The following is a 288358-nucleotide window of genomic DNA, read 5'->3' on the forward strand; positions in this document are numbered from 1 at the left end:
AGCCCGTAGAGAACGGCAGCATCATCTGATGCTGCAGTTCTCTACCCAAGATCGTCGTGGGACACACTCGTGGACTGCTTCGGATCGTGGGTGAGTATTTTTGTGGTTTGTTATGTTAATATTTATTCCGGAAAGACAATGGCTTCGGGGAACAATGTGACAAGTATTGGTAAGTATGTTACTCTATGTTATATGTACTGTATGTCTATGTATGTATTGTATGAATGTATTGTATGTATGTAGTATATATGTGGTATGTATGTAGCATGCATGTAGTATGTATGTAGTATGTATGTAGTATATATGTAGTATGTATGTAGCATGTAGTATGTATGTAGCATGCATGTAGTATGTATGTAGTATGTATGTAGTATATATGTAGTATGTATGTAGCATGCAGTATGTATGTAGCATGCATGTAGTATATATGTAGTATGTATGTTGCATGTAGTATGAATGTAGCATGTATGTAGTATGTAGTATGAATGTAGCATGTATGTAGTATGCATGTTGTATGTATGTAGCATGTAATTTTTTTTTTTTTTTTTTTTTTTTACATTTAACACATTAGCCGGATGATGGGACTACTACTGTCCCATCATTGGCTAATGTGTCAATCACTGTCATGGTAGCAGGCATCGCCCGATGGGACTTGTAGTCCCATCGGACGATGCCTGCACAGACCCCCGGAGCCTGCACAGCCCCCCGGCAGGCCGGCACAGCCCCCCGGCAGGCCGGCACAGCCCCCCGGAGCCTGCACAGCCCCCCGGCAGGCCGGCACAGCCCCCCGGCAGGCCGGCACAGCCCCCCGGAGCCTGCACAGACCACCGGCAGGCCGGCACAGACCACCGGAGCCTGCACAGACCCCCTGGCAGGCCGGCACAGCCCCCCGAAAGGCCCGTACAGACCCCAGAGAGGCTGTACAAGGGCAGGAAAGGGTTTTTCTTATTCCGATACCGGAAGTCCCATAGACTTGAATGGGACTTCCGGTATCGGAATCGGCGATACCGATACTTTTTTTAAAGATCGGCCGATACCATCCGATACGATACTTTGAAGTATCGGACGGTATCGCTCAACTCTAGTCAACACATACCTGACTTATCTCCTGAATGCCTGCAGGCAAACTTTCCCAGACTTCCAAATCTTCAGCATGTTATAAAACACCATGTTGACCAAATATCCCAGAGAAAAATGCATCTTCTTTTCTTCAGCGATGTCAATCCTGAATCCATTTTTGACCCATGTATCACTGGTCCCAGAGAATTGAAGCCTTAATCCCATCATTCCACAGCTTTCAGGATCTCCCTCCCAATTCTTTCTGGCTGTCACCCAAAAGCAAAGACCCGCTTGAGCTATTGAAGTGGTAATGCCGGAAGGCCTAGAGACAGCACTCAAGGTGTTCCAGAGTCTTTTGTACCTCATCAGTACAAAGTGTGAGATCTGGTTTGGCTGTGTGGGAGGCATCTGACCGGGGTCAAAGGGGTAAAATTTCTCCTCTGGAGAGTGACATGTCAAGCCTGACATGGCAAGTTGAGGAAACTTTTAAGCCACAATGCTCCTCAGGGAGAAATTTTCTCTTCAAAGAGAAAGAGGTCTAGAATTCTAATGACATCTATAGGAAGTAGCAATCCTAAAAGTCAATATCAACTCTCTAACAAGCCTTGTTATATGACTTAGGATAAAAGTCAAAACCAAAATCTCAATTTGCAGACACTGTGTTTCTAAGGCTGGTTTCACACTTGCGTTTTTTTTCGCGGGATTTTAGCGCTAAAAAACGCATGCGTTTTTTTTTCCTATACTTTGCATGGGATGCGCTTATGTGCGCATACACACGCGTTTGTATGCGTTTTTGCGCGCATGCGTTTTTTTGCGGTATGCGCTCGGGCGCACAAAATGCATCCTGTTGCATTTTCTGGGCGTCCGACTTGCCTCAAAAAAACGCATGCGCGCGCAATGCGTTTTTTTACAGCAAGACACCCATTATAAGTCTATGGGTGCGCATTGGCATGCTTATGTATGCGTTTTTTTGCACATGCGTTTTTTTGTTAACCATGGAATTTAGGGGTTTGGGTTAGAGTTAGGGTTAGTTAAGGGGGTTTAGGGTTAGGGTTAGGGTTAGGGTCAGGGTTAGGGTCAGGGTTAGGGTTAGTTAGGGTTTAGGGTTTGGGTTAGGGTTAAGTATGGTTTGGTTAAGGGTTAGGGTCAGGGTTAGGGTTAGGGTCAGGGTTAGGGTTAGGGTCAGGGTTAGGGTCAGGGTTAGGGTCAGGGTTAGGGTTAGTTAGGGTTTAGAGTTTGGGTTAGGGTTAAGTATGGTTTGGTTAAGGGTTAGGGTCAGGGTCAGGGTTAGGGTTAGGGTCAGGGTTAGGGTTAGGGTCAGGGTTAGGGTTAGGGTTAGTTAGGGTTTGGGTTAGGGTTAAGTATGGTTTGGTTAAGGGTTAGGGTCAGGGTTAGGGTTAGGGTTAGGGTCAGGGTTAGGGTTAGGGTTAGTAAAGTCATGGTTTGGGTTAGTGTGAGGGGCCACCTAATGTATGGAAAAAAAGCAAACGCGGTAAAAACGCACTAACAACGCATACAAATGCATAAAAACGCTGCGTTTTTTTCATGCATGCTCATAAAAATGCTTGAAAAAAACGCAGCAGTTGTATGCTTTTGTATGCGTTTTTTCAATGCGTTTTTTTGCGGGAAAAACGCGCTGCAAAAAAAAGCAAGTGTGAAATTAGCCTAAGTACCACCTCTTGTCAGCGCATAGTGTGAGATTTGGTTTGACTGGGTAAGATGGACCTGACCAGGATCCAAGGCGTAAGGTTTTTCCTTGTGGATAGTGACATGTCAAGCCTGACATGCCAAGGTGAGGAGACTTTTAAGCTACAATGCTCCTCTGAGAAATATGAAAATGGTCTCTTCAGAGAGGAAGAGGACTAGAACTCTAGTGCCATCTACAGGAAGTAGCAATTCTAAAAGTCAATATTGACTCTCTAACGAGCCTTGCCACATAACTTGGGATAAAAGCCAAAACCAAAATCTCAGTTTGCACATACTGTGTTTCAAGGTACTGCCACTCGTCAGTGCAAAGTGTGAGATCTGGTTTGGCTGGGTGAGAGGTGTCTGACTGGGATTCAAGGGGTATAGTTTCCCCATGCGGAGAGTGACATGTCAGGACTGAGGGGCAGCCATCGCGGAGTGGAGTTTTTGTAGGGTGCCAACCTCCACCAATAGGTAGGCTAAAGGGGGCTTTACACATAGCGATATCGCTAAAGTGTCACTGATTTTGTGACGCAGCAGCGATATCGGTAGCGATCTCACTACATGTGACACTTACCTCTGACCCGGCTCCCCGCTGGATATCGCTGATCGCGCAAGATCGGCCTGGTCCATTTCTCATCGTTGGCTTCCTGCTGCGCCGACTCCATGGACGTGGGCAGAAGTCGGTCATCATCGCCGCGTCTGACAGGTAACTGACGACCGCCAAGCATCCCTGCGTCGCTAGTGAGATCTGCCTGTTTGGCAGCTCACTAGCGACCATTTAGCTATGCACCAGCAATCCTGACCGGGTCATATTGTGGTTGGGATCGCTGGTGCATCGCTAAATGTAACGGGGCCTTTATGCATTTAGCTAGGATGACTGTAGAAATTCTTCAGCATCCCCCTAACACCTGCCCTCGCCCCCCCCTCCAAGGCTTGGTATATCTGCTGCGTCACATACGTGTCCCATAATTCCCTGCTTTGCCCCAAAAAAACACTTTTTCCTGTGGCGCTATTCTTATTTTCTCCAGGTGTATTTTTTCTGAGTGTACGATTAGCAGCTTCTCTATAATTATCCATTATACAGTACAGACCAAAAGTTTGGACACAAGTTCTCATTCAAAGAGTTTTCTTTATTTTCATGACTATGAAAATTGTAGATTCACTCTGAGGGCATCAGAACTATGAATTAACACATGTGGAGTTATATAATTAACAAAAAAGTGTGAAACAACTGAAAATATGTCTTATTATATTCTAAGTTCTTCAAAGTAGTCACCTTTTGCTTTGATTACTCCTTTGCACACTCTTGGCATTCTCTTGATGACCTTCAAGAGGTAGTCACTGGAAATGGTCTTCCAACAGTCTTGAAGAAGTTCTCAGAGATGCTTAGCACTTGTTGGCCCTTTTGCCTTCACTCTGCGGTCCAGCTCACCCCAAACCATCTCGATTGGTTTCAGGTCTGGTGATTGTGGAGACCAGGTCATCTGGCGTAGCACCTCATCACTCTCCTTCTTGGTCAAATAGCCCTTACACAGCCTGGGTCATTTGGGGTCATTGTCCTGTTGAAAAATAAATGATTGTCCAACTAAACGCAAACCCGATGGAATAGCATGCCGCTGCAATATGCTGTGGTAGCCATGCTGGTTCAGTATGCCTTCAATTTTGAATAAATCCCCAACAGTGTCACCAGCAAAGCACCCCCACACCATCACACCTCCTCCTCCATGCTTCACGGTGGGAACCAGGCATGTAGAGTCCATTCGTTCACCTCTTCTGCGTCGCAGAAAGACACGGTGGTTGGAACCAAAGATTTCAAATTTGGACTCATCAGACCAAAGCACAGATTTCCACTGGTCTAATGTCCATTCCTTGTGTTCTTTAGCCCAAACAAGTCTCTTCTGCTTGTTGCCTGTCCTTAGCAGTGGTTTCCTAGCAGCTATTTTAACATGAAGGCCTGCTGCACAAAGTCTCCTCTTAACAGTTGTTGTAGAGATGTGTCTGCTGCTAGAACTCTGTGTGGCATTGACCTGGTCTCTAATCTGAGCTGCTGTTAACCTGCGATTTCTGAGGCCGGTGACTCGGATGAACTTATCCTCCGCAGCAGAGGTGACTCTTGGTCTTCCTTTCCTGGAGCGGTCCTCATGTGAGCCAGTTTCTTTGTGGCACTTAATGGTTTTTGCCACTGCACTTGAGGACACTTTCAAAGTTTTCCCAATTTTTCCGACTGACTGACCTTCATTTCTTAAAGTAAAGATGGCCACTCGTTTTTCTTTACTTAGCTGCTTTTTTCTTGCCATAAAACAAATTCTAACAGTCTATTCAGTAGGACTATCAGCTGTGTATCCACCAGACTTCTGCACAACACAACTGATGATCCCAACCCCATTTATAAGGCAAGAAATCCCACTTATTAAACCTGACAGGGCACTCCTGTGAAGTGAAAACCATTTCCGGTGACTACCTCTTGAAGCTCATCAAGAGAATGCCAAGAGTGTGCAAAGCAGTAATCAAAGCAAAAGATGGCTACTTTGAAGAACCTAGAATATAAGACATATTTTCAGTTGTTTCAAACTTTTTGTTAATTATATAATTCCACATGTGTTAATTCATAGTTTTGATGCCTTCAGAGTGAATCTACAATTTTCATAGTTATGAAAATAAAGAAAACTCTTTGAATGAGAAGTTGTCCAAACTTTTTGTCTGTACTGTATATAATGTTGACCCTGAAGGTTGCTTCCCCTGCACATCACTCTTGAATCTGACTCGACTCTCTAATAACTATGATTAAAATTGTAGTGTTTAATCCCCTTCTACTATATTCAGTGCGCCTTTAAGGGCAATGGTACCAAATACTAATGAAATGTATGCAAATTTTTGACTTTGCAGTAAGTAATAAAAATGCCTTAAAACATTCTCTCTCTCATTATTTTGGCATTTGGCAAATATTAATAACTAGATGAAGAGCCTGGCGCTGCCCGGGCATACTAACTATGGTTAGCAGGGCAGTTTCTAGAGAATTTTGCCAACAGGGCAAACATCGAAAAAGCGCCCCCCCCCAACATTAACATGCTGAATACTTTAGAAAAACTTAGATAAACGTGTCTTACCTTTGCATCAATCCAATCCTCGAAGGCATCACCCCCCCGATATTACACACAAAGACAGCAGGCTAAGCACCACATTATCCTCAAAAAAATAAATTAAATACATCACTGCAGCAATAATATCCCTTAATTAGCCCCTATGGTAATAATATCCCCCATCCTGACCCCTGTGTGTCTCATTCCTGACTTTAGCCATATTTTCTCTCATCCTGCCCTCATAAGTATCCATTCTGCCCTCATATGATCTCCCTATCCTGCCCCGTATACATCGTATCCATCCTGCCCCATGATCCTGCACCATGTGTCTCCCATCCTGCCCCCTGTGTCTCCCATTCTGCCCCGTCCGGTGTCTCACTTTCACATTCTGCCCCCCCGTGTCTTACTGTCACATTCTGCCCCCTCCTGTGTCTCACTGTCATATTCTGCCCCCTCCTCTGTCTTACTGTCACATTCTGCCCAATTCTGTGTCTCACTGTCACATTCTGCCCCTCCTGTGTCTCACTCTCACATTCTGCCCCCCGTGCCTCACATTCTTCCCCCTCCTGCGTTTCAGTCACATTCTGCCCCTTCCTGTGTCTTACTGTCACATTCTGCCCCCGTGCCTCACATTCTGCCCCCTCCTGCGTCTCACTGTCACATTCTGCCCCCCTCCTGTGTCTTACTGTCACATTCTGCCCCCTCCTGTGTCTTACTGTCACATTCTGCCCCATGTCCATTCTGCCCCTCCTGTGTCATTACTGTCACATTCTGCCCCCTCCTGTGTCTCACTGTCGCATTCTGCCCCCTCCTGTGTCTTACTGTCACATTCTGCCCCGTGCCTCACATTCTGCCCCTCCTGAGTCTCACTGTCACATTCTTCCCCCTCCTGTGTCTTACTGTCACATTCTGCCCCATGTCCATTCTGCCCCCATGTCTCACATTTTGCCCCCTCCTGTGTCATTACTGTCACATTGTGCCCCCTCCTGTGTCTCACTGTCACATTCTGCCCCCTCCTGTGTCTCACTGTCACATTCTGCCCCATGTCTCACATTCTGCCCCCTCCTGTGTCTCACTGTCACATTCTGCCCCCATGTCTCACATTCTGCCCCCTCCTGTGTCTCACTGTCACATTCTGCCCCCATGTCTCACATTCTGCCCCCTCCTGTGTCTCACTGTCACATTCTGTCCCCATGTCTCGCATTCTGGTCCCTGCTGTGTCTTACTGTCACATTCTGGCCCCTCCTGTGTCTCACTGTCACAGTCTGCACCCAACCTGTCTTACTGGCACATTCTGCCCCCATCATATCTGCATTCTGCCCCCATGTCTTGCATTCTGCCCCATCATGTCCAGCATTCTGCCCCATCATGTCTTGCATTCTGCCCCATGTCTTGCATTCTGCCCCATCATTTCTGCATTCTGCCCCATCATGTCTGCATTCTGCCCCCATCATGTCTTGCATTCTGCCCCCATGTCTTGCATTCTGCCCCATCATGTCCAGCATTCTGCCCCCATCATGTCTTGCATTCTGCCCCATCATATCTGCATTCTGCCCCATCATGTCTTGCATTCTGCCCCCATCATATCTGCATTCTGCCCCATGTCTGCATTCTGCCCCCATCATATCTGCATTCTGCCCCCATCATGTCTTGCATTCTACCCCCATCATGTCTTGCATTCTGCCCCCATCATATCTGCATTCTGCCCCATCATGTCTTGCATTCTGCCCCCATCATATCTGCATTCTGCCCCCATCATGTCTTGCATTCTGCCCCATCATGTCTGCATTCTTCCCCCATTTCTCCATATTTGCCCCTGTGTGTCTCCAGTCCTGCCCCTGAGTCTCCATTCTGCCAGGGAAACATATTGCCCCTTTCAATAATAAAATAAAATAAAAACTTTTTTCCTACCTGGCCTCGCTCCTGCATTGAAGTTGGAGCTGCAGCTGTGTGAGGCTGAGCTGAAAGGACCTGTGGTGACGTCATCGTCATGTGATCAGGGGGCGGGCTGATCAATGGTGAAGGACTGTGGTAATGATGATGTCACCACAGGTCCTTCAGCTCTTCTGTAGCTTTGGATGTCGGCCGCTGTGGCGGCTCTGCTGATGTGTGCGCTGCAGGCCCGGCCGCAGCACACACTTGGGGCCCGTCTGGCGCCCCATGACATGCAGCACTTAGGGCCCGATGACTGTAAGCACAGGAGCGGGGCCCCTGATCTGCGGGGCCCCCTTCTGTACTGCTGTTCATCGGGCCCCATACAGCAGTAAGGGCTGTCATGCCCTGATGGCGGCCCTGGCCAGGCGCCCCCTGGCTTGAGTGGCGCCCCGGGCGATCGCACCCCCCGTCCCCCCCTAAAAACGGCCCTGACGGTTAGCTATAACAACTTATGATCATATCTATATATCTAAAGTTGAGTGTAGAGCCCGCCCACTCCGCATAGCCACATTCACTATACTATCCCACATTTTCCCATCAGCCAGAGCCACTGAACTACTGCCCCTAATATCCCAAATCATCCTGTCAGCCAGAGCCACCAGACTACTACCCCTAATATTCCACATCATCCCATCAGAGCCACCGGACTACTACCCCTAATATCCCACATCATCCTGTCAGCCAGGGCCACCAGACAACTACCACTAATATCCCACATCATCCCATCTCAGATGCCGGACTACTCCCCCTAACATCCCACATCATCCCGTCAGCCAGAGCCACCGGACTACTACCACTAATATCCCACATCATCCCATCAGCAAGAGTCACTGGACTACTACCACTAATATCCCACATCATCCCATCAGCCAGAGCCACCGGACTACTCCCCCTAATATCCCACATCATCCCGTCAGCCAAAGCTACTGGACTACTACCACTAATATCCCACATCATTCCATCAGCCAGAGCCACCGGATGACTACCCCTAATATCCCACATCATCCCATTAGCCAGAGCCACCGGAATACTACCCCTAATATCCCACATCATCCCGTCAGCCTGGGGTCAGAACCAGAGTGCTGAGTGGATTTGTCCTGACTTCCATACCAATGATCCCTTTAATAGAAGCCTGGGGTGAGAATCAGAGTGCTGAGGGATTTGCCCTCACTTCCATACCGGGGATCCCTTTAAGAGAGACTGGGATCAGAACCAGAGCGCTGAGTGGGTTTGCCGTGACTTGCATACCATTGATGCCTTTAATAAAACCCTGGGGTCAGAATCAGAGCATTGAGGGATTTGCCCTAACTTCCATACAAGAGATCCCTTTAAGAGAGCCTGGGTTGAGAACCAAAGCGCTGGATGGATTTGCCCTGACTTACATACCGGAGATCCCTTTAAGAAAGGCCTGGGGTCAGTACCAAAGCGCAGAGTGGATTTGAACTAACTTAAATACCAATGATCTCTTTAAGAGACCCTGGGGTCAGAACCACAGAGCTGAGTGGAACAGTCCTAACTTCCATACCAGGGATCCCTTTAAGAGAGGACTGGGGTCAGAACCAAAGCGCTGGATGGATTTGCCCTAACTTTCATACCAATGATCCCTTTAAGAGACCCTGGGGTCAGAACCACAGAGCTGAGTGGATTGGTCCTAACTTTCATACCAGGGATCCCTTTAAGAGAGGCCTGGGGTCAAAACCAAAGCGCTGGATGGATTTGCTCTGACTTCCATACCAATGATCCCTTTAAGAGGGAAGATGTGCCTACGGGATGGAGGATGTGTGATGGGGATATGGGCAGGGAGGGGAGGATTCATTTCTGTCATGTGCTCTCTGCTCCTTTCAGGGGGGCAGACAATGGCAGGGAGCTTATGTTACCGAAGATGCTAGATTTCTCCCACCATGTCAGTGTCTGCTGAGGTGTTGTCAAGTGGGAAAACTTGCTCATAGCAACCAATCACAGCTCAGCTACTTTTAACCAGCTCTGGTGAAATGAGAGATGCTTAGTGATTGGTTGCAAGGAAAACTGTTGCTCATAGCAACCAATCACAGCTCAGCTTCTTTTGAACAGCTCTGGTAAAATGAAAGATGCTTTGTGATTGGTTGGTGATACACACACACACACACACACACACACACACACATTCACTTTTATATATAGAGATTATGGTAATCCTAATTGACAAAAAAGGTTTATTATAATTTCAAGCCAGATATTGAGAAAAACATGTGTATGTCTTTTTACATAGTGTGTAAATTTCTAGTTTCAACTGTACCTCCACTCCGATACTAAGTTTATAGAATCACGGGTAAGCATTTGTTTTGGGGATAATGTATAGCGGCAATGCATGTAAGGACAGTCACATTGTTAGACAGCATTTATCTCATTGCTGGTGGTGATGAGAGATGTTGGTAACTCCTCCCATCTAACGCGACGCTTTCTGTGTGAGTAGAGTGCGGTCTGGAAAGCCTACCGGAAGTTATAGAATCATAGAATCGTAGAGTTGGAAGGAACCTCCTGGGCCATCTGGTCCAACCCCCTGCTCAAAGCAGGATTCGCTAAATCATCCCAGTCAGATGTCTGTCCAGCCTCTGTTTGAAGACTTCCATTGAAGGAGAACTCACCACTTCTCATGGCAGCCTGTTCCACTCATTGATCACTCTAACTGTCAAAAAGTTTTTTCTAATATCTAATCTGTGTCTCCTGCCATTCAGTTTCATCCCATTGCTTCTAGTCTTTCCTTGTGCAAATGAGAATAAAGTTGATCCTTCTACAATGTGACAGCCCTTTAGATATTTGTAGACAGCTATTAAGTCTCCTCTCAGTCTTCTCTTTTGCAAACTAAACATTCCCAAATCCTGCAACCTTTCCTCATAAGACAGGGTTTGCAGACCGGTCACCATTCTGGTCGCTCTTTTCTGAACTTGCTCCAGTTTGTTGATGTCTTTTTTAAAATGTGGTGCCCAAAACTGGACACAATATTCCAGATGAGGTCTGACCAAAGAGGAGTAGAGGTAAATAATGACTTCACGTGATCTAGACTGTATGCTTCTGTTAATACATCCTAGAATTGCATTTGCCTTTTTTGCTGCTGCATCACACTGTTGACTCATATTCAGTCTGTGATCTATTAGTATACCCAAGTCTTTTTCACATGTGCTGTCACTTAGCCCTATTCCTCCCATTCTATATATGCTTTTTTCATTTTTATTGCCCAGATGTAGTACTTTGCATTTCTCCCTGTTAAAAACCATTCTGTTAGTTGCTGCCCACTTCTCCAGTTTATTTAAATCTTTTTGAATCCTCTCTCTCTTCTCTAGTATTAGCTATCCCTCCTAGCTTTGTGTCATCAGCAAATTTAATCAGTTTACCCTCAATTCCTTCATCTAAATCGTTGATAAAGATGTTGAACAATACAGGGCCCAGGACAGAGCCCTGTGGTACCCCACTTGAGACATTCTTCCAACTGGATGTGCAGCCATTTACGACCACTCTTTGGGTCCGATCACTAAGCCAGTTATGAATCCACCTAACAGTTGCCTTGTTCATTCCATACTTAGTCATTTTTTCAATAAGGATTGTATGAGAGACTTTGTCAAATGCTTTGCTGAAGTCAAGATATACTATATCTACAGCATTTCCTTGATCCACCCAATCAGTGATACCGTCATAGAAGGAAATTAAGTTAGTCTGACATGACTTATTAGTTACAAACCTATGCTGACTCTGTTTGATCACTTCATTCTTATCCAGGTATTGACATACATGTTGTTTAATAATTTGTTCAAAGATCTTTCCTGGTATAGAAGTCAGACTCACCGGCCTATAGTTGCCTGGGTCCACCTTCTTCCCCTTTTTGAAGATAGGAACAACATTTGCTCTTCTCCAGTCTTCTGGCACTTCTCCTGTTCTCCAAGAATTTTCAAAGATTATGGAGAGGGGTTCAAAAATTTCTTCTGCTATCTCCTTCAGTACTCTGGGGTGTAATTCATCTGGACCTGGAGACTTGAATTCATTTAGGTTAGCTAAGTGTTTCCTCACTATCTTTCTGTTTATAGATATCCTGGATTCATCTATTCCCTTAATAGGACAGTGAATAACAGTTGATGTTACATTTCCTTTCTGAGAGAAAACAGATGCAAAATAGGAATTTAAAAGTTCAGCCTTCTCAACATCCTGTCTTACCATTTCATCATTTTCATCCTGTAAAAATCCTATAGCCTCTTTGACTTTTCTTTTATTATTGCTTTTGACATCTCTTGCAAGCCTCAATTCATTTTCAGCTTTAGCAAATCTGATTTGTGCCCTGCAGGTTCTGCAGACAGCATTATATTCTTCTTTAGATATGCCTTCCTCTTTCCATTTTATAAACATTTTTTTCTTCCTTTTTAGCATGTGCTTAAGTTCTGTGTTCATCCATCCTGGTTTCCTTAAATGCTTCCTATTCTTCCCTCTTTTCGGAATTGTTAACAACTGTGCTTTGAGAATTTCATTTTTCAAGATTTCCCATCCTTCCTGGACATTTTTGTCTTTAAGGATATCCAGCCATTGGATCCCTCCAATTCTCTTTCTGAATCCCTTAAAATCTGCCTTTCTGAAATCTAACCTTGACGTCTGAGTCTTCACAGGTCTTCCGCCTCTAGTTATCCAAAACTCTAAAATAGCATGGTCGCTACCTCCTAGGGTCCCAGCCACTTTTACCTCCTCAACCATTTCCTCCCTGTTTATAAGGATTAGATCCAAGGTAGCAGTTCCCCTTGTTTTCTCCCCTACCTTTTGGAAGATAAAGTTGTCAGCAAGAGAGGATAAGAATTTCCTTGACCTGTTAGTTTTGCCTGAGAGAGATTCCCAACAAATGTCTGGATAGTTGAAATCTCCCATGACAACTATGTCATATTTTTTGGAGAACTTGGCCATTTGATGCATAAAGAGTTCATCCATATCTTCAGCTTGCACAGGCAGCCTGTAGTAAATGCCTACAATGGTGTCCTTTCCATTGTTCTGTCCTTGTATTCTTACCCAAACAGTTTCCACAGAACTCCCAGTCTCTGAAGCTTCAATCTCTGTGCAGATATACGCGTTTCTAACATACAATGCGACACCCCCTCCCCGGTTATCAAGTCTGTTTCTTGCAAATAAGTTGTATCCTTCTAGTCTTGTATTCCAATCATGTGTATTGTCCCACCAAGTTTCAGTGATTCCAATGACATCATATTTCTTTTCCTGTGTTAGTAGTTCCAATTCTTGTTTATTGCCCATGCTTTGTGCATTAGTATAGAAACATTTTAGTTTGTGATTGGTTTCTCTTTCTCCAATATTTTTATTAATTAGATTCTTTCGTCTTTGTTCTTCCTTTCCACTTCTAATAGCAGAGTTCTCAATAGCATTTGTCAGATGTAAGGAGAGCTTTAAACTAGAACAACATGGGAAGGGAAGCAAAAGACCAGAAAAAGCCATACAAGTGTAGCAAGGCGACTTCCAAATACATGCTTTCCAGTCTTCGTAAGGTGCACCCCATCTCTAGCAAGTAGTCCATCGTATAAGTAGTTCACTCCGTGATCCAGAAATCCAAATCGTTGCTGACGGCACCATCGACGTAGCCAGTTGTTCACCTGCAGAATCTTATTCCACCTCCTTGTTCCATGGCCATCCACTGGGAGGATGGAAGAGAAGACCACCTGCGCTCCCAGTTCTTTCACTTTCTTGCCTAAGACTTCAAAGTCTCTGCAGATGGTTTCCAGGTCGTTTCTTGCGGTGTCATTTGTCACCACATGTAGTAGCAGGAATGGGTAGTCATCTGTAGGTTTGAAGAGTCCTGATATCCTGTCAGACACATCTTTAATTTTTGCACCTGGAAGACAGCACATTTCTCTTGAAGTTATATCCGGTCTGCAGATAGCGGCCTCTGTTCCTCTCAACAGGGAATCCCCCATGACCACCACTCTCCGTTTCTTCTTCACAACATTTCTCTTTCTCCATCCAGGAGGACTCTGAAGGCGTACAAGGTTGCTGTTTGTTGGCAGAGTCTTATCCTGATGTATTTCTTCATCGTTTTCCTGCGTGAGAGCCTGGTACTGGTTTCTGAGCAGTATGGGTGCTGACTGCCTCCTGATCCTCCTGCTTCTCTGGGTCACATGTCTCCATTCCTCTGTTTCTTCAGGTGCACTTCGAATTTCTTCTCTTTCTGTAACATGAAGAGATAATTCTGCTCTGTCCAAGAACTCTTCACCTTCCTTAATGATCTTCAATGTAGCTAACCTCTCTTCGAGATTTTGCAACTTTTCCTCCAACAGGGACACAAGCTTGCATTTGTGGCATGTGAAGTTTGGCTTTTCCACTGGTAAATCTGTGAACATGTAGCAAGAAATGCAGCTCACCAAACGGCTCCTGGCCTCTTCCATCTTGAGATTTCTTAAAGACGATGAAAGATGAGCCAAAATTCGCGCGCCGGTCTTTCCGATTTCCTCTTTTCAGCTGCAACGGCCAAAACCCAGTGATCGTTGAGCTCGCGGAGACTCTTCACTTATCCCAGAAGGCACTGGGAATATGCAAATGATCTCCTCAAGACTCTTCCCCTGGTTTTCCGATTTCCTCTTTTCAGCTGCAACGGCCAAAACCCAGTGATCGTTGAGCTCGCGGAGACTCTTCACTTATCCCAGAAGGCACTGGGAATATGCAAATGATCTCCTCAAGACTCTTCCCCTGGTTTTCCGATTTCCTCTTTTCAGCTGCAACGGCCAAAACCCAGTGATCGTTGAGCTCGCGGAGACTCTTCACTTATCCCAGAAGGCACTGGGAATATGCAAATAATCTCCTCAAGACTCTTCCCCTGGTTTTCCGATTTCCTCTTTTCAGCTGCAACGGCCAAAACCCAGTGATCGTTGAGCTCGCGGAGACTCTTCACTTATCCCAGAAGGCACTGGGAATATGCAAATGATCTCCTCAAGACTCTTCCCCTGGTTTTCCGATTTCCTCTTTTCAGCTGCAACGGCCAAAACCCAGTGATCGTTGAGCTCGCGGAGACTCTTCACTTATCCCAGAAGGCACTGGGAATATGCAAATGATCTCAAGACTCTTCCCCTGGTTACACTTGTGTGTCATGGTGAGCATAGGGGGGCCTGGATGTGGGTTACACTGCACAGAAGTAATGTGCACAAACAGGATATGATGTCATATGCCAAGGACACCGCTGGTACCGTACAGAATTTACGGCCTGCACTATAAGTGGTTTGAGGAACCATATCCTCCAAAAGAGGACTCCTCTGATGATTCTTTGATGAGATGAAACGCTGTGGGAGTCAATACATGAGGGAACCTGGATCAACCCACCCAAAATATTAGGAGAGTGGAAAATATGAATAACCATGTGAATAAGGCTGGTTTCACATTATCGTTATTTAGTGCAGCGCATCGTGTGCGTCCATGCGCATGCGCCCCTATGCTTAATATGGTGGGCGCATGGTCTAGCATTTGCATGTGCTCGTATGCCTTTTCGAGAGCATACTTTTTTTGTAGTGTGCGCCTAGGCGTGCCCGACGCAACCTGTTGCATTTTTGGGTCTGTCCAGTGGCGTCAAAAAAACGCATGCGCACGCTTGTGCACGGAATGCAACAAAATGACGCATTACAGTCTATGGGAACGCAGGCGTGCGCATGTCCATGCACACGCCTGTGTTTAAAATCGCATGCGTTTTAAGAGTTAACATGGTTAGAAACTGGTTAAAATGCATGCGCCTAAAAAACGCAAACGCATGATGCGTTTTTTGCATGCATTTCTATTGCTCACGAAGCGCAGCACTAAAAAACGCTAATGTGAAAGTAGCCTAAGGCATGAGACCGTTCCTCGATGTTTATATCCAAGAAATTCATCTTGTTGTGACCATAAGTGTGAGTTTGATATTGAAATCCTTCCTATTTAAAGCAGGCATCATCTCTCATAAACATTCAATAGTCCCATCCCAGACAAAAGAGTACATTATCAAGGATTATGGATCTTGTCTGTCTACAACAGGAGAACATTGAAAAATCTCTCTCTCAGAGAATCCTAAAAACTAGTTAGCATACAATGGCTTATTAGCATTGTTGTCTGTTATTCATGTTTGCCCAGGAATTGGTGATTTATATTTGGACATATACTGTATGTGCAGGTAAATTTCTGCTGAGCCAGTTGGGGACTCGGTACAATTGTGCATATTCTGAAGTCTGAAGTGGTGAGATGTAGATGTGTTAACACTAGTGGAGAACCTCACTTATGCCAGTTGATCAGATTATGTTCCCTATTTTTTTTATTCTGAGCCGTTCTCCTCGTGTGGGTGGCATGAATAATACACCCTATACGGATGTGTGAAATTACACACAGAGATATATTCTAATTGCACATAGAGCTCTATTCCAATGAATGCGACTGCAGATGGAGGCTTAACTGACACACACTTGGTGGCAGTTAGTAAGTCTTCTAAAGTACTGCTGTTATATACACCTGGCGTGGTAGCTATCCTATACTTGCTGTCGTGTTAAGTATATTTTAAACTTATAGGTTTGCACATGGTGTTAATTTTTACTATTTTAACATGTAGAATTATAAGTTATATTTTATTAAAAACAATTTTTTACTTTTGAATATTGACCTAGGGATTATATTCACTGTTCACCTTATCTCATATACAGTTGTGGCCAAAAGTATTGACACCCCTGCAATTTTGTCAGATGATACTCAATTTCTTCCTGAAATTGATTGCAAGCACAAATTCTTTGGTATTATTATCTTCATTTAATTTGTCTTAAATGAAAAAAAACACAAAAGAGAATGAAGAAAAAAGCAAAACATTGATCATTTCACACAAAACTCCAAAAATGGGCCAGACAAAAGTATTGGCACCCTCAGCCTAATACTTGGTTGCACAACCTTTAGCCAAAATAACTGCGACCAACGGCTTTCGGTAACCATCAATGAGTCTCTTACAATGCTCTGCTGGAATTTTAGACCATTCTTCTTTGGCAAACTGCTCCAGGTCCCTGATATTAGAAGGGTGCCTTTGCCAAACTGCCATTTTTAGATCTCTCCACAGGTGTTCTATGAGATTCAGGTCTGGACTCATTGCTGGCCACCTTAGAAGTCTCCAGTGCTTTCTCTCAAACCATTTTCTAGTGCTTTTTGAAGTGTGTTTTGGGTCATTGTCCTGCTGGAAGACCCATGACCTCTGAGGGAGACCCAGCTTTCTCACACTGGGCCCTACATTATGCTGCAAAATTTGTTGGTAGTCTTCAGACTTCATAATGCCATTCACACGGTCAAGCAGTCCAGTGCCAGAGGTAGCAAAGCAACCCCAAAACATCAGGGAACCTCCGCCATGTTTGACTGTAGGGACCGTGTTTTTTCTTTGAATGTCTCTTTTTTTCTCCTGTAAACTGTATGTTGATGCCTTTGCCCAAAAAGCTCTACTTTTGTCTCATCTGACCAGAGAACATTCTTCCAAAACGTATTAGGCTTTTTCAGGTAAGTTTTGTCAAACTCCAGCCTGGCTTTATGTCTCGGGGTAAGAAGTGGGGTCTTCCTGGGTCTCCTACCATACAGTCCCTTTTCATTCAGACGCCGACGGATAGTACAGGTTGACACTGTTGTACCCTCGGACTGCAGGGCATCTTGAACTTGTTTGGATGTTAGTCGAGGTTCTTTATCCAACATCTGCACAATCTTGCTTTGAAATCTCTTGTCAATTTTTCTTTCCCGTCCACATCTAGGGAGGTTAGCCACAGTACCATGGGCTTTAAACTTCTTGATGACACTGCTCACGGTAGACACAGGAACATTCAGGTCTTTGGAGATGGACTTGTAGCCTTGAGATTGCTCATGCTTCCTCAAATTTGGTTTTTCAAGTCCTCAGACAGTTCTTTGGTCTTCTTTCTTTTCTCCATGCTCAATGTGGTACACACAAGGACACAGGACAGAGGTTGAGTCAACTTTAATCCATGTCAACTGGCTGCAAGTGTGATTTAGTTATTGCCAACACCTGTTAGGTGCCACAGGTAAGTTACAGGTGCTGTTAATTACACAAATTAGAGAAGCATCACATGATTTTTCGAACAGTGCCAATACTTTTGTCCACCCTCTTTTTTATGTTTGGTGTGGAATTATATCCAATTTGGCTTTAGGACAATTCTTTTTGTGTTTTTTCATTTAAGACAAATTAAATGAAGATAATAATACCAAAGAATTTGTGTTTGCAATCATTTTCAGGAAGAAACTGAGTATTATCTGACAAAATTGCAGGTACAACTGTACCTTAATTGTACAATTATGTATAATTATAATTGGGTAGGATGTAAAGTGCATATGTGCATGTACTCCATTGAATTCATGCATGCCCAAGAGTTATAAGGATGACCCCCAATATACTAAAAGTGTAAAGCATCTCAAAGTGTGACAACACTATAGTAGATTAAGTAATTACATCATATAGCTGTATATATTTTCCTAACCAACTGCGCTATTTCCCATAAGGGGGTGAAAATCTGGACATACCTTAAATTAATCACATTGGTCTCAACCGTTTAGCAATTATGGTATAACCAGACGAAAAGTAACAGGGGAAAGAAGAATGGCAACTCAGAGCCATAGCTTATGTAGTCCCAATCAAAATCGCTAGTCAATTTTTCCAAGTTGCAGGAGATCGTTGGAACCGAGAAGAACTAAATTAAATTTATTATGAAAGAACTTGGCACTCAAATGGCAAAGTGGATTAGATCCTTTGTTTTATTTGCATCCAAATTATGTTATGTTAAACGTTTTCGATCAGACAACGGATCTTCATCAGAACTTCTCTAAAAAAGCATATATACAAAAATAGAAACAAATCTATGTTATTGAGTATCATATTTAGAGAAGATAACAAACATTATAATGCATACTTCAAGAAACAAGGTTGAACTATTTATCAAGGAATATAAATCTTGTCAAACAAAATCTTGAAGGTGAATTCCAGGTGTGAAGTGATCCGTGAGGTAGGGTATATGAATAGGTGTTAAGGAATTCACCTCACGAAGTTCATCTGGGTCAACGGACAGTTGATCCGGCATAACCAGCAATACTACCTCTACGTCTTTTTTAGGTCACAATCGAGGCCGCACAAGAGGAAGACGAGGCGGGGCGGCCAGTGTAACCGGGGACAGCAGAACAGAAACCGGGTCGAAGGTGATGACCAGATCACAGGTAATACACCTCTGGTGATAAACATCTCCTCAAAAAATTTGAGTACCAATCAATTGTCTGTTCTTCAAAAGGGATTATCATTTTGCCCTTCTTATAAGTTTGATTTTTTTGAACTCGACATGGATTTACAAAGGTTCTTCAGAAACCTTAGACTTAAGGCACATTTTGCGAAACAACCATATAGACCAACTGAACAGGTTTCCACAAGTCTACTTCAACTTACAAATCTGGGGCTTCATACACACAGTACCTTTATGCCCCCAAAAGGCAATCCACCAATTGAGACCTTTATTTCTCTAGTTGAAAGAGACATAGGAGTCTTTCATAGAGAAGTCAATCAGGGCAAATTCCACCACATACCAATCTATCTAGAGAGGAAAAAATGGTGCTTGACAGCCTTTCTTCTGACAAATCATGGGTCATCAAACCAGCTGATAAGGGTGGGGCTTTGGTTATCATGGACAGATCAGATTATTTAAGCGAGATTCACAGACAATTAAGTGATAGAGAGGTTTATATGCCCGTTTCCCATAATCCTCTTGATTCTATTATCAGTAAAATTAAGCCCATCATACAACACCATATAGGGGCAGGCACAATTGATAAAAAGATAGGTGATTTTCTTTTGAATTCAGATCCCATTACACCAGTCTTTTACATCTTACCGAAAATCCACAAGAGATTGGAGAAACCACCAGGTCGCCCTATCGTGTCTTCAACAGATTCCATCCTTTCCCCACCAGCTATGTTTCTAGAGAAAATACTTACACCACTGGTTAAAACTACAAGATCATATTTGAAAGACACCAATGAGTTCATAACACTCATTAAATCTCTGGGCTCTCTCCCACCTTCTTCTTTTTTGGTCACATGGGATGTTAACAGCTTATATACATCCATTACACATGAAAAGGGTTTAAGAGCCACAGAAAATTTGATGGTAAAGGCAGACATGGACACTAGAATCCGCAACATCTGTTCCGATCTCTTAAAACTAGTGTTAAAAGAAAATTATTTTCTTTTTCAGGACACATTTTATGTACAGAAACAGGGCACCGCAATGGGGTCACACGTAGTGCCCCCCTACGCTATTGCCTATATGGCTTCATTTGAGGAAGATTAAGTCTATACCCACCCTTTGTATATACAACATTCTATGGTATGGCTTAGATTCATAGATGACATTTTTTGTGTGTGGAATGGAATACAATTTGATCATCATATCAATAACATATGGCCCGAACTCAAATTTTCCCTACAATTTGATACAGACAGGATGAATTTCTTAGATACGTTGATCAACAAAGATTCACTAGGGACCCTAAAGATAGATCTTTATATCAAACCAACCGATAGGAACAGTATTTTACATTTTGACAGCTTCCATCCATCCACAGTTAAAAAATCTATCCCCAGATCGCAATACTGCAGGATAGATAGAATAGTCTCAGAGGAAGCCACAAAGGCCCAAAGACTGACTGACATAACAAAGAAATTTACAGAAAGGGGTTACCCAGCAAAACTTTTGACTGAATCAAGATCCACGATAGGCCAATTTGAGAAAACCAATAAAACAGATAAACGTATACCCTTTGTCAACACATACCATCCTTACTTGAGAAAGATACAATCCACTATAAACAGACACTGGGGTCTATTATCTAAAAGTTATCCAGAGATAGAGGAATTTCAGAAACCATTTCTCCCCTGCTATCGGAGACCAAGAAATTTAAAGGATAAGCTTATTAGAGCAGATATTGGCTCTAACACAAGGATACCAAGACAGACGTTTCTCCAGACACAAAAACGTGGCACATTTCCATGTCTGTCCTGTCTTCAGTGTAATAATATACAAAAAGGAGATCAGATTTTTCATCCACAAACGGGAAGGGCTATTCCTATTAAAGGGTATTATACGTGTGAATCAACATACGTTGTATATTTAATTAAATGTCCATGTGGCCTAGCTTATGTGGGGGAGACCACGCAGATGGTGAAAGACAGAATTTCACAACATAAATCTAATATAAGATGTAAGAAATCTCATCTCCCACTTCCATATCATTTTCTCGAGAAGCGACATAATATTTCCCAATTGAAATTTCATGTATTGGACAAGTTGAAATTGACAGAAGAGGGTATGATAGGACAAAGAAGCTCAAAAAAAGAGAGGCGTATTGGATTTTCACTCTACAAACCTTGGAGCCCAAAGGACTCAATAGAGACTATGACACAGAGTTTTCTGTGATATGAACTGTCGTTCACTGATATTGTATACATTTCGAATGCTTTGTGTTTTAAAGAACCTATTTTGACCATTGTTTTTTCTTTTTCATATAGAATCGTTAGAATTGGCTCTTCACTTTCTCACCGGGCACAACTGTTTCACCTGGTATAGTATTTTTTTCTCCACCATCTTTACATATAAACAGATCATTCGTTTTCCACATATGCCAAGGTTCAAAACCAGATTTGATATAGTTTATTCCTACTATACATCCTCCCTTAATTTAAAGAAGCTTAAGAACATTTTACCTACAATTGTTTTAAGAACGTAGGTAATATATATCCAATTAGTTGCACAACAGTGTTAGCTTTCCCTTATCAGATTGTCTTTTCAATATTTTTTATTTCTCTATTCAGCCACAATAGATCTTTAAAATGAGCCTAATATACAATAATGTGGGCGCAAGTTTAATATATCGGGTGGCCATTACACAGTGACTTTCAGTCACACCTCTTGCCTTGTCCTGACTATCACATGAAAGGAGTAAGAGCGCAGGCGCGCTCCTCCATTGATTTAGTATGACCGCTGGATCTGCAATGCGCAGGCGCGATGACGTGGACAGGTTTGTCCTCCCCAGGCTGCACGTGACCGCTAAGCCAGTAAGGTACAGACATGATGACGCGACTGGGGGAGTTTCCCCGCCGGGTCATATAAACCCGGAAATAGATTCTAGTGACCTGGCGTCCTTCACTTCAGCGGGTACACCGCGGTTTCCCTGGCGTCCTCCACTTCAGCGGTCACACCGCAGGATTTTTAAGGCTGGAGGAAGCAGGTAACATAATACATAATTTTCCACATCGCACCATGAGTGGTATACATTAAACAACATGGAGCAATTCTTTTCATTTTTGTCATTGCAGCGCCATACAAAATAAGTGACTTAGATCACTACACCAGCGCATTACCTCTCCTCATATAATATTTAATTCAGGTACTATTAACATTCACTTTAAAGATGTTCCTGCGCTCACTCACTTGCACTACTACCATTGAGCGTTTATTTTCTGCATATTATAATAATTTAAAGATTCTGCTCTATATGTGATTCTTTCTTTGCTCTTTTTTAGGAAAGACATATTTTACACGTCACGTGTATTACTGTCACCTTTCACTTTTTGGTTGGCACCTTGTTACCGGAACTCCATGATATCCTTATTCATGTTTTCACCTATGATGTAGATTTTATAGGTAATTTTGGCGGATATCTCCTTAACACCTATTCATATACCCTACCTCACGGATCACTTCACACCTGGAATTCACCTTCAAGATATTGTTTGACAAGATTTATATTCCTTGATAAATAGTTCAAACTTGTTTCTTGAAGTATGCATTATAATGTTTGTTATCTTCTCTAAATATGATACTCAATAACATAGATTTGTTTCTATTTTTGTATATATGCTTTTTTAGAGAAGTTCTGATGAAGATCCGTTGTCGGATCGAAAACGTTTAACATAACATACAATTTGGATGCAAATAAAACAAAGGATCTAATCCACTTTGCCATTTGAGTGCCAAGTTCTTTCATAATATTACTTGTGCACCTACTACCATTCATTTGAAGAGTGCCTTGTTGTTTCTATTACAAGAACTAAATTAAAGTCCATGAGTCCATGACCAATAAAATCTCCAATGTGTTAGTAATTCATTCCGTTTTTCACTTCTCTTTTTTTCTGGAATCCATTGAAATAGAACCCAGATGACACAATCACACGTGGATCGTGTAGCCTGGAGGTTACTTTACACTTATCTAGATTGTACAGTGAGAGATCTCAACAAACTTGATGTGGCTCTGATGTTGCATGGCAGCGTTCCAATTACTCATGGTAAAAATGTTTCAGGGCAGCAATTTGATTAAAAAGGAATAAATAGGAATAAACAATTAAAAACTAATAATTAAAATAACCCTTAAATAAACTAAAACTAAGCTATAAATAAACTGAAATACCCACACATTTACAGAAATGTAAATCTACTGACTTTCAACCTGGGACAACACTTTGAAAAAATCACCTCCTATAGAGCCCAAATAAACCTGATCAATGGCTTTACTTTTTAGTAGACTTGCATCCAAATTAGGACAGTACTTGAAGTGGTGAGGTTCGGTTTTTAATTGATTATCCTCCAGTGCCTTTAGATTTTTCAATTTCCCATATGTATTCTCTTATATGAACTTTTCGTTCTCTTGTTGTCATACCAATATGAATTTGATCACATGGGCATTACGCAAAGTAGATAACCGAGTTGGATGAACGTGTTAGTAATTGTTAGACAGTAAATCATGTGTTCTATCCGAGCTATGGAATTCTTTACCTTTCACCAAATTGGCACAGGCCTAACATCGTCTGCAGGAATAGAATCCCTGAATAGGTCTTGCAAAAGAAATTTCTTTGATCTTTGTAGGTGAATAATGGCTAAGTACAAGGAGATCCTTCAGATTTTTTTGATCTATTGGCAGTTATGCATGGCCTAGTGGGGAGTGTTTTGCATAGAACAGGATCTGTCTGTAAAAAATTCCAGTAATTATGACTAATGTTGGTTAATTGTTTCCAATGGCTATTAAATGGAGTAATTAAACTCACTTAATCGGCATTTGAATTCATTTTGATTGGAATTGTTGGAATTTTCATATAGTAACTGATCTCTCGTCACACCCTGTGCTGTCTAATAACCATGCCTAATCTGCCTATGGCGGTATCCCTTTTCCCTAAATCTTGAGTATAGATAGGATGCCTGATTTTTAAAAACATCTTCGGTAGAGCATATTCTTTTTGCTTTCAGATATTGGTTCACTGGTATTGACCAAATGGTGGACTGTAAGTGCGATGACTTAGCATGCAATAATGAATTAGTGGCAGTTGGTTTACAAAATATGTCTGTTTTGATTGTACCATCAAGGGTTGCCTTGATGTTTATATTCAAGAAATTCATCTTGTGACTATAAGTTAGTTTGATATTTAAATCCTTCCTATTTGAATTAGGCATCATCTCTCGTAAACATTCAATAGTCCCATCCAAGGCAAAGAGTACATTTTCAAGGTACTTTATCCAATTATGGATTTTGCCTGCCTAAAACAGGGGAACATTGAAAAATCTCTCTCTCCCAGAATCCTAAAAACAGGTTAGCATACGATGGGGCACAAGATGCTCCCATCACTGTTCCTTGTAATTGTAAAAATACCTGGTCTTGAATATAAAACAGTTGTGGGTTAATATGAACTCTAACAAGATCATAATCATCTCAGTAAAGGACGAGTCAAGATTGCTATTCCAAAGGAATGAAGATATGGCATTCAAATCTTGTTTATATTTTATAGAGGTATATAAAGCTTCCACACTGGCCGTTATTAAGAAAAGAATTAAAAAAAAAGCTGTGGGGTCCTTCCAATTTTTGACAACCAGCTGCGGGATGGTCTTCTCAGGCTCGTAAGGGGCGATGGATATTTGCCCCCAGACTAAAATCAGCAGCCCGCTGCTGCCCCAGGAAAGACACATCTATTGGATACACCAATTCTGGCGCTCTGCCCAGCTGCCATTGTGCGGTGGCAAGTGGAGTAATGGTTGTGGGGTTGATGTCAGCTGTTTTATGGCCATTGACATCAAGCCCATGCTTCGCCATTGCTAACCCCACAGTTAGATTGTAAAAGAGACACAGCATGAATAAAGTCCACTGATGTGACCGCTCTCCAAATCATCTGTATCGTCGTGGGGAAGTTTGAATTATTGTCACTTCGGACAGGTGAGGGATATGGTTGTTTATTGATTTTCTTTTTTAAAAGGCGACATGGGCATCTGTGTATTAGGTGTAAGGGAAGTATTTTTGTTTATTATTTTTCTGTTTTTAACAGGTGACAAGTGCTTCAATGGAATAAGAGTAAGGTGATATAACTGTGCTTTTTTATTTGCATTTCAAATAAAGGCATCTGTCTTTCTTTCAAATAATAGTAGAATAATAGGAAACAAAAAAGCGCAATAGGGTCTTATCCCACAGATTATTCCAATCAATGTTAGAGAACTGGTCACCTGATGGTGCAGAGTGAAAGCATGTAGATGTCAGCTGCTGCAGATCCACAGGTCGGCAAACAACCTCATAGACATTATAATATACATGTATATGTGTGGCTGCTGTGACAAAACAAATCCAGATATAGATGTAATACACTCTGGCGGTTTATTCAACGCATTTCAAAGGCTATGGCTTCTTCAGGAAATTACCACAGAGACATAGGTCCTTCCTATATAGACATGGTTGGTTTGTTTTTCTCCTCCTTCTCATGGTTGTTTCATTTGGGCTCTGCTCCACTGCAACATCTGATAGAGTCCTCGTGGTCTGTTCTAATAATTATTTTTTAATGTTTTTATTTGAGAAAATTCATCCCGCCTTTTTTTGGTGTCAGTGATTTTTTTCAGGGCATATGGATATTAGATATTGCACCAAATGTATAATTATGATGATATATTATATAAAAATAAAAAAGACACAAATTGGTAATTTTATAAAAAAATTATTAATACATTTTACATAATTTTAACATGATTTTTTTAAACAAAAATATACTTTAATAAATATACATTAATAATAGCTATATATTTAATGGTGGAAATTGATTTATATACTCATATAATAATTCTCAGGCAATATTCCTGTAACTGGGAGTGTGGCGCAGGTAGATGGGAGGATGAATCGGAATCATCCCACATCCCCAAGTAGGTTCTTGTCCTGTTTTTTTGTATAAATTCTTTATTTTCTTTTTGCTTCTGATATCTGAAAAATGAATGAAATTTTATTATATTGGTTTATTAATTTAAATACCTATATTATCTGTATGTACATACGTTGAAAATAACTTTATTATATGTATTATCGCTCCATGAACTTTGACACTATATGTCACATGTCAGAAGGACTTTTGGTGCCGTTTTTTCAAATTTGAATGTATATAAGCGATGTAACAGCACTGTCTCCACACATCTCTGTGGTAATTTCCTGAAGAAGCCATAGGCTTTGAAACGCGTTGAATAAACCACCAGAGTGTATTACATCTATATCTGGATTTGTTTTGTCACAGCAGTGCGGATATCATCTACACATACTGTATGTATTATAATTTCTTTCAAATAAAGGACTTTATTCATGCTGTCTTTTTTACAATCTAACTATGGGGTTAGTAATGGAGAGGTAAGCCACAGGTTTCAAGCAGTATGAAAAAGAAAAAGGATTTTGCCTCTGCCAAAAAGTGTCAAATAGAGCATTGGATGTATAAAGTTTACCTTCAGTCACTAGTGTTGGCTGATGGAACTACTGCTCCCATCAGCCGTCGCTTGCTGCCGCTAATAACAGCGAGAACAGGAGCGGCTGATAGGAGTATTCATCAGCCGGTGCCCACACTGTAATTAATTTTTTTTTAAAAAAGGGGTTGGCTCCCGATATTTTTGATAACAAGTAAGGCAAAACTCACAGCTGGGGACCGCAACCCTCAGCTGTGAGCTTCAGCAAGGCTGGTTATCAAGAATAGAGGAGTCCCCACTCCGATTTTTTAAATTATTTAAATAATTTAAAAAATGGCATTTGCTCCCCCTATTTTTTACAACCAGTCTAGCTAAAGGAGACAGCTGGGGCTGGTAATTTCAGGCTGGTCAGGAGTCATGGATATTTCCCCCTTGCCTAAAAATAGCAGCCCACGGCTACCCAGAAAAGGCACATCTATTAGATGCACCAATTATGACGTTTTGTCCGGCTCTTCCCACTTGCACTGTAGCGGTGGCAAGTGGGGTTCATATTTTGGGATATATGTCACCTTTGTATTGTCCTGTGACATCAATCGCCGATTGGTAATCCTATAGTTGTATAGTAAATAAACACACAGCCAGAATAAAGTCCTTTATTTGAATAAAACAAAGCACACTTTTACTTTTTTTATTTAAAAATAACAAACACAGTTGTACTCAACTAACGCCCATTCCATTGAATCACTTATCTCCTGTAATAAAACAAAGATAAAAAAACAACAATTTTCTTCACCTGTCCGTCGTTCTGTGTCTTGCCATAATCCATGTCTGGGGAATAAACAGTTTTCAGCCTGGACGGTGCCAAAATGTGACTGTCGAGGCTGAGAACCACTGGGAAATGAGCTGCTGTGAGCGCAGCATCAGTGACTAGCGATGACGTCATCGAGATTACTGCTGGTCACAGAGACTGACTTTCCAGCCAGACCAATGAACTGGGGTGACCTCACTGACATCATCGCAAGCAGAGTGAGAAAAAGTCTCACGGTGCAGAGGTGAGTTTACCATAGTTCAAATTCACCACAGTGAAATTCTCCTGGTGAACAGCGGTGAACTCGCCTCTGCACCGTGAGACTTTTTCTCACTGTACTAGCTGTGATCTCACCGGATGTAGGTCACCAGTTTATCCTGGCTGGGAAAGCAGTCTCAGTGTCCTTTGGTAATCTTGATGATGTCACCGCTGGTCACTGATCCTGTACTCACAGCAGCTCATTCATCTGTGGTTCTCAGCCTGTACCGTCGCATCTTGGCACCGACCAGGTTGAAAACTGTTTATCCCCCATACATGGATTATGGTGGGGGACAGAAAGATGGTCAGGTGAGGGATATTGTTTTTTTTTATTTTATTACAGGAGATTAGGGAAAAAAATTCCAAGTGTGGTAAAAAGTGTAATTCCACAGTTGTTTTTTTACCATGTTCACTAAATGCTAAAATTGACCTGCCATTATGATTCTCCAGGTTCTTTTTTCTTAAAGTGATGAAAAATTTTTTTCAAAATTTGTTAAAAAATGGTGCCATTTTCCGAGACCTGAGGCGTCTCCATTTTTTGTAATCTGGGGCTGTGTGAGGGCTTATTTTTATACTATTTTGATGTAGATACAATCTTTTTATTGCCCATTATTGCATTTTATTGCAATGTAGCAACAACCAAAAAAAGTAATTTCGGGCATTTTTTTCCCTTGTTATGCCGTTTAGCGATTGGGTTAAATTTTTGTTTATATTCATAGACCGGGCGATTCTGAATGTGGCAATACCAAGTATGTGTATATTTGATTTTTCTATTGTTTTACTTTGAATGGGGAGAAAGAGGGGTGATTTTAACTTTTATATTTTAAAAACATTTTTACTATTTGCATGCTTCAATAGTCTCCATGGGAAACTAGAAGCTGTACTACTTCGATTGCCTCTGCTACACACAGGCGATGATTAGATTGCCTATATGTAGCAGAAATGCTTACTTGCTATGTGCGCTGACCACAGGGCAGCGCTCACAGCAATCTGGCAATGACAACCATAGAGGTCTGCTGCAACCCTCAGCTGTGAGCTTCAGCAAGGTTGGTTATCAAGAATGCCAACTCATCAATGACCCATGATCATGTGTCCGGGTCACCGATGGGCTGGATTAATTACGTGCTTCTGGCAAGCGCGAGTTAAATACCGCTGTCAGAGATTGACAGCAACATGTAACTAGTTAACAGCTGTGGGTGGATTGCGATTCCACCTGCCCCTGTTTCAGGCACATATCAGCTGTATAGATCAGCTGTAACGTGCCCGGAAAGATACAGGCTCAGCACCAGATCACGCACCAAACAGAGCGAGTCCCGCATGGACATACTATTACGCCCAATGCCGGAAAGGAGTTAAAGAAAAAACTAGCAGGTCTGTGAAAGCCAGAATTCTTGCTGGTTGGTAGATGATCAAATACTTATTTCATGCAATAAAATGCAATTTAATTATATAAAAATCATATAATGTGATTTTAATTATTTTTTTTAGATTCTGTCTCGCGCAGTAAAAATTACAGACCTTTCCTTTTTTTTGTAGACGAGGAAACTTGTAAAATTGGCAGTGTATCAAATACTTATTTTACCCTCTGTAAGTAAGGAAGATATGCACACTTGATTAGGGCCACAAATGGAAAAAAAAACACAATAATAATATTGAGGGTAATAACTATAGTAAACATATTTACATTTTTGGGCCTTTGGGATAACAGCTGATAATACTGCAGTATAACATAAAAAGTAATAAAAATTAGAGCATTCACTATGCCACCCAAGTTAGCAGTGAAATGGCAGGCATCATTGAGCTTTACAAGAACACAATAATACACACATTAAGTGCGTGTGTCAATTTAACTTGCATTCCTAAAATAGTAATTGAATTTACAATACAATTGTGTTCAACTGCTGGCAAAATACAATATATATGAAATGCTACTTTAGTGCCAGTTAAAAATGTAATTATTTCATGAAAGATGGAATCAAATATCAAAATTAAAGATAGAAAGGTAGATAGCAATGTTTCATTTCCACCCACCAAAGGCGATATTCTAGTGATATCAGTAAATTCAGCAAGATTGTAGAGAGGAAATTAAATGCGGTACAATATAGTATCCCCCCAACACAGCTAACAAAAATTTAATTTAGATGAGGCAAATAAATGAACATCAAACAGGAAAAATTTAGGAAAGGTACCACTATTTTTTTGTAATCATAAATTTATTGTATATCCAGTTAAATGGCATTTCAGTCTAAGAAATCTAAGGGTGTGTGCAGCAGAATCCGCAGCGGTTTTGGTCCTGCGGATCCGCAGCAGAAACTGCTGCGGTGTACACTACCATTATAATCAATGGAAAACAAAAACCGCAGCGCACACGGTCCGGAATTTTCCACACGGATTTACTGCGGTTTCAAAATCGCAGCATGTCACGTCATTGTGCGGAATCCGCAGCGGTTTTACACCTACTCCATTGTCCAGGTGTCAAACCGCAGGGGAAAACCGCAGGCTAATCCGCAGATAAACCTCAGGTCTTTTGACCTGCGGATTTACCTGCAGATTTTGGAAAATCCACGCAGAAAATTCCGCAGCAGAATCCGCAGCGTGTGCAAATACCCTGAGACCATGTATATAGAGTTTTTTAGGCATCCCCAAAAAAACATTTTTCAAGTATAAACCAAATCAGGAAACAATCCCTTTTTGGAGGAGTATTTCATGTGCTTGATGCTACGCTCCCACAATGAGCTTTTGGTGCCTTTTTGATGCTGTGTATTTTTACCGCATAAAAAATGCAGCGTCTTAGGCCACGTGCACACATTAAGTATTTGGTGAGTTTTGGCAGAGCATGAGAGCAGAATTACAGCCGCAGTCAGCACCAGCCGCCGGGAACAGCGCTTACTGTAGCGCTTCTTCTCGGCGCCGTCTGTGAGGTCCTGATGCGGTACACAATCGGCACACGGTTGCCACACGGAGATGCCACGTGGCGTCTGCCGGCAGGAGAGCAGAATAAATGAAAACCCGACGTGGGGTTTCCCTCATTTTCATAACCAACCAGACGAAACTTACAACTGGGGGCTGCATCCCTCAGCTGTCAGCTTCAGCCAGGTTGGCTGTGAAGAATAGAGGGGTCCACACGCTGCTTTTTTAATTAGTTAAATAAATTATTTAAAAAAACAACATGGGGTCCCCCCTATTTTTGACAACCAGCCTGACTAAAGCCAACAGCTGAGGGCTGATATTCTCAGGCTGGTAATTGATCTGCCCCCCCCAGCCTAAAAACATCAGTCCCCAGCTGCCCAGAAAAGGCGCATTCGCCTAATCTGGAGCTTTGCCTGGTTCTTCCCACTTGCCCTGTAGCGGTGGCAAGTGGGGTAATAAGGGGTTAATGACACCTTTCGATTATAAGGTAACATTAAGCTTGGATTAGTAATGGAGAGGTGTCAATAAGACACTGATCCATTACTAATCCTGCAATAAAGATAGGGTTAAATAAACACAATCACACAATAAGAATAAATTATTTTAATGAAAAAATACAGCACACACATTTTTAATATCTTTATTATACTGTTAATTCCTTAGCAAAGCCATCGATCTTCTGAAAAAAAGTTGAAAATAATAAAACAAGTCTCTACATTACCTGTCCGGCACTCAGTCATGTCCCATGGCGTAAATCCATCTCAGGGGTTAATATATTTACAGTCGGAGCGCTGCTAACACAGCCGCTCCCGGCTGTAACTGACTTGGGAATGAATGGAGCAGAGCGTACTTAGTGATGAGCGGTGACATCACCGCTAGTTACTGAGCATGCGCCGGCTGCTCCCATTCATTCCCCACTCAGTTACAGTCGGGAGCGGTTGTACTAGCAGCACTCTCACTATAAATATATTAACCCCCGAGATGGATTTACGCCGTGGGATGTGATTGAGCGCCGGACAGGTAATGTATAGATTTGTTTTATTATTTTCAACTTTTTTTCAGAAGATTGATGGCTTCGCTAAGGAATTACCAGTATTATAAAGATATTAAAAATGTGTGTGTTGTATTTTTTCATTAAAATAATTTATTCTTATTGTGTGATTGTTTTTATTTAACCCTTTCTTTACAAATCCGGGCTTAATGTCACCTTATAATCGAAAGGTGCCATTAACCCCTTATTACCCCACTTGCCACAGCTACAGAGTAAGTGGGAAGAACCGGGCATAGCTCCAGATTAGGCACACCTAATAGATGTGCCTTTTCTGGGCAGATGGGGGCTGCTGTTTTAAGGCTGTGGGAGGCCAAGATCAATGGCCCCTTACCAGCCTGAGAATATCAGCTCTCAGCTGTCGGCTTTAGTCAGGTTGGTTGTCATAAATAGGGGGGACCCCGAGCCGTTTTTTTAAATTATTTATTCTTCACAACCAACCTGGCTGAAGCTGACAGCTGAGGGATGCAGCCCCCAGCTGTAAGTTTCGTCTGGTTGGTTATGAAAATGAGGGAAACCCTACGTCGGGTTTTCATTCATTCTGTTCTCCTGCTAGCAAAGCAGAAGAGAATTACAGCTGTGGTCAGCACCAGCCACCGGGAACAGCGTTTACAGTAGCAGCTTCTTTCCGGCGGCCGTCTTTGAGCACGGAGGACTGTGTGAACAGTTCTCCGTGTGCAACACGTGTTGCGGGCCGTGTGTCCGTGTTAAAATGGACATGTCTCCGTGTTTTGCACATGGACACACGGCCCGTGAAAACCCGCTGACATCTGCATAGACCCATTCATTTGAATGGGTCTAAGCGTCAGTGTCTCCGGTGCGTGAGAAAACTACACGTACCGGAGACACTGACACGTGAAACCGGCTTTAGAGTTTCCATAAGTGGTTTTGATTTCTTTTGGAAGAGTTTTTCTGCAGAATTTTTTTAAAGCCTTTTAAGTTGCTGTGTACTTTGGATCAGATTAATTCAGGAATCACTTTAAAGAAGTGAAATGCACTTTAATCTTTCCACCAGTTATTTTTCAAAACCTCTTCAGGAATAAAAAAAATACTTCAAAAACTTGTCATATGGACAGCAAAGTGTACTTACCATCAAAATGAACAAGAAAAGTATTCCAAGCGTTATTTTAAGCTGTTTTTAAGAAAATTTTTATTGTGGATCAGTTTCAAAACTTCATAGTCTAACAATCTATGTTTGGGGTTATTTTTTTTTACTGAAAATGACAATATTGCCTTTCAGCCACTTGGCCAGAGCAGGCAGATTTTGGCTAAATATCTTGGAATTTAAAACCTTACGCTCACTCATGGACCACTAGCAACAAACGAGCCCTAAAACAATAATCCACTAGCAAATTAGACATCAATATCAGGAGCATTGTTTGCTCTGTCTCTAAACATGACCAGCTTAATATTTATTATTACACAAACTTGCTTTAATACACAGTTGTTTTATTACACTATGGTACATAAATCATTCAATTCTGATTTAAGACGCTAAAGTCATACAGACATACAGAGCAATGCTGACCCCTGCTGTTAAAAAGGAGTTACTGAAGTTTTTTTTAAGTACTGCCATTTCATACATACATGTTCAAATAATTTAGTCCAAAAGGAAAAGTGGATCCTTTTTTGCATTACTAGAATGTGGGGTATTTTTCTGCTACCACTGTAAATGTTCACAGTCTGCAAATTAGAAAACGGCCAGTGCAGTGAGGATCATACAATACATTGCTACAAGAGTCAGTCATTTAATATTAAAGCAAAAAAGGAAGCACACTGTAGCACCATAACATGCAAATATGAAAAATGAATTGCATTACTGCATTAGGAATATGAAAAATTGAGAAAGTTTAGCGCATAAAATGGCCAAGTTATGTGTAACTGGAAGCCACGGTAAGGCATTTCTTGTTTTCCAGGTCCCCGTCTATGCCAATCCTCACTAAGACTGAAGTTTTCATCTGAATGGGAACCTATGAAAAATCCTCTGTTAGGACTGAAGTCTATATCTCTGTGGAGGGGAAGTGGCCCTGCTTTGATTAAAAACGCCTGCGACTAACAGGTGGAGTGCTCAGTCAGAAGATAAATTCATTTTTCATATTTGCATGTTATGGCGCTACAGTGTGCTTCCTTTTTTGCTTGAATGTACATGAGTTGGTGACTCTAGGTTAAGCACCTGTTCATACAATGTTTATGCTTGGATGTGACGGTCAGTTTCTGAAGTTTGTAGTCATTTAATATTAGGCTGTGACCTTCTGGTGACTATGGCCGTGACACATCATATGGTCAAAAATCACAGTATGCTTCTGCTGCATCACAGTGTAATGCAGGTGTATGGTGTAGCACTGCAACTTCTAGGATCCTGTGATTGAGACAAATCATCACTCGAACTCCATCTGGTCCGGCGTTTTGTATATTTCTTGTCCTAGTCATGGCATGCTGAAGGTTGGAGTATAACCCAATATGTGTAATACAGTGTAAAGTAGCAGCTGCACATAGTGTTCATTGGCTGACTGTCCTTTGTTGCAGCCAAAGCCAAAAAGGCCAGCTCCATGTCAGACATTGCAAAAGAGTCACAAAGTAACATAGTAATTAAGGTTAAAGGAAGACTTTAAGTCCATCTAGTTCAACCCATATCCTATCCTAACTTGCCCTAACATGTTGATCCAGAGGAAGGCAAAAAAAAAACCCATGTGGCAAACAGCAAGTTTCACGTTGGGGAAAAGAATTCCTTCCCGACTCCACATACGGCAATCAGACAAGCTCCCTGGATCAACGCAATATTAAGGAAACTAGTGTATATACCCTGTAACATTATACTTTTCAAGAAAGGCATCCAGTCCCTTCTTAAATTTTATTAGGGAATCACTCATTACAGCATCATATGGCAGAGGGTTCCATAGTCTCACTGCTCTTACAGTGAAGAATCCGCGTCTGTGAGTATGCTTAAACATTCTTTCCTCCAGACGTAGAGGATGCCCCCTTGTCCCCGTCACAGGTCTAAGAGTAAAAAGATCATTAGAAAGGTCTTGGTATTGTCCCCGCATATATTTATACATTGTAATAAGATCACCCCTAAGCATTCGATTTTCCAAGCAAAATAACCCCAAGTGTAATTACCTGTCTTGGTATTGCAGGCCCTCCAGTTCCCTAATAACCTTGGTCGCTCTTCTCTGCACCCGCTCCAGTTCAGCTATGTCTTTCTTATACACCGGAGACCTGAACTGTACACAGTATTCTAAGTGTAGTCGCATTAGTGACTTATATAGAGGTAAAATTATGTTCTCTGCATGAGCATCTATGCCTCTTCGAATGCATCCCATTATTTTATTTGCCTTTGCAGCAGCTGCCTGACACTGGCCACTAAATGTGAGTTTGTCATCCACCCATACACCCAGGTCTTTTTCAGTGACAGTTTTGCCCAGTGTTTTACAATTAAGCACATAATTATACATCTTGTTCGTTCTACCCAAGTGCATGACCTTACATTTATTCCCATTAAAGCTCATTTGCCATTTATCAGCCCAAGCTTCTAGTTTACATAAATCCTCCAGTAATATAAAATTGTCCTCCTCTGTATTGCTTACCCTTCAGTTTAGTGTCATCTGAAAATATTGAAATTCTACTCTCTATGCTCCCTACAAGGTCATTAATAAATATGTTAAAAAGAAGCGGGCCCAAAACTGACCCCTGTGGTACCCCACTGCTAACCGTGACCCAGTCCGAGTGTGCTCCATTAATAACCACCCTTTGTTTCCTATCCCTGAGCCAGCTCTTAACCCACCTACACATATTTTCCCCTATCCCCATTGTTCTCATTTTATGTATCAACCTTTTGTGTGGCACCGTAACAAAAGCTTTTAAAAAGTCCATGTACACCACGTCCACTGCATTCCCTTGGCCCAGTCCGGAACTTATCTCTTCATAAAAGCTTATCAGATTAGTCTGACAGGAATGGTCCCTTGTAAACCCATGTTGATATTGGGTCATGAGGTTATTCTTCTCCAGATACTCCAGTATAGTATCTTTTAGAAAACCCTCCAGGATTTTACCCACAGTTGAGATTAAACTTACTGGCCTATAATTTCCAAGTTCAGTGCTGTGCTTGCATAGTGTCGAGCGGGGAGCCACACTTAGAATCATAGAATCGTAGAGTTGGAAGGGACCTCCTGGGCCATGTGGTCCAACCCCCTGCTCAAAGCAGGATTCGCTAAATCATCCCAGTCAGATGTCTGTCCAGCCTCTGTTTGAAGACTTCCATTGAAGGAGAACTCACCACTTCTCGTGGCAGCCTGTTCCACTCATTGATTACTCTGTCAAAAAGTTTTTTCTAATATCTAATCTGTGTCTCCTCCCATTCAGTTTCATCCCATTGCTTCTAGTCTTTCCTTGTGCAAATGAGAATAAAGTTGATCCTTCTACAATGTGACAGCCCTTTAGATATTTGTAGACAGCTATTAAGTCTCCTCTCAGTCTTCTCTTTTGCAAACTAAACATTCCCAAATCCTGCAACCTTTCCTCATAAGACAGGGTTTGCAGACCGGTCACCATTCTGGTCGCTCTTTTCTGAACTTGCTCCAGTTTGTTGATGTCTTTTTTAAAATGTGGTGCCCAAAACTGAACACAATATTCCAGATGAGGTCTGACCAAAGAGGAGTAGAGGGAAATAATGACTTCACGTGATCTAGACTGTATGCTTCTGTTAATACATCCTAGAATTGCATTTGCCTTTTTTGCTGCTGCATCACACTGTTGACTCATATTCAGTCTGTGATCTATTAGTATACCCAAGTCTTTTTCACATGTGCTGTCACTTAGCCCTATTCCTCCCATTCTATATATGCTTTTTTCATTTTTATTGCCCAGATGTAGTACTTTGCATTTCTCCCTGTTAAAAACCATTCTGTTAGTTGCTGCCTACTTCTCCAGTTTATTTAAATCTTTTTGAATCCTCTCTCTCTTCTCTAGTATTAGCTATCCTTCCTAGCTTTGTGTCATCAGCAAATTTAATCAGTTTACCCTCAATTCCTTCATCTAAATCGTTGATAAAGATGTTGAACAATACAGGGCCCAGGACAGAGCCCTGTGGTACCCCACTTGAGACATTCTTCCAACTGGATGAGCAGCCATTTACGACCACTCTTTGGGTCCGATCACTAAGCCAGTTATGAATCCACCTAACAGTTGCCTTGTCCATTCCATACTTAGTCATTTTTTCAATAAGGATTGTATGAGAGACTTTGTCAAATGCTTTGCTGAAGTCAAGATATACTATATCTACAGCATTTCCTTGATCCACCCAATCAGTGATTCTGTCACAGAAGGAAATTAAGTTAGTCTGACATGACTTATTAGTTACAAACCCATGCTGACTCTGTTTAATCACTTCATTCTTATCCAGGTATTGACATACATGTTGTTTAATAATTTGTTCAAAGATCTTTCCTGGTATAGAAGTCAGACTCACCGGCCTATAGTTGCCTGGGTCCACCTTCTTTCCCTTTTTGAAGATAGGAACAACATTTGCTCTTCTCCAGTCTTCTGGCACTTCTCCTGTTCTCCAAGAATTTTCAAAGATTATGGAGAGGGGTTCAAAAATTTCTTCTGCTATCTCCTTCAGTACTCTGGGGTGTAATTCATCTGGACCTGGAGACTTGAATTCATTTAGGTTAGCTAAGTGTTTCCTCACTATCTTTCTGTTTATAGATATCCTGGATTCTTCTATTCCCTTAATAGGACAGTGAATAACAGTTGATGTTACATTTCCTTTCTGAGAGAAAACAGATGCAAAATAGGAATTTAAGTTCAGCCTTCTCAACATCCTGTCTTACCATTTCATCATTTTCATCCTGTAAAAATCCTATAGCATCTTTGACTTTTCTTTTACTTTTGACATATCCCCATTTGCGCAGTGTCAATTGGGGAGCCAGCTGCCTGCTCGACACTGCGCAAGCGTGGCTCCAAGCGCCACACTGCACAAGTGCGGGATTCCAATGACGTCGGTGCAATAGGGAAATCAATCAAATTGAGTGGGTGCGACGCCCGTGACTGAACAGGAAATGAATCACACCCCTATAACTAGATAAACAGATACCATATAACTATATAGCGTCTTTTTAATGAAAAAACATGTTAGTGATGCACATTGTATCACTAACAGTGCACTGAGGACAGTTTAGATGTTTGAAATGACATGACAGGTTCCCTTTAAAACTAGAAGTCCCAGAGAGGGGTCATTTAACATTTCTACCTTTGGAACCCAGAGACGGGTTGAATGACCTTAAGGATTTTATCTAACTTCCTATAATCACCGTCTTTTGTTCTGTAATTAAGAGGTTGTTGTTTTCCATTGAATTTAGCCTTTTAGTTTCTAGTTAGTTCTATTCAGTTTATTGTATTTGATAAAATATAGACTATACATATTGTATTTAGTTTAGTTTTATTTGAGCAAAAAAGCACTGAAACAATGAATCATTTTTTATATATTTTAAATAGAGAATTAGAAATTTTAGAGCAAGTTACAGCTGTGAGTAATGACCAGAAGCATTTGTGTCTAAGTCAAGAGTACTGAAATGTCAGTGTGAAAATATACAAAATAACAACTGTTATTTGTCTCCATGATTTTTATTTTTTATATAAAAAAATACAAGGAATAAAACTATTCCACACATATTTACAATAGGCTGCAGTGGGGGCTGCATGTGTGTGAGTGGCATGTCCTTCTTGTGTGACTAGCATTTCAGCACTCACCGAGCAGTGTCTGCACTGTCGGAACATACCTGGCACTGCCTGGGTATGTCCCTGGTACATTTGCCACTCGTGTATTTGTAGCAGTCAACACGTCTCTCAGTTGCACAATTGTTCGTGCATCGATGGTTGACTTGACACTTCGCCCTTTTGCCAGGGCAGGGTGTGGAAGGTTGTTGCCGAAGGAGTTTCTCCTTGTGTGCCTTCTTTTCACTCACATGAGAGCCACCTAACTCTTTTGCAAGCTCAACCAGGAAGCCTTCTCTGCATTTTTTTTCTTGTGAACAAAATAGGTGACACAGTCACCTAATTTATCCCCCACAGCACAAAAGGCTGCATGCAAATTTGTTAAGGTGTTAGCAACCTTATGCATATCCCCCGCACAACAATGCAGCTGGGGGGTGGGCAGACACACTCAGGAGCAGCTTACATTCTTTTGCTCTTTTACAAGACCTTTGTTGAGGTGGATCAACACAATTAATTTGTTTTGCTTTTTGTCTGTCATTTTTAACCCATTTCTTTCACATCTTTTTTTAAAAGAAAAACATAACAATTCTTTTAGAAAAACTTGAAAAATTGAAACAGATTGTATGTTTTGCAAACTATATGTACATTTGGCAAAATGACCTGGATAATGCAGCACAACATCACGGATCAGCAGCAAAAGGTCACATCTCTCCCCAAACACTTCATGTGTGCTTCAAAACAAAATTTGTGGTTTATACAAATTGTCAGTTCCCTCAAAATGCAAAGTCTCTTGACCTGTTTTTCACAGTGTTTTGAGGATAAATTCAGCTCTACTCCCCCCTGTAGATTCCTCAGACAATGGCCACATTTACAAATCAAAGGATGCTAACTGGAGCCATCAGAGTCGTCAGTTCGGACTAAGGGTCATTTGACCCTCTTTCGGGACTTCAGAGGGGAGCTCGAAATTTCTGGGACTTCCAGTGTTAACACCTAAACATGTAATTTCTATTCTGCATTCTATTCCAGTACATGTCACATGGACGGCAGAAGCATGCCACACTTTATGTCATCTATGTGCACGTGTTTGTGGAGAATTGACTTCTCTGTGCTGCAGGAAAAAAAATGAACATGTCTACATGTGGGTCACACAGACCATGAGTGTGCACGTGTGCCTAAAAGCCATCTTGCTGCAAAATGGCAATGTGCTACATTATAATCCAGTTGGTTATGCAGTCTACATGAAAGAAACCTATGACAACATGAAACAGCTGTTTAGGTGCCTGAACTATGATTAACATTTGCGGCCCCTCTCTGGTGACTTAAAGGAGATTGCCCTCTTAGGCTACTTTCACACTAGCATTTTCTGGCGGACGTCACAATGCGTCGTTTTGTGAAAAAAACGCATCCTGCAAAATCTCCCGCAGGATGCGTTTTTTTCCCATAGACTTGTATTGAATTTGGCGGCCCGTCATCTGGAAAAATCGTTGATTGTAACGTTTTTTGTCTGCGTCGGGAAAACGTGTTGCGACGCATCCTGCGGCATGCGTCGTTGGCTAGAATGAAAGCCTATGGGCGCAGGATCCGTCGTGACACGTCGTATGACGGAATGCAGCGCTGCAAAACGTTTTTTTTTATTTACACTGAGCATGCTCAGAATCAGGATGTTGTAGCCAATTCACCAGACACCCCCAAATCTATATAAACCTGGCCTGGGCCTTCATCCCCAAATGTGCCAGCAAGAAGTCAGAAGACTGCATCCAGCCAGCATCCAGCCAGCGTCCAGGCAGCCAGCGTCCAGCTGCTATAAAACATAGCCAGAGGCCTGACTGTGCTGCCAGAAGCCAGCATCACGCTACAGCCTTCCAGCCAGTGTGAGTACTGCCATTTTTGCGTATGTCTGTGTACATGTCTGTGTGTGCGTGTGCATGTGTTTGTGTCTGTATGACGTACTGAAAACAGCCAGAGCTAAACCTGAATACAGCCAGAGGCCTGCCAGCGTGCTGCACCAGCCAGCGTCCAGCTCCAACCTGAGGCCTGCCACTGTGAAGCCAGCCAGCGTCCATCTCCAGCCTGGGCCCTGCCAGCAACCAGACAGTGGGACTCCTGCCATTTTTGCGTGTGTCTGTGGGTGCATGCGTGTGTGTGCATGTCTGTGTGCGTCTTTGTGTTTTGGTCTGCCTGTGTGCTTTTGTGCATCTGTGTGTGTTTGCATAGCATGTGTGCTTTTGTGTGTGTGCGTTATGCCTGCGCCTGTGTGCTTTTGTGCGTGTGCATTCGTTGTGCATGCACCTGTGCGCTTTCGTGCGTGCGTCTGGGTGATTGCGGGTGCATGCGTCTGTGCAACTGGGTGAGTGCACGTGCATTTTTTTTTTTTTTTAAATGTGATGTATTTACAAAGTAGTGTGGTCTGTGCAACATGTGGTTTCAGTGTGTGAGCATGTGTCTTGCGTGTGTTTGGTTTTTTCTTTAAATTTTTGTTTTATTGTTGAAACCATTTCCAGTTGATGTACTTGTATTTAAAATAAAGAGCATTTTTGCTCCTAATTGTGATGGTTAAAAAAAAAGAAAATTAAAAAAGAATTAATACAAATTTTCTTAAAAATGTCCGTAGTATCATTTCACAAACCTAAATTTTAACCTGGTGTATGTACAAATGGCCACACATGCAATACTGAGTTGGATGAGGGTTTATTTTTTAAGAAAAAAGTTAATAGAACATTTTTAAAGGGTTTATTTTCTTTTTTTAGTAATTTTTAAAGGGATATTTTAAAATCTCATATGTGGTCAATACATTTTCACATGGTGTTTAGGCCTTTCACTTTTAAAGGTTTTTTTTATTTTTTATTTGGGTGGGTGGAAAAGGTTTCACAGCTTGCACATACTATTCAAGTAGGTAATCCTGCTCACACTGGTGTGACTTAGATCTATTTGTTTTTGGGTTTGTTTTTCAAAAGTGTTGTTGTTGGCATGCATGAACATTGCTCACATAATTGGAACAGGGTGGTTATTAAATATTTCAGATTACCTAGTTTGTGGGGTGGGTCTAACTATAAATTCTTTTTACTTACAGAGCCACCAGGGACCACCACGACTGCACACACAGCACACCACTTTCCAGATGTAAGTTTTGAAGACCCCAAATCTGCCAATTCAATGTGTATAGCAGATTACAATTATCTTTTTACTTACAGAGCCACCAGGGACCACTTTGCAAGAATGTCCTCTTCTGATAGCCCTCCTCCAGAGCGACAGCGTGTAGCGGTAAGTTAAAATTTTTTTAGTTTTTGGTGTCATAGTTAAAATTTCTGTTAATCACTATATGCATTAATTATGTTTTTTCAGGAAGCTGAAGTAGCCGAGGACCTCTCAGAAGGGGACGAGATGGGTGTAGAAATACAAGGAGCGGGCGCACAGAGTGTAAGTTGTGGCGAAACAGTTGCTTCACACATCGCAGTGCACCCAACACAAAACAGATCATCATACATCACTGTACACATACAACATATGCCTACATCAAAGATAATTCTTTTTCTTTTGTTTTAGTCTGCTGCACATTCTGGCCAACGCCATGAAGGTCCTCCCAGCCGCTCCCAGAGTCGGCGCCATCATCGCTGCAGCGGTCAGCCAGCAGTGAGTTGTTGTTTTTTTTTTCTTTTTTCTCTTGGTAGTTTTGGGTTTCAGTGTACTAATTATGTTTTGTTTTTTTTTCTTTTCAGTCTTCACAGCGTGCTCCCGACTCAGATGTCGAGGACGGCAGCCTTGATGTGGACCGCCTCATCGAGGAGGTCCGCGAGCGGGAGCTGCTGTGGAATATGGCTGACCGCAGGCATTCTGATACACATGTGACCCGTCGGCTCTGGGAGGAAGTATGCCAAAATCTTTTGCCGAGGTGGGAGTACCTTCAGCCAAGGCAGCAGACTCAAGAATGTAAGTATTCACTTTTCAGTACTGTTTAGAGCTGAATGGAATGTATTGTAATTAACCCTTTTTTTAATTTCATTCTTGTCTTCACAGGTGACAGGGTTAGGAAGCGGTGGCGGTCACTCAGGGATCGCTTCAAGAGGGAGTTTAACCAGGAGATGATTGCCCCGAGTGGCTCAGCAGGCCAGAGAAGGAATCGGTATAAATATAGCCGTGCCCTGTCCTTCCTCAGGGAAACAATGCTGAGTAGAATGTAAGTATTCAACAGCCCATTGAATAAATCACCATGTTTACCTGTCTAACTTTTTTGGTTTCAGTCAGGGCTTTTTCCTATCAATATATTAATTTTTGTTTTTCCTATTTCACAGCACCGTCTGTAGCCATCGGGCGCCTGCATCTACCTTGGACCCCTCTGGAGTGATCTCTCAAGAGTCCGCCACCGAGGGCCACGTCGGTAGACCCCACCCCTCTGACCCCTCGTCTGACCCTTCCGGTACGTCTGCTTCATCCACTTCTGCCAGAACTGGAGCATCATTGCAGCCTTCTTTACTTGAAGCTGCTGGTCAAGACTTAGCATTCCCTTTACCACACCCCTCTGATCCTGCCACCTCGAGACCACCATTAGGTTCATTGCGGCAGCGACAGAGGGGTCCGGAAAGGAGCTATGCTCCTGAGTTCTTGCATCTGAATGCATCCTTCCAAAGCTCTTTCAAAATTTTGGGAGAGCAAGTGACTGCTGGGTTCAACATGTTGCAAACACGCATCAGTGAACACAGCAGTCGCTTGGATAGGCTGCATTCAGATGCAAGTCAATCTCCAAACAACCTTTTTTTTTCAATCCATGCTCAGGAGCATGGAAAAGCTAACTCTTGACCAGCAGATGTGGGTAATGCAAGCCAGCCATGCTGCTCTAGTGCAGGTCATGTCCGAAGCCCCTCCAACACCCACACATCCCCACACAGCCACTACAACTTTCCCAGCCCAGGCACAATTCCCACCCCAGGCACAATTCCCACCCCAGGCCCAATACCAAACACAGTCCCAATACCCTACCCAATCCCAATTCCCATCCCGGCCCCAAATCCCAGTGTCTTCCCCAATGTTTTCTTCCTTGTCCAGCTTTCATTCCCCATTTAGTATTCCACCTACCCCAACACCACCCCCCCTGCTCAGCCTCCTGTTTTTTCCCCTCCTTCCACTACACCCCAACCCAGTAGGCTTTCCCCACCTATTGACGTGGTCCAACCTGCCAGCCCCTCCGCTAGTATCTCCACCCCACACTTTACTGACCCATGAAAGTTGTTTTCATTGTTAAAAAAGATTGTTATATTAAAAATATTTTTCAAAAAATTTAAAAACATTAAAAAAAAAGTTGTAACACTAAAAGTTTTATTCGAAACAATGACAAGATTTTGAATAAAAATTTCAAAAAAAATTTAAATAAAATTTATTTTGGTTTAAACTCTACTATTTGTTTCAGTGCCTTCATTTAGGTAAGCTGGTATGGTAACAAACAAATTACACACCACACGTTAAAAGGTATAACAAATTTGGTTTATTAGCAAAAGTATCAAACTTTTGGAAAAAAATTAATAAAACTTGGTGTCAATAAAAACACTTTGTACAGAAACATAAATCACCGAGACATGAAATAAAGATCTCACACTATGTTGTCTTGCCAAGGAACCCTGCCTACAGGTGACACAAAATACTCTGCAAAGTGGTCCCTCATTCTGGAAACAGAACCTGCGGAGCGAACAGAGCTGCTTTGGTAATCCCACAAGGTTGTTTCTGAGCCGTCATCATCCACGGAAACAGGCTCCTTGGAAAGTACATAGTTATGCAGCACCACACAGGCCTTGACAACCTCATCCACTGTTTGTGTGTGCAGTCTTATGGCAGTTAGCAGAACTCGCCACTTTGCGGTTAAAATTCCAAAAGCACACTCCACCACTCGTCTGGCTCGAGTTAAGCGGTAATTGAAGACTCTCTTGGTTCTGGGCAAGTCTCTGCTTGCATACGGTTTTAGTAAGTGTGGTGACAACTGGAATGCATCATCACCAACACAGACATATGGCATAGATGGTCCAGTTGTTCCCGGGAGTGGTCTGGCTGGTGGAAAATCATACGTATCTCCATACAAACAACGGCCCATCGGAGAAGTTTTGAAGACTTGCGAGTCATTGGACCGGCCATAGGCTCCAATATCCACAGCCAGGAATTTACAGTTGGCATCTGCTATGGCCATGAGTACTATAGAAAAGTACTTCTTGTAGTTAAAGTACTCTGAGCCAGATCCTGCCGGTTTAGCAATACGGATGTGTTTGCCATCTACGGCACCCAAGCAATTTGGGAAATGGCACAGTTTCTCAAAAAGTTCTGCACTTGTCAGCCAGATGTCCTTTGTCAGTTGTGGAATGTACTCCTTATGCAAGGTATCCCATATAGCCAGACAGGTCTCTTTCACAATTACGGAAATTGTAGATATTCCAAGGCGGAACTGGTAATGTAGTGAAGTTAGGGATTCTCCTGTAGCCAGGAAGCTGTGAAAAACAAAGAAAAATATTAGTAAAAATTGCAAAGACCAACATAACATTTTTAAGCAATTTACACAAATATTACATTTTTTTTTTTTTTAAAGTTTCAATAAATGGCACTGCGGAAACTTTTGTTCTGTTGGGATCCACATTAAAAACAGCATTTTTACATCTGTGCATTCCTATTATGGAGCATGTGTAAAACACTGGAATGGCCACAAACAATAAAAATAGTAACATGCTGCAGAAAATGCAACGCAATTGTTCACTGCTGATGTGGTTTTCTATAGGTTAAAACATGTTTACATGACATTAAATATGAGCAATAAAAAAAAAAAAATAAGGCTTACCGCAATGTCACAATCAGCCGCTCCGGTGTGATGGAAAACCTCATGCGTGTGTCCTGCCTTCGGATGACATCCCCAACTTGTTCCAGCAACAAATCAAAGTGCTCCTGCCTCATCCGAACATAATTAAAAAATTTGCCCGGGTTCTGCCGCAACTCCATGTAGAGAGTTGAATGGATGCCCCGGGTCATCCGCAGTTCATTTATAGGATGCATCCATAGTCATCGCCGGCGACGTCGCTGCAGAAGAATCCTCCGTCTTGCTGCTACCTCCTCCCGAACAATAATATCCAGCCGATTGGTCTCAAAAATCACATCAGTAACCACGTTCGCAATCCTCACAAGCACTCCTTCCATCTCTGCCACTTTCTCTAAACCCTGTCAAAGATGGGGTGTAAAAACAGTCAATATATAGTTTTCCCTATTTTCCAGTAGCCAGCCAATCACATTTGGGAGACTCCCATTTTTAGGCATGGAAAACAGATCCGTCATAAAAACGGATGAAATGGATGGTAAAAACGGACACAACGGATGCAACGCATACAGTATTTCGACGGAACCATCTGGCGGATTTGCGACGGATCCGTCGAAATACTGTATGCGTTGCATCCGTTTTTCACTATTTTTGACGCATCCGTCGATACGTCGCGCCGACGCATTGTGACGTCCGCCAGAAAACGCTAGTGTGAAAGTAGCCTTACGTGGTCTCCAGGTGGAAGCACAAAGTACTGCTGCTTTCTGTATGAGTGGGAACGTCATGCAAGAAAATATCCCTATAGTAAGAGACTGACTTCTTTCTCCATATTGTGGCTGTGGAGAAAAGATATCAAGGAAAATGGAACCCATCAATGGTTGCAGATTACTGTTGCCTTCAGGATCCGGACATTGATCCAGAGATCCTTCCTGATGTCTGCACCCTCATCACCAAATCCAAAGAGAAGGTTGGACTGGGCTAACAGCGATTTGATCGTTTCTCTAGTTGGTCAAGATTTGTGTGTGCCATCACATCTGGAACCTGAACTTAGAACTTTAACTATTGGATTACAAGGACGTTGAAGACAGTTGTGGCCTAGTGCAGATTCTTCAATTCGAATAAGGACTATCCAATGGATTATTTCAGGGGCTTTGTGATAGACATTCGTCTAACTCGTTCTTACATTGTTATTGTTGTATTGCCTGATTTTTTTCGTCTTTCAGATTGAAGTATCCTTTAGCAAATTTCAGGAATACCACCTCCACTTCAAGATTAGTATAGTGAAATCCAAGGATTTCAGAAAGAGAGCGTGCTGTCCAGCTATCTTCTTCAGCACTTATAGTGCTACAATATAGTGTAAAGTCTTATTAATTCTGTAATGTTATGCTCCTGTATAGTGCATGTTGTCTTTTGCTGCCATCTAATGGTGATTGTTATAATATACACTCCCATGTATTGTAGTGTTATATTGTTTTCATGTATTGTAGCTGTAAATTCCCACCATGCCTCTCTCTCTAACTTCTATTTTGTTTTGTCATTCTTTTTGGTCAGTGATATCTTGGCAGAAATGTGCATGAGAGCTGCAGAAGATTTTCCTGTTACCTCTATCCTACACGCTCTATCTTCTACTCCTCATCTGAGTCCCTTCATCCTCTCCAACATCTCTACCTCATCATTTACCAACGTATACCCAATAAACTATCTATAAACAGCTCGTCCACTGCATCTTTCTTCCTGGAGCATCCACATGCAGCTGGTCAAGCAATAGAGGAGAGGATAGTGAGTAACCTATCTGCCATTGCTTGTACTGACATCCATGGTCACACCCTTCAGACATATCTCACCTATGCACGATGGCAGAATAATGATTTCTGGGATTAGGACTGATGTGACATTCCCTCATAAAGGCCTCTTCATGGTGTTGCCTTGGTGGTCTTCAAACCAAAGACATAAATGATAGCTGAAGATAGACTTCCATTGCTATCTTGCTCTACACCATGATAGCCTTTGAGAGTGGTGGCATAGTCAGTGGAACATGAGTGGACAACTGCCTTGTAGCTCATTGTCATGCAAATGCCTTGATTGTTTATGTATACTGTTTGACGCCTTCCGCATGGTATGTGATGTCCACTTGCAGTACAGAATGGATCAATTTTTGAATGGGTTTTGCTATTTAATCGAAGACCAGCACAATATAGGGCAGGTAAGCCTGATTCCAAGGATGTGTCGCTTATTAGACTGTGTGTTGTAATTTCAATGCAACTCATATTTTATCAGCAGGAAATTATCACTGCCTAAATAGGTCAACGTGTAGGCCAGTCAGATTAATCTGTGTAACCTCATCAATGACTATCAGCTTGCTGACAATGTACACAGGGTCGGCGGCGGAGTTATACAGTTTAGCATTATGTCCACTGCTACATCTACTATAGATAAACCACAGATTCAATCAAAACTACACCAGTCAGTCCAATAAGTGACATATCGTTGGAATCCAGCTCTATACCCTGTATTATGCTGCTCTCAGATTACATAGCAAAACCTTATTCAGATTCCCTTTAAAATGCTACCATGACCAGCAACTCCAGAAGTTTTTTCCGTTGAAAATATCTGGGACGTTATTCATCAGTAATTGTAAAGGGAGTTTCCAGCAGTGAATCTTCCTGATTTTCATGTCCAAGTGCATTCAGGGTGACATAATATTTCACATAATGGTTAATAACCTCAGTGAGAGGATGTCAGGGCATGCAAGTGTAAGCATTACTGCTTGTAGCGGTCATATTCAACACTGAAAAAAAATCAAAATATTTTGAGACATTGTTTCCATTTTTTTTTCCAGAATTTTAACTATTAAAATGTCTCAATCCTGTGATTTCCATAAAGTCATAGAATGTTAGAGTTAGCAGGAACTTGTTGGGTCATCTTGTAACCCATCCCCCACTCAATTCAAGATTCACTAAACCATCTCAGACAAATGTCTGTCCAACCTCTGTTTAAAGACTTCCAATGAAGAACTCACCACCTCTCGTGGAAGCCTGTTCCACTCATTTTTTGACAGTGAGGGTGATCAGTTTTTTCTAATATCTAAGGCCTGTTTCACATTTCCGTCTTTTTTGTCCGTCAAAATCCACCAGAGGTGACAAAAATGGATCCGCTTCTGTTGTGGGCCAAACGGATGCCACAGGATCCGTTATTAGGTCGGATCCGCTGCAGCCGGGAAGTGGAAGAAATGTAAAGGAACCGCAGTCTGGAAAAGGAGAGAGAGAGAGATCGAGATCCCTGGCAGAGGAAATCGGGTGGGCATGCGCAATAGAAAATAGACAGTCGATCTGAAAAAACGTTTCAGAGTCCATCTCCTCCACCCGGAGCCGCTAAAATACTGACGGATCCGTTAAAAAACGGATGCAACGGACGCCCGCCCGTCAAAATCCGCTGCTAATGTAAGGTTATGGGGGAAAAAAACGCATCCGCCAAAAAAAGGGTGAATACGTTTTTTTTCAAAAAGTGGCGGATTTTGACTGACGTCAAAACATGGAAATGTGAAACAGGCCTAATCTGTATCTTCTCCCTTTCAGTTTCATTCAATTGCTTCTCATGTTTCCATGTGCAAATGAGGATGATACCTCTACACCAAACCTGGGCACCATGCCCTCCCCAACCCATCTGACGCCCACTGTCTCCGCTAGCTGCATCCTCGGGATGTAGGCAGCAGTGAATGCATTGGTTAAAAGGGCCACTTCAACCTCCAGTGTGAAACAACTGACGCGATTACATCATTTTATCGCATCAGCTGTGCACGGCCTAAATTCAGTGCTTCGGAGAGCAGAGGCAGAACAGGGGCAAGGTATGTTTTATTTTTTCATGTGTAATGTTTGGCTGGACATAGGGAGACTATGGGGATCTCATGCTGGACATGGGGAAGCTATGGGGTCTCATGCGGGACCAGAGAAGGCTATGTGGTTCCCATATTGGACATGGAGAGGTAAGTGGGGTCATGTTGGTCATGGGGAGGCTGTGTGGTGTCTTATGCTGGACATGGAAAGTCTAAGTGGGGTTTCACGCTGGGCATTGAGGCTATATTAGGTCTCATGATGGGCATGGACAGGCTATTTGGGGCTCATGCTTGGCATGGAGAGGTTTTGTGTCTCCTGCTGATCATGGAGAGGCTATGTTGGTCTCCTGCTGATCATTGGGAGGCTACATGGGGCTGCATGCTGTTTTTTTTGTTTAAATGTTTTGGGGTTTTGTAAATGTGGTGTCCAGAACTGGACACAATATTCCAGATGTCTTACCAAGGAGAAGTAGAGGATAACTTCATGTGATTTAGACTCTATACTTCTCTTAATACATCACAGAACTGCATTTGCCTTTTTTGCTGCTGCACCATACTGTCGACTCATATGCAGTCTGTGATCTATTAGTATAACCTTTCTCTAACATATTTTTCACCGTGACTAGCATGCAGTATACTGACTTGATATTTAGCCTGTGGCTTTTAAAAGAATAAGCATTGCCTCTTTGTGCAGGGAAAACAACTGCGCTGCTGCTGATGAGCAATTGGCACTTAAATTTTAGAGATTTACCCAGGGAAATCTCCTTACCTGTCCAGGGCTTACTTAAACTAGCAAGCAATGCCATGGTCAGTTAGTCCCTTGCCAAAGGTAGCACCACCGCTGATCTCTTCAACCAACTGAAAGCAGCGATCAGCAAATATAGTATTAGTACAGGGACGGTGCCAGCCAGGATGCATATTAATTGCATGTAGCACTGTTGGTGATAGCTCAGCACTCATCAGATTAACAAGTAAAGCTGTAGACGCTTCGATTGTACGAATACTGCATGCGCTGAGTGCTGCTTACAACTAGTTGTAAAGATAATTAGAGGCAAAATGAAAGGCAAGGGATTGACTATTTCTGCTGCTTGCTAATCTGTTGAGTGCTCAGCCCTAGACTAGTAAAGGGATTGCCTCTACCTTTCTAGTGCTGAGCGCTTAGCAAAGCAGTCACCTACACTAGTAGGCAGTGTAAGTTATCCCTTAGGGTATGTTTCCACGTAGCGGGTTTTCAGGATTTGCTGCAGATTGAACACTGCGTACAGCCACAGCGTCCAGATGTTACAGCATAGTGGAGGGGATTTTATGAAATCCCATCTCCACTATGCGTGCAGGGCCGCAGGTGACACCCGAAATTACGGACATGTGGCGCGTTTTTACAGACCGCAGCACATCTATTTATCTTGCGGAGACACTCGGTCTGCAAGATAAATAACCCAGTCTATGGATAGGATGCGGTGATTCCGCATGTGTTCAATGAACACATGCGGTATCAACCAGCGTACAACAGAGGGCGGCGCTTTGGGCAGAGCGGTGCTTCCACTGCGTCCAAAAAGCTGCAAGTACGCAGCGTGGAAACATACCCTTTAATAGGTGCCACTTATCTCCAACAGTAACTGTCATCAGCATTCAGTACCTACAGGGCTAGTTTATTCACAGTACTGGGCAGGGCGCACACTGACAGCACTGGACTTGTAGGGAATCTTTCAACTAGTCCTATACTAAATGCACATCAGAACATACACTGCAGCAGTCAGACTGCACCTAGGCTGGCACTATGACCGTGTCAATTCTCACTTTCACACTCAATATTTTTAAAATGTTTATTATCCACCCTAGGGATCTAGATTGCGTGATTGCAGCTACAATTCTTAAAAATTCATTGAGCCGGCTGGGAATGCAGCCTGTGACCTGCAGTAACCTTGATGACATCATCGCTAGTCACGGAAGCTGCACAGCAGCTCCTTCTTCCAGTGGTTCTCAGCCTTGACATGCGTATCTTGGCACCATCCAGGTTGAAAATTATTTATTCCCAGCCATAGATTACAGCATGGGACAAAACGAGGAACAGGTGAGGGATATGGTTTTTTTTATTCTTGTTTTAACACAAGAGACTATGGCTTCAATGGAATTGGCGTTAAATTCTTCTATGTTTTAAATAAAAATGGAAAAGTGTATATTTCAAATAAAATACTTTATATTTTCTGTGTTTATTTACAATATAACTGTAGGATTAATGATGGATAGGTGTCTTTTAGACGCTTCTCCATTACTAAGCCGTGAGGTTGTTGTCACATGACAATACAAAGGTGACATCAACTCCACAAATATGAACCAGACTTGCCACAACAGGGAAAGTGGGAAGAGCTGGGCAAAGCGCCATAATTAACACCCCTTCACGACCAATGACGCCACATAGGCGTCATGAAAACTGGTACCAATCTGACCAGTGACGCCTATGTGGCATCATGACTTTAAAGCCCCCCTGCGGGTCAGGTGACCTGGGTCACTGAAAGGTCACCCGACCCGCAGATACAGGGGGCTTTGTACTTCACCATGGGGGGCATGGCTTCGCCTCCACGTGGCTACGATCGCTCTGATTGGCTGTTAAAAGTGAAACAGCCAATCAGAGCGATAGTAATATTTCATCAGTGAAAATTGATGAAATATTACAATCCAGCCATGTCCGACGCTGCTGTAGCATCAGACATGGCTGGTGACACCGATCCGACCCCCCCCATCGGTTAACGGGGACGATCGGCCCCCCGCCACTGAATGACAGCGGCGATGTGCCGCCGCTGTCATCATGTGCCCCCCCGCCTTCCCTCCGCTCCCCCTCCCACCCCCCGGTACTCACTGAGTGCCACTATGGCTCCCGGTGTCCCGCAGTCCCGGACCATGGGCGCCGCCATATTGGAAAATGGCGGGCGCATGCGCAGTGCGCCCGCCAGCTGTAATTTCCTTTCATTCATTTTGATCATTGTGATGAACTCTCAGTGATCAAAATAGAATGAAAAGTAAATAAACTCCCCGTTTATCACCCCCATAGGCAGGAACAACTAATAAAAAAGAAAATATTTTTATTTTTCCATTAGGGTTAGGGTTGGAAAGAGGGTTAGGGTTGGGGTTAGGGTTGGAATTAGGGTTAGGCTTGTGGTTAGGGTTATGGTTGGGATTAGGGTTAGGGGTGTGTTGGGGTTATGGTTAGGGTTGGGATTAGGGTTAGGGATGTGTTGGGGTTATGGTTAGGGTTGGGATTAGGGATGTGTTGGGGTTAGGGCTGTGGTTAGGGTTGAAGTTGGAATTGACGGGTTTCCACTGTTTAGGCACATCAGCGGGTCTCCAAACGCGACATGGTGCAACCATTGAATACAGCAAATTTAGCATTCAAAAAGTCAAACGGTGCTCCCTCCCTTCAAAGCCCAAAGAGTGGTTTACCCCAACATAAGGGGTATCAGCGTACTCAGGAAAAATTGCACAATAAGTTTGGGGGTCTAATTTCTCTTGGTACCCTTTGGAAAATAAAAAATTGGGGGCTAAAAAATTATTTTTGTGGAAATTTTTTTATTTTCACGTCTCTGCGTTATAAACTTCTGTGAAGCACTTGGGGGTTCAAAGTGCTCACCAGGCATCTAGATAAGTTCCTTGGGGGGTCTAGTTTCCAAAATGGGGTCACTTGTGGGGGTTTCTATTGTTTAGGCACATCAGGGGCTCTGCAAACGTAACGGCGACCGCACACCATTCCATCAAAGTCTGCATTTCAAAACGTCACTACTTCCATTCCGAGCCCTTATGTGTGCCCAAACAATGGTTCCCCCCGATATATGGGGTACCAGCGTACTCAGGACAAATTGGACAACTTTTGGGGTCCAATTTATCTTGGTACCCTTGTGAAAAAAAAAATTGCTGGCTAAAAATCATTTTTTTGAGGAAAATTTTTTTTTTATTTTCACGGCTCTGCGTTATAAACTTCTGTGAATCACTTGGGGGTTCAAAGTGCTCACCAGGCATCTAGATAAGTTCCTTGGGGGGTCTAGTTTCCAAAATGGGGTCACTTGTGGGGGGGTTCCACAGCTTAGGTACATCAGGGGCTCTGCAAATGTAACATGATGTCCGCAGACCATTCCATCAAAGTCAGCATTTCATAATGTCACTACTTCCCTTCCGAGCCCCGACGTGTACCCAAACAGTGGTCCCCACCCACATATGGGGTACCAGCGTACTCAGGACAAACTGGACAACTTTTGGGGTCCAATTTATCCTGGAACCCTTGTGAAAATAAAAAATTGCGCACTGAAAAATAATTTTTTGAGGGAGAAAAAATATTTTTTATTTTCTCGGCTCTGCGTTATAAACTTTTGTGAAGCACTTGGGGGTTCAAAGTGCGCACTATGCATCTAGATAAGTTCCTTAGGGGTTCTAGTTTCCAAAATGGGGTCATTTGTGGGGGAGCTCCAATGTTTAGGTACACAGGGGCTCTCCAAACATGACATGGTGTCGGCGCTCCTTCCCTTCTGAGCCCTGCCGTGCACCCAAACAGTGGTTCCCCCCCACATATGGGGTACCAGCGTACTCAGGACAAACTGGACAACTTTTGTGGTCCAATTTCTCCTGTTAGCCTTGTGAAAATTAAAAATAGCGTGCTAAAAAATCATTTTTGAGGAAAAAAAAAATATTTATTTTCACTGCTCTGTTATAAACTTTTGTGAAGCACTTGGGGGTTCAAAGTGCTCACTACACATCTAGATAAGTTCCATAAAGGGGCTAGCTTCCAAAATGGGGTCACTTGTGGGGGAGTTCCAATGTTTAGGTGCACAGGGGCTCTCCAAACGCGGCATGGTGTCCGATAACGATTGGAGCTAATTTTCCATTCAAAAAGTCAAATGGTGCTCCTTCCCTTCTGGACCCTGCCGTACGCCCAAACAGTGGGTTATGACCACATATGAGGTATCTGTGTACTCAGGAGAAATTGCTCAACAAATTTTAGGATCCATTTTATCCTGTTGCCCATGTGAAAATGAAAAAACTGAGGCTAAAGGAAAATTTTTGTGAAAAAAAGTGTACTTTTTTTTTTACAGATCAATTTGTGAAGCACCTGGGGGTTCAAAGTGATCATTATGCATCTAGATAAGTTCCTTGGAGGGTCTAGTTTCCAAAATGGGGTCACTTGTGGGGGAGCTGCAATGTTTAGGCACACAGGGGCTCTCCAAACGCGACATGGCAACCGCTAAATATTCCAGCATATTTTCCATTCAAAAAGTCAAATGGTGCTCCTTCCCTTCTGAGCCCTGCCGTGCGCCCAATCAGTGGTTTATGACCACATATGAGGTATCGGTGTACTCAGGAGAAATTGCCCAACAAATTTTTGTTGGAAAAATTAAAATGTCCATTTTTTCTTTCCACGTTGCTTTAGTTCCTGTGAAACACCTGAAGGGTTAATAATCTTCTTGAATGTAGTTTTGAGTAGCTTGAGGGGTGCAGTTTTTAGAATGGTGTCACTTTTGGGTATTTTCTGCCATATAGACCCATCAAAGAGACTTCAAATGTGAGGTGGGCCCTAAAAAAAAAATGGTTTTGTAAATTTTGTTGTAAAAATGAGAAATCGCTGGTCAACTTTTAACCCGTATAACTTCCTAACAAAAAAATATTTTGTTTCAAAAATTGTGCTGATGTAAAGTAGACATGTGGGAAATGTTATTTAGTAACTATTTTGTGTCACATAACTCTCTGGTTTAACAGAATAAAAATTAAAAATTTGAAAATTGCGAAATTTTTGCCAAATTTCTGATTTTTTTCACAAATAAACGCAAAAATTATCGACCTAAATTTACCACTAACATGAAGCCCAATATGTCACGAAAAAACAATCAGAATCGCTAGGATCCGTTGAAGCGTTCCTGAGTTATTACCTCAAAGGGACACTGGTCAGAATTGCAAAAAATGGCCTGGTCATTAAGGTCAAAATAGGCTTGTCATGAAGGGGTTAAATAATTAAAATTTGCGCTTAATAATGAACCCCTTTAGCTTGTAGTGAACTAAAAAATACACACAAATGAATTGGATTGCTCCAAGTTAGGTATAACTTGGAGCAATCCAATTCATTTGTATTTTTTAGTTCACTACAAGCTAAAGGGGTTCATTATTAATAACTACCTAACTTGGAGCAATCCAATTCATTTGTGTGTATTTTTTTGTTCACTACAAGCTAAAGGGGTTCATTTTTAGGCGCAAATTTTAATTATTTATTTTTTATTGATCACATTGGTGGTGTGAGTTCCTAAATTGCAGCAAGTGTTCCTCTCTTTTTTCTACAGTTACTAGCGCCACCTACAGTCTATACTAAAGCGCCATAATTGATGCATCTAATAGGTGTGACTTCTCTGGGCAGCTGTGGGCTGCAACTTTTAGGCTGGAGAGGCAATATCCCTGGTCCCTTACCAGTCTGAGAATATCATCCCCCAGCTGTCTGCTTTAGCTTGGCTGGTTGTCAAAAAATGGTAGCCATTGCCTTGCTTCTCTCTCTATGCCTAACAAGTATAAACTGGATACTTACTTAAATTTATTGAACAAGAAGCAAATATTTGGCATATTCCATCCACCAATTAATCTTGTGAGCAAACTGTCTGTGTTGGCTTTCAATTTGTCTTATGGATATTGGATTTGTACCAAAAGTATTGGATTCATTTAAATAGCATTGGTCTTCTGCACAATGTTTTGTAGTGACACTTATCTATAAGGGCCTGTGCAGATGTTGCAGATTTGTTACTTTTTTTCTGCTCAGATTTGTCACAAAACCTGAAGGGTTTCCTGATGCCAGGAAAAGGAATAAAAATTCTGACATCTCGTGCTCACGTTGTTTGTGACTTGCAGATATGGAGCAGATTAAAATTTGTAGCATGTCAATTCTTTCAGTGTTTCTGCTGCAGATTTCACCCATTCAAAGGAGTGTGGAAAAATCTACACCAAAATCGTATGTCAAAAACATGCGCATTGTACATAGTGGTTTGTCTTGCTAAGAGATGCAGAAATTTTTGCACCAAATACTTACCATAACTTCTGCACATACACTAACATTTAAAAGGAGGATCAGTCAGACAACTTCCATGCCAAATATATCCAGTATAAAAATATTGCTAAAAGAAACTCAACGGTTACTTACCAACCATTTACTGTTTTGAAAGCTTTGGCCAGGCAAAAGGCTACAAAGAAAGTGCTATACATTTAGATTAGGTACACACCGAGCAATTTTGATGGAAAAAATAGTATTTTCTACATCTCTTTTTTAAAGTACAACTAGCTAAAAGTCTAAGAAGCAAAGAATAAAATGTCGTAAGTCTTTAAAATATGCATTTATTTTTTCAACTTTATTACAAAAATAAAAAAACAACGTATTCCTTTTTCCATCGACATACTGGTGATTTTTTTTTTTGAGTGGGGGGAGGGACTTGTAGGTTTTATTTGGCTAAAAAAAGATTTCTCTTCTGTATTCCAGTTATTGCAAGGCTATGATAAACTTCATTTTTTTGGTAGTTGAAGGGGAATTGTTTTTATTTTGGTAAAGGTGTCTTTAATTCCAGTTATTGTATAGCCGGATTTTTTTTTGTTTTACAGTGGCACTTTCCAGAATAAATAAGGCAGTGTCTTATAGTAAAATGCAGACGCTTGGCTAATGCATCAGGGAGTATTCAATAGCACACTGCACATTTGTAACGCAGTGCATAATCGCCTATGCAACCTTTTATGACTCATATCCAAATAGAACAAGGAAGCATAAGCCATAAAGTAAAATTAAATCACCTTTATTGAAAACATCTTATTAAAAATTATAAATTAGAGTAAAATTGAAGATAAATACAATGAAATACTGCCTAATAAGGATATCAACCTAACTCTGAATAGACTAAATGAGTGCAACAAAAAAAAACGCAGGGATATCCAAAGCAGAAAATGCACACCAAATAGTGCAGACATTGCTGCTAAAAACACTACACCCTCGTTCCCAGATTGGTTTTAAACAAATTAGGATTGTTGAAGATTTTAACTTCTCCATTGTACTCAAGGGATACATTTTCGACAAACTGATAACATGCAGGTTGAAAATTCAAAACACAGGTTACAGGCAGATTTTTTTCTGCAGCAGCTAAAGATTATTCTGCTTTTATACTGATAAACCATCAAATAGCTAGTCGTCAATAATAGATCTGGTGGGGGTCTGACACCCCCACTAGTCAGCTGTTCTGTGTGTGGGCAGTGGCTGAATGTTAGCAGTTACAGAAGTTAACAGCATCGCTCCATTACTCCATTAACTGAGTAGATGATGTTGTCGGATACTGCATATCTGCCCTATTCAAATGAATAGGAGTGGAATCTGCAATACGCAGGAGTGGCCACTATCACAGTTGACAGAGCTGTGCTAGTTAGCTTTGCAAATGACATCCAGCTGCCACCACTACTGAGAACAGCAAATTGTTCAGACCCCCACCAGTTGATACTGATGACCTACCCGTAGGATGAATTTTTATATATATATATTTTAAATATTCAAACAATGTGAAAAACATATAGCCAGCTCACCATAAAGGAGTTCCTCTTGATGCAGTAATCGGTGTTCACCTTATGTTTTGCATGGATCCAGGCAGGGAGTATGCCCCAACAAATAGAAATATGAGGAAATTGGGATCCAGCAAAAGGATGAAAGTTCACCAGATTTGTAAAAACTTCTTCTTTATTAATCCATTAAGTCATAAAAAGTATGAGGAACTCCAATCAATTAGTAGCATTCCAGCAAGGGACTACATGTTTCAGCACTATGTGCCTTCCTCACGGTCCTATTTGAACTGAGCTCCAACACTAGCAATATATCCTCCTTTGTGGAACATATTCAAATGACCCTTAATTAAAAACAGTGGAACAAACCAATTAAAAACATCTGAGTAGATGGTTGAAACTCAGTTAAAAAATGTTGCTAGAAAAATACCTATATTGAACATGCTTTATACATAGACAAATGATATAAACATTTAGTAATGAATCAACAATAATATAGAATAACTGCCACAAAAAGCAACAATATATAAACATACATGAAAAAATGCATCATGTAGTAGGCATGATCTAAACATCAGAAACAATCACAAAAATAACTCTCAGAAGGTATAATATCATAGAGTAGGTTTAAGATAAAGATATAATCTTTTATAAATTCATATATGAACTCTATCCCTTTTCTTTTCCTCTCCCCTTCCTCTTTTCTTCCTTCTCCCTCTTCAAAAAAAAAAAAAAAATAAAAATATTTTTTTATCTCTAATATTCTTACCTAATATTGTGTAATGAGATCCATTCTACTGTTCAGTCCGTCTGGTACTCTAGTCTCTAATAAAAAGATCCACCTACTTTCTCTGGATAGGATTTTACTTTTGAAGTCACCACCCCTATGTGGTTTTGTAACCACCTCTATTCCAATAAAGGAAAAACTTTTTAAATCTCCTTTATGCACATTAGCAAAGTGTTTAGAAACCGCAGAGGCTCCTGCAATCGGCAAATTAACTGAATCCGAAAAATGTTTTCGCATACGCTGTTTCAATGAATTAGTGGTGCAACCCACATATTGAAGTCCGCAAATATTGCAATCAATAAGATATATTACATTTTCTGTATTACAATTAATAAAGGAAAAAATCTCAAAGTTTTTTCCATTTTTTATAGCAGAAAATGTTTTTGTTTTAACAATATATTTGCAACACTTACAGATTTTTGCACCACAACCATAACAGCCTACAATTTTCATCCAATTTTGTTTCAATTTTTTATCTGGATCAGTAAATAAGCTTGCCGTCAACATAGAACCTATAGTAGGAGCTCTCCTCGCAACAAATTTAATTGAGTGTTTTTTTTATATTTCTTTCAATTCACCACTTTGTTCTAAAATGGGCAAATGTTTTTTAATAATGGAGACTATTTCTTGATACTGTGGACTAAATTTAGTGCTAAAAACTATACCCAAATCATTATTTTCTTTGATATTTTTATATTCCAACAATTCCTGTCTATTTAAGTTGTCTACTATGCCTCTCGCTCTTTTTAGAGACCAGTTTGGGTAACCCCTTAGATTTTAATCTTTTTACCAAAAGTTCAGATTCTTTCATATAAGTATCTTTTTCTGTACTATTTCTTTTCGTTCGAATCAGTTCACCAGTGGGTATATTCCTAATTACATGATTAGCGTGACATGAGTTTGTCATCAATATACTGTTCACAGCTTCGAATCTATTTTCAAGGTCAAATCTAAAAAATTAATTGACAACTCATTCATGTGGCATGTGAATTTGAGATTAAAACTATTGTTGTTTATTAAGATGAAAAATATACCTCTCCTCCCATGTCAGTATGGGAGGAGAGGTATATTTTTCATCTTAATAATCCATTTAGATATAACATTTTTTGGTTGGGACGTTTCATTGATGATTTGGTTTTTGTGTGGAGGGGGAAGAAGGATTTAGCATCCTCCTTTTCATATTTAAACAACAATAGTTTTAATCTCAAATTCACATGCCACATGAATGAGTTGTCAATTAATTTTTTAGATTTGACCTTGAAAATAGATTCGAATCGAAAAAAAAAGTGTTGGTGGAACCCTATCGTAAATCTACAGCTTCAATATTTGCTGACTTCAATATGTGGGTTGCACCACTAATTCATTGAAACAGCGTATGCGAAAACATTTGTCGGATTCAGTTAATTTGCCTATTGCAGGAGCCTCTGCGGTTTCTAAACACTTTGCTAATGTGCATAAAGGAGATTTAAAAAGTTTTTCCTTTAGGGGAATAGAGGTGGTTACAAAACCACATAGGGGTGGTGATTATAAAAGTAAAATCCTATCTAGAGAAAGTAGGTGGATCTTTTTATTAGAGACTAGAGTACCAGACGGACTGAACAGTAGAATGGATCTTATTACACAATATTAGGTAAGAATATTAGAGATAAAAAATAATTTTTTTTTTTTTTTTTTTGAAGAGGGAGAAGGAAGAAAAGAGGAAGGGGAGAGGAAAAGGGATAGAGTTCATATATGAATTTATAAAAGATTAGATCTTTATCTTAAACCTACTCTATGATATTATACCTTCTGAGAGTTATTTTTGTGATTGTTTCTGATGTTTAGATCATGCCTACTACATGATGCATTTTTTCATATATGTTTATATATTGTTGCTTTTTGTGGCAGTTATTCTATATTATTGTTGATTCATTATTAAATGTTTATATCATTTGTCTATGTATAAAACATGTTCAATATAGGTATTTTTCTAGCAACATTTTTGAACTGAGTTTTAACCATCTACTCAGATGTTTTTAATTGGTTTGTTCCACTGTTTTTAATTAAGGGTCATTTGAATACGTTCCACAAAGGAGGATATATTGCTAGTGTTGGAGCTCAGTTCAAATAGGACCGTGAGGAAGGCACATAGTGCTGAAACATGTAGTCCCTTGCTGGAATGCTACTAATTGATTGGAGTTCCTCATACTTTTTATGACATAATGGATTAATAAAGAAGAAGTTTTTACAAATCTGGTGAACTTTCATCCTTTTGCTGGATCCTAATTTTCTCATATTTCTATATATTTTAAATAATATAGAATGATGGGGGGGCAAAAAAACAACTTTGTTTCAACACTATGTATTGTGGGCTAAAAATAGCTATGCTTGTGTCTTAAGAAATTTGGGTTAATAAGGGCCCCGTTACATTTAGCGATGCACCAGTGATCCCGACCACGATATGACCCGGTCAGGATCGCTGGTGCATTGCTAAATGGTCGCTAGTGAGCTGCCACACAGGCAGATCTCACCAGCGATGCAGCAGTGGTCGTTACTTACCTGTCAGACGCGGCGATGATGACGTCCTCCGCCCGCGTCCATGCGTCGCTCGTCGGCGCCAGCAGGAAGCCGCGCCGACGAGAAATGGACCAGGCCGATCTCGTGCGATCACCGATAACCAGCGGGGGAGCAGGTCGGAGGTAAGTGTCACATGTAGCGATATCGCTATGTGTAAAGCCCCCTTAACTACCTGCCTGTTAGTTCTCAGACCTGTATCCCTTTATCCCACCCAGGCAACATTCCAGTTTTTGTCATGGGTGCGGCTGTAACCAAGTCCCCAGCCCTGACTAAAACTGGCTCTATATTGTGACTGCCTGTCAGTAAGTCAGGAAGGCGGACAGTTCGGGTCTGTGCACACGCTGCGGATCCACAGCAGTTCTGCAGTGTACAGTACCATGTAAGTCTATGGGATTTACAATCCGCAGTGCACATGCTGCGTTTTTTTCACTGCGGAAAAGCTGCGGTTTTAAATCCGCACAAAGAATTGACAATTCATTCTGCAGATTTCGCTGCGGCTTTACACCTATTCCATTGTCCAGGTGTCAAACCACAGGGCAAAAATGCTGGCCAATCGGCAGGTAAAACCGCAGGTCAATTTACCTGCTGTTTTACCTGCGGATCTGCACGGAAAAATCCGCTGGTGAATCCGCAGCGTGTGCACATAGCCTCAAAACCGCTGCTCTGTATAAACAGCATGGTGCCTGAACCTGCCCCGATGCTGCCCCCATGACAAACCAGAACGCTACAGGGGGAAGGAAATTTCATTTCCTTCCAGCACTGTGTAACTGCAGGTTAATAACCATATAACCCATATCTGCAGATTAATAGCTTTTTTTTTCTGGTGACAGGTTCCCTTTAATATTTAGGAAGACTGTAAACAAATGTTTTTTGCATAAACAACTACCTATCTAAAAAAACAAAGGGAAACAATAAAGATTATTTGTTCTAAGCCATACAGGCTTATTTCCAGCAACTCAATTGCAATAACAATAAATAGCTTAAATCGGGAACATACAGTACTGTGTGAAAGCTCTAGGCAGGTATGGAAATATGCTGCAAAGTAAGAATGCTTTCAAAAATAAAAGTGGTTTATTTTTATCACTTAAGAAAACGCAAGGTGAATAAACAAAAGAGAAATGCAGCTAAGGGGTAATGTTCCTCCTTGTGGATAGTGACAAGTCAGACCTGGTATGTCAGAGTGAGGAGACTTGCATTGCCATGCATGCTTCTCTGGGAAAGTAAATATGCAAATTACCTCATCAGGGAGGAATAGCACTATAACGCTAGTGCCACCTATTGGAAGTAGCAATTCTAAAAGTCAATATCAACCCTTTAACAAGCCTTAACATATGACTCAGCATAAAAGCCAAATCAGAATCTCAATTTGCAGACAGTGTTTTGGGGTATTGCTCTGTAATCAGTGCAAAGTATGAGATCTGGTTTGGCTGACTGACATGCCAGGCCTGGCTTGTCACTCTCCATAAGGAGAAACATCACCCCTTTGATCCCAGTCTTAAGCCTCTCAACTAGCCAAACCAGATCTCATACTTGCAATGATGAGCGGTAATACCCCAAAACATTGTCTGCAAACAGATTCTAATTTGACTTTTATTGTGGGTCATATGGCAAGGCTCGGTAAAGAGTCGATATTGACTTTTAGGATTGCTACTTCTACAGTGTGTTTGTAAAGTTATGGTGCACTTTTGACCAGTCACAGGAATGTAGATCTATTTATAGTTTACATTATGGCGCCCTTTCTCTGGCCCAATCATATCAGACCTGTTCATGAGGATACCAAGAACCAAACACAAACTTGTTGTGAATTCTCTATCTGGGCTCCCTCTGGTGGTTATTGAAGGTAGTGGAGCTGGTCAGATTGACAGAGGTGTTGCGAGTTCTCTTTCTGGGCTCCCTCTGGTGGTTACTGGAGTTAGTGGAGCTGGTCAGATTGACAGAGGTTTGCTACCTGATGATGACGATTGGAGATCTGGCGTTTCTGACTGGAGTATTTAAGACAGCTGACTTCCTTCAATCCCTGCTGGTGATTTTCTTCCTGTGCCTTCTGAGGTCTGATGTCTCCTACTCTGTTCCTGCATGGTTCAGCTAAGTGGTTCATTTGCTAATCTTTTTGCATTTGATCTGGTTTTGTCTATCTCTGCTTGATGCGGGTCAGCTTGCTCCTGCTGGGGCTGTGCTGGATCACCGCCCATATGTTACTGCTTGTATCAGTTTGTTCTGTCCCGTTATATTGGTCTCTTTTTGCTTTGCTTTCAGTATATACCAGAGTGCTGATATAGTGGGGGCGAAGTCGTGTGACTTCAGTGTTTTTTTGTGCATCAGACATGTTGGATTATTCAGGGGTTTTTGCGTGATTGCACAGTGTCTTTCCTTTCCTGTCTAGTCAGTTTGGGCCCCATCATTTGCTCAGTCTATTTTTCTGCCTGCGTTTGTGTTTTCATCTTGTCTCACTGACAATATATGTTTGGGGGCTATCTATTCCTTTGGGGTCTGCTCCGGGGTAGTTTAGATTTCACCTTTCTTGCTGTAGGCTGTTAGCTCTCCGGCTGTGCCGAGGCATCTAGGGCATCGTAGGTACACTCCGTGGCTACTGCTAGTTGTGTGGATAGGATCAGGGGTCTGCAATCCGCTTAGTTACCAACCTCTCTGGTTTTCTGGTGGCTTAGCCTGGTCCTGCTATCCTCCTCGGTGACCCATTCATAACAAACTCATTTAAGGCTGGTTTCACACTTGCGTTCCTTGGAGCTGCGCACAGCCACCGCTAAGCTCCCCCCGCCATACCGCCTCCGGCCAGCTCCGCCTATGGGCGCATGATGCTGCATGCGACCTGAGTACCCTATCTTTAGCAGTGCGCAGGTATGTTTGCTGGCGCATGTGTCCTTTTGAAGGTGAACTGAGCACACTAAAATGAAACGTGTTGTAGCTAACAGCCAAGAAACATGCTGCAGCAGGGATGCAAACATTTCACTCGAACATCCACGATACTCTGTGCATACCCGAGCACCCTCAGTAAGCACTTGCGCTGATCACTACCGTCAACGTGATGTCAGTGCTGCAGAAAACAACAGACAATGGGAGCACTAGTGGAGACACAGCACTGGACCAGGGGTGGGCGTTTTATTTATTTTTTTAAACAAACTGTGCTTGACGACACAACTTACCTAAAACCAAAAAAGTCCTTTAAGTTTTCTAGTTCAGGATCACAATGATAGAATGATAGTAAATATTTTTTTTAAATCATGAGACACAGGCAGAAGTTTATTCTTGACAATTATTGAAGATTCATATAACTTAACCCCTTAATGACCGCCAATACGTCTTTTAACTGACCTGAGATATAAGAGACTAACATCCTCATACAGGTGACAATCCAGCAGCTGTCGGCTGTACACTATAGCTGACAACTTGCTGCATCAGCCACGATCAGTGTTTGCACTGTCCAAATCTGTTTAACCCCTTAAATGCTGCTGTCAATAGTGACTACATCATATAAATGGCTAACAGAGTGTGGGCGCTTCCTCTTTAAGCCCATCGGCACCGTGAGATCATGATTGTGTGATCCTGATGTTTGCCATGGCAATTCACAGCCAAATAGCGGCCTTAAGGGGGTTTTACACTAAGCAATATCGCTAGCAATATCGCTAAAACGTCACTGGTTTTGTGACGTTATAGCGATATTGCTAGCGATATCACTATGTGTGATACTTACCAGCGACCGGCTCCCCCGCTGTCCATCGCTGATCGCGCGAGAATGTCCGGCTCCATTTCTCGTCGGGCGCTTCCTGCTGAGACTTCCTGCTGTGACGACGAGCGACGCTGGCGGGAGGACGCAGGATCGCTGTGTGAATGGTAAGTATCGTGCGCTGCGTCGCTGCTGCATCGCTGTGAGATCTTTCTGTATGAAAGCTCACTAGCGATCATTTAGCGATGCACCAGCGATCCTGACCGGGTCGTATCGCTGGTTGGATCGCTGGTGCATCGCTAAATGTAAAAGGGCCTTTAGAGTCTGACAACTGTTGTAATCTGTTCAGAAGTTAGCGGCATTTAGGTGGTAAAAATGCACATTTCTGTCATGCCACTTTGCATTAATTCCTGAAAAGCACCTGAAGGGTTAATAAACTACCTGACTGCAGTTTTCAATACCTCAGGGGGTGCAGTTTTTAAAATTGTATACATTTTGGAGGTTTCCCAATATATATGACCCACAATTGCACTTCAAACCTGGATAGGTTCCTAAAAAAATGAATGTAAATTTCCTTGAAAAAATGAAAAATTACTGCTACATTTTTAAACCTCCTAAACTGCTAAAAAAAATAAAACAACATTTTACAAATGGTGCTGATGTAAAGCAGGCATATGGGAAATGTTATCTATGAACGTTTTTGTGTGGTATGACCATCTAGATTAAAGGGATAATCATTCAAAGTTTGAAAACTGATAATTTAAGATTTTTCTCAAATTTCTGATATTTTTTATAAACAAAACATATCAACCTAAATTTACCATTATCATAAAGTATAATGTGTGACGAAAAAACAAACTCAAAATCACTGTGATTTGTTTAAGTATTCCAGAGATACTACCACAAAGTGACATTAGTCAGATTTCAACAATTTGGCTCAGTCACTAAGGGGTTAATAACAGCTCAATTTTCCATGTATATTCACCTAAGGTGACAAACGCTATCCTGGGTTGGCGTCGCTGTATGCTGTTCAGGTTAAATTCCACCGAATGTGCAGAGGAGATGGACTTCGCACCAATGCGAGGTTTAGGGGGGGTAACCTTCCCTTTCTTCAATTATGCATAATGTGTCCTAGTGTAGCTTTAATGTTAAATATCATGTGATGTTAAAAATCATGATTACTTAAAATTAAAATATACAAAATATAACTCTTGTAGAATAAAAAAAAATTGTGGAAATACCAATAACTTTTCCCTTCCACAACAATTAACTATCTTAAAATCACAGATTCTATGTCTAGCTTTGCAAAAATGCTGGTCCTCTAGCCAAATTGTTCTTTAATATCAAAGTTATCTATTTTCAGTCTATCTTGCCCATGTCACCGTTATCACTAAATGATGTTCAGGGAGCCTAAATTTTGTTCAGCAAGACATTGGCCCCACATATGCCTTATCCAGGCCCGGATTGGCAATATAACCAACCGGGCATTTTCCCGCTGGGCCGCTGTCATGTGGGCCGCGGGCGGCAGCGCCCGATCATCTGGCCGCTTGCCAGCGGCTGCGGCCACTGTGGCTCCTGCCGCCAGCCCTCTGCGGGCACGGCGGTGATAGTTTCCAAGTTCCTCCCGCACTGCAGGGAGATAAGCCACCACGCCTCCCCCCACGCACCCCATCCTCGCCGTAGCATGAGACCCCCCGTCCCCGCAGCCACTCACAGTGTCGCTTGCCTTCTCTGTTCGCAGGACCTGTGATGAGGTTACAGGAGGGGAGGAGTCAGGGGGTCACATGATCAGGAGCCTTTGTCCAGACCCCTGATCATGTGACCCCTGACTCCGCCCCTCCTGTGACCTCATCACAGGTCCTGTGCGAACAGCCTTGCCTCTTGGTGTCTGCAAGACTCTGCTGTGCTGTTGTCATGGTGCTGGATGAGATAAGTATGTGTGGGCTCAGGAGGGGTTTACAGGGTAGATGTAGCAGGGCTGTATGTGTATGGGGTGTACTGAGCGGAGTCGTGCGTGTATGAGGTGTGCGGAGCGGAGCCGTGCGTGTACGAGGTGTACGGAGCGGAGCCGTGTGTGTACGAGGTGTACGGAACAGAGCCACATGTACGAGGTGTACGGAACAGAGCCGTGTGTGTATGAGGTGTACGGAACGGAGCCGCGTGCACGAGGTGTACGGAGCGGAGCCGCGTGCACGAGGTGTACGGAGCGGAGCCGCGTGCACGAGGTGTACGGAGCAGAGCCGTGTGCGTTTGAGGTGTACGGAACGGAGCCGTGTGCGTTTGAGGTGTACGAAACGGAGCCGCGTGCACGAGGTGTACGGAACGGAGCCGCGTGCACGAGGTGTACGGAACGGAGCCGCGTGCACGAGGTGTACGGAACGGAGCCGCGTGCACGAGGTGTACGGAACGGAGCCGCGTGCACGAGGTGTACGGAACGGAGCCGCGTGCACGAGGTGTACGGAGCGGAGCCGCGTGCACGAGGTGTACGGAGCGGAGCCGCGTGCACGAGGTGTACGGAGCGGAGCCGCGTGCACGAGGTGTACGGAGCGGAGCCGCGTGCACGAGGTGTACGGAGCGGAGCCGCGTGCACGAGGTGTACGGAGCGGAGCCGCGTGCACGAGGTGTACGGAGCGGAGCCGCGTGCACGAGGTGTACGGAGCGGAGCCGCGTGCACGAGGTGTACGGAGCGGAGCCGCGTGCACGAGGTGTACGGAGCGGAGCCGCGTGCACGAGGTGTACGGAGCGGAGCCGCGTGCACGAGGTGTACGGAACAGAGCCGCGTGCACGAGGTGTACGGAACAGAGCCGCGTGCACGAGGTGTACGGAACAGAGCCGCGTGCACGAGGTGTACGGAGCAGAGCCGCGTGCACGAGGTGTACGGAGCAGAGCCGCGTGCACGAGGTGTACGGAGCAGAGCCGCGTGCACGAGGTGTACGGAGCAGAGCCGTGTGTACGAGGTGTACGGAGGGGAGCCGTGTGCGTATGAGGTGTACGGAACAGAGCCACGTGTACGAGGTATACGGAACAGAGCCGCGTGCACGAGGTGTACGGAGCAGAGCCGCGTGCACGAGGTGTACGGAGCAGAGCCGCGTGCACGAGGTGTACGGAACAGAGCCGCGTGCACGAGGTGTACGGAGCAGAGCTGTGTGTACGAGGTGTATGGAGCGGAGCCGCATGCACTAGGTGTACGGAGCAGAGCCGTGTGCGTATGAGGTGTACGGAACAGAGCCGCGTGTACGAGGTGTAGAGCGGAGCCGTGTGTACGAGGTGTACAGAGCAGAGTCGTGTGTGTACGAGGTGTACGGAGCGGAGCCGCGTGTGTACGAAGTGTATGGAGAGGAGCCGTGTGTGTATGAGGTGTATGGAACAGAGCCGCGTGTGTACGAAGTGTATGGAGAGGAGCCGTGTGTGTATGAGGTGTATGGAACAGAGCCGCGTGTACAAGGTGTACGAAGCGGAGCCGCGTGTGTACTTGGTGTACGGAGCGGAGCCGCGTGTTTGGGGTATACGAGCGGAGCCATATGTGTACGGGATGTACGGAGCGGAGCCAAGTGTGTACGAAGCATACAAAGCGGGCTTTTCCCACGGACACAGGAGTACACGGCGGAGCCCCGAGGAGCATTTTAAAACACACACGTGATGTTCCACCTGAAGTGATGTGCTGGAAGCTGACCGGAAATGAGATAATTTCTTGAGGAGATTGTAACAGAACCAGGAATGCTTCAGATCCATCACCGTGTCCTCCTCCGACAGCGCAGACAGCAGGATCGCCTTAGAATCGGGGATGTCGGCCATGTGAGCGGATCATGATATGTCCTGCATCGGGAGGCTCAGGTGGGCACTACAATGGGAGCCGGGCTGCTATAGTATCTTTATAGAATCTTTCTTTATTTCTTTCTCTTTTTCTTTCTTTCTCTGTTCTTTCTCATTCTCTGTTCTGTCTTTCCCTCATTTTCTTTCTCTCTCTCTCTGTTCTTTCTTTCTCTCTGTTCTTTCTTTTTTCTTTCTCTCTGTTCTTTCCCCTCTTTCTTTCTCTTTATTTCTTTCTCTCTTTTCTTTCTCTCTCTCTGTTCTTTCTTTCCCCTCTTTCTTTCTCTCTGTTCTCTTTCTCTTTTTTCTTTCTCTCTGTTTTCTCTCTTCCTTAGTGCCAGTCAGTGTGCCCATGCCAGCCACTGTGCCCTCAGTACAAGTCAGTGTGATCAGCAGTGCTAAATGGGTGCGATTAGGCGTGGACATGGGTGTGACTAGTTGTGGAATGGGTGTGGCCGGGCGTGGCCTAAAATTTGCAGCTGCGCGCGCCGCAGTCTTTATCCCTCTTACCCTTCCTCAAAAGTTGGGAGGTATGATAGGGGCAGCTATGACCAGGGGGTCTGGTTGCCCAATGGATAGCAGTTCTGCCAGGAATTCTGTCACCGTGCGTACAAAAGGGGACAGAGCTTTGGGAGGAGTACTGTACCTAAAAGCAATAAATAGGACTGAGCTGAAATACTGGGCACAGCTGTGACTACATGGTATATAGTCGTGTTAATCTCCTCTCACTGCTTGTAACCTACAACTGTACAAAAATATTATATAGATTACCTTTTGATGCCCGTGTTATTCTTATCAGAAGGTCTGTATTTCGCCTGCATGGACTCATCCACTATCCCATATACTCTTCAGAGTTTAAAGGGGTTGTCCAGCCCTTAGATATTGATGGCGTACCTGAAACCTTTGAGTTGGTCATCAATACCAGATTGATTTGGGTCTGACAGCTGTCACCACCATTTTCAGCTGTTCGCAGGTCCCACGGCAGCCTGGAGTGAAGTAGGCTTACAGCTCCATACACTGCATATTTATTATTTTAATGTACAAGATGCCCACTTGTGTTTTGCCAATTGATACATCAAAAGCCAAATTTGCACAGGACACTATTCAGTCTAAGGCAAGCCCTGGCACTGGGAAAACCATTGATCTTGGCCAAGCTGACAGCTACATTTGAAGTGCAGACACAAACTTACAAAGACCCTCACAATGCTTCACTGATGCCTGCAGACATTGTATCGCTCTCCTCCCTTTGGCAATGAACTGCCTTTTGCTACAGCCAAATGTTTCACTTTTTGACTCCTCAGTCCAAAGCACTTGCTGACATTTTTCCACAACCAATTTCCTATGTTTTCGTGCATAGGGGAGTCACTAGGCCTTGTTTCCATGTCAAAGGTATGGTTTCTCACTGAAATTCTTCAAGACCACTCTGGGACAGACTTCTCTGAATAGGAGTTGGTGTTCTGAAGGCAAAGGGAGGTCATATGGAACATTGATTCAATTTCTCTTCTGTTTATTCACACTGCATTTTGTTAAAAAATAAAAATAGAACTATTAGTAGTTTAAGTATACTCTTGCATCATTTTTCCCACACCTGCCTAAACGTTTTGCAAAGTACTGTATGTACAGTATATTAATGATACATCCTACATTAATGACCAATCACCACAATGATGCACATACAATCCCCCCAAAGTATCTCATTATTTATCAATTTTTAAATAGCAAGCTATTTAAGACCTGAGCCTCATTTTTCAAATCTGACATGTGTCATCTTATGAGGTAATAACTCAGCAAAACTTCAACATATCCCAAAGATTGGTTTTTCATGTTGTACTTAATGTTAGCTGTAAATTTTGGTTGATATGCTTTGCGTTTATGAAAATATCGAAAATGTGGTATTACTTGTAATTTTCAAACTTTGAATTTTTACGCCTTTAAACCAAATAGACATAGCACACAGCTAGTTAATAAATAACGTTCCAACATGTCTACTTTGCATTAGCATACATTTTGTAACTTTTTTTTGTAAGGAAGTTAAAAGGATTAAGAAGCAATTTTCCATTTTTCCAACAAAATTTACAAAACCTATTTTGTGTTTGCAGAGCCCCCGATATGCCTCAACAGTGGAAATCCCCCCAAAAAGTGATCATGTTTTGGAAGCTACACCCCTCAAGGAGTTTATCTGGAGGAGTGGTGATCAACTTGAACCTACAGGTGCTACACAGAATTTTATAAAGTTGAGCCGTGAAATTGGAAAAATACATATTTCCCATAAAAATGTATCTTTAGCCCCAAAATGCAATGCACTAGCACTGCAATGCATGAGACCTGTTCACTGCAATGCATCAGACCTGCCAGGGTCTCACAGGCCACTGTACCTGGCACATCCAGGAGGTAACTGTTTGACCTCCAGGTGCCATAACAACCAACAGCTCCCAGCTATTTCATCACTGGAGTGTCAATGGGGGTGAGATAGTGAGCTCACTCTCTCTCAAACTTCTAACTGCCGTGATCCCTATTGATCGTGAGATCCGAAGGGTTAATCAGATAAGGAGATGCATGCACTGGCCCTAGTTGTTACTGCAGGACCTCGGCTGTCAGCTGAGCCAAACTCCCGCCAACACTTCCCAGAGATCACATGCTGATCAGATTGACTAAGTGATCATAGACTTACTGCTGTCAGCTCAAAGCAGTCACTGTGTTTTCACACATTAACGGCTTAAGGACAAGACGCAGGGGTGGACTTCTTGGCTGCAGTTGCACTGAGGTCCAGAGGTGGAGGGCCCTTGCAGGGCAATTAATGATGAGAGCAATCTGGCCTGAGGCACTGAGGGGCCCATGCCCAGATTGCCCTTATCATAGGCAGCATGCCGGACAGGGATCGTTCCTGTGGCTATGCTGCCTACAGTGGAAAACGGCAGCGGAGACACAGGAACATGTCATGCTTCATGCCTGGCACTTTCTCTGTGACACAGGTGCCCGCATCATTACTCTGCGCGTGCATGTTTCATCTAGAGAGTTCCCAGTAAGAAAGAAGCAATGCTGCAGCGGGTAAACGGACAGAGGTGAGTAAATGTCTGTGCTTATTTATTTATAATACAGTGGGGGGCTACAAACCAGGGACTGGAGGCAATACACTTGGAGAGCAATAAACTGGGTAGGCAATACACTGGAGGGGAGCAATAATCTGGGGAGGCAATACACTGGGGAGGTAATACCCTGGGGGGCAATAAACTATAGAGAGCAAAACACTGGGGAAAGGATGATGAGAGGAGGTTGGTGAAGGGTTAGGATGGGAGTAAGACACTGAATAATTATTATCGGGTGCTGGAAATTATAGTTAATGGGAGACAGAGCTAGGTGATCACTTTATATTTTTATTGTTGCATGGCTGGTTGTATATAAATGGTGGGGTACATATCTGTATTCAGGGGTGCAATGTGGAGGAGACAATTGTATATGTACAATATAGGTGTCCTTGTCATTTTCAGGGCTGTGGTGATCATGTCGTGGCTGTAAGATGTTGACATGAAGGTCTGACCAGAATGAGAAAAAACAGAAAAGGACTCCAATTAGACAAGACGTCAGCGGTCACCGAATTCAAGCATTTATTCTGTATCTGCACTGTGTGACTTGGAGTAATGTTGTTTTGTAAAATCCCCCAGGCAACATTCTCACATTTGTGTGAAATGTCCATGAGCTGCCAGATTTTTTTTATTGGATGGCACGTGGACTTAAGTTTCATAGGCGTTCACATATCTGTGAAGATCACAGATCCAAGAATTAGATCTGCAAGACTCGTAGCATGTCCTATTCTGATCTGTTTTTGAAGATCAGAATAGGACTAAAGGCCCAGTTACACTTATCAATGTCCCAGCAATCCCACCAATGATCCGACATGGATCATTGGTGGGATGATCCATAGACAGACCCACCAGCGATCAGGACCAGCAAGCAAGCTGGTTTCCAAGGTAAACAGCGAGTAACTAAGAGCCGCGCGGCTTAGATACCCGCTGTTTACATTGGAAACCAGCTCCCACTGTCGCTGATCGTTGGTCTCTCGCTGTGACGCGCAGCGATGCGCGCTGGCCAGCGGGAGGCCAACGATCAAAAAACGGCCCAGGACGTTCGAGCGCGATCAGCGATACCCGGCAGGGGGGGCCGGTCGCTGATACATGTCACACACAGCGATATCGCTGTGGCATCACAAAATCAGCGATCTCGCTGTGTGTGATGGGGCCTTTACTTAGGGGGTCTGTGTGCGGTCTGAGAAAAAAAAAAAAAAAAGAGCAGCATACCAATATAGAAAGGAAGCCTTGTTATACATAGCTCCATCCCTTAGTGTATAGTGTACTCACTTAAGTATAGTGCAGTCCTTAAAGGAGTATTCCAATCTCCAAGATCCTCTACCAATATGAAGTAGGTGTAGTAATATTAGCAAATACATCGAATTATAAATGTCTTATAAATGTCCCCGATTAGCCATATTGCTTTCCCCATGTGCAGGCATTGCAGTAGGAAAGGTATCTATGGTTATGGCCACACACATAGTGACAGTTTGTTAGTCAGCTGTTCGTGGTCGTAACCATGGATACCAAAGCTACTGCAATGCCTGCACATGATGGAAGCGACAAAGCTAATTAGGAGAACTATACTACATTTCTTATTGGAGGTATTTGCTAATATTACACCTACTACATATTGAGATAGGATCTTGGAGATGGGAATATCTCCTTTAATTACAGTTAGGTCCATATATATTTGGACAGAGACAACATTTTTCTAATTTTGGTTCTAGAAATTACCACAATGAATTTTAAACAAAACAATTCAAATGCAGTTGAAGTTCAGACTTTCAGCTTTCATTTGAGGGTATCCACATTAAAACTGAAGGGTTTAGGAGTTTCAGTTCCTTAACATGTGCCACCCTGTTTTTAAAGGGACCAAAAGTAATTGGACAATTGACTGCTATTTCATGGACAGGTGTGGGCAATCCCTTCATTATGTCATTCTCAATTAAGCAGATAAAAGGCCTGGAGTTGATTTGAGGTGTGGTGCTTGCATTACATATATTCGGAAGGTGAATATAACCCGATTTTTTATTATTTGTAATATTAGATCTTTTTACTACTGATGCTGCATAGGCAGCCTCAATAGTAAAAAGTTGGTCACTCTACTCAAACACTATGTTTGACGAGTGTGACCAACCTGTCAATCAGTTCTCCAAGCGATGCTACAGATCGCTTGGAAACGCTAGCATTCTGCAAGCTAATTATGATTGCAAATCGCTAGTTTTTCCGCGGGAAAATCGCTGGAATTTAAAGTGCGATTTTCCCACGGAATGGAATTCCAGAATTCCCGCGGTAACGTCCGCGGAGTTCTGCAACTTGTGAACTTAGCCTAAATAAAAAGGGAACTTCCTGTTTGTGGCACATTAGTATATGGGAGGGGAAAAAAAAAAACTTTTCAAGATGGGTGGTATCCATGGCGGCCATTTTGAAGTCAGCCATTTTGGATCCAACTGTTTTTTTTCAATGGGAAGAGGGTCATGTGACACAAACTTATTGAGAATTTCACAAGAAAAACAATGGTGTGCTTGGCTTTAACGTATCTTTATTCTTTCATGAGTTATTTACAAGTTTATTGACACACTGATAGCAACACCGCAGAAGAAATGCTAGCACTGGCTTCCAGTATCTGTTGTTTCAGATGCTGCACATCTCGTATCTTCAAAGCATAGACAATTGCCTTCAGATGACCCCAAAGATAAAAGTCTAAGGGGGTCAGATCGGGAGACCTTGGTGGCCATTCAACTGGCCCACGGCGACAAATCCACTTTCCAGGAAACTGTTCATGTAGGAATCCTCGGACCCGACACCCATAATGTGGTGGTGCACCATCTTGCTGGAAAAACTCAGGGAATGTGCCATCTTCAGTGCATAAACAGGGCAACACATCATCATGCAGCAATTTCAGATATCCAGTGGCATTGAGGTTTCCACTGATGAAGTATGGACCCACTATCTTTGTAGCCCATATACCACACCATACCACCAATTTTTGTGTTCCAAGTCATGGAGGGGGATCTATCCACTGTGGGTTAGTGTCAGACCAATAGCGGTGGTTTTGTTTGTTATCTTCACCATTCACAAAAAAGTTTGCCTCATCACTGAACATAATGTTCTGTGTAAACGGAGGGTCCTGTTCCAGTTTTAGTTTTGCCCATTCTGCAAATTCAGCACGCCGATCTGTGTTATCCTCGTTGAGATGCTGCAGCAGTTGGATTTTGTAAGGGTGCCATTTGTGAGTAGCTAATACCCGCCGAAGGGATGTTCGTCTGATGCCACTCTCCAGTGACATGCGGCGAGTGCTACGCTGTGGGCTCTTGCTGAATGAAGCTAGGACAGCCACTGATGTTTCTCATTAGTGACAGTTTTCTTGCACCCACACTGAACCTGTTTCATGAAATTTGGCAAGCAGTTTTCTAACTGTAGCATGGGCGATGGGTGGTTTCGTAGGGTGTCTTGCATTGAATTCTGCTGCAATGACCCGGGTACTGTGTTCACCAGACACCAACACAATTTCTATCCGCTCCTTATGCGTTAACCTCTGCGACATGTCAATGGCTGTAAACAAAGAGAAACTTGTAAATAACTCATGAAAGAATAGTTACATTAAAACCAAGCAGACCATTGTTTTTTCTTGTGAAATTCTCAATAAGTTTGATGTGTCAAATGACCCTCTTCCCATTGAAAAAAACAAGGCCCCAAGCTTTCAGTGTCCACTCACGACAAGATGTGTTATATACGCTATTGGCCATTAAGGGGTTAATCACTGATCGGCTACAATTACATTCAGAAGTGCTCTGCACTGATCTAAGGATGTAACCCCGCCATTCATATGGAGTGCTCAGAAAAAAAAACTTTTGTATGTAGCCAAAGTCTTTTGAAGTTGCATTTTGGATATGTCACTGCAAGCAAAACCACATGTCCTGCAGTGAGAAATGCAGTGATCTATCTCGACTATTCAAATTAATGGTTGCCAATATATAAATGTAAAGAAAGGCTGACACAAACAGCATAGTGTCCCGTTGCAAGAACAGTATATGGGTCCTTTGTAGTGATGTGTGAGTATAATCGTTGCTCGGGATTTTCCGAGCATGGTCGGGTGTCCGCCGAGTATTTTGGCGTGCTCGGAGATGTAGTTTCTGCCGCCGTAGCAGTATGATTTGTGACTGCTACACAGGCTGAATATATGTGTGGAATGCCTGTTTGTTAGGGAATTGCCACATGTATTCAGGCTATCCAGCAGCCACAAATCATGCAGCTGAGGCGACGAAAACTAAATCTCTGAGCACGCCAAAATACTTGGAGGTCACCTGAGCATGCTCGGAAAAACCCGAACGAGTATACTCACTCATCACTAGTCCTTTGCAGTCAACCAGTTTAGAATATTGCACCCGTTATTGGGGTATGAGAAAAGCTGCTTGCTGCTTTGGAGGTAGAAGTGGCCCCCTTTACCTCTTGGGCTACTGCACAGGTTGCACCAATGGTATATCCGCCTTCTGAACCACTTTTCATTAAGAAATTGGTATGTTCATCCAAGAACCTATAAAAACAAAACAAAAGCTGAACAACAGACAATGTATAATGTATTATGGTTAACAAAAACTACATTTTGTCATTAAATATATGGCACTTTTAATACAGTGTTAAATGAATTTGTTTGGATAAAAAAAACAAACTTAGGATGTCATGAACAAATAGTATCAGTCCTATAGTATGAGTATGCAACCATATATAAATTTATGTATGGGCTTTTACATTTGTGCCCTAAATATTCTTTATTACCTCATTTTTTATGCAACAAGGTTTGCAATTATGTAACAATAAGGTTATGTGACCAAGGTGAGTTTTTGATGGTGCGTATTTATGGTGCGCAAAAAAAACGTAGTGTCTTACAGTTCCAGGAATGTGTACGGGATTTATAGAAACGTCATACCCATTGTGTTTTTGTTTTGTTTATTTTATTTTTCAAAGTAAGCAGTGAAGCATTTTTTTAAATCTGCAGCATGTTAAAACTTAGCGTGTTAGCAAGAAAAATTATTTGCGGATTTTCCCCAAAGAATTGCATTAGATGTGGATAATCCGCAGGTAATAAAAAAATGCACGTAATTAACATATCACTTGTTTTGTCAAAGCCAAATACCAAAAAGTATCAAAAACAAAGCATCTTTACTTAAAACATTACACCACAAAGAAACAAAACCCGTATTGTCAAAAACACAAAAATGCATGTAGAGAAACACTCAAGAACGCAATGAAAAAAATGCAAGTAGCCCAATTCAGCCATGGGCTAATCATCTTAAAAGCTGCAATTTCACTAATTGTTGCAAGACAATTTTATTTCAGCCCATCCTGTAAATGATCATCACAGATCCAGTTCTCTAGGTGACAATAAAAGATCAACATATAAAAAAAAAAAAAAAAGTTTAAATCACTTCCCATTTTCCTTTAAAGTATTAAGTTACGTACCGGTAACGGTATTTTTCGGAAGCCCATGACAGCACCACGAGAGAGGGGATCCGCCCTATAGGAACAGGAAACCTACAGATACAAAAAGGGCGGCACCTCTCCCACGCATCAGTTGGATTACAGAGCTTGAGAGGCTACCATGGTTAGTACACAATCATATAATATATACAACCTATCTACCCTATTTACCAGAATTATTTTACACCATCTCCCACATAAGGTGATTTTAAGAACAATCTTCTAAAGGAGTGCACCCCTATATGTGAACAAGGGAGGGAACTAAGGGTGCTGTCATGGGCTTCCAAAAAATACCGTTACCGGTACGTAACTTAATACTTTATTCGGACTCCCATGACAGCACCACGAGAGAATTACAGAGATGTAAACTAACTTAGGGAGGGACTACGGCCTGCAGCACCCTTAGCCCGAAGGTGAGGTCTGAGGAGGCACCCATGTCTAACCGATAGTGGTTAAAAAAGGTGGAAGGAGATGACCAGGTGGCCGCCTTACATATTTGATCAATAGATACTCCAGATCTTTCTGCCCAGGATGATGCCATGGCCCGAGTGGAATGCGCCCTCAGATTCTGTGGAGCTGGGCCGTCACCTGCTGTGTAGGAAAGAGAGATAGCCTCCCTAATCCACTTTGCTAACATGCGTTTTGATACTCTGTATCCTTTCCTGGGACCTTGGAAGGATAGGAATAGTGCGTTCTCCTTCTTCCAAGGATCCGTGGCTGCTAAATATGTAAGTAAGCATCTCCTAATATCTAATGCCTGAAGTTTTTGCTCTTTAGGGTTGGTTGGATTAGGGAGGAAGGAAGGCAGAACTATCTCCTGTGTCCTGTGAAATTGTGTTGCTACCTTGGGAAGGTATGCTGGATCTGGCCTTAGGATTACTCTATCTTGTAAGAACTCTGTGTAAGGGGGCAATCTGGAAAGTGCCTGTATGTCGCTCACCCTACGTGCGGATGTTATCGCTACCAGAAATGCTGTCTTAAGAGATATAACCTTTAGGGAGGCAGAATCTAAAGGTTCAAACGGACTTTCCGTCATGGCTGTAAGGACTAAGTTTAAGTCCCACGGCACACATCTGTCTTTGTGTATAGGTCTCGATCTGGCCGCTGCTCTGATGAACCTTGCTACCCAATAATTTTTTGCAATATCACCTGCAAACAGGGCCCCTAAGGCTGAAACTTGCACTTTTAACGTACTTGTGGAGAGACCCAATTCGAAACCTTTCTGGAGAAATTCCAGAATATGTTTCGTGGGAATTCCGTCTCTGATGTCAAAGTGAAAGGTGGACAGGAAGCGTTTCCAAGTCCTAGCATAGATGTTAGTGGTAGTTAATTTTCTGCTCTTTAGGAGGGTGTCAATTAAGTTCTTGGAGAACCCTCTATCCTTTAATAGTGACCTTTCAAACACCACGCCGTCAAATGAAGTCCCGCTACTTGTGGGTGGCTGACTGGCCCCTGGTAGAGGAGATCCGGAAGGTTCGGCAGTACCCAGGGATCGCATACCGACATGGTCCTCAACCACGCGAACCAGGTCCTCCTGGGCCAAAAGGGGGCAATCAGTATGACTTTTGCCCGATCCTCTCTGATCTTCCTGACTACCAGAGGAAGAAGATTCAATGGCGGGAAGGCGTATGCCAGAGAAAAGTCCCATCTTATCAGGAGGGCATCCACCGCCAGGGGATCTTCCCTGGGGTTCAGAGAGCAGAACAATCTTTCTTTTCTGTTTTCTCTGGTGGCAAAAGAGGTCTACCTCTGCTGACCCCATCTGCGGACAATCTGGTGGTAAATATCTTTGTTCAAAGCCCATTCTCCTTGTCTTAGAGCCTTGCGGCTTAAAAAGTCTGCTCTTACGTTGTCCTTTCCGCTGATGTGGAGCGCGGTTAAAGATAGAAAATTTCTCTCTGCTATCTGGAGGAGCCGTTCTGTTATCTGCATCAGAGCGCTGGAGCGGGTTCCACCTTGGTGGTTGACATATGCTACCGCTACCTGGTTGTCCGAGTGTATCCTCACATGATGGCCCTGTAGGTACATAATGAGTTTCTTGAATGCTCGTTCTATCGCCAATAGCTCTCTCTGGTTGGATGAGATTTCAGAATCAGAATCCCACTGTCCCTGTAACACTATGTCCCCCATATGGGCTCCCCAACCGAAGGAACTTGCGTCTGTGGTTATAATACGGGTTACCTGTGTTATCCAGGGCACCCCTGATGCTAGGTTCTCGCTATCGAGCCACCATCTTAGTGATGTAACAGCTGAGGGGCTTAGCAACATCCGACCTTGTAAGGAGCCTTCCAGGGCCCTGCTATTAACCAAGACGTCGTTTTGAAGGGGTCTGGTATGGAATTGTGCCCACCTGACTGCTGGGATGCATGAAGTTAGAGATCCTAACAGGGACATGGCCTGTCTGAGGGTCATAGATTGATTATCAATTGCCCGAAGAACCTGCTCCTGTATCTTTTGTAATTTATCTAGTGGCAGCAGGCACTGCTGAGTCTCTGAATTTAGTAATAACCCTAGAAACTTCTGTATTTTTAAGGGCTGGAGTCGGGATTTCTCGTAGTTTAAGATCCATCCGAGGTTTTCTAACCTGGATCTAGCTTTTTCTATCTGGGATCTACAATGACCCACTGATCTTCCCACAATCAAGAAATCGTCTAAATATGGAATGATTAAGACGTCAACCTCCCGTAAATGAGCCATAACTTCGGCCACTATCTTTGTAAATACCCTGGGTGCTGCTGAGAGACCAAAGGGAAGGGCTCTATACTGATAATGACGCACTGTGCCCTCTACTGAAACTGCCACCCTCAGGAACTGCTGGAAGTCTGTATGGATAGGTACATGATAGTACGCATCTTTCAAATCTATGACTGCCATAAAACAACCTTTAAACAATATTTTTATTGTTGTATTAATGGACTCCATTTTAAATGTACGATTAATCAAAAACTCGTTAAGGGAACGAAGGTTTATAATCATTCTGAAAGTCTTATCAGGTTTCTGGATTAGAAACAGGGGAGAGTAAAACCCTCTTCCTCTTTCAGCTTCTGGAACCTCTACCAGGACATTTTTCTGGCATAGGCTCAAGACTTCCGCTTCTAAAGCCGCTTGTTCGAGATGAGAAGATCTTAAGGGGGTTAGTTTAAAGGTGTCCCGCGGGATCTGGGTAAATTCCAATCTAAGCCCGGTGGATATTACCTTGCGCACCCAGTCACTATTCGTAATCTGTGACCATGCCGGGAAGAAGGATGACAGTCTACCCCCCACGGGAATTGCTAGTCATTGATTTGGTCTCTTTTGATCTCTCGACGAGCGTGTGAACATATAGCCCGTACCTCATCTCCTTCTGTCTTCCCATCTGGGGCGATCTCTAACAGGCGAAGAGTTGCGCCTTCTCCCCTGGCCGAATCTCCTTCTACCAAATGGACGACGGTAGGACGCAGACGAAAGGTTTGGAAATTTTTTCTTGTCGTCCCCCGCCTTCTCAAGCAGCTCGTCTAGGACAGCTCCGAACAAATATTCGCCCTCACATGGAATCGCACAGAGCTTTGCTCTGGACTGAATGTCTCCCTGCCAGCACTTTAGCCACAGGGCTCTGCGAGCTGCATTAGAGAGACCTGCTGCTCTGGCGGCCATTCCAACTGCATCCGCTAAGGCATCTGCTAGGAAGGCTGCTCCCTCCTGGATGGTCGGTAGGGCCCCAAGAATTGTCTGTCTTGATGTACCCTGTTTTAGTTGTGACTCCAACTGGTCCAACCAGACCATCATGGACCTGGCCGTGCACGTTGAAGCCACTGCTGGTCTTAAGGACCCGGCCGCCATTTCCCAGGTGTTTTTCAGGAAAGTATCAGCCTTCCTGTCTAGGGGATCTTTAAGGGATCCCATGTCCTCAAAGGGGAGCGAGGATTTTTTCGATGCCTTTGCAATGGCTGCGTCTAATTTGGGGGCTCTGTCCCAAGTATTCACTGCCGGATCATCGAAGGGGTATCTGCGTTTGAGGGCTGGTGGTAGCGACCCTCTTTTGTCCGTTTTTTTCCACTCTCTGTGGATCAGATCCTGTATCTTTTGATTTAACGGGAAGACTCTCCGCTTCCTCTGTTCCAGCCCACAGAACATGACATCCTGCATGGACAATTGGGGCTTCGGCTCCTCTACCTCCATTGTCCCTCTGACTGCTTTGACCAGCTTGTCTACCCGGTCAAGAGGCAGACAAAATCGCCCCGAGTCCTCTTCTCCTGAGGAGGACGAGGGAGATGAAGCCTGGGAGTCTCTGCTTTTCCTCCACTCTACCGAGGAATCGGACTCCGCCGGGACCTCGCCCCTTAGACTTTCCGGCTGGGACAAGGACTTTAGGGTTTCCCTCATTTCTGCCCTGACAATGTCCCTTAAACTCGCCGCTACCGCGGGCGACTCTTCTGCCACCGTCTGCTGAATACAGGGGGGGCACAATTTTTTGAGGCACGCGTCTGGTAATGGGCATGCACAGAGTGCGCATTCCCTATGTTTAGTCTTACTCGTAGCTTTTTTTCCCCTAGAAAAAAAACACAGAAGGGGGGTCCCGTCACTGAGTGAACTTTCACGAAGATCACTTACCAGTGCCACAATCAAGTACCGGAGAACGAGGGGGATTTCTTTCAGTCGATGCTCCTGTCTGCCTGGAGGAGCTCTTACGAGTGGACTGGTCACTTCGTCCCGGCCGCTCATTACTGTCACGGGACACTTTCTTTTTCTGTTTGACCTGCCGAAGGTCATCCAGGGGCGGCAGTGATGTTTGCCGCTGCTGTCGCCCTTGCTTCTGCCGCTGCTGCTGCTCTCGGTCACTCTCCATTACCACTGCTGCTGCAGTACGCTGCTGCTTGTAATAGTGTGGCCAAGGCAAGGTACCCTGCCCGGGTCCTGCCTAAATACCCCTCCTCCGGTCAGCAGTATCCATACCGCGCCCCTCCCCCCCTTAACAGGGCTCCCTACCCCAGATGGCGCCGGACCCGGTCCGAAAGCCGACGCTATCGGTGTTTCCGATGGGCGCCGCCATCTTGGATTCTTCGCGCATGCACAGTGGCTTGCTGACCCGGAAGCGCATCCTCCGCCCGCCCCCTGACGTCACCGCTACCCCGGGAAAGACCGGAAGTCACGCTGGACGCCCGGGAGCCCCGGAAGCAGCGCCACCCGGTCGCAGCCCCCTGCAGCCGCGCTGCCGTCGTACCTGCGCCGCTGGAGCCGGGAACCCCCCGGGGGGGAATATACTCACCGGCGGCGGCCTAATCCCGGAGACGGACATCCTCCGGACACCACTCCCTGCTGCACACGCCACCGCCGTGACACCCATCCTGGGCCACCGTGGCGTCCTCCAGGAGAACCGCACCAGGCCGAGGTAGGAGACCCCCTCGCTACCGGTATCGGCTGGCCGGCCTGGGATCCGGTCCTTCTGTAGGATCCCGTCCCCTCAGGAACCGGAAACCAACTGATGCGTGGGAGAGGTGCCGCCCTTTTTGTATCTGTAGGTTTCCTGTTCCTATAGGGCGGATCCCCTCTCTCGTGGTGCTGTCATGGGAGTCCGAATAAAAATAAATTAAACATATAGAAAATTGGTACTGTCATGTCCAAAACAAGTCTGATCTGATATAAAATTATTAAAACTCCCCCCCCTCAAAATTACAATAAAAGTGATCAAAATGTCATCCTTTATACCAAAATTGTATAAAATGATAATCAAAAGGTCTCACCCAATGGCCAAGTGAGCAATTTTTTTTCTTTAACTACCAAGAAACATATTTATATATTGGTAGGTTAAAAAAAGCAACAACATTGTTTCGCCCATTTTCTGAGGCCCATATACACATACATGCACACAACTTACAAGTTTGATACAGCCATAATCCTACTGACCTGGAGAATCATGTTGTCAGGGCAGTTTTACAAAAACATGGAATTGTCCCCCCTTAGATGGTAAAATGAATGGTGCCATTTAAAACAATTAATCCCACAAAAAATGTGAACTTATGTGGCTATGTTGACAAAAAAAAATTAAAATGATGGCTCTTCGGACAAGGGAAAGAACAAAAGTGCAAATATAAAAAATGATGGGTCCTTAAGGGGTTAAAAAAAGACTTTCAGATACTGAGGTCCCTCACCTAATGGCACTAGAACAAAAAATGATTAGATTAAAAAAACAGTCTCTTCCTAGCATCTGCTGCAGATTGGTGGCGGTCACAGGTCCTAAGACACCCAATTGCCAAAATAAAGCGCACTGCAATAAACTGTTTAGGAGGCTGAAGCTCTGAGCTTCCGCATGAACCACCCACAGAAAGAGGTGTACAGGCTCAAAAGAGAATGCCTGAGCCTGTGTACAGGGCTCAGACATTCCACTAAGCCCCTATTCTCAACTCATGCAGAAAGCTCAGCACTTGCCCTTGCTGAGCAGCAATACATTCTTTTAAATGGGATCTGTCAGTAGGATCAACCCTCCAAAGACATCTATATGGAACTGCAGGTCATAGGAAGCTCAATGATACCTTAATATCTGTGATTCAATGTTTTGCTTTTAAGAAAATGAGCTAATAAGATCTATGAGCCGGACGCAGATCTGTATGAGAATCTGTCTCCAGAACTTATTTTAAATGGAAAGGGATGTTACCAATGTGAGAAATATATTGACTGGCAGTTCTACTCTCAATCCTACAGAGCTCTCTTGAGAACACAATACAGCAGAAGTGAACTTTGTCTCATTACAAAAAAAAATTTGTACTGCAGGTATGATCTCAGCCTCCTTCTCCCAGACAGCCAGATAGAATGTGAGCGTGAGAGTGTGATACCACATCTCTGAAGCATAGTTATAATCATCCACAGCTCTGAAGCAGTATGAGAGGACAACTGTAGATGCAAATCTGTGTTTGTAATGAGACAAAGCTCACTTCTGCTGTACTGTTATGATCTCACTGTAGAGCTGTGTGTGATTATGAGAGCAAACAGTAATTACATGATTCACACTAGTAATGCCTCATTTTATTTAACCCCTTTACCCCCAAAGGTGGTTTGCATGTTAATGACAAGGTCAATTTTTACAATTCTGACCACTATCCCTTTATGAGATAACTCTGGAACGCTTCCATGGATCTCAGTGATTCTGACACTGTTTTCTTGTGACATTGTACTTCATGATAATGGTAAAATTTATTTATATAGGACTTAAATTTATTTGTGAAAAAAACGGGAATTTGGTGAAAATTTTGAAAATTTCACAATTTTCCAAATTTGAATTTTCATGCCCTTAAATCACAGATAGGTCACACAACATACTTAATAAGTAACATTTCCCACATGTCTACTTTACATCAGCACAATTTTGGAATTAATTTCTTTTCTGAGGAAGTTATAAGGGTTAAGTTGACCAGCGTTTTTTCATTTTTACAACACCATTTTTTTTTTTTTTTTAGGGACCACATCACATTTGAAGTCACTTTGAGGGGTCTATATGATAGAAAATACCCAAAAGTGACACCATTCTAAAAACTGCACCCCCTCAAGGTGCTCAAAACCACATTAAAGAAGTTTATTAACACTTCAGGTGCTTCACAGGAATTTTTGGAATGTTTTAAAAAAAAAAAAAAAAAAATGAACATTTAACTTTTTTTCACAAAAAATTTACTTCAGATCCAACTTGTTTTATTTTACCAAAGGGTAACAGGAGAAAGTGGACCGCAAAAGTTGTTGTACAATTTGTCCCGAGTACGCAGATAGCCCACATATGTAGTTAAACCACTGTTTGGGCGCATGGTAGACCTTGGAAGGGAAGGCGCACCGCTTGACTTTTCAATGCAAAATTGGCTGGAATTGAGATCGGACACCACGTCGCGTTTGGAGCCCCTGATGTGTCTAAACAGTGGAAACCCCCCCCATTCTAATTCTAACTCTAACCACAACACACCCCTAACCCTATTCCCAACCCTAACCACAAACCTAACCCTAATCCCAACCCTAACCTTAGCCCCAATCCTAACCCTAAAATGGAAATAAGTACTATTTTTTATTTTATTATTTTTCCCTAACTATGAGGGTGATAAAGGGGGGTTTGATTTACAATCTATAGCATGTTTTTGTAGCGCATTTTTATGTTTGGCAGCGGTCACACACTAAAAGACGCTTTTTATCGCAAAAAACAGTTTTTGCATCACCACATTTTGAGAGCTATAATTTTTCCATATTTTGGCCCACAGAGTCACGTGAGGTCTTGTTTTTTGCGGGACAAGTTGACGTTTTTATTGGTACCATTTTCGGGCACATGATTTTTTGATCGCTTTTTATTCCGATTTTTGGGAGGCGGAATAAAAACCAGCAATTCATTTTTTTTTTTTTTTTTTTTGGGGGGGGGCGTTTATACAGTCCCACGTGTGATAAAATTGATAAAGCAGTATTATTCTTCAGGTCAGTACGATGACAGTTATACCTCATTTATTTTTTTATGTTTTGGCGCTTTTATACAATAAAGACTTTTATATAAAAAAAAAGTATTTTTGCATCGCTTTATTCTGAGAGCTATAACATTTTTATTTTTCCAGTGATAGAGCTATATGGCAGGTTGTTTTTTGCAGGACAAGATGACGATTTCAGTGGTACCACACTTATTCATATCCGTCTTCTTGATCACGTGTTATTCCACTTTTTGACCGGCAGTATGATAAAGCATTTTCTTTTTGCTTTTTTTATTGTTGTTCACTAAAGGGGTTAACTAGTGGGACAGTTTTAGAGGTCGGATCGTTACAGACACGGTGATATTAACCCCTTAATCCCATGTGACGTACTATCCCGTCCATGTGCCCTGGGACTTAATTCTCAGGGACGGGATAGTACGTCACAGCGATCAGCGGCGCCCACGTGGTGAGCGCCGCTGATCGCGGCCGGGTGTCAGCTAATTATCACAGCTGACACCCGGCACAATGTGTCAGGGGCGGTCACGGACAGCCCCCGACACGTTAACCCCTTACACACCGCGATCAAACACGATCGAAGTGTACCGGGGGTTAAAGAGAAAGGGAAGAATAGGCAGGGAGGGGGCTCCCTCCGTGCTTCCCTGAGCCCCCCACCGCAGCGCAATGTGCAGCACTGCTGCGGGAGTCTCTTTCCCTACAGGTCCCCGGATCCAAGATGGCGACGGGGACCTTCGGGGGCCTGTATGGAGCCGACTTCCTCAGTGCCTGCAAAGCGCAGGCATGAGGAAGTCTGCGTCTATGCATGTGACAGATCGCTGATCTGTCACAGTGATCTGTGATGATCAAGAAACTAAAGGAGAGAGAGCGCAATAGGGTCTTACCCAAGTAAAATTTGGTATAAATTCAATTTGTTATACTCACCATATGCAGGAGAGATTCAAGCGTATAGGATCAATAGGTCAGCGTGCTGCACATCCAAGGGTTCACACCGTGGCCACAAATTAACAATTTTTTAAAGGAGAAATTCATGGATTAACGTGCGCTGCTTGACAGATCACTCATTCCGGGTTGCATTAATTGTACTTTAATTTCCCAACGCGTTTCGAAGTTTACACTTCTTCCTCAGGGGATGACATGTACCTAAGTACATGTCATCCCCTGAGGAAGAAGTGTAAACTTCGAAACGCGTTGGGAAATTAAAGTACAATTAATGCAACCCGGAATGAGTGATCTGTCAAGCAGCGCACGTTAATCCATAAATTTCTCCTTTAAAAAAAACAGTGATCTGTGATGTGACAGATCAGTGAACTGTCACAGGACAGTGATGTCCCCCCTAGGACAACCTAATAAAGTTAAAAAAAAAGTGTAAAAATAATTTTTTTTTAAAAAATCGCTAAATTAGAAAAAAAAAAAATTTTCCCCAATAAATTCATTTTTTGGAAATAAAAAAAAAAAACAATAGAAGTACACATATTTGGTATCGCCGCGTCCGTAACGACCTGCCCTATAAAACTGTCCCATTAGTTAACCCCTTTGGCGAACCCCTTAAAAAATAAAAAAAAACGAAGCAAAAAAACGGAGATTAGACCTACCAATAATGTTATTTCCAGGAGTCCATTCTGACAGCACCATGGGGGTTGTTCTTTCATCCTTCCAGGGACAGGAAATGCACGAGAGGTTAAAAGGTCCCCTCCCACACCACACTCCAGTGATTTTTCCAAGTACCACACCAGTATGATGCAATTAAATTTTATTTAGATTTAGTACAAGCATAATGATACCAATACAAATCATAGGGAGGGAACTACCAGTGCTGTCAGGATGGACTCATGGAAATAACATTACCGGTAGGTCTAATCTCCGTTTTCCAGGACGTCCTATCCTGACAGCACCATGGGGAATACCAAAGTAGGAATTCGTTTAGGGTGGGACTACTGCTTGTAGCACTCTGCGACCGAAGGTCGCCTGGCTAGCTGATAGCGTGTCCAACTTATAGTGTCTACAGAAAGTATTTGGTGTAGACCAGGTGGCGGCCCTGCATATCTGTTCTACAGAGGCACCCGCCCTCTCTGCCCATGAAGTCGCTATTGCCCTGGTGGAATGAGCCCCAAGCCCTTCAGGTACCGGCAAGCCCTCGGCCTCGTACGCCGAGGAGATTATTGTTGTTATCCACCTTGCTAGAGTCTGTGTAGCCGCACTTCTACCTTTATTTTTGCCGCCGTACTGGACAAATAGTTTTGTGTCCTGTCGCCAGTCCCGGGTGACTTCCAGGTAACGGGCGACCGTGCGTCTAACGTCCAAAGAATGAAACAATCTTTCTTTATCATTCTTTGGGGCTGGACAAAAAGAGGGCAGGATTATTTCTTGGTTTAGATTCTGCGGTGATACTACCTTAGGGAGAAACTTTGGATCTAGTTTGAGCGTTATGTGGTCCTCGAAGATCTGAATGTAGGGATTCTGGATCGAGAGGGCCTGAATCTCACCTAAACGTTTAGCTGAGGTGATAGCTACCAAAAAAGCAGTTTTTTGTGTGAGCTTAGAAATGTCTATCTCTGAAATTGGCTCATAAGGGGGCCTACACAGCGCTTTGAGTACCAGATTTAGGTCCCATGGGGGGACCGTTTTCCTCAATGTGGGTCTTAGCCTCTGGGTGGCTTTAGTAAATCGCGCTATCCATGGATGGGAGGATAGGGAGAAATTAAAGAAGGTACTTAAGGCCGCTATCTGGACTTTGAGTGTGCTCGGGGTCAGGCCCTTATCGAATCCGGCCTGTAGGAAGTCAAGGATCCGAGGGATATCAGGCCGAGATAGGTCTAGAGGGGCACTACCACTTTCTGTACAGAATCTCTTCCAGATTTTACAATATATCGCTCTTGTCACCGGTTTTCTGGCCTGCAATGTGGAGATCACCTGGTCCGAGAGGCCATTGGACCATTGGACTTCAGGAAGTCCCTCTCAGGATCCATGCTGCCAGCTGCAGGCTTCCTGGGTCTGGGTGTAACAATGGACCCTGGGAGAGTAAGTCTGGTATTGTTGGTAGGTGGAGTGGCCCCCTCTGAGCCATCTTTCTGAGGAGGGGAAACCAACTCCGTCTGGGCCAAAAAGGTACGACCAGCATTACCCGAGCTCCTTCCTCCTGGATCTTCCTGAGGACCCTTGGTATTATGGCGATCGGTGGAAAACCGTATAGGAGTCCCCTTCCCCAATTGTGGTCCAGGGCGTCGATTTCTTCCGGATGGTCCGCCGGGTTGAGGGAGTAGAACCTCTTCAGCTTGGCGTTTTTTCTTGTCGCGAAGAGGTCCAGCTGGGGTGTCCCCCAGCGATGGCAAAGATCCCTGAAGATCTCTTCTTTTAGCTCCCATTCGGTGGTTCGGACTTCTTGCCTGCTTAGATAGTCGGCTATCCTGTTTTGGGAGCCTTCCAGGTGTACTGCTGATAGGGAGCGAGAATTGTTTTCTGCCCAGGTGAGGATGCGAGCTGCTAGTTTCTGAAGTTTCCCGTGCCTTGGGCCCCCTTGGTGACGTAGGAAGGCTACTGTGGTCACGTTGTCCGACATGATCTTTATATGTTTGTTTTGTAGTCTTGAACCGCTTCTCTTCAGAGTCTCCCAGACTGCTCGCAGCTCTCGGTAGTTTGAGGACTGACAGCTGATACTCTTGGGCCACGTTCCTTGTAAGAATCTTCCTTCTAGGTGGGCGCCCCATCCTTCCCTGCTGGCATCTGTAGTGATGGTCACGCATGGAGACAGGATCCAAGGAACCCCCCGGCTGATGTTTCTGTTGCTGATCCACCATTTCAGAGATGATCTCAGCGCCGGAGACGGTCGGAATTTCTTGTCCAGCGAGGACTGCCGTCTGTCCCATTTCGTAAGGATCTCATTTTGTAGGATTCTTGTGTGAGCCTGGCTCCACATGACACAGGGTATGCATGCCGTTAGGGTGCCCAGGACTTCCATCGCGGTCCTTATCGAAACCTGGTGTTGGCCAAACTGCCGCTCTTTGTCCATGATGGGCTTCTTCATCTCCGGCAAGAACGAGACCCTTCTTTTGGAGTCTAGCATTACCCCTAGGAATTTCTTCTGGGTGCTGGGCCGCAGGTCCGATTTTTCTCTGTTTAGGATCCAACCTAGGCTTTCGAGGCTGAAAATTATTGAGCTGAGTTGTTCCTTTAATTCGGACACTGACCGGGATATTACCAAGAAGTCGTCTAAATAAGGCACAATGATTATGTTTCTTTGTCTTAAGTCTGCCACGACTTCGGCCACCAGTTTCGTGAAAACACGAGGTGCTGATGCCAAGCCGAATGGAAGAGCCTGAAACTGGAAGTGGTAGTGTTTGCCTCTTCTCTCTAGGGCGAAACGCAGGAACCGCTGAGATTGAGGATGGATAGGGACGTGATAGTATGCGTTCTTTAAATCTATAGTGCACGTGGACGCGTTCTGGTCTATTAGCGGGATGGCGGTTTTCAGGGACTCCATTCGGAACCTTTTGTAATGGACCCATTGATTCAATGGCTTTAAATTTATAATAGTTCGGCTTTCCCCCGATGGTTTTTTTATTGTGAAGAGTGTAGAATAGTGGCCCTGACCTCTCTCTACCTCTGGGACAGGAATTACTACTTCCGTTTTTAACAGGTCTGTTATGTCTGCCCATATAGGGTCTATCACGGCTTCGGAATGGGGTTTTGTAACCACAAATCGTGCTGGAGGGGATCTTGTGAACTCGAGGGTATAGCCCTGGGCAATTGTATTGAGGACCCATGGGTTCTGGGAGATGCCCTGCCATGCCCCTGCAAAGTGTTTTAGGCGCCCCCCTACCAGCATGGCGTCATTGCCTTCTGCTCCTGGAACTTTGTCCGGAGCGAGACGGGGGAGCTCTATTTATTCCCCCCCTCGAGGACTCCCAGCGAGAAGATTTCCCTTTCCCTCTATACTCCTGCCTCTGGTATGGGCGGGATCTCTGAAAGGGAAATTGCCTTTTTGGTATTTCCTCTGGAAAACCTTTTTTGTCGTCGGAGGCACTCTCTAGAATCTTATCCAAAGCTGGCCCAAATACCTTCCTGCCCGAGAAGGGTATGGAACATAACTTGTTTTTAGATTGGTAGTCCCCCGACCAGGTTTTCATCCATATGGCTCGGCGGGCAGCGTTGGATAGGGAATTATTTCTGGCCGCAAACCGTACCGATTCTGCAGAAGCATCTGCCAAAAAACCGGTCGCGATTTTCAACAGGGGAATACTCTCAAGGATATCACCCCTAGGGGTTTTATCCTTTAACTGTTGTTCCAAGTGGTCGATCCATAGGTGCATGGATCTAGCGACCGATGTAGCGGCTATATTTGCTTTAATCACTGCCGCTGAGGCCTCCCACGCTCTTTTTAGGAGCACGTCGGCCTTTTTGTCCATGGGCTCCTTGAGACTGGAAGAATCTTCAAAAGGAATTGAAGTTTTTCTCGACACCTTGGCCACCGGTGAGTCGATCTTTGGCACCTCGTCCCAAGTGCTGATGTCCTCCTGGTTAAATGGAAGTCGCAGCTTAAAGTCTCGCGGCACGATCAGTCTTTTCTCCGCATCTTCCCATTCTTCCAGGATCATAGCCCGGATATGGTCATTAACTGGGAAGACCTGACGAATCCTGGCTCTAAGTCCCCCGAACATTGTGTCCTGGACGGATTGTTCTTTCGGGTTTTCCTCGATCTGCATTGTACTTCTTACTGCCCTGAGCAGCTCTTCTGTGTTCTCTGATGTGAAGAGGTACCTCTTCCCTGTTCCTAGGGGTTCCGAGGTAATCTCGCCCTCTTCCTCCGAGTCCGTGCCCCGTATCTCTTCTTCCGATGATAGGTCGGACTCCCATCTAGGTCTTTTGGACTGGGACCGGCCGGAAGACTGAGTAGGTAGTATTCCAGAGACCGAGGCTTGAACTTCGTCTCTGACAACTGCACGCATCTCCGTGAGAAAGGCTGCCTGCTCGCCTCTGACGATTCGGAGTGTGCAATCCTCGCATAGGGGCTTCTTCCATGCGCTCGGCAGTTTGCTGGCACAGATGGGGCATTTAGGTTTGCCTGATGCCCTGGCTGTTGCTGGCGCTGGTGTCGCCTTATCCTAAAAAGACAGGAGTCCTCCCTTTAAAAAAAAAAAAAAAAAGCTCCCGTCTCTGGCCATCCTGCCCCTGTGCCCTCTACTCACGGACGCTGGCTCTGGCTGGCCACTGGTCCTAGCGTCCATGCTGGCGGCGTCTGACAGAAACTCAGGCGTCTGTCACCTTCAATCTGCCTGGAGTGATGTCGCTGCGCTGGTCTCCCGCTTCCCCCCGCTCTTATCCTACCTTGTCTTGCGCAGGAACGCTCCTTCTGCCGCCCTCTGACGCGTCCTCCGTGCCCCGACCGGAAGTCGTCATCCCTGGGCGCCCAGAAGTGACGCGCCGCCGTTCTGTACTCTGGGCCTCGCGGGAGACGCGCTGGGGAAGCGGGGATGAGTCCCGGAGCGACGCTCCACGGGACACCCGGCGAAGAACCCCCCTTAGGGGGTTGCCGCTTACATCGACCGACCAGGAGGAGTTGGCAGTTAGGACCCCGCACCTCCTGGCCCCGGTAAGATCCTCTTCTAGCCCTTCTCCTGTATGCCGCGGCTGCGGCGCTCCCGTGCCTGTCCTTACAGGGACAGGAAAAACACTGGAGTGTGGTGTGGGAGGGGACCTTTTAACCTCTCGTGCATTTCCTGTCCCTGGAAGGATGAAAGAACAACCCCCATGGTGCTGTCAGGATAGGACGTCCTGGAAAATTTTCCCCAATAAATTCATTTTTTGGAAATAATAAAAAAAAAAAAAACAATAGAAGTACACATATTTGGTATCGCCGCGTCCGTAACGACCTGCCCTATAAAACTGTCCCATTAGTTAACCCCTTTGGCGAACCCCTTAAAAAATAAAAATAAAAAACGAAGCAAAAAAATAATGATTTATTATCATATCGCGGAACAAAAAGTGCAATAACGCGCGATCAAAAAGACGCATATAAATATCCATGCTACCGCTGATAACGTCATCTTGTCCCGCAAAAAACGAGCCGCCACACAGCGTCATCAGCGAAAAAATAAAGTTATAGCTCGCAGAATAAAGCAATGCAAAAATTATTTTTTATATAAAACAGTTTTCATTGCATAAAACCACCAAAACACAAAAAAAAGACAAATGCGGTATCGCTGTAACCGTACTGACCCAGAGAATAAAACCGCCTTATCAATTTTACCGCACGCGGAACGATGTAAACGCATCCCCCCAAAAGAAATTCATGAAACGCTGGTTTTTGTTCATTCTGCGTCCCAAAAATTGGAATAAAAAGCGATCAAAAGAGGTCACGTGCCCGAACATGGTACCAATAAAAACGACAACTCGTCCCGCAAAAAATAAGACCTCACATGACTCGGTGAGTCAAAATATGGACAAATTCTAGCTCTCAATATGTGGTGATGCAAAAACTATTTTTACAATAAAAAGCGACTTATAGCCTATGACAGCTGCCAAACATAAAAACCGCCATAAATAGTAAATCAAACCCCCCCGTTAATACCCCCTTAGTTAGGGAAAAATAATAAAATTAAAAAAATGTATTTATTTCCATTTTCCCATTAGGGTTAGGGTTAGGGCTAGGGCTGAGATTAGGGTTAGGGGTGTGTTGGGGTTAGGGTTGGAGTTAGAATTGGGGGGTTTCCACTGTTTGGGCACATCAGGTGCTCTCCAAATGCAACATGGCGTCTGATCTCAATTCCAGCCAATTCTGCGTTGAAAAAGTCAAATGGTGCTCCTTCCCTCCAAGCTCTGCCATGCGCCCAAACAGTGTTTTACCCCCACTTGTAGGGTATCAGCCTACTCAGGAGAAATTGCAAAACAACTTTTGGGGTCCAGTTTCTCCTGTTACCCTTAGGAAAATAAAAAATTGGGGGCAAAAGTATCATTTTTGTGGAAAAAAATGATTTTTTTATTTTCACGCCCGGGCGTTATAAACTTCTGTGAATCACTTGGGGGTTCAAAGTGTTCACCACACACCTAGATAAGTCCCGTGGGGGGTCTAGTTTCCAAAATGGGGTCACTTGTGGGGAGTTTCAATAGTTTAGGTACATCAGGGGCTCTCCAAACGCACATGACACCCGCAGACCATTCAATCAAAGTTTGCATTCCAAAACGTCACTACTTCCCTTCCGAGCCCCGACGTGTGCCCATACAGTAGTTTTCTCCCACATGAGGTATCAGCGTACTCAGGGCAAATTATACAACAACTTTTGGGGTCCAATTTCTCCTGGCACCCTTGGGAAAATAAAAAAATTGGTGACTAAAAGAACATGTTTGTGGAAAAAATACGATTTTTTTATTTTCACGCCCAGGCATTATAAACTTCTGTGAAGCACTGGGGGGTTCAAAGTTCTCACCACATATCTAGATAAGTTCCTTGGGGGGGTCTATTTTCCAAAATGGTGTCATTTGTGGGGGGTTTCCACTGTTTAGGCACATCAAGGGCTCTCCAAACGCGACATGGCGTCCGATCTGAATTCCAGCCAATTTTGCATTGCACAATAACTTTTGCAGTCCAATTTCTCCTGTGACCCTTGGTAAAATAAAAAAAATTGAACCTGAAGTATTTTTTTGTGAAAAAAAGTTAAATGTTCATTTTTTTTTTTTTAAATATTCAAAAAATTCCTGTGACGCATCTAAAGGGTTAATAAACTTCTTGAATGTGGTTTTGAGCACCTTAAGGGGTGCAGTTTTTAGAATGGTGTCACTTTTGGGTATTTTCTATCATATAGACCCCGCAAAATGGCTTCAAATGTGATGTGGTCCGTAAAAATATAACGGTGTTGCAAAAATGAGAAATCGCTGGTCAATTTTTAACCCTTATAACTTCCTAACAAAAAAATTTTGGTTCCAAAATTGTGCTGATGTAAAGTAAACATGTTGGAAATGTTACTTATCAAGTTTTTTGTGTGCTGTATCTCTGTGATTTAAGGGCATAAAAATTCAAAGTTGGAAAATTGCGAAATTTTCAAAATTTTCGCCAAATTTCCGTTTTTTTTCACAAATAAATGCAAGTTATTTGAATGAAATTTTACCACTAACATGAAGTACAATATGTCACAAGAAAACAATGTCAGAATCACCGGGATCCATGGAAGCGCTCCAGAGTTATTACCTCATAAAGGGACAGTGGTCAGAATTGTAAAAATTGGCCCGGTCATGAACGTGCAAACCACCCTTGGGGCTTAAGGGGTTAAATGTGAGTACTTTTATTGTTCAGATTTTTTTAATTCAAATATTTATTGATAGAACACTCATTTTTTTTATTATTTTAAATATTTTTCCAATTATTTAAAACTTTTATTTAATCCTTACTTTTACACTTTAAAATCAAAGATATCCAGCGTGGGGAGGGAAGGATAAAAATTAACTTTTATTATATAGTTACTTTAAAAAGATACAGAAAATGCGTTATATATTCATAATAGCAGGCATGGACACCGTGTAGGCAGATCAACGCGTTTCGACGCAAGTCTTTGTCAAGATCTAATTTGGTGTCAGAATTAATGATTTTAAATGGTATGCCTCAATCTGATGTTAGTCACCTGACTCTGATCAATTTGCAAACCTGAACATACACATTTTTATACTAACATAAAAAAACATAAAAACAAGGATATATTAAAACATATGAAAATATTGTTTAAAACCTCTCTATAAATATATATGAAATATACAAGCCAAATTTTGAAATAATTAGATTAGATGTGTACAATGTAATTTATCTAACTGAATGTACTAAGTGTAAATTACAATTACAATATACAGGTTGTACAACCTTTCCATTAAAAATACGTATCAGACGATATCTTTCAGATGCAGTGCATTCGAAAAAGTTTTCAAACCTCAGAGAAGAGGTAATCACAAAAGGAAATTATTTTACAGGGAATCTTATTGGATTTTAACGCTTGATGAACGCATTTCCCTTTGGTGTGAACGCAAGACACAATCTCATTAAACAATATTAAGATTCCATATGTGCTACATCCTTCACTTCAAGGATTCGTCAAAATCTGTATTATATATATCTCATTTATAAAGAAAGGTTTTAAACAATTTTCAGATGTTTTTATATATCCTTGTTTTTATGGTCTTTATAGTTTGTTAGTATGAAAATGTTCATATTCATGTATACAAATTGATCAGAGTCAGGTGTTTAACATCAGATTGAGGCATACCATTTAAAATAATCAGACTTACATTGAAACGCGTTGATCTGCCTACACGGTGTCCAGGCCTGCTATTATGAATATATCTTTTTAAAGTAACTATATAATAAAAGTTAATGTTCAGCCTTCCCACCCTACGCTGGATATCTCGGATTTTTTGGTTGCACTTTCTGGTTGCTCTGCCTGGATCCGTGCGAGGTGATGGGCTAATCATAAGGGATCAATGTGAAGGCTCTGGTAAGCTGATTATGTTTTTTGTATTTTACTTTTACACTTTGTCCCACTAAGGGGCACTCATTTTGTGCAGGCTGATCGCTTCTATAGCATGCAGATCTGCATGTTATAGAAGCTGTCAGCGCTGCAGTTTCTATACACTAACCTGAGAGACTTCCTGGTCATCACTGCGAATGACAGGAAGTCTCTCAGGTCTGGAGATTCGGATGTCGTCATGACGACATTGGGTCTCCATGGCAGCGATCGGGACCCCGCATTATGACACAGGGTCTCCGATCCAAAGGCAGAATGGCTGTCAGCCCCTCTGCTGGCTCCAGAATGCTGCGATCATGTTTGATCGCACTGTTCCAGGGGTTAAAGTGCCGGGAGCAATCCGTGACAACTCCTGGCACTTAGTGCCGTGTGTCAGCAGTGAGAATCAGTCGACATCCGGCCACGATCAGCTGCGCACTCCCCGTGAGAGCAGCGATCGCCCATGACGTACTATCTCCCAGATGCCAGAGAGGGGTTAGTGAGATATATGTAAACTTTTAACATCTGATGACAAAAAAAAAAAATTATATATATATAGATTTTTTTTTCTGGAATCAGACATCAAGGTATCATTTTTTTTTTTTTAACTTTATCACCTGCATGGCCATACAGTTGGCTTAGGAGGCTTGAGCCTACTGACAGATTCTCTTCAAGCAAAGCAGTTGGGGGTCTCAGGATCTGGTGCCCCCAGTTTTTTCCCCATAAGTCCCTAATTTTAAGAAATGGGGAGGGCATGTGATAGAAAACAAAACCTAAAATTGGTACTGCCACAACATGACTACTCCATAAAATTAAGTTATCCCACAAGGGGAAAGAAAAAAAAAAAAAAAAACGGTAAAAAAGTGACATTTAAGTAGTTAGCTCATACTTCTTCCCAAAAAAACAAGCAAACAAAAAAAAACACAAACAAAAGAATTATGCTAATGAAAACTTAAATTTGTACCATAGAAAATAAGCCCTTATACAGGAGTTACTGGGTATAATAAAATACGTGACTTTGAATGTATCACAGAAACGAAAATATTTATTTTATACTTGTATGCTGCATGTTATGTACGGGTGTATGGAGCAGGTTCAGGAGGAGCTAAGGATAAAAGATGATACTTAATTACGGTAAAGTAACACGGGCGCTACCTATCCAAAAAACTCAGATGCAGCTGGTGAAGAGACAGGACTGTGTCGGCTCCTGTTATAAAGTCTGAGCGAACCATATATTTGTGTGATTCACCGCGTTATGCTGAGCAGATGTATACAAAAAAAAAAAAGGGGAGGGGAGTAAATACTTAACAGCAGTTATACATACTTACTTAAAAATGAAGTTGATGTAGAATATTCTGTGTAAGTTGAGATGTCTACGTGGCAAGTAGTTTGCAGGTTATCTGTTGGTAGAGATCTCGTTTTTGATAGCTGCTGATGCTATTGGAACAATGATATATTAAGGTACCAATAAAACATACAAAAGGTCACACCACTCCTTGCATGTCCACCATACTCACAGGTTGTATCTTAACGTTTATATTCTCTTCGGGGTGTTCCCTTTATGGTGGATCAATTGATACAATACTAAATATGAAGAGAATTTCAATTACTAACAGTGACCACAATCTTGATATTCAGTCCCAGTTCCTGGGGTACATATGCACTTACTTGTGCTAGATTTGTTATGCTACCCAGGTGTAAATCCTGATTGACTCTCTATAATGGTCTTTATTGGCTTTATTTAGAGCCGGTGCAGGGACGATATCCACTGTTGAAAAAAATGACAAAGTGCTGAGTAAGGAGGGATCCACTAAACCCACAAATAGTGCTAGCGTTCCAGTAGCCAGTTAGTCCTGGTAGGACTTCTATGCACTTACTTCTGGTAATTGCTCTGTCGCAGTCTGGCTGAGGCAGCAGCTGCTGATAGAGTGATAAGCGATGCAGTGTAAGGAGGAATCCACTAGACACCCTAATTATGCTAGCATTCCAGTAATCAGTTAGTCCTAATAGGACTTCTATGCACTTACTTCTGCCTCCTCCCTGCCTGTGACGTCACAGTAGCTCCGCCCCCCACTCTCGCCACTTCCTCGTCAATACCTCCGGCCGGAGTACACGAGGTGCTGGCGTCTACCCGCTCCCCTACTACACGCTGCATAGCTTATCGCTCCATCAGCAGCCGCTGCCTCAGCCAGAGCCGCTGCCTCCGTCGCTGCCTCAGCCAGATTGCGCCAGAGCAATCACCAGAAGTGCATAGAAGTCCTATTAGGACTAACTGATTATTGGAACGCTAGCATAATTAGGGTGTCTAGTGGATCCCTCCTTACACTGCATCGCTTATCACTCTATCAGCAGCCGCTGCCTCAGCCAGACTGCGACAGAGCAATTACCAGAAGTAAGTGCATAGAAGTCCTACAAGGACTAACTGGCTACTGGAACGCTAGCACTATTTGTGGGTTTAGTGGATCCCTCCTTACCCAGCACTTTGTCATTCTTTTCAACAGTGGATATCGTCCCTGCACCGGCTCTAAATAAAGCCAAAGACCATTATAGAGAGTCAATCAGGATTTACACCTGGGTAGCATAACAAATCTAGCACAAGTAAGTGCATATGTACCCCAGGAACTGGGACTGAATATCAAGGTTGTAGTCACTGTTAGTAATTGAAATTCTCTTCATATTTAGTATTGTATCAATTGATCCACCATAAAGGGAACACCGCGAAGACCTACAGATGACTACCCATTCCGGCTACTACATGTGGGGACAAATGACACCGCAAGAAATGACCTGGAAACCATCTGCAGAGACTTTGAAGACTTAGGCAAGAAAGTGAAAGAACTGGGAGCGCAGGTGGTCTTCTCTTCCATCCTCCCAGTGGATGGCCATGGAACAAGGAGGTGGAATAAGATTCTGCAGGTGAACAACTGGCTACGTCGATGGTGCCGTCAGCAAAGATTTGGATTTCTGGATCACGGAGTGAATTACTTATACGATGGACTACTTGCTAGAGATGGGGTGCACCTTACGAAGACTGGAAAGCATGTATTTGGAAGTCGCCTTGCTACACTTGTAAGGAGCGCTTTAAACTAGAACAACATGGGAAGGGAAGCAAAAGACCAGAAAAAGCCATACACCTGACAAATGCTATTGAGAACTCTGCTATTAGAAGTGGAAAGGAAGAACAAAGACAAAAGAATCTAATTAATACAAATATTGAAGAGAAACCCATCACAAACTAAAATGTTTCTATACTAATGCACAAAGCATGGGCAACAAACAAGGAGAATTGGAACTACTAACACAGGAAAAGAAATATGATGTCATTGGAATCACTGACACTTGGTGGGACAACACACATGATTGGAATACAAGACTAGAAGGATACAACTTATTTGCAAGAAACAGACTTTATAAACGAGGAGGAGGTGTCGCATTGTATGTTAGAAAAGCGTATATCTGCACAGAGATTGAAATTTCAGAGACTGGGAGTTCTGTGGAAACTGTATGGGTAAGAATACAAGGACAGAACAATGGAAAGGACACCACTGTAGGCATTTACTACAGGCCGCCTGTGCAAGCTGAAGATATGGATAAACTCTTTATGCATCAAATGGCCAAGTTCTCCAAAAATATGACATAGTTGTCATGGGAGATTTCTACTATCCAGACATTTTTTGGGAATCTCTCTCAGGCAAAACTAACAGGTCAAGGAAATTCTTATCCTCTCTTGCTGACAACTTTATCTTCCAAAAGGTAGGGGAGAAAACAAGGGGAACTGCTACCTTGGATCTAATCCTTACAAACAGGGAGGAAATGGTTGAGGAGGTAAAAGTGGCTGGGACCCTAGGTGGTAGTGACCATGCTAGTTTAGAATTTTGGATAACTAGAGGAGGAAGACCTGTGAAGACTCAGACGTCAAGGTTAGATTTCAGAAAGGCAGATTTTAAGGGATTCAGAAAGAGAATTGGAGGGATCCAATGGCTGGATATCCTTAAAGACAAAAATGTCCAGGAAGGATGGGAAATCTTGAAAAATGAAATTCTCAAAGCACAGTTGTTAACAATTCTGAAAAGAGGGAAGAATATGAAGCATTTAAGGAAACCAGGAAGGATGAACACAGAACTTAAGCACATGCTAAAAAGGAAGAAAAAAATGTTTATTAAATGGAAAGAGGGAGGCATATCTAAAGAAGAATATAATGCTGTCTGCAGAACCTGCAGGGCACAAATCAGATTTGCTAAAGCTGAAAATGAATTGAGGCTTGCAAGAGATGTCAAAAGCAATAATAAAGGATTTTGGGGATATGTCAAAAGTAAAAGAAAAGTCAAAGATGCTATAGGATTTTTACAGGATGAAAATGATGAAATGGTAAGACAGGATGCTGAGAAGGCTGAACTTTTAAATTCCTATTTTGCATCTGTTCTCTCTCAGAAAGGAAATGTAACATCAACTGTTCTTCCCTGTCCTATTAAGGGAATAGAAGAATCCAGGATATCAACAGAAATATAGTGAGGAAACACTTAGCTAACCTAAATGAATTCAAGTCTCCAGGTCCAGATGAATTACACCCCAGAGTACTGAAGGAGATAGCTGAAGAAATTTTTGAACCCCTCTCCATAATCTTTGAAAATTCTTGGAGAACAGGAGAAGTGCCAGAAGACTGGAGAAGAGCAAATTTTGTTCCTATCTTCAAAAAGGGGAAGAAGGTGGACCCAGGCAACTATAGGCCGGTGAGTCTGACTTCTATACCAGGAAAGATCTTTGAACAAATTATTAAACAACATGTATATCAGTACCTGGATAAGAATGAAGTGATTAAACAGAGTCAGCATGGGTTTGTAACTAATAAGTCATGTCAGACTAACTTAATTTCCTTCTATGACGGAATCACTGATTGGGTGGATCAAGGAAATGCTGTAGATATAGTATATCTTGACTTCAGCAAAGCATTTGACAAAGTCTCTCATACAATCCTTATTGAAAAAATGACTAAGTATGGAATGGACAAGGCAACTGTTAGGTGGATTCATAACTGGCTTAGTGATCGGACCCAAAGAGTGGTCGTAAATGGCTGCACATCCAGCTGGAAGAATGTCTCAAGTGGGGTACCACAGGGCTCTGTCCTGGGCCCTGTATTGTTCAACATCTTTATCAACGATTTAGATGAAGGAATTGAGGGTAAACTGATTACATTTTCTGATGACACAAAGCTAGGAGGGATAGCTAAAACTAGAGAAGAGAGTGAGAGGATTCAAAAAGATATAAACTGGAGAAGTGGGCAGCAACTAACAGAATGGTTTTTAACAGGGAGAAATGCAAAGTACTACATCTGGGCAATAAAAATGAAAAAAGCATATACAGAATGGGAGGAATAGGGCTAAGTGACAGCACATGTGAAAAAGACTTGGGTATACAAATAGATCACAGACTGAATATGAGTCAACAGTGTGATGCAGCAGCAAAAAAGGCAAATGCAATTCTAGGATGTATTAACAGACGCATACAGTCTAGATCACGTGAAGTCATTATTTCCCTCTACTCCTCTTTGGTCAGACCTCATCTGGAATATTGTGTCCAGTTTTGGGCACCACATTTTAAAAAAGACATCAACAAACTGGAGCAAGTTCAGAAAAGAGCAACCAGAATGGTGACCGGTCTGCAAACCCTGTCTTATGAGGAAAGGTTGCAGGATTTGGGAATGTTTAGTTTGCAAAAGAGAAGACTGAGAGGAGACTTAAAAGCTGTCTACAAATATCTAAAGGGCTGTCACATTGTAGAAGGATCAACTTTATTCTCATTTGCACAAGGAAAGACTAGAAGCAATGGGATGAAACTGAACGGGAGGAGACACAGATTAGATATTAGAAAAAACTTTTTGACAGTTAGAGTGATCAATGAGTGGAACAGGCTGCCACGAGAAGTGGTGAGTTCTACTTCAATGGAAGTCTTCAAACAGAGGCTGGACAGACATCTGACTGGGATGATTTAGCGAATCCTGCTTTGAGCAGGGGGTTGGACCAGATGGCCCAGGAGGTCCCTTCCAACTCTACGATTCTATGATTCTATAATTCTATGAATATAAACGTTAAGATACAACCTGTGAGTATGGTGGACATGCAAGGAGTGGTGTGACCTTTTGTATGTTTTATTGGTACCTTAATATATCATTGTTCCAATAGCATCAGCAGCTATCAAAAACGAGATCTCTACCAACAGATAACCTGCAAACTACTTACCACGTAGACATCTCAACTTACACAGAATATTCTACATCAACTTCATTTTTAAGTACGTATAACTGCTGTTAAGTATTTAATTTACTCCCCCCCCACCCTTTTTTTTTTTGTATACATCTGCTCAGCATAGCGCGGTGAATCACACAAATATACGGTTCGCTAAAATATGATACTTGTTAGCTGGACACATGCTTGTTTGAGAACTACCGTCATGGCCGAAAGTATTGGTACCTTTGCAATAATTTTCTGGAAAAAAATGCTTCATTTTCTGGAACAATTTCAATTACACGTTTTGTTATACATGTTTATTTTCAATTTCTGTATGGGAACAAACAAAAAAAAAAAACACGAAAAAAAGGCTTTTATTAAGAGAAAAGAAAATTGCGTTCCAGCTCCCATAAAATCTTCAATTTTATGGGAGCTGGAACGCAATTTTCTTTTCTCTTCATGTTATATATGTTTGATCTGGCGGAGTTCCGTGCATCCGTGGCATACCGGTGAACTGGTTCATTTTTGTCTTTTCCAAAATTGTGGCTGAACAACTTTGTTTCAAGCATGTGATGCTCATACAAACTCACCTGTGGCAAGTAACAGGTGTGAACAATATGAAAATCACACCTGAAACCAGATAAAAGGGGAGAACTTGACTCAATCTTTGCATTGTGGGTCTTAAGCATGGAGAACAGAAAGAGAACTGTATGAGGATTTAAAGGGAATCTGTCACCCATTTTTAGTTATATCATGTAAAGATATCATTCAATTGTGTGTCACATAAGGATTCTATTAGGACTTTTGATTCCCCCTGACCCCGCACCTTTGATACATAAATATCTTTTTTATCTCGATTGAGATGTATGTAAATCGCTGCGGTCCAGTCCAATGGGCGGGACTTATTCGCCTTCTCCCCCCTCCCTGTCTTGCTCTACACATGTCTTCATTCTTCTTCCTGCCGTTCACATAGTGTTTCCGCGCTTGCGCATTGAAAAGGCCTCTGGCGCTTGCGCAGTATGCTTTGCCCAACTGTGGGCAAGGCATATAAATCGGTACTGCGCATGCGCCGTTATTTTTCAGCGTGGTCTATGCCCCGGAAGTCTTCAAATGCAGGACACACTTCCTGGTCGCCGGATGCATTGTAAAGCCCTGCGCAGTGCTGAGGAAGCCATACTGCGCAAGCGCCGGAGGCCTTTTCAATGCGCAAGCGTGGAGAACTACGGCATCTGTGATATTCACAGATGAAGCCACGCTCAGCAAGCCGAGGAGGGGGGAGAAGGCAAATAAGCCCGCCCATCGGACTGGACCGCTGCGATTTACATACATCTCAACCAAGATAAAAATGGTATTTATGCATCAAAGGTGCGGGGTCAGGGGGAATCAAAAGTCCAAATAGAATCCTTATGTGACACACAATTGAATGATCTCTTTACATGATATCACTAAAAATGGGTGACAGAGTCCCTTCAAGAAACAAAATTGTTGCAAAATAATCTCAAGGTTACAAGTTCATCTCCAGAGAGCTTACTGTTCCTTTGTCCACAGTGTGCAACATAATCAAGACGTTGACAACCCATGGCACTGTAGCTAAACTACCTGAAAGTGGATGGCAGAGGAAAATTGATGAACGGTTGTAATGCAAGATAATCTGGATGGTGGATAAGAAGCTCCAATCAAGTTCCAAAGAAATTCAAGCTGTAGGCGCGAACTATCCGTCAACATTGGAAGGAGACCCAAGAGGACTCTATTGCTGACAGACAAAGCTAAACTGCAGTTTGCCAAAATGCAGCTGAGTAAGCTAAAATCCTTCGGTCAAAGCTTCTTGTGGACATATGGACCCAAAATAGGGCTTTTTGGTAAAGCACATCATTCTACTATTTACCAAAAACGGAAAGAGGCCTACAAAAAAAAAAAAAGGACACAGTCAATTATGGTGGAGGTTCAAAAATGTTTAGGGGTTGTTTCGCTACCTTTGGCACTGGTTGCCTTGACTGTGCGCAAGGCTTCATGAAATCTTAAGATTACCAAAGGATTTTGGGTCTCAAGTAAGTGCCCAGTGTCAGAAAGGTGGGTTTGCGCTCTAGTTCATTGGATTTCCAGCAGGAAAATGACTCCAAACATATTTGAAGGGTGCTTCTTGAAGTATGAGAGACCTGGAGCAGTTTGCAAAAGGGTGATCAAAAATTACAGTTGAGAGGTGTAAGAAGCTTGTTGATGGTTATAGGAAGCAATTGATTGCAGGTATTTATTGCAAAGGGTGTGCAACCAAATATTAAGTGTAAGATGACAACAGTTTTGTCCGGACCATTTTTGGAGTTTTGTGTGAAATTATGTCAAATTTGCCTTTTTCCTCTTTTTTTGCATTGTTCCAATACACACAAAAGGAAATAAACATGTGTATAACAAAACATGTGCAACTCCAATAATTTTCTGGGCGAAATACTTCATTTTCTGTAACAATTTCAATTGTGCCAACACTTTCGGTCATGACTACAGTTGTGGCCAAAAGTATTGACACCCCTGCAATTTTGTCAGATAATGCTCAGTTTCTTCCTGAAAATGATTGCAAACACAAATAATTCTTTGGTATTATTATCTTCATTTAATTTGTCTTAAATGAAAAAACACAAAAGAGAATGAAGCAAAAAGCAAAACATTGATCATTTCACACAAAACTCCAAAAATGGGCCAGACAAAAGTATTGGCACCCTCAGCCTAATACTTGGTTGCACAACCTTTAGCCAAAATAACTGTGACCAACCACTTCCGGTAACCATCAATGAGTTTCTTACAATGCTCTGCTGGAATTTTAGACCATTCTTCTTTGGCAAACTGCTCCAGGTCCCTGATATTAGAAGGGTGCCTTCTCCAAAATGCCATTTTTAGATCTCTCCACAGGTGTTCTATGGGATTCAGGTCTGGACTTATTGCTGGCCACCTTAGAAGTCTCCAGTGCTTTCTCTCAAACCATTTTCTAGTGCTTTTTGAAGTGTGTTTTGGGTCATTGTCCTGCTGGAAGACCCATGACCTCTGAGGGAGACCCAGCTTTCTTACACTGGGGCCCTACATTATGCTGCAAAATTTGTTGGTAGTCTTCAGACTTCATAATGCCATGCACACGGTCAAGCAGTCCAGTGCCAGAGGCAGCAAAGCAACCCCAAAACATCAGGGAACCTCCGCCATGTTTGACTGTAGGGACCGTGTTTTTTTTTTTCTTTGAATGCCTCTTTTTTTCTCCTGTAAACTATGTTGATGCCTTTGCCCAAAAAGCTCTACTTTTGTGTCATCTGACCAGAGAACATTCTTCCAAAACGTTTTAGGCTTTTTCAGGTAAGTTTTGGCAAACTCCAGCCTGGCTTTTTTATGTCTCGGGGTAAGAAGTGGGGTCTTCCTGGGTCTCCTACCATACAGTCCCTTTTCATTCAGATGCCGACGGATAGTACGGGTTGACACTGTTGTACCCTCGGACTGCAGGGCAGCTTGAACTTCTTTGGATGTTAGTCGAGGTTCTTTATCCAACATCCGCACAATCTTGCGTTGAAATCTCTCGTCAATTTTTCTTTTCCGTCCACATCTAGGGAGGTTAGCCACAGTGCCATGGGCTTTAAACTTCTTGATGACACTGCGCACGGTAGACACAGGAACATTCAGGTCTTTGGAGATGGACTTGTAGCCTTGAGATTGCTCATGCTTCCTTACAATTTGGTTTCTCAAGTTCTCAGACAGTTCTTTGGTCTTCTTTCTTTTCTCCATGCTCAATGTGGTACACACAAGGACACAGGACAGAGGTTGAGTCAACTTTAATCCATGTCAACAGGCTGCAAGTGTGATTTAGTTATTGCCAACACCTGTTAGGTGCCACAGGTAAGTTACAGGTGCTGTTAATTACACAAATTAGAGAAGCATCACATGATTTTTCCAACAGTGCCAATACTTTTGTCCACCCTCTTTTTTATGTTTGGTGTGGAATTATATCCAATTTGGCTTTAGGACCATTCTTTGTGTTTTTTCATTTTCAGACAAATTAAAGGAAGATAATAATACCAAAGAATTTGTGTTTGCAATCAATTTCAGGAAGAAACTGAGTATTATTTGACAAAATTGCAGGGGTGTCAATACTTTTGGCCACAACTGTATATATCTTGCAGTACACACACACACACGCTGCTCATTGTTTTCAATGCCAGAGAGCTATGGCAGCAGATTACCTTCAGAAGAACAAATGGGTCAAGCACCTTGAATTTAGACAGCTGACAATCATCTCCCATGCCTTCATCTGTTAGTTGTACATTTAAATAACAGCTCTCACTACTAACTTGTATCTAAGTCGCAGTGATTAAAAACAAAAACATGGCTTGCCATCTTTAAGGGATTACAGAGAATGTACACTAAAACTTAATTTTGTAGAAAAGTCCCATAGTATCTCATTCTCCAAAGTCTTGCTTACCTGACATTGACAGCTAGAGTTGGTAAGTATTCTTCTTGGCACATCCAGGCCTGCTTTGCCCATTCCCCGGCAGAGATTTACTTTTGAAGCTGACATGGACAGGTAAAAGTTCTGAAAAATCTTACCTTTCTATTTCAGTAGAAGATTAGTGAAGGCCAAACTGACCTTATTGTGGATTTTTTTTTCTTTTTAATAAAAAACTTACGCAGATTGACGAGGTTGTTCCTCAGTAGTTGATTAGAAGGTGAGAATTGTAAAGCTCTATCCATACATCTGCAGACATTACTGAATCCAACTTCTTCAGTTTTTAGGTAATGTAGAAGTGGGGTAAGAATCTAAAAGGTTTACTTTTCTGTAATGTATTACCATTAAGCAAAGGAGAACAACTTATTTTCATAAATTTGGGATATTATGCCAACAGTGTATTCAGGTCATAAAGAACCACCTACAGACTGGAGAGGAGATGTTAGATCAGTGGTGGTATTAACTTTCAGACACTTTCCAAAACACCAGATCCTTTGTCCAGTGTATTTTGTTTCCACCAGACAGGGGCATCAAGATGTGAATGGAGCACAAGGGCAACATGCACTCTGCTACTCCATTCAACTCCTGCACATTGTCACCTTCAGCTGGCAGAAATGAGAGACACGGTGGTAATCATTGGTGACCCAGTGGTCAGACCTTCATTAACCTAATAGTTATCTACCTAGCATTTACTGTAACTGAAATACCCCTCAAACAATAGTGCACTTTCTTCATGCATCTACTGCACTCCGATCTTTTCAGTACCTTCATGTTTAAGAGATTAGCACTGGGCAGGATCTTATTGTTCAATGTGCACAAAAAAAAAAACAAAAAAAAAAAAAACACAAATACAATAACTTAGAAGTGAGAAAGGTGTTTTCAAATGAATATAAGTGGCATGGCACAAGTTAAACTGCAAAGAACAAGACCAGTATTGTCCCTGAAACAACTAGTGTGGTGATTAAAAAGTGCATCAGGTTATAGTTAGTGACAAACATAAAACAAAACCTTATTCCCAGGCAGTGTCATAAATTTGATTTATGGCGTAGATCTAGAAAATTTGTGTTTTCAGGGAACCTAAGTTGCGCAAAAGCAGGAAATATATTTGCTTAATATAAGAAAACACAAATATGAACAAAAAGGTCTTACCAAGTAATCCAATGCTAATCTTCAATGACAATGTAGCTTAGTATACCCCATTCATAGCATGTCTGGACAGAGCAGATTCTCCTGATAGTTAGGTAAAAGAAGGAGTTAATACATATAATAAGGTTTATCTAAATCCTTAGTAATTTCGATATTAGATAAAAATGTGGACACTGTGAAAGGGTGGTAATGGTAGAAAATGGTGGCTTTTTTTGCAGTGCATTACTTAAGAAAAAAAAATTCTAACGTTTACATGCAGAGTGTAGCTAAGAAATATTAACCGCTTGCACCAACTGCAGTATATTTATGGCATCTGATGAATGTATAGCATTCAGCCATCTCCACACAAGGCAAAAGCTTATTGTAATGTACAGCCAGGTGGAGGTTTCAATGACGGTCACCACTCTTAGAGTACGGTGCCATCTTGGTACTTCCATTAAGCCTAAATTGCATAGTCGAGACTGTAATGATTTAAAGTAATATCACATTATCTTTTACAGCGATTAGTTGCTTTTGACCACCATGCTTCCCAAAAAATGGAATAAAAAGTAGAGCTGGTGAAATCCTTTTGCAGGACTTGGTTTATTGGCCACTTTAGTAATCAGACGGCTGGAAGGGAACACTGATAATTGCCTCTTACCTGACATGTCAACATGTGCACCACTCCGCAACAATAACATGAAGCCAGACCAGTTTATCGAAAAAGAAGAACAGTGGATGATGGGAGGTAGGCGGGAAAAATAAGGGTACCACCCAATAAATGGGATTTACCTAAAGCATACCAACAGATACAAACTTTGTAAGTGAAAAAGTACACCAATACAAAAGGTATCATGATCATGTACAAATTATTTTTTCAAAAACATAAGACAGACATGTATACAAACAATGAAAAAGCCATGGAGCTGTTGGTACAACACAATAGACGGACTCACTAGAGCGCTAATGCCAAAACTAATATGCCTATAAGGCGAATATGCAATTCAATGGCACACAATTCAGTTATATATGAAAATAAAGTCTATACAATGAAAAAAGGAGGTCTGGCAATATCCAGTGCCCATTAGCTCTATAGGCATATGAGGTTAGGCATTTGTACTTTTGTGAGTATGCCCGTTTTGTACCAGTAGACCTATGGCAATTGTTTTTATATATTTGGCTTTGTCGTCTTCCATTTAAAATAAATAATTTGTAGGTGATCCCTTTGTAGGAGAAAAAGTAGTATGCCAATGCAAAGTTTCCTGAGAGGTAGGTGCACACCGCAGAGTTCCCATCCAGCAGCCACAGATTACTGACATCGCCAGTGGACCGCATCCTGTTAATCGATTTGCACTAGCTCTAATAAAAAGTGATCAAAAAGTCATATGTACGCCAACATGGTACCAATAAGACGATGGCTCACCCCACAAAAAATAAGCCCTCACAAAGTTCTAACATCAGACTAAATATATGTTGTAAGTCTCCGCAGATGTGACAGGATTTTTTTTTGCAGTTGTTTAGTAATACAGCAAAACAGTATAAATTTGGCATCTCCTACTGGCTAGCAAAATGAAATAATCATGTCATTTATACAGCACAGTCAGCGTCACAAACTAAATACAAAAATAGCAGCTATGGAACGTTTTCTATCCCATTCTACAACCAACATTTTAAATGGTTTAAATAAATGATACCAATATCAAAAATTTAACTCATCTTGCAAAGAAAACACATTCTCATATGGCAACTTTAATACCAGCTTATAAAGGGTTGGTAACAAGTGGAAGACATAGCCCCACAGGGAATAGAACCGCAGCTCTACACTTTTTAGTATTAAGTTTATTTATTCCTTCCAACCAAAATTTGTCAGAGGTCTCAAAAATCACTCTGCAAAATGCAGTGCACATTACAAAAGGTTGTACCGAGAAAAACATGGCGTTAAGGCTGCTGAAAGCCCTGAGATTTAGATGCATGTGATTAAGGCAATATTTAGACTTCACACATAGCCCCATGAGGAAAATGTAGTACTAAATGGTAGCAACTGAACTCAGTGATTAACTATAAGCTACATTATCACACGTGCCAACAAGAATCCTTACACTGACCTATAGGAACGCAACCCACAGAAATCATTATCCATAATCCCAAGGTAAATGTATGGAGGGATAGAAAAAAGTACAATGACAATCCACCAAGTATAAAATAATTGTTTATTTAAACACCTTAACCATTAACCCCTTAATGAATGTCAATACATCTTTTAACTGACCTGAGATATAAGAGAATAGCATCTCAATACAGGTGACAATCCAGCAGCTGTCGGCTGTACACTATAGCTGACAACTTGCTGCATCAGCCACGATCAGTGTTGGCACCATCCATATCTGTTTAACCGCTTTAGATGCTGCTGTTAATAGTGACTATATCATATAAAATGTTTTAAAAGAGTGTGGCTTCTCTCTCTTTATCCCCATCAGCACCGAGTTCATGATTGTGTGGTCCTCATGTTTGCCATGGCAATTCACGAGCAAATAGCGGCCTGTACAAAAGTCAGCGACATTTTGGTGCCACTTTGTCTTAATTCCTGAAAAGCACCTGAAGGGTTAATAAACTACCTGACAGCAGTTTTCAGAATGTCAGGGGGTGCTGTTTTTAAAATGGTATCACTTTTGGGGTTTTCCAATATATAGGACCTCTAAAGTCGTTTCAAACCTGGATAGGTTCCTAAAAAAAATAATTTTGTAAATTTCTTTGAAAAAGTGAAAAACTACTGCTACATATTTAAACCTCCTAAAATGCTAAACAAAATGAAATAACATTTTAGAAATGGTGCTGATGTAAAGCAGACATGTGGGAAATATTATTCATTCATGTTTTGCTATGGTATGACTATCTGGATTAAAGGGATAATCACTCAAAGTTTCAAAATTGCTAATTTTTTTTTATATTTTAGTCAATTCTGATATATTTTATAAATAAAACATATCAACCTAAATTTATCATTTTCATAAAGTATAATGTGTCATGAAAAAACAGTCTCAAAATCACTGGAATTTGTCGAAGCGTCCCAGAGTTATTACCACATAGTGACAATGGTCAGATTTTTAAAATTTGGCTGTCACTAAGGGGTTAACCAATAATAAAAAAAGGCAAGGTTACCCTCAAGGAACACATTAGATCAGGCAAGGGGAAAGGAGTTTCTGGAAAGCATCGCAGTCTTACCTATAGTAATATAGTACTAAGTGTATGTACATGGGAAGTGAAGCCTACTGGTGCATAGGGCAGGCAACGATTAGAATTGTATAGCAATTAGTAGCTTACAATTTATTTTACCATGTCCAAGTGAAAGCATTAAAAATTCTAACCAGATCACACGTAGGGAATTCCATTGGCTAAAGAAAAATACACATATCAATATATGCATGGCAGCCTCACTTATGGGTAATATAGTACTAAGGACAATGGTCCATACTAGTATATTCATATAGAAAGTAGAATCTAATGGTGCTTAGAGTAGACATAGGTTAGAATAGTGTAGCGATTAGTAGCTTAAAAATCATTTTAACATGAAAAAGTGAAAACCTTATAAATTCTGGCCAGGTCACTGTAGGTATAGAAATCAGACAGTAAAAGTACATAAGGCAAATATCAATAATGCTTAGAATACTTAGTAACAGTTACAAACCTGGGAGACGGTATCCTGAATAAGTGTCCCGAGCCCCAACGTGCGTTTCACCCTGCTTCCTCAGGGGGGGTGTATGAGGGAAAAGGTGAGCGCTGTGGACTTAAATAGGGTATAAGAGCCAATGTACTATTTAATCATTGCATGCCCTATGCACCAGTAGGCTTCACTTCCCATGTACATACACTAGTCTTGTGTATATTGTCCTTAAAACTATATTACTATAGGTGAGATTGCCATGCTCTGCAGAAACTCATTTTCCGCTGCCTGATCCAATTGTGTCCCCTGAAGTAACCTTGCCCTTTTTTAGCATTGGTTACGTTTAAACAAAATTATTTTACACGTAGTGGATTGGCACTGCACTTTTCTCTATCCCTCCAAGCATCGCCTGTGGGATTGTGTGTAATTATTACACATGCTGATTTTTTTTTTTTTTTTTTTTTTAGCTGATAGAACACAGACCCTATAGAGTTTCACAGGATAATTCACACATCTGTGAAAATCACAGATGAAAATCAGAGTATGTCCTCATTTGATCTGAATTGAGGATCATAATAGTGCATACTCAGTGGGTCTGCGTGCGGTCTAATTTAAAAAAAATAAAAACAAAAAAAACAAACACAGACATACAGGTACCACTTTTTTTTTTTACTCTGCTGTTCAGGTGAAACAGAAGCAGCAAGATTGGGATCCTAACTACACAATTGCAGTCAGGTATATCCAAGCCAGGGACCAGCAGATCTTTGGAGGATATTTTTTCTATGAGACATCTCAGGTTTGAGAGAATTATATACTTGGATGCAATAGTGCAGCCAGGGTCCGAATCATGCCGCCCACGGTTTGAGTAGCATGAATCAGATGACAGATCCCCATTCTCTGTAGCAGTTATCATCTTTGGCTTAGTCTGAATTCAGTTTCCATAAACCACGGTCAGAGTACGAACAGTGATCTCTAGACCTTCCAAGGGTCTCCTGACCTGAACAGCCTTAGGCCTGTTTCACACTTCCGTTTTTGACCATCAGTCAAAATCCGCCGGTTTTTGAAAAAAACGGATCCGCCATTTTTTGGGCGGATCCGTTTTTTTCCCCATTGAGTTGCATTACTGGTGGATCTTGACGGATGGCCATCCATTGGATCAGTTTTTTTGCGGATCCGCCAAATTTTTTGATTTTTTTGCGTCCGCCGACATGCCTGGACGGACCCTGCAACTTTTTTTTTGCTGCAGGATCCGCATTTTACAGTGTGCATGCCCGGAGAAAGGAAGTCAGCCGGAAATTTAACCCTGAAATCCTTTGTGGCGGACGAAGAAAATTCTCTCTCTCTCCTTCCCGGGCAGCGGCTCCTTTAAAATTCTTCATTCGGCGGATCCGTCAAAAAAAAAAACGTCCGGTGCCATCCGTTCACATCAGTTACCAACGGATCCGCTTTCCGCCATTTTGGCGGATTTTAACTGACCCAGAAAAACGGAAGTGTGAAACAGGCCTAACAGCCATAATTTGGAACATGTCTCACAGATGTCTGAATTTGTCCCTTAATACAATAAGGCAGTGGAGGGGTTTAGTATATAAACATAAGTATACCATTTGCAAACAGTTGCAATTTTAGAGGGAAGGGAGTGAAAATATGTATATTTAATATATTAAAATTAAAAAGTATTTCATTTGCACAACCTATTGTGCTACGAGCCTTTGAGCCTACTTTTACCAGGAATGGGTCACAAAAAATTACCTATTGTTTAAATTAGATTTTTGAGTTAAATGTAAATTTAAAAAAAAAAAATGTTGGCTTTTTAAATCATATTTTGGAAGAAAAATATGGAAGTCTTGCAATTTTCACTCTGGTCATTGCCCCTATTCTAAACACACACCCCCGATTTATCAGAAAATCCACTTGTTCACCTAGGGAAAAAGTCATTATGAAGATAAGGGGAGCAGATATAATCTACTGTGAATATTGGATCCTGTGTTATCAGCTGTGTATGAGGAGTACATGGCCATTCTAATCCTGTCTGTAATGATAATGACACTTTTGAAAAGTTGTCTGAAAAAGAAAAAGGAAGCAGCAGTTAAAATGGCCCCAATGGTCAGTGTGAAGAATGCAAGATTTGTCGTTGTTTTAATTCAAATAGTGATACGGAAAAGAAAAAAAAAACATTGCCAAAATTGTAGATCTAAAAATAATGCATTAAAATTTTTTTTAAACAAAATAGGACATTTTCTGATTGACCATTCCCTTTAACCCTTCCTGACGTACAATTTCATATGTCTGGTCCCAGCGGATGATGCAAACTCAGGAACTGAGCAGCTAGGATGTGCCTTAAAAAGCAGCGAGTGGAACCAAGCTGTGCCCTCTGTTAACCACTTAAATATCACTGTTAATCTCTGGCAATAGCATTTAGAACCTGAGGAGTGGTGGCACATCATTATGCACACCCATCAATCCTTCAGCGACAAAATTGTGGGCACTTATGGTGTTTCATGACAGCCATGGGTCTTGCAGAACACCCCTGTGCCTGTCATGGTGCTCCTATGAAAGCCAGATTATGGCTGCAGTTAATGGAAAATGGTGATTTTGAAAATGTATTTCAATAAGATTCTATTGAAGTATACACTGCAGTTTCAAAGTCCCAAAAGGAAATAAGTAAGGTTAAAAAAAAGTTAAGTTTAAAAAAAAAGGTATATGTCTGTAAATGTCCAAACATAAAAATTAATCCAAATGGTGAAAGCCATAATGAGAAAAAAAATAAAATAGCAGAATTGCTGGACAATCAAACTGCCAGGTCATTTTACCAAACAACCAAAAACGCAAAAATAAAACCCACAAGCTTCCAAAAATTTTGAACGGTGCAATTACACTACAACTCATCTTGCAAAGAACAAGCCCTTATATTTTGGACGGAAAAATGAAATAAAAAAGTTACAAGAAATTGAGGGGAAAATAAAAAGGAAAAATCACCCAGTCAGGAAGAGGTTAATACTGTCGCCACACAGAACAGTGTTCACATAATCTGCCTTGATTAAAATACTACTTAAAAGGGTAGGCTAAAGTGTACCTATCACCTGTCTGTGGCTGCCCTTTTTGAGGAATATAGTGGGCAGCCGACAGGAGATTTTACTAAATGGCATTAGAGGAAATACCCACATGTGCCCTTAACGCCATCAGAAATGATTCAACCTTCTTATAAAACATGGGTCCAAACACTCAGGTTGTAAGATCCCAAAGTGTGATCCATCAAATCCTCCGTGTACCCCTTTCTTACTGGCAAAGTATGTGAACTCAAACAAACAGTGCTGTCATTAAGATGCACACCAGTTACCGATCGGAAACATTGAAATAGCAGGTAACTGCTGTGTACAGATTGTGACAATGCAGTTTTATTTAAAAGCACAAGATGCCAATGATGAGAGAACTCAAGCTTTGAAGGCAAGATGAGCCAAGGAGGATTGTTGGATCAGACGTTTCGATCCAAAAATCGATTCCTTTAGGACTGCTTTCAGGGGCACTACTGGGTAGTGTTTTCTAACTAACGTTATTTACCGTAATAAAATCACCTACTAACAGCTGTCAACTGTTTTCTTAAAAGGCACAATTACATACAGGTGATCGGTACTCTTTAAGCAATCATTTACGGGGTCAAACCAGATTGTGTATATTTTGTTTTTGTTGTGTGCAGTCGTAATATGGCGGTCATAGAGGTTCATGAAGCCTCTACGGTACCTTTGTAGGCCTCCAATTTATATGGAAGCTTACAGAATCCAATAGAAAATAATAGATATATGCTCTGTTGGACTCCAAATGTATGGTGTTATGATTGAGTCACCATAGGAGGCAGACACAAAAATAGAAGCTACGTCCAGAAAACCAGAGAAGTTGGCAACTATCAGATTGCAGACCCCTGAACCTATCAACACAACTAGCAGTAGCCGTGGGGGGTTCCTACGGTGCCCTAGACCCCTCGATCACAGCCGGAGAGCTAAATAGCCTAAAGACAGAAAAGGAAATCTAAACTGCCCCAGAGCAGACCCCAAAGTAAAAGACAGCCCCCAACATATAATGACGGTGAAGCAAGATGAAAAAACACTCACACAGACAGAAAGATAGGCTGAGCAAACGATGGGGCCCAAGCTAACTAAACAGAACAGGAAAGGAAGGTTGCTGTCTGCAATCTGCCAAAACCCTATCAAAAACAAAAGCCAACAAGCTGATATGGAAAAAGACCCTGAAGCAGCTAGGCTTCAAAAACAATCAGCACTCAGGTATTTTCAGAAGACAGAGCTAAAGGAATTCAGCTCACCCCAGCAGGGAATGGCAGAAATCCAGAAAAATAAAGCAAAACAAAGTCAAAGCACAAATGCAAAAAGCCGAGCAGAAAACTTAGCTTTAGAAGAACAGGAATTCAGACTGGTCTCCAAGGATCCCACAGAGAAATCACCCGCAGGGCAGAAGGGCATCGGCGGCCTTATATCCAGTCAGTAACTCCACTCAGCCAGTCATCATCATTAGGCTCAGGTGTTTGATAATCAGGCTCACTACCTTTCTTTACCAGATGAGGGAGTTCATGGGGCCTCCGTAGTGAAGGGGAAAATTAACTCACAACAGTATGGATGTGTTCTTGTCTGAAGGAATGGGTAGCACAGAGTCTCTACCATGTGTATGAGCCCTTTGCTGTCTTATTAGAGTACATTCCCACATTCTGGATCTTCTACAGTTTTGACACTGCAGAATGTCCGTACCATTTCTGCACCTACAGTTAGGTCCATATATATTTGGACAGAGACAACATTTTTGTAATTTTGGTTCTAGACATTACCACAATTAATTTTAAACAAAACAATTCAGATGCAGTTGGAGTTCAGACTTTCAGCTTTCATTTCAGGATATCCAAATTAAAATTAGATGAAGGGTTTAGGAGTTTCAGATCCTTAACATGTGCCACCCTGTTTTTAACGGGACCAAAAGTAATTGGACAATTGACTCCAAGGCTATTTCATGGACAGGTGTGGGCAATCCCTTCATTATGTCACTCAATTAAGCAGATAAAATGCCTGGAGTTGATTTGAGGTGTGGTCAAAGGAGCTCTCCATGCAGGTGAAACAAGCCATCCTTAAGCTGCAAAAACAGAAAAAAACCAATCCGAGAAATTGCTACAACATTAGAAGTGGCAAAATCTACAGTTTGGTACATCCTGAGAAAGAAAGCACTTGTGAACTCATCAATGCAAAAAGACCTGGGCGCCCACGGAAGACAACAGTGGTGGATGATCGCAGAATAGTCTCCATGGTGAAAAGAAACCCCTTCACAACAGCCAACCAAGTGAACAACACTCTCCAGGAGGTAGGCGTATCAATATCCAAATCTACCATAAAGAGAAGACTGCATGAAAGTAAATACAGAGGGTTCACTGCATGGTGCAAGTCACTCATAAGCATCAAGAATAAAAAGGCTAGACTGGACTTTGCTAAAAAAACCATCTAAAAAAGCAAGCACAGTTCTGGAAGAACATTCTTTGGACAGATGAAACCAAGATCAACCTCTACCAGAATGATGGAAAGAGAAAAGTATGGCGAAGGCATGGTACAGCTCATGATCCAAAGCATACCACATCATCTGTAAAACACGGCGGAGGCAGTGTGATGGCTTGGGCATGCATGGCTGCCAGTGGCACTGGGTCACTAGTGTTTATTGATGATGTGCCACAGGACAGAAGCAGCCGAATGAATTCTGAGGTATTCAGAGACATACTGTGTGCTCAGATCCAGTCAAATGCAGTCAAACTGACTGGTCGTCGTTTCATACTACAGATGGACAGTGACCCAAAACAAAAAGCCAAAGCAACCCAGGAGTTTATTAAAGCAAAGAAGTGGAATATTCTTGAATGGCCAAGTCAGTCACCTGATCTCAACCCAATTGAGCATGCATTTCACTTGCTAAAGACTAAACTTCAGACAGAAAGGCCTACAAACAAACAGCAACTGAAAACCACCGCAGTGAAGGCCTGGCAAAGCATCAAAAAGGAGGAAACAGCGTCTGGTGATGTCCATGAGTTCAAGACTTCAGGCAGTCATTGCCAACAAAGGGTTTTCAACCAAGTACTAGAAATGAACATTTTATTTACAATTATTTAACCTGTCCAATTACTTTTGGTTCCTTTAAAAAGAGGGTGGCACATATTAAGGAGCTGAAACTCCTAAACCCTTCATCCAATATTAATGTGGATATCCTCAAATGAAAGCTGAAAGTCTGAACTTCAACTGCATCTGAATTGTTTTGTTTAAAATTCATTGTGGTTATGTCTAGAACCAAAATTAGAAAAATGTTGTCTCTGTCCAAATATATATGGACCTAACTGTATTATGCAAATTAGCGGACACATTTACGTTAGACGGATTTTCCTTATTAATACAAGTCTAGTGAAACAGTAAAGCGCTGCAGAATGTTAGCACTACATAAAAAATAAAGATTATTATTAAAGATTATTATAGCTGACACCTTGCTGTATCAGAATTGATTGGTGTTGGCACCAACCATGTTTTTTTTAACCCGTTAGATGCTGCTGTCAAATGTGACGGCATCTAAATGGTTAACAAAGTGTGGGGGGGCTCCCTCATCGGCATCCTGAGATCATGATTGAGTGGTCCTGTTGTTTTCCATGGCAACTCACAGCCAAATAAGGGCTTTAGAGTCTGCCGGACTGTTCAAATGTTATAAAAATGTAGGTGGTAAAACACACATTTTTTCCTTTCTGCCATGCCACTTTGTATTAATTCCTGAAAAGCACGTGAAGGGGTAATAAACTACCAGACAGCAGTTTTGAATATCTTGAAGGGTTATGTTTTTAAAATGGTATCACTTGAGGATTTTACTACATATAGGTCAGCCAAAGTCACTTGAGAACTTAATAGGTCCCTTAAAAAAAGTAAGTTTTGTAAATTTCCTTGGAAAAATGAAAATTGCTGATACAGTTTTAAACCTTCTAGCATCCTTACAAAATAAAAGGATATTTTAAAAATTGTGCTAATGTAAAGCAGACATGAGGGAAATCTTATTTAACAACTATTTTCTGGGGTATGACTGTCTGGATTAAAGGGATAATCAAAGTTTGAAAATTGCTAATTTTTAGAATTTTGAGACACATTTCTGATTTTTTTTATAAATGCAGCAACATAAATTTACAATTAGCATAAAGTACAATGTGTCATGAAAAAAAACAATCTCAAAATCAATGTCATCTGTTGAAGCGTTCTAGAGTTATTACCACAAAGTGACACTGGTCAGAGTTCAAAAATTTGCCTGCTCACTAAGGGGTTAGAAGGTGTTGTCAAGGTTGGTCGTGAAAGTCTGCAGTCACTTCGGCTGCAGACTTGGGAATCCACACAGAGCGTGCGGTCAGGATTCTCCATTGCCAACAGTGAGAGTAGGCAGAAGAGGAGACCACAAAATAAGCGATATACCAGCAATGGAGAATCCTGACAGTGCGCTTTGTAAGAATTCACAAGTCTGCAGTCACACAAAGTGACTGTCCGGTTTGTTATGAAAGTTTACAACCACTTTAAAAGGGAACCTGTCAGCAGGATTGTGCACAATAACCTACAGACACTGTCAGGATGAACTGTTATACTAATGAAAATGATACCTTGGTTGATTAAATCCATCTAGTGGTTGTTGTGTAATCTTTATTTGCAGTTTTTAGTTAATGATATGCTCGTACATCAGGGTGGCATGTAAGGGGAGTCTTCATGTGATGCGCTTATTAGGTGCGCTTATTAGGTATTCATTAGTATTGCTTCTGACAGTTCACTGATCCCTCAGTGACCTGCCCCCCCCCCCAGTTTACATAATGAAAATGCTTTTTCTGCAGGCACCGACACTGCAGCATAATTACATTTATAATGTGTATTTTTTTATGGTATACATACATTAAAAAACTAAATAAAAATCAGTCTGAATATAGTGCCGGCCGCGACGACACAGTAGCAGCTATCGGCAATCCAATAACTGCTACTGCGCAGACCCCATCTTGCTAGAGAAAAAAAAATCCCCACTAAGATGGTGCCGCCGGCGCCATTTTAAGACTGATTTTTATTTATGTATACCATCAAAAATGCCTGCAGAAAGGGATTTTTTTTAAAAATATCTACTATATAATTGTCTAATTCTGTCTGTAACGGAAATCCCGCGTCGCTGATTGGTCGCGGCCGACCAATCAGTGACCGGCGCAGTCCGGCCACAAATTGGCGTGGAATTCGAACGACGCATGCCAACGCTACCGTCGGGAGATCTGCGGCGCTAGCCGCGGGTCATCTCCTGCCGCACGGAGGTCAGTGGCGACGAAGCCGGGAAATGACCGGCGCAGCGCTCAATGTGCGGATGGTACCCAGGGTCCGGAGAAGGAGACTCCCCTCCAGGCCCTGGGTACCATAAACCTGTAAAAAATAGAATTAAAATAAATAGTGATATACTCACCTTCCGACGGCCCCCGGACTCTCTCCCCCCTCTCACCACGCGCCTGGCATCTTCCGGTCTCAGTAATGCTTTGCGCATAAGACCGCTGATGATGTCGCGCTCTCGCGAGAGTGACGTCATCTCCGAGGTCCTTCGCGCTAACCATTACTGGGACTGGAAGATGCCGGGAGCGTGGAGAGGAGATCGGGGGCCGTCGGAAGGTGAGAATAACCTTTTTGTTTTCTAGAATACCCGATGCATTAGAATCGGGCCACCATCTAGTATATATCATTCATTATGTAAACTGGGGGGGCAGGTCACTGAGGGATCAGGGACCTGTGACCAGTCTGCATTATGAATTGCTAATAAGACCCCCCTCCCCACAGGCCACCCCAGGACAAGAGCATATCTAAAGCTGGAGTCACACATAGCGACTTACCAGCGATCCCGACAACGATATCAACGTGAAAAATAAAAGTGAAAATAAAGATTAAACAACCACAAAATGGATTTCATCACCAGGTATCATTTTAATCAGTATAATGGGGCCAACCTGACAGTCAGTAGGCTACTGAGCACATTTTTTGTTGATAGGTTCCCTTTACTGGGATCTAATAATGCAAAACTTCTACTTTGGAGAGTTTCTTCTTATTTCAATGAAAGCAACAACCTAAGCAAAAAGAGAAAAACAAATGAAAAACAAATGCACGCGTTTAATGAAGTACCGCATTTTATGCATTAGAAGATGCACTTTTTCCCAAAAAAATTTTTTTGGGGGGAGTGGGGGTGCGTCTTCTAATGTGTATATACCTTACCGGTACCGTTGCTACAGGCTGAGAGGAGGGGGTGCCCGGCGGTACCTGCCGCTGCGGGAGGCTCTGCCTTTTCTTGAAAGGCCAGAGCCCCCCTTAGTTCCGTGGCTTCCAGTACGGTGGACTCTGGGTAAATGCCCGCCGGTAGGCGGTGCATGCACAGATGGAGATCTCAGCATCAAAATCTCGGGAGATGAGATTTCAGTGCTCAAATCTCATTTCCCGAGATCTTGATGCTGAGATCTCATCTGCGCATGCGCCGTCTCCCAGTGGGCATTTTCCCAGAGTCCACAGAACTACGGGAGGCTCTGGTCTTTCAAGAAATGTCAGCAGAGACTCAAATCCCCCCCCAGCGGCAGACACCCCGGGCAGCAGCGCCAGGGACACTTGCAGCGATACACTGCACGTCAGACATCCCCTCATCCCAGCCTGCGGCTTGCAGCACCACCCCACTCCTGTCTCCTCCAGCAGCGACCCTGGGACCTCGCTTCACCGCAGCCACCACCCCCGGTAAGCAATTAGATGAATAGATTATAAGCACCATTTTATTTTTATTTTTTTTAAATTCTATTTTTCTCCTCAAAATTTGGGGTGCGTCTTATAATCTGAAAAATATGGTAATAATTATAATTTAAGGAGCTGTCCATAATCAGATTAACATCATTGCTTACTTCTGGAAACAGCACCATACCTGCCAATGGGTTCTTTCTATTCCTGCTCACCTATATTGAAGTGAAAGGGGGGCAGGTTATCTGCTGAAGCACACAACCTTGTTGTTCAAATTAAGGGTGTGGGCACACGTAAGCTTTTTTTGCATTTAAGCGTTTTTACCGGTAAAAACGCTTAAAAGAAGCATCCCATTCATTTTAATGAATTCTGCACTTTGTCCATATTGACGCGTTTTTTTTCCATGAAAAACCACAATCGCGGTAAAAAACAAAGCATGCTCATTCATTTCATGGAAAAATCTGCATTTTTTTTTTTTTTTTTTTTTTTGAGACTGGGGCCACTCCGGGAAAAAAAAAAGAGCATAAAAAATGCACTTTTTTTTATGCAAAAACGTGCAAAAAAAAGCATGGAAAACAACGCGCGTTTTCTGGGAAGGAGTCGAGTTTGTCAGGAATTTTCTGTATACGTGGGTACACAGCCTAAGCAGCCATGTTTTTCTAATCCTAGACAACCCCTTTAACTTTTCAAATTATTAATCTGTAATCTAGGATTTTTTTCTCTTAAAATAAAAGTGGACGATGAGCACAAACCTAAAACTACCATATATAATTAAAACACTACCATAAGTAAAATACCGGTATATATACACATACACAAATTAAAATAACAGGGGAAAAGAAAAACCCAAAAAGAAATAAACTGGTATTCTAGTGGCATACAGATCAGTGTCACTATATGCAAGTGAGCTGCTAGGCCTGGGAACAGTTCATTCCATATGTGCTATACTGACAGCTGGTATATGCCCTAAATGGTACATGAAATATAGGGAAAAGGAGAAAAAAAAGTCTTTCACATTTTTTGCAATATTTTGTGAAGGGATTCAATCATCTTCATATAAATTACATTTTCAATATTTTATTTTGCCCCACAAAGTAAGTCATTGAAAAACAATTTGAATACAATGAAGACACAAATGGATTTTTGTTGGAGAATTCAAGTCCACTTCAAAATTAGGAAAGAAGTAGAATGCAGTTCAATTGAATTGCTTTTTAGAACAATTGAAAATTTTGAACAAAGATAAATTTCATTTGATTCCGTTGAAAGGATAAAATCAGTTTATTTGCAAAAGGAAATTGCACGATGAAAATTTAGATGGAAGATTCTTGATGTAGATCTTGAAAAAAATAATCCACGCTCAGTATAGTTTTGAGATCTGTAAGCTGACTTTGTGTCCTCTGCTCAGACCTGTTTGAAATACTTATTTGATATCTATACAGAATAGAAAAGACAAAGTTGGTTTTATTGCGACTGCTTTAAATGAGTGATCAAATACAATTTGAAATCGGAGTAGTCAAACTGCTTAGTACAGCTGCAGTAGTTTTGCTGAAGACACCCAGACCACATTAAAAACTTTGTAAGCTACAGACATCCATTTTCCTGCGTTAATGGAACAAAAGTTGGCATTTCTGAAAAAAAAAAAGCCTCATATTTAAAACATTTCACATTAGAGGACTATAACTGTGCAATTTAAAAAGATTTTCAAATTGTGTTCATTACCTGCAATCACACACAATTTTTAAGCACATAGAGCATGCAGTTTAAAAGAAAAAAAATTGAAAGATTTTTTTTCACTTCAACCACTTCATTCTTTAATAACATCAATATTCATTGTCGATGGCCAGCCTTTGAGGTGTGAGACTTTAAGGCCCTCGTCTATTTTTTAAATTTTGCAACAACATTGAGTTTAGTTGGTTGCAAAAACTACTCCAATCTCATTGTTTTTAACAAACAAGTTACAAAGATTTAGCACAGCAAACAAAGTAGAATGGAAATATTAGAATTACGGTAATGCATTATTTCTATATTCGTCAAGAAGAAACATTTGGAGGCATTTCATTTTTTAAAATAAATGTTTAGGGCCTAGAGAATTGCATATTTTTGCATCACAACAGACAAGTGATTCGTATAATGTCAGCAGGGACAAGTTTTTTATTTTATTTTTTAAAATTTGACTGCTAACAAGTTATTTACATGTATGAGAGGAGTAAAAGGACAATTTGCATTTTAGGGTCAATGTAAAATGTTACAAGTTTTAAGCATTAAAAGTGAACCTGTCAGCAGGATTGTGCTCTGTAACCTACAGTGTCAGGTCGGCACCGTTATACTGATTAAAATCATACCTTATTTGATGAAATACATCTTTTGGTTGTTGTTTAATCTTTATTTTCAGTTTTGCATTAGGCTAGTTTCACACGAGCGTATTTTACATGCAGCGCACGGCGCCGCTAAGCCCCGCCCCCTGCCCGCCCGTTCATCTCCTCCTACTATCGCACACGGCCGCATGCGATCTGCGCACTCTATCTTTAGCATAGGGTGCGCAGACCGTGCGCTGGTAGAATTTTTGCGTGCGCTGCGCACTTTTGAAGGTGCGCCGAGTGCGCCAAAATGCAGAATGCTGCGTTCAGCGCACACAGGCGCACCTTCAAAAGTGTGCAGTGCACGCACAAATCCTACTAGCGCACGGCCAGCGCACGGTCTGTGCACCCTATGCTAAAGATAGGGTGCGCAGATCACATGCGGCCATGTGCGATAGGAGATGACCGGACGGGGGCGGGGAGTGGGTGGGGCTTAGCGGCGCCGTGCGCTGCATGTAAAATACGCTAGTGTGAAACTAGCCTTAATAATGTGCCTGTGCTGCGGTGCAGGCCTGGAGGGGGTCTTCATGTGGTGCTCTGATTATTCATAATGAAGACTGCTGACAGGTCACTGCTCCCCCACTGACCTGCCCCCTAGTTTACATAATGAATATTATATGTACATACTAATAAAAACCCTTATGAGTTTATAATTCATGTGGTTGAGGTTATCCTGATATTTAAAAAAAAAAAATCCATTTGAAAATGGCATCCGCGCAGTAGCATCTATCAGATCGCCTCTCTATACACCAATAGCTGCTATTGCTACTGCGCAGTGGCGCCGTTTTCAAATGGAATTTTTTTTGAATATCAGGATAACCTCAACCACATTAATTATAAACACAGTATATATGCAATTATACTGCAGCGCAGGTGCCACGGTTGGTGCCTGCCTTCATAAGGTTTTTTTTTTCTCAGTATGTACATATAATTGTCATTATGTTAACTACAGGGCAGGTCACAAAGGGATCAGTGACCTGTCAGCAGTCTTCATTATGAATACCTAATCAGAGCACCACATGAAGACCACCTCCATGCCCGCCCCAGAGCACAAGCATATCATTAACTAAAAACTGAAAATAAAGATTAAACAACCACCACAAGATGGATTTCATCAACCCAGGTATCACTGTAATCAGTATAACAGCACCGACCTGACTGTCTGTAGGTTACTGTGCACAATCCTACCGACAGGTTCCCTTTAAAGTGAATCTGTCAGTAGGATCAATCCCCCTAAGCAATCTATATGGGCATGCATGTCATAGGAAGCTGAATAAAATGATACCTTTATATCTGCAACCCAAAGTCTTGAGCCAGAGACATCCTTATTTTTCCTATATGTCAATGAGCTGTTAAGATCTATAAGCCAGACACCAATCTGCCTCCAGGGCTTGTTTTAAAAGAGTAGGCCTTACCAGAGTGAGTTAAGTAATGACTTACATCCTGCTCTCCTGATCTCACAGCAGGGTTGTGTTTGATTCTAACAATGTACAGCAGAACTGAAGTGGGTCTCATTTGTAGAGTTCCTCTCACTGCCTTTGTAGCCAGAGTGAGTGCAGTATAGCAGAACTACAAATGAGTTTGCAATGAGACAAAGTTCAGTTCTGCAGTATGTTAATTCTGATCTCCATGCAGAGCTGTGTGACTGTGAGAGCAAACTGTCAGTAATTACAGGTCTTAGGGTACCGTTACACTTAGCGATGCACCAGCGATCCCGACAACGATATGGATCGCTGGTGCATCGCTAAGTGGTCGCTAGTGAGCTGCCACACAGGCAGATCTCACCAGCGACATAGCAGGGGTCGGTACTTACCTGTCAGACGCGGCGATCCAGACGTCCTCCGCCCGCGTCCCTCGTTGGCGCCACAGGAAGCGCCCGACGAGAAATGATGCAGGACCTTCTCGCGCGATCAGCAATGAGCAGCGGGGGAGCCTGTCGGAGGTAAGTATCAGACATAGCGATATCGCTAGCAGTATCGCTATAACGTCACAAAATCGGTGATGTTACAGCGATATTGCCAGCGATATCGCTATGTGTAACAGGTGCTTTAGACTTGTAACACCCATTTTAATTTAAAAATAAGCTATGGAGGCAGACTTTCCAGGAGATCTGTGTTTGGCCCATAGATCTTAACAGCTCAATTACATACTAAAAAAAGTGGATTTCTCTGGAATGAGACATCACATTGAAGATATCACTTTATAGTTTTATTCAATTATGACATGCATGCCCATATAAGGGGAGAAGGGTTGATCTCACTGACAGATTCCCTTTATTAGAAAACCTCTGTACCTGAAGTTTTATTTACATCACATGCAATTGCATGACTGATAACTAAGCCCATATGTAGATGAGTAACAAAAAAATGTGCATTAACAAGTTTAGTTTAATTTTCCCAACTGCACTACAAAAAGTTAACATGGACTCCTATTAGTTTCTCTAGTTCTCTAAAACAGCTTTTATACAAGCAGGCTACTAGATGGCTGCCCTCCCTTTTTTACCACTTGAGACTTTAAACATGTGTCATATTATGAACCTTCAAGATACAATTTTACATCCTGGATAAGTTCCCTAGAAACTTCAATCTAGAAATCTTTGGATGCCCAAGCTGTGCCAGGTCTCCCATGTAAATAATGAGAAGTTTGAAAAGTAAACCCTTCAGTTTGTGTGTGTGCGTGCCCCAATTACCCACTGATCGCTCAAATAAATAAAAAACCCTCCAAGATGTGCAAAGCTCAGCAGACATGAGCGCACAACCTTGGCCGAGTGAGGAAACAGCACACAGGCAGGATCTGAGCGTTCCTGTCTCTTGAGCACCACACAATCTCAGGCAAGGTGGGGGGTTGAGCGATTGGTGAGGGTCTCCGGACCCAAAACACCTACAAATCTGCTTCCAATTAACACACATATGACAAACTGTATCAAAGGTGTACTTCTACCTTATAAATAAATCATACCAAAAGGATCTTGGGCTTCTGCTCATTCTAGTAGTCAATGGCTCCTCTCATTGAACCTTACCAATAATATTTCCTAACATGACTTGGAAGCATGTCAGAAAATGTTTTAACATGAACCTTTTCTTTTAGTGTTTAGTTTTTGCTATCCAAAAATAGTCAAATGCAGTAAATTTCAGCTTTTACAATTTCCATTAATTTTAAATATAATTTAGAAAACCCAAAATGGCAATGTAAGCCACTTGTTCTGTACACGGAATGAAAAAGCAACCTTCGACTATACCAAATAGGAACGAGTGCAACATCAATTTCAGGTCCTCGAGTTTCCACTTTGTTGCCGCAAATCTAATTTGGCTAAAAGCTCTACATTTTAAAATTTTGTTTAAAACACAGATTTGATCACTCACATATGCAGTCCAGTCTTGAATTGCGATTGTTTCAAGAATTACAACTCAGAATGTTTTTTTTTTGTTGTTGTTCTTTTTAATAGGATACATCCAAGTTTTGAAAAGGATGAAGTTTTTTTTGCAGTGGAATTTTGTTTTAATATTATGTTTGTTTTTTAAGTTTTATTGAAATATCACAAACAAATAAGCGGGAAAATACAGTCACAGAACATATTGCAGAGGCTTAAAGAGCCAAAGCGAAACAATTTGGTAGGGCATATTTTTCCCTTCCAAAAAATGTGAAATGATAACAATAAAATACAAAGTAACCAAGTCTAGAAAGTCAAAAACAGCAAACACATGAAATCCTAAAATGTTTAATTATAAAGACTACCTTTAAAATTACTAAAGACTTCAATACTGTTTACATTTATGTACAACATAATATGCTACTGAAGATACCTCAAAAATTAAAGGAAACCTTGCCAGAAATGCGGCATTTCTGCACAAATTATTTCGACCATCCCCAAAATATCAGATACAGTCTAGATTTAAAAAAAAAAAAAAAAAAAAAACACACACAACACAAACTATAGTATCTGGCAGTCTTTGTTAGGGAGTGTTAAGATAAATCAAAATAACTGCAAAAATGCAGAAAAATCATAGCATCACAATCTAGAAGCACATAAAAAAGACCTACACAGTAAATCTAAAATCAAAAAGTAAACCATTGGAACAAAAATTGTATTACAAAGATGCCATTAAGCTTGGTTTTCTGCATGGCTTAACTGCTAAGTAAACCCCAACTTAAATTCCCATTACTTTACTGGGGCATATTTGGAGCACACCAATGGTAAAGTAAATAAAATAAGCAAACTATTTACAAAATAGCGAAGAAACAAGTACAAATTACAGAAAATGGATACTGAAGCCTGTGTGTGAGTATGTAAATGTAGGTGTGTGGGGTAAAAAAAAAAAAAAAAAAAAAAAAAAAAATCAAACATTCTCATTGTTGCCTTTCCTATTTCCATTGCTGACCATAAGAATCCTGATAAAACTCTTGGTTGTCATTACTGTAACCATAGTTACCAGAATAATCACCACCTTGCTGCAAAGGCTGTTGCGCTATAGGCTGGGTTCCCCAATTCTGATGATTGGTCTGGCGACGCTTGGAGTCTGGTTGGCTGTACCCATCTGCCTTTCTTTTTCCACCAACATTCCCACCTCTACTTCCACGGTTACCACGTGAATTGCGACCTCGTTGGGGCTGCAGTGATGGGCCACCTCGTCCACCTCTGGATCCTCTAGGAGGGCCCATGGGGGAACCTCTTGGTACATAACTGGAGCGCCCTCCACGCTGAGGAGGTGCAGATCTGCCTCTGGGTGGTGGAGGCCCGCCTCTGCCACCTCTTCCTCCTCTCCCACGCACGGGGTATGCATCTTCATACCCATAGTATGGATCATCGTAGCCACCGCGGTAGTCATGATAATCATACGAGTAATAATCATCATAGTAATCTTCATAGCCATAATAATCTTGCGGATATGAATAGCCACCTCTGCCCCCACGACCCCTGCCTCTGCCTAGAGGCGGCATCCGAGGAGGGGGATAATAGTAATAATCATCATACCTAAGAATATAAACAAAGTATAAGCATGTGCATGGTGAAAGCACAAATTTCAAGAAAATAACTGTATGCAGATTTAGTTATTGACATTACAAAGATACTTCAAAGGAATCTGTCATCAGAAAATTACCCCCTAACTAATACAATATGTGTAAAGGCCTTGACTTACTGCTCTCATGCCTCTTTTCCTAATACCCACCCACTGCCAGCCTTGGGCCTTTGACCGACAGGTCATTCATCTCTGTGACCTGCCTCCTCTGCCTGAGATTTCACATAAGCACCATCATTCCACAAGGGAGTCTCCTCAGAAAGGGCAGCACATAGGAAAATCCATAGTACTGCTGTTGCAATATTCATCAGGAGCTTCCTGAAATCCTCCAAATGAATACAAACAAGGTGAACATTTAAAAAGCGTTAAAAGGCCTTAACACACGTCATTAGTTAGGGGTATTGTATCCTGATGATGGGTTCCCTTTACCTAAACGCAATTTGATAAGAGCAACAACAATCAACGCTAGCCATGTAAGCCATATTGGGAAAAAAAAAAAAAAAGGTAGTTAAAGCGCTCATATAAAGAAACAAAATCACCTTTAACCTCTTAAGTGTGTGGCTATTTCACGCCTATAAAAGGCACATTTTCTTTTCTTCATCAACCTAGCTGTATGAGGACTTTCCATACTAGTTGAGTAGAGTTGAGCGACTTTGGTCGATCGGGTTTCATGAAACTGGTCCGACTAGGGCAAAAAAAAGTCGGAGTTTCGTCCGAAACCCGACCCCAATGCAAGTCAATGGGGAATAAAAGTCGGCATTGAGTGGATGAAACTCCGACTTTTTTTTGCCCTAGTCGGACCAGTTTCATCTGAAACAAATTTTGTTTCATGAAACACGATCCGACCAAAGTTGCTCAACTCTATAGTTGAGCCTTTTGTCAAGTGATATAACAAAGGAATGGTCTTATTTGCATATAAACAGCATATCAACTGGGTAATTAGTGATATGTCACAATAATAGATACAATAATGACCATACAAGTGTCACAGGTGACATATATTGGTAAAAAAAAAAAAAAAGCGAGCTGAATACAAGTTAAAGGGACGCCAACCAGCACGTGGTGTATAACAAGACCCCCCTGTCCAAGACTTTCCTGTTAAACACCACACACTGGTTGACTCTAGTCATCCATTTAAATTGCATTCAGCAGGCTTTTTTATATTATGTTCTGAACCGCTGATTGGGGAAATGTTTTTTTTCATGACAGTTACGGTAACCTGTCTTTTTTTGTATTTCCTCATTCTCCAGTCCTCTACCAGAGACCTGGGTGTTTGAGGGTTCTGCGAAGGATCTTAGTTGTTCCCAGCACTGCGCTTTTCTAAACAGAGAGCTCAGATGTTGCTCCTGGGATCTGTTGTAGCCATTTTCCCGACTTATGGGTCACTGCTCCAAGTGCTCCTTTCACCACTGGAATCACTGTTGCTTTCACCTTCCACATCTTCTCCAGTGCTCCTCTGTGGCCCTGGTATTTCTCCAGCTTCTCATATTCCTTCTTTCTGATGTTGCTATCACTTGGCACTGCCACATCTATTATCATTGCTGTCTTATAATCCTTGTCTAGAAAGAACACCGTGAGCACAACTCAAGATGGTGCTAAGGTTAGGTTCCCAAACCATTAAAGCAACAAATATGAACCTAGCACTCAACTTAAAGGTATTTGTAAGGCGGTTTATTGTAGTACACGAAAAAAGACGTTTCGGTCAATGTGACCTTCTATATATAGGAGAGGGGCAAACGTGCCTCCAGATGCGGTGTGATAGCCGGTGTACACCGCATCTGGAGGCACGTTTGCCCCTCTCCTATATACTGACAAGCTCATTACCTTAGAGAGATCATTCTCCTCAATGCCTAAAGCACCATCGTCCTTTCTGATAGATGCCTATAAGCTCTACACAATCTATATACCACACGTAACTGAAGAAGGTCACATTCACCGAAACGTCTTTTTTCATGTACTACAATAAACCGCCTTACAAATACCTTTAAGTTGAGTGCTAGGTTCATATCTGTTGTTATAATCCTTGTCTAGCATCACAAAGTCTGGTTGGTTAGCCAACACCTGCTTATCCATCTGAATCTTGAAGTCCCACACTATTTTAGCCCTTTCATTCTAGTCTCCCACCTGAACTTACGGGGACTTAGGCTAGTTTCACATTTGCGTTTGAAGGCGCAGCGGACGCTCGCCGTGAAGCTCCAACCCTGCCGCGCCTCCTCTGGTCAGCTCTGCCTATGGGCGCATGCTGCTGCATGCGCCCTGCGTACCCTATCTTTAGCATTGGGTACGCAGGCCGTGCGCAGGTATGCGTTTGCCGCCGCATGCGTTGTTTTGACGGTGCAACGACCGCACCAAAATGCAACACGTTGCTTTTGGCGCAGGTAGCCGCACCGTCAAAACGACACCTGCGGCAGCAAACGCATACCTGCGCACGGCCTGCGTACCCAGTGCTAAAGATAGGGTATGCAGGCCGCATGCAGCGGCATGCGCCCATAGGCGGAGCTGACTGGAGGAGGCACGGCAGGGGCAGAGATTCATGGCGAGCGTCCGCTACGCCTCCAAACGCAAATTTGAAACTAGCCTTAGCCTATATGCTGTGCAGATGTTCCTGTATACAATTCGGCTACTTGGTTGTGGTGTTCGGTATATGCTGTTCCTGCTGTATATCATACAGGAGTAGGTTGTTGTACTCTCTGCACATTGACCACAAGATTCCTTAAAGGGGTTGTCCGGGCTTTTCACATAATCTCAGTGCATATCTGGGCTGCAGAATGCTGACAATAAGTAATTTACCTTCTGTGGCCAGTTTGCAGTGTTTCCAAGATATGATCTTTTGCTTCTATGAAAAACGTCCAAGGGGGGGGGTGTTCTGGCATTGAAATGAGAACTGGTCATTTCCTCCTACTCCGCTAAAAACCTGCCCTCTATAGCAACAACCCCACCCTCCATAGCTACAGGCCCTCCCTGACCACATGAACAAGCCTATCCCTCCTCACACAGTAACAAATCCTCCCCCTCTAGCAGCCTCAGCGCAGAGAGCAGGACCACCCAGCTGCTCCTCCCTCAGACACACGCTGAACAATGATCTATGGAAAGTGAAACTACTGAGGAGGAAACGACCAGTTCTCATTTCAATGCCAGAACACACACCCCTGGATGTTTTTCATAGAAGCAAGAGATCATATCTTTGAAACTGTGCAAACTGGCCACAGAAGGTAAATTACTTATTGTCAACATTCTGCAGCCCAGATATGCAATGAGATTATGTGAAAAGCCCGGACAACCCCTTTAAGCACAACAGATAAAAGTGTGACTCCATATAGGACATGAGGGATAAAAGGCAGTACAGCAGACTTGACAATGCTATGAGAGGAGGAGAGCTGACTGAAGGGTTAGTAATGTGACACAGCTAAACATAGCTGTGCAGCCCCATCCCCCGCAGCGATCTTGTATAAACGTGTTACATGGTTAGTCAAATCTCCAAGCATCTTCTAATAATGTAAGAGGTTAGAGTAGAAGATCAGAGCTATTTCATTACATTTCACACACAGAGAAACCTAAGCTATTGTGGGGGGGGGGGGGGGGGGGGGGTGTTGTTGCCTGTGTATGATTGGTCAAGTCATACAGGGCGAAAAAGCACTACATGCCCCCAGTGCACTGCAAACTATCGGATTACATCCACTTGGACTTATCAAAAGTTGACTCATTAGGACATGAATACTGCTATTAACTCCACAATGGAGAGGCAAATTAAAAAGAAATTAAAAAAGGTATCTGAACAGATTTTTGCTACGCCATCTGAAAACAGCATGACGTAGAAGTAGAGACATCGATTGTAGCAACGTGTCATTTACTGCGTTGCCTGCTGCGGGATTGATGAAGAAAAAAAAAATCACCGTTTTATCAGGTGCAGATCAACGTTTGGGGTCGGGTCTCCACGAATGTGTTGTGACTGAACAGCTGATTATCGGCAGCACTCCAGGTAACCGATGCAGCTATTCGGTAAGTGCTATAGGTATTAGGATAAGCTCTTATCCAAAGCTATTCGATCAACCCCACTAATAATCCCTACAGCATGCGGTGTTCAGATTACATAGCAAAAACCTGCTGACAGTCACTTTAAGCCATAGACAACACCTGCTTAGATTATGTGACACATTATCGATGCATCTTAAGGCCTGTTTCACACTTCCGTTTTTTCAAATCCGTCAAAATCCGTTGTTTTCCGTAAAAAAACGGATCCGCCATTTTTTGCAGGATCCGTTTTTTTGTCCCATAGACTTCCATTACGGTTACCGCGGATCCGTCAAAAAAACGGATCCGTTTTTAAAAAAACGGATCCGTTTGCATCAGTTTCCGTCAAAAAAACGGAAACGGATCCGTTTGGCGGACACAAAAACGGAAGTGTGAAACAGGCCTTATACTCCTCTTTTGGCCCCACATATCAAATTTTTCCAATTAAAAAGTAGTAAAACCAAAGAGAATGATTTGAAGAAAAAAAAAAAAAAAAAAAAAAATCATAAATTAACTATAAACAGCAATTTACTGCATACAAATCTTAATTTTAAGTATGCATTGGCTTTTGCAGTTTTGATATGTTAATGATGCTACCTTTTCCAAAAATCTTAAGGGTATGTGCATACAGAATTTTTTTTTTTGGTTTTACCAAATAAAACGCTTAAAAAACACGCTTAAAAGAAGCATCCCATTCATTTTAATGAATTCTGCACTTTTTGTGCATATTGATGCTTTTTTCCCGCGAAAAAGATGGATTTTTGGTTCTTACCGTAAAATCTCTTTCGCCTTCATTGGGGGACACAGAATACCATGGGTGTATGCTGCTGCTGCTAGGAGGCTGACACTATGCAAAAACAAGAAAATTAGCTCCTCCCCGGCAGTATACACCCACCGACAGGCACCAAGCACCTCAGTTGGTGAAAAAGCAGTAGGAGAAGCAACGAGAAAAAAAAACTCGAACCATATGTACCAACCCAACAAGGGACTCTAAGACCCAACACGGTACAACTTAAACAGGGAGGGTGCTGTGTCCCCCAATGAAGGCTCCAAGAAAGATTTTACGGTAAGAACCAAAAATCCATCTTTCTTTATCGCCTTATTGGGGGGACACAGAATACCATGGGACGTCCCAAAGCAGTCCCAAGGGTGGGAACAGCAAAAAGGAACGAAAGTAACTGAAAGGCTCAGGTCGGCCGGTGAGCCACCGCCGCCTGCAGAACCTTCCTACCAACCACAGCATCAGACGAAGCCTGGGTATGAACCCTGTAGAACCTCGTGAAGGTGTGCAAAGATGACCAGGTTGCAGCCTTGCAAATTTGCATGGCCGAGGCCTGGTGACGAGCAGCCCACGAAGCCGCCACAGCCCGGGTAGAATGAGCTCTTACTCCCGGAGGGGGCCGCTTTTCCTGAAGACGATACGCTTCCAGAATGGTAGAACGAATCCAGCGAGCGATCGTGGATTTGGAAGCCGGAAGGCCCTTCTGGCGACCTTCAGAGATGATCAGCAAGGAATCGGACAGACGAAAGGAAGAGGTCCTGGCAAGATAGACACGCAGGGCTCTAACTACGTCCAGTTTGTGGAGAGACTTCTCAAGAGGATGAGATGGAGCTGGACAAAAAGAAGGAAGGACGATATCCTCATTGATATGGAAAGCGGAAACCACCTTTGGAAGAAAAGAAGGAACGGGCCTGAGGACGGCTTTGTCCTGATGGAGAATGAGGTAAGGGGAACGACATGACAAGGCCGCCAATTCAGAAACTCTTCTGATGGATGAAATGGCGATCAAAAAGGTGACCTTCCAAGAGAGAAGGGACAAAGGAATGTCCTGGAGAGGCTCGAACGGCGCCTTCTGGAGCGCGCTAAGGACAAGGTTGAGATCCCACGGGTCTATTGGCGAATGATGAGGGGGAGCCACGTGGGAAACCCCTTGTAGAAAGGTCTTGACCTGTGGTAGAGAAGCTAGCTCTCTTTGGAAGAGGATAGAGAGAGCGGAAACCTGGCCCTTGAGCATACTGAGGGACAGACCCGCGTCTAACCCAGCCTGAAGAAACCCTAGGATAGACGGGATAGAAAAAGACATTGGAAAGACTCTTATCATCGCACCAACGGAAAAAAGCCTTCCAGTACCTATAGTAAATGCGGGAAGAGGCTGGTTTCCTGGCTCTGATCATAGTTTGAATAACCTGACTGGACAGACCTGATTCCTTCAGAATTGCGGTCTCAACGGCCATGCCGTCAAACTCAGAGACTGAGAATTCTCGTGGTAAAGGGGGCCTTGCGAGAGAAGGTCTGGACGGTCCGGAAGCCTCCAGGGAACGTCCGCGAGCATGTTGACCAGTTCCGCGTACCAAGGCCGTCTTCTCCAATCTGGAGCGACTAGAATCACTGGTACGCCTTCCGATTTTATCTTTTTGACCACCCGAGGGATCAATGCCAGAGGCGGGAACAGATACGGAAGTTGAAACTGGGACCACGGAGTCACCAGTGCGTCGCATGCGACGGCTAGAGGGTCCCTGGACCTGGCTACGAACTGCGGCACCTTGTGGTTCATCCGAGATGCCATGAGATCGACATCCGGGGTGCCCCAACGGTCGCATATCTGAGAGAAAACCGCGGGGTGCAGGGACCATTCTCCGGACGCTAGGCCCTGGCTACTCAGAAAGTCGGCCGCCCAATTTTCCACCCCTGGAATATGGACGGCGGAGATCGTCGGAACGTAATGTTCTGCCCAGCGGAATATCTTGGCCACTTCTGACATTACTTGTTTGCTGCGCGTGCCCCCCTGATGGTTTATGTACGCCACGGCCGTGGCGTTGTCCGACTGAATACGGACCGGCTTGCCGGAGAGGAGGGGCTGCCAGTGAAGAAGGGCCAGGAAAATTGCCCTGATCTCCAAAAGATTGATTGGAAGGAGAGACTCCTGTGGCTTCCAGCGGCCTTGGGCCGCTTTCTGATGGAACACGGCTCCCCATCCTAGAAGGCTCGCATCGGTGGTGATGATTCGCCACTGAGGCGGAAGGAAGGACCTCCCTTGGAGAACTGACGCTGGCCGTAGCCACCAAGTGAGAGACTGCCTCACTCTGAGAGGAAGCCGAATAGGACGGTCCAAGGACCTTGTGGTCTTGTCCCAGGCTGAAAGCAGAGACAGCTGGAGGGGGCGAAGGTGAAACTGCGCAAAGGGCACTGCTTCCATGGAGGCCACCATCTTCCCCAGGACCTTCATGCAGAACCGAATGGGAGCAGGCCTCTTGAGAGTTCTGATGCCCTTGGATAGAGTTGTAAATTTTTCCTTTGGAAGAAAAACACGGGCTAGCTCCGTGTCGAATTCCATACCCAGAAAGGTCAGACGCTGGGTGGGGATCAGAATGGACTTCTCCTTGTTGACCAGCCAACCTAGGCGGCTGAGAGTGTCCAGGGTTATCTGAAGGCTCCGGAGACAGTCCTGGCGAGACGAACCCTTGATCAAAAGATCGTCCAGATAAGGGATGATGAGGATCCCTCTGGAGCGAAGGATGGCCATGACGGTCGCCATCACCTTCGTGAAAACCCGGGGCGCTGAAGCCAGGCCGAAAGGAAGAGCTGTGAACTGAAAGTGGTCTCCCTGAAACGCAAATCGAAGATACTTCTGATGTTGCACACATATTGGAATGTGCAGATAGGCATCCCGAATGTCCACCGAGCAGAGAAATTCCCCGGGCTCCATGGAAGCAATCACCGACCGAAGAGACTCCATCCTGAAATGAAGAATCTTCACGTGGCGATTGAGCAATTTGAGGTCCAGAATAGGACGAAGAGAGCAGTCTTTCTTCGGGACTACAAAGAGATTGGAGTAGAACCCGGAAAACCGTTCGTCTGAGGGAACGGGAACAATGACTCCGGCGGAAAGAAGGGAGGAAATGGCCTGCAGAAAACCCGGAATCTGGACCCGCTGTCGCGGAGGCCGAGACCGGAAAAACCGTCTGTTCGGGAGTGAAGCAAATTCGATTTTGTAACCGGATGCGACGAGTTCTCTGACCCAAGCATCGTCTACAACGGACAGCCAAGCATCCGCGAAAAAGGAAAGTCTGCCGCCCACCCTGGAAGAAATTCCAGGTGGGGGTGACCCGTCACTTAGAAGAAAATCTGCCGGAATTGGCTCCTGCAGATCTGGAATATTGTCCTCTAGATCTCCAGCGAGGAGCGGGTTTGTAGGAAGGTTTCCTCTGATCCCGCTCCCTGGTGGCAGGCGGCCGATCCTGTTGAGTGGCTCTCTCCGTGGCAGAGAAGGGACGAAAGGGCCTGAATGGTCGAAACCCCCTTCTGTTGAAGGGACGTTTTGGTTGAGACTGGGGAAGCGAAGTACTTTTACCTCCAGTGGCATCGGAAATTATCTGATCCAGCTTTGCTCCAAAGAGCCTAGAGCCATGGAATGGCAGATTGGTAAGCGACTTTTTCGAAGTAGTGTCCGCATTCCATGACTTTAGCCAAAGGACTCGGCGTACAGCTACTATGTTGCTGTTAGCCCTTGCTACGCAGCCGGCCGCATCCAAGGAGGCGGCCAAAAGTTATTTTCCCGCCTGGTTAATCTGATCTGCAAGATCTGCCAATTCGTCTTGAGGAGCTGACGCTAAGATGCCTCTGCGAAGAATTTTTGCCCAAGCGGAAACGACCTTCGCCACCCAGGCAGATGCGAAAATAGGGCAGAGAGAGGCGCCAGATGCCTCAAAGATAGACTTAGCCAGAGATTCAATCTGCCTGTCAGTAGGATCTTTGAGCGATGCCCCGTCTGGCAGAGAGAGCACCGTTTTAGAGGCTATCCGGGATACTGGAGGATCTACCTCTGGAGCCTTGGACCACTTTGAGAGCAGTTCTGCGTCAAAGGGGTACAGAACGTCCAAATACTTGCGGCCTGAGAAACGTTGCTCAGGGCGCTCCCAGTGTTTGGATAAGGTAGTATCGAAATCGTTGTGATTGGGAAAGGTTCGGGACGGAGGTCTGGCTCGTCTAAGGAGAACCGAGCTTTCCTGAGCAGGAGCCTCATCCTGTTTAAGTTTTAGTGTTTGGAAGATAGCTGCAATAAGACTATCGACCATGTCCCGCGTTTTAGAAACGCTGTTCCCCTCTGAGCTAGCTTCCGAATGAGAATCATCGCCTGACTGAAGGCTGTCATCCGAGGGAGGAGAAGGAGGCCTGGGAGCGGAAGGGCCCTGCGAGCTCGAAGACGAAGTGGACAGAGCCCGCTTCCTAGAAGTCCTTCCCTGTCTGTCTCTCTGAAGGTCGCGGTCAGGTGCGGACGACACACCCCGAGAGGTGGTCGGGGCAGAGGTGGCTGAGGATAGCTGAGGTAATCGTTCTAAGACCTGGACCAGCAACTGTGATACAATGTCACAGTCTGTTTCTGACTTGACAAAAGTAACGGCCCACTCCGGGGGGAGAGAGGAGGGAAGAGCGCCCTCCGCCCGGGACTCTGTGCGTTCCTGAGATGCTGACATATTGGAAGGACTGCAGGGGGGGCAGAATGGGGACGACTGACCCGATGCCCACTTCTTTTTACAGCGCGCACAGGCGTAATAGGTAGCGGTGGGCCTGAAGCAGAGATCTCCTGAAGGGTTGGGCATAAGTGAACTGCACTGAATGGCCGCAGAAATTAGGGAATAACTGCCGAGGAGAGCTAATCCCTGTCCCAGAGCCGAGCCTACCGAGATTCTGTGCGAGCAGCAGAAGAAACGCCGAAGTGTCCCCCAAGCAGCGCAGGAAGGAGTGAAAAACCAGGAAATCCTTGTGCTGGAAGATGGGGGTGGAGCTTAGCGGCTGCGCCGTGATTGGCTAACAGCGACGGAGAGGGCATGACAGAAAGGGGAGGCTGGCATCTCAAAGAGAAAGAAGCCCTGTGATGGGCTAGAAAAGGCGCGCTGAACAGAGCGTGCTCAGGAAGGGAGGAGGGAGCAGAGAAATTCCCCTCGCTGAGGTGAAAGTGAAAGTGACGGCGCCGCAACCCCATGCCTACCCCGACATACCGCGCTCAGGAAGCAATATGACAGCGGTCCCCTGCTTGCGACGCTGCTGCGGTGAGTGAAGGGATCCCCAGAGTCTCCCTGACTAGAAAAGGGGAAGGGAAGGGACGCAAATAGCTGTGTGAGCGCGCGGCAGGCAGAAAGGGCGGGAGATTCAAAAACTGTGGACCTGTAATCCCAAGGTCCAACTTCTCCCATGCACTGAAGCCTATGCGGGGCCGGAGGGAACGTACAGGCACTTACCTGACGTCCCTGAAGAGGATGACCACAGGGGCCCACGGGGAAACGGCAGGCTGCTGGGGGGAAGGGCGTCCTCTGTACCCGCATCCTGCAGAAGACGGCTTGAACCACCTGCGATCGCCGTCTTCCTCTCAGCCCTGTCCCGAGAGAGGGGTGAGGAGGGGGATTCGGCAAGGACCAGCCACCTGTCCACAACCCTTATCACCGGAAGGTGATAGGGTAAAGTCCTGCCTGCGGTACTGAGAGTTGCGATGTGGGTGACACCACACTGCTCGCTCAGCCGCATGATATAGGAAATCAGGGTGATAAGTATACCCTGTTTCCCAACGGAAAAAACCTAAAAGATAAAAGAAGAAAGGATTAAAAAGTTCAAACTAAACCCTGAAAGGAAAAATTGGAGTAATAACTGCGGATCTGGGGAGATCCCGGTCCGCCTCCTACAGACACTAAGCACAAACTGAGGTGCTTGGTGCCTGTCGGTGGGTGTATACTGCCGGGGAGGAGCTAATTTTCTTGTTTTTGCATAGTGTCAGCCTCCTAGCAGCAGCAGCATACACCCATGGTATTCTGTGTCCCCCAATAAGGCGATAAAGAAAAACGCATTGCGGAAAAAAATACAGCATGCTCATTAATTTTGCGGAAAATTCTGCATTTCTAGCTATTTTAAATGAGACTGGGACCGCTCCGGAAAAAAACGCACGTTTTTTTCAAAAAACGCGCTGAAAACGCGCCTTTTCTGGGAAGGAGTCCGGTTTTCTGCATACGTGTGCACATAACCTTAAAGTGAAGGAGTCATCAGAAAATACTCAGGTATCACCAGCTCAAAAATTGCGCAGCTTTTGCTTTTATTTCATCTTTGCTGCTACCCTGAACATTCATATCTAGCCATCTTTTGTTTGTATTTTTTAAAGCACCACTCCAGCTTTTTTTTTTTTTTTTTTTTTTTATCAGCCATGGCGTGGCACTGAAAATGCAAGTCCCCTTCCCCTGGACATATACTAACCCTCCGGCTACTTGACCATTTTTCGGTGCCTCTCCGGTCCCTCAGCGCCATCTTGTGACAGCAGTTTCTGACTGGCCAGAAGTCAGAAGCTACTTCACAAGATCTCACTACTACATCTCTTTGAGAGCCAGAACAAGGCCTAAATGAGGCTCCCATAGACTTGTACTGAAAAGTGATCTCTGCAAAACTCCAGAGCTGCAGGCAGGTCATTTTTCGAGGTAGAAGGACTGCAGCGAAAAAAGAGATGAAAACGATGAAAGAAGAGCATGACAGAGTAACTTACACTTACAGCACCCCTCCAGCAGTGCAATAAAAATAAAACAAAGCTGGAGTGGTGCTTTAAATCTGCCACATAAGGGCCTCTTTATGGTCTTTACCAAGGGGTAATTTATCACAGGTTAATCATGCAGAGCAGCCTAGAGAATTCTATAAACCATGAGTTTGGTACAAAGCCATAAAACAGCACTAAATATAAAGACCCAAATCTATGGCGCATTTTAAAAAAAATAATAAAACAAACCCACAATACACTGTGGGAGAAGTGGGAAAAAAATAAGAGCAAAAGTCGCCACTTCTGACCTGATGAAAGGTTCTCTTTAACCCCTTTAATGAACAAAAGGTACTTTTGATTTTGCATTTTCATTTTTTGCTCCCTTTCTTCCCAGAGCCATAATTTTTTTTTTTGTGGTCAAAATAGCCACGAGGGCTTTTTTTTTTTGCGGGACAAGTTGTAATTTTGAACGACACCATTGGTTTTAATATATCGTGTACAGGAAAAAAAAATTTGTGCGGTGAAATTGCAAAAAAAAAAAAAGTGCAATTGCTCAATTGTTTTTTTTTTTTCTTCACCATGTTCACTAAATGCTAAGATTGACCTGCCATTAAGATTCTCCAGGTCATTACGAGTTCATACACACCAAACATGTCTAGGTTCTTTTTTATCTAAATGGTGAGAAAAATTCCAAAGTTTGTTAAAAAAAAAAAAAAAAAAAAAAGTGCCATTTTCCGATACCCGTAGCGTCTCCATTTTTCGTGATCTTGGGTCGGGTGAGGGCTTGTTTTTTGCGTCCCTAACATTTTTATGATACCATTTTGGTGTGGATATGATCTTTTGATCGCCCGTTAGTGCATTTTAATGCAATGTTGCAACAATGAAAAAATGTAGTTCTGGCGTTTTGATTTTTCATGTTACGCGGTTAAGCGATCGGGTTAATTCTTTTTTTATTATTGATAAATCGGGCGATTCTGAACACGGCGATACCGAATATGTGTGTTTGATTTTTTTATTGTTTAATTTTGAATGGGGAGAAAGGGGGGTGATTTGAACACACATTCTATTCTATCTATACACACACACATACACTGCTCAAAAAAATAAAGGGAACACTAGGATACCACATCATAGATATTATTGAATGAAATATCGCAGCTGCAAATCTTTATTCATTATATAGTGGCATGCGATGAGAACAAGAAAACAAAAATGACCAATGTAAATCAAAGTTAACATCCCATGGATGTCTGGATTTGGAAGAATACTCAAAATCAAAGTGGAAAATCAAATTACAGGCTGATCCAACTTCAGTGGAAATGCCTCAAGAAAAGGAAATGATGCTCAGTAGTATGTGTAGCCTCCACGTGCCCGTCTGACCTCCCTACGACACCTGGGCATGCCCCTGATGAGTCGGCGAATGTTGTCATGAGGTATCTCCTCCCAGACCTGGACTAAAGCATCCGCCAACTCCTGGACAGTCTGTGGTGCTACGTGACGTTGGTGGATGGAGCGAGACATGATGTCCCAGATGTGTTCCATCGGATTCAGGCCTGCAGAACTGCTGACACACCACAGCCACATGAGGTATGGGATTCTCCTGCATTAGGAGGAACCCAGGGCCAACTGCACCAGCATATGGTCTCACAAGGAGTCTGAGGATCTCATCTCAGTACCCTAATGGAAGTCAGGCTACCTCTGGCGAGCACATGGAGGGCTGTGCGGCCCTCCAAAGAAGTGCCACGCCACACCATTACGGATCCACTGCCAAACCGGTCATGCTGAAGGATGTTGCAGGCAGATAGCTCTACACGGCGTCTCCAGACTCTGTCACGTCTGTCACGTGCTCAGTGTGAACCTGCTTTCATCTGTGAAGAGCACAGGGTGCCAGTGGCGAATTTGCCTATCCTGGTGTTCTGTGGCAAATGCCAAGCGTCCTGCACAGTGTTGGGCTGAGAGCACAACCCCTATCTGTGGACGTCAGGCACTCAGACCATCCTCATGGAGTTGGTTTCTAACCGTTTGTGCAGACACATGAACATTTGTGGTCTGCTGGAGGTCATTTTGCAGGGATCTGGCAGTGCTCCTCCTGTTCCTCCTTGTACAAAGGCTGAGGTAGCGGTCCTACTGCTGGCTTGTTGCCCTCCTACAGCCCCCTCCACGTCTCCTGGTGTACTGGCCTGTCTCCTGGTAGCGCCTCCAGCCTCTGGACACTGCGCTGACAGACAGCAAACCATCTTGCCACAGCTTGCATTGGTGTGCCATCCTGGATGAGCTGCACTACCTGAAACACTTGTTTGGGTTGTAGAATCCGTCTCATGCTACCACCAGTGTGAAAGCACAACCAACATTCAAAAGTGACCAAAACATCAGCCAGAATGCATTGGTACTGAGATGAGATCTGTGGTCCCCACCTGCAGAACCACTCCTTATTGAGTGTGTCTTGATAATTGCCAATAATTTCCATCTGTTGTCTATTCCATTTGCACAACAGCATGTGAAATTGATTGTTAATCAGTGTTGCTTTTTAAGTGGACAGTTTGATTTCACAGAAGTTATATTCTGCTTAAGTGTTCCCAGCGGCATTCATCTGGTTAACAGTTGCAAGTGGATCGCGATTCCACCTGCAACTGTTAAAAGGCGCATGTCAGCTGTTCATAACAACTGACATGTACCAAAAAAGATCTGGGCTCAGCGCCGGAGCCCACAAAGGGACGAAGTCCAACATTGGCGTACTATTATGCCCGATGTCAGAAAGGGGTAAAAGAGGATGGCCCATACTTTATATGTCTCTTTCATGTAACCAAATCTATAGATAAGCACTAGACAAAATACCTTCCACTGCCAAATTGTTATCTTATCCAAGCTGCTCTTCTGGTCAAATGATCTTTGGCTGAGAATTTCCTGGCATCCTGTGATGTTATGTCAGATTCTCCCTCCGTTCCAGGCTTTGAAACCTGTCGGGGTTTGCAGTCAGCAGAGCTTGCTATTTCTGTCATTGCTGCCAGCTCTTCTTTGCATCTGTATGTATACAGCAGGGTGTATATACATTGCTGTATACCATGTGTAATGTATATACAACCTGTTGTATTTTCTTCATAAGATGAATACATTCAGATCTCTCCCCCCCATCTATGTCAGTGAGTGGGAGTAGTGAATAATCTTTATTGGCAGGGCTGGTGTAATGGTGCTTTGTGCATTACTTCTATTCTCTGCAGTGCAGTACAGGAGGTCACACATGCTATGTGTGAGATGAGGGGTGGGTGGGGTTTAGGAGCAGATACAGATCTGTGTTCACTGCTGGCTTACAGCCCAGCATAAGAAAGGATGGGAAATGTAGTAATAAGGGAGCAGAAGATTCTGAAGTGGAAGAGGAACAGATCTGGTGCAGGGCACAGGAACTGAAGCAAAAAGGCATAAAACAGGAAACTTGACAGAAAATGTATATGTAGATATTTAAAGGCATTATCCTTATGAATTTATGATAAAACCCATAACCAGGATAAGGTAGTGGACAACCTCTTTAAGTAATCCTTTTATTGGTTGTTACACTTGTTTTTTTTTTTGTTTTTTTTACATTGTCAGTAATTTTTTTCTCTTCATATCAAGGTATGTATAAAAAAAAAAGCAGTAATTATTGCAATTTTCACACTTGCCATTGGGGATATTTTATACTCATACTTCCTACTCCTTCAGAAACAGTTTTCAGAAGGTTCATTATCATCACAGGCAAGACTACCATGAGAGGCAACGCCTCTATATACAGTAATGACACATGATCTACCATTCACTATAGGTGATGTCAAAGCTGACCCTAAAGTCCCCACTCTTCACAATTACCTTTTTACAAACTCATTAGATGCTTCAGTACAAAAGATAGGATCTGAGTCCATCTACTGCTGATTAAAGTACATTTCAATTTCATAACACAAGATGGACAAGCCTAGAATAGGCCTAACATAAAAACTGAAAGATTATTTTGTTTTATTTTCAATATAGATCGTAATAGTATTTCATTAAAGAATATATATATTATATATATACACACACACACATATACACACACACACATTTTTAAAACACAAAAAACTGATGGAAACAATAGGTCATTATCTGATGACTCATTCCCTTTGAGAATTGTAGAGCTACCTAAAATACTCACAAAGTACCACGAGATGCCTGTCGTGCAGCCTGTCGCTCTTTTCTCTTCTTATCTGGGGGTTTTGCTAGTACTATTTCAATGTCTTCACCCTCCAGGTCAGTTCCATTCATTTCATCCATAGCCTGCCCAGAAGCAAGGACATTTACAGACTTTAGCAAACTACCGTATGTAGCTAAAATCACAGACAGCATACAATAGTCAAAAAGGTTGTTTTTTTTGGAGGGACATTACTACTGAATGTTCTATCTATAGCGTAGGTCATCAATATTTGATCATTGGGTTTGACTTCCAGTGTGCTTAGTGTGTGTTTTCTAGGTCAGTAAGATGTTAGCAATAAATAAAAAAATAAAATACAAACTACCGTATTTTTCGGACTATAAGACGCACTTTTTTCCTCCAAAAATTTTAGGCGGAGAGGGATGCGTCTTATAGTCCGGAGGTACCTGCTGGGGCTGCGGATTGGGGAGGAGGGGGAGCGGCAGCGACGGAGCAGCGGGTCAGCAGTTGCGGCTAACCCCTGTGCCCACTGTTAAAGTGAAATGAAAACTCACTGCTCCCCATGCTCATAGTCCCTCCCCCACCTCTATGCCCTGAAGCCAGTATCAAGAGGTGGAGGGGACTATGGGTGTGGGGAGCAGTGAATATTTATTTATCTTTAATAGCAGGCATACTGCTGGCCGCAGCCGCCGACATTCTGCAGCTGCTGGGCAATCACTGCTCTCCATTCCCATGGGCTGCCATGATGTAATCATGAAGGATGCCAAAGCATATACACAACATCAATCGAGTCATTTAATTAAGCTGTTGCGAATTATGGCAGCAATTAGTTAATCAGCAGTAAACAAATCAAGCTCTGGTAAATGCTATTGCAGGCTGATGCTCATGAGCTTGTATGGACATCAGAACCCGACATAGGTCATACTATTAACACACACGTCAGGAAGAGATTAATATTTCCAGCAGTATATTCTGTGTAAGGATATGTTCAGTAGCTCCCTCGGCACTTACGGTACATCCAAAACCTCAAACCAGATTCGGGTGTATGCGCTGATGGGGCCATCCACTAGAATTATGCAGATGGGGGTCATAATATGAACTGACAGACATCATTTGGCATTTTGGTGCCCACCTCAACTATATGTATGTTTGGTGTTTGAGAGGGTACTACAAAATATGTGGTTTACTTAATTAGATTGCATACTTATGCTATTAAGAGTTTAAAATGGGTCTTCCCCATCCCATCCCCAAGATCCTATCCCAATATGTAGTAGGTGTAATATTAGCAAATACTTCAAATTAGAAAACAGGATTTTTTGGGTTGCTTACCGTAAAATCTGTTTCTCGGAGCCTTCATTGGGGGACACAGAGACCATGGGACACAGAGACCATGGGTGTATGCTGCTGCCACTAGGAGGCTGACACTATGCACAAAAAAGTTAGCTCCTCCTCCGCCGTATACACCCCACCGACCGGCAGGAAATTCCTCAGTTAGTGAGAAAGCAGTAGGAGAAGTAACGGAATAGATTGAAAACAGAACGAACAACTCAACTGTAACCAATCAACAAACATAAGAACAGGAGTTGTAGAACATGGGAGGGTGCTGTGTCCCCCAATGAAGGCTCCGAGAAACAGATTTTACGGTAAGCAACCCAAAAAATCCTGTTTTCTCGTTCGCCTTATTGGGGGACACAGAGACCATGGGACGTCCCAAAGCAGTCCCTGGGGTGGGAAACAAACTTCCATCAGGCCAGTGGACTCACCACCGCGGCCTGCAGAATCCTTCTACCTAGGCTGGCATCCACCGAAGCATAGGTGTGGACCCTGTAGAATTTCACAAAAGTGTGAACCGAAGACCACGTTGCAGCTTTGCAAAGCTGCAGCGCGGAAGCTCTGTGGCGCACCGCCCAGGAGGCACCCACCGCCCGGGTAGAGTGCGCTCTGATCCCTGAAGGAGCTGCACGATGCTTGACCCGGTATGCCTCCAAAATTGCCGATCTGATCCATCGAGCAATAGTGGCCTTTGAGGCTGGGTGACCTTTCCTTGCACCGTCTGGAATGATAAACAGAGAGTCTGACCTCCGCAAGGAAGATGTCCTGGCTAGATAGACTCTCAATGCCCTGACCAGGTCCAGCTTGTTCAAGGATCGCTCCCGAGGATGAGCTGGGCTCGGGCAGAAGGATGGCAGAACAATGTCCTCATTGAGGTGAAACGAAGATACCACCTTCGGAAGGAAAGAGGGCGGAGGCCGCAGAACTACCTTGTCCTGATGAAGTACCAAGAAGGGAGAGCGGCAAGAAAGGGCCGCTAATTCCGACACCCGTCGGATGGAAGTAATGGCCACCAGAAAGGCCACCTTCCAAGAAAGGAGGGCAGGGAAACATCCCTGAGAGGTTCAAAAGGAGGACCTTGCAGAACCCCAAGAACGAAATTAAGATCCCAAGGATCCACGGGCGCTCGGTACGGAGGAACCGTGTGAGCCACACCCTGAAGAAAGGTTTTGACCTGGGGCCGGGAGGCCAGCGTCTTCTGAAATAAAATGGACAGTGCCGAAACTTGACCCTTAAGGAACTGAGAGCAAGCCCCGCATCCAGCCCTGTCTGAAGAAACGCCAGAACAGAAGGAAGCGAAAAAACCATGGCCGCAATGTCATTGGCCTCACACCAGGAGAAATAGGCTTTCCAAGTACGGTAATAGATCTTGGAAGAGGAAGGCTTTCTGGCGCGGATCATGGTATGAATCACTCGATCAGAGAATCCTGCCCGTTTCAAAACCTCGGTCTCAACAGCCACGCCGTTAAATTGAGCGACCGAGAATTGGGGTGGCAAATTGGGCCTTGCGACAGCAGATCTGCCCTGTCGGGAAGCTTCCAGGGGGCGTCCGCGAGAAGGTTGACAATGTCCGCGAAGCAAGACCTTCTGGGCCAATTCGGGGTGATGAGGACGACTGGAATCCCTTCTGCCTTGATTTTCTTCAACAGCTTGGGAAGAAGAGGCAAGGGAGGGAACAGGTAGGGGAGCTCGAACTGTGACCAAGAAACGGCCAGAGCGTCGGCGCCCCCTGCCAGGGGGTCCCGAGACCTGGACACGAATTCTGGTACCTTCCTTTTGAGGAGAGACGCCATGAGGTCTACGTCCGGGGTTCCCCACCGACGGCAGAGCAGATGAAACACCTCCGGATGTAGGGACCACTCCCCTGCCGCGAGACCCTCGCAGCTTAGAAAATCGGCGGCCCAGTTGTCCACGCCGGGAATGTGAACCGCGGAAATTGTTGGAACAAAGGTCTCTGCCCATTGAAGAATTCTGGACACTTCCGCCAGGGCTGAGACACTCCGTGTCCCCCCTTGTCGGTTGATATACGCCACCGCTGTGGCATTGTCTGTTTGAATCCTGACAGGCAGGCCCTTGAGGCGCCGTTCCCAGTGGACGAGAGCCAGAAGGATCGCTCGTATCTCTAGGACATTGATCTGCAGCGCTGATTCCTGAGTCGACCATCGACCCTGAACAGTGTGATTGCGGAACACTGCACCCCAGCCGATGAGGCTGGAGTCCGTTGTGACAATCTGGGAAGAAAGGACCGCCCCGAGAGAATGAGGGGAGACGTCAACCACCAGTTGAGAGACCGCTTGATCCGGCATGAAAGACGAACCGGACGATCCAGAGACAGAGCCGACCTGTTCCACCTGGACAAAATGGCCTGCTGGAGGGGCCTGGCGTGAAAACTGGGCAAAGGGAACTGCCTCTATTGCTGCCACCATCTTCCCCAGAGTCCTCATGGCTGTCCTGAGAGATGAAAACCGTGCGATCTGTAGTGATCGGACGCCCTGCTGCAGGGAAAGAATCTTGTCTTGTGGGAGAAATACCCTTGACTGACGAGTGTCGAAAAGAAGGCCCAGAAACACAAGGCGTTGAGTAGGGATCAGACAGGACTTTTCCGGTTGACGATCCACCCAAAACTGGACAGGGTGTCTAGAACGATCGCCACACTTAGGCGGGCCTGATGAAAGGAGGGAGCCTTGATCAGAATATCGTCGAGATACGGAAAAAGAACAAGACCTCTGATCCTCAACAAGGCCATCAACGCCGCCATAATCTTCGTGAAGACCCTGGGTGCGGTGGCGAGCCCGAAAGGGAGCGCGACGAACTGATAATGTTCGTGGTGAATCGCAAACCACAGGAACTTCGGATGTCCGGGAAATATGGGCACGTGTAGATAGACATCCAAGATGCCTATGGAACACATGAATTCCTGCTCCTCCATGGAGGCAATCACCGAGCGAACCGACTCCATCCGGAAGTGGCGGAGGCGAACTCTCTTGTTGAGTAACTTGAGATCCAAGATGGGTCGAACCGCCCCGTCCTTTTTCGGCACCACAAACAGGTTTAAATAAAACCCTGTGAATCGTTCCGATTCGGGAACGGGCACAATCACCCCGGAGCTGAGGAGAGAGGCGATGGCCGAACCGAACCCCGGGATCAAGGCAGGATCCCGTGGCGGACGGGATTGGAAGAAGCGATCCCGTGGAAGAGAAACGAACTCTATTTTGTATCCTGTCGATACAACCTCTCTGACCCAAGCGTCCTCTACTGAGGCGAACCAGACGTCGCTGAAGAAAAGAAGTCGACCTCCCAATTGGAAGGGACCCACGGAAGACCGATGATAGTCATGCGGACGTAGACCGTCCAGATCTAGATCTGGGTGGTCTTCCCTGGGAAGAGTGGGACCGCCAGGACGGAGTGAGCCTGAAGGAGACCTTCTTTCTTTCCGGACGTGCTTGTGGCCTTTGCTGGTTGGAAGGGTTTTCCGCCGCATTGAAACGGCGGAAAGACCGAAAGGGACGGAACTGACGCCTTGGAGGAGGTCTGCGAGACTTGGATTGGGGGAGAAGAGAACTCGTACCTCCGGTAGCGTCCTTAATAATCTGGTCCAATTGGGACCCAAAGAGACGCACTCCTTGAAAAGGCAGATTAGTCAGACCTTTTAGAGGACAAGTCCGCCTGCCAGGCCTTGAGCCAAATTGTACGTCGGATTGCCACGATGTTGCTTGACGCCTGAACCGCGCAAGATGCGGCATCCAAGGAAGCAGAAAGCAGATAATCCCCCGCATGGGAAATCTGATTGGCGAGATCGGCCAAATGCTCCGGTTGTGCCTTATCCAGAATGCCCTGCCGAAGGTCCTCTGCCCAAGCGGATATAGCCTTTGCTGCCCAAGATGAAGCAAAGACTGGACATACCGCCACAGATGCCGCCTCGAAGGCAGACTTTGCTAGGGATTCTATGATTCTGTCATTAGAATCTTTTAGAGACGCTACACCCGACAGCGGAAGAACAGTATTATTAGAGAGTCTGGATACGGGAGGGTCCACTGAAGGAGAAGCGGCCCAGTTGTCCGTGAGCTCTTTAGCAAACGGATACAGCACGCCGAGACGCTTTCCTCTTTGAAAGCGTCTAGTCGGATCTTCCCTTTCCTTGGTAAAAATCTTCCCAAACTCGGAATGAAAGGGAAACACCCTGGAAGGTGTTTCCGCCCGTCTGAACGAAACCTCCTGATCTGAGGATTTCGCAGGGGCGTCAGTGATGTCGAAGGTATGGTAAATCGCGGCAATGAGGTTCTGCACCGTAACCTTCATGTTCGCATCCTGATCCGAATCCAGCTCTAAGACCCCTTCAGATTCCGAAAGCGCTTCACCTGACTCGGGAGAGGAGGCCCGAGAGGGAGACTGCTGGGGAGTATGGGGTGAGGTAGGGCGAGGAGAGGACTCCGCCTGGAGATCCTGCCTGGGTCTCTTGCGACTGACACTGGCTGGCTCAGATGGGACGTCCTGGGACGTGCTAGGTCCCGCAGAAGCTCCCAAGGGCAACTTATCCAGAACGGCTACTAGGGACCGAGACACCTTGGTGAGGTCTGCCACCGACTGTGATAGGGAGGAGGCCCAACCCGGCAAGGGGGGCTCACTCACCCCTGGGGCTATGGATGGCTCCTGAGCGGCGTCGGGCTGTGCAGGGGAGGGCCGAAGAGCGGGTACGATCAGCCGTAGGGATAGACATTGTGAAAAACCTGAGGTAGTGCCGGAAGGTTGGGGGACAGAGGGCGGAGAAGGGTCAGTCTGCCGTGCAGAACTACTCACGGTCCGGTGTCCCCAAAAGCGATGCTGCTCGACCTGTCCGGGGATGCAGATCAGGGAGAAGTCCGGCTGGCCGTCCCAAAGAGGCAAAAAGCTGCTTGCAGAAACTGCACAGGGGCTGGGGAGCCTCTCCAGCTGCGTCCGGCTGGCAGGCTGTGAAGATGGCGCCTGCCTGTAGAAAAGCGCGGGTCCCGGGGAAGGGCGGTCCTCGCAGGGTTAATAATTGCTGCCCTCTAGCCATATGCTGGGCAGGAGAGGGAAAGGCGGGGGGAGGGCCTGGGGAGAGCGGGAGTGAAGCCCGCTTAGTAGAAAGGGGCGGGGGGGCGTGGCCGCGACGCTGCGGTAGGCCCGAACACAAGCCGGGGCCTAAATTAGTTGCGGCGGCCGCCTGTCAGCAGGGGGTCGGCGCGGAAGACGCGTCGCAACACCGGGCCGCGTCCCTGCCCAGAACTGCTCGACCCCAGCGCTACCCCTGCCAAGATGGAAAAAAGGGGGAAGCACAGAACGAGGCCCGTGAAGACCCGGGGCCTGCATGGAAGCGGTGACCGTGGGGGGATGCGGGGCGTGCAGGGACCCTAACGTGGTCCCCCTGGCGACCGCTCCAAGAGAAAACGCCGGGGGAAGACTGACATACTCACCCAGGCAGGGGGCCTTACAATAAAGGTACCTGAAAATCCCACGCTGTCTGTCTCTATGAAATCCGCGCCTCATCCAACCTTCAGGCTCTGGTAGGCGAGATGGTGGGAGGCGGGGGGCAAGGACCGTCCGTGCGGCTGGCACCTACTTGTGCGAGGCTCCTGGTCCTGCTCCGGAGACCTATGAGGATACGGGGTGGCAGTACACGCCGTACTCATAGTCTCTTTGTGGGAGTACGGATGTGACTGTTCACTCCGTATCCCTCCGGAACCTGCAAAGAAACGACGCACACTGAGGTAGATATGGGTCTAATAAAAGACCCGTGTCCACCTCCTACTGACACTAAGCTAAACTGAGGAATTTCCTGCCGGTCGGTGGGGTGTATACGGCGGAGGAGGAGCTAACTTTTTTGTGCATAGTGTCAGCCTCCTAGTGGCAGCAGCATACACCCATGGTCTCTGTGTCCCATGGTCTCTGTGTCCCCCAATAAGGCGAACGAGAAATGTAGTATAGTTTTCTTCTATGTTGCTTGCCACATGTGCAGGCATTACAAAACCTTCAATATCCATGGTTAAGATCACTAGCAACTAACAGTGGACATAACCATGAAAATCTATGGTCCTGCAATGCCTGCACATGAGGAAAGAGACAAAGCAAGTACGAAAAACCATACCACATTTCTTTTTTTAAATTCGTTATTATTAAACATCAGGACACAAAGAATGTAGAACATACACAATGGCTTATGATAACAAGCATTAGACATAGCACACGTTTCTGTCCATTGTAAAATATAATACAAAGAAATTGCACACTCTTATAGACAAGGAAATATGTACATATCCTTCCAAGCATATGTAAAGGATAATTGCTTATGCATTTTCCAGCATGTATATCAAACCAATTTCACAAACCTTGTCATATCATGCAACAGTAAAACCTAACTAAAGTTCCTAAACTACAACTACCACTACATCAACTAGTGTCTACTATTTCTACACCCTGGTTTCCTATATCGTATTGTGTCGCATGTGATGCCTCAGCCTTGCAAAGTGAGTTGACCATACCACATTTCTAATTGCAGGTGCTTGCTAATATTATTACACATACTACATATTGGGATAGGATCTTGGGAGATGGGAATACTCCTTTAAACGTTATAGTCAAATATCACAATTACATACCCTTGTTGAAGACCATCAAGTGAAAATTGCAGAATATACGCTAACAAGTCTCCAACTATAGCTTATAGCTGGGCATATTTTCTTAGATTATTGAATTAAGAAAGAAGAACATGAACAGGGTTGTAATAACTATAAGTATAGCTAGAAAGAAAGTCTATTTTTTTTTTCCACCAGAAACCACATCATTTGGCCGGGGTCAGACTTGGGAGAAACTGACGAGTCTAGTACGTCAATACTCGGCACTGACGCCGGCACTCGGGAGTGCAGAGTGTGGCTGCATGTATTTCTATGCAGCCGCATGCTTCGCTCCCGAGTACCAGTTATTAAGATGCAAGACTTAGAGTTTCTCGCATGTGTGATCCCAGCCTTTTTGTGCATGTACTATGGTAATATTTTCTTTGTTTGAAAAAAGTTTGATAAAACGGATACCCTTCTCACCCTAACTGCTGAATCCCTCTCTTCAAAGTGTACAAAAGCATAATCTTTCAGTTTCTTCACCCGCTCCAACTTTCCAAATACTGCAAATGACTTTTCTAATATCTCCTCTGTTACTGTAGAAGACAAGTTTCTAACAAAAAGTACTTTAACCTAAAATGACAAAAGAGAGATAACAGATAAATTTAAGAAAACAAAAACAAATGATGAACGACCGGCACCAGTACGAACTTATACTCCTGTCTATATTACCTTTATATATACACTGCTCACACAAAAGATGCCTTAGTTAATGGTAGCATCCCATGACTTTATTCACAGACCCCTCTAAGGGTGTAAAAAAAAAAAAAAAAAAAATCATAAGGCGGCGACTATTCTTACAAGTGTAAAAAAACATACGTGGTCCACTGGATTCCATCTAGTTTGATATTAGAAAAAAAAGCTACAACATACTGAAGCACATCATCCTACAAAAAAACAAAAAGGAACAATAGCTCACAAAAAGTAAGCTGAGTCAAGGTAATTAAGATAAAATATACAAATCTTTCTGGATCAAAAACTCACAAAATATGGGCGTAAATTGCCCCAGATACAAAACAGGACAAGAATAGAAGGGGTGAAGGAACCAGGCAGCACTGGCCATACTGAATCTCTCATACTCATATATAGTGTATGAAAATATGCACTGAGCACAACAAATATATAAGCCAACCTCCAGGAGACAGGATACAAACAAGCTTAAATCCTAAACCAGTCCATGTGGACAAATCAGTATATATAGCTAACAGTACCCATAACTGCCAGAGACTAAAGTGCCGCTCATAGTGCATTAGAAAACTATTGCTTACCCATGTGGGAGAGAGGGGCTTTGGCGTGCATGGTTCGGTCTTGTCCCTTTCTCCCTGGGGCTACTTACGCCCATACTATTTATGTGTGAGTTTTTGATCAATAAAGATTTGTATATTTTTTATCTTAATTACCCTTAACTCAGCTTACTTTATTTTTTTGTGGGCTATTGCTCCTTTTTGTTTTTTGTAGGAAGATATGATTCCCAGGCAGTTGCTTTAATTGTTGCCATGATTGGGGATACATATCTACACTTGTTTCCGAAATGTCAGTTATTACAACAACATACTGAAGCACGCACAGTGTAAAGGGGATGTCAAGTGAGTAAGCACCTTACATGTGCCCCTTTATAAAGGCAGCTACCCTTGTAGTCAATGGCTCACACTTTAAAGAGCTTTGTAACATGACTTGTAACAATAGTAAAAACAAAAACTTCGTGACCGGCTACAGCCATTGATCGGCTGCAAAAGCTGCTCTTCAGGCAGTCACCAATGCAGCAAAAAGAGACCAGTAGTGAACCAGTCTGGGTCAAAATAGAAGTGGCTGGAAAGAACAGAATTGCTTTTTAAACCCACCATACATCTTTAAAAGGTTTAAACAGCTACTTTACTAATTACAAACATTGCTCACCTTTGCCATTATTTCTGGGTCCGGCTCCTCCACTGGATCTGCCCATTCTACAGTTACAACATTCCCCCAAACTTTCACCTTGCCACTCATTAACCTCCGTCTAGCTTGTGCTGCAGTTTTGTGGTCCTCGTACTCCAAGAAACAAAATCCACGGTTCTTTTTCTTATCGTCAGGTTGATGATACAGAATCACATCCACTAGGCCCTCTAGAGATCACAGTTACAAACATGAAAGTTACTGAAACAGAGTAACATATAAAGCAGATAGGGCTTCTCAGACAGAAGGCTACAAGTCCATTAAGAGCTAAGTGGTGAATCCTGCTTCGATATAATATGGCACGCATAGCTCTCCAGTAATGAAGTTGAGAGCACTGAATTATAATTTCTAGTGCAGCCCAGTACCCCCTTGATGCAAATTAGAGGGACTACATTGAAGAATGGACATTCAATGTTAGTTCTAGCTTAATTTAATGGTTTTTGCTCCAGATAGGACAAGCACTCCTTTGGCATGCAATAACAATACCTGTGACTTTACTGAACTCCTCCAGAATATTTTCCTTTGTTTTACTTTTGGGAATGGATCCAACAAAGAGTCTATTATTTGCAACAGATATGCACACGCCAATATGTTTCCCAGGGCGAATTTCATAGTTGTCACACTGGAGAAAATAGTTAGAAGGAAAAAAATATTGTAAAAATATTATAACATACTGTATTATATAATGTAACAGTAAAACTTAGGTTATGACAATAAATGTTAAGTGTAAATTGTACTTCATTCATCAACCCCTTCACGTTTTTTTCTTTCCATTTTTTTTTTGCTCACCTTCTTCCCAGAGCCATATCTTTTCATTTTTTCAGTTAATATGGCTGTGTGAGGGCTTGTTTTTTTGCAAGACGAGTTGTACTTTTGAAAAGACACCATTGATTTTACCATATAATGTACTGGAAAGACGGGAGAAAAAAAATTCAAGTGCGGTGAAATTGCAAAAAGTGGAATTCCAATTTTTTTTTTTCCTACCATGTACACTAAATGGTAAAACTGACCCATCATTATGACTCTCCAGGTCAGTGTGAGTACATAGATACCAAACATGTATAGGTTCTTTTTTATTTAAGTGGTGAAAAAAAATTCCAAAGTTTGTTTTACCGTATATACTCACGTATAAGCCGAGATATTCAGCCCATTTTTTTGGTCTGAAAGTCCCCCTCTCGGCTTATACGCGAGTCATATACCGGGGGTCGGCCGGGCGGGGGTGTAGGAGATCATACTCACCTCTCCGAGCAAGTCTCTTGCAGCCCCCGTGCTTATTCCATCTTCTCGGCGCTGTTCTTCCTGCTTTCAGCGGTCATGTGGTGCCGCTCATTACATACGCGCATATGTAAAGAGCGGCACCACGTGACTGCTGAAAGCAGGAAGAACAGCGCTGAGAAGATGGAATAAGCACGGGGGCTGCAAGAGACACGCTAGGAGAGGCGAGTATAGCGGAGGGAGCCATATTAACCTGTCCCCCCCCCGTTCCACCGCTGCTCTGCTGTCTTGCTTCCTCTGGCAGTGACGTTCAGGTCAGAGGGGCCATGAGTAGTTAGCAGGCGCCCTCTGCCTGAACAGACACTGCGCAGAGCCGGCAACGCTGAGGAGCAGCAGCAGGGACAAGGTGAGTATATAGGTTTTTTTTTTAATTGAGGCAGCGGCAGCATTATAATGGGCCACTAATAACTGTGCATCATAGTAAGGGGCCGCTCACTGTGCAGCATTATAAAGGGCCACTAATAACTGTGCATCATTGTAAGGGGCCGCTCACTGTGCAACATTATAAGGGGCCACTAATAACTGTGCATCATTGTAAGGGGTCGCTCACTGTGCAGCATTATAAGGGCAGTAGCTTCGGCATTTTCCACCCTAGGCTTATACGCGAGTCAATAAGTTTTCCCAGTTTTTTGTGACAAAATTAGGGGGGGGAGGTCGAGTATATACGGTATATTTTAAAAAAAGCGAATCATTTTCCGAGGCCCGTAGTGTCCATTTTTCATGATCTGGGGCTGGCTGTGTGAGGGATTATTTTTTGCATGCTGATGTTTTTATTGATACCATTTTGAAGTAGATATTATGTTTTGATTGCATGTTTAATGCAATGTTGCAGCGACTGAAAAATAAAATGAAAAAAAAAAGACAAAAATTCTAGCGTTTTAATTTTTTCTCTCATTATGCCGTTTACCGATCAGATTAATTCTTTTTATATATTGATAGATTGGGCGATTCCGAACGCAATACCAAATATGCGTACTTTTTAGATTTTATTTTTAAAGGTTTTATTTTGAATGTGGGGGGGATTTAAACTTATATTTTTTTAATATTTTTAAAACTATCTCACTTTTTGCTAGCTTCAATAGTCTCTATGGTTGACTAGAAGCTGTGATCATCCGATCGCCTGTCCTACACATAGCATGGCTTCAGCCATGCTTTGTGTAGCAGAAATGCTCACTTGCTATAGCGCTCATAGCTATCTGGCTACGACAACCACAGGAGTCTGCCGCACACCCCGGCTTGTCATGCCAACCCATCAGAGACCCACGGTCATGTGTCACGGGCATCAATGAGCGGTGTTTATGGCGCGCATTTAACATGTTAACAACCGATGCATCGCAATTCCACCAGCAGCTATTAGGGCACATATCAGCTGATGAAATCAGCTGACATGTGCTGTAAAAGACGTGTGCTCAGCGCCAGGGCCCCCATCAAATGGGGAGATCTGACATGTGCCTTATATGTACGGCCCATGTCGTGAAGGTGTTAAACGGAAAAAAAAGTGATCAGCAGCCAAAAATAAATGTGCAAGCACAAGAACCAGTGGACTATGCGGTCACATGCAAGTCTGATGGACAAGTCACTGAGCACCTAGTAGAGAAAGAAATTTCATTCTAAATCTCTATCTAGTGCCATAATCGAAGCTATTTTCTAATAAACTTGCATTACAAACCCGTTAAATTCCACTGTCAAAACGACAGCGGCATTTAAAACGCGATTCCGGTAATCGCACCGGAAATCCGTCCATCGGTGACCCCCGTCACGTGATCGTGGGTCACTGATGGATTGGCATGACAACCAGAGGTCTCCTGGAGACCTCTATGGTTGTCAATGCCGGCTTGATATAAGCGCCGCCCAGAGGCCGGCGCTGATAGCAAGTGAGTAGTTCTGCTACATACAGGTGATCTGATCATCTCCTGTATGTAGCAGCGCCGATCGGGTTATGGCAGCTTCTAGTGTCCCATGGAGGCTATTTGAAGCATGCCAAAAGTAAAATTTAAAAAAAAAAAAAGTTTTTAATAATATTTAAAAAATATAAAAAGTTTAAATCACCCTCCTTTCGCCCCAGTCAAAATAAAAAAATAAAAAATACACATATTTGGTATCACTGCATTCAGAATTGCCCGATCAATATAAAAAAAAGAATTAACCCAATCGCTAAACGGTGTAACGAGAAAAAAAGTCAAATGGCCAGTATTAGCTTTTTTGGTTGCCGCAACATTGCATTAAAATGGTATCATTAAAAAAGTCAGCACGGCACGCAAAAAAATAAACCTAACCCGAGATCACAAAAAACGGAGACGCTACGGGTCTCGGGAAAATGACGCAATTTTTTTTTTCCCCAACAAACGTTGGATTTTTTTTCACCACTTAAACAAAAAAGAACCTAGACATGTTTGGCATCTGTGAACTCGTAATGACCTGGAAAATCATAATGGCAGGTCAAAAAAAAGATGTTATGGAATTGCACTTTTTTTTTGCAATTTCACCGCACTTGGAATTTTTTTCTTGCTTTTGAGTATAAGATAGGGTGAAACCAATGGTGTCGTTCAAAAGTACAACTCATCCCTCAAAAAAAAAAAAAATCAAGCCTCACATGGCCATATTGACGGAAAAATAAAAAAAAAGTTATGGCTCTGAAGAAGTGGAGCGAAAAAAAACAGACACAAAAAAACAGACGCAAAAACGAAAAAGGGCTCCATCTCAAAGGGGTTAATCAATAAACCTTGGAATAATGAGTTCCACAATTGGATGTGTTGAAAAAGTATTCTTTTCTATGCCGAGATAATCTTATAAATGTGGCCCTGATATGTACTGTCATATTTGTGGTTTCTGACCATGAAGAATCATGATCAGGGCAAACTATACCTCCTGGCCAGGGAAGAAAGCATAAAAGTGAGAGTATACAGACGACATAGCAGGGGCTTACAGCTGCTTTTATGAGTAAAGGAACACAATTCCTGATTTTGACAGGAGTGAGTGCTTTTGCTGTTTCACTAGTCCTGTGAGCCCATAAATAAAGATAATTTCCTACAAGCTCCTAGGTCACCGACTTGATTTAGCTTAAAAGGACTAGTGACAAGTTAGACATACTCGCTCCTTTCATAAAACAAACAACCAGGGAAATGTGTTCTCCCACACAAACAAGCAGCTGCAAGCCCCAGCTGTGTATACTTGCTTATGCTTCCTCCCCTAGTAGCTGTGGTATGCGCCAACCATGTGCCTGCATGGCAGACAAAGAGAAAAGAAAAAATCCACAGAGCATGGGGTAGGGCAGGGGCACATTTGTAAGATTCTCTCACCACAGATATATATTTTTTTTTAACACATCCAATTGTGGAAATTATTATTCCAAGATCTATTAACCTCTTTCTGACATCAGATGTAAAAATCCGTCCATGTGCCCTGGGGGCCTATTTGCACAGAGACGGATTATTACGTCCACGCGATCGCCCTCGCACACAGGGGGGGGGGGTGTGGGTGATCGCCGCCGGGTGTCAGCTGCTACCCGGCACCAAGTGCAGGAGCGGTCACAGGCCGAAAAGAAGGAAACCGCTGTACAAAGGCCACACGGAGTCCCCAAACATTATGCAATAATTTTCCCAATGAAAGCTTCAACTCAATCCACAAAAAAGCAAGTCACCACTCAGGTCCATCATCTGTTAACAGAAATATTGGGGCTTCTACGTTACTGGTAGCGCAAAGGCTCAGGAAAAGTGAAAATGGCTCCTCACCTGCCAAAAGAAATTCAGCAAACTCTCTGCTCCCAAATCCAAATGCCCCCTCCTTTCTGAGCCCCGAAGTGTACCTAAACCACATATTGCGTCCATGTTTGGCATTTCTGTAGTGATGAGAGCCCGCCTAACTTACTGGTGATTGCCTACAGAAGCCTGGGCTGGGCATAACGTACTGGTGACTGCAACATACTGTCACTACAACGGCAGTTAGCAATTTTCACTCGGCAACATCCACTGCTGCCTGTTTCTGGAAAACACCCATGGAGTCAAATCATCACTACCCCTGTAGATAAATTCCCCGAGGGGTACAGTTACCCAAATGGGGTCACTTGAGGGGGGATTCTGCTCTTCTAGCGATTGGGGCTCTGTATATGGAACCTGCAAACTGTTCTAGGCAAATCTGCGCTCCGTTCCTCCCTAGTCTCTCCCTATGGCTAAGTAGTACTGTACAGCCACATATGGGGCATTGCTACATTCACTAGAAATTGTGGGACGAATCTTGGTGCCATTTTTACCCACTTCTTGTGTGAAAATTTAAAATCTGGGTCTGAAATAACATTTCTGAGGTAAAAATGTAATTATTTTTTTTTTTCACTGCCCAATGGTATAAAGCTCTGTGACACACCCATGTCAATATGATCACTGCACTCCTAGATGAGTTCATTGAGAGGTGTAGTTTGTAGAATTGGGTAGCTTAGGGAGGGTTCTGCTGTTCTGGAACCACATGGACTCTCCCAGTGGGTCACCCCACCTGCAAATCATAACACTAAAATCTTGTGCTCCTTGCCTTCTGAGCTTTGTGCCTGAAAAATATTTCCCGATTACACGTAGGGTATTGGTGCACTCAGGAAAAAATGGAACTCCGTTTGTTGTAAAAAAAAATTCCTATTAGCCCTTAGAAAAAATTAAAAACTTGGGGCTCAAACAACATTTTTGTGAGGAAAATGTGATTTTATTATCTTCACGGCTCACATTATAAGCTTCTGTGAAGCACCTGAGGGTTCAATGTGCTCACAACACATCTAGATCATTTCCATGAGGGGTGTTAGTTACTAAAATGGTGTCACTTGTGGGGGCTTTTCACTGTTTAGGCTCATCAGGGGCTCTTCTAAATGGGATATGTTGTCCACTAATGATTCCAGGAAATTTTTTATTCAAAAACTCAAATGGCGCTCCTTCCCTTCCGAGCTCTGTCGGGCGCCCGAACCGTGGTTTTCTCCCTCGTATGGGGTATTGGCATGGTCCAGAGAAATTACACAACAAGCTTTGGGGTCCATTTTTTCCTGTTAAGCTATGTGCCCACGTAGCGTTTTAAAACGCTCACTAAAAACCGGACTCCTTCCCAGAAATCGCGCGTTTTTTTCCGCGCGATTTCACCGCGATTATGATCGCGATTTTACCGCGATTTTCGCTTGCGATATTCAAGCACTTTCCAAGCGATTTGAAGCATCGCTTGGAAAGTGATAGACAGGTTGGTCACACTCGTCAAACATAGTGTTTGACAAGTGTGACCAGGTTTTTACTATTGAGGCCGCCTATGCGGCCTCAATAGTAAAAGATAGGATGTTAAAATGCTAAAAAAAATAAAAAAAATCGGGGTATATTTACCTTCCGGCGTCCCGCGATGCCATCCCGGGCCACAGCGTTCCCAGTAATGCCTTGCGAGATCTGTGATGACGTAGTCTCGCGTTGCTATAGCGATCTCGCGAGACCGATAGAGTCACGCGAGACTACGTCATCACTGGACCGTGCCGCAAGGCATTACTGGGAACGCTTAGGCCGGGAATGCAGCGCGGGACACCGGAAGGTAAATATACCCCGATTTTTTATTTTTTATTCTTTTTTTTACAGGGGTATGGTACCCAGGGCCTGGAGGACAGTCTCCTCTCCTCCACACCGTGGGTACCAACCGCACATGAGACGCTTAACTTCCCGCATGGTGGGCATAGCCACATGCGGGAAGTAAGCGATTCTCATGCATTCCTATGGGTGCGGAATCGCGGCAATTCTTTGCGATTCCGCACAAAAGAATGAGCATGCTGCAATTTTTTCCGCGATGCGATTACGCCGCGGAAAAAAGCGCAGCATTAGCACAGCATGTGCGGAATGCCGTAGGAATGCATGGGGGGCGTTCTGTACACGATTTTTAAACGTTTTCGCAGCGTTTTCGCGCCGAAAATCGCGGCAAAAACGCTTAAAAATCGCTACGTGGGCACACAGCCTTACCCTTGTCAAAATAAAAAAAAAAAAAAAAACTTGGATCTGAAGTCAATTTTTTGTGAAATTTTTTTTTTTTTTTTTTTTTTTAAATTCCTGTGAAGCACCTGAAGGGTTAATAAATTTCTGGAATGTGGTTTTGAGCACCTTGAGGGGTGCAGTTTTTAGAATGGTGTCACTTTAGGGTATCTTCTGTCATACAGACCCCTCAAAGTGACTTCAAATGTGAGGTGGTCCCTAACAAAAAAAAAATTTTGGTTTTGCAAATTTTGTTGGAAAAATGAAAAACTGCTGGTCAACTTTTAACCCTTATAACTTTTTAACAAAAAATTTGGTTTCAAAATTGTGCTGATGTAAAGTAGACATGTGGGAAATGTTATTTATTAACCATTTTGTGCGATATATCTCTGTGATTTAAGGGCTGGAAATTTCAAATTTGGGAAATTTCTATATTTTCACCAAATTTCCATTTTTTTGCCACAAATAAACGCAAGTCATACCGAAGAAATGTTACCATCATCATGAAATACAATATGTCAAGAAAAAAGAACACCAAATCACCGGGATCCGCTGAAGCATTCCAGAGTTATTACCTCAAAGAGACCAGTGGTCAGAATTGTAAAAAATTGGCCTGGTCATTAACGTGCAAACCACCATCAAGGGTAAAGGGATTAATTAAACTGTACTTTGTTTACCAACTCCTTTAAGTACATTGCAGCATCGCATGCTGCAGTATTCATGCTATTAAAAGACAAAAACCCCAAGTAACCCCCCAATAAGAAGTTCCAAATGGCAGAATGAACAGAGTACTTGCTTATTATTTACCAACTTTACAGCCTCCTGTGCTCCATCTTTGTTACAGAAAGTAATAAAGGCATAACCACGGTTTTGCCCTGAAAGAGGATCCATCATGAGACGAAGATCCCAGATGGGGCCTGCTTTTTCAAAGAGAGGTACTAGCTCATCTTCATACAAGTCTCTTGGTATCTTTCCAACAAACACCTGTATAAAAAAAAAAAAAAGCACACCACATGAGTTTAACAAATTCAGTAAATCTTTCAAATTTTCGATTTTTAATCTGGAGAAGATTTAAAACATAAGTAAAACTTAAAAGGAAATTTCTGAAGTTCAATCTGCAAACGCTTAGGCTAGTTGCAAACTTGCGTTAGGAGGCGTAGCGCACGGCTGCCATGCAGCTCCGCCCTCTGCCGCACCCCCTCCGGTCAGCTCCTCCTATGGGCGCATGACGCTGCATGCAACCTGCGTATCCTATCTTTAGCATTGGGTACGCAGGCCGTGAGCTGGTATGCTTTTGGCGGCGCATGCACCCTTTTGACGGTGCGCCAAACGCACCGTGTTGCATTTTGGTGCGCTCGGCGCACAGTCAAAAGGGCGCATGTGCCGCCAAAAGCATACCAGCGCACGGCCTGCGTACCCAATGCTAACAATAGGGTACGCAGGTCGCATGCAGCGTCATGCGCCCATAGGAGGAGCTGACTGGAGGGGGTGCGGCAGGGGGCGGAGCTGCACGGCGGCCGTGCGCTGCGCCTCCTAACGCAAGTGTGAAAGTAGCCTTAGATGCTGTAAGCAGAGATCATTTTGCCTCTGCAGTATTAGAGGAGCGCAGGAGCATCATTCATGACACTGAAATTGACTGGATGGTGGGATGCTATAGCAAAGTGCTCTCAAACGCTGTTCTCCATGCCTAGAGGGGAACTGCCCCCAAAAGTCTGACTGCAGTAATGGACGGTAACCCATGCAATGAACTGTAGACAACAGAATTAATAATCCCTCCATTCTTGAGGAAGGAGGGGGTTCTTAAAGTTACAAAGTTAATCATTATGTTTAGACAACCCCTTTAAGCACACTTTAACACCAGAGAAGTGTAATTAATTTAAAACTTAAGGACCAGTAAAACATTTCCTCTTCATTTTACAGCATGACTTATAGTTTTTACGTGGAATAAGAAAATAATAGCAATCCTGCAACAGTGTTTGAGATATGTTCCTAAATACGTTAGACTTATTAAATGTTTTATTAGCCCCATTAGGGGACTTGACTGGGATACTTTGATACCTTCACTAATTCACGGCAATATTATTGTATTCTAGTGCACTATACCCATCGATGTTACCAGGCAGACTTCTAGGCAGTGTAATGGTTACTCACTGGAAACTGATGTGAAATGCCACAATATTACAAGTTGAGAATATATTTTTTTCTGTTCACTTTGACAACATTTATCCTACCTATAGAAAATAGAGATGAGAGCACAAAGTCTGACATACCTCTGTTCCAATGCCCGGTTGTGCACATGATGAAACAGATTCAGGAGGTGGTCCACCATATTTTCTTTGTCCCGTTGTTACATCCAAACTGTAGCCAGTTCTTTCCAGTAATGCCTATATGAAAGCATCAAAAACATCAGAGAACAATACTGCAGTTTAAAAAAGGGGAATTCCAATTAAAACAAACTATCAACATTTTCTCAGAAAGAACTTGTGCCCCTGTTTGCAAAATGGTGGTTGAGCATGTGCATCAATAATCCCAAGTTGTCTATGGGACTGCCGGAGAGAAGATAAGTGATAACTTGTGGTACCCGAGATACCCTTTACATTTCATAACAAAATTACTGAAGTTAGGACTATAGGACACATCTTATTATGAAAAAAAACACCCCAGGTTTGATAGCAGAAAATAGACAAAATATTCCCACTGATTAAAGGTTTCCTTTAAATGTAAAGAAGCCTCGACACAGCCACACACACACACAGACCGCGCCTCGACACAGCCACACACACACACAGACCGCGCCTCGACACAGCCACACACACACACAGACCGCGCCTCGACACAGCCACACACACACACAGACCGCGCCTCGACACAGCCACACACACACACAGACCGCGCCTCGACACAGCCACACACACACAGACCGCGCCTCGACACAGCCACACACACACAGACCGCGCCTCGACACAGCCACACACAGACCGCGCCTCGACACAGCCACACAGACCGCGCCTCGACACAGCCACACAGACCGCGCCTCGACACAGCCACACACAGACCGCGCCTCGACACAGCCACACACAGACCGCGCCTCGACACAGCCACACACAGACCGCGCCTCGACACAGCCACACACAGACCGCGCCTCGACACAGCCACACACACACAGACCGCGCCTCGACACAGCCACACACACACCGCGCCTCGACAGTCACACACACACCGCGCCTCGACAGTCACACACACACACCGCGCCTCGACACAGTCACACACACACACACCGCCTCAACACAGTCACACACACAGACTGCACCTCGACAGCCAGACACCGCGCCTCGACACAGCCACACAGACCGTGCCTCGACACAGCCACACACACAGACCGCGCCTCGACACAGCCACACACACAGACCGCGCCTCGACACAGCCACACACACAGACCGCGCCTCGACACAGCCACACACACAGACTGCACCTCGACAGCCAGACACCGCGCCTCGACAGCCAGACACCACGCCTCGACACAGCCACACACACAGACCGCGCCTCGACACAGCCACACACACAGACCGCACCTCGACACAGCCACACACACAGACCGCGCCTCGACAGCCAGACACCGCGCCTCGACACAGCCCCACACACAGACCGCGCCTCGACACAGCCACACACACAGACCGCGCCTCGACAGCCAGACACCGCGCCTCGACACAGCCACACACACAGACCGCGCCTCGACACAGCCACACACACAGACCGCGCCTCGACACAGCCACACACACAGACCGCGCCTCGACACAGCCACAGTTTTGGCAAGGCTTTTCTTCCTTTCTAAATATGTGCCTCTTATAGTCCCAAAAATATGGCATATATGAATATTTATCTATAATACACATTATACACAAATGACATGCATACAAATTGTTGCTATTTTTATTTCAAACCAATGAAGACCATGACTGGCTGCAATTGTCAGGTGACTAATGTCATCAATTCCAGTAATGGCAGATATTTCGAAAAGGGAACGTTATTTCTTTGAATGCAAGATTAGCCCCAACGTGGGGAATTTCAACTCATGGAAAGAACCTTCATACACTGTTTAAATTAAAAGTTTTACACATTTTCCAATACTCTATGGGGGTGGGGGGGGGGAAGTTATACAAATGTACAATGTTAGGTGAAATGATTGCTCATGTTACAAAAAAAAAAAAAAAAACACAACAACAACAACAACAACACAGGTTTAAACCCTTCAAGCCAAAACCTGTTTTCACCTTCATGACCAGGTCACATTTTTCAATTCTGTCTGGTGTCACCATGTGGTAACTCTGGAATGCTTCAACGGATCCCAGTGACACACTGTTTTCATGACACATTCTACTTCATGATAGTAAATTTAGGTAGATATGCTTTGATTTTATGAAATTACTTAAAAGTTGACAATATTGAAACATTTGTAATTTTATTTACTTTGAAATGTTGTGACCTTAAAACAAATAGTCATGAGGCATAAAATAGTTCATAAATAACATTTACCACATAAAACTTAAAAAATTGTCAGAATAATGGATGGAGTCAGAGACCATAGTCCTAAAAATAATGCGGGGGAACTCCCAATACAATTCAGACACAACAAAGGAAAAATGGGAGTACATAAACCCCAAGGTAAATGGGGAATAGTAAAAACAGTGATATTCAATTAAAAAATTACATTTTATTGAAAAAAGTCAAGAAAATTAATAGGCAACAATACACTGAATATATGAAAAATAGTAGTAGGTAAACGGTGAAGACACAAAATAGGCAACAGCACTACATGCATTGTAAAGTCATAAATGTTAGGGTAGCCTAATTATTGCACTTAAGTAGGCTATACATTTAAATATTAGTCAGTCCTTAAATGGAAAACAACCAAATAAGGCAGAGGATAATGGGGACCTCAAAGTAATAATGTGGTATGACCACTAGATGGCACTCACGTGTAATTTTGCATGGACAACATGTTTGTAATTGGGGGGGCAGAAACACAATACAGAAAGGGGTCGAACAATACAAGTACCAGTGAAGTATTGTAATATGAATAGACTGATGAAGTCCATTTTAAGGTCACCTTGGGAAGGTAGGCCGCATCAGGTCTTAACACAATCCTATCGTTATATACCTGCGTAAAAGGAGGATTTATTGAAAGGGCCTGGATATCACTCACCCTATGGACCGAAGTTAGCGCTACTGATATAATTGTTTTTAAGGTAAGATACTTAACTATTAACCAAAGATCCATTGAAACCTTTGCAGGATTTAACGCCTCCTGTACTAAATTTAGATCCCATGAGGGAAACCTTGGAATTGGGACTGGTCCAGATCTTTCAAAGGATTTCATAAACCTCAATATCTATTGATTAGGTGCGAGATTATAATTGTATAATGCGCCCAAGGCTGAAACCTGAACCTTGTGGGTATCGGTAGCTAACCCCAGCTAAAACCCCCTCTGGAAAAATTCTAGGATGGAACGCATTGGAGTTTTTGTTTCTCAAAGCTTTCCCTAAAAACGAAAAAAAAAAATTCCATGTTCCGCAATAAATTTTTGTTTTTCTAGCTTTCATACTTGTCAAAAAAGGTGGAAACTAATAGTGATGAGAGTATGCGCGTTGCTCGGGTTTTTCTGAGCATGCTTGGATGATCTCCGAGTATTTGGAAGTGCTTGGAGATTTAGTTTCTGTCCCGGCAGCTACATGATTGCGGCTACATGATTGCGGCTACTTGACAGGCTGAATACACATGGGGATTGCCTGTTTGTTAGGGAATTCCCACATGTATTCAGGCTCTCAAGTAGCCACAAATCATGCAGCTGTGGCAACAGAAACTAAATCTCCGAGCACTTCCAAATACTCGGGAGATCACCCGAGCAACAAACAAACTCGCTCATCACTAGAAACTAACCCTGGAGAAAAAACCTTTCAAGTCAACATTGTCCACTCAAATTCCATGCTGTTAGATGGAAGCCCTTCGCTCAAGTGGCAAACTCGACCTCGAGTGAAAAAGTCCGGGATCTCCGGAAGGATCCATGGATTTGACACCGACATTCTCATTAGGGAAAACTATGGTCTTTTTGGCCAGAATGGAGCAATTAAAATCCCTCTTGCCTGATCCTCTCTGATATTCCTCAGGATTGCTGGGATCATAACTATCGGAGTACAGGCATATGCAATTCTGATGTTACAGTGGATCTGCAGGGCATCTACCGAACAAGGGTTTTCAATTGGATTTAGTGCACACAATTTTTACACTCTCCTGTTCTGTTTGTCAGCAGTTTATTTCTGGCAATCCCCACAAGTGAACTATCTGCTAGAACACCTAGGAGTTTAGGGTCAATGCCCCTTGTTTCAGTCTGTTGCGGCTTAGGAAGTCTGCTTTGGAATTCTCTGTCCCCTTTATGTGGAGCGCTGTTAGGGACAGAAGGTGATGTTCGACTTGATGGAAAGGCTTGTTTGTCGCTTCCATTAGGGAGTGGGACCTTGTTCGGTTGGGGGAACAAGTTAATATACGCCACCATAGCCCATTTGTCAGACATGACACGAACGTGGCGACCAAGGAGGGAAGAAACAAAAGCCTTCTGGAGATCTTTTCTTCTGCCCACAACTTCAGGTTTGACTATTGATCCCTCAATTGTCTGATCTCTCAAGTGTTCCCACCACCTAGATTTGCTTGTATCTGTTGTGATAGTGTCGCTCACTGGCTTCATCCATTGTACCCCTGATGTAATGCCAAGTTTGTCCTGTCTGTGCACCACAAGAGGGAATTTCTGGTTTGTAAGGAAAGTTCTAGCTTACCTTCTAAATGCTCTCTTAGCAACCTTTGGGCAGACAATACTTTTTACTGAAGCTGCCTCGGGTGTTGCTGGGCCCACATTACCGCTGAGATGCAGGATGTTAGAGTTCCCAACAGGGACATTGCCTTCTTTATGGTCATTTTTGGAACTTCTATTGCTGCAGAGGCAAGGGCTACTATCTTGTCCTTTTTCTTCTCATGTAAAAGACAAAGTTTGAAGCGTGGAGTTTAGAATGAGGCCCAGGAATTACTGTATTTTTACCGGATTTAGCTTCGACTTGTGAATATTTATAATCCAGTCAAGATCTTCTAAGATGACTGATATCTTCGTGTTGCACAGTGCTCCTCTGATCTCCCCACCATCGGAAAGTCGTCTAGAAAACGAATACTAATAATTGTTCTGGACGCGAAAGTAGGCAGCCGTCTTGGCCATTACCTTGGTGAAGATTCTTGGAGCCACAGAAAAACTGAATGGAATAGCTCTGAATGCCTCATTTCTCCTTGTATGTAGAAAGTGACTCGAACTTTTGATGGTCTAGATGAATCAGGATGTGATAAGAAGCATCCTTTAAGTCTATGACTGCCATGAAACAATTGTGAAACAGCAGTTTTATGGCTGTGCTTATCGATTCCATCTCGAAGGTCTGAAATTTTATCCATCGGTTTAGGTTCTTCAAGTTGATGATGGTTCTGAATGAACAGTCTAGTTTTTAGAACAAGAAAAAAAAAAAAAAATGGGGAATAAAATCCATTCCTTTTTCTTGCTCCAGAACCTCGCACAATATTTGTTTCCCGATCAAGTTAAAGGCCTCCATTTCTAGGGTTAATTGTTCCTCTGTTGACCTCCTGAGAGGTGTGACAAGGCAGTTGCCCAAATCTATTTTTAGATCTATTCTTATTATGTCCAGAATGTAGCTGCTGGAATAGATGTCTTCACAGACATTGATGAAGAGGGGGTCTGGCGTCACTGAGAAGATTTCTTGGCTCTTGGAGAGACCAACAACAAAACTGGGCACTTTCTTACTCCTGGACTCCCATTTTGTTCTCTCTCCCAGAGGATGTTCTCCATTTTATATCCTTTCCTCTGAAAGAAACTTTTTGTATCTGCTGTGAAAAGAACGGGAAAACCCTTTTTTATCTCCGTCTGATGACTCTTCCATGAAGCACATACAGTGGGTACGGAAAGTATTCAGACCCCTTTAAATTTTTCACTTTTTTTTTCATTGCAGCCATTTGGTAAATTCAAAAAAGTTCATTTTTTCTCATTAATTTACACTCTGCATCCCATCGTGACTGAAGAAAATCAGAAATGTAGACATTTTTGAAAATTAAAAAAGAAAAACTGAAATATCACATGGTCATAAGTATTCAAACCCTTTGCTCAGTATTGAGTAGAAGCGCCCTTTTTAGCTAGTACAGCCATGAGTCTTCTTGGAAATGATGCAACAAGTTTTTCACACCTGGATTTGGGGATTCTCTGCCATTCTTCCTTGCAGATCCTCTCCAGTTCCATCAGGTTGGATGGTGAACATTGGTGGACAGCCATTTTCAGGTCTCTCCAGAGATGCTCAATTGGGTTTAGGTCAAGGCTCTGGCTGGGCCAGTCAGGAATGGTCACAGAGTTGTTCCAAAGCCATTCCTTTGTTATTTTAGCTGTGTGCTTAGGGTCAGTCTTGTGGGAAAGCGTACCTTCGGCCAAGTCTGAGGTCCAGAACACTCTGGAAGAGGTTTTCATCCAGGATATCGCTACACTTGGCCACATTCATGTTTCCTTCAATTGTAACCAGTCGTCCTGTCCCTGCAGCTGAAAAACACTCCCATAGCATGATACTGCCACCACCATGTTTCACTGTTGGGATTGTATTAGGCAGGTGAGGAGCAGTGCCTGGTTTTTGTCCACACATACTGCTTAGAATTATCACCAAAAGGTCTATCTTCGTCTCATCAGACCAGAGAATCTTATTTCTCATAGTCTGGGATTCCTTCATGTGTTTTTAACCAAACAATGTGGGCTTTCATATGTCTGGCACTGAGGAGAGGCTTCCGTCAGGCCACTCTGCCATAAAGGCCCGACTGGTGGAGGGCTGCAGTGGTAGTTGACTTTGTGGAACTTTCTCCCATCTCCCTACTGCATCTGTGGAGCTCAGCCACAGTGATCTTGGGGTTCTTCTTTACCTCTCTCACCAAGGCTCTTCTCCCACGATTGCTCAGTTTGGCTAGACCGCCAGGTCTAGGAAGACTTCTGGTGGTCCCAAACTTCCTCCATTTAAGGATTATGGAGGCCACTGTGCTCTTAGGAACCTAGAGTACTGCAGAAATTCTTTTGTAACCTTGGCCAGATGGCTGCCTTGCCACAATTCTGTCTCTGAGCTGCTTTGCCAGTTCCTTTGACCTCATGATTTTTATTTGGTATGACATGCACTGTGAGGTCTTATATAGACAGGACTTGATTTGTAAAGGCATACACCTATCAGTTTAATTAAACACAGCTGGACTCCAATGAAGGAGTAGAACCATCAAGGAGGATCACAAGGAAATGGACAGCATGTGACTTAAAAACGAGTGTCTGAGCAAGAGGTCTGAATACTTATGAACATGTGATATTTCAGTTTTTCTTTAATAAATTTGCAAAATTTTCTACATTTGTTTCTTTTCAGTCAAGATGGGATGTAGAGTGTACATTAATGAGAAAAAAATGAACTTTTATGAATTTACAAAATGGATGCAATGAAACAAAAACAAAATTTAAAGGGGTCTGAATACTTTCCGAACCCACTGTAGTTAGGTCCTAAAATATTTAGACAATGACACAAATTTTGGCATTTTATCATGTACCAAAATATATTCAAGCTATAGTTACCGTATATAGTCAATATGGGCTTAGATTGCAGACTCTCAGCTTTAATTTGAGTATATACACACATCCTAATTGGGGTAAAGGTTTTGGAATTACAGCTCTTTAATACATAGCTGCCTCTTTTTAAAGGGACCAAAGGTAATTGGACAATTATATCAAAAGCTCTTTAATGGGCTGCATGAGCTATTCCTTCATTAATCCATAAATTAGGTGGGTAAAAAGTGTGGAGCTGATTCAAGGTGTGACATTTGCATTTGGAAGTTGCTACTGTGAACACAAGCAGTCAAAAGAGCTTGTAATGAAAGAGAAACAGTCATAAGGCTGAAAAAAAAGGAAGAAATCTATCAGAGATGGTATAAAATGTTAGTAGTTGCCACATCAACAGTTTGGTACACTCTGCAAAAGAGTTTGTGACCTCAAAAAGGCCTGGAGGAACACGGAAGATAACAGTGGTAGATAATCCTTTCCATGGTGAAGAAAAACTCCTTCACAACATCAACCGAAGTGAAGAACACTCCCCAGGAAGTGCTTCAGTAGCTAAGTCTACCATAAAAAGAAGACTTCATGAGAGGAAATACAGAGCTTTCACTACAAGGTACAAACCTTAAAAATAAGAAGGCCAGATTAGACATTGCCAATAAACATCTAATGAAGCCTGCCTAGTTCTGAAAAAGCATTCATTGGACAGATGAAACTAAGATCACCATGTACCAGAATAATGGTAAGAAAAAAGTATGGAGAAGGCTTGGAATGGCACATCCAATACACACCACATCCTTTGTAGAACATGGTAGAGGCAGTGTGATGATGGGCATGCATGACTTCCAATGGTACTGGTTATGTGACTGAAGACCGAAACAGGTAGATGAATCACTTTCTGCTCAGATTCAACCAAATGCAGCAAGGTCAATCTGTACTGTGATGTGCTGTTCAATTATCCAAATCATACTGCAAAAGCAACCCAGGAGTTTTTTTTAAAGGCAAAGAAATGGAATATTCTGCAATGGCGGAGTCAATCATCAGATTTCAACCCTATTTAGCATGTATTTCACATGCTAAAAGATAAGCCAGAAAGACAAGCAACAACTGTCAACTACAGTAAATGCCTCCAAAAGCATCACAAAAGAGGAAATCCAGCTTTTAGAGATGTCCATGGCTTCCAGACTTCAGGCAGTCACTGCCTGCAAAGTATTAAAAATTAACATTTTATTTATGGTAAAGTTAATTTGTCCAATTACTTCTGAGCCCCAGAAATGTGGAGTATTTGTAGAGGACTGGTTGCAATTTCTAAAAGTTTATTAGGATAAAAGGATATTTTTGTTCAAGTCCTTTAATTAAATCTGAAAGTCCACACTTCAAGCAGGGCTGTGGAGTCGGAGTCGGAGTCGTGGAGTCGGAGTCGGTGCTCATTTTGGTGGAGTTGGAGTCGGTATAAAATGGACCGACTCCGACTCCTAAAATATATAATAAATTGGGTACAGTAATTCAATGCAGGATGTGCTGAATATTTTTTCATAGGAGTTAGGGAAAGTTATGAAATGTCCTATAAATGGCTGTTCTATTCCTGATCTAAGGCTACATTCACACACAGCGTTTTTCCTGTGTTTTTTGAGGATACGTTTTTCAGCTGCAAAAGCTGATCATCTTTTTAAAAAACCGCATCACCTGAAAGGTTTTTGAGCTCATAGATAATGTTTTCAATATCAAAAGCAGATTAGAAATCTGCTCTATCTATCCATTTATCCATATCTGTCTATCCATATCGTATCTGTACCAAAAAGAATGAAAACCGGGTAGTACACCAATATATATTCTGTTCTATCTAAATATCTTGATTATTGGATCATAAAAATGATTAAATGTCTGAGGTTCACATTGTACTACAATAAATTTTTCACTTAAATATAAGCAATATGTGTGGGAGTCGGAGTCGGAGTCGTGGAGTCGGAGTCGGAGTTGGAGTCGGTGTAAGGGAAATTGAGGAGTCGGAGTCGGAGTCGCAGGTTTGGCTTACCGACTCCACAGCCCTGACTTCAAGTGCATCTCAGTTGTTCCAATTTAAATAAAAAAAGAGTTGCACAAAGAGCCCAAATCACAAAGATTAGGTCACTGACCAAACATTTCTGGACCTAAGGGTACCGTTACACTTAGCGATGCACCAGCGATCCCAACAACGATATGGATCGCTGGTGCATCGCTAAGTGGTCGCTAGTGAGCTGCCACACAGGCAGATCTCACCAGCGACATAGCATGGGTCGGGGGTCGCTACTTACCTGTCAGAGGCGGCGATCCTGACGTCCTCCCGCCCGCGTCCACGTCGCTCGTCGGCACCACAGGAAGCGCCCGACGAGAAATGATCCAGGACGTTCTCGCGCGACCAGCGGGGGAGCCGGTCGGAGGTAAGTATCAGACATAGCGATATCGCTAGCAATATCGCTGCTACATCACAAAATCGGTGACGTTACAGTGATATTGCTAGCGATATTGCTATGTGTAACGGGGGCTTTACTGTATACTCCAACCTCATCCCAGGAGACATACTCAATGCCTAATCAGCCTGAATAACAAACTGCAGCTTGTACTGAGCATTATGAGATTTCATGGTGGTAAAGCATAAAAAGAAAAAGAAATACCACACACCCCTATCAAAACCTCAACACTCCTTCATACTGCTGTTGGTGTCCCTACCTAGTCTACAGCTCTGGCAAAAAGAGACCACTGCAAAATTTTCAGCTTGTCTGATTTTTCTCTTTACAGGTATATTTTTTAGTAAAATGTAAATTTCTCTTTTATTCTATAAACTACTGATAACATGTATTCGAGTGTCCAAGCACTAAATTTTGTATTTATTTTCAGAAAATGAGAAATTGTCAAAAGCACAAAAAATGCAGTGCTTGCAGACATCAAATAATGCTAAGAATACAAGTTCATAATCATTTAGAAACAACAATACTACTGTTTTAACTCCGGAAGAGTTCAGAAAACAATATTTTGTGGAATAACCATGATGATTTTTAATAACAGCTTTCATGTGTCTTGGCATACTTTCCACCAGTCTTTCACACTGCTTTGACATTATGCCACTCCTGGTACAAAAATTTAGGCAGTTCTTCTTTGTTTGATGGCTTGTGACTATCCATCTTCCTCTTGATTACATTCCAGAGCTTTTCAATGGGGTTCAGATCTGGAGATAGGGCTGGCCATGACAGGGATTTGATGTGGTGGTCCTTCATCCACACATTGATTGACCTAGCTGTGTGGCATGGCACATTGTCCTACTGGAAAAAAAACTGTCCACAGATTTGGACAACATTGCCTGAGCAGAAGGAACAACAACTTTTTGTCCAGGATAACCTTGTATGCGGCTTGATTCATACGTCCTTTGCAAAGATTAACCTGCCCAATTCCAGCCTTGCTGAAGCATCCCCAGATCATCACCGATCCCCCACCAAATTTCACTGTGGGTGCAAGACACTGTGGCTTGTACGCCCCTCCAGGTCTCAGTCTAACAATTAGCCGACCAGGTGTTGGGCAAAGCTGAATATTAGTCTCATCATAGAAGATTACTTACTCCAGTCCTCTATGGTCCAATCCTTATGGTCTTTGGCAAGCTTCAGCCTGGCTCTCCTTTGCTTCTCATTGATGAAAGGCTATGTTCAAGCTTTACATGGCTTGAGCCCTGCCTCTAGGAGCCTGTTACGAACTGTTCATGCCATTCACTTCACCCCAGCTGCCATTTGCCATTCCTTTTGTAGGTCACTTGATGTCATCCTGCGGTTGTTGAGTGACATTCGAATAAGATGACGGTCAACCCTGTCAGTGGAGATTCGTTTTTGCCCTCTGCCGGTCTGTAGCTTCGTTGTCCCCAATGTCTGCTGCTTGACCTTGTTGTAATGGACTGCCATCTTAGAAACTTTAAAGGGAATCTGTCACCCCATTTTTCGACTAACAGCTGCCGGCACCGCCATCAGGGGCTTACCTATAGCATTCTGTAATGCTGTAGATAAGCCCCGATGTAACCTGAAAGATAAGAAAAATGAGTTATATTATACTCACCTAGGGGAGGTTAGAGTCCAGTTTTGGTCCAATGAGTGTAGCGATCCAGTCCAGCACCTCCTATCTTCTAACGGTGACGTCCTCTTCTTTGCTTCCCCCGTCTTAGCTCCTGCGCAGGCGCACTCTGCTCTGCCCTGTTGAGGGCAGAGCAGAGTACTGCAGTGCGCAGGTGCCGGACCAGGTCAGAGAGGTCCGGCGCCTGCACACTGCAGTACTTTACTCTGCCATCAACAGGGCAGATAAAGTACGCCTGCGCCGGAGCTGCGACGGGAAGCAAAGAGGATGTCACCGCTACAAGAGGGGAGGCGCCGGACCACGACACCCATCGGACCAAGACCGGACCGCCCCTGAGTATAATATTCGTTTTTCTTCTCTTTCATGTTACATTGAGGGCTTATCTACAGCATTACAGAATACTGTGGGTGTATGCTTCTGCCGCTAGGAGGCTGACACTAAGTGAAAAAAAGGTTAGCTCCTCCTCCGCCGTACACACCCTCGCCCCTATTGCGGGCGGAAATCAGTTTGGTGCCAAAGCAGTAGGACGACAACAAAATCAGCCTTAATACAAGTACAACATGTCCAGAAAAGAACCACCCTTACACTGTGTTCCAAATTATTATGCAAATGATATTTTTCTCTGATTTTCCTAAATAGTCGGTACAAATGACAGTCAGTCTAATAAAAGTCATCACTCGTTAGAGTATACATCGAATTTTATTGAAGAAACCTCCCAATGAAAACAGTATAATCTCCAAAATGAATAAAAACTCAAATTGGACTGTTCCAAATTATTAGGCACAGTAGAATTTCTAAACATTTGATATGTTTTAAAGAATTGAAAATGCTCATTTGTGGAATTTGCAGCATTAGGAGGTCAGATTCACTGAACAAAAAAGCTATTTAACTCCAAAACATCCTAACAGGCCAAGTTACATGTTAACATAGAAACCCTTCTTTGATGTCACCTTCACAATTCTTGCATCCATTAAACTTGTGAGTTTTTGGAGAGTTTCTGCTTGTATTTCTTAGCATGAAGTCAGAATAGCCTCCCAGAGCTGTTGTTTTGATGTCAACTGCCTCCCAGCCTCATAGATCTTTTGCTGGATGATACTCCAAAAGGTTCTCTATAGGGTTGAGGTCAGGGGAAGATGGTGGCCAGTGCCACACCATGAGTTTATCTCATTTTATGCCCATAGCAGCCAATGACTCAGAGGTATCCATTACAGCATGAGATGGTGCATTGTCATGCATGAAGATGATTTTGCTCCTGATGACACATTTCTGCTTTTTATACCATGGAAGACAGCTATCAGTCAGAAACTCTATATACTTTACAGAGGTCATTTTCACACCATCAGGAACCTTAAAGAGCCCTACCAGCTGTTTCCCCATGATTCCGGCCCAAAACATGACTCCTCCACCTGCTTGCAGACATCGCAGCCTTGTTGGGACATAGTGGCCATCCACCAACCATCCACTACTCCAGCCATCTGGACCATCCAGGGTTGCTCGACACTAATCAGTAAACAAGACTGTTTGAAAATTAGTCTTCATGTGTGTCTGGGCCCAATGCAACAGTTTCTGCTTGTGAACACTGTTTAGGGGTGGCCAAATAGTAGGTTTATGTACCACTGCAGCCTTTGAAGGATCCTTCACCTTGAGGTTCGAGGGACTCCAGAGGCACCAGCAGCTTTAAATATCTGTTTGCTGGTTTGTAATGGCTTTTTAGCAGCTGCTCTCTTAATCCGATGAACTTGCCTGGCAGAAACCTTCCTCATTCTGCCTTTATCAGCACAAACATGTCTGTGCTCAGAATCAGCCACAAATCTCTTAACAGTACAATGATCACATTTAAGTTTTTGGGAAATATCTAATGTTTTCATGTCTTGACCAAGGCATTGCACTATTTGATGCTTTTCAGCAGCAGAGAGATCCTTTTTCTTTCCTAAATTCCTTGAAACCTGTGACCTGCTTAATAATGTGGAACATCATTCTTGAGTAGTTTTCCTTTAATTGGGCTCACCTGGTAAACTAATTATCACAGGCGTTTGAGATTGATTTCAGTGATCCAAAGAGCCCTGATACACAATACCATCTATGCATCTATGAGTTTATTTGAAAAACAAAAAAATTACATCTTTATGACACTTAAATCCAATTTGCATAATAATTTGGAACGCAGTGTATATCACAAATAAATGCGTATTTAAATTAAACAAAACAAGAGCCAACTTGGCTAATAGGGTGGGTGCTGTGTCCCCCAATGAGAGACTCGGAGAAAAGGATTTTACGGTGAGTTATCACAAAAATCCATGCTTCTCCTTCGCCTCATTGGGGGACACAGATACTGTGGGACGTGCAAAAGCAGTCCCTGGGTGGGAGATTGACTCACCGATCCAAGCTGCATGCACCTCTTGTTTAAAGGTGCGCCACCGCTGCTTGGAGAATCCTTCTACCCAGGCTCGCATCCGCCGAGGCCTGAGTATGGATATTATAATGTTTGGCAAAGGTTGCTGCCTTGCAAACCCGTTCCGCCGAAGCCGAAGAGGCGCCCACTGCCCGAGTAGAGTGCGCTATGATCCCTGATGGAATCGGCGTGCCACTAATGCGGTAGAACTCCTGAATAGTCAAACTAATCCATCTGGCTATGGTCGATTTTGAGGCAGCGAGTCCCTTCCTGCGCCTTTCGGGGAGCACGAACAGCGTGTCCGTCTGACGAAAGGGAGCCGTCCGCGACATGTACCTCCGAAGGGCTCTTACCAGGTCTAAAGTGTGAAGAGCCTTTACCACACGGTGCACCGGTGCTGGACAAAATGAAGGCAAGACAACGTCCCCAATATGAAATGAGGACCCGACTTTCGGTAGAAAAGGAGGGGCTGGTCTAAGCACCACCTTATCCTTATGGAAAGTGAGGAACGGAGCTCGGCAGGATAGTGCCGCCAGCTCTGAAACCCGCCTGATAGAAGTGATGGCCACTAGGAACGCCACTTTCCAGGAAAAGTACCTCAAAGAAATATCCTGAAGCGGTTGAAATGGAGCTTCCTGCAGAACACTTAGGGAGGTACCAAGGGGGAGACTCCCTGGATGAAAATCTTTAGCTGCAAACTGGTAGCAATTCTGCACTGGAAAAGGATGGATAGAGCCGATATTTGTCCCCTGAGGGAACTTGGGGCCAGGCCCGAGTCTAGGCCCGACTGGAGAAAGGCCAAGATGTTGGGGATCGAGAATCTCAGCGGAGAAACACTGCGGCCTCGACACCAAGCGAAGAACACCTTCCAGGTGTGGTGGCAAATTCGTGCTGAGGCCAGCTTCCAGGCGCTAGCCATTGTAGCGACCACCTTGCTCCCAAACCCTGCCTGGGTTAGAATCCAAGATTCAATGGCCATGCCGACAAACACAGGGCCGCTGAGTTCGGGTGGCAAATCGGCCCTTGAGAAAGTAGATCTGGGCGCTCTGGTAGTCGCCAAGGAACGTCGGCGAGCAGCTGCATTAGATCTGCGTACCACGCTCGACGGGGCCAGTCTGGGACCAGCAGAATTGCCAGAACCCCTTCTATCTTTATCTTTTTGATGACTCTCCGAAGTAGTGGCAGCGGGGGAAATAGATATGGGAGGCAAAACTGGTTCCATGGCAGAACCAACATGTCCACAGCGATTGCCTGCGGGTCCCTGGCCCGAGCGGAGTATGTGGGCACCTTGGCATTCACTCTGGAAGCCATTAGGTCCACATCCGAAGTTCCCCACAGTTGACAAATCTGCTGGAAGACTTCGGGATGTAGAGACCACTCTCCAGACGCAAGACCCTGCCGGCTGAGAACGTATGCCGACCAATTTTCCACCCCCGGGATGTGGACTGCCGAGATCACCGAGTGGTTTGCTTCGGCCCACTGAAGAACGTGCCCCACCTCGCACATGCTTGCTCTGCTGCGGGTGCCCCCTTGATGATTTATGTAAGCCACCGCCGTGGCTTTGTCCGATTGAATTCGGACAGGGCGGCCTGCTAGAAAGTGATGAAACTGTTGCAGAGCCAGCCAAATTGCCCGTATCTCCAATAAGTTGATCGGAAGGTGGGCCTCCTGCGGGGACCACCGCCCTTGGGTCAAGTGGTGGCGAAACAATGCTCTCCAGTCGAGGAGACTGGCGTCGGTTGTCATCACCAACCAATGGTCTGGGAGAAAGGGTTTCCCCTGGGTCAGAGAGGAACTGGTTATCCACCATTTGAGCGACTGCCTGACTTGAGAGGACAGCCGGCACCGCCGATCAAGCGCGAAAGGATTCCTGTTCCAGGCTGACAAGAGGGCGTGCTGCAGGGGGCGAAGATGGAACTGGGCGAACGGTATCGCTTCCATTGCCGCCACCATTTTTCCTAGAATCCTCATCCCGAACTGGATGGAATGAGGGACTGGTTGGCGAAGTGTCCGGACTCCCTGCCGAAGAGCTAGCACCTTTTCCTGAGGGAGAATTACCAACCCTCGGCAAGTGTCAAAGATCATTCCTAAGAAGGAAATCCTCTGAGCTGGCACAAGAGATGACTTCTTCGCGCTGACCAACCACCCTAAGTGGGCAATAGTATCCAGCGTGATGTTGACATTTTCCTCGCATACCCATATTGAATGGCACCTGACCATGAGGTTGTCCAAGTAAGGCAAGATGACTATGCCTCGAGAATGCAGTATGGCCATGACAACTGCCATAACCTTTGTGAACACACTGGGAGCCGTTGCTAGCCCGAAGGGAAGCTCTACGAACTGAAAATGTTGACCGTTGATGGCGAAGCGTAGAAACCTCTGATGGAGGAAAAATGGGAATATGCAGATATGCGTCCTGGATGTCGATCGAGGCCAAGTATTCTCCCTGCTCCTTGGCCGATATGACTGAAAGGAGAGACTCCATCCGGAAAGGTCTGATCCTGATGAATTTGTTCAGAAGCTTCAGGTCTAAAACAGGTCTGACAGACCCGTCCTTTTTGTGAACCGTAAACAGATTAGAATAGAAGCCCTGAGCTCTTTCGTGTTCTGGCACGGAAACAATGACTCCGTTGTGCTGGAGCGATTCGATAGCCCCTAATAGAGCCCTTGCCTGGGTATCCACCCTGGGAAGACGAGAAAGAAAAAACCGTCTTGGAGGGAATCTGAAAAATTCTATTTTGTAACCTGAGGCCACCAACTCCTTTACCCACACGTAACTTGACCCAGAAGTGGCAAAACCAGAGTAGACGGCCGCCCACCTTGCTGGTGTCGACTGGCAAACGCCTCGAGTCTTTTAGCTGATAATCTTTGGGATCTGGATCCCCTCGATCTGGGCTGCTGAGTTCGCATTCTCCCCAATGGGTTGGTTCTATATGAGACCTGCCGCTCCCTATCCTGGTTAGGGTGGCCTGAAGCGGCAGAATTGTCCACCCGGGGTTGCGAAAGGTCCGAAAACGTGCCCGAAAAGGGTGGCGAAAAGGTGGTTTGACCTTTTGTTGAGGGAGAAAACCGCTCTTTCCTCCTGTGGTGTCAGAGATAAGTTTATCCAACTTCTCCCCAAATAGACGGCCGCACTGATAAGGCAGGGAAGTCAAGGACTTCTTGGAAGCAGAATCGGCCCGCCATGTCCTTAACCATACAGCTCTTCTGATAGAAATTGTGGCAGCAAGTGCCGAGCAATTGGCTGCATCCAAAGACACATTGATTACATAGGCTCCGGCCATCGCCATCTGACTCGCGATCTCCGATATCTCAGCAGGTAGCTCTCGCTCCTGCGCGACCTTGTTTAATGATTCTGACCATGAGATCATGGCCTTAGCTACCGAAGTTGCTGCGAACGAGGGAGAGAGCGCTGATCCTGACGCCTCATATACTGAGCAAGCTAAGCTCTCTGAGGTGATCCGTGGGATCCTTAATAGAGGAAACACTAGGAATGGATAACAGGGTTTTAGTGGCTAGACGCGACACCGGTGGATCCACCGGAGATGTCGTCCATTTCTTACGGATGTCCGGGGCAAATGGATACCTTACTTCGAGTGCCTTTTGACCCGAGAAACGCTTGTCTGGTCGTTCCCTGAGTCGCTGCACTATGTCCTCAAACTCAGGGTGAGAGGAAAAAATTCTGTGAGGCCGCTTCACTCGTTTAAACGCCAACTTATGGCCTGAAGCCGCGGTGGAATCATCCTCAATCCCCAAGGTCTGATTGACGGCTTCTATGAGACTGTCCACTGTCTCACGTGACCCTGGAGCATCCAGGTCAAGGGGCTCGGCTGTGTCGAAATCTGAGGTGTGCTCGCTATCAACCACTGGTGACGGGGAGCGAGAAGCAGAACTTACGGATGCCAAAGCACCGGATAGACTGGGCAACACCGCGTGGATTCTCTTCCCCTGGGTCTGCCAGGAGTGAAAGCGGCCCCTGCAGGCCGAAGGCTCTAGTGAGGTGGAGGTACACACTAAGGCCGGCGAGCCACTGTCCCTGCCCCTATCTGGTGCCTGAAGGGACTCGATTGCCCTCGTAAGCGACGCCATGGACTGTGACAGTGATAGGGCCCATTCCGGGGGGCTTGGCACATTGGTCAAGGTCGCCGGGGAGGGCTCCTGGGCGCGTTCGGACTCGCAGGCTTCGTATAACCGCTTGCTCTGTGCCCGCGGAAACGCAGCCCGACTAGAGATGCATGCAGCGTAAAAAAAAGTGTGCGTCTTTGCCTTTTCGGACATGCTGTATCTGTCCGCTGCTGGGGATGGGTGGGAGGAGGTAGCACCACGTTTCACTGTAGCGTGGCCTCTCAGGCAGCACTTGCCCCAGTCCTGTGCCCCCCACGTTCCTGGACACCTCCACACCGAAATTGCGTGCCACCAGCTGCAGGGCGGACCGCTGGCATATAAACTGCTCCAGGGGCGGCACTTCCGGGTCTGCGGCCTAGCCGCGCTCCGAAGCCGGGGGCTAAATTTATTCACCGCCACCAGTGACTTGCGGCCCGGAGGCGGAACTTCCGGTTGCAGCCTAGCTCTGGCTAAAGCCGCGGCCTCGATTTTCTGCCCGCGTCGGGGTGGGGGGAATAGGGACCGGGGGGGCGCGACTTCATGGCGCCGCAAAAAAATGGCGCTACTTACTGGCGCAGGCTTCATCGCACCGCGCTTCTGCAGCCACGCTCAGCCAGGAATGGCCGGTGGCATCTGACAGCTACGGATTCCAGCCCTGGATCTTCGTTGCAGGAGCCGTCCCAGGCCCTCTCCTCACTGGCGATCCTCTTCAGCTTCCCAGCTCAGGTATGTGAGGGGGCCTTGACAAAATAGGACGGTGCAGGCAGCCTAGCTCCATCTAACCCCTTCAGGGGGTGAGGAGAGGGACCGTCTGCCGCCTTGCAGCACCGTAGTCTAAGCATTGGTGGAGCAGTGGGGGCCGCACGGACTAGTCTTGTGCCTCTGTACAGCCCATGGTTTCAATACCTAGGGGTGGTCAGGGCTAAGCCCGGCATTGTGTCCCACGTCGCGGGTGAGGATACGTGGAGGGACACTGCAGCAAAAAAAAAAAAAAAAAACAGACGTGTGCCTTCATGGACACTAAGCAAAAAACTGATTTCCGCCCGCAATAGGGGCGAGGATGTATACGGCGGAGGAGGAGCTAACCTCTTTTTTTCCACTTAGTGTCAGCCTCCTAGCGGCAGAAGCATACACCCACAGTATCTGTGTCCCCCAATTAGGCGAAGGAGAAAGTTATTTTTTCATTCCTATTACTTTTGGGATATTACTAGCACTTGTTTTGCCATCCAGCTTGTCCTATTGCAAGAAGATTGTGAACACCACAGCAGAGTTTTCTATGCTTTCCTTCATTAAATAAGATTTGATTCAGTTGATCACCTAATCAGAAGCACATTAAGTAGAATGAGGTGTACTCTGGTTGGAATTCAACTGACACTGTAGAATGGCTGTCAGACATGTAGAGAAGCTGATTTTTACAGAACTGTGCAGTGGTCTCTTACTTTTGACATATATCTCTGGCAAAAATTAACATTCATATTAATGCCAGGACCAATGGATGACAGAGTATCAAACTACTTCAAGCAGGTACGCATACCAGGAACACCCCACAAATCTGCCCTTTTGCAGATCCTGTAAATTAACTTAAATTGAACCTGTCAGCAGGATTGTGCACAGTAACCTAGTGTCAGGTCTGCGCTGATATACTGATTAAAATGATACCTGGGTGGATTAAATCCATCTTGTGGTTGTTGTTTAACCTTTATTTTCAGTTTTGAGTTAATGATATGCTCATGACCCAGGGCGGGGCCTCCATGTGGTGCTCTTATTAGCTATTAATACTGAAGACTCCTGGCAGGTCACTGATCTCTCAGTGACCTGCCCCTTGACCTGCGCTAATCGCATGTGTACTGTGTATATAATTATTATGATTCAGGTTATCCTGATATTAAAAAAAAATAATCCATTTGAAAATGGCACTCGCTGCGCTTGCGCATTAGTAGCTATCGGTGTATATAGAGGTGATCCGATTGCCGCTACTGAGCATGCACCAACAGCGCCATCTTGGAGGATGAAATTTTCTTTTTCTTCTCTAGCAAGATGGTGCAAATAAGAACATAAAGGCTCATCTCAGTTTTGCCAGAAAACATCTTTATGATCCCCAAGACGTTTGGGAGAATAATCTGTGGAATGACCATGACAGAAGATAAATTTTTTGGAGGGTGTATGTCCTATTACATCTGGCGTAGAAGTAAAACAGCATTTCAGAAAAGGAACATTATGCCAACAGTAAAATATGGTGGTGGCAATGTGAGGTTGTTTTGCTGCTTCAGGAACTGAAAAACTTGCTGTGGTAAATGGAACCATGAATTCTGCTGTCTACCAAAAAACTCATGCAGGAAAATGTCCGTCCATCTGCTTGGGTTATACAGCAGGACAGTGATCCAAAACACACCAGCAAGTCAACCTCTGAATGGCTTAAGAAAAACAAAATTAAGACTTTGTGGCAGCCTAGTCAAAGTCGTGACCTTAATCTAATTGAAATGCTGTGGCATGACCTTAGAAAGGTGGTTCATACTCGGAAACCCTCCAAAGTGGCGGAATTTCAACAATTCTGCACAGATGAGTGGGCCAAAATTCCTCCGGAGCGCTGCAAAAGACTCATTGCCAGTTATTGCAAATGCTTGACTGCAGTTGTTGCTGCTAAGGGTGGCCAACCACTTATTAGGTTTAAGGAACAATCACTTTTTCACACAGGGCAATGTAAGTTAGGATTTCCTTTTCCCTTAACAATAAATACCTTCATTTAAAAACTGCATTTTGGGTTTACTTGTGTTATCTTTGTCTAATATTTAAATTTGTTTGGTGATATGAACATTTATGTGTGTGACAAACATTCAATAGAATAGGAAATCAGGAAGAGGGCAAACACTTTTTCCACACAATTGTATAAACATGAATATTTACCTTGATCTTTGCCTCATCTGGAGCCTTGATGCTTTCTTGGGTCTTATTTCCCTGCTTCTCCCTCTGTCTATAGGTTTTCATGACACCAGTGAAATGGGAGTTCTAGTTCTGAAAAGAGGAAACTTTAAATTACTCATAGATCTAAGCAAAATGAAATGTGATGACATTTTCTCAACTAATATTATAGATTGAGTCTGTGGCAATAATACTGCCTTAGTTATAGTGTGTATATATATATATATATTTATTAAACAGTAAAATGATACCATAGAGAGCATAAGATACATTGCAATGGAAATACCGTAGTTTTGTCTTTTACTTGCATTTACTGGTAGGCTCTGTTCACATAATAAGCCACTAGTGATAATTTTAAACCACGAGTGATATATACAAAAGATCAGATATACAATGTGCTCACTTAACCCTTCCACCTTCCTGACCAGGCAAATTTTTTTCAATTCTAACCAGTGTCACTTTATAAGGTAATAACACTGGAATGCTTCAACGGTTCCTGAGATTGCTTTTCAGTGACATTTATTATACTTCATGATTGTGGTAACATTTCTTTGATATGACTTATGTTTATTAGAGAAGAAAAAAAAAAATCAGAAATGTGATGAAAATGTAGCAATTTTTAAACTTTAAATTCTTATGCCCTTAAATCAGAGAGATGTCACAGAAAATAGTTAACATTTCGCACATGTCTACTTTACATCACCACAATTTTTGAAACAAAAAAAATTAGAAGGTTCTCATTTTTACACCACCATTTTTTTGGCAATTTTTTTGACAATTTTTCCTCCATGGCCATTTTCCAGAAACAAGCAGTAGTGGATGTTGCGGCGTGAAAATTGCAAACTGCTATTATAGTGACCAGTACGTTGTAGTGCCCAGTACGTTGTAGTGACTACTCGAGCTCATGCTTCTGGAGACACGCATTTGGAAGAGCAGAATTTGCTGAATTTCACTTTTCTGGAGCCCTTGAACTACCAATAAAGTAGAAGCCCTCTATATTTCCACTTACAGGTGACAGATCCGAGTGAAGACTTGTTTTTGTGGGTTGAGTTGAAGCTTTTATTGGGAACACTTTCCATAACATTTGGGATCACATTAATCCGGTGCTCTACGCCGAGCACTTACTTTGGGTTTTCTGTTTAAATCTCCGAGTGACGTTACAGATGAAATCTCCGATGGATCCATTCACTATAATGAGGCCGCAGAGTTACTCTGGACTCCGTGTGGCCTCTGATCAGTGTATCCTTTTCAAAAGTGCACAAAACTGTGGTTTACAGCGCTTTTATGCGTGCCTAAAAATACGGACACTGCCAGATCACAGGTCCTACAGCATCCACTATCTGCATCATTATAGGGGATCTTCCGCTGGAGGTTCCATCTGAATCATGTACTTCAGAGAATTACATGGAAACCCAGTGTAAATGATCAGCGCAGGATGAATGTGAGCCGAGCCATATTACTTCGATCTTTGTGAAGCAGAATGAACAAATCAATAGAAGGTAAAGAATTGATTTTATTTATTTTGCATGCCATTTTTCGTGCAGTATAAGTGATTAGACAAGTTTATTATTCGGGTCAGTACAATTACAGTAATACCAGAGTTATATCAGGTTTTTAGGTTTGGCTGCTGTCACACACTAAAATACGCTTTTTATTGCAAAAACTAGTTTTTGCATCCCCTTATTTCAACCAGGGCTGTGGAGTCGGAGTCGGAGTCGTGGAGTCGGAGTCGGTGCTCATTTTGGTGGAGTCGGAGTCGGAGTTGGAGTCGGTATAAAATGGACCGACTCCGACTCCTAAAATATATAATAAATTGGGTACAGTAGTTCAATGCAGGATGTGCTGAATATTTTTTCATAGGAGTTTGGGAAAGTAATGAAATGTCCTATAAATGGCTGTTATATTCCTGATCTAAGGCTACATTCACACACAGCATTTTTCCTGTGTTTTTTGAGGATACGTTTTTCAGCTGCAAAAGCTGATCATCTTTTTAAAAAAACTGCATCACCTGAAAGGTTTTTGAGCTCATAGATAATGTTTTCAATAGCAAAAGCAGATTAGAAATCTGCTCTATCTATATATCCATTTATCCATATCTGTCTATCCATATCGTATCTGTACCAAAAAGAATGAAAACCGGGTAGCACACCAATATATATTCTGTTCTATCTAAATATCTTGATTATTGGATCATAAAAATGATTAAATGTCTGAGGTTCACATTGTACTACAATAAATTTTTCACTTAAATATAAGCAATATGTGTCGGAGTCGTGGAGTCGGAGTCGGAGTTGGAGTCGGAGTCGGTGTAAGGGAAATTGAGGAGTCGGAGTCGCAGGTTTGGCTTACCGACTCCACAGCCCTGATTTCAACAGCTATAGTTTTTCCATATTTCGGCCGACAGTCATGTGACAGCTTATTTTTTAGTGGCACCATTTTTGGGCGCATAACATTTTTTGATCGCTTTGTATTCCGATTTTTGGGAATCAGAATGAACAAAAAACAGTACTTAAGTAATTGTTTTTAGGGTTGTTTTTTATGCCAGAAGACATTACTGAGGGAGGAATCACGGTGATCCTTTATCTGTAATCCCGATGATTACTCCATCAATCATGGCAGACCAATTACAATACCGGCACTAGGTTAAGCTCATAACGGCTCTGCTCACATCACGTCTGTTGGTGTGAAAATAAAAAAAGACAACCTAGTAATTAGGTATACATAACTGAAATTGGTACATCAATCTAACCTAAGTCCAATCAGTGACATTACTATAACTTATTGCTGATCAGGCTCTTGTTCCTTTTTTTTTCTGACCACTTGTTTCATAAAATTATATAAAACTATATTATAATTCTGCATCTACCACCACTCATCAAATCAAAACGTTTTTGGAACAATTTGTTCTTGTTCTGTAATCAATCTCTAAACGTTTTTTAATTTTATCCCTCAGGAGACCATCCGCCGCCTCATCAGGAGCATACCCAGGCGCTGTACAGTAGGGAGGTCATACAGGCACGTGGAGGCCACAAAAAATACTGAGCCTCATTTTGACTTGTTTTAAAGGACATTACATTCCACTTTAATTTTGTGTGTGACTCCAAATCCAGGCTCCATTGGTTAATAAATTTGATTTCCATTGATTTTTGTGTGATTTTGTTGTCAACACATTCAACTTTGTACAGAACAAAGTATTCAATGAGAATATTTCATTCATTCAGATCTAGGATGTGTTATTTGAGTGTTCCCTTTATTATTTTTTTGAGCAGTGTAGTCATCTAAAGAGATTGAGGGCCTCAAAGAAGGCATTCTGGGAGATACGCTGCATCCATCATAGAAACCACTGACCACTTTTAGTCTCCACATTCAAAAGAATGCTCAGCCACAAATCCCTGAATTTTCAGGAAAGACAGAATGATACAATATAAGACCATTGGGTTACAAGGAATACATTTTTTTCAAAGCATAATTTCACAAGTGAGCAAGTAAGGGTGGACAAGAAATATACAGCTCTGGCAAAAATTAAGAGACCACTGCACAGTTTTATAAAAATCAGCTCCTCTACATGTCTGACAGCCATTCCATTCCAGTGTCAGTTGAATTCCAACCAGAGTACACCTCATTCTACCCAATGTGTTTCTGATTAGGTGATCACCTGAGCCAAAACTTATTTAACGAAGGAAAGTATAAAAAATAAAAAAATAAAAAACCCTGCTGTGGTGTTGACAATCCTCTTGCAAAAGGACAAGCTGGATGGCAAAACAAGTGCTAGTAATATCCCAAAAGTAATAGGAATGAAAAAATTACTACTAGCCAAGCCAAAGGAGTTGAAAAGTCTTGAGAGAGGGAGAGAGGGGCTCAATTCTGGCTTTACTAGCAGAGGAATACAGTGAGCGTCATGTTGCCTCCGTCCTTAAAATTTCTAAGACGGCAGTCCATTACAACAAGGTCAAGCAGCAGACATTGGGGACAACAAAGCTACAGACCGGCAGAGGGCAAAAACGACTCTCCACTGTTCAGGATGACCGTAATCTTATTCGAATGTCACTCAGCAACCGCAGGATGACATCAAGTGACCTACAAAAGGAATGGCAGCTGGTGTGAAGTGCACGGCAAGAACAGTACGTAACAGGTTCCTAGAGGAAGGGCTCAAGTCATGTAAAGCTAGAACATAGCCTTTCATCAATGAGAAGCAAAGGAGAGCCAGGCTGAAGCTTGAGAAAGACCATAAGGATTGGACCATGGAGGACTGGAGTAAGGTAATCTCTGATGAGTACAATTTTCAGCTTTGCTCAACACCTGGTCATCTAATGGTTAGACAGAGACCTGGAGAGATGTGCAAGCCACAGTATCTTGCACCCACTGTGAAATTTGGTGGAGGATCGGTGATGATCTGGGGATGCTTCAGCAAGGCTGGATTTGGGCAGGTTAATCTTTGCAAAGGATGTATGAATCAAGCCGCATACAAGGTTATCCTGGAAAAACAGTTGATTCCTTCTGCTCAGACAATTTTCCCCAACTCTGAGGACTGGTGTTTCCATGCCACACATCTAGGTCAATCAATGTGTGGATGAAGGACCACCACATCAAATCCCTGTCATGGCCAGCCCAATCTCCAGACCTGAACCCCATTGAAAACCTCTGGAATGTGATCAAGAGGATGAAGGATAGTCACAAGCCATCAAACAAAGAAGAACTGCTTAAATTTTTGTACCAGGAATGGCATAAAGTCACCCAAAAGCAGTGTGAAAAACTGGTGAAACGCATGCCAAGACGCATGAAAGCTGTGACTAAAAATCAAGGTTATTCCACAAAATATTGATTTCTGAACTCTTTCTGAGTTACAACATTACTATTGTTGTTTCTACATGATTATGAACTTGTTTTTTATTTAGCATTATTTGAGGTCTGCAAGCACTGCATTTTTTGGCTATTTTGACCATTTCTCATTTTCTGAAAATACAAAATTTAGTGCTTAGAAATTCGAAGACATGTTGTAAGTAGTTTATAGAATAAAAGAGCAATTTACATTTTGCTCAAAAATATACCTATAAAGAGAAAAATCAGACAAACTGAAAATTTTGCAGTGGTCTCCTAAATTGCTCTATATACAGCTCTGGAAAAAATTCTATCCAAAAAAAACAAAACATTTATATATCCCATATATGTACTCCTGTTACTGTAATAAATGTGAGGAAATTATGGGGCATTTTGTACAGCATGGGTCTGGTAGTTTAGAAGCCATTCATACGCAGCTATTGGAGCACCGATTTATTAAAGCACACCCCACGTAACGCATCGCAAAAACAAGGACTCATTCTGAGGCAATGCTTAATTTCATTTAGTGTATAATAATGTCAAGTGCCCACTAAACAGATTTTTTTTAAATTTGGCCAATATTTATCCATTTTAGTTAAATATTATTTAAGACAGACCCCTGAGCAAATTGAAAAAAAAAAAACCAACTCACCTGTCTAGTAGAGTGCACAGAATCTAAATCCACCACAGATGTCTAAACCCAGGAATTAAGATTGGGATAAGAAAGCATTTCAGTGTGACCCAAGCCCTGACAAATCAAGGAATGTTTCAATATGTATCACACATTGATTTAAATTGTATTTGAACCGGTTTTCCTGTAGTTTGATGGTCGAAGCACAGCTTTGTATCCCCCTCCTCCTTTCCCTTTTGAGCCCTGCCATTTGCTCAGAAAGCTTTTGCCATGACCAGAAGCACACGCACAAAATCTTTTCTTCACTATTCTTAGTACGTAATAAGGACTTTTCACCAGTTTGAGCATGTTAACCTGGCCAGATCATGAAATAGCAGCTGCAGAGCTGCCTCTTTTTTTTATTTTAATTTCTCCTCTCCACTGTGGAAATATTAGCTTGTAAATTTAGGTTATAAATATACACGTTAAAGCAGTACAGCAGATCTGTGTGCGATTATGAGTGGAGGGAGTACAGCAGAGCCAAAGCGCTGGGAATGAAGCAGAGATGCACCCCTTGTCAGGTTTCATCTCAGGTTAGTCAGTGTTGGGGAAGGAACCCGTACTGCCAGAGGAAAGCTGCAGATGTTTTTATAATGAGAGAAAGCTCAACTATGCTGTACTTCCCCCTCAACCTCAAAACTAACTGAACAGTTGTGGCCAAAAGTTTTGACCCTGACAAATTTTGTGTTTTAAAGTTTGCTGCTTCAGTATTTATGACAACAATTTGCATTAACTCAAGAACTCAAGATGGTTATGGGGAATGAAGAGAAGAATTGCAAAAAATTAATTCATTTCAATCCTTGAAAACTTAATCTCAATAAAAACATTTACACGGATTTGCCACAAAAAAGACCTGATTACATCATATCAGTGATCTTGTTCACTCAGGAAAAAGTATTATCGATGACAAGACATCTCATCACTCAGTCATACTAATTACTAAATTATGAGAGCAGTTTGGTTGCTTTAAATTACTGTCTGCGTCTTTAAACCATTATTACCTGAACAAAAAACTTGTGCAGGCATCGTTACTTTGCTTCAAAAGGGCTTTACAGGCAAGGACATATATTGGATCAAAAACATCAAAAAGAAAATTCAATGACTGTGAAGAGGTATCCAAGGCCCCCCAAGAAAGTGTATCAAGTGCCAGGACCACCTCCTAAAGAGGATTCAGTAAGGAGATTGGTTCAACACCAGTGCAGCGCTTGTTCAGGAATGGAATAAACAAGGTTCATGCACAGTTAAGTGAAAATTTTTGGCGCCTTATCTACAATCAATAATGACAGCAAAGAAGCCACTTCTCTCCAAGAAATCTTCAAAGACAGACTGACATTCTGCAGGTAGTACAGCATAAAGTTTTTTTCCCTGAGGAAGTACCCTTCAGACTGTTTTGGATATATGGAAAAATGACTGCCTGAAAAAAAAAAAAATAAAAAAAAAAAAAAAAAAAAAAAAAAAGGGCAGCAATTACATGAGTCGTTTGTAATGCAAACAGTAAATCATTCTTGGGACCATTCATATGTTGCCTAAGACGACTGTCTTGAATAAAGAATAGTGTCTATACTTACTTCAAGAGCAACTTCTCTCAATGCTTTTCCAGCATGATGGAGCACAATGTCACAGAATAAGAATGATAACTCTGTGATTAAGTGTCTAAGTAAATAAAGCAAGGGAATTTTGGATCCATAGCCAGGATACTTCTTAGATCTCAAACCCATCAAAAATGGGTGGACAAACAAAATGACAGAAAATGTGATAACCTCCAAACACTGACAGGGCCCGCTGAAGCACAAGAGCCGCGAAACAGCCGTCAATTGTGTTCCACACGAGTACCTTCCTGCAATTTTTCAAGATGGACCAATAAAGGAATTTTACATGGAACGGTGAGTGCCACCTCTCTCTTCATAAGGATAGCCGACAAACACTGATGAGACATGAATGGTTTACCATCAGTCAAGATTTGGCCCAGAAGCTGCTATCAAGCATAGCAGGGCGAATTGCAGGAGTCTTGAAAAATATGGGTAAACACTAAATATTGAGTCTTTTCATTAACGTGTTATATCTTTAAATAATAAGTTTCAAAACTTATGAAATGCTTATGAAATTGTACTTTAGTAACCATAAAAACTGCGGCTAAATGATCTAAAAACAACGAAGTAGCAAACTTTACAAATGAAAAAATTTGTGTCGGACTCAAAATTTTTGGCCACAACTAGTAAACATACTCCGCTCTCTGCTCCCAAGACTTTGCGGTCACACAAAGCTCTGCAGTGAAACCAAAGAGGAGATCAGATAAATCCTAAATGAAGAAACCTTCTAAAAAGCTTTTGTGGAGGCGTGTTTTTTTATCCTCCGTATGTTGCTGCCTGTTTATTAAATCAACCTCATGCAAGGGAAGTACATGCCTCCAGTAAACAAACAACAAAAAAACCTTTGGTAATGTCCCATTGGACTTAACAACAAATTATAACCTGAATTTTACAAGCTAATATCTTTGAAAAGGAGAGATTTTTATTGTATTCAGTTCTGTAGCCACTATTTAATTATGTAGTTAGTTTAACCGCTTCCTGACCGCCCACAGTAGATAAACGTTGGCGCTTGCCGGGCTTTGTGCAGCGCCGACGTTTATCTACTGTCGGCAGTTTTCTGACCCTCGGGACCCCCACATACCTTATAACGCGGGGATCCCGATGCACAATGCATGCTGGGACCCCCGACGTCATCGAGACCTGATTGGTTCAGGTCCTGATGACGTCAGCGTCACAGCAGCCAATGAGAGCGCTCGCTGGGAAAGCTGCTTGTTTCCCGGCGATATCACTCATTGTAACGCGACTTCTCCTCTGATCTCACACTGACAGACGATCAGAGGTGAAGCAGTGTTACTGTGACTAGATCGCTGCCTGGCACAGCTGATCGCTGCCCGGCACAGCTGTGCCAGGCAGCGATCTTGTCACAAAGTAACACTGCTTCTCCTCTGATCATCTGTCAGTGTGAGATCAGAGGAGAAGTGGCGTTACTATGAGTCAGAACGCAGGGCAGCGATCTTGTCACAAAAGGAAAAAAAGAAAAGTAAAGAAAAAAAAAAAAGCAGGTACGCAGGTTAGGGCTAGGACTATGGTTAGGGTTATGGGTGTGTTGGTGTTAGGTTTGTGGTTAGGGTTATGGTTAGGGGTGTGTTGGGGTTAGGGTTGGAATTAGAATTGGGGGGTTTCCACTGTTTAGGTACATCAGGGGCTCTGTAAACGCTACATGACGCCCACAGACCATTCCATCAAAGTCTGCATTTCAGAACGTCACTACTTCCCTTCCGAGCCCCACCGTGTGCCCAAACAGTAGTTTTCTCCCACATACAGTTGTGGCCAAAAGTATTGACACCCCTGCAAATTGTGTCAGATAATACTCAGTTTCTTCCTGAAAATGATTCCAAACACAAATTCTTTGGTATTATCATCTTCATTTAATTTGTCTTAAATGAAAAAACAAAAGAAAATGAAACAAAAAGCAAAACATTGATCATTTCACACAAAACTCGGAGGGTGCCTTCTCCAAACTGACATTATTAGGCTGTGTGCACACGATGCAGATTTGCAGCGGATCTTACTGCGCAGAAACGTTGCATATCCGCATTGTGATGTACAGTAGCCTTAAAAGCAATGAAAAAAAAAAAAACGCTGTGCAGACGCTGCGGATTTTTCCACGGTACAAAATCTGCAGCATGTCACTTGTTTTGTACGGTTTTCCATCTCCCCTGTCACCAAATCCGCAGGGGGGAGTCCGCAGTGGAAAACCGCACAAAAACCGCAAGGAAACAGCAGGAAAAATGGAAGAAATCCGCAGGAAAAATGCAGGTCATTTGACCTGCGGATTTCTTCCATTCTGCACGGAAAAATTCGCAGGGCTCAAAACTCCGTCTGCACTCAGCCTTAGATCTCTCCACAGGTGTTCTATGGGATTCAGGTCTGGACTCATTGCTGGCCACCTTAGAAGTCTACAGTGCTTTCTCTCAAACCATTTTCTAGTGCTTTTTGAAGTGTGTTTTGGGTCATTGTCCTGCTGGAAGACCCATGACCTCTGAGGGAGATCCAGCTTTCTCACACTGGGCCCTACATTATGCTGCAAAATTTGTTGGTAGTCTTCAGACTTCATAATGCCATGCACACGGTCAAGCAGTCCAGTGCCAGAGGCAGCAAAGCAACCCAAAAACATCAGGGAACCTCCGCCATGTTTGACTGTAGGGACAGTGTTCTTTTCTTTGAATGCCTCTTTTTTTCTCCTGTAAACTCTATGTTGATGCCTTTGCCCAAAAAGCTCTACTTTTGTCTCATCTGACCCGAGAACATTCTTCCAAAACGTTTTAGGCTTTTTCAGGTTAGTTTTGGCAAACTCCAGCCTGGCTTTTTTATGTCTCGGGGTAAGAAGTGGGGTCTTCCTGGGTCTCCTACCATACAGTCCCTTTTCATTCAGACGCCGACATATAGTACGGGTTGACACTGTTGCACCCTCGGACTGCAGGGCAGCTTGAACTTGATTGGATGTTAGTCAAGGTTCTTAATCCAACATCCGCACAATCTTGCGTTGAAATCTCTTGTCAATTTTTCTTTTCCGTCCACATCTAGGGAGGTTAGCCACAGTGCCATGGGCTTTAAACTTCTTGATGACACTGCGCACGGTAGACACAGGAACATTCCGGTCTTTGGAGATGGACTTGTAGCCTTGAGATTGCTCATACTTCCTCACAATTTGGTTTCTCAAGTCCTCAGACAGTTCTTTGGTCTTCTTTCTTTTCTCCATGCTCAATGTGGTACACACAAGGACACAGGTTGAGTCAACTTTAATCCATGTCAACTGGCTGCAAGTGTGATTTAATTATTGTCAACACCTGTTAGGTGCCACAGGTAAGTTACAGGTGCTGTTAATTACACAAATTAGAGAAGCATCACATGATTTTTCGAACAGTGCCAATACTTTTGTCCACCCTCTTTTTTATGTTTGGTGTGGAATTATATCCAATTTGGCTTTAGGACAAGTCTTTTTGTGCTTTTTCATTTAAGACAAATTAAATGAAGATAATAATACCAAAGAATTTGTGTTTGCAATCACTTTCAGGAAGAAACTGAGTATTATCTGACAAAATTGCAGGGGTGTCAATACTTTTGGAAACAACTGTATGGGGTACCAGCGTACTCAGGACAAACTGGACAACAACTCTTAGGGTCCAATTTCTCCTGTTACCCTTGTGAAAATAAAAATTGGGGGCTAAAAGATCATTTTTGTGGAAAAAAAATGATTTTTTTATTTTCACGGCTCTACATTATAAACTTTAGTGAAACACTTGGGGGTTAAAAGTGCTCACCACACATCTAGAAAAGTTCCTTGGGGGGTCTAGTTTCCAAAATGGGGTCACTTGTGAGGGGTTTCCACTGTTTAGGTACATCAGGGGCTCTGCCAACGCGACATGACACCCGCAAACCATTCCATCAAAGTCTGGATTCCAGAACGTCACTACTTCCCTTCCGAGCCCCACCGTGTGCCCAAACAGTAGTTTTCTTCCACAAATGGGGTACCAGTGTACTCGGGACAAATTGGAAAACTTGGGGGTCCAATTCCTCCTGTTACCCTTGTGAAAATAAAAAATTGGGGGCTAAAAGATCATTTTGTGGAAAAAAAATGATTTTTTATTTTCATGGCTCTACGTGATAAACTTCTGTGAAGCACTTGGGGGTTCAAAGTGTCCACGACACAGCTAGATAAGTTCTTTAAGGGATTTAGTTTCCAAAATGGGGTCACTTGTGGGGGATTTCCACTGTTTAGGTACATCAGGGGCTCTCCAAATGCGACATGGCATCCGATCTCAATTCCAGCCAATTCTGCATTGAAAAAGTCAAACGGCGCTCCTTCCGTTCTGAGCTCTGCCGTGTGCTCAAACAGTGGTTTAGCCCCACATATCAAGTATCAGCGTACTCAGGAGAAATTGCACAAAAAATTTTGTGGTTCATTTTCTCTTTTTACACTTGTGAAAATAAAAATAAAAGGTTCTGAAGTAAAATGTTTGTGAAAAAAATTTAAATGTTTATTTTTTCCTTCCACATTCCATTCATTCATGTGAAGCACCTGAATGGTTAATAAACTTCTTGAATGTGGTTTTGAGTACATTGAGAAGTGCAGTTTTTAGAATGGTGTCACTTTTGGGTATTTTCTGTCATATTGACCCCCAAACTCACTTCAAATGTGAGGTGGTCCCTAAAAAAATGGTGTTGTAAATTTTGTTGTAAAAATGAGAAATCGCTGGTCAACTTTTAACCATTATAACTTCCTAAAAGAAAAAAAAAAAAAATGTTTCCAAAATTGTGCAGATGTAAAGTAGACATGTGGGAAATGTTATTTATTAACTATTTTGTGCGATATCACTCTGATTTAAGGGCATAAGAATTAAAAGTTTGAAAATTGCCAAATTTTCGCCAAATTTCGATTTTTTAACAAATAAGCGCAGTTCATATCTAAGAAATTTTACCACCATCATGAAGTACAATATGTCACGAGAAAACAATGTCAGAATCAGCAGGATCCGTTGAAGCTTTCTAGAGTTATGACCTCATAAAGTGACACTGGTCAGAATTGAAAAAATTGGCCCGGTCACGAAGGCAAAAACAGGCTCGGGTGCAAAGGGGTTAACATGTTCAGACTGGTGAAAGGTCCTCTTGAACTCTAAGCCCTAATTTCTGCAATTTTAATTTTTTTATAAATAACATGCCATTCTTTCAGTCCAATTTATAATAATGTGTACATTAATACAGCAAAAAAGTGACAGTTTCTTCCTGCCCAGGTCTCAGAACTAATGCACTCTCAGGATGCAGCAAACCGATGTAGTAAAGATGGCTGCAACACAGGCATAAAATACTGATGAGACAACCACTCACAGCCTACCAATTCATGGAAGGAGGTGATTGCTTAGTATTCAATTGCACAAATGCGGCTTGTATAGGGCACTGGTCACACACAGGTAATGCACAGTCATCTGGCTTACAGCCTAGCAGTGACACCCATATTATTACATTGCCCAGTACCAAGTGCATCCCATGAGAACTGACATGCTAGTTTACAAAACTAAGCATGATGGGATTGGCTGCACCCTGAAAAATGAAGATATGATATAATATAATGTATTGGTTGATATTTTGGCCAACATATACAAGCTCTCAAACAGTCAAGGGTGCTCACTCCTAACATCTAAAATCTCGGCTTATACTCGAGTATATACGTTATTTATTTTTTCATTTTCACGGCTAAACATTACAAGATTCTGAGAAGCACCAGTGGGTTCAAAGTGCTCACAAAAACCTATATAAATTTTGTGGGGGTAGTTCCCAACATGTGGTCACTTATGGGGTGTTTCCACTGTTTAGGCACATCAAGGGCTCTGCAAACGCGACATGGCATCCACTAATTATTCCAGCCAGCTTTGCACTCCAAAAGTCAAATGACGCTCCCTCCTTGCGCTCAAACAGTAGTTTTCCACAACATATGGAGTGTCAGTATGCCAAGGAGAAATTGCCATTGGCAGTAAGTGCCATTATCTCCTGTTACTCTTGTGAAAATGAAAAATTTGTTTATAAATCAACATTTTTGAGGGGAAAAAAGTAAAATTCTTATTTTTTTCTACATTGCTTTAGATGTGTGCAAAAACTAGCGCTGCAGAATTTTTTGGCATTAGATAAATAAAGAGAAAATTATTATTATTCCTGTAAAGCTCCTGAAGGGTAACTAAACTTCTTGAATGTGGATTTGAGGCACTTTGAGGTGCGCAGTTTTTAAAAAGGTGTCATTTGGGGGTATTTTCAGTCATATAGGCCCCTCAAAATCACTTCAAATGTGATGTGGTCTCTACAAAAGTAGGTTTTGTAAACTTTGTTGTAAAATTGAGAGATTGCTGATGAACTTTTTAACCCTTCTAACTTACTAACAAAAAATACGTTTAAACCCTTTCTGACATATGACATACTATTCCGTCCATGTGACCCAGCACAATTTGACCACAGATGGAACAGTACGTCATTGCGATTGGTCGCTCCCTTGGGGGGTGCATGGCGTTAACCGACTTTCCAGCTGACACTTGCCACGTTAACCCTCGAAACTCAAACAAAGATCGCAGCATTCCGGAAGCTGGCGCAGGGCTGACAGCAATTCTGCCTTTGGATCAGAGACCCTGCGGCGTGACGCGGGGTCCCGAGCGTTGCCATGGTGAGCGGATGTCGTCATGTCGACATCTGGCTCACCAGAGCTAGGAAACATGTTGATCATGCGCAGTGCATGATCAGCAAGTCTCCTTGTGTCAGTGCAGCGTTCACAGCTTCTATGGCATGCAGACGCTGCTTCATTTGCATACTATATACGTGATCAGCATGCAAAAAAAAAAAAAAAAGAATGTCAAGTGTAATATTTAGGAAAAAGTATAAAAAAAAAAAAAAAAAAATTTTTTTTATATATATATATATATATATATATATATATATATATATATATATATATATATATATATATATATATATATATATATAAATATTTGAATGAAAAAAAAATCTATACAATAAAAGTACATGTATTTGGTATCACCTAAAAGGTGACATCAACCCCACAAATATTACCCCACTTGCCACCACTACAGGGAAAGTGGGAAGAGCTGGGCAAGCCACCAAAATTGCCTCATCTAATAGATGTGCCTTTTCTGGGCAGCTGCGGGGTGCTATTTTCAGGCTGGGGGGGGGGGGGGGGGTGTCAATATCCATGGCCCCTTACCTGCCTGAGAATACCAGCCCCCAGCGTGTGGACGTCTCTATTCTTGCTGAAGCTGACAGCTTAGAGTTGTATCCCCCAGCTGTGAGTTTTGTCTGGCTGGTTATCAAAAATAAGGGGGAACCCACGCTTTTTTTTTTTTTTTTTTAATTACCGTATTTATTTACAGCGCAGGAGCAGCAGATGATTACTCCCATCCTCCGCTCCTGTCACTGTTATTAGCACCAGCAGTGGTAGGCTGATAGGAGTAATAGTACCATCAGCCACCAGCTGCTGTCTCTATTACTTAAATGTAACTCATCATTCTCCTCTGATCGAGCCGATCGCTGGCAGAGCAGGGGAGAATGATGAGAGTCGTGTTCAGCACCCGGCGCCGGGGGACAGCACTTACTGTAACGCTTCTCTTCCCTGGCGCCGATGTGTGTCACAAGGATGACATCCATGTATGTTATGTGTATGCATGTGTACAGGACGTTTTATGGCCCGTGCTGACATTAAAAAAAAAAAAAAAAAAAAAAAAGACATGTCGGCGTGTTTTGCCCACGGACACACAGTCCATAGATACATATTGACATTTGCACAGACCCATTCACTTGAACAGGCAAATGGCACTCCGTTCTTCCAGAGTTTCTCCGCATGGCTAAGTAGTGCTGTACAGTCACATATGGAGTATTGCCACGTTCAGCAGAAATTGTGGGACGAATTTTGTTGCCATTTTTATCCACTTGTGTGAAAATGGAAAATCTTTGGCTAAAACAAAAATTTGGTGGCATTAATGTAGTTATTTTGTCCTCACTGCCCAATGGTATAAAATTCAGTGACACACCCATGATGTCAATATGATCATTGCACCCCTAGATGAATTCATTGAGAGGTGTATTTATTAAAATGGGGTAACTTATGGGGGGTACTGCTGTTTTGGCACCTCATAGGCTCTCCCAGTGGGTCATGGCACCTGCAAACCATAACAGTAAAATCTGGTGCTCCTTCCCTTCTGAGCTCTGCCATGCGCCCAAACAGTGATTTACCCCCACATATGGGGTATCCACGTATTCAGGACAATTTGCACAATAACTTTTGGGATTAAATTTGTCCTGTTACCCTTGGGAAAATAAAAAAAATTGAGGTCGAAAAGATCATTTTTCTGGAAATATGATTTTTTTATTTTTACGGCTCTACATTACAAACTTCTCTGAAGCACTTGGGGGTTCAAAATGCTCACCACACATCTAGATAAGTTCCTTAGGGGGCCTAGTTTCCAAAATAGGGTGACTTGTGGGGAGTTTCCACTGTTTAGGCATATCAGGGGCTCTCCAAACACGACATGGCGTCCGATCTTAGTTCCAGAGCTGATGTAACATAAACATGTGGGAAATGTTACTTAGTAAGTATTTTATGTGACATCTGTGATTAAAGGGAATGTGTCACCCTTTTTTTCGGCTTGCAGCTGCCAGCATAGACATCGGGGGCTTATCTACAGAATTCTGTAATGCTGTAGATAAGCCTCCGATGTAACCTGAAAGATAAGAAAAACACATTATATTATACTCACCGGGGTGGGCGGTCCGGTGGGCGTTGCGGTCCGGTCTGACACCGCCCTTCTTCATGCGATGACATCCTCTTCTCCCGTCCTGTAATGGCTGCGGCGCAAGCGCACTGCTCTGCCCTGTTGAGGGCAGAGCAGAATTCTGCAGTGCGCTTGCGCCGCAGCCATTACAGGATGGGAGAAGAGGATGTCATCGCATGAAGAAGGGAGGTGTCAGACCGGACCACCCACCTCGGTGAGTATAATATAACATGTTTTTTTTATCTTTCAGGTTACATCGGAGGCTTATCTACAGAAATACAGAATGCTGTAGATAAGCCCCCAATGTCTATGCCGGCAGCTGCAAGCCGAAAAAAAGGCTGACAGATTCCCTTTAAAGGGCATGAAAATTCAAAGTTGGAAAATTGCGAAATTTTCAAAATTTTCGCCAAATTTCGTTTTTTTCACAAATAAACGAAAGTCATATCAAAGAAATTTTTCCACTATCATGAAGTACAATATGTCACAAGAAAATGTCAAACACAGGATCCATGAAAGCGTTCCAGAGTTATTACCTCAAAGGGACAGTGGTCAATTGTAAAAAGGCCTGGTCATTAACATGCAAGCCACCCTTGGTGGTAAAGGGGTTAAAAATTATGCTGGAAAATGTTAGTTATATCAACTATTTTGTGTGATATAACTATATCGTTTAACCCCTTTGCGACCTTCGCCATACTAGTACTGCTCTGTGGGAGGTGCGTTTGTGCACAAAGCAGTACTAGTACAGCGGCACGATGCTGTGGCCTCACGCTGAGAAGCCGCGGGAGGTGTCAGCTGTATGTGACAGCTGACGCCCCACAGCAATGCCCACGATCAGTGCTAGCACCGATCGCAGGAACTCAACGCCTCTGATGACATTGTCAGTGACGGTGGCATAGAGAAGCATCGCGCAGGGAGGGTGCGCAGATGCACTTCCATTAGAACGCGAAGTGATTGCGTTGAGCTGATGGTCTCCATGGAGACGCCTGACACCAAGTTGGCCGCGGGGTCCTTCCGGGTCCTGCAGGGAAGGTGGCTTGTGAGCGCCTGCTGAGAGCAAGCTTCCTTCCCTGCCTGTCAGATCCTGATCTGATTTTTTACAGTGCAGAACATCAGATCAGCGATCTGATGTTATATAGCAGTGTCTCATACTGGGACAATGTAAAAAAGTAAAAGAAAAATTAAAAAGTGTAAAAAAATTATTTTTAAAAATCCCTAAGAAAAAAAAAATATTTTTCAATAAATACATTTATGTAAATAAAACAAGTACACATTTGTTATCACTGCGTCTGTAACGACCCGCTCTATAAAACTGTCCCACTAGTTAACCCCTTCAATGAACACCGTAAAAAAAATTAAAAACGAGGCAAAAAACAATGCCTTACGACAAAAAGTGCAATAAAACGTGATCAAAAAGACATATGTAAATAAAAACGGTACTGCTGAAAACTTCATCTTGTCCCACAAAAAACAAGCCGCCATACATCTTCATCAGCAGAAAAATAAAGTTATAGCTCTCAGAATAAAGCGATGCAAAACTTTTTTCTAGAAAATAGTTTGTGTAAAAGCGCCAAAACATAAAAAAAAAAAAAAAAAAAAAAAAAAATGTAAATGAGGTATCGCTGTAATCGTAGAGACCCAAAGAATAGAGCTGCCTTACCAATTTTACCACACACGGAAAAGTATTCGAAAAAAAAAATCCTGAATTGCTGTTTTTTGTTCATTTTGTCTCCCAAAAATCAGAATAGAAAGTGATCAAAAAATGTCATGTGCCCAAAAACGGTACCAATAGAAACATCAACTTGCATAAAACAAGCCCTCACATGACTGTCGGCCGAAATATGAAAAACGTATAGCTCTCAAAATATTGTGACGTAAAAACTAGTTTTCACAATAAAAAGTGTCTTTTCGTGTGTGATAGCAGCCAAACGTAAAACCCGATATTAATCTGATATCGCTGTAATCGCTCCGACCCGAAGAATAAAGTAGCCGAATCACTTATACTGCACAAGGAACGACGTAAAAAATAAAACCAATTCTTCACATGCTGCTGATTTTTTCATTCTGCCTCGCAAAGAACGCTGTAAGGCTCAGTGCACATTTATCCTGCGCTATGCGCTTACACCACGGTTTCCGAGTAAATCTCTGAAATACGCGATTCAGACAGAACCTCTGGCTGAAGATTTCCTATAATGAGGCAGATGGAGGCACTGTGGACGCCGTCTGACCTGCAATCCAGAGTCGTCCGTCTTTTTAGGCAGAGCTGTGGAGTCGGTAAGCCAAACCTGCGACTCAGACACCTCAATTTCCCTTACACCGACTCCACGACTCCGACTCCCACATATATTGCTTATATTTAAGTGAAAAATTTATTGTAGTACAATGTGAACATCAGACATTTAATCATTTTTATGATCCAATAATCAAGATATTTAGATAGAACATAATATATATCTATTGGAATACAACTTTAGAACACAAAAAACTGTAATAAATTGTAAATATATAATACACTATGTAATATCGATTACATATATACACACAGTGATATATATATATAATCACTATGTAATAAACTATAAGTGGCAAAAAACAGTTTTCAACAAAAACATACTAAATAACATTTGTGCAGTCTATGAATTTGTTCTAAGGCTGGGGTCACACTAACCGACGCAAAATACGGTCAGTATTTTACATGCGTAATACGGATGAATGACCCCTAAACAGTGCTCCGTATGTCATCCGTAATCAAGGTGTGGTCGCGTATTTTGCACATGTAAGCATCCATGTATGGCGAGATTTTCTCGCAGGCTTGCAAAATGGACATACAGTGGGGCAAAAAAATATTTAGTCAGTCAGCAATAGTGCAAGTTCCACCACTTAAAAAGATGAGAGGCGTCTGTAATTTACATCATAGGTAGACCTCAACTATGGGAGACAAACTGAGAAAAAAAAATCCAGAAAATCACATTGTCTGTTTTTTTTTCATTTTATTTGCATATTATGGTGGAAAATAAGTATTTGGTCAGAAACAAAATTTCATCTCAAAACTTTGTGATATATGCTTTGTTGGCAATGACAGAGGTCAAACGTTTTCTGTAAGTCTTCACAAGGTTGCCACACACTGTTGTTGGTATGTTGGCCCATTCCTCCATGCAGATCTCCTCTAGAGCAGTGATGTTTTTGGCTTTTCGCTTGGCAACACGGACTTTCAACTCCCTCCAAAGGTTTTCTATAGGGTTGAGGTCTGGAGACTGGCTAGGCCACTCCAGGACCTTGAAATGCTTCTTACGAAGCCACTCCTTCGTTGCCCTGGCAGGGTGCTTTGGATCATTGTCATGTTGAAAGACCCAGCCACGTTTCATGCCCTTGCTGATGGAAGGAGGTTTGCACTTGATTTGCACTTGATTGCCGTATGTGGAGTCGGGAAGGAATTTTTTTCCCCAATGTGAAGCTTACTGTTGCCACATGGGGTTTTTTTGCCTTCCTCTGGATCAACATGTTAGGGCAAGTTAGGATAGGATATGGGTTGAACTAGATGGACTTAAAGTCTCCCTTCAACCTTAATTACTATGTTACTATGTTACTCAAAATCTCACGATACATGGCCCCATTCATTCTTTCATGTACCCGGATCAGTCGTCCTGGCCCCTTTGCAGAGAAACAGCCCCAAAGCTTGATGTTTCCACCACCATGCTTTACAGTAGGTATGGTGTTTGATGGATGCAACTCAGTATTCTTTTTCCTCCAAACAAGACAAGTTGTGTTTCTACCAAACAGTTCCAGTTTGGTTTCATCAGACCATAGGACATTCTCCCAAAACTCCTCTGGATCATCCAAATGCTCTCTAGCAAACTTCAGACGGGCCCGGACATGTACAGGCTTAAGCAGTGGGACACGTCTGGCACTGCAGGATCTGAGTCCATGGTGGCGTAGTGTGTTACTTATGGTAGGCCTTGTTACATTGGTCCCAGCTCTCTGCAGTTCATTCACTAGGTCCCCCCGCGTGGTTCTGGGATTTTTGCTCACCGTTCTTGTGATCATTCTGACCCCACGGGGTGGGATTTTGCGTGGAGCACCAGATCGAGGGAGATTATCAGTGGTCTTGTATGTCTTCCATTTTCTAATTATTGCTCCCACAGTTGATTTCTTCACTCCAAGCTGGTTGGCTATTGCAGATTCAGTCTTCCCAGCCTGGTGCAGGGCTACAATTTTGTTTCTGGTGTCCTTTGACAGCTCTTTGGTCTTCACCATAGTGGAGTTTGGAGTCAGACTGTTTGAGGGTGTGCACAGGTGTCTTTTTATACTGATAACAAGTTTAAACAGGTGCCATTACTACAGGTAATGAGTGGAGGAAAGAGGAGACTCTTAAAGAAGAAGTTACAGGTCTGTGAGAGCCAGAAATCTTGATTGCTTGTTTCTGACCAAATACTTATTTTCCACCATAATATGCAAATAAAATGAAAAAAAAACAGAATGTGATTTTCTGGATTTTTTTTCTCAGTTTGTCTCCCATAGTTGAGGTCTACCTATGATGTAAATTACAGACGCTTCTCATCTTTTTAAGTGGTGGAACTTGCACTATTGCTGACTGACTAAATACTTTTTTGCCCCACTGTGTGTGTGTATATATATATATATATATATATATATATATATATATATATATATATATATATATATATATATATATCCATCCATATCTATTCTTTCGCTTCTTTATTAAACCTGTCAGTGTGAGTTTACTGTATAGCTCACTGAATTGCCGGCTTTGCTAAAAGACACCGGGTGCGTATTTCTCGCAAGTCACACGTGTGGTCCGTGTGTAATCCGTATTTTTTGCGCACCCATAGACTTGCATTGGCGTATTACGGCCGTAGTACGCTGACAATCGCAGCATGCTGCCCCATAGAGAATCATTGGTCCGTGTCTAATGCGTGCTTTTAGCGCCTATCACTCGGCCATATTCCTCGCCAGTGTGACCCCGGCCTTAGAAATAGAATCGCCTCCATCAGATCCTCCTTCATAGATGACCTCACATCTGACCTAATAATTTCTTCTCTACACTAACTCGGGTTGGAGGCAAAGCCGTAACCACATGGGCAACATCTCTAACAATTTCCGGGTATAAAGGAATTGCCTCATACACAGTCAGTTTTGATGAACGGTTGACTTTTTCTATTTCTCTGAGAGCAACTGAAACATTTTGCTGAAATATGGTCACTCTGCTTGCTATAGGAGACAGAGTGAAATCTTTTTCCTTGTGGCAACGCTTTGCCTGCTACATGTCATCCAAATACTTGTCAAAGTCAAACGCCTCATCTGATGAGGATGAAGATATGGCAGCAGTAGCACTGTCAGGAACAAAGTCCTCTGGTGCCTGGCAGTCCTCCTGTAGGCCACTCATCCTAACTGCTACCTAAGTCAGAGCTTCTTTTCCTTTAGTAAGCTGTTGATCATCAAGCAGTATACGATGACTTGGGTCCACATAAACAGCTGCCAGAAAAATTTTATTTTCCAATAGCTGTGTCTCTCTCCGTTTCATTGAAGCAGAAATGCCATCTTCGATTAAACCTCCTCTTTGGGACAGGCAAAATAGCAAGTTCTTCCACTCCCTTATGAAAGTGCCAGGAGTTAAATCCTCAGCTTGTAATTTTTTAGCCACGGTAAATGGGTGATTAAGCAATTCCTTCAATTCAGCCACCTGTGTCCATTGACCTTCATTTAGGGTTACCTGAGGGTTCGCCATATCTATAAGAAACAGTTTTAGTTCAAGCAATCGCTCAATCATTAAATAAGTGCTGCCCCACCGAGTGGCTTGATAGACAATTGCCCCTTTCCCAGCACGTCTCTTCAAGATGGAATCAATTTTAGGGGTTTTGGCGGCAATAACCAATTTCCTCACTTTTCCAATCAGATTTCCAGCATGTCCCTCTTGCAGACTCTCTCTTATTGCCAGCTGCAGCATGTGCACAACTTTCTCACTTTCTCCAGCTCGGGGCCCAGGAATCGGATCCTTTGCAGGGCACGAACCTCTCCCCCTCCTCTCTCTGGTGAAGACGGCAGAAGACAGGACAGAGGAGGGGAGATTGCCCCCTGCAGTCTGGAGCCGATGCAGGACGGGAGCACTGCAGCATACATGTGAGTTTTGATAGGTGCGTGTCCCTGCTTCTAGGGGGGGTGTTGTGAGTTCATTTTCTGGTCTACCAGTTGTGAGTTCTCCTTCCAGGCTCCCTCTGGTGGTAACAGGAGGTAGTGAGGCTGATTTAATCAGTGGAGATCTGCCACCTGATATGGAGGATGACGATTGGACATCAGGAATCTCAGACTGGATTTAAGACAGCCGACGCCCTATTCTGGTGCTGGTGATTCCTTCTGGCTTGTCAGGTCTTGGTTCTCAGCTCTGTTCCAGTCAGCTCAAGCTAAGTTTTTCTGCTAATGTTCACACTTGATTTTGTTGGTCTATTCAGTTTTTTGTGGTCAGCCAGCCCCAGCTGGGGCTGTGCTGAATTTCCACTCTTATTTATCTGTATTTGCCAATTTGTTTTTTGTCCCTTATTAGATTGGCCTCTTTTTGCTCTGTCTCAGAAAATTTCAGAGTGCTGATATAGTGGGAGAAGTCTAGTGACTTCAGGGTTAATTTTGTTATCAGAAGTGTTGGACATTATTTTTGTAGGGTTTTTGGCAGATTGCAGACTGTCTTTCCTTTCCTATCCTTTATAGTTAGTTTGGGCCCCATCGTTTGCTCAGCCTATTTTCCTGCCTGTGTTTGTGTTTTCATCTTGTTTCACCGTCAATACATGTGTGGGGGCTGTCTTTCCTTTGGGGTCTGCTCTGGGGCAGTTAGTTTTCCCCTTTTCTTGCTTTAGGCTTATTTAGTCCTCCGGCTGTGACGAAGCATCTAGGTTCATCGTAGGAACGCTCCACGGCTGCTGTTAGTTGTGTGGTTAGGATCAGGGATCTGCAAGCTGCATAGTTACCAACCTCTCTGGTTTTCTGTGACTTAGCTTGTTTTGTTTTTTCCTCCTCGGCGACCCATTCATAACAGGGGGGGCATCTGCCCCTCGCTGGCTACAGCCATGATTCACAGTGTTTTTGCATATCCGTTTTTTGCAGTAAAATGCAGTGACTCTGGGCATCCCAGCAAAGTCAATGGGTTTCAAGATATGACATTCAGACACATTGTTTTGTGAGGATCCGTTTTTGGGCTGAATGAGCATGTCAGTTTGTGTGGCGTTTTTCTAATCTGCTTTTGCTATTGAAAACATTATCTATGAGAGCTCAAAAACCTTTCAGGTGATGCTTTTTTTTAAAAAAAAGCTGATCTGCTTTTGCAGCTGAAAAACGTATCCTCAAAAAACGCAGCAAAAACGCTGTGTGTGAATGTAGCCTTAGATCAGAAATAGAACAGCCATTTATAGGACATTTCATAACTTTCCCAAATTCCTATGAAAAAATATTCAGCACATTCTGCATTGAACTACTGTACCCAATTTATTATATATTTTAGGAGTCAGAGTCAGTCCATTTTATACAGACTCCACCAAAATGAGCACTGACTCCACAGCCCTGTTTTTAGGATTGCATAAAAGTGCCGTCGGTCACAGTTTTGTGGACTTGTGAAAAGAAGGCCCCTGCGGAACAGAGGCCAGACGGAGTCCAGAGTAACTCTGCTGCCTCACTATAGTGAATGGATCCATCCATTACAATTTTTGGGAGGCAGAATGAACAAGTCAGCAATTCATTAATTTCTTGGGGGGGGGGGCGTTTATACCATTCCGCGTGTGGTAAAATTGATAAAGCAGGTTTATTCTTCGGGCTAGTACGATTTCAGCAATACCTCATTTATATAATCTTATGTTTTGGCGCTTTTATACAATAAAAACAATTTTATGTAAAAGAAAATATTTTTGGATAGCTTTATTCTGCGAGCTGTAACTTATTTTTTCACTGATGACGCTGTATGGCGGCTCGTTTTTTGCGGGCGAAGATGACGTTTTCAGCGGTACTATGTTTATATCAGTCTTTTTGATTGCGCGTTATTCCACTTTTTGTTCGGCGGTATGATAAAGCATTGTTTTCTTGCCTTTTTTTAAGGGTTCAGTAAAGGGGTTAACTAGTGGGACAGTTTTATAGGGTGGGTCGTTTCAGACGCAGCGATACTAAATGTGTACTTTTATTGTTTTTTTATTTACATAAAGAAATGTATCTTTTGGAACAATATTTTTTTCTTCCTTATTTAGGAATGGTTAAAAAATATTTACACGTTAATTTTTTTTTTTTCCACTTATTTACTTTGTCCCAGTGTGGGACATCACTGTATAGTCACATCGCATTGTTCTGAGGGTCTCAGGTAAGCACGCAGGGAGCCCACTCCCTACGTGATGCTTCCCTATGCCACCCGCCGCGATCATGTTTGATCGCAGTGTGCCGTTAAAGTGTCGGGAGCGGTCACGGTCTGCTCCTGGCACATAGTGCCGGGTATCAGCTGTGATAATCAGCTGACACCGGGCCGTGATAAGCCACACTTCCCCCCGTGAGAGTGGCTGATCGAGCATGACGTACTATTCCGTCCATGTGAATTAAGTCCCAGGGCACATGGACGGAATAGTACGTCATATGGCAGAAAGGGGTTAACTTACCCAACGCTGACTTGTACTTGATAACAACTTTGTCCCTGACTTGTTTGGAGATCTCCTTGGTCTTGCTGTTTGGTTAGTGGTGTTGTAGCCTCTGTGGCCTTTCAGAAAAGGTGTGTATATATTGACAGACCATGTGACATTGCACACAGGTGGACTTCCTTTCACTAAGCAAGTGACTTATGAAGGTAATTGCTTGTACCACAAATTTTCAGGTGCTTCATAGCAAAAGGGGTGAATACATATGCACATGCCAATTTTTAGTTATTTAAAGCCATGAATTTAATTTATACTTATAGTTTTCTCACTTCTCCAACTTAGACTAGTGCTGATGCACCACACACAAATTAGATTACAAAGATATTTAAACACAGCCTGGAGTGACCCAAATTTTATGCAGGCCATCACTATGTATGTAATGGTAATGCGAGATCAGTGGCCCATAGTCATTTACCCCTGAAAAAAACCTGTTACTTATTCAAATATGTGAAAATTGGCTATTTTTCTGCTCTGATGTACAGAATACATTTGAGCCAGGATGGAATGATCGGAATTTGATGCAGGCCTTCACCATGTATGCAATGGTGGTGTGAGATCAGATACCTAAAGTCATTTAACCTCTGAAAAACACCAGTTAACCTTGGCCAATTTTCACAGATTTGAATGGGTGACTAGGGTTTTTCAGGGGTTAAACGAGTATGGGCCACTCAGCTCACAAAATTATTATATACATAATGATGGCCCGCATGATATTCAGGTCAATCTAGCCCAGCTCAAAAGTGTTTCTGGGCATCAAAGTGGGCAAATAGAAGATTTTCAGATTTGAATATATGCCTATTCCGATGCCCAGAACATACCAAAATTTTCGGACTATAAGACGGCACTTTTTTACTCCAAAAATGTGGAGGAAAATGGGGGGCGAGTCTAAAGCTAGTTTCACACTAGCGTTCCCGGGCGCAGGGCCGCCACTAAGCTCGGCCCCCAGCCGCGCTCCCTCCGGTCAGTTCCTCCTCTGATCGCAGGACACTGCATGCGATCACCGTACCCTATATTTAGCATTGGGTACGCTGACCATGCGCTGGTATGTTTTTGCTGGAGCTGCGCCCAAAAATGCAACAGCGCGCTTTTGTGCGTTGGGCGCAGCGCCAGCAAAACCATACCAGCGCACGGTCAGCGTACACAACACTAAATATAGGGTACAGTGATCGCATGGATGCGCACGATGCACTGCGCAAAAAAACGCTAATGTGAAACCAGCCTAAAAGAAATAAATATTCACCCCATACCATGAATTCATTTCTCTTAGGCCTGTTTCACATTTCCGTTTGTCGCCAGTCAAAATACGCCGCTTTGCAAAAAAAAACGGATCCGCCATTTTTTTGGTGGATCCATTTTTTTCCCATTGACTTGCATTAGCGGCGGATTTTGACGGATGGTCATCCGTTAGATCCGTTTTTTGACGGATCCGCCCAAATTTTGGCGTCCATCAGACTTGAGTGGACGGACAATGAAACGTTTTTTGTCTGCATCAAAATAGCGGATAGCAACGGATCCACCGCTATCCGCCATTCATTATAATGGCCGCCTATGGGCGGCGGATCCGTTGCCAACCATTTTTTGACGGAATCCGGCAACGGATCCGCTTTTTGACACTGAGCATGCCCGGAAGAATTCTCTTGCCAGAAATTTAACCCCAAATTCCGTTCTGGCGGCAGAAAACGCTCTCTCGCCCCCTTTTCTCCCAGGCTCGTGTTCCTTTAAGTTTCCACCACTAGCTGATAATGCGGATCCGTTAAAAAAACGGATCCGGTGGCCTCTGTTTGTGCCACAACGGAAACGGATCCGTTTTTTCACATTCTGGCGGATTTACACTGACGTCAAAAAACGCAAGTGTGAAAACGGCCTTAACTAACAGCACACGTGACCGCCCGACAGCTGCAGGAAGGCTCAGGCTGACATTGTGCTCGCTAGAGAGCAATGAATACTCACTGCTTTGCGCGCATCACAGTCTCGGCGTGCAGAGCATTGTGTATTCCAGCAGCTGCCCTTCGTCTTGCAAGCAGCGCATGACGTCCCCGCTGTGCGCTGCTTACAAGCATAAAGCGGTTGCTGGCATCGGAACAGGATGCTGCGAAGGAGCGTCGGGAAGGTAAGTGTAATTTTTTTTTTATGTTTTCTGATGGGGCCATGAACACCAGGATAGGGTTGAGGGGGGGGCCATGCATATCCAGATGGGGATGAGGGGACCATATATACCAGGATAGGGGATATTAAATACAGAATTGACCACATTTTTGCTTCAATTTTTTTTTCCTAGCTTCCTCCTCTAAAACCTAGGTGCATGTTATGGTCTGGTGCATCCTATAGTCTGAAAAATACGGTATTTGGGCCAGAGGCTAGATTGAACTGAATTTGATGCGGGTAATCACTATCTGTGTATTGGAGGTGTGAGATCAGTGTCCCAAAGTCATTTAACCCATGAAAACCACCACTTACTCAATTCTGTGAAAACTGGCTGTTTGGCCACTTTGATACACGTTCCGATGCCCAGAACACATTCGGGCCAGACTGGAGTGACCCGACTTTGATGGGGGGGCACATGAATGTATGTGTCGGCAGTATGAGATCAGTAGCCCAAAGTCATTTAACCCTTTCAATAACGTCCTTCATGGCCCACTTTGATGTCCATTTTTATGGCAGTTTTATAACTTTTGTATCTGCTTTTAAGTGTATTCACATCAGAACAAATTTATTGTAAATTTTTATATATTTTGTTGTTAAACCTGTAAAGAACAGAAAAAAATAAATTGCCCAATAGGAAGACTTCAGCCCCGAATAAGAAAACAACTTTAGCATCGCAACGTGAGCCTTGTTATGAACTAAAAGGGAATCTGTCACCAGGTCTTTGCTATGTTATACAGGTGCATCTCACAAAATTAGAATATCATCAAAAAGTTAATTTATTTCAGCTCTTCAATGCACAAAGTGTAATTCATTATATAGAGTCATAACAAAGTGATCTACACTCACTGGCCACTTTATTAGGTACACCTGTCCAACTGTGTGTTAAGACTTAATTTCTAATCAGCCAATCACATGGCGGCAACTCAGTGCATTTAGGCATGTAGACATGGTCAAGACAATCTCCTGCAGTTCAAACCGAGCATCAGTATGGGGAAGAAAGGTGATTTGAGTGCCTTTGAACGTGGCATGATTGTTGGTGCCAGAAGGGCTGGTCTGAGTATTTCAGAAACTGCTGATCTACTGGGATTTTCACGCACAACCATCTCTAGGGTTTACAGAGAATGGTCCGAAAAAGAAAAAAAATCCAGTGAGCGGCAGTTCTGTGGCCGGAAATGCCTTGTTGATGCCAGAGGTCAGAGGAGAATGGGCATACTGGTTCGAGCTGATAGAAAGGCAACAGTGACTCAAATTGCCACCCGTTACAACCAAGGTAGGCAGAAGAGCATCTCTGAACGCACACTGCGTCGAACTTTGAGGCAGATGGGCTACAGCAGCAGAAGACCACACTGGGTACCACTCCTCTCAGCTAAGAACAGGCATCTGATGGCTACTTTCAGCAGGATAATGCGCCATGTCATAAAGCTCGAATCATCTCAGATTGGTTTCTTGAACATGACAATGAGTTCACTGTACTCAAATGGCCTCCTCAGTCACCAGATCTCAATCCAATAGAGCATCTTTGGGATGTGGTGGAACGGGAGATTCGCATCAGGGATGTGCAGCCGACAAATCTGCGCCAACTGTGTGATGCCATCATGTCAATATGGTCCAAAATCTCTGAGGAATGCTTCCAGCACCTTGTTGAATCTCTGCCACGAAGAATTGAGGCAGTTCTGAAGGCAAAAGGGGGTCCAACCCGTTACTAGCATGGTGTACCTAATAAAGTGGCCAGTGAGTGTATTTCACGTGTTTATTTCTGTTAATGTTGATGATTATGGCTTACAGCCAATGAAAACCAAAAGTCATTATCTCAGTAAATTAGAATACTTTATAACACCAGCTTGAAAAAATGATTTTAGCATCCGAAATGTTGGCCTACTGAAATGCATGTTCAGTAAATGCACTCAATCCTTTTTTGGGGCTCCTTTGGCATCAATTACTGCATCAATGAGGTGTGGCATGGAGGCGATCAACCTGTGGCACTGCTGAGGAGTTATGGAAGCCCAGGTTGCTTTGATAGCAGCCTTCAGCTCATCTGCATTGTTGGGTCGGTGTCTCATCTTCCTCTTGACAACACCCCATAGATTCTTTATGGGATTAAGGTCAGGCGAGTTTGGTGGCCAATCAAGCACAGTGATACTGTTGTTTTTAAACCAGGTATTGGTACTTTTGGCAGTGTGGACAGGTGCCAAGTCCTGCTGGAGAATTAATTGTAGATCTCCAAAAAGCTTGTCGGCAGAGGGAAGCATGAAGTGCTCTAAAATTTCCTGGTAGACGGCAGCGCTGACTTTGGTCTTGATAAAACACAGTGGACCTACACCATCAGATGACATGGCTCCCCCAACCATCACTGATCCAACAATGCAGACGAGCTGAAGGCTGCTATCAAACCCACCTGGGCTTCCATAACATCTCAGCAGTGCCACAGGCTGATCGCCTCCATGCCACGCAGCATGGATGCAGTAATTGATGCCAAAGGAACCCGACCAAGTATTGAGTGCATTCACTGAATATACTTTTCAGTAGGCCAACATTTTGGATTTTAAAATCATTTTTCCAATCTGGTGTTATAAAGTGTTCTAATTTAATGAGATAATGACTTTTGGGTTTTCATTGGCTGTAAGCCATAATCATCAATATTTACAGAAATAAACACTTGACATAGATCACTCTGTAATGACTATATAATACATGAGTTTCACTTTTTGTATTGAAGAACTGAAATAAATTAACTTTTTGATGATATTTTAATTTTGTGAGATGCACCAGCATGATGTAGGGGCAGAAGTTCAGATTACAAGGATGTGACAATTAGGCCGGGGTCACACTAGCTTATGGCATCTGATGCGAGAGCATTGGATGTGGTGTGCTAATGACTCTCGGCTCCTGCTCTGCTGTGAGCAGGAGCCGAGTGTCATGCGTCTGTGCTCCGAGCCTCTCGCACAGAGAGAATCGAAGCACAGTTGCGGAGGAGGCGGAGAAATTAATTTCTCCATTTCCTCGGTCAGCGTATACCACACAGCACTCGGATGACATCAGAGTGATGTGCGTTGTCTCCCTTGCAACCATAGACTTATATGGGTGCGAGTGAGCCGATACTCGGCCGAGTGTTGGTGACAATCGCAGCATGCTGTGATTTCACTCGCACGTTGAAAACGGTCGAGAAAAGAAAACGGTGATGGGAGCTACCCTATAGATGAATACTGGTCCGAGTGCTATGCGATGTTTTATCGCATAGCACTCCCGTATTCATCGCTAGTGTGACCCCGGCCTTGCTGGGCTGCTTGCTGCAGTCTTGGTTAAAAAAAAAAAAAAAGAGACACTTACCTGAAGATCTACCAGTTCTCTGAATGCTGACCTCTGTATACTCTTGCCCACACCACTGATTGGCAGCTTTCAGTGTAGGCTTTGCATAGGCAGAAAGCAGTCAATCATTGATGGGGCTGGGTTATACAGCGCTCATAAATATGGAGGATATGGTGAAATGTTACCATTAAACAACCACCAGCATTCAAATCCAATGTAAGAATACAGAGGTGGTCACACAAGTCTATCCATTTTACAGGAATTTGGGAAACTTAAAGGGAACCTGTCAGCAGGATTGTATATAGGGATCAGAGAGCCGCTACTGCGCAGGAGGCGCCATCTTGGATGAGGAAATTTTTTTTTCTTCTCCAGCAAGATGGCGCCGAACACTGCACAATTGCAGCAATCAGATCCCTATACCACACTGATAGCTGCTAATGCGCAGACGCGGCGGGCACCATTTTCTGATTTTTTTTTTTCCCTTGCTCAATAACATCAAGAATAGTTATTAACTGGACACTAAACATGCGATTATGCTGCAGCGCAGATGGCACGGTGGGCACCTGCCTGCAGAAGCGTTTTTTTTTTTTTTTCTTTAGTATCTACAGGTATTCATTATGCAAACTTAGGGGCAGGTCAGTGAGGGATCAGTGACCTGTCAGCACTCTGCATTATGAATATCTAATCAGCAAATTACATAAAGACCCCCCCCCCCTTCCTTCCTGCACGGTCTGTAGTTACTGTGCACAATCCTGCTGACAGGTTCCCTTTAACCATTCCTGACAGGTGCCATACATGTACAGCGCAGCGTTCCCGCAAACCACCGTATACTTCTCGATCTCATGGGATCACAGTGCTAGCATCGATCACAGACGTTTATCCTCTCTGATGCCGCTGTCAATAGTGACATCAACATTGAGAAGCATCGCAGAGGGAGAGAGCTCCGATCAGCAAAATGTGATGGTGTGCGCCTTGTGCTGATGGTCTCCATGGTGACTGCGGGCTGCAAGGTGGGGGTACTTCAGTGTCCTTCAAGGAAGGTGGCCTGTGAGTGCCTTCCCTGAAGGACACTGAAGTACCCCGCCACCTGCTGAAGGAATCACGATGTACCCGCAGGTGTTAACATGTTAAATGCCCCTGTCAAACTGACAGCGGCATTTAACATGAACATGCAGGAAGCACGTCATTACCTTGTCCCAGTGGTACCCGTGTCACAAGAACTGTTTTTAACAGCTGACGTGTGCCCGCAATAGGCGCAAGCGGAATCGCGATCCGCCCCCGCCTATTAACTAGTTAAATGCCGCCAAACACTGACAGCAGCATTTAACAAGCACTTCCGGCTGCCGGGCTGGAAATACATGCAAAGCTGACCCCCGTCACGTGATTGGAGGTCAACGATGCGTTGCCATCACAACCAGAGGTCTCCTCGAGACCTCTATGGTTGTTGATGACAGATTACTATGAGCGCCACCCTGTGGTCGGCGCTCATAGAAATGCTGTAATTCAGCTACATAGAGGTGATCTGTGAATAATCTCTATGTAGCAGAGCCGATCAAGTAGGCTATTGAAGAATGCCAAAAGTAAAAAAAAAACAAATGTGTTTAAAAATATAAACAAAAGTTCAAATCACACCCCTTTCACCCCAATCAAAATACAAGAAATAAAAAAATCAAACCTACACATATTTGGTATCGCTGCGTTCAGAATCGCCTGATCTATCAGTAAAAAGAAGGATTAACCTGATTGCTAAACGGCGTAGTGTGAGAAAAAAAAAAATCTAAAGTGGTATCATTAAAAACGTCAGCTCGGCACGCAAAAAATAAGCCTTCACCCAACCCGAGATCACGAAAAAATGAAGACGCTATGGATCTTGGAAAATGGCACAATTTTTTCTTTTTAAGTAAACTTTGGGATTTTTTTTCACCACTTTGATAAAAAGACAACCTAGACATGTTTGGTGTCTATGAACTCGTAATGACCTGGAGAATCATAATGGCAGGTCGGGTTTAGCATCTAGTGAACATGGTGAAAGAGCCAAACAAAAAACCAGTGTGGAATTGCACTTTTTTTTTGCAATTTCACCACACTTGGAATTTTGTTCCTGTTTTCTGCTACACGACATGGTAAAACCAATGGTATCACTGAAAAGTACAACTCGTCCCACAAAAAATAACCCCTCACATGGCCATATTGACAAAAAAAAAATGGCTCTGGGAAGGAGGGGGCAAAAAACAAAACGCAAAACCAAAAACAGCTCCGGTCATGAAGGAGTTAAAAAATAAAGCTCTATAAATGTTCAGAACACCCCCCTTTTGCCACAAACAAAAAAAAATTCCTTTTAAGGTAAAGTCATGTACCACGATACTCATAAATAATACATATCTACCAACAGTGGACGGTTTAATTTCTACATATAGAAAACCCCCAGCCATCTCTGCCATCGCACACAGAAGGCGCCAGCAGCACAGGGCTCCTTCCCGGGCATACCACATGGCCGGCCGAGCAGTGGTCCTGCCGGATGCCACAGCCCCGTATCCTCAGCGTACACCTCTTATCAGTCGCCACAGGGGGGCAGGCACTGATTGCCAGCCTATTCTCTCAGGCACACGCCTACACAGCTCTGGGGAGCTGCAATGTGGCCGCCACTAATGAGCCAGGCACGCACACCGTACAGCCCCGTTCACACAGCACATGCAATGATACGGAGTCGGCGCATCGCACTCACCCGAGTCCAAAAAGGCTGCAACAAGCAGCCACTGCACTTCACTATGCTGGCAAAATGGCGCGTCTTCCCCAGCAGCCCACGCCTCCTTCTCCCGGACAGCTCAGCCAATCCTATGCGCTGTGCAGCGGGGCTGTCGGCAGCTAATACCAGGGGCCCGCCAATTGGGTTGAGGAAGGGAAAAGGGCGCGGGAAGGGGGATGAGCGCGTGCGACCAACCCGGGAGAATCATGGCAGGAATGCGTGCATGTTCCGAGGGGCGGCATTGGCCGTGGTGTGCGGTTATGGCCAATCACCGGTGCAGCAGAGGCTTAGGTGACGGACAATGCATCCTCCTGTGGTGTTCCTTGCACGCCTGCCTGCATGTGGAGCCACATTGTAAAGCATGAATCCCTCCGTTGCAAGTCATGTACCACTTCTGACAGGAAATTTGGGAAAAATTGTTGCCTAGTGATGTAGTAACTGGCAACGAAATGTGGTGAGATACGGGAGTAGTGAAACACTATATTTTTTGCCAGTTTAGCCATCTGACCGTGACGTGCGCAAAGAGCTCATGTGGTGGTTGTCTGTTATTGGTAGGGTATGGACACTATTTTTTTTTCGGGAAGAAGGTGCTTCAGGAAACTTTTTGTTTCCCCCCTGAATCGTCGGATTTTTATACTGGCGGGACTGACATCTGTCTGCTCCAACCCTACTAGAAAACCTTTTAACTTATCACGATTAAGTGCTAGGCAGCAACTGTCGTGGGCCAAGCCACACTGCAGGTCAACACACCCCCAGCGGTTTCAGCCGGTCCAACTGCTGCCCTAGACTGTGGTGGTAAAATGGGGTGTCCGTCCTGGGTTAAACAGCAGGTCCAGAAACTGGTATTAGGCGACTGTTGTCCTGCTCCTTTTGTGGTTTCTGGCGACCATCTTTGTGATGCTTTCTTGTGCACCGTCTACGCCGAAGTATGCGAAGTCACAGACAATGAAGGGGTCTCCAGACTTTTTCTATGATCATGTCTGCAGCGTTCATTTCTGTTCCTGCTGCGGTGATGGCTACGGCTCTGGACACTACTGCGGCCTTCTTTTCCTGTGAAAAGTAACGGAGAGCCAGAGACAAACCTGATGCTATTTGACATATAGTCCCGCTTCCTGTAACTATCTTTACCCCCCAGCCCTGATCATGCTATTTTGCTCCATTGCGAAAGTCTCAAATGTACTGGGGGTTACATCCACACCAACGCCAGGCACAGCCCTTCCCAACTGCCCTGTAGGATTGTCCCTCCCAGGCACCAATGGCAGAGGGGTATAACCATACCCTTGCACAGGACCTTCAGCTAAGTTCCCTCCTCTTGATCCTTGTGCCTTGATATCAGACACAATATTTTCTACTTGTAGAGGGTAGCCTGCTATACAACTGGGCTGCCTACCTGAGGTATCCCAAGGTGCTGCCTGTCCTGCAGCTCCTCTCACTGTAGGCCCAGAATGCAAAGAAGGAGAGGTCCCACCCCCTCCTTCCCAGGATACCGGCACCAGCTCCTGTGGTTGTAAGGACCTACCCCAGCCGCCATTCCCTCCTACAGATCCCGTGTGCCCCACTTTCAGCCTAATCCTGTATGTGGTCTGCGGCGACCCGCGGGTCTCGTAGTGATAGGAGATGAGCGACTATTTCAATGTTCGGTTCTGATTATGTTTGCTGAATTTGCAATATTTGCAATTAGCCAGGCATAAGGTATCGGGGTCTGGGACAGCATTTACAGCTTTCAATTGAATGTCACAGTAAGACCAGGTGGGTGATGGATCAGTGTAGGCCTCCTTTGCTGGGAGCCCTGATACCACATGCAACACCTCTACCTACTTTCATGCTGAGCCACACTCAGGTGGCACAAATACCAGTTTTGTAACAAGGGTAGTTGAGTCCAAGGAAGTGGAGGCCTGACGGTCTAGGAGGCCTACTGGTACAGGCAACACGCATGAAGGAGACTCAACCAGGAATATTTACATTTCCAAAAAATATTGGCAGACAACATAAAAGTGGCATTAATTTCACCACAGTAGAAATAGTATAATAGGGACCAACACATCTTCCACTACACCTAATGCAACAGATGGGCACCCAACAAAGAGTGTTCACAGTTAAAGATATGAGGGCCTTACACCACAGAAGTGGCATCAATTTCACCACAGTAGAAATAGTATAATAGGGACTGTCAGGTCTGTCTCAACACCTAATCCAGCAGTTGGACACTCAACCATGAGTGTTGACATTTCCAAATATTGGCGGACACCACCATAGTGGCATCAATTTCACCACAGTAGAAATAGTATAATAGGGACCAACAGGTCTTTTACTACACCCAATCCAGCAGCTGGACACCATACAAGGAGTGTTCACATGTAAAGAAATGAGGGCCTTATACCACAGACGTGGCATCAATTTCACAAGAGTAGAAATAGTATAATTGGGACTGACAGTTCTTCTACTACACCCAATCCAGCAGTTGGACTCCCAATCAGGAGTGTTCACATTTTAAAAAATGAGGGCCTGACACCACCAAAGTAAAATAAGTCACAAGAATAGAAACAGTATAATTGGGACCAACACATCTTCCACAACAGCTAATCCAGATGTAGACCAACCATGCGTGTTCACATTTCCACAAATTAGTGCTAACATCAGCAGCAGCCACAGAAGCGACACTAAAGATATCACAGAGTGCAGTTACGTGACATTAATGCATCACGCTAAAAAGTGCAATATCACCTAGTCTGTACAGTCTGCGATTGGGGTGCAAAAGTCTTTGGAGATCCATGACTTGTTCATCTTAAAGTAGGGCGGTCTACACTTTCAGGGGACGCGCTTATTCATCAGGTCACCACCAGCAGCGCTGAAAACACCTTCTGAGAGAACGCTGGCTGCCAGGCATGATAAAACCTCCAACACATGTGAGGCGAGCTCAGGCCACTCATCCATTTTGGAAGACCAAAATGTGAAAGGGTCCAAACCCTCCCTGATGGTATTGATATTTATTTATAGATACTCCTGCACCATCCTCTCCATTTGTTCACCACGTGTAAGACTTGGACTCTGTTGAGCTGGTGCACAAGTTGGTCTAAAAAATAGTGTCAAAGGACTCACAGAAATTGCTTTTTCCACTTCCACCACTACTGCTGCTAATGTTTTGGCGTTGACGAATTGACAAGCCGGAGTTTGGAAGTCTTCAGCTGTGATGCGAACTGTGTGCTTCACTGCTGTCTTGAGAAAAAGCTCTCTTAAGGTTGTATAAAAGTGAGATTCGATACTCCAGCATTCGCGGGTTCCTTTTCAGGGCGGGAATCATCTGACAAAATTTGGTTTTATAACGTTGATCTAATAAAGTGGCAACCCAGTAGTCAGCATTATTCCTAATTATAACTATATGGGGATCATGTTGCAGATAGTGCAGCAAGTAGGTACTCATATATTGGGCTCTACCATGAGGTCCAAGCCCATGCTGTGTTGGTGGCTGGGTAGCAATGAGGCTTGTTTCCTCTGTTCCCTCCCACCAACCATGAACAACATAGAGGGGAGGATTATCCTCATCATCCAACAATTGCTCGCCCATCACCTCTTCTCAATTGGTTCCTCGGATCTTGCACCTTCGATAACAGTCTGTTATTACCAGCCCCCCTCGATCACAGTAATCCACCCTCCCTTGGCACCCACCTGTTTGATCACAGTCTTGAACTTAGAGACAATGCTATCTCTTCCGCAGTCTCTGCTTCCTCCTCTTCTTCTGGGACCACCATCTCCTCCCGCAGGCTATTCAAAGTCTGCTCCAGCATATAGATGACCGGAATAGTGATGCTGATGACAGCGTCGTCAGTGCTAACCATCTTTGCAGCCATTTAAAAACTGCAGAAGGGTGCAGAGGTCCTTAATCTGTGCCCAATCTGTAAACGTGATATGCGCCATGTCCATACTGTGTTGGCCCAGGCTATACGACTTGACATACTGTGTCAGGGATCGTTGCTGCTGCCACAGTCAGCTAGCAACATGTGCAGAGTGGAATTCCACCGTGTCGGCACATCGCATATCAACCTGTTAACTGGCATGGACAAAGACCTTTGTATCGATGCAAGTCGATGAGCAGAGGGAGGGGACAGCGGAAATGATTACACAGCTTACGTGCTTTCTGGAGCAGCTCACCCAGGCCAGGATAGTGGCTGAGAAAACGTTGTACGACCAGGTTGAAGATGTGATTCATGCAAGGCACGTGTGTGACTTGTCTTGCCGTAGGGCCACCATCAGGTTCGCACCGTTATTGGACATGGCCTTCCCTGGATGCAGGTTCAGCGAAGACAGCCATTGATCAAATTCATGGAGAGCTGTCCACCACTCTTCAGCTGTAGGACTACAATCTCTAAGACATATCAATTTTATGACTGCCTGATTGCGGTGAGCCCTGGCTGCGCAGTATGTTAGCTATGCACTGTTGGAACGCATGTCTCGTGAAGGCAGAGGTTGAGGGCGCGGGTGGAGGCCCTAGAGGAGATAGGAGGCAGAAGCAGCGGAGGAAGTGTTAAATGTAGAGGCTTGACCTGCAAGCCTTGGGGATTCCAAGACTTGTGGAGCAGCACCTGTCCCCACAGCCACTAGAGTCACCCAGTGCCCAGTCAGCGAGATGTAACACCCTTGGCCATGCTTACTCCTCCAAGTGTCTGTGGTGAATTGCACCCTGGCAGAGATTATGTCAAGGAACAAGTGATGACTGCTACATGCTGGTGTAGCGCAGGCACAGCTTTCTTAGAAAAGTAATGGTGACTGGGTAATTGGTACTGGGGGATTGAGACAACCATCAGCTTTTGGAAACCATCGGTATCCACCAGGCGGAAAGGCAGCATTTCCGTGGCCAACAAATTGGAGACGGTGGAGTTCAACCTCTTAGCTTTGTCATGCGTAGGAGGAAACAATCTTTTCCGTGACCAAAACTGCGAAATCATGGGCTGGCTGTAGTGCTGTGAGAGGGCGCAGTATGGTGAACCGGACAAACTGCTGGACCATGAGAGAGGTGCAGGCGGAGATGTTACTGTGGATTGAGAAACTTGTGGTGCCATTGTTCTTTGAGATCGGTCAAAAACAGCAGGCATGTCCGCTTCCATTACAGCTGAAGGCGGCATTTCAGTCAGCGTGACTCGATTGGGTAAAGAAGCCGAGGTTCTGCGGTCAAAGACTGGCTTCTCAATAGTTGGCACGGTAACAGAGGAGGAGGAAGAAGCAGCAGATGTGATTGATGGGGCGGCTGATGCTTGTTGATGTCTGCTGGTCCGCATTTTTGCCCAGTGGGATTCCCACAGTAAAGCATGTTGATTGTGCATGTGAAGATTCATCCAGGTAGTAGTCTAATTATTGCACATTTTAGCTCATCTCAGTTTTTTGTTTTTTTTGCAAAGTTGGCAAATTACGTGAGCTGGCTCATCCTTTGCAGTGTCAAAAAAGGCACAGGCTAGGCAACCCTTGCCACCCCTGCGAGCTGCAGACCCGCGGGCGCTACTGGTCAGAGGCACAGTTGTGGCTGAGGATGCAACACTCGTCGTGGCTGCATCACGTGTCTGCAACAGACAGAGCAACGTAACCTCATCTTCCTCCTCAGATGACGTTCTCAGCTGTGTGCCTCTTTCTTCACACCAACTGGGATCTAACACCTCATCATCATCTTCTGTGTTATCACATTCCTCGCCATTGGAGTCACCCTCCTCCTCTTCTTGCCCTGACAGCACAGAATAGTCTGCGTGAACCTCAGATACCTGAGTTTCATCAGGATCACCTTTCCCCCCAGGGGTTAACGTCATGATGAGGGTCAGTATGCTGTTTGGACCGTACTTCTTTCTGCCCCGGATCCAAGCTAAAAAAATTTGGGCAACGGTGCAGATTTCCTCCTCTTGACTCTGTGAAGCTTTTGAGTACACTTCTGATGAACATGGCATAGAATGTATGAACAGCTCTTCAGACTCACCCATCTGTGGTTCTGTACAGTCAGTTGAACAGTTGGATAGTTGGGACGCGGGGGGGAAGCAAGGGGAATTTGGGTGCCACATCTGTGGACTGTACTGGGTGTGATGATGAGGTGGAGGAAGAGGAGGAGAGGCCACTTGAAGCTGCACTTGCCATCCACTTGAGTATATGCTCTTTCTGGTCATCATAGATAAAGCGTACTGCTGTGCGTCTGCCAAAGAAAGGTAGGGGTGTAGCCTGTCCAGTAACATAAGTTGTCTTTGCATAGAATGAGATGTTGCTTCACTAGTGCTTTCACAAACATTACCACCTACCCAATATACACCTTGAAAACCAAGCCTAATTCCCCTTCTGCCACGGCCTCGCTTTTTCCCAGTCATGTTGCTTAGATAGTGTGGTAGGAGCACAGTATTAACAACTAAAAATTAGATTTTAAACTCTGCACCACCTCTGCAAACAGCTTAATTTCAGCGACAGTAAATTCAAAGTTGAAATATGGCATGCTGTATCGTGTTAGTCACAGAAAAAAGAATTTTTTGAGTGTGGATCAGACTTCTATAACACACTAGATGCTACAAGCTATTTTTAAAGTTAGGCCCCTTACTGTATGACGTTAATAACAGAAGAATTTTTTTTGGACCAAGGATCAGGCCTCTGTAACACACTAGATGCTACAAACTATTGTAACCCTTTTCTGCCATCTGACATACTATCCTGTCCATGTGACCTGGGCTTTACTTCCCATGGACGGGATAGTGATAGCGATCGACCGCGCACACGGGTGGTGTGCGGCCGATCGCGGCCGGGTGTCAGCTGACTCTCACAGCTGACACCCGACACTAAGTGCCAGGAGTCGTCACAGACTGCTCCCAGCACTTTAACCCCCAAAATGCTGCGATGGAACATGATCGCCGCATTCCGGAGACAGCCCTTGGGGCTGACAGCCCCTCTGCCTTTGGATCGGAGACCCCACGGCGCGGCGCCGGCGCCGTGCGCGCCAAAATCCGAAAAGTTTGATCTTGGCGCGCACGGCGCACCGTCAAAAGTGCGCAGCGCAGGTCAAAGCGCAACTAGCACACGGCCTGCGCACGATCTGCGCACCCTATGCTAAAGATAGGGTGCGCCGATCGCAGGCGCCGCTGTGCGCTAGGAGGCGGCGCTACAAGCAAGGGGCGGGCACGCCGGGCAGAGAGCCGGCTCGGGGCGGAGCTACCCCCGGCCGTGCGTGCGCTTAAAAAGCGCTAATGTGAAACCAGCCTTATGCAGTTGCTTGCCATCAACAAAGGGGGAGAGAGAGAGACAGGGAAGACGGCAGCGGCAGCGTTTGTGGATACATCCGATTATTGAACTCCGGGAGAGCCGTGGAGCGTACCACACCCTCTACAGCCAGCTCCAGGCAAACCCGGAGAAATTTACTGATTATACCCGGATGTCCCAACAAAGCTTCAGTGATTTACTTGCTCATGTCCAAGAAGGCATCCGGAGACAGGACACACAGCTCCGTCGTGCGATTCCTCCGGAGGAACAGCTCCTGGTCACATCACGGTACGTAGTATTGCAAAACCAATGCCTGCATAATTTTCTTTGTTGTGTCATGTATTATTCCAAATCTGGCAGAATTATTGTTCTGCCATGTAGTAAACAAAAGGCTGCAGTATTATTTTTTATGCCATGTAGTAAACAAAAGGCTGCAGATTTATTTTTATGCCATGTATTTTTTTTGTGTTTTAAAAATCCATATTCATAAATATTAATTTTTGTATTTTCTTGGTTTCCCAGATTCCTGGCTACTGGAGAGAGCTTCTCTTCACTCCACTTCCAGTACCGGATTGGAATATCCACCTTGTCTGGAATTGTTGCGGACACCTGCCGAGCTTTGTGGAACGTTCTCTGCCCTAAATTTATGCCCCTGCCCACCGCCGAAAAGTGGATGGAAATAGCAGAAAAATTCGGGACAGTCTGCAATTTCCCCAGCTGTTTGGGAGCGGTTGATGGGAAACACATCCGGATTATCAAACAAAAAAGAACTGGATCTGAGTACTTTAACTACAAAAAGTACTTTTCTACAGTACTCATGGCCATTTAGGATGCAAACTGTATGTTTGTTGCAGTGGACATTGGGGCATCTGGCCGTGGGAATGACTCCCAGGCATTCCTGGGAACTCGGACATGGGCCGGAGGTTGTATGGCAACCAGTTAAATTTTCCTATGCCACGGCCTCTTCCCAACACCGAAGGCTCGCCACAGCCATTTGTAATGGTTGGGGATGAGGCATTCCAGATGTGCCAAAACCTGCTCAAACCCCACTCCAGCCGTGACTTGTACCACACCAAAAAAAAATTTTAATTACAGGCTGACCAGGGCCAGAAGAACCGTAGAGTGTGCCTTTGGTATACTTGTCTCCAGATGGCGCATTCTCGGCACAGCCATTAATCTGAAACTGGAAACAGTGGATGAGGTGGTGAAGGCCTGTGTGGTTCTACATAATTTTGTGATGGCTAGAGAGCACCCGAACTTTGAACTCGATGATGCATCTCCTAACCCATTGCCTGAATTTACTCGGCACCCTCTCAGGTCATCCGTTGAAGTTGGCCAAATGAGGGACCAATTTGCGGCCTACTTCAACTCAGATGTAGGATGGGTGGAATGGCAAGATCAAAGGGTGTAAAAATGTTTTCTTGTGTGTATGTTAATATAAAAACCTGTTTTGATACCTGTACCGAGTGCACGCTGTCTTTTTACACTCCAATACAATAATCAACTGGCCAGGTGTACCAGTGAATTCATGATGCTGTGTTTTGTGCATCATGAATTTACTAGTACTCCTGACCAGGTGACTATAAATTCACACACAAGTTGTATCACCTTTATCATCTCTACAGTTTGTGTTCAATTTGCAGCGACGGTGGAGATAATGCAACTAATAATTGTGTCACATGGCCTGATGTTACAAATAGTGATTTGGGGATGCACTAGCATCCGTCACTCTTTATGACACATGACCCTGTGACTATAAATATTATTTGTAGTATCATCACTGTGGCTTGAGTTTGAACGCAGACTGGAGACATGATAAAGTTTATACAACTTCTACAATACCCAGGCCTGGTGTCATGCTGAAGTGAGGACGCACAAATTATCACACATGGGCAGGAGAATACACATATGAGTTAAACTGCAGCATCGCTACAGTCTGCTTGAAATATATGCAGACTGAAGCGACGCTGCAGGTTAAAACTCGTGTAGTCACCTGCCCAGGTGTGATAGTTATGATACAAGGCCAGGGTATTGTACATATTGACGTGCATTTTCCCCATCATGTCATCAGTTTATTCAACACACACTGAATAGAGGATGTTTTTAATTACAAGGTATATCTAGAATCCCCTTGCCTTGTCTCACAAATAGTTAAATGATGATGGTAAAAAAACACGATAGTCAATTAACTTTTTATGATACCTGGCAAGGTAACAATAGATATGCCTTGCACTCAACACCATCCCCTATTCCAGGGTTCCCCAACTCCAGTCCTCAAGGCACACCAACAGATCATGTTTTCAGGATTTCCTTTGTATTGCACAGGTGAAGCAATTATCACCTGAGCAGTACAAAGGAAATCCTGAAAACATGATCTGTTGGTGGGGCTTGAGGACTGGAGTTGGGGAACCCTGCTCTATTCAGTCTGTGCAATATTAGCAGACTGAAGAGACTGGTGGTGAAAATACAAGTCATACATTTGTGTTTTTGACTACACATATATCCAAGACTGATACAAGAAACATGTGTCTGTAATGGAGCTATGTGGTGTCAAAAACGCAAAGTGTACGGCGCAGTGTGTGTAGGTGGCGAAAGACACATTAATGAAACCGTATTTTGTGAAAGCAGAATTGCACTTTTATTTTTTAACAAAAAAAAAAAAAAAATCTAATTTTTTATTGTGAATGACGTTTGGGGGAAGATTGGGATACTTTGGGGGTGTGGAGAGACGAGGAACGGCTGGAAGTTGAGGAAGGGGTTCTAGGGGAAGGGGGCGACGAAAGTACTGGGGGAAGGGAGCTCAGGGATGGAACTGGAGGCAGGTTGAGACACATTAGGAGGAGCGGTGGGAGGGACAAACAAAGTCTTTTGTTTTTTTTGCTTCTTTGTGGCTGAAGTCTCCTGCCTGGACCGACTTCCACCGTGTGAACGCCTTACACTGCTCGACCGCCTTGAGCTGCTGGACCATGGCCTTGATGGGTAAAAGAGGGAATGTGGGTCACCCCTCTGATGCTCGGTGGTGGCGGTGGCGGTGCTTCTAGAAGGAGAAGTGGTGTCGGTGCTCCTCGGAGGAGAAGTGGTGGCGGTGCTCCTCGGAGGAGAAGTGGTGGCGGTGCTCCTAGGAGGAGAAGTGCTGGCGGTGCTCCTAGGAGGAGAAGTGGTGGCGGTGCTCCTAGGAGGAGAAGTGGTGGCGGTGCTCCTATGATGAGGAGTGGTGGCGATGCTCCTTGAATGATGAGGAGTGGTGGCGGTGCTCCTTGAATGATGAGGAGTGGTGGTGGTGCTCCTTGAATGATGAGGAGTGGTGTCGGTGCTCCTAGACGGCGAAGTGGTGGCGTTGCTCCGAACAGGAGAATAGGTGGCGGTGGACCAAGCATGTTCGGCGGTGGCGGTGCTCCAAGATGGAGCTCTGGTGGCGGTGCTCCAGACAGGAGCAGCGCTTGCCATGGTGGTGGCAGGGGTGGAGTGTCTAGCAGCACTCGGCATTGGTGTGGTGTAGTGGTGTCCGGCTTTGCTAGGAATGCAGGTGGCCGTGCAGTGGTATGCAGCAGAAGTTGGTAGTGAGGTGTAGCTAGTCAGTGGTGGCACTGTTGGAAATGACACCACTGACTGCTGCATGTACCGATTCTGCTGCATAGCCTGCAAGTAAGCAGTGTTGCAGGCCTGCAACACACTCAGCTGTTGCTCAGGACTAAGGTGTTCCGCCATGCCCCGTTCAATTTTACTGAAAAAATGGTGCGCTGGTCTGTTGAGGTCGGCCTCCAGACGGTCAAGGCACTGGTCAACAGAGTGGAAGCGGTGTTCCTTGTGGGTAAAACCACGTTCCATGAGTGAAAAACCGCTTTCCACTGACAGCGACTTGAGGCTGGCATGAAAGGCCTCGCTCAAGTGCATGAACCAGTGGCAGAGACCTGGGACATGGGAACACCTGATTGACCAGCTTCCTCGTCACCAGCTGTACGTGTTGCTGACCTGCAAAATGCTTCCTGGCTGTCGGATGGCTGGGACAGGTCCGAGGTCGATCGATGAAGGACCGCTTCAGGGACAGGTTGCAGGGTGCTGCTCCAGGTGCTGTGGAAAGAAAAGAAAAATATTAATATCATGCATTTACAAGAAGCATCAGCTGTGGAATAGAAAAGTACAGATTATTAAAAAAAAATATATATAATACTTACGCTCTGGTGGCAAGGACCGGTCTTAGGAATGCCAACTCGCGATGATAGCGGTACTTTGTTCTGGTCCTTGCTGCTGAACCACTGCAAACCTGTCCCTCAGCACAAACATCAGTGTTGAAGCAGTCCTTCATCGAGCGCTAACGTGTGCTGACTTTGTTCACTGTTGAAAAAACAATTAAAAAACGTTATACAATGACTGATGGCAACATCTGTATCATCACACACACCTGAGTGAACTTGGCAAACATTCAATGCGGCATCACAAAAGAATTCAATAGACAATGCATTCACTGTTGATCCTGAGGACACTGTTGTGTTTCCTGCAAGAATATATCTTGCAAGGAACACACCAGTATCATCAGGAACAAGAGTCAATGCGACATCACAGAGCATGGAAATACTTACTAAATGCCTTTTTGGGAGTTGGAGAGGTGCTGTCCCAGCCATCCATCATCGCAGCAGCCACCTCATTCCAGAGCTGCAGGTTCACCACATTGTCCTTGTACTGCTGGTTACGGCTGTCCCACAACGGGACACGCGCCTGGACCAGGTGGATCAGGTGCTCATTGTCCAAGTAAATGTCTTCATCCCGTTGTGGAACCTAGAAAAAAAAATATATAATCTTGGAAATTTTGGAGAATGAAAAAGATAGAAAAATAGAAATAAAAGAAGCAAGATAGAAGATGAAAAAAGGACAGAAAAAAAGGAAGAGAAAAAATAAATAAAAAAAAAAAAAAGGGACTTTGAAAGACTGTATACTTACATTACGTCTCCTCGCCAGGACTTGGCTAGGCTGCTCCCGTTGTTCTGCCTCACTTGCCGGGTCCATTGACGATGTCTGTAAGGAAAAAAAATTATTACACATTTGTAGAGGCAGCTAAACTTACCCAAAGGCATAGTATACATAGTATACCAAAGGCAGCAAGATCCTTACCTCACACTCTGCTTGGGCCAGTTCTTGCTGGGATGGAGAATATTCCTACTTAGGAGACATGCTGCAATTTAAACAAAAAAAAAACATTAGTACATAATAAATTTGAAAGGACAGCCAGACATTATGTTGAAGAATACTCACATTTTGGCTGATGCAGCTTGTATCCAAAGTTGTGGCTCTCCTTTGTTCAAGGCTGTTATCTCTTCCAGGCTGTCTGTAGAGTAAGTGGTCTGACCGTGCAGACACCTTTTATCTACACTCCTCCCAAACAATGTTGCTTGTGTAGTGTTAGGGACAGCGGAATGCACCAAATAATAAATAATAATAAGTGCGTTCGCCGCCCGGGGTCCACCGTGCAGAAGGTGTTGCACTGCTGCTATGTAATGGCAGATGCGCTATATGGCGGTGTAACGCACGCGGGTTGAATGTCACCCGGAGTGCGCTGGACGATCTCTGTTCCTTCACAGAGTCGCCGAGGTGTTAAACACAAAGGCTGAGCCTGTTGACATCACAGGACTCAGAGGAATGCACGCACGGTATACCGTCACAGGACTTGGCCCAAGCGACAGAGTCCATGTCCGTCTAGACCTACCGTGCGTGCAGCGTCGCAACCGCGGATGCCAAGAGGAGCTGCAGACTGCAGCGCGGCGACAGACACTGCCGCTATACAACAATGCCCGGTAGCTGGCGCACTGTCGGACGCTAGCACTGTGGAGGATGCGTATTGTGGCCTGTAGCTTGCCACTGACTGGCGCTGGCTCTAACACTAGTTCCCTATACACACTCGTAATATCAGAGGGAGGGGAATCTTAATGAGTCATTTGCAAGTCCATACATCCATCATCATTCACACAGTTAGCAACTAGAGTTTATACTAGCGGCCATGCGAACCTTTTATAGCCAGGACCTTCCGGAAGCTTCCAGATCCCTGAGATGGACCAATCATATCTGGAAAAGGACCTGTGCATGTGACTCCCGATCTCCAATGGGAGATAGTCTCGTGAGCATGCTCAGTGGAGCGACGGAAGGACTTAGCCTCTGGAGTGACTTGCTGCTGATCAGCCTGCGCTGCTATTGCTGGCCCAGAGATGGCAGCAACCACCAGACCCACAGAGCTGGTCTGAGCACAGCATCGGGAACGACGGGGCTGCTGAGCAGGTTCCTCTGCGGTCGATGGAGAATGGGAGACTGCAGAATGTGAGGCTCTGGATCCCTGCTGTGCAGTTGCAGGAACCCGACGCCTAACATGTAGGGGGTGGTTTAAACCAGTGTCTAGACATTGTTTACTCTAAAATCACGTGCGTGCTAAAAACGATGACACGCGCACGTCAGCGACCCCATAGACTGTAATGTTATTTTTGCACGCATGCAATTTTTTAATGAGGTTGGGCGGAACAAAAATGCAACATGCAGCATCTGGCGCTTCTGGGCGCACACCTGGAAAGTGCACAGCGCACGAAAATGCTGATGAACGTGTGCAATTGCTAGACACTGCACTCGCCATTTTAAAGATAGGGGACCATTGCGCGTGCGGCCGACAGCGCACGATGTGCTGCGCAATAAAATGCTAGTGTGAAACCAGCCTTAGTTAGATAAATAATAAAATAAAAAAAAAATGTTATTTCCATTCTCCCATTAGAGTTAGAGCAGGGTTAAAGTGAGTTGGGCTAAAGTTAGGGGTAGGGTTGGGGCTAAAGTTAGGGTTGGGGATAGAGTTGGGGTTAGGTTTGGGATTAGGGTTATGGTTGGGATGTGTTGGGGTTAGGGTTGTAGTTAGAATTGGGGGGTTACCACTGTTTAAGCACATCAGGGGGTCTCCAAACGTGACATGGCATCTGATCTCAATTCCAGACAATTTTGTATTGAAAAAAATCAAACAGCACTCCTTCCCTTCCAAGCTCTGCCATGCGCCCAAACAGTGGTTTACCTGCATATATGGGGTATCAGTGTACTCAGGATAAATTGTACAACAACTTTTGGAGTCCAATTTCTCCTGTTAACCTTGGTAAAATAAAAAAAATTGGATCTGAAGTAAAAAGAAGTTATAGGTTCATTTTTTTTAAACATTCCAAAAATTCCTGTGAATCACCTGAAGGGTTAATAAACTTCTTGAATGTGGTTTTGAGCATCTTCTGGGGTGAAGTTATTAGAATGGTGTCACTTTTGGGTATTTTCTATCATATATACCCCTCAAAGTGACTTCAAATGTGCTGTGGTCCCTAAAAGAAAAATGGTGTTGTAAAAATGAGAAATTGCTGTTTAACTTTTAACCCTTATAACTTCCTAACAAAAAAAATTTGGTTCAAAAATTGTGCTGATGTAAACATGTGGGAAATGATACTTATTAAGTATTTTATGTGACATATCTCTGATTCAAAGGCATGAAAATTCAAAGTTGTAAAATTTTCAACAAATTCCCATTTTTTTCACAAATAAACGCAAGTCATATCAAAGAAATTTTACCACTAACATGAAGTACAATATGTCACGAGAATCACCAGGATCCATGGAAGCGTTCCAGAGTTATTACCTCATAAAGGAACAGTGGTCAGAATTGTAAAAATTGGCCTAATCATTAAGTCTAGTTTCACACTAGCGCTTTGGAGCGCAGCGACGGCCTGCGCACGGCCGCCGCTAAGCCCCGCCCCCTGCCGCGCCTCCGCCTACCGGCGCATGACGCTGCATGCGTCCTGCGTCCCCTATCTTTATCACTGTGGGCGCAGGCCGTGCGCAGTATGCGTTTGGCGGCGCATGCGCCTTTTTGATGGTGCGCCGACCTGCGCCAAACGCAACCTGCTGCAGTTTGGTGCACTGCCGGCGCACTGTCAAAAAGGCGCATGCGCCGCCAAACGCATACTGCGCACGGCCTGCGCCCCCAGTGATAAAGATAGAAGACGCAGGACGCATGCAGCGTCATGCGCCGGTAGGCGGAGCTACCGGCGGAGGCACGGCAGGGGGCGGGGCTTAGCGGCGGCCGTGCGCAGGCCGTCGCTGCGCTCCAAAGCGCTAGTGTGAAACTAGCCTAACATGCAAACCACCCTTGGGGGTAAAGGGGTTAAAGTCAGGTCCCTTACTGTATGACTTCTGACTTCTATAACACACTAGATGCTACAAACTATTTTTAACCTTTTCATGACCATAGCTTTTTTTGGTTTTGCATTTTCGTTTTTCGCTCTCCTTCTTCCCAGAACTATAACTTTTTTATTTTTCTGTCAATATGGCCATGTGGGGGCTTGTTTTTTGCAGGATGAGTTGTACATTGAACGACACCATTGGTTTTACCATGTCCTGTACTAGAAAACGGGAAAAAATCCCAAATGCAGTGAAATTGCAAAAAAAAGTGCAATCCCAAACTTGTTTTGTTTGGCTTTTTTACTAGGTTCACTGAATGCTAACACTGACCTGCCATTATGATTCTTCAGGTCATTATGTGTTCATAGACACAAAACATGTCTAGGTTCTTTGTTATCTAAGTGGGGGAAAAAAATTCCAAACTTTGCTAAAAAAAAAAAAAATTGCACAATTTGGGTGAGGGCTGTTTTTTTGCGCACTGAGCTGACTTATTAATGCTACCATTTTGGTGCAGATAAGTTCTTTTGATCGCCCGTTATTGCATTTTAATGCAAAGTCGTGGTGACCAAAAAAACCTCATTCTGGCAATTTGATTTTTTTCCTGCTACACTGGCAATCAGGTTAATCCTTTTTTGATTGATAGATCGGGCGATTATGAATGCGGCGATACCAAATATGTGTATGTTTGATTTTTTTTATTGTTTTATTTTGAATGAGGCGAAAGGGGGGTGATTTAAACTTTTTTTTATTTTTTTATATTTTAAAACTATTTTTCTTTAACTTTTGGCATGCTTCAATAGCCTCCATGGGAGGCTAGAAGCTGCCATAGCCCGATCGGCTCTGCTACATAGAGGTGATGCGCAGATCGCCTCTATGTAGCAGAATTACAGATTTTCCATGAGCGCCGACCACCGGGTGGCACTCATAGCAATCCAGAATCAACAACCATAGAGGTTTCAAGGAGACATTTCGTTGTCATGCCGACACAGCTGTGATCCGCGATCACGTGACACGGGTCACCGGTGAGCGTATTTCTGACAGGATTGCCGGAAGCGCTTGTTAAATGCCGCTGTAAGACTGAGTGCACACGTACTTTTTAGCCCTGCGGATTTTTCCGCGCAGAATGGAAGAAATCCGCAGGTCAAATGACCTGCATTTTTCCTGCGGATTTCTTCCATTTTTCCTGCGGTTTTATTGCGGTTTTCCACTGCGGCTTTCCCCTTGCGGATTTTGTGACAAGGGAGATGGAAAACCGCACAAAAGAAGTAACATGCTGCGGATTTTGTACCGCAGGAAAACCGCGCGGAAAAATCCACAGCGTCTGCACAGCGGTTTTTTTTTTTCATTGATTTTAAGGCTACTGTACATCACAATGCAGATATGCAACGTTTCTGCGCGGTAAAATCCGCTGCAAATCTGCATCGTATGCACACAGCCTTAGACTTTGACAGCAGCATTTAACTAGTCAATAGTCGCAGGCGGATCACGATTCTGCCCGCAGCTATTGCGGGCACGTCAGCTGTAAGAATTTTTTTTGGGACCAAGGATCAGGCCTCTATAACACACTAGATGCTACAAACTATTTTTAACATCAGGTCCCCTACTGTATGATGTTAATAACAGAATAATATTTTGTGGCCTCTGGCTCAGATCTCTACAGCTTAATTTCAACACAAACAAATGACAAAGTGTGATATGGCAACTTTTTGCAACTGGAAAAATTATAATTTTTTTAATGTGCTTTAGGTCTTCAGACAGTTTTAGATCACCACAGCACTAAATGACAAGGTGGGATACAGCAGGCTGTTTAATATTTTTTCACTACCTACATGTGAATTAGAATACTATACTCAGGCATGGATCACAATAGAAGCAACATGTGCCCTGCTGGCTATCATTGTGCACCTTAGTATGGTCAAAAAAGAAAAAAAAAAAAAAAAAAAGCGCTGGAAGGTAAATTTAACAGCCGCACTGGACACTAGTTGCCTACACTATCTGGCGGATATACAACCACCTAGCTAAAATGTGGGACACAGTAGGCTTTTTCACATTTACCTAGTGAAAAAATATTATTTAGAATGCTATACTCATGCATGGAGAACAACAGACGCAGTACACAGCACACTTGTAGGACACGTGCCCTGCTGGCTTTGCCTGTGAACCTCAGTAATGGCACCCCTCACAAAAAAAAAATTCCATAAGGTAAATTTTACAGCCACACTGGACACTATCTAGCTACACTATCTGACTGATATACAACCGCCTAACTAAATAGCTGAAATCTTGCTGTTAACAGTGGCAGCATCAGGAGCAGCCTCTCTGCGCAGTTAGTGTCAAAATGGCGCTAAAACGAGATGTCAGCCAATTTATATGGAGAGGGACATGTGATTTCAGCAGCTAATGACACAATCCATTGTGTCAGGACATTGTGGGTGTTTCCTGCGCCCTGATTGGCCAGCCGCAATGTGCACACAAACTTAGGAGAAAAAAAATTACTGCTGTGCTTACAAGACCGTCACGCCTCTGGGCTCTGAAAATCCCCTCCCCTCATCAAACACGTGCCAGACCCTCATGATACACCGCCATTATCGTTGCTAAAGTGCTGAAAATATTTTAGTGGCAATGTAAATATTTTCCTGCACTTTTACCGAATGTCACCGATTTTTACAGATTTTATAAAAATTTTGCTCGGGTTTCCGATCACGAATTTGAATGTGCTATATTTGAGCCAAATTTATGTTTGGCATTCGTTTTCCGAACAAATTCGATCATCACTAGTAGTGATGTCATCGCCGACGAATCGCTCACCGGTCTGACTGAGAGTGTGATGTACCGCTCGCACTGTTCTCGGGCAGGGGCTAGGGGACATGCGGTTTGGTGCCCAAATCCACCGATGAGGCCTACCACGGGGTTCCGAGGATCCGTCGCGCTCACGCTGAATGGTGTAAACCACACTCTGCCGCTGGGTCCGTGCCAACACCTCCAGAATGAACCCTACTGTGCCACCCAGTTCAGCACCATCCTTTGCAGAGTATCAGCAATTGTGGTACCTGCTCTGCTCCTGGTGCTTTCCCTCAGGACATAGGTAGGAAAGAGGGGGTTTTCTTCCCGCCCTAAAACCTATATACCCCTTTTATTAACATTACCCCAGAACTATATTCAAAAAAAAAGACATCATCCCACACTTGCTTCACTTTTTACCATCACAGTCCCTGGCACCTTCATTAACCATTGTGATGCCTGCAATCCCCAACAAAATGGTTCCGCACTGTGATCTTCAACTTCATGCTAAAAGGACAAACACCCAAAAGGGTAAAAGGACAAACACCCAAAAGGAGAGTGGAGGAGTTGACATCAGACACATGAAACGGACCCCACCCACATTTACTGCAGTCGTAATGCAAGATAGCAGCACACTAGGTGTTCATGACAAATTTCATAAGCTGCTCCCCCAAGTGTTTAAAAGTTGAAAATGTCAAAACTTTTATATTATTTTTCAGTATTTTTAAAAACAATTAAAACATTGATAGTTAAAATGTTTTCAGTTTTTATGACATTCCACAAAAAAGTGAATATTGTGTCCAGTTTTGGGCACCACATTTTAAAAAAAGGCATCAACAAACTGGAGCAAGTTCAGAAAAGAGCGACCAGAATGGTGACCGGTCTGCAAACCCTGTCTTATGAGGAAAGGTTGCAGGATTTCGGAATGTTTAGCTTGCAGAAGAGAAGACTGAGAGGAGACTTAATAGCTGTCTACAAATATCTAAAGGGCTGTCACATTGTAGAAGGATCATCTTTATTCTCATTTGCACAAGGAAAGACTAGAAGCAGAGGTAGAAAGAGGTAGAAGGTTCAAAGGCAGAAAGGCATAAGCCAGCGAGAAGTCCCATTTTATTAGGAGGGCGTCCACGGCCAGTGGATTTTCCCTGGGATTTAGGGAACAAAGTTTTTTCCTTCCTGTTTTCTTTGGTGGCAAAGAGGTCCACCTCCGGTTGACCCCATTTGCGGACAATCTGGTTGTAGATGTCTGAGTTTAAGGCCCATTCTCCCTGCCTTAGGGCCCTGCAGCTTAGAACGTCTGCCTTCATGTTGTGTTTTCCGCTGATGTGGAGCGCGGTTAAAGATAAAAAATTTTTCTCTGCTATCTGAAGGAGACGTTCCGTTATCCGCCTCAGGGCGTGGGAGCGGGTTCCACCTTGGTGGTTGACATAGGCTACCGCTACCTGGTTGTCCGAGAGTATCCTCACATGATGGCCCTGTAGATACATAATGAGTTTAACGGCCAATTCAATCGGCAGCAGCTCCCTCTGGTTAGATGAGATCTCAGCATCGGAGTCCCACTGTCCCTGTACCACTATGTCCCCCATATGGGCCCCCCAACCCCAAGGACTAGCGTCTGTGGTTACTACGCGGGTTATCTGTATCACCCAGGGCACCCCCGAGGCTAAATTTCTGACATCGAGCCACCACCTAAGAGATGTAATAGTTGAGGGGCTTAGCAATACCTGACCCTGCAAGAAGCCCTCTAAGGTTCTGCTATTAACCAGGACGTCATTCTGAAGGGCCCTAGTGTGGAATTGTGCCCACTTGACCGCTGGGATACATGAGGTTAGGGAGCCTAACAGGGACATGGCCTGCCTGAGTGTCATGGAGGGTCTATCGATTGCCCGAAGAACCTGCTGCTGTAATTTATCTACGGGTAACAGACACTGCTGGGTTTCTGAATTTAACAGCAAGCCTAGAAACTTCTGGACCTTTAAGGGCTGAAATCGGGACTTTTCTTAATTTATTATCCATCCGAGGTTCACGGAATTTCCCACAATCAAAGTATGGGATAACTAAGATGTCAACTTCCCGTAAATGAGCCATAACTTCGGCCACTATTTTTGTAAATACCCGGGGCGCTGCTGAGAGACCAAAGGTAATGGCTCTATATTGATAATGACGGATTATACCGTCTATTGAAACCGCCACTCTCAGGAACTACTGGAAATCTGCGTGGATGGGCACATGATAGTATGCGTCTTAAGTCCACTACCGCCATAAAACACCCTTCAAACAGCATCTTTATTGTAGAACTAATGGATTCCATTTTAAAGGTGCGTTTAACCAAAAATTCATTAAGGAAACGTAAATTAATAATCGTTCTGAATGTTTTATCCGGCTTTTGGATTAGGAATAAGGGAGAGTAGAATCCTCTTCCTCTCTCAGACTCTAGAACCTCTATCAGAACGTTTTTTAGACACAGGTTCAAGACCTCTGCTTCTAAAGCCACTTGCTCGAAGGGTGAAGACCTTAAGGGTGTTGGTTTAAAGGTATCCCGTGGGACTTGAGTGAACTCCAACCTGAGTCCGGTGGATATCACATTCCGCACCCAGTCACTATGGGTGACCTGTAGCCATGCTGGGAGGAAGGATGACAGTCTACCCCCCACAGGAATTGCTAGTCATTGGTTCTCTCTTTTTCGCTCTCTCGACGAGCGTCTGAACATGAAGCCCGTACCTCTTCTCCTTCTATCCTCACATCTGGGACGGTCTCTATTAGGTGAAGGGTTACGCCTCTTCCCTTGACCGAATCTCCTTCTATTAAACGGACGTCGGTAAGATGCGGACCAAAGATTTGGGAATTTCTTTTTATCATCCCCGGCCTTCTCCAGTAATTCGTCCAGGACTGCTCAGAATAAATATTCCCCCTCACACGGGATAGTACAGAGTTTCGCCCTGGACTGAATATCTCCCGGCCAGCACTTCAGCCACAGGGCTCTCCGAGCCGCATTAAGAGTGTCCTGCTGCCCTGGCGGCCATTCTGACTGCGTCAGCCGTGGCATCCGATAGGAAGGCTGCGCCATCCTGGATTATTGGTAGGGCCCCAAGGATTGCCTGTCTAGATGTTCCTTGTTTTAACTGTGACTCTAACTGGTCCAACCAGACCATCATGGACCTGGCCGTGCAAGTCGATGCTACTGCTGGTCTTAAGGAACCAGCTGCCATCTCCCAGGTATTTTTAAGGAAGGTATCTGCCTTCCTGTCCAGAGGATCTTTAAGGGACCCCATGTCCTCAAAGGGTAGCGAGGATCTTTTCGATGCTTTCGCAATAGCTGCATCTAATTTGGGGGCCTTGTCCCAAGTATTCATTGCTGAATCGTCAAAGGGATATCTCCACTTGCGGGCTGGTGGTAGTGACCCTCTTTTATCTGGCTTTTTCCACTCTCTGCGGATGAGATCCTGGATCTTTTCATTTAGTGGGAAGACCCTACGCTTCCTCTGCTCCAGCCCCCCGAACATCACATCCTGCATGGATAATTGAGGCTTCGGCTCCTCCACCTCCATTGTTCTTCTGACCGCTTTTACCAATTTGTCTACTCGGTCGAGCGGCAGGCAAAACCGACCAGAGTCCTCTTCTTCTGAGGAGGACGAGGGAGATGAAATATGGGAGCCCTTACTTCTCCTCCACTCAGTTGAGGAATCCGACTCCACCAGGTCCTCACCCCTTACACTCTCTGGTTGGGACAGGGATTTTAGGGTTTCCTTCATCCCTGCCCTTACTATATCCCTTAAACACGCCGCTACTGCAGGTGACTCCTCCGCCACTGTCTGCTGGATACAGGGGGGGGACATAACTTTTTGGGGCATGAATCTGGTAACGGGCATGCACAGAGTGCGCATTCCCTGTGTCTGGTTTTACTCGTAGCTTCCTTCCCCTAGAATAAAACACAGAAGGAGGCCCCGTCACTGAGTGAACATTCACGAAGATCACTTACCAGTGCCACAATCAAGTACCGGAATGAGGGGGATTTTTCTCAGTCGTTGCTCCTGTCCGCCTAGAGGAGCTTTTATGACTGGACTGGTCACTTCGTCCCGGACGCTCCAGTCACGGGCCTCTTTCTTCTGTTTGACCTGCCTAAGGTCATCCAGGGGCGGCAGTGAAGATTATCGCTGTTGCTGCTGCTTTTGCTGCTCCTGATCGCTCTCCATTACTGGCTTGCAATAATGTGGCCAAGGCAAGGCACCCATCTAGGGTCCTGCCTATATACCCCTCCTCCGGACAGCAGACTTTCCTCTTGCCGCGCCCTCCCCCCTAATAAGTCCCCCCTCCCCAGCTGGCGCCGCTTTGGGCAGGGGAACCGGCACTTACCGGCATCCTCCTGATGGGCGCCGCCATCTTGGGTCCCCGCACCTGCGCAGTGGCGCCGCCGACCCGGTAGCGCCCCGAGGCTCCGCCCCCTGACATCACCGTGACCGGAAGTCACGCGGGACGCCCGGGCGCTCCACCATGGAGCGCTCCCCGGCCCCAGCGCCCCGCAGCTGCGCCGGCCCCCCCCCCCCCGCCGCATATATGGAGACGGACCTCCTCCGGATGCCGCTCCCTGCTGTATCCACCACCGCATTGCCACCCATCCTGGGCCACCGTGGCATCCTCCAGGAGCTCCGCACCAGGCCGAGGTAGGAGACCCCCTCGCTACCTGTACCGGCCGGCCGGCCTGGGATCCGGTCTTCTCTAGGATCCCGTCCCCTCAGGAACAGGAAACCAACTGATGCGTGGGAGAGGTGCCGCCCTTTTGTACCTGTAGGTTTCCTGTTCCCGAAGGGCGGATCCCCTCTCTCGTGGTGCTGTCATGGGAGTCCGAATAAAATAGGATTTACTAGGGAGATGTTTACATATCAGTATATGTCTCATCTAATGCAGTCCCTCTGTAAGAAGATACAGTTGTAGTGCCTGGAATCAAGCTTAGATAAACCATTAGTCTGTGGATGGTGAGAACAATTCAATCGGACCCTTTAGCAGATGCTTAAGGGTATGTTTCCACGTTCAGGAAACGCTGTGGATTGGACGCTGCATACAGCCACAGGGTCCAATCTGCAGCGTCCAGATGTTACAGCATAGTGGATGGGATTTTATGAAATCCCATCTCCACTATGCGTGCAAACACGCAGGTGGCAGACCTGCGTAACCGGACATGTGGCGTGTCTATGTATCTTGCAGAGACGCTCAGTCTCCGCAAGATAAATAACAGTCTATGTATAGGATGTGGCGATTCCGCATGTGTTCAATGATCACAAGCACAGTCACTGTGCGTAGAGAAGGGGGCAGAGCTGCATTCCTCCCAAACCTGCAGTTTGCTAACAGTGAGGTATCACAGGACTCAATGGGGTTCTCCCCCTTCGAGCTCCTGTACGGCATTTGAGTCCTGAGGCACCTTGATCTGTTAAGGGAATCCTGGGAAGGAGAACTGCCACAAAGCATATGATTCTTTAGATTAATGGGAAAAGATTAAATTTCTGTACCAAAATCTACCACTTGTGAACATACTTCAACACATTGCAAAGTGAGGTGCCACACGTCATCCACATCTACAAACGGATCAATATACAAAGGAAGACAAAATGACATACAACTGATGGGTTATCTTTATTCAATATATGCAAAGACATCACAATCTGAGTTTATGCAACATCTAGCGTTATAATGTGTGATCCACAAACAGAAGAGCAGCCAAACCTAAAAGTGCAGATGGGTTTAATCATCATGCTTCAGTTTCTTGATTTTATTCTTGTGTCTCTCAATTTCCTTCTGGAGACGATCAATTTCTGACTTACAATGACCAATCTCTTCTTCATGATGCTTTCTCATATTAGCAATTTGTTCCTGCTCCTTTTGCCTGTGGAATATTTTTGATACAGAGTGAGTGGCACGGTTTAGTTAAATAGCAATATTTTACTTAGCACTTAAAACAAAAAAAAAAACAAAAAAAAAAACAACACATGGGTCAAAATTTGCACATTAAATTAACTGTCTACTCCTTTACTCAATTATTAGCTATGATACTGCAATTCTGAAAATAAAAGGAGCTGTTCGTAGTACTACCCTCCTAGGTTTTCCTTGTACAGAGCATTCCCAAATACCAGTTGTGCTGGCAACCACAGTACACCCGACTCAACTATACTCTATGGAGCTTTTCACATGTTCGTTTTTAGGAGTTTATTATCTTTCAGGGTGGAAGAACATGAGAAAGTCACTGTTACCAAAAATTTACCGTACACACTGGCCAATAAGTAGTCCTTACCTGTTCTGGCTACACATGTTCTATATGGATGGTATCATGAAGTACAACTTAGGTTGATCAGATATTTTCATAAAAAAAGTAAATCTTAAAATTGTCAATTATTGAACTTTTATGCCATCAAAACAAAAGTCAGTGCACTAACTAAAGGGGTACTCTGGGGAGAAGAAAACATTTTGCACGGTCCCTGCCCTCAAATTATAAAGAGGAGATGCTCATTCCCCCATATCATCTTTAGGGCTGAAGTCACACTTGCGATTTTAAAAATTGGCCCGATTTTGTTCCTGCAAAGTCGGTCGAGTATAATCTGATTTTTCACACCTAGCATCCGAATTACATTTGAATACTTCCAACTGCAATGCTATTATAACATGGAAATTCTCTGTCATTTACACATTGTTTTGAAGAATACTTCCTTTGAAAACTATATATATATATATATATATATATATATATATATATATATATATATATATATATATATATATACACACACACAGTACAGACCAAAAGTTTGGACACCTCAAAGAGTTTTCTTTATTTTCATGACTATGAAAATTGTAGATTCACTCTGAAAGCATCAAAACAATGAATTACCACATGTGGAACTATATAACAAAAAGTGTGAAACAACTGAAAATATTGTATGTCTTATATTCTAGGTTTTTCAAAGTAGCCACCTTTTGCTTTGATTTCTGCTTTGCACACTCTTGGCATTCTCTTGATGAGCTTCAAGAGTTAGTCACAGGAAATGGTTTTCACTTCACAGGTGTGCCCTGTCAGGTTTAATAAGTGGGATTTCTTGCCTTATAAATGGGGTTTGGACCATCAGATGTGTTGCGTAGAAGTCTGGTGGATACACAGCTGATAGTCCTACTGAATAGACTGTTAGAATTTGTTTGTATTATGGCAAGAAAAAAAAGCAGCTAAGAATAACGCGTGGCCATCATTACTTTAAGAAATGAAGGTCAGTCAGTCCGAAAAATTGGGAAAACTTTGAAAGTGTCCCCAAGTGCAGTGGCAAAAACCATCAAGCGCTACAAAGAAACTGGCTCACATGAGGACCGCCCCAGGAAAGGAAGACCAAGAGTCACCTCTGCTGCGGAGGATAAGCTCATCTGAGTCACCAGCCTCAGAAATCACAGGTTAACAGAAGCTCAGAATAGAGACCAGGTCAATGCCACAGAGTTCTAGCAGCAGACACATCTCTACAACAACTGTTAAGAGAAGACTTTGTGCAGCAGACCTTCATGGTAAAATAGCTGCTAGGAAACCACTGCTAAAAACAGGCAACAAGCAGAAGAGACTTGTTTGGGCTAAAGAACTCAAGGAATGGACATTAGACCAGTGGAAATCTGTGCTTTGGTCTGATGAGTCCAAATCTGAGATCTTTGGTTCCCACCACCGTGTCTTTGTGCGACACAGAAAAGGTGAATGGATGGACTCTACATGCCTGGTTCCCACTGTGAAGCATGGAGGAGGAGGTGTGATGGTGTGGGGGTGCTTTGCTGGTGACACTGTTGGGGATTCATTCAAAATTGAAGGCATACTGAACCAGCATGGCTACCACAGCATATTGCAGCGGCATGCTATTCCATTGGGTTTGCGTTTAGTTGGACCATCATTTATTTTTCAACGGGACAATGACCCCAAACACACCTCCAGGCTGTGTAAGGGCTATTTGACCAAGGAGGAAAGTGATGGTGTGCTACGCCAGATGACCTGGCCTCCAGTCACCAGACCGGAACCTAATCGAGATGGTTTGGGGTGAGCTGGACCGCAGAGTGAAGGCAAAAGGGCCAACAAGTGCTAAGCATCTCTGGGAACTCCTTCAAGACTGTTGGAAGACAATTTCCAGTGACTACCTCTTGAAGCTCATCAAGAAAATGCCAAGAGTGTGCAAAGCAGTAATCAAAGCAAAAGGTGGTTACTTTGAAGAACCTAGAATATAAGACATATTTTCAGTTGTTTCACACTTTTTTGTTAATTATATAATTCCACATGTGTTAATTCATAGTTTTGTTGCCTTCAGAGTGAATCTACAATTTTCAGTCATGAAAATAAAGAAAACTCTTTGAATGAGAAGGTGTGTCCAAACTTTTGGTCTGTACTGTATATATAATTTTTTTTTAACTGTTTTGCAGAAGACCATTGGTGGAATGGGTGAGGTCAAATATGGTTTAACTAAGATTTATTTAAGGTCTGTTTGTCATCTATATATCTGTCCTGTGTGTGTATATATATCTATTCCATTCTAACTTGTCACGCTGTATTTTTACAGTACGCGGCAGATAAATTGCTGGCTTTTCAAGTGTGATGGGTGTGTAAAAATCGGACAGCACTCGCATGGTCCGAGTGCTGTGCAATTCTTCTCACACTCATCGACTTCTACTGAGGGATGCGATCCGATTTCCAAAGACAGCGCAAATTTTTTCCAGTCCGAGCTTGGGATAAAAATTAAAAAAAAAAAATAAAAAAAAAAACACACAGATGAACACACAATGATAGAATAACATAGGATTGCATTCTGACCAATTTTTAATCAGATTGTATTTGTCCAATTTCATCGCAAGTGGGAATGAGCCCTAACACTAATTCAGTGACAGGAGCTGCTCCTCACTGAACCCAATTTTCCACACAGAATCTGCTATTTTTGGCAGAATCCGCAGGTCAAAATACACGCATTTTTCCTGCGGATTTGGCCTGCGTTTTTACACCTGCAGATTCCTATAATGCAATGGGTGTAAAAATTCTGCGGAATCCGCACAAAGAATTGACATGCTGCGGGAAAATAAACTGCTGCGCCTCCGCACGGATTTTTCCGCAGCTTGTGCACAGCGGTTTTTATTTCCCATAGATTTACATTGTATTGTAAATCACTAGGAAATCTGCAGTAGATCCGCAGCAGATCTGCAACGTGTGCACATACCCTTAAGGGGGTTTTACACTAAGCAATATCGCTAGCAATATCGCTAAATCGTCACTGGTTTTGTGACGTTATAGCGATATTGCTAGCGATATCGCTATGTGTGATACTTACCAGCGACCGGCTCCCCCGCTGATCGCGCGAGAATGTCCGGCTCCATTTCTCGTCGTCTGCTTCCTGCTGGGCTTCCTGCTGTGACGTCCAGCGACGCGTGGAGGCGGGCGGGAGGACGCAGGATCGCTGTGTGTGAATGGTAAGTATCGTGCGCTGCGTCGCTGCTGCATCGCTGTGAGATCTTTCTGTATGAAAGCTCACTAGCGATCATTTAGCGATGCACCAGCGATCCTGACCGAATTCGGATCGCTGGTGCATCGCTAAATGTAAAAGGGCCTTAAGACACAGGCTGAGTTTCAATGTAGCTACATGATGACAGGCATGGAGGTCTTCAACAGACCCCCCCCCCCCCCCCCCCCAACAATCACATTGCAGGGCAGCTGAGGGGCACATAGTGACGCGCCCCATGCCAGCAAGTGCTATTAACGTCAGATCAATAGTGGCATTTAACAGGTTAACAGTAGCGCAAGAAGTTCAGCTCCACCCACAGCTGATAGGGGCAAATCTGTCAGATATTGGTGGGTAAATCCTGTGAGCCAACTCCATACACCCGCTCCCGACTTGTGCTGTATGTATACGTCGGATGTCGGTAAGGAATTAACTATTGGTACATTTCTTAGTTCCCACAGCAGGAGATAAACTCTAGTGAATGGGCTAGACAGTGATATACTGAAGTCAGTGGCGGTGTGAAGGGCAAAGGCAGTAAAGTGTCAGAAAACTCCATTATTTAAAGGGTTCCCAGAAAAGAAAAATTTTTCATAGAATAGTTATTTACATAACTAATGTACTCGTTTAGGCCATGTGCCCTAATCCTCTAATAGCGGTTCTACCTCGGATCCCAGGGCCTTGGCTCCAGTTACCTTGCACAGGAAGGCATGCAAGAAGGGGTCAGAACTAGGCCGGTGTAGCACACGCGCCATCCAGGAGGGCACCAGTTTTACGCCATCAGCCGGGTTTATGTAGACCTGTGACGAACACCACGTTACCTGAAATATCGCTCTTCCTCGGCAGCCTGACGTTTCCCCAAAGCTCCTCCAGCTTCTCTCACGGATCCGCCACCACCTCCACCTTTTCCGGCTCCTTTACCCAACTCGCCTAGCTGAGAATAGAGAAGCAGAGTCACAGATGGCATCAGAATGACCCCCATTCAGTGCTTGGTTCCTCTTCACACAACAGGCATCATCAGACTGAACTGAGGAAAATAAATATTGGAGAGAGGAATGGAACCATCAGAAGGCAGGGGTATGGTAAAACCACTAGGGTCCCATTTACAAAAGCTGATGTGTAAGACCACCCTACTGGCATCTTAGCGGCTCTTTATGCCCCGAATTTCACACGTTACAAGTGGTTACAAATCCATTATGTTCTCTATAGCGGAGATCTCTAAAATAAGTGTCACCATCCGTGCGCGGTTGGTGCCCCATGCTAGAGACCCCCGGTAAGCCCTAAGGCACCGCTAGTCAGCCACGCTCCCCCGGCCTCACCAGACTCCTCACTTATTGTTCATGCGGGGAGTGGAAGAAACAACATAAGAAATTTGGAAGTTTGAGAGTACAGCTAGAATGGGGCGGCCATATACCAGCCCCGACAGAAGGAAGAGGGGACAGGGCCGGGCACACAGCCCACATCACGCAGGCTGACTACTCCTCCCAGCACGTCCTGACCACCTGAGGGGAGGCTGCAGAGGTGTAGTAGGACGTGCACAGCATTGCCACAACGTCTCCAGGACCCAGCAGCCCCCCGTCCGCACCTGCGCACTCCCATGGGCTCTGCCCTCTACTTGGCCGGACTACAAACCTCTAGGCCAAGCAAGTGGTCGTGCCCGTCCCTCAGCGGCCGTTACCTGATCAGAGGAGCGGCGCATCTGCACGTACACGAGGTTCCTCACACCTCCCTGAAACAGCCGCATATGACCGGCCATCTTTCTGGCAATCCTGACCTTGTCTTCTACGCAGAGGATTGTGGGAGGTGACAAGCAATGTCACTGCCGGGCTTCCGCTTATGACTGAGTTTAACGCATGCGCAGTACTTGAGTGCGACGGCTTGCGTTCCAAGACTCGCTCGTTTTCCGCGCATGCGTGTTATACATTCTAGTTGCTCCTCTGTGGAGCATGCTCCTGCTGTGTTGTGCTCTGCTGTCACACTGGATTTCCTGTGTGTAACTACAGTGTGATACTTTCAGGGTACTCCAGATCTGGACATACATCATGAGGTCTTCTAACTGGTTGAAACCTTAATATTGACTGTCAATATGCTGTAACAAATAGGAAGAAGCAGAGCGAAAGTTTTCATCATGGGCATCTGTGATCACACTACTACTATGGGCATACAGGTTACAGAGTGCTGAGGAGAGTGATCTCTGGATGCCTCATATCAAGTGGATAAAGCATCTTGCTGCCTGGATGTACCTCTGCCTCCGCACTTCAGCTCCATACATCTCTCCTGCCATTACTCTGTCCAGTGACATCGCATCTTTCCTGTCCAGCCGTCTCCTATAGGCGCAGATATCCGGTGGCGCTCCCAGAGTCCTCGGTACGCACATCGAGTCGCACGGGAAACGCCACCTGTGCAGAAGACCTGATGTCTGCGCCTATAGGACAGAAGGCTGGACGGGAAAGAGGACAACAGTGATGTATTCGCACAAGATTTCCTCTCAAGCAACCCACATCCCGTGTTGGGTATTCAGTAAGCTGAGCAGCAAAACTCAATGTCAAGCAGCAGCTGCAAAAGCAAACAAGATTTTAGGGTGTATAAAAAGAGAGAAAATCCCACGATCCCAACGTATTATTAACCCCTTAATAAATCACTGGTGAGGCCACATCTAGATTATGGGATCCAGTTTTGGGCTCCATATTTTAACCATGATGTTCAGAGGTTAGAATCGGCTCAAAGACGGGGAACTAGATTTTTACAAGGGATGGAAGGCCTCTCATATGATGAGAGGTTGGAAAAGTTGGGCTTGTTTAACTTAGAAAAGAGACACCACAGAAGGGATCTCATTTACATGTATATATATGTGGTCAGTACAAAAAATTTTTTTTTTTTATAAAATTACTGTAACATTTTGCTTGAAGAAAAAAACATGTTTGTGATGCAATGAGCATCACTAACAAGACATTGGGGCAGTTTAATAGCAAAAAAAAAGAACGTGACAGGCTTCCTTTAACCCCTTCACCCCCGAGCCTGTTTTCACCTTCATGACCGGGCCAATTTTTACAATTGTGACCACTGTCTCTTTGTGGGGTAATAACTCTGGAACGCTTCCATGGATCCCACTGATTATGAGTTTATTTTTTCTTGACATATTGTACTTCATGATAGTAAAATATATTTTATATGACATGCGTTTATTTGTGAAAAACAGGAAATTTAGTAAAAACTTAAAAATTTAGAATTTAGCAATTTTTATACCCAAAGTTTTATACCCTTATATCAGACAGTTATGTCATACAAAATAGTTAATAAATAACATTTCCAACATGGCTACATCAGCAAAATTTTTAAAACATATTTTTTTTGTTGGAAAGTTAGACCGGTTAAAAATTGACTAGTGATTTCTCATTTTTCCAACAAAATTTAAAAAAAAACAACATTTTTTTAGGGACCACATCACATTCAAAGTGACTTTGAGGGGTCTATATGACAGAAAATATCCCAAAGTGGCACCATTCTAAAAACTGCACCCCTCAAAGTGCTCAAAATCACATTCAATAAGTTTATTAACCCTTCAGGTGCTTCACAGGAACTGAAGCAATGTAGAAGAAATAAATGAACATTTATCGTATATACTCTAGTATATGCCGAGTTTTTCAGCACATTTTTTGGTGCTGAAAATGTCCCCCTCAGCTTATACTCGAGTCAATGTCCCAGAAGATGGAGGGGGAGCAGCAGTGGCAGAGCAGCAAGTCACAGGAGGCAGGAGTCGGCTGTTGCGGCTAAGTCCTGTGCCCGCTGCTAAAGAGAAATGAATATTCACTGCACAGTGTCAGCCGCAGCCGCCGGCTTCTTGCAGCAGCCAGGCGATCACGTGTGCCCGCTACTTAAGGGAAATGGATATTCACTTCTCTCCATTCCCATGGGAGTGGAGAGAAGTGAATATTCATTTCTTTTAAATAGCGGGCACACGTGATCGCCCTGCGGCTGACAATGCGCGCTACTTAATAGCAATAAATATTCTCTGCTTCACACACACATAGTATTCAGGCAGCGGTCCTCTGCTTGTAAGCAGCGCATGACGTACCTGCCATGCACTGGTTACAAGCATAAATCAGCTGCTTGAGATTTTCTCACGGTGCTAGCGGGGATCTCTCTGAGATCACGGCAGTTCAGGCTGGCTGAGAATGCAAACCCAAGAAAAGATATTCAAACAAAATCGACTATTTTTATGCATCACCAAAAAAAAAATATTAATGATGACAAATGTGATGTGTAAAAAAGAATTTTTTATTGTTGTTTTTTATTTTCCATTTTCACAAATACAATGAAAAACATTAAAAAGACAAAAAATGCATCAATGTGTGCAGGGGGCACAACAGGAAACAAACCAGTTAAGAAGAGGATCCACAACTTTACAAAATAATACAAATATAGAGAAATTCATACCGTGCACAAAATTATATAAAAAATTCATCAAAACATAATATAGTGCATAGTGCTATTTGTAAAATAAATTTGTAATAACTATATAAATTTGTGCAAATAAACAATGCATAAAGAAAGTGCTCAGTGTAAAAATGAATCCATTCATTTTTACACTGAGCACTTTCTTTATGCATTGTTTATTAGCCCAGATTTTTATGGTTATTACAAATTTATTTTACAAATAGCACAATGCACTATATTATGTTTTGATGAATTTTTTATATGATTTTGTGCACGGTATGAATTTCTCTATATTTGTATTATTTTGTAAAGTTGCGGATCCTCTTCCTAACTGGTCGGTTTCCTGTTGTGCCCCCTGCACACATTGATGCAGTTTTTGTCTTTTTAATGTTTTTCATTGTATTTGTGAAAATGGAAAATCAAAAATAACAATAAAAAATTATTTTTTACACATCACGTTTGTCATCATTAATATATATATATATATATATATATATACAGTATATATATATATATTTTTGGTGATGCATATATAAAAAATAGTCGATTTTGTTTGAATATCTTTTCTTGGGTTTGTAGCTTTATTCGTATATTCATAGTCTTGATTGGAATTTTTAATATATATTGGTATTTCTTTTTCATATAGGTATCTGGCTGAGAATGCAGCCTCAGTGACCAGAGGTAACCTCGATGATGTCACCGTGGTCACTGAGGCTGCACGCGCAGCAATTTAGTCACCAGTGGTTCTCAGCCTGGACAGTCGCATCTTGGCACCGTCCAGGTAAAAAACTGTTTTTGCTCTAGACATGGAGACATGGATTACGGCGTGGGACAGAACAACGGATAGGTGAGGGATATTGTTGTTTTTTACTTTTGTGTCTTATAGAAGGTAGGGGCTTCGGTGGAATAGGTGTTAGGTGAGTATAACTGTTTATCATTTTTAAATAAAAAAGTAAAAGTGTGTTTTGTTTCTAATAAAGGACTTTATTCTGTCTGTGTATTTATTTACAATATATAGGATTAGTAATGGATAGGTGTCTTATAGACACCTCTCCACTACTAAGTCGTGGGCTTGATATCACCTGACAATACAAAGGTGACATCAACCCCACAAGTATTAACTCCACTTGCCACCACTACAGGGCACGTGGAAAGTGCCAGGCAAAGCGCCAGAATTGTCACATTTAATAGATGTGCCTTATCTGGGTTGCTGCAGGCTGTTATTTTTAGGCTGGGGGGACCAACATCCATGGCCCTTTACCAGCCTTAGATTACCAGCCCCCAGCTGTCAGCTTTAGCAAGGCTGGTTATCAAAAATTGGGAGGACCTCATAATGTTTTTTAAATTATTTATTTAAAAAAAAAACAGCGTGGGGACCACTCTATTCTTGATAACCACCCTTGCTGAAGCTGAGAGCAGAGGGATGCAGCCCCCAGCTGTGAGTTTGCCTGGCTGGTTATCAAAAGATATGGGGGAACCCAAACAGGGTTTTTTATTTATTTACAGTGCAGGAGACGGCTAATGAATACTCCCATCAGCTCGCTGTTCGCAGCAGCAGGCGGCGCATGATGGGAGCAGTAGTCCTATCAGCTGACACCAGTGACCGGGGGTAAACTTTATACCTCCGATCACCGCTGAGTGCTCACACTGTCTTTTGACAGTGTGGGAACTGCAGCTCTCCGACTGGCGGGAACGATGTTTCTGTAGATCAGAAGTGGTGTTGCCACTCTGTCATGCACATGACAGCGTGACAAACACCCAGTGTTTGGGAAGCTGAACCCAAACTAACACAGACTTCCTGGTGAAGTCCATGTTCGGTGTCCATGCCCGAACAGTAGATATTCGGTACAGACGCCGAAGTTTACACTTCAAATTCACCCATCCCTAATGAGGAGCCATGCATACCAGGATGGGGATGAGGGGGCCATGCATACCAGGATAGGGATGAGGAGCCATGCATGCCAGGAAGGGGATGAGGGCGTCATGCACACCAGAATAGGAATGAGCGGACAATGCATGCCCAACTTATACTCGAGTCAATAAGTTTTCCCAGTTTTTTGTGGTAAAATTAGGTGCCTCGGGTCGGCTTATACTCGACTATATATGGTAATATTTTTTTACAAAAATTTTACCCAAATTTTTGTTTTTACAAGGGCAACAGAAGAAAATAGACCCCAATAATTGTGCAATTTCTCCTGAGATACCCCATACGTGAGGGAAAACTACTGTTTGGGCGATTGGCAGGGCTCAGAAGGGAAGGAGCATCGTTTGACTTTTTGAACGGAAAATTGGCTGGAATTGAGAGTGGAAGTCGTCGCTTTTGGAGAGCTGCTGATGTGCTTAAGCAGTGGAAATACCCCACAAGTGACTGCATTTTGGAAACCAGACCCCTCAAGGATCTTATCTAGTAGTGTGATAAGCACCTTGAGCCCCCAGGTGCTTAACAGAAATTTATATTGTTGAACAGTGAAAATAAAAAATCAAATTTTTCCCACAAAAATGTTCTTTTAGTCCCCAATTTTTTATTTTAACAAGTGTAAAAAGTGAAAATGGACCCAAAAATTGTTTTGCAATTTCTCCTGTGTACATTAATACCCCATATTTGGGGGAAAACTACTGTTTGGGTAAACGGAATGGCTCATAAGGGAAAGAGCACCATTTGACTTTTTGAAGTCAAAATTGGCTGGAATCGAGAGCTATTGTTTGGGCGCATGGCAGGGCTCGGGAAGGAAGGAATGATGTTTTGTAACACAGACTTTGGTGGAATGGTCTGAGGTCATCGTGTCACGTTTGGAGAGCCCTTGATGTGCCTAAACAGTGGAACTTCCCAGAAGTGACCCCTCAAGGAACGTATCAAGATGTGTGGTTAGCACTTTGATACCCCAGGTGCCTTAAAGAAATGTATAATGGTGAACAGTTAAAATCAATTTTTTTTCTACAAAAATTTTTTTAGCCTCAAATTTTCTATTTTAACAAGGTTAACATGAGAAAATTGACCCATATATTTGTTGTACACTGTCTAGTGAGTACAGTGATATCTCATGTGTGGGGGAAACCTACTGTTCGGTGGACAGCAAGGCATGGAAAGGAAGGACTGATGTTTTTGAATGCAGATTTTGATGGAATGGTCTGCGGGCGTCACGTCGCGTTTGTAGAGTCCCTGATGTGCCGAAAAAGTGGAAACCCCCCACAAGTGAACCTACATTGGAATTGATCTAGTGGTTCCTGGTGTGTGAATTTTATAATGTATTGTCATACGTAAATTGTGTAGACTGAATCAGGTTGGAATATGTGAGTAGTGTGGAGTGCATCAGGTTTGCATATGTGAGTAATGTAGAGTGCATCAGTTTGGCATACATGAGTTGCGTAGAGTCCATCAGGTTGGCATACATGAGTTGTATAGGGTGAATCAGGTTGGCATATATGAGTTGTGTAGAGAGCATCAGGTTGGTATGCATGAATTGTGTAGAATGCATCAGGTTGGCATACATGAGTTGTGCAAGGTACGTCAGGTTTGCATGCGTGAGTTGTGTAGCGTGCATCAGGTTGGCATACGTGAGTTGTGTAAGTCAGAAATGAATTTAGTAATTCACGGATGAGTGGTACAGTTTGAAGCATTTTTTTATACACAGGCCAGATTTGTCAGAGCAGGTGACTCATTGATAAGTGATGTCCTTGCGTATCCTCCTTCTTTAACACACTCGGCACCTCTTTTGCGACCGTCCTTTCTTTGTGGTTTGAGGGACTTCTCTTGGGAAATATTGGACTGGGACAATACGAGCACCTTCAGTTCTAGAAGTACTAGGGCACTATCCTTCCTGACTGCCAAAGATTAGTGCCTTGATCACTACCTCCTGGAAGTGAAGGTTCTTACCGGTCTGGCGTACACATCATGATAGCAAGTAATTGTTACACATTGCCATCTGTACGATGTGCACGGCCATCTTCTTTCTCATGGCACTGTACGGCTGGAGGAATTGATCAGAGAGATCAACTCCTCCCATGTTTTTGTTGTACCCCAGGACACAGTCTGGTTTGGTGATCTGTGTAGAGATACCTCTTACAGTGGTGGGGGTGCTGCCATCACCATATATGGCTGTCAAGAAAAGAACATCCCTATTGTCCTTGAACTTGACCACCAGCATGTTGTCTCTACATTGAGCTCTGCTCTCACATTTACTGAGCAGCTGCCCAATTAGCGTCATAGGGAGGCCTCTCTGTTTCTTGCGGACAGTACCGTATGCTGCGGTAGCTCATCCAGAGAGGAACTTGAAGAATGTGATGCTGGTATATATTCATTTTCTGTCCTGGGGCATTTGCGTGGTGGTTCGGTATCACTTGAGAAAGAGGAGGAGGAGGAAAAATAAAGGAAGATGGCATCCTCTCCTTCACTATCAATGTCGTAGGCAAGGAAAGCGTATGCCTCCTCAGCTGAATACCGTAATTGGAATGAGTTGGACATTTTTTCCACGTATTTGGTGTTTGTGTGGGTACCAAATTTTATTTAGGGGTGTGTGTGTTTTGTGCAAACTTTTTTTATTTAGAGGAGAAAAAAGAGAAGAATTTAGAAAGAAAAAGATAAGAATAAAAATAATAAAAAAATGGATAAAATAAAAAACAAACTTACTACACAACGTCAGTAAAAAAAAAAATTACTGCGCGCACGCACATTAACCCTTACTACAGGTGCTTCTCACAAAATTAAAATATCATCAAAAAGTTAATTTGTTTCAGTTATTCAATACAAAAGGTGAAAATCCTATTATATAGAGTCATTACAAACAGAGTGATCTATTTCACGTGTTTATGTCTGTTAATGTTGATGATTATGGCTTACAGCCAATGAAAACCCCAAAGTCATTATCTCAGTAAATTAGAATAATTAACAAAAACCACCTGGAAATGCTTCCTAAATTTTTAACCCCTTAACACCCAGAGCTTTTTTCGGTTTTGCGTTTTCATTTTTCACTTCCCTCCTTCCCAGAGCCATAACTTTTTTACTTTCCTGTCAATATGGCCATGTGAGGCTGGTTTCACACTTGCGTTTTTTTGCGCTGTATTTTAGCGCTAAAAAACGCATGCGCTTTTTTTTCCTATATTTTGCATGGGATGCGCTTATGTGCGCATACACATGCGTTTGTATGCATTTTTACGCACATGCGTTTTTTGTGGTGTGCACTCGGGCGCACAAAATGCATCCTGTTGCATTTTTTGGGCGTCCGACTTGCCTCAATAAAACGCATGCGCTCCCAATGCGTTTTTTACAGCAAGACACCCATTATAAGTCTATGGGTGCGCATATGTGCGCATTGCCATGCTCATGTATGTGTTTTTTTGCGCATGCGTTTTTTTGTTGACCATTGGTTAGACAATGGAAATTAGGGGTTTGGGTTAGAGTTAGGGTTAAGTTAAGGGGGTTTAGGGTTAGGGGTAGGGGTAGGGTTTGGGTTAGGGTTAGTATGGTTTGGTTAAGGGTTAGGGTTTAGGGTTAGTTAGGGTTTAGGGTTAGGGTTCGGGTTAGGGCTAGTAGGATTTGGTTAAGGGTTAGGGTTAGTATGGTTTGGTTAAGGGTTAGGGTCAGGGTTAGGGTTAGGGTATGGTTTGGTTAAGGGTTAGGGTTAGGGTTAGTAAAGTCATGGTTTGGGTTAGTGTGAGGGGCCAACTAATGTTGGTAAAAAACGCAAACGCGGTAAAAACGCACTAAAACGCACAAAAACGTTGCGTTTTTTTCATGCATGCTCATAAAAATGCTTGAAAAAAACCGCAGCATTTGTATGCATTTGTATGCGTTTTTTCCATGCGTTTTTTTGCGGGAAAAACGCGCTGCAAAACAAAGCAAGTGTGAAAGTAGCCTGAAGGCTTGTTTTTTGCAGGATGAGTTGTAGTTTTGAACGACACCATTGGTTTTATCATGTCGTGTACTAGAAAACGGGAAAAAATTCCAAGTGTGGTGAATTTGCAAAAAAAGTGCAATCCCACACTTGTTTTTTGTTTGGCTTTTTAACTAGGTTCACTAAATTCTAAAACTGACCTGTCATTATGATTCTCCAGGTCATTACGAGTTCATACAAATATCAGAAGACTGACTGTCACATCCAAACGTATACCAGCTGTTCAGAATTGAACAGCGAATCACATCAGTTGTAGTTGGGGGGTGGTGGTGACGTTTCCTTGTGCCCTGCTGCAAGATTTAGCAGGCACCTTAATGCGATCACTGCAGTGCATTAGAGCTGGGATACGTATGGATACGACCAAGGTCGTGACGGGCTTATCATTGCAAAGTATAGGAGAAACTTTATTTTATTTATTTGTTTATCCATCAGCGAAAAACATTGATGGCAAAAATAGACACACTGATGCACAATGGTACCATGTTTTTATGTACATGTTTAAAGGTGAATGTGTGAGTGAGGCCCTATATAAATTAATTAAACTATTCTCTACTTGTGATTTTGTTTTCCAGAGAATCAAACCCAAAACCTCTCTTTGCATATTACTTGAAGCTGCATTGCAAGCAGTGAACCCACAAGCAGACTATACTGGTACATAGAGATAGATCTGTATATAGCAGTGTATTTCTCTGTCCCTCTAGAATGTCTATTCTAGAGGTGAATAAAAAGTCAGATTTTTTTGTTCCTATACAGTTATTAAAAAATCATGGAAACAATTACAAAACTTTCATTGTCTCTTATTGTGAACTGGTTTCCCCTGGAAATGATCCACCAGCTAGATGATTGCAGGCAAGAACTAAAATTATAAGCCACAAACTACAATAACAAGAAGGGAAGATTTTGTATATTTGAATCTACAGTGTAGCCACCAAAACTACATGCAAATTATACTGATACATAGAGATACATCTGTAAACAGCAGTGTATTTCTATGTAGCTGTATTCTACAGAGCAAATAAAAGAAATATGTTTTTCTTCCTGTAAAATAATGAAAAACAATTACAAAGATGTCATTTTTAAAGCCCTTTTTTAAAAATAATAATAATAAACATGACAATTTAGCAAAAAACATAGTCTGATTTGGTGTAAAAACAAAGTCCAGCTCACCTTCATGCATTCATTGGAAATCCAGAGCAGGGAATGTATACAGATTTCCGGCAACATGTTACAATAGGGTCTTTGCAGGCGCCCCTCACCACTCCCAAGCCTCTCTCCCGGTGCCCTGATACCGGAAGAGGAGGCTCCACATGATACTTAAGGATCACTACTACCAATGACTAGCATATCACCGCAGATAGCGAGAGGTACAGTGCAATCTGACTTTACACATGGAAGAGGTCAGCAGGGGACATTTTTATTTTGCAACTCCCAGCGGTATTTACTTTCATTATTACCATATTCTATATTTTCTTTCTGCAGCCCCAGAAGGGACATTACTCTATTTCCACTGACCCTCCTTGCAACATATCTCTACCCCTCTACCACATGTCAGTAGATCAATATTCCTATTGCCTCTCCTACTCTCCAGCATGCTCATATTGCTCACTATACTCTGTGGGTATCTTTTAGACCCCTCTATTCTTGGGATGTCTCTATTTGCCAGACCTCTGCTTCCTGATCCCTCATCCCCAGGATAACCCCATATGGACCGGGTTTATTTATTGTGCTTTTTAGGATGTTTTTTTGCTATATTGATTTATTTATGATTCAACCCACATTATGTACGGGATTAAATTTAATTTTAGTAACAAATTATTATGTTTTATGTCTTTTTGCATTATGTACAGCACTTTAATATTGTATATACATTATATTTGTCTTGCAGTGAGGTTTGAAAAAGATCCCGGAAGGGTCGAAGCGTAACCTTGCCTTGCTCTGTGGTGATTTTTTGTACATGTAATAAACATAATAATAATAATAGTTTTATTCCGCAGCACTTTACATTATAAAGGGGACTTGTACAGACAATAGACATTACAGCATAACACTTAGATCAAAACAGATACCAAGATGAATTAGGGCCCTGCTCGCAAGCTTACAATCTATGAGGAAAAGGGGAGACACGGAAGGTAGATGGTAACAATTGCTTTTGTTGTTGTTGTTTCGTTGTAAATATAGACACATTTTGAAAATATAAATATATCTTGAGTGCTGCTGTTTTCTTCTATGGTCACTGACAAACTTATTCATCTATGCCTGAGTCGCAGATGTCTTCCCCGCTCTGGACTTCATGGGACATATGCTGGTAAGCTGGACTTTATTACTCTGACCTATGTAGTTCTGTTGTGCACAGCATATACGCAGCACTAAATCAAATTTAAAGAAGCTTTATTCTCAGGATGAAATAAACATTAGTATTGCCAAAGCACGTGTACAGTAGGGAATAGGGATAGGGACTTTAGGGATCATGGGTGGGGACTATAGGATCGGTTGATGGGACACAACCAAAGTGGGGAGGCGTGGTGATGCATCGGTGCTGAGCGGTTGCATGTGTGGCACCCCTAAGGGTTAAGTCACCACTGAGGTACTGCACCTCACCCAGAGGTGTAGTGCCCCTCTCTCAGGCAAGGAGGGAGCACCCCCAGGACTCTAACGCCTGCACCCAACACACACTATAGAAGCAGGGCACCCTGGGCTTACCCTAAGGGAGGATGGTCTCATCCCTGGCTGGGTAGTAAAGGATGTTGGGAGGGTGGGTGGAGTTGGTAGGAAGAGAGGGGGAGAGGACAGTTCAGTTCAGTCAGGAGGAAGGAGAGTGGAAAGACGTGTGGTGAATCAGCTCCCTGTCAGGAGGAGCTGCAGAAGGAGGGAAAGAGACAGGAGGAACCTCCCGGAGAGAAGAAGGGGTCTTAGGGGCACGAGAAGTGCGGATGCCACCCGTGGGGACCGATCCAGTATTGGAGAGACCAGGTTGCAAGGGGGTACCAGCCCCGAGCCTAGTGGAGAAATCACCAGACTCAACTAGCAAGCCGGAGGCAGGGGTACCTGTGGGTGCTCCAGCCACAAGCCACAGTTATCTTCACCGGAAAGGCAGCCATAAAGCAGCAAGGGGACGCAGAGAGGACATCACCCGACAAGGTCCACGGCTGCTGACCTGGGACACTGACTGTCAGGTGTTGGGCAGGAGAGGCGGAAAGCCAACACAGTGAGATGGCCAGGATAGGCATATACTGAGAGGAGTCCTGAGAAAGTGAATCCTGATCTACCTGTGAGTAAAACTTTGGACCTGCACCTCACCTATGTCCTCTAATCATTCCTGCGTCACCTGCCCTGCACCATATCCACCAACATTACCTGTTGTGAATTCTCTCTCTGGCTTCCCTCTGGTGATTACTGAAGATAGTGGAGCTGGTCAGATTGCAGAGGGGTTGTGAGTTCTCTTTCTGGGCTCCCTCTGGTGGTTACTGGAGGTAGTGGAGCTGATCTGATTGACAGTGGCTTGCCACCTGATAATGAGGAAGACGATTGGAGATCTGGGGTTTCTGATTGGGATTTAAGACAGCTGACTCCCTCTATTCCAGCTGGTGATTTTCTTCCTGTGCCTTCTGAGGTCTGATGTCTCCTGCTCTTTCCCTGCATGGTTCAGCTAAGTGGTTCATTTGCTATTCTGTTTGCATTTGATCTGGTTTTGTCTATCACTGCTTTATGCGGGTCAGCCAGCTCCGGCTGGGGCTGTGCTGAATCATCGCCCATATGTTACTGCTTGTGCCAGTTTGTTTTGTCCCCTGTTATATTGGTCTTTTTTTGCTTTGCTTTCAAAATATAAGAGAGTGCTGATATAGTGGGGGCGAAGTCATGCAACTTCAGTGTTTTTTGTGCATCAGGCGTGTTAGACTTTTAGCAAGGTTTTTTGCGTGATTGCAGACAGTGTCTTTCCTTTCCTGTCTAGTCAGTGTGAGCCCCATCGTTTGCTCAGTCTATTTTTCTGCCTGCGTTTGTGTTTTCATCTTGTCTCACCGACAATATATGTTTGGAGGCTATCTATTCCTTTGGGGTCTGCTCCGGGGCAGTTTAGATTTCCCCTTTCTTGCTTTAGGCTTAGTTAGCTCTCCCGCTGTGCCGAGGTGTCTAGGATCATCGTAGGTACACTCCACGGCTACTGCTAGTTGTGTGGATAGGATCAGGGGTCTGCAATCCGCTTAGTTACCAACCTCTCTGGTTTTCTGTGGCTTAGCCTGGGCCTGCTATCCTCTTCACTGACCCATTCATAACAATCACCTTAATATCTACATCCAAGCTGCACTGGGATACAGCTTTACCTGTGGAGAGCTAAACCACCTCTGCTGCCCTGTCACCATCCCAGAGGACCTGCATAGCAATGTCGTCCCCTGACCGAATACCACAGGTGGCGTCACGAACACTTTACTACAAACTTTATAAACTTCATTTATCCCTTGTACAGGGCCGCATCTATAATGAGGCAATTTGAGCCATCAGCTCAGGCAGCATCAAGTCCCCAAATAGAGGGGGCGGCAGCACAGCACCACCCGCTGCAGTCAGATAACGTGCCATGCAACAGAGGCTGTATACAGGGAGAACTAGCGCTCCCAGCCATAGCTGAATCTGGCTGCTCTGCCCTTTGCGTCCTCACACCTATCACTAGACAACTCCCTCATGCAGCACAGCACACTCCAGCCCGCATCACCCCTCCTCTCACATGGCCAGTCACATGACTGTGACATCATCACAGGTCCTGTAGTCGCTCCTCACCGGCTAATGCTCGGGTTACAGCAAAGTTTGTGCAGCCAAAAAAAGAGCCAGTACCAGCGTCAGAGAACAGCGCTTTCCTCACCAATCCCGGCTGGCATCCGCTCCAAGTCCTCAGCACCTCCGACGCTGGCTAGACAGTGGAACTACCTCATCCTTTCCCCATCTCAGGTGAGTACCAAGATGAAAGCTTTATGTATATACAGCATTTGCAGTTTGACTTGTATAATGTGTATAGACTTCTGTATGTACAATATATAGGTGATACTGCTGTATATAATCACTGTATCACCTATATAATGTACCGTATGTACAGCAGTCTATATATGTTATATAGGTGACACTGCTGTGTATATATACTGCGACTATACACTGAAATCTCAGTATCACCTATTGACTCTTGTATATACAATATATAAGTGAGACTGCAGTTATATACAGCAGTATCACCTATATAACTGTTAGGCGTCAGGTTCCTGTCGCTGCACAGCAGGAATCTCGAGCCTTGCATTCGGCAGTCTCCCATTCCTCTCCGGCTGCAGAGGAGGCTGCTCAGCAGACTCGTCGATTCAGGCGCTCTGCTCAGACCAGCTCTGTAGGTTTGGTTGCTGCTGCTACCTCTGGTCCAGCTATAGCAACGCATGCTGGTCAGCAGCGAGCTACTCCAGGGACTAAGTCCTCCTTTCGGTCCACTGAGCATGCCCATGGGACGATCTCTCATTGGAGATTGGAGGTCACATGCTCAGGTCCTTCTCCAGCTCAAATTGGACTATCAGGAAGGTCTGGAAGGTCCCGGAAGGACGCTGCTATAAAAGAGTCGCATGGCCGCCCGGCCATGCGCTAGTATAGACTCTTATGCTGATCTGTGTGTATGATAATGGATGCAAGTATCTGGTGACTGACTCATTAAAACTCCCCCTCCTTTGATACGCATGTTGGTTAGGGATTCTGAGTTAGAGTCAGCGCCAATGGGTGGCTATGCTCAAATCACTGTGCTCCTGATATCCAGCACACACTAGCGTCCGATGGTGTCGCCCTCAGCAGGGCAGTATCGTACCACTACCGTCTGTGCACACCTGCATGCCTTTCTGGTGTTACTACCCTGTGCTGGCACCGTGGCAGCGGCGCCGAGCGCTAGTGGACTAGAAGGACTCTAATCCCGTGTCCTTGGGACAGAGCCCTGTGTCTGTACTCTAGCGCTCATCTGGCCGAGTCCTGTGAGCTAAACAGGCTTCGGCATTTACTTTATGCAGCACCGCGGTTCTGTGAAGTAACAGAACTCACGTCTGTACACACTGGGTGACTCTAACCCGCGCGTGTTTATTTATTGTATGCCGCATTACCTCCGCCATTACCTAGCAGCAGCTTACCACCTCTGCACGGTGGACCACGGGCTGCGAACGCACCTTACCATCATCTTTATTACTGGGGCGTTCCACCAGCCCTAACATTATACTTGCGCCAGGGTCTGACTAGTAATGGTGGACGAACAGCGACTGCTGCATTACATCCGGCAGCTGGAGGGTAGGTTGGTGGCTCTCGAGCGTTCAGCCTCAGCTGCGGACGTTACTGCGGTCGCTGTTCAGGCAGCCACGGAGGCTGTCTCCTGTGTGAACACTGCCATCCCTGCCCCGACTTTGTCCTGCCTCCCGCTGCCCGAGAAGTTCTTGGGTGATAGTGCTTCTTGTAGGGATTTCGTGAGCCAGTGTTCCATACAGCTGGAGCTGCTGGCAGCACGATTCCCCTCAGAGCGGGCTAAGGTGGGATTTATTATTTCCCTCTTGTCGGGCAGAGATTTGGAGTGGGCCACACCGCTGTGGGAGCGGGGTGATCATGTGGTGCAGAGTGCCTCGCAGTTCTTGGGCACTCTGAAGCAGGTCTTCCTGGGACCGTGAGTCACCCATGACACCGTGCTCCGGCTGCTGGCATTGTCACAGGGCTCGTCCATGGTCAGCCACTTTGCCATCCAGTTCCGGACGCTGGCCTCAGAGTTAGAGTGGCCAGATAAGGTCCTCATTCCAGCACTCTGGAGAGGTCTGGCTGACCATGTGAAGGACGCTCTGGCCACCTGGGAAATTCCCGCTACACTGGAGGAGCTTATCACCGTCTCCACCTGTATAGACCTTTGCTTTGCCGAGCAAAGGGTGGAGCGGTCCCAGTGTAGGCAGAAGTTTAGGTTGGCACCCAGTTTTGCTAAACCTCTGGAACCTCCCGATCGGGTGTCCGAGCGTCAGGGGGCTTCCCGTGAGGGATCCAGGCCCCAGTCCGCTTGAGCCCCTGTGATCTGTCATGATTGCCGGCAGTCCAGTCACCTTGCCAACCGGTGCCCACAGCGGCTGGGAGAACGCTCACGCCTAGTGGCAGTAGGAGGCGGTTCACTAGAATCCGCGGTGTTTTCCTCCAAGTTGTCCTTTAAGGGGACACTTGAGTTTGGTTCTTCCACTCTGGCGGTGGAGGTTTGCGTGGATTCCGGAGCGGAGGGCAATTTTATGTCATCTACCTTCGCTCAACGGCAAGCAATACCACTGGTTATGATGTCTAAGCCAGTCACCGTCAGAGTAGTGAATGGCGCTACTCTGCCCTCACAGATTACCCACCAAACCACTCCACTGATACTGTCGGTGTCTCCATCTCATCAGGAGACGATGTCCATCCTCGTCATGCCCGAGGGTATCGACCAGGTCCTTCTAGGGGTCCACTGTTTGCGGTATCACTCTCCCCATATAGAGTGGTCCTCGGGGAGAATTCTTGGTTGGAGTAAGTCATGTGAGGGTAGATGTTTGAGGGAGTGCGTCCAGGTTGCCTCCACCGAGGTCCCCGCAGATCTTTCCTCGCTCCCCAAACACTATCGACAGTATGCAGACGTGTTCTCCAAAAAGGCGGCGGAGACCCTTCTACCGCATCGCCCCCTATGACTGTCCTATTGAACTCTTGCCGGGTGCTGAGCCTCCCCGGGGTCAAGTCTACCCCTTATCTCTCCCGGAGACAGAGGCCATGTCTCAATACATCAGGGAGAATCTGGCAAGAGGCTTCATTAGGAAGTCAGTGTCACCAGCGGGGGCGGGATTCTTCTTCATCCAGAAGAAGAATGGAGAACTGCGTCCCTGCATCGATTACAGGGGTCTTAACACTATTACCGTTAAGAGCAAGTATCCTCTGCCCCTGATATCAGAACTGTTCGTTAGACTACGGGGAGCGAGAGTGTTTACTAAACTTGATCTGCGGGGGCCTTACAACCTGATTCACATCCGTGAGGGGGACGAATGGAAGACGGCCTTTAACACCAGGGACGGGCACTGTGAATACCTGGTGATGCCCTTCGGGCTTTGTAATGCTCCTGCTGTCTTCCAAGACTTTGTGAACGACATCTTCCAGGGTATGCTCACCACCTCAGTTGTAGTCTATCTGGATGATATCCTCATCTACTCTCCAGATATTGACTCCCACTGGAGAGATGTTTGCAAAGTTTTTGACCTCCTACGGGCGAACTCCCTCTATGCCAAGTTGGAGAAGTGTGTGTTTGAGCAGGAGTCCTTGCCTTTCCTGAGCTATATCATCTCTGCCCAGGGATTGGCCATGGATCCTGTCAAACTACAGGCGGTGATGGATTGTCAGGAGCCCCATTCTCTTAAAGCTGTGCAGAGCTTTATGGGGTTCATAAATTACGATCGACAACTTATCCCCCACTTCTCGACTTTGGTAGCTTTGGTAGCTCCCTTCGTGGCCCTCACCAAGAAGGGAGCGAATCCCAAGTTATGGTTAGAACCTGTCTCCAAGGCCTTCTCCTCCATTAAGTCCCATTTCGCTAGCGCTCCCATTCTACTTCGCCCTGATGTAGATAAACCCTTCATTCTGGAGGTGGATGCTTCTTCCGTCGGTGATGGAGTGGTCCTGTTCCAGAAGGACTCTCAAGGTTGGAAGAACCCATGCTTCTTCTTCTGCAAGACCTTCACACCGGCGGAGAGGAATTATTCCATCGGTGACAGGGAGTTGCTAGCGATGAAGTTGGCCTTCTCGGAGAGGAGACACCTCCTGGAGGGGGCTCGCCACCCTTTCCAGGTGTTCAGACCACAAGAACCTGCTGTATTTGCAGACGGCCCAGCGGCTAAATTCTCGCCAGGCCAGATGGTCCTTGTTCTTCTCCCGGTTCCATTTCACCCTCCATCTCCTATCCGGTGAGAAGAATATCAGGGCCGATGCTCTCTCCCGCTCCGTGGTGCCATCGGAGGAGGAGCCTCGGCCGATCTTCCCATCGTGCTTGAGTCAGTACCTACAGGCAAGACATTTCTCCCTGCCCGTCTGTGACCGGAGGTCCTCTCTCGTGGGCTCATTCGTCCAGGGTGGGTGGGCATTTCGGGACAAAACGGACCTCTGAGCTTCTCGCGAGGATGTACTGGTGGCCGCATATGGCCCGTGACATCAGGTACTATATTCAGACATGCGTCTCTTGCGCCCAGAATAGGTCCTCTCTGCAGTGGCCCGCTGGGCTACTCTACCCTCTGCCGGTAGCGGACAGGCCCTGGGAGATGGTCGGTATGGACTTTGTGGTAGGACTGCCCAATTCCAGTGGCAGCACGGTCATTTGGGTTGTCACCGACCACTTCTCCAAGATGGTGCACCTGGTACCTCTCTCCCGGTTACCTTCTGCACTGGGCCTGGCAGCGTTGTTTATTAAGCACGTTTTCCACCTGCACGGCATGCCGGATAAGATTGTCAGTGACCGGGGTCCTCAGCTTGCGTCTCGGTTCTGGAGAGAGCTCTGTACCCTGCTCAGCATTGAGCTAAATCTCTCCTCGGCCTATCATCCCGAGACGAATGGGTTGGTAGAGAGAGCCAACCAGACCCTGGTCACATATCTACGACATTTTGTCTCGGCCAGGCAGGATGACTGGGCATCCTTTCTGCCGTGGGCAGAGTTCGCTTTGAACAACGCTGTGGCCGACTCCACCGGTCAGACCCCATTCCTCCTAAATTACGGCCAGCATCCGCGCGTCCCTGTGCCCATGCCCGTGTCATCCACCGACTCTAGGGTGGCTGACTGGGCGGTGGAGGCACGTGACATTTGGGATCACACTCAGGATGCTATCCAGGCCTCCAAGGAGAGAATGAGGATCTCCGCTGACACACACCGGCGCCCCGCTCCGACCTTTGCCCCTGGCGACTTAGTGTGGTTCTCCGCCCAAAACATCAGGCTGCGGATTGAGCCCGCTAAGTTCGCTCCTCACTGCATTGGCCCCTTCAAGGTCCTTGAGCAGATCAACCCTGTGGTCTACCGTATGGCCGTTCCACCACACTTGGCTAGCGCTGACACCTTCCACATGTCCCTCCTTAAGCCTGTTCACATGTCCAGGTTCTCCGAGTCATCTGCCGGGACATCAGTCCTGTCTTCAGATGAGTTTGAGGTCAATGCCATCGTAGGATGCAGGGTGGTGCGTGGTAAAAAGTTTTATTTGGTGGACTGGAAGGGTCATGGTCCAGAGGCTCGGACCTGGGAGCCAGTGGAGAACATCCACGCCCTGCTTCTCATTGCGGCATTTGAGTGTAGTGAGGCTCAGAGGGGAGGTGGCCCTAGGAGGGGGGTAATGTTAGGGGTCGGGTTCCTGTCGCTGCACAGCAGGAATCTCGAGCCTTGCATTTGGCAGTCTCCCATTCCTCTCCGGCCGCAGAGGAGGCTGCTCAACAGACTCGTCAATCCAGGCGCTCTGCTCAGACCAGCTCTGTAGGTTTGGTTGCTGCTGCCACCTCTGGTCCAGCTATAGCAACGCATGCTGGTCAGCAGCGAGCTACTCCAGGGACTAAGTCCTCCTTTCGGTCCACTGAGCATGCCCATGGGATGATCTCTCATTGGAGATCAGAGGTCACATGCTCAGGTCCTTCTCCAGCTCAGATTGGACGTGAACATACAAATCCCCTTTAAAAAACAATTTAATCAGATCAATTTTAAAAAATCACCTTCCCAGTGAATAATTGGCAAATGCCACAATGACAAAAAAGACCTAATCTGAAATGCTGCACAGCCCTATAATAAGACCTATCTGATACCTGCCTGACTGTGGAGGTGGCACCCTAAAAGTACGATCTTGGTGCCCCCACTCAACGAGGGCTATCCCTCACTTCCCTAACAGTCCCTAATATGGCAGGAGGAAAAACAATGTGCAGGAATGAAATAATCAAAAATGCCCTTGAACTATTGCAGGATCCCAGACAAATATTAAATCAATTAAAAATCCATTACATCCACGTCATGATACCCTGTGACCCATAATATACTTGTAAGGCATGATAATAAGTACAAATAGTCCCACTTAGGGGGGTACAATTAAATAACCAAATTCAAAAAGTAGTCACTTATCATGTATGTAGAGAATGCCGACGCGTTTCTCCGCCATACTTGTTCATCAGGAGGTATAGCTGATACTGTCAATTTTCATGCCCGATACCAAGATGCTGTTAAATATTAATAATTCGTTAAATATTTACACCCAGTTCTGTAGATTGCTTTAGCTTATATGACATAGGCTATTTTTAAGCTTGGCTCATGGTAGAAATGTCAGCTCACTACATATTTAAGTTTAGCCTTGAGGTAAATGTCAAACTCCATATATACCGAGATCACGTGCTTCAAGAGACGTATATAATTCATGGCTAACTGTAGAGGTCGCTGTCTTCTTCCCTCACCATCATGAGAGACAGACACGAAGATGTCGCCTGTGTTGGGCCATGACATGACATAACAGCTGGTATATTACTTGACGGCGATGTGAGAAGTCGAACTGAGAGACAGCAGCCATTTGCCATGTGGGATCTCAGAGAATGAAGATGGAAAGCTTTTGCTATGAACAATGGACAATCTCTCTTTCACTTATTTTTATTCACCTGTTTTTCTGTAATAACCTTTCTTTGATGGAAGAATCCAAATAAACCACTATATTTTTATCTGGTAACTAGTCCTGAGAATTTTACAGGATAAGCATTATTTTACATTGGAGAGCCAGCCAGATCTGAATTTTTGTATTTTTTTTGTGGATTTCCCTCCACTTGCCCACAAGGGGGATTGAACTTTGCTCATATGTGCAAGTTGTCAGGAATTCCACTATTCACAAGAATCAGACGGAACCTAGACGTGAGGACTAAGAAGTGCCAGATAGATTGAGAAGTACTACAAGGGCCAAAAGTACCAGACGTAAGCCAGACGTGTGAAGACAGGAACCCAGCGTTGTCCATCAAAGGAACAAGCTGAGACATTTCAAGGTAAGAGAAATGGATGTCATTAATTGTCTTGCTAAGCAGAGTAAATTGAAATTTAAGTCTGTAGACAATTCTAATTCAGAAGTTCTATGGTTAAGTTTATATGCCGAGTGTGAACTCGAGAATCAGAGGTTAGACTGTAAATTCTTCAATAGAGAAAGAGAGAGATTAAAAAATATTCTACAGATGGTAGATATATTTCATAGATCTGTGTCAGAGAAATCCAAAAATGATTGTGTAGAGGATAGTGATATTCCCGAGATTCACTGTAATGTGGAGAAACAGTTACAAGTAGCAGCAGCCATTGAAGGTGACCTTGCAGACGTGGAACAAGATGGATAAGTAGGAGGAGACTTCAGAACTGACGTAGAGGACGTACAAGGGAAAGACGTACCACTAAAAATAGACGACTCACAGGCCCAAATCCGAAGGAAAGTAAGGAAAAGTTTGCTAACGATATGCAAAATAATTCCTGCATATGACAACAAAATGCACGTTTGTAGAAACTCTGAGGTTTTTGAAAGTTGTGTTGACAAATTTGATTTATCTAACGAGGAGAGGAATCAGTTGTTCAAAATGTGGATCCCTGTAACCTTTTCCAGGAGAATATCTTTAAAGTTATCTGGTGAAATACATGAGAATTTAACTGATAAGGACAGATTAAAAATTCTCATTTTTTGTTCATCAAATGAAAATCATCCAGATATTGATATTCTTCAAAAATTAAGGATTGGTCGGAAGGAATGTATTTTTACGTTCATGTCCATATATGAACGTTTGTATAGAATGCTGAGTGAGAATGTCAAAACACCGTCCCTCATAAGGAGTTTTGTAAGCAAATTTTGGTTTTTAAATCCTGCATCTCGTGTTATTGCGTCACAAAAAGATTCATTGTTTGAATGTGCGCAATCCCTTGATTTTGCCAGAAAACACGAGAATCGTGAAAGGAAAGTAAATTGTGCTAATTTTGTGAAGACAGGCAGAGTAAAATCTTATCAGAAGCCTGTATTAGCAAAACCTTCTAAAATGAGTTTTCCCCAAAATCAAATATATGAAGAACAAAGGAAATCACATGTTTGTTTTAAGCCATATGGAATGATGCAAAAGAACACCGAAAAGACACAAATTGAATTAAGAAAAATGATGAGTTTTGATCTTCTTTCTGTAACCAAGATGGCCGAATGTGACAGACAGAAACAGGTGGTGAGTGACATCATGGCCTGTAAACTGAATACTCTGCTCCAAGAATCTATCAGCTTTAAAATGGCAAGAACCTTTCAGGATATTTTTTGCAGAGAAATAAGTATGGGTTTAGGAATTGGCTAGGAAAAGTAATTATATATAAATATATTGTGTAACAGTGTTATACAATTAGTGAGTTATATGTAATTATTTTATAGAGTATAATCCTGTAGTTTTATGGTTTGTGGATATATACATATTCATACAGTATATATAGAGTGTTTGCAGAAGTAGAAATAGTAGAACTGTATTTTTTAATGAAAATTAAAATCTACATCAGTAATAATATTTAAAATTATGAATATGATATTAACCTTATCTTTTATGTTTCCTTAGAATTTTCATTTCAAAGCAGGACTTAATCGGGAAAAATTCTCTTACAAGGATTTATGCCTTTATTTACACAGGAAGTTGCAATAATTGCATGATTTCATATATTTAACACTTAAAAGGAAATAACTAACTGCATTTTAAAATATGTTCTGTGTGTGTGCTTTTCTGCTGCATGGCTTGAATGACAACCACAGCAGGTGAAATTTGAACCTTGTTCTAATAATACAAGTATACCAGTATACTAGGTCCCTGTTCTTTAGGAAAAGAATTTTTAAGGGGGTCTCAACTTTTGCAAAGCAATGAAATTTTTTTCAGGCCTAAATGTCAAGTATAGCTATACATATACATATATTTATGTCATGTGGGGAATATTCAAAGAAATATTGAGACTAAATTGAAATAGTTTACAATGCATTGATAATTAGGATAATTTGGGTTAAAATACGTGTATTCATCACACCTTCGTATGTGAGGTATTTGGTTTAAACTTAAATATGTGACACAGTCTGAATGACAGTGACTGAGTGTATGAGCAGCTGCTGAGCAAGTGATGTGATACGTTTGTAAGAGGCCTCAGGATTCTAAAAAAAAAAAAAAAAATGTTCTATCACATGAAAGAAAATATGGATAATAATGTATTATCACTTATTATTGGTTTATTATTTCAAACATTGAAATCCATATATGGTACAAATTCTGATAATAATTATATGGATATTACTGATTGCTATGGTACGCTGTGATATTATAGGATAGGAAAATTACCAGATTTGGTATAGACTAGGGAATGAAGACTTCAAGCAAGATACTGAAATTATGTTAATAAAGACTTTTCACATTTCTAAACTTCATTGATTCTTATCAGTTGCAAGAAGAAGAATGCCGCGATCCAGAAGTCCCAGAAGGTAACAAAGCTATGATTACTGAGTAATATACTGTGTTAATTACAAATGCAGTATCCACCACTGACAGTCACGAGTGCAGTATCCACCACTGACAGTCACAAGTGCAGTATCCACCACTGACAGTCACGATTAAAGTGTCTAACCTGACAACCAGAGGACGATGATCCTATGATGCTGAGATGAACTGTGTCATCACGTTCTTATCAAGTTCCAGAGGTTTTCAATCACCTGAAAAGCTTCGATGAAAGCTGGTGAACAATGAAGGTAATTAACCCTGACATATGTCCTGTGCATTAGGACAAGGACTGGTTATGGTGCTATGTTTAGCAAGGAAGAGTCATTTTAACCCTTGCTTTGCTGACCAAAGACGTCACACCTGTTCAAAGACCAGTGCCGATGGAGGATTCCAGAATATCCAAGGCGAGCCAATGTAAGCCCAGGTTTTTAAAGATGACACTGCACAGATATTAAAGCTGCATTTCATCTATAGACTTTGTTTCTTATCAACATTTGAATTTATGGACTTTGATTTGATACACAACACAATTTCTACAACATCTATATGCTATAGAAAAACTGTGTTTTTAAAAGAACCAAGAAGAAGACAGAAGACATCAAAATGAAGACCAGATGACATCAGATGATGATGACTGGACCTGAGATGCTTCAATTTAGACTTAGGGAAGTATAATTATACATATTTTATATGAATATTGTTCACGACTTACCATAACATGAATTCACATCAATTATGTCATTGAGTACTTATAACGGTAATCTGATATTATTATTGTTATTGATATTAAATTATTTTGTCAAAGAAGAAGAAAAGAAGAAAAAAGATCTTGTTATATTTGAGGGTTCCAATTAATGTCTGTCTCCCTCAAAAGGGGGAATTGTTAAATATTAATAATTCATTAAATATTTACACCCAGTTCTGTAGAATGCTTTAGCTTATATGACATAGGCTATTTTTAAGCTTGGCTCATGGTAGAAATGTCAGCTCACTACATATTTAAGTTTAGCCTTGAGGTAAATGTCAAACTCCATATATACAGAGATCACGTGCTTCAAGAGACGTATATAATTCATGGCTAACTGTAGAGGTCGCTGTCTTCTTCCCTCACCATCATGAGAGACAGACACGAAGATGTCGCCTGTGTTGGGCCATGACATGACATAACAGCTGGTATATTACTTGACGGCGATGTGAGAAGTCGAACTGAGAGACAGCAGCCATTTGCCATGTGGGATCTCAGAGAATGAAGATGGAAAGCTTTTGCTATGAACAATGGACAATCTCTCTTTCACTTATTTTTATTCACCTGTTTTTCTGTAATAACCTTTCTTTGATGGAAGAATCCAAATAAACCACTATATTTTTATCTGGTAACTAGTCCTGAGTATTTTACAGGATAAGCATTATTTTACAGATGCTGCTTGATGGTATGATATCAAGCAGCATCTTGGTATCGGGCATGAAAATTGACAGTATCAGCTATACCTCCTGATGAACCGTTATGGCGGACAAACGCGTCGGGGTTCTCTACATACATGATAAGTGACCACTTTTTGAATCTGGTTATTTAGTTGTAGCCCCCTAAGTGGGACTATTTGTACTTATTATCATGCCTTACAAGTATATTATGGGTCACAGGGTATCATTGTCATGCCCGCTATGTCTGCTATGCTGCAAGATCCTTGAAGCAGTGTGCATGCGCACCTCATTTCTGTTATGCTGTAAGATCCCTGGAGCAGTGTGCACGTGCACCTCATGTCTGCTATGCTGCAAGATCCCCGGAGCAGTGTGCACGCGCACCTCATGTCTGCTATGCTGCAAGATCCCTGGAGCAGTGTGCACGTGCACCTCATGTCTGCTATGCTGCAAGATCCCTGGAGCAGTGTGCACGCGCACCTCATGTCTGCTATACTGCAAGATCCCTGGAGCAGTGTGCCTGCACACCTCATGACTGCTGTGCTGCGTGACTCCTGGAGCAGTGTGTATGTGCACGCGTACCTTATGGCTGCACGCCGTTGCTGAGTGAGCGCCCGTCTTTGCTCTGCCTGCTGTGGTTGTCTCTGTGGTCCTGCCCCTGATCTTGTGACCTTTCCTATGTTCCAGCACTGTCTAACCCAGCTAACCTCTCAGTGTTTCTGGAGCCCCTGATCATGTGACCTTCTCTATGGTCAAGCCCAGTCTGATATAGCAACCCTCTCTATGACCCTGGAGGATCTGAACCGGAAGTCCTTCCCTGGAAGTGCAGGGGCTATTGTGCTATATCAGACCGCCCCTTCCTATGGTCGGGGCCTGAGTATCGTGTTGCTTCCCTGCATGGCTGCTTGGTCTGCTCGGTCGCTCCCTGTATTCTGTGCCCCTGCACTCTGCCCTGAAGTGTGTCTCTGCACACGCTCTGTGCTTGTATTCTGCCTCTTGTCTCATGCCATGTCTTGTGTTGTCTTTTGTGCCATGTTTTGTCTCTGCTATCCTTGGACTTCTAGTACTTCCTATGTTCTCTGCCTTTGCCTGCTTTGCCATGTTTTGTCTATGCTATGCTTTCCTTGTACTGCTTCCGCTTCCCTGTTTCTGCTTGGTCTTCCTTGTTCTGACCTAGGGTGCTCTGTTGTGCCTCCTGGCACACACCATTCCTCCTCTCTTACCTATGGTGCTCTGCTGTGCCTCCTGGCACACGCACCATTCCTCTGTTCTTTGACCTATGGTGCTTCTCAAGCAGATTTCCAGGCTAGTCTCAAGGTTCTTCCTTGACCCGGCTCTGGGCTTCGGCCTACGCTCCGCTGCTAGCCCTGTTCTCTGCCTGGTGCTCTGTTGTGCCTCCTGGCACACGCACCATCTCTGCTCTCTGACCTATGGTGCTCTCTTGCACATTTCCAGGCTAGTCTCAAGGCTCTGCCTTGACCCGGCTCTGGGCTTCGGCCTACGCTCCGCTGCTAGCTCTATACTCGCTATGACCTGACACTGTGTTTCTGCCTACGTTCCGCTCCTTGCTCTGTACCTTGCCTTGCCTTGTTTCTTCGCATGCCCTTTGCACGTGCCTGGCCTTCCTAACCTTCTGTTTGTGCCTTAGCCGTGTCTGCCCTAGCCGTGCCCGCCTGCTTGTGCCTCAGCCGTGCTCGTCGGCCAGTGACAGCTGTGTCGCCTGTTATGCCTCAGCCGGGTTCGCCTTAGTCTTGCCCGTCTGTTTGTGCCGCAGCCCAACCAGCTAGCCAGTGCCCCAGCCGTGCCCTTTGTGCTTCCTTGCACCCACGCTGCCTGTGCACTGTGCTTTGCGTGCTCTCTAAAGCACGCGCAGGCCCTAGCCTGCTTCTTGGCATTCCTCCCTGTGCTTCTCTAAAGTACGCGCAGGTCTTGCCATGTACCCTGTCGTGCCCTCTTGCACGTACAGGTCCTAGCCTTTACCCTGTCGTGCCCTCTAGCACGCACCCTGCCTCGAACCCTGGCGTGGCTCCTAGCACGCACCCTGCCTCGAACCCTGGCGTGGCTCCTAGCACGCACCCTGCCTCGAACCCTGGCGTGGCTCCTAGCACGCACCCTGCCTCGAACCCTGGCGTGGCTCCTAGCATGCACCCTGCCTCGAACCCTGGCGTGGCTCCTAGCACGCACCCTGCCTCAAACCCTGGCGTGGCTCCTAACACGCACCCTGCCTCGAACCCTGGCGTGGCTCCTAGCATGCACCCTGCCTCTAACCCTGGCGCGGCTCCTAGCACACACCCTGCCTTGAACCCTGGCTTGCCTGCCGGATTCCCGAAACCTGCCAACCGCTGCCAGAGGTCCGGAACCAGATGACTGCGGCCTGATGCCCGGAGCTGATTTCTGCAGCCTGATGCCTGGATCCTGTCGGTCGTTGCCAGTAGTCCAGAGTCCGATGCCATCGCACCCTGCCTTGGACCTTGGCGTGTCTCCTAGCACGCACCCTGTCTTGGACCCTGGCGTGTCTCCTAGCACGCACCCTGTCTTGGACCCTGGCGTGTCTCCTAGCACGCATCCTTCCTTGAAACCCTGTTGTGTCTCCTAGCACGTACCCTGCCTTGGACCATGGTATGTTTTCTAGCACGTGTTATGCCTTGAACATTTGGCATGCCCTTGCACGCACTTTGCTGTGTTTCACTGTTTATGCCTTGCACCTGATTAAAGCTTGAAACCACAATTATTGAAGAAACCCAGTGACCTCGCTTTATGTTTTGCATCCTGCTCGTCCTGCTGCCACTCACTAGTGTCTCCCTGAGCCGGCCGTCTGGTCCCAGCAGTCGTGGTGGCTCACCCCCTTGGTCTTGCCCCCGACGCCCCCTGTATAGGGGGTTGTTCCTCACTAGGTCAGCTCGCCCTAGGTGGGTGAGTTCCACGGCCCAGAGGGTCCACTCAAAAATTGGCTCAGCAGAGGCTGAGTCCGTCACAATCATGATGTGGATGTAATGGATTTTTATTTGATTTAATATTTGTCTGGGATCCTGCACTAGTTCTAGGGCATTTTTGATTTTTTCATTCCTGCACTATCTGATCATTGTTTTCCCTCTTGTCATATTAGGGACTGTTAGGGGAGTGAGGGATAGCCCTCGTTGAGTGGGGGCGCCAAGATCGTACTTTTAGGGTGCCAACCTCCACAGTCAGGCAGGTATCACATAGGCCTTATGTTAGGGCTGTGCAGCATTTCAGATTAGGTCTTTTTTGTCATTGTGGCATTTGCCAATTATTCTCTGGGAAGTTGTTGTTTTTTTTAATTGATCTGATTAAATTGGTTTTTAAAGGGGATTTGTATGTTCACTTCTACTTTTTTTCTAATTCCCATGATATAGTGTTATTGTCTCCAGCTCAGATTGGACCGTCAGGAAGGTCCCGGAAGGACGCTGCTATAAAAGGTGCGGCCATGCGCTAGTATAGACTCTTATGCTGATCTGTGTGTATGATGATGGATGCATGTATCTGGTGACTGACTCATTAAAACGCCCCCTCCTTTGATACGCATGTTGGTTAGGGATTCTGAGTTAGAGTCAGCGCCAATGGGTGGCTATGCTCACACCACTGTGCTCCTGATATCCAGCACACATTAGCGTCCGATAATGTCGCCCTCAGCAGGGCACTATCGTACCACGGCAGGTGGCGGCTACCGTCTGTGCACACCTGCATGCCCTTCTGGGGTTATTACCCCGTGCTGGCACTGCGGCAGCGGCGCCGAGCGCTAGTGGACTAGAAGGACTCTAATGCAGTGTCCTTGGGACAGAGCCCTGTGTCCGTACTCTAGCGCTCATCTGGCCGAGTCCTGTGAGCTAAACAGGCTTCAGCATTTACTTTGTGCGGCACCGCGGTTCTGTGAAGTAACAGAACCCCCGTCTGTACACACCGGGTGACGCTAACCCGCGTGTGTTTATTTATTGTATGCCGTATTACCTCCGCCATTACCTAGCAGCAGCTTACCACCTCTGCACGGTGGACCCCGGGCTGCGAACGCACCTAGTGTAGAGCTGTTCATATAGTATATTTCTGTGTATATAGTATAAAATCCACACTATATACACTGGCACATCTCTACACTATATACAAGTATATACACAGCTCCACTCTATATTCCTTACCACTGTATATATTGTGGAGCTGTGTACATTGTGCATACTCCTCCTGTCCTGTATACATGGTGTAAATATAAGTATCTACTCTATGTGTGTCTATATATATATGAAAATAAGACGCACTCCGACTAATTGTGGAAAGTGGCGTACTCTTTATTAACCCATGTGGCAACGCTTCAGATCCATAACAGAATATTTCTCTGCTATGGAATTGAAATATTACCACATGAGCTAATAAAGAGTCCTCCACTTTTCTCTTATTTAATTGGTGTGCTTATTATTTTCTTTTTATAAATCCCTTTGATTTAAGGATGTGTGTCCTTAAAGCATTTCACCCACTGGTTAAATTTAGTGGTGCTCAGTTATGACATGTATCCAGGCTGACATCACCACCCGCCGTCGGGGACATGGCATGCTATGGGGCTCGTAAGTCGTGGGGCCCCTTTGCCAGCACCGACACAGTTGAAAACAATGATGAGTGAGGGAGCCATCCACAGATGCTCCCTCTCCCATCATTCCCCCTCTGTGTCTGAGGTCTGTGATGTCTTAGCTCAGAGGGCACAATTACATCACTACAGCAGATCCTTTGTGCCGAGCAGAGCAAAGGGTCAGAATACGCTGAGGAGACCAGAGCAGTGGGGTACAGGGAGAAGTGAGTATTTTATGATTTTTTATGTATGGAGTATTATATCAGGCCGATTATACTGTATGAAGTAATATTTGGGGCTCATGATAGTGTATGGAGTAAGATATGGGGCCATTATTCTATATGGAGCATTATGTGGGCTCATTATACTGTATGGAGGAATATGTGGTGCCCATAATACTGTATGGAGGACTATGTGGTGCCCATAATACTGCTTGGAAGACTATGTGGTGCCCATAATACTGCATGGACGACTATGTGGTGCCTATAATAATGTATGGAGGGTTATATGGTGCTCATAAATACTGTATGGAGGGTTATATGGTGCTCATAAATACTGTATGGAGGGTTATATGGTGCCCATAACACTGTATGGAGGACTATGTGGTGCCCATAACATCATATGGAGGACTATGTGATGCCCATAATACTGTATGGAACACTGTGTGGTGCCCATAATACTGTATGGAGGACTATGTAGTGCCCATAATACTGTATGGAGCACTATGCGGTGCTAATAATACTATATGGAGGACTACGTGGTGCCAATAATACTGTATGGAGGACTACGTGGTGCCAATAATGCAGTATGGAGGACTATGTGGTGCCCATAATACTGTATGGAGGATTATGTGGTGCTCATAATACTGTATAGAGGACTACGTGGTGCCCATAATTCTGCATGGAGGGATATGTGGTGCCCATAATTCTGCATGGAGGGATATGCGGTACCCAAAATTCTGTATGAAGGACTTTGCGGTGCCTATAATACTGTATGGAGGACTATGTAGTGCCCATAATACTGTATGGAGGACTATGCAGTGTCCATAATACAGTACTGTATGGAGGACTATGTGGTGCCCATAATTCTGTATGGAGGACTACATGGTGCCCATAATTCTGTATGGAGGGATATGTGGTACCCAAAATTCTGTATGAAGGACTTTGCGGTGCCTATAATACTGTATGGAGGACTATGTAGTGCCCATAATACTGTATGGAGGACTATGCAGTGTCCATAATACAGTACTGTATGGAGGACTATGTGGTGCCCATAATTCTGTATGGAGGCTATGCAGTGCCCATAATACTGTATGGAGGACTATGCGGTGTCCATATTTCTGTATGGAGAACTACATGGTGCCCCATAATTCTGTATGGAAGACTATGTGGTGTCCCATAATTCTGTATGGAGGAATAAGTGGTGCCCATAATTTTGTATGGAGAGATATGCGGTGCCCATAATTCTGTATGGAGGACTATGCGGTGCCAATAATTCTGTATGGAGGACTATGCGGTGCCCATAATACTGTATGTAGGGATATGTGGTGTACTGTTATGAATGAGTCACCGTAGGAGGCAAAAAACAGAAATGCTAGCTAAGTCCAGAAAACCAGAGAAGTTGGCAGCTATCGGATTGCAGACCCCTGAACCTATCAACAACAACTAGCAGTAGCCGTGGGGGGTTCCTACGATGCCCTAGACCCCTCGATCACAGCCGGAGAACTGCCTAGCCTAAAGACAGAAAGGGAAATCTAAACTGCCCCAGAGCAGACCCCAAAGCAACAGGCAGCCCCCAACATATAATGACGGTGAAGCAAGAAGAGAAAACACTAACACAGATAGAAAGATAGACTGAGCAAATGATGGGGCCCAAGCTAACTAGATAGGACAGGATAGGAAAGCTGCTGTCTGCAATCCGTGAAAAACCATATCAAAATAAGAGCCAACAGACTGACAGGGAAAAAGGCCCTGAAGACGCTAGGCTTCAAAAAGACTATGTCAGTGCTCAGGTATTTTCTGAAGACAGAGCAAACCGACAAAAAAGGAATTCAGCTCACCCCAGCAGGGAATGGCAGAATCCAGAAAAGCAAGGCAAACTAAATCCAAAACACAAATGCAAAAAGGCAAAGCAGAAAACTTAGCTTTTGAGGAGCAGGAATCAGACTGGTCTCCTAGAATTCCACAGAGAAATCACCAGCGAGGCAGAAGGGCGTCGGCTGCCTTATATCCAGTCAGAGATCCCCATCGCCCAGTCATCCTCTCCCAGCTCAGGTGCTTGGTAATCAGCCTCACTACCTTCCTTCACCAGAAGAGGGAGTTCATCAGACCTCAATGGTGAAGGGGAAAATGAACTCATAACAGTGTACTCTATACTGTGCCAGGCCTATTATTGCCATTAATGATCCCTCTTCTGGATTCTTCTGTGTGGTTCTTGTATGTGCGGTGATGGCGCTGACATCCTTGTATTTTTTTTTAATTTGTTTATTGAACCAAAGGCAGGATATACAATTTGCAAACTGACAGCAATGAAAATATCACGTAACACACATGCATATCACAGAGCATCAATGTCAAACAGCGTCTGTATACCAACTGTGCATTGAATAAAACATACTGTCAATTGCCTTACTTTAGTCTGTGTATTATTATTCAAATAATAAAGCCTGCCTACTTCTAAAACATTACTACTACTACAAAACAACTATTTGCAGCCTATGTCTATATATTTAGCTCTCTATCATGCGATATCTCTGTCCTACAACGTAAGGTTAGAGGAATTCCACCTCTCCCATATCTTCTCAAATTTACCCGGGCACCCTCTGTTTTGGTAAAGCGTACGCTCATATGGGATAATCGAGTTCACCAATTCTATCCAGGCCCCAAGGGAGGGATCCGAACCCCCATCCACCGCAGTGCCAACACCTTCCGTGCCATGAACAATGTCTCCCGTAAGAAAATCCGCGTATAATGTCCCCATGTCTCATCATCCCACACCCCAAACAGACAAACTAATGGCTCAAGGGGAACAGGAATCTGTGCCAGGGAGATTAATAATGATGTTAACTCTTTCCAATAATGTATTATAATTGGACATTGCCAAATCATATGAACAAAATCCGCATCGGATGCATGGCATCTCAGACACTCCGAAGATTGGAAACAGCCCATCTTAAAAAGTCGAGTCGGAGTCAAATATGATTGGTTAATGATATAAAGTTGTATCATTCTATTGTTAATTGACGGAGAAACCTTAGTCGGTGACTCCAAAATGTCCTCCCACTCCTCTCCCTGTGTATCAGGGATGAGCTTTTCCCATTTCCCCCTAACCAAGCATACGGCAGATTCCGTCCCCACTGATAGCATGTGTGTGTACAGAGAGGAGATGAGACGCTGGGGACCCTGTGATTTAAGAATGCCTATCAAGGGTAGAGATGAAATAGCATTATTCATACCGACATGTCTCATGTGCGACTGAAAGGCTGATCTTAATTACAAATATCGGAAGAATTGTGACCTCAGGACATTGCACTTAGCTTGTAATTGTTCAAACGATAATAGTGTACCGCATTCATGTATATCCCCTATCGTAGAGACATTGCACTGAGGCCAGAATTCAGCAGATGGGTGGGCAAGCAGTGTCGGAAAATAACTGTTATTCCATAAGGGCATTTCAGCTATGATATCACTAAATCCAACCACCCTCTTAATCTGTCTCCAAACTCGTCTTGCCAGACGAAGCATGGGTAGCAGACGTGGAATGTTTACTTTTTCCATCTCCAAGAACCCCAGTGAGCAATCAGCATGTGCAGCATGAAGCAAATGGCTCTCAGAATTAGGAAGATGATTACCAGGCATCCACCTATTTATAGCCCTTGCCTGTCCCACCAGATAATATAGGCACCGGGGCATGAGAAAGAGGCATCAGAGCAGACTTCTCCCAATTTATATACAGGCCGAATTATCTACTGAATTCATTTATAGTGGCAATTACCCCCGTCAGCGTCTCCTCCGCCCTATCCATAAATATTATCATATATCATATCATCAGCATATAGGCCTATGGTGTCTACCCGATCTGCTATCTCTATACCCATAATATTAGAAGTTCTCATGCGGATTTCCAAATCCTCTATTGCAAGAGCAAAGAGGGCCGGGGAAAGGGGACACCCCTGACGAGTCCCCCTGTGCAAAGAAAAGGACTCGGAAGCGGAACCATTTACAATGACACGGGCTTTAGGTTTCATATATAATGTATTAACCCATTTTAAATATCTATTTCCAAAACCGTATTTCTGCAAGCATGTGTGGAGAAAACGCCACTCAAGGGAGTCAAAGGCCTTGGCCGCATCCAACGACGCCAATGCCCATCTATTGTCTGGCATCAGGGAGCTATATTGAACCACCGATTGAACCCGTCTAATATTAATGGAGGTGCTCTTCCCAGGCATGAAGCCAGTCTGGTCAGGATGTACAAGTTCCAAAATAATTGAATTTAGCCTAGTTGCCAAGATCTTCGTAAAAATTTTCTAATCCACATTTACTAATGATATGGGGCGATAAGATCCACAGTCCAGAGGGTCCTTCCCCTCTTTCTTAAACACTATTATATTATCTTCATAGAAGGACTCTGGCATGACCCCCCCACCCCAAATCCCCCGGAACACCGACAATAAAAGTGGTGCTAAAATCTCCCGGTATTTCCTGTACAGCTCAATAGGGAACCCATACGGCCCAGGGGCTTTCCCAGAGGCCATATCCCTCATGGCATCTTCTATCTCTTCCAGAGTGAACTCAGCGTTCATAAAGGCCTGCTGAGAGGCACTTAGTGTGGGAAACGTTATATCTGATAGATAGTCTAGACAACCCTGGTTACCAATGTCATTCTTTGAACTGTACAATGAGCTATAATAATCATGGAAACACCCCACTATTTCTTCGTCGAGGACACCACTGTACCATATGAGCTGCGGATCTGTAATATTGTGTTAGTTGCATTGTGCTGCCGCACCAAATAGGCCAGAAATTTGCTAGACTGGTTCCCTAGCTCATAGTAGGACTGGCGAGTAAAAAATAATTTACGTTTGGACTTGGAGTCTATATGCTGAGTATATAATCTTTGGGCAGTCAACCACTCCACTCTATTACCACTAGTTTGATTAGATATGTAAGCAGCCTCTGAATCCTTCAATTGTTGCTCTACTTCGTCATCCTCCCCCGACGTCACCCGTTTGATGTAGGAGATTGTAGAAGATAGGCAGCCCCTCAAGTACGCTTTAAGGGTGTCCCAAAATAAATTAACATTCCGGGGTTCGGCGTGGGAGGACACGAAAATATGTAATTGGTCAATTGTTCTATCGGGTGACTTGATCAATTTCAGCCAGAAAGGGTTTAATTTCCATGTTATCCTACCACCTGGCGGGCCAAACCTAAGCTTAAGAATGATTGGGCTATGGTCTGAAATCCCTCTACTTCCATGTTCAATACTATCCACCCACATCGCCAGACCACTAGATCCAAGAATGTAATCTATGCGAGATAAGGAACGCCTAGTGGAAGAATGGCAAGTATACTCTCTTGTTTCTGGGTGACGTGTTCTCCATAGGTCCAACCATCCACTACCTTCTATAAACTGTGATAATTGGGATGTAGCCACTGCTGGGGTCCCACCCTGTGTCCCGTCATCCAGTCTCAATCTATCGAGGCAATTATTCACAACCAAATTAAAATCCCCCATGCAAATAACATCTGCGTCTGGGTAGTTTGAAGCAAAACTCAATGCTTTCTGGAGAATCGACGTACCAGCTGGAGGGGGAATATAAACACACAGAATAACATATTTCCTAGAATTGATCAGTGCATACACAAATATGAAGCGCCCTTCAGAGTCTCTCCGGGCCTCCCGGACTTCCCATCTAACGTCTTTGTGTATTAATAATGAGGCCCCCCTAGAGTAACCGGTGTGAAATGCGTGTATAGACCATTGAACCCATGGCTTTTGTACACTCCGAGCCATATCCCTGGTCAAGTGGGTCTCGACCAGAGCCACAATATGAGGGTGATAGTGCCTAATTTGTGAAAATAGTTTAATCTTTTTCCAGGGGGCTTTGATACCCCTCACATTCCACGTCATGCAGATTAATTCAGAACCCATCTCCACTTATCTGGGCATGTTGCGTATCGGTGCCTAAGTTGAACTCAGAGACGTCACGCAAATAGTAGGACTTCCATTGGCTGCAACCTCTACCTAAGTAACTCTGAAAGCTAAAACTAAAGCTTTTAGAAAAAAAGTCAACAAAATATAAACCTAGTAACATAAGAGCAAAGTCCCGCTCCTTTATCAAAAAAACAAGGGGATACCATCACTGAACACAGAAAAAAAGTTTTTTATAGTTCCAGCACACGATGTGAAAAAACTAAGAAAAGCCTTTATTTAATCCATAATTAAAAAATGCAATTCCAGTGATGATAAAAGCATGTGTAGGCTTACGCGTTTCGGATCATATTTGACCCTTAATCATGCTATGATGCTATGATTAAGGGTCAAATATGATCCGAAACGCGTAAGCCTACACATGCTTTTATCATCACTGGAATTGCATTTTTTAATTATGGATTAAATAAAGGCTTTTCTTAATTTTTTCACATCGTGTGCTGGAACTATAAAAAACTTTTTTTCATTGAGCATTTCTCCCAGATGGGGATGGATCCACTCCGTGCACCGAGATTATGGAAAGGAGGACTGGGCAGGCTGAACCAGGTGAGCTGAAGATCAATCCTACATTGTTTGATATCATCACTGAACACAGTATCCGGTATTATAGATCTCTGGGTGTCCGCCAGGAGAGGTCCAATTAAGCCCGCAATGAAAGGATCCAGATGAAAATATATACTCTAGGACTCCTTTGCAGGGGATCCTCTATGGGACCGCAGCCACTCGGCAGCCTCTGCCGGATCCGTGAAAAACACGGAGAAACCCCCGTGGACAACCCGAAGCCGAGCTGGATAAATCATGGAATATACAATGTTCTTTTCCCTGAGCCTCTTCTTGATGTCGATAAATTGCGCACGCTGCTTCTGAAGTTCCACGGAAAAAAACGGGAAGATTGAAATCATGGCGTCGTTGAACTTGATGGGGCTCTTTTGTCATGCGAGGCGCAGAATGGTGTCTCTATCCTTGCAGTTGAGGAGATGCGCCAGGAAGGATCTAGGCGGGTCCCCCGGGGGCAGAGGTTTGGTGGGAACTCTGTGGGCTCTCTCAACAGCGAACACCGAGGAGAATTAATCTCCCAGAGAGGTCTTAAGCCAGCCTTCTAGAAATTGCTCAGGGTGCCTTCATAGCGTTCCGGCAGACCGATGACATGGATGTTGTTCCGACGCATTCTGTTTTCTAGGTCATCCCCTTTTTGCCTCCAGGTGTTCATAGATCCCGCTACCTTAGTTAGCTTAGCCTCCCATAGGCTTAATGGTGTCTTCCACCTGGGACACTCTTGTCTCCACCTCCCTGGTGAGGGAGATAGCCTGCATCAACTGTTCAGATGCCTGTTTAAGGGTCATTTCTTCCTGTTCAATCTCTTCTCCACCCCCTGAGGGACGATTTTTACGCTGAGATTGTGAGGTGTTCCGTAAATAGCGTGCGCTCTCAGAGGGGTCAGGTCTGACAAATTCCTTCAATTTTTCTGCCGTCGTCGATCCCTTAGACCGATTCATGATTAAGAACTGCGAAATATCCCAGTGTAGCTGAAATTATACAGTCCAGAAATTCTCCTGTTGCACTTATATGTATACAGCAGGGGCCACACTCATCAGTTATAGCCTGGGGGCAGAGTCCGTGTAGACAAAGACAGAATGTCACCAAGGCTCCTATGGCAGAGGGGGGAGGGGGAGGGACACCCACTCCCAGAGAGACAGCAGCAATGGGAGGGGGAGCAGATTCCCCCACTGCAATGGCACCAGCAGGCCAGCGATTTTGAGTAGAGAGAGGAAATTATGCAGGGCCCATCTTTCAGGGCACTCACCGCACTCCTCTCCGATCCTTTAGGATACAGGTGGCTGCCCCCGCGGCGCTGTAACTCTGGAGACTGGACACCGCGCTCCTTCTGGCAGAGCACGCGTCCTATATGGCCGCCGCTCCCTGCGTGCCCCGCCGTCCACCCCCATCCTCCAAGGCTCCTCTGCTCACCGCGTTCTACCTTGTCCACCTAGCCGGCTTCTTCACTGCACCAGCAGCGGTGTTACAGCAGGGGCCGACGCGCAGCTCACAGCAGCCCAAGATGGCCGCCGCCTCATGAGGAACAGCCGCCCTCTCCAGCTCCTCCAGCCGCTCACACACCGGCCGCTCACCGTCCTCCTGCGGGGGGGGCCCAGGGGGGATCCCGGTATCCAGGGGGGGGCAGGCAGCCCCGAATATGTCTTTGAAAAAGGTCCCAGCCTGCAGGATTATACAGGATGGTAAGGAGCTCTCCCGTCCAGCGTCCTTTCCCTCTCACTCCATAGCCACGCCCCGCGCTGACATCTTTGTGTTCAGACATCTTTTCTCTAAATTAAAATGTCCACTATTGTACAAATTTTTACAGGATAGACATAAATCTGTATGAACCAGATTAATTTCTACCGATTTTAAAAATTTACTGGGGGGGGCGCCGTTGTGCAGTTCGCCTCAGGCGACAGAGAAGCTAGGTTCACCCCTGCCCTTGTAAATATCCCTTTAATTGGATGCCCTGGGCCACGGACCGGGTCAACTGCTACCGTGACACTACCCCTTTAGATACCGGCCCGGTACTGAGTATCCCCACTGCCCTGGCGGGCGATCCATAAAGCTGGTTTGGAAGTTCGGTGGTGTGAGTCCTTGATAGGATGAGACCCACGGCCTCTCAGGGAGTTTTATACATTAGAACAGAGGAAGAACATTGCCTATTTTGGGGCCTTAGGGGTGAGGTGAACACCCTGAAGTATTCTGGACATAGTTTTGCTACATATTTGCTGCTACTTGCTGCTATACAGTCGATAAAGGAGATTGGAGAATGTATTTAATCTACTGGAAATCATAGAAAGCAATTTGAAAATCATTTTATTTAATGAAGTTGGCACATAATTATATCAAGGAAGGTTTGCTGCATTATTCAGTGGTGACACCAGGTGGCAGTGTTGTCTAGCTATTAGAGAATAACTTTGACTTCAATTTCCTACCTACCATATTGGTTGGTGCCACTGTACAAGTTACTAAAAAAAAAACCATCTATAGTCCCAAAAATATACCTGGCCTATACTACCTTCTGAAATGAGTGGGTGGAAGAATTCCAACGAAGCTGATAAGCTGAAAGACTTTGCTATAGGGGATCCTGCAGAAACCTCCCAGTCACGGGAAGCAACAGTATTCTCAACTACCAAAGCAGCTGACCAACGTATGGGCCAAATGTCTGATGATGAGAGGGAGTGGGATAAGAGAAATGTCACTGAAACAGGTTGCTGACAACTTTTACAAGCTATATCCACTTGTAGAGCCTCTTTGCAGGGGAAAATAGAGGAAGCTCATTTTGATGTCTGTCTGCTCCGCCAGGACATGCAGCCTATGAGGAACCATATTTCTGCGGCTGAGTCAAGGGTGTCAGACTTGGAAGATAAAATACCCGCAAAATTGACAAAAGTTGCTGGGTTCTACAAACACTTGGTGGCAAAAAGCTGATGACCTGGAAAGTCAGATGAGGAGAAACAACATTTGGATTATAGCCAGGGGCGTAACTACCACGGTCTCAGGAGTCGCCACTGTGACTGGGCCCGGGGGTGAGTCAGGAGCCCCGCGGGCATATCTCCCAATTGTCCTGATTCTCGCGGGAGAGTCTCATTTTTGACCCCTTCACCCGCGTCCCGCACTACACTGAGCCGCTGCGCCCCCCATGCACCCCATCCTCACCCTCCCGCAGAGACCCCCGTACTGACAGCAGCCCGTCACTAGGCTGTTTTCTCCGATGTGTGCACAGGACCTGTGATGAGGTCACAGGAGGGGAGGAGTCACAGGGTCACATGATCAGGAGCCTCCATGTCTGCAGGACTCTGCTGTGCTTGTTGTCATGGTGCTAGATGAGGTAAAGTTTATGTGTGGGGTCAGGAGGGGTTTACAGGGTGGATGTAGCAGAGCCGTGTGTGTACAATTTTGGACGGAGAGGAGCCATGTATGTACAAGGTGTGCGGAGCGGAGCCGCGTGTGTACGAGGTGTACGGAGCAGAGCCGCGTGTGTACGAGGTGTACGGAGCAGAGCCGCGTGTGTACGAGGTGTACGGAGCGGAGCCGCGTGTGTACGAGGTGTACGCCGCGGAGCTGCGTGTGTATGAGATGTACGGCGCGGAGCCACACATGTACGGAGCGGAGATGTGCGTGTATTTTGGCATGGGGGCCCCAATTAAAAGTTCGCATGGGGGCTAATAGCTTTTAGTTACGCCACTGATTATAGCTGTACCAAAGGCGAACAGAGGGACATCAACCTGAAATTGTCCCAGAAAAATGTCTAAAATCCATTTTGGAAGATGAATTCTCCTCTGTAGTTGCAGTAGAAAGGGCTCACAGAGTCCCAGCAAAGACCCCTCCTCCAGGAGCTCCTCCTAGGCCATTTCTTGCTAGGCTGCTGTATCGCAAGGACAGAAATATTACCTTACGGTTGGCCAGGCTAAAAGTTCCCATTAAGTACAACAACTAGCGATGAGCGAATAGTGAAATATTTGGATTCGGGAAAATCGGGACAATTAATTTAATTTCTAATATCCGTGTATTCATGCAGAATAACAAATCCAATGCAAGTCAATGGGAAAAGACGAATATTTTTCTGCTGGACCCAACAAAGAGGTCAGGGGGCAGGAGAAAAAGCTGAATTGAATGAGAAAGAGCTAAGGCTAGTTTCACATTAGCTTTTACGGCCACAGCGTCGGGCTGCGCACGGCTGCCGCTAAGCCCCGCCCCTGCTGCGCCTCCGCCGGTAGCTCCGCCTACGGGCGCATGACGCTGCATGCGTCCTGCGTCCACTATCTTTAGCACTGGGGACGCAGGCCGAGCGCAGGTATGCGTTTGGTCGTGCATGCGTCCTTTTGACGCTGCGTCGACCGCACCAAATTGCTATAGGTTGCGTTTGGCGCTGGTCGGTGCAGCATCAAAAGGACGCATGCGCCGCCAAACGCATACCTGCGCTCGGCCTGCGTCCCCAGTGCTAAAGATAGGGGACGCAGCACGCATGCAGCGTCTTGCGCCCGTAGGCGGAGCTACCGGCGGAGGCCCCGCCAGGGGGGTGGGCTTAGCGGCGGCCGTGCGCAGCCCGACGCTGCGGCCGTAAACGCTAATGTGAAACTAGCCTAAAACTTAATGGGAACAGAATGGAGAAGATGCCTGCATGCCTTTCTGACTCACATATGGTATCTGGGAATAATGTTATCAGACTATTGCGCTGCTTTTACTGATTTAAAAGAAGACCTACCAAACCAAACACTTTTTTTTTTAAAGGTAAAATGCTAAGAAACATTTTTCCTTCGTAATTACATGTTTATAACACAAAATAGTTTTTCCTTTTACATCTGTGAGGGCTCTCACTCCTAAATTTGGGAGGTCCATCCCTCATTCAAAATTGCTATCTAGATAGTGGAATACTGTGGGTACAGAAAGTATTAAGGCCCATTTAAATTTTTCACTCTTTGTTTCATTGCAGTCATTTGGTAAATTTAAAAAAGTTCATTTTTTTCTTATTAGTGTACACTCTGCACCCCATCTTCACTGAAAAAATAGAAATTTTTGCAAATTTATTACAAAATAAAAACTGAAATATCACATGGTCATAAGTATTCAGGTCCTTTGCTCAGTATTGAATAGAAGCACCCTTTTGAGCTAGTACAGCCATGAGTCTTCTTGGGAATGATGCAGCAAGTTTTTCACACCTGGATTTGGGGATCCTCTTTCATTCTTACTTGCAGATCCTCTCCAATTCTATCAGGTTGGATGGTGACCATTGGTGGACAGCCATTTTCAGGTCTCTCCAGAGATGCTCAATTGGGTTTAGGTCAGGGCTCTGGCTGGACCAGTCAAGAATGGACACAGACAGTTGTTCTGAAGCCACTCCTTTGTTATTTTAGCTGTGTGCTTAGGGTCATTGTCTTGTTGGAAGGTGATCCTTTGGCCAAGTCTGCAGTCCAGAGCACTCTGGAAGAGGTTTTCATCCAGGATATCTCTGTACTTGGCCACATTCATGTTTCCTTCAATTGCAACCAGTCATCCTGTCGAATAAACAAAGGGAAAAAGACGGCACACCAGGGCGCGCACACCAAATAGAGATAAAGTGAAAAAACCTTTATTGTAACAAAAAAATGCGCACACATGTTAAAACATTTAAAACTAAAATCAGTGATAAACTGTGTAGTACATATAAAGGACATATGTTGACAATCAAAATAATCCGCATAGAGGTCATAGAATGTGGCAAAAATATGACAGTTACAATACAACGACCATACATTCAATGTATATGAGTCTCTACTAATACAGACATATCACCATAATGAAAAAAGATGTAAATAAGCTTGTCAACATATGTTACACTATTTCACCCATGGTGGTAAAAGAATATTTTCTCAACACCAGCAATACCATAATAGTGAGCAAATAATAATAATGTGGCCCTATAGGATCCTATGTGAATTGCATAGATGCAAAGATAGCCATACTCACCAAAGGTTATTGTTACACCCACAGGGCGTGAAGATGTATAGTGGACCCACTAGACCACTGATGGTGCAGTGGTAGCTGTATACCCGATACACAAGAGACAGGAGAAGAGCTTCAAATAAACTAAAGATGTTTATTAAATAAAGCAAACAAATGGA

The 288358-nt window shown here is 43.9% G+C and overlaps 2 protein-coding genes across 10 annotated transcripts; both read right to left on the reverse strand.

The window, feature by feature from the left end:
- Positions 1–25853: 25853 nt before the first annotated feature.
- On the reverse strand, positions 25854–217340 carry HNRNPR (heterogeneous nuclear ribonucleoprotein R). Of its 9 annotated transcripts, none has more exons than XR_012227396.1 (12): positions 216991–217339; positions 184280–184387; positions 163397–163510; positions 161934–162110; positions 154369–154504; positions 153847–154052; positions 152374–152523; positions 143993–144114; positions 127721–128262; positions 107515–107595; positions 75735–75822; positions 71572–71750 (listed from the first exon to the last, which is right to left on the reverse strand). XR_012227396.1 is itself a non-coding variant. In XM_073563270.1 (10 exons), the coding sequence occupies exons 2-10, from the start codon at positions 184358–184360 to the stop codon at positions 122515–122517; spliced, it is 1575 nt and encodes a 524-aa protein (XP_073419371.1). In that variant the 5' UTR covers positions 184361–184387; positions 216991–217340; the 3' UTR covers positions 121995–122514. The 9 variants fall into 9 exon arrangements, 5 of the variants coding, with proteins under 5 accessions (XP_073419371.1, XP_073419382.1, XP_073419400.1 ...); XR_012227398.1 differs by lacking the exon at positions 71572–71750 and adding an exon at positions 73811–74840 and having other exon boundaries at positions 127736–128262; XR_012227392.1 differs by lacking the exon at positions 71572–71750 and adding an exon at positions 73811–74840.
- Positions 217341–240794: 23454 nt separating this feature from the next.
- Positions 240795–246509, reverse strand: ATP5IF1 (ATP synthase inhibitory factor subunit 1). Its single transcript, XM_073563307.1, has 3 exons — positions 246349–246509; positions 245492–245604; positions 240795–241063 (listed from the first exon to the last, which is right to left on the reverse strand). The coding sequence occupies exons 1-3, from the start codon at positions 246424–246426 to the stop codon at positions 240922–240924; spliced, it is 333 nt and encodes a 110-aa protein (XP_073419408.1). The 5' UTR covers positions 246427–246509; the 3' UTR covers positions 240795–240921.
- Between the last annotated feature and the right edge of the window lie 41849 nt (positions 246510–288358).

The sequence above is a fragment of the Dendrobates tinctorius genome, unplaced genomic scaffold, assembly GCF_039654945.1.
Source record: "Dendrobates tinctorius isolate UK_male_01 unplaced genomic scaffold, ASM3965494v1 ptg000015l, whole genome shotgun sequence".
NCBI classification, from domain to species: domain Eukaryota; kingdom Metazoa; phylum Chordata; class Amphibia; order Anura; family Dendrobatidae; genus Dendrobates; species Dendrobates tinctorius.

Coding starts and splice junctions, on each gene's coding strand:
- HNRNPR (XM_073563261.1), bottom strand. CDS start 184,360: ATGAAAACCTATAGACAGAGGGAGAAGCAGGGAAATAAGACCCAAGAA. Junction 154,505..161,933: donor CACAGGAGGCTGTAAAGTTG/GTAAATAATAAG, acceptor TATTTTCTCCAG/TGTGACAACTATGAAATTCG. Junction 152,524..153,846: donor ACCCAGAAATAATGGCAAAG/GTGAGCAATGTT, acceptor TTGTCATTTTAG/GTTAAAGTACTTTTTGTTAG.
- ATP5IF1 (XM_073563307.1), bottom strand. CDS start 246,426: ATGGCCGGTCATATGCGGCTGTTTCAGGGAGGTGTGAGGAACCTCGTG. Junction 245,605..246,348: donor TGCGCCGCTCCTCTGATCAG/GTAACGGCCGCT, acceptor CTCTATTCTCAG/CTAGGCGAGTTGGGTAAAGG. Junction 241,064..245,491: donor GAGGAAGAGCGATATTTCAG/GTAACGTGGTGT, acceptor AATATTCCACAG/GCAAAAGGAGCAGGAACAAA.